The sequence below is a fragment of the Tiliqua scincoides genome, chromosome 1 (genome assembly GCF_035046505.1).
Source record: "Tiliqua scincoides isolate rTilSci1 chromosome 1, rTilSci1.hap2, whole genome shotgun sequence".
Classification (NCBI taxonomy): domain Eukaryota; kingdom Metazoa; phylum Chordata; class Lepidosauria; order Squamata; family Scincidae; genus Tiliqua; species Tiliqua scincoides.
In genome coordinates this window covers 179808828-180097185 of record NC_089821.1, presented here as the reverse complement: position 1 = coordinate 180097185, position 288358 = coordinate 179808828, and the positions used below count along the sequence as shown (strand labels likewise).

The 288358-nt window shown below is 43.8% G+C and overlaps 2 protein-coding genes and 1 pseudogene across 2 annotated transcripts; 2 read left to right on the top strand and 1 right to left on the bottom strand.

Annotated features, from left to right (window-relative positions):
* Positions 1–62995: 62995 nt before the first annotated feature.
* Positions 62996–236398, bottom strand: MEI4 (meiotic double-stranded break formation protein 4). The gene is made up of 5 exons (XM_066622710.1): positions 236191–236398; positions 119911–120156; positions 116343–116899; positions 91395–91526; positions 62996–63253 (listed from the first exon to the last, which is right to left on the bottom strand). Exons 1-5 carry the CDS (start codon positions 236396–236398, stop codon positions 62996–62998), a joined length of 1401 nt encoding a protein of 466 aa, XP_066478807.1.
* Positions 135801–135922, top strand: LOC136637715 (5S ribosomal RNA; annotated as a pseudogene).
* Positions 236399–237130: 732 nt separating the features above from the next.
* HTR1B (5-hydroxytryptamine receptor 1B) lies at positions 237131–238288 on the top strand. The gene has a single exon (XM_066609662.1). It carries the CDS (start codon positions 237131–237133, stop codon positions 238286–238288), a length of 1158 nt encoding a protein of 385 aa, XP_066465759.1.
* The last annotated feature ends 50070 nt before the right edge of the window (positions 238289–288358 follow it).

Below are 288358 nucleotides of genomic sequence, written 5' to 3'. Positions count from 1 at the left end.
ACAATGCTGAGAGCACTCAAACTCCTTAAAGGCATTTACCTGCAAGAGAGAACAACCCTGATGAATAAACCTCCTTTGAAGTTTACTGTGTGAATGAAAGTGCGGAAAAACAAACCCTTCTTGGTCTCTCTCATGCATGCACTTAATGACCGAGAAGCTATTCAGGAAATAAACAGGTATTTACAGGACTACAAAATACACTTGTTTCCCTAGTGAGTGACTAGGGCAACACAATGTGCTCTGGACTGCAAAGACAATCTAGTACAGCTGTAGCTTTTCATCACCACAAGGAGAACTCCCACCTATAAGGGAGGTCTGGGTTTGAGCTGGGACAGAATGGTGGCACTGGTGGTGACAAGGGCTCAGGTTCTACAAAGGAGGAAAGTTATCTCTGGGCTGCTCCTGATGCAGGACTACCGACATCTCTTGGAAGGCATTATGGTGTAGCCTCACTGTGGGGGTGAGGGGGATGAGGGGGGATTTCTGGGGTTGACTGTCAGATTGAGTTGCAATCTTGACTCATCTGAGTGGAGTGTGTGCTCTGTTCACCTGGCACTTGGGTAGAGTCTCTGTTAATATTTTTAGGAATTCCAGTGCATTCATGGATCCTCATGAGGACTATAGAATATGGAAGGCAAGGATGGACACAGGAGGGTGTAACCACATCAAGGTGATAACGGGTAACCAGTAGCAACAAATTAGAAATCATTCACAATGAAAACAGAATCTAGCAAAATAATTCCAAAAATCAATCAAACAGCAACAACAGAAAGCAAAACCGAATCAGACTAAGGAAAACTGAATCAAACAAGAATTTGCTTAATCCAATCTCTCAAATCATAGCAAAAAGTAAATACATTTTTCAGTTTCCTCTGAAAAAGAGACAAGACTATCAGTGCAATCCTATGCAAAGCTACTCAGAAGTAAGCCCCATTGAGTTCATCAGGTCTTGGGCTTGCAGGTAAGTATGTACAGGATTGTAGCATACATCTGCTACATTTTCAAGGGGAGGCTGATCCAAAGATCAGGGCCCACTACGGAAAAATAAATATGGCATTTGTAGGATCTCTAAGCAGAATCTGCTCCTCAGCTACAGAGATGCTACTGTTTCGGGACATAAAGACCATGCTTCATTCAAAATGCTCTGGGGGCAAAAATTGACATCCTACCAGTCCTGCAATGTGGGGAGTGGGAAAATTCAAAGCCATTGGCAAAGGAGCTGCCTCCAAAACACCCAAAATTGGATGTCCACAAAGGCTCCTCAGCATCATCAGGTCTTTTCACAAGGACATGAAGGGCACTGTAGTCTTTGATGGCTCCACATCAGACCCCTTTGACATCTGAAGTGGAGTGAAGCAGGGCTGTGTTCTCACGCCGACCTTGTCTGGAATTTTCTTCGCTGTCCTGCTGAAGCAGGCCTTTGAAACTGCAACAGAAGGCATCTATCTCTGGACCAGATCAAAGCTCTTCAACCTTTCCAGACTGAGAGCAAAGTCCAAAGTTCAGCTGAAATGTCTGTGTGACTTCCTCTTTGCCTAAGATGCAGCTGTCACCGCCCACTCTGCCAAAGATCTTCAGCAGCTCATGGATTGTTTTAGCAAGGCCTGCCAAAACATTGGACTGACAATCAGCCTGAAGAAAACACAGGTCATGGTTCAGGATATGGACTCACCTCCCTACATTACAATCTCTGCGCATGAACTGGAGGTTGTCCATGACCTTGTGTACCTTGGCTCAACAATCTCTGACACTCCTTCTCTCAATACTGAGCTAAACAAACGCATCGGTAAAGCAGCTACCATGTTTTCCAGACTCACAAAGAGAGTCTGGTCCAACAAGAAGCTGACGGAACATACCAAGATCCAGGTCTACAGAGCTTTGTCTTGAGTACACTTGTTGGAAAGATTTTCAGATTCTTTTCGCTGACGCAATGCGAAACAGTCACAGACCTTTTAAAAGGGTTTGGAGGCTTTATTTCTACAACAGTAAGTGAATTACACAAGCCAATTGATTCAGTTTGGATACAAATGTTCACTCTAGTTCCCTATCCTGTTTCTCAAAGAACCACACCTAGAAAATCTCTTTAAATAATGTGGAATAAACAAGTTACCCATGTGACACTGTATGTAACTTCCACCTCCTTATTGGGCCTATTATGACAGGTTTGGTGCATGGTCCCAGCTCTAATTAGGCGGTCATTCTGCCCTGCATTCCAAAATATTCCTGGCCCACAACTTTGGTTATACAAGATTCTGGAATTTCCCTTTGGGAAAGTTATGATCTACATGTTCTGCCAGTCATTATTTCTTTAGGTCCTTATTTCTTTAGGTCTTTAGGTCATTATTTCTTTAGGTCACTTTGGCAGCTGCGATACAAGGACATCTGCAAGAGGGATCTGAAGGCTTTAGGAATGGACCTCAATAGATGGGGTCTTTAGGTCTTTAGGTCATTATTTCTTTAGGTCACTTTGGCAGCTATGATACAAGGACCTCAAGGATACAAGGATAGGAATGGACCTCAACAGATGGGGTCTTTAGGTCTTTAGGTCATTATTTCTTTAGGTCACTTTGGCAGCTGCGATACAAGGACATCTGCAAGAGGGATCTGAAGGCCTTAGGAATGGACCTCAACAGATGGGAAAACTTCGCCTCTGAGCGTCCTTCATGGAGGCAGGCTGTGCAGCATGGCCTCTTCCAGTTTGAAGAGGCACTTGGCCAACAGACTGAGGCAAAGAGGCAAAGAAGGAAGGCCCACAGCCAGGGAGGTACATCAGGGACAGACTACATTTGCTCCCAATGTGGAAGGGATTGTCACTCCCGAATCAGCCTTTTCAGCCACACTAGACGCTGTGCCAGAACCACTTTTCAGAGCGCAATACCAGTCTGCCGAGACTGAAGAATGACAAAGGAGGGCAGTGTCCAACCTGCACCTGCCTTTCGCTGATGATGAAAACTTCCTCAAAGTACTTGGTCTAGATTTCCTCCCAATGGGCCTTGTGTCCCTGCTCCTGCATCTAGTTGCCAAATCCAATCTATGGAGTTACACTCAGGGCACAATCCTAACCAGGTCTACCCAGAAGTAAGTCCTATTTTGTTCAATGGGGCTTACTCTCAGGAAAGTGTGGTTAGGATTGCAGCTTCATATATACCGTAGATACTTAGGTATAGTACCTACCTAAGTGAAATTTAGGTATAGTGAAATTTTTGCCAAATAATCAAGCTCCAATTCTCACTTCACCTGATCTCCAGGTCAATCAGAGGGCAGAGCCTTTCAACTCTGAACAACTCAGCTGAGCCCTTGCTCAGCTCAGGCAGGCACCTCCTCAGTTGCTATAGTTATTTTCCAGGGACATTCCAGCCAAAGTTAACCTTTTAGTCTCCTTCCTTCTGCTGCAGCCTGGTTCTGGTTCTGCTTGGCAAATGCTTGCAAAGCAGGTCTGTTTTTTGAAACACCAGGATGGGACCCTCCTTCCCAGGCTACAACTCAGTGCTCCATGACTTCAGAATAACACCCATGGAAAGCAGTGGGTCCACTTCTGAGTAAAAAGGGCTGCAAATATCTCATCTCTCTGCTGTGAATTGAATTGCACACTCCCAGTTTTGTGTCATGGGTTGTATGTTGTGTGTAGAGCTTCTGGCTTAACACACCAGACACCTTAAAGTTGTCTTTGATTCATGGTTCTCCTCATGTCCACCTTAAAGGTGGATTTGATTCATGGATCTCCTGCAGTGGTTCCCAACCTTTTTCACTTGCATATCCCTTGGCAATAATAAACTGTACCCTTCATATTAGCAAAATGTTTGTAATGATACAAGCCCTCACCTCCTCTCTGTGAAAACCCAGACTTCATGTATTCATCACAGTGTTTTCTCTTTTTATCTGTTTGAAGAACAGAAGACTCTGCCTTTGCACTGTTTTGCAGCAGAAGTGTGCTGAGAAATTCTGGCTGATTGATCACTTTCCATATTATGTTTCAGCTTTTTTACTGTGCTGGTTTTCAATCACTGGTTCATAGATGAATTGATGACCAAAAACTAGCTATTGGTAGGGCTTTCACAGCCAACTAGCTACCTCGCTTCCTTCCTGCCTTGCTGGTCCTTGCAAGGCATTCTGGAGCACAGCCTGCCTTTTTCTGCCATTCTTTTTCAAGTACCCCTAAAGGTCCTGTTGAATGTCCCTGGGAGTACGTGAATACCAGATTGGGAACCACTGTTTTACTGGTATGTAGTTTACAGTGCACTTACTCTGATAGTGTTTACAAAAAGGTGGTGAAAACCAGAATTTTAAAAAGAATAAAAATGTATTTTATGATCTTTTACTATGTTTTTAATAAATTAGTGACTACAGTTCTTAGGTGACAATTAGTGGTAGGTTATTTTTCAGGATCTGGCCTTGGGTAAAATCAGACAAAACTATAGTCAGACACCCCTCTACGTTTAACCCCCGACTTATCTGAGGGTCATAGAAAATTCCATGATAGTTAGCTCAAAACCTGCCCTCGGCTTATCTGTGAGGTCGACTTATAGGCAAGTGTCTGTGGTGGTTTTGGCCTTGTGTTCACAGCAGTACTGTTTGTGATGGCTCAGTTCTTCCCACACAATTCTCTTGCTCTGTGAACAAATGAAACATTAATTGGATGTGGAGCTGAAAACAATGAAGCAGCGTTCTTGTTGAGTAAACAATAACAGCAACAGCTCCACTGGTCCAAGAGACAGAGGTTTGTAGAGTGACAGATTAATACATCCATTCAGGGTCTGAACTTTCACATTTATGGTATCTCCGACTTCTATTCTGAGCACTAGCTACATATCTTGTATACAGTAATCATGGTTTGTATACATCACAGTACTTACTCCATTAAGTATGAAAATGGTAGGCAAAAAGGAGGAATGATGTTACTCAGATTTTTCCCCCAATGGGATTTCATTCCTCACTCTTTAGGATTTTACAGCTTCGCAGAGATAGTAATAAAATATTGCCTTTTGTTATATCTTGCAAAGTGCACTACATCAAAGCAGATGATGTAGCTATTTGGCTTGTTGCCAACAGCAGATCTGAGCCTTATACATGTTCTTTTCCTGACATCTATTTGATAATCCTTTTGGAATGTACCAGTCATTGTCTATTTGGCCAGTCATCTTGCCTAAGCCTCTGAAGTGGTTCTGTGGTCTGATGGGTGGATTCATACACAGAGCAGTGGTGGTCCTGGCCACTGTGCCATCCTGGGGAACCTGGCAGTGTTATCCCGTCACATGACTTATGGAGACCTTCTGAGGGCCATAAGTCACATAAGTCACAAATATCACTTCCGGTTTTGCTCCAAAACCGAATGTGACATTTTAAGACCCTCTTGAGGCCTTAGAAGGCCTTCTGAGAGTTGGGGAGGCCATGCATGGCCTCTCTGGCCCTTAGAAAGCCTTCAGATGGGGACGCAGCAGGCATGGGTGGCACTCAGGGTGACACAGAGGGCAAGAGGCACCCCTCTGTTGGACTGCCTGGAAGCACTTGTACATGCCACCCCCCCAACATATGCCAGTGACAAAAAGTGCTCTGATCGTGTAAATATGATTTTTGAAGATGATAATGAAATGGAAGGGGCCTTTGAAGCCAGTTGGCAAAGTCAGGATGGCTGTAAACAGTGGGTTTAGAAAATGGTGGTAAAACAGGAAGTGACATATGAAGTGATTATAGGAAATGGACACAAAGGAAGCATTCCGGAATAGATTTTCTACAAGAAACTTGTAGGCAGCTTCATGTATTAACAAGAGAGAGTAAAGTGTATGTATATTTAGATGATGAAGGAGAAGGCATTTATGTTGCACCTTCTTGAACTCTTATTTGAGTTCTCTATTGCACAAATGGGTATACAAAGCAACTTAGAAAAGACAGAAACATTTGCCCCTCAATCATCTCCATACTCATGACGATGGGAAGATAGCTGGCGTCTTTCAAGAATTAGCAAGTTAATGAATATGAAATAAAGCAGTATATATATGCTATCAATCATCCATTCATTGATGTTTGTAAATGGGAAATACAGACAATATGTACTCACAAAACATACTCTCAACTGATGAGCCACATTAAAGTTGCACTTAAAGAATATGCTAGCACAATTTTTTGAAAAAAAAGTCAGATGAAGAGGAATAAAGAGATTGCATGTGGCTGGTGGGCAAACCAAGAAATAATTACAAGAAAGGCAACTACATTGGTTGAACAGCTCGGACAACAAATAAGGAAAAAATGCTTTGCTGGAAAATTACTGCAAAAATGAATTCCAAAGCTTAAGTGACAAAAAAGGAAAAGAGTAAAAAAGAAAATGCAAATCTTATTTAATTTCCTAGGACTTAAATCAGGCTATTATTACTCAAAGGACAAGATACTTGGGAAGGAAGAGAAAAATAAATGAGGGAAAGAATTAAGTGCTTAAATAGACATTACAGGGGATGAAAGCTGCCACTGACCCATGTCTCCTCAATGCGTCATCCCAGCATAGCTTAGTAAAAAACCATGTTCAGCATTTCCCTGTCCCAGCAAGCAGGAAACAGTTAGAGAGAAGGCCTTGAATGTGATGAATTCACATCTACTTTTCTTATTCAGAGACTACCAGGAGGTTGTAGCTGTCCTGGCCACTCCATGAGGTGAGCTGATGCAGGTTGCATCAGTGGCAGATTACCAGGGATCCAAGGAGGAAGCGGATTAAGGATATCTTTCATCCCTAGTCTGCCACCAAAATCTTGGCAGGCCTTGCTAAAGCGATCCATGAGCTGCTGGAGATCTTTGGCAGATTTTGGACTGACGATCAGCCTTAAGAAAACACAGGTCATGGTTCAGGATGTGGACTCACCTCCCTGCATTACAATCTCTGCTCATGAACTGGAGGTTGTCCATGACTTTGTGTACCTTGGCTCAACGATCTCCGACACTCTTTCTCTCGATACCGAGCTAAACCAACGCATCGGTAAAGCAGCTACCACGTTTTCCAGACTCACAAAGAGAGTCTGGTCCAACAAGAAGCTGACGGAACATACCAAGATCCAGGTCTACAGAGCTTGCATCCTGAGTACACTTCTGTACTGCAGCGAGTCATGGACTCTTTGCTCACAACAGGAGAGGAAACTGAACGCTTTCCACATGCGCTGCCTCCGACGCATTCTCGGCATCACCTGGCAGGACAAAGTTCCAAACAACGCAGTCCTGGAATGTGATGGAATCCCTAGCATGTATGTACTGCTGAAACAGAGATGCCTGCGTTGGCTCGGCCATGTCGTGAGAATGGATGATGGCCGAAACCCAAAGGATCTTCTCTATGGAGAACTCGTGCAAAGAAAGCGCCCTACAGGTAGACCACAGCTGCGATACAAGGACATCTGCAAGAGGGATCTGAAGGCCTTAGGAGTGGACCTCAACAAGTGGGAAACCCTGGCCTCTGAGCAGCCCGCTTGGAGGCAGGCTGTGCAGCATGACCTTTCCCAGTTTGAAGAGACACTTGGCCAACAGTCTGAGGCTAAGAGGCAAAGAAGGTAGGCCCTTAGCCAAGGAGACAGACCAGGACAGACTGCACTTGCTCCCAGTGTGGAAGGGATTGTCACTCCCGAATTGGCCTTTTCAGCCACACTAGACACTGTGCCAGAACCACCTTTCAGAGCGATACCATAGTCTTTCGAGACTGAAGGTTGCCAACAACAACAGTCTGCCACCACAGCCATTGCTACCTGCTTCCAACCTGATACCAATGCAAGCTCCAACACAAGCCACAATGATCGCTTCCCGCTCACTCGAGTGAGACACAAGTCATTTCTCTCTTTACAATGTACACTGTTGTCTAACCCAGAAGTGCAGGACTTCCAGTTTTATTTACAGGGACAGTCCATGAGGAGCATGGTAAAAGTTTCAGTTTGTTTTGTAGCACAGAGGTGGCAGAGCCGAAATGGCACCAGAGTCATTGGACAATGGCAGCTATTATACCTCCATGGCATCTAGTTATGCAGCTAGTCTTTTGACTGAGGATGTAAGCAAAGATTTTTAAATAATAAGAGAAAGAAAGCATTCTTTGTGCACAGTAAAAATCTCAGATTTTCCCCAATTGTTTTACCTGCTTTTGACTTTCCTGTTCCCTAAATAGGCTCTTGGGTTGTATCAGCATCCTGAAAGGTCTACTGAGTCATTTTGGAGTAGCAGTCATTTTTTTTGTTGCATTTCTGACTTTCCCCTCCCTGTCCAAGTGACCAGCTAGGATCATGCAGCCCCTCAAGCAAGGAAGTCAAGGAACTAAGCAGCAGCGGACCTCCCCAGCCCCATGTCCAGGGCAAAGGTCCGCAATGGCACCCTTCCCTGCAGGCTACCACTGCCCCCCCACGCAGAAATCCATCCCCCCCTCACTTGAGGCTCACGGAGCTTTGCATGACTTCCGCCTGCGTCAGAGAAACCTCTCTGAGGTTCCCCAACACTTTAAACTGTGCTTCTGGAAAAGTTTCCACACAGTTTCTGCCCCCGTTGGAAGCCTAAGAGGCTTACGTGGGGTCCTAGTGCCTCGCGCATGGGGCTTTTGCCCCATCGGACCTTATGGTAGGTCCGCAACTGGAACTAAGGTGATCCTAACTAACTAATCCTACAGGTAAACACTAGGCAGTGTCCAGAGGTTATAAAAAACAGGGCAGTGAAACAGGGTAGTGAAACACCATACAAGTTGATCATTTGAACTTACCCATAATCTATGTACTTTAAAAAGAATCTTAAACATGAATCACAAAGATGATGCGTCATTTCCCCATCACCCAGAAGCAGCCATTCCTCACAATTGGCCTCACAACAATCTGCAAGTAAGTCTCTCTGGAGCTTTTGTGTGGCACTCTTCTATAATCAGGCAGAAATTAAATAGTAATGAATGGCAAGTTATTGTGATCCAATTAATTTTGTGGAGCCAGCTGGGAGACATGGACCAATAAAGCAAGGCAAATGCTACGTGTACACAACGTTCCACAAGATGTCACTTGTATTTAAAGAAGAGTTCTCTACTGACAACTGTGCAGCCCTTTTGCATTTAATTCTGTCCTCATTTAAGTGATGAGGTTTAATTCACATGAATGCTCAAGGACAGCACACTCCCCTGACACACAAATGCTCGCGAAGGATGTGGGCTGGCTGGTGGTCCAAGGGTACAAGGATCCTCAGTCCCCTTAAGAGAGCAGAGACAGAAGCAATTAAGCGAGCCACACAAGAACGCAACTTGGAGTTGTGCCACTGGGACCACACAGTGGAGTTGCTTTGTGAATAAAATGAAGCAGAGTTAGAGTCAAAAGACCGTGCATAGCTGGTACTTAGAATAAAGTACTGCAATCACATCAGGCAATACAAACCTAGCTCCAAAAGGAAACTCTATAAAGATCCAAACAAAAATATGAAAATATAGCTCATTCCGTACATCCAAACGCAATTTTTTTTGCACTTTCTACCTGAAACTGTTGGATATTCCAACAATGACACTCCTGTAACCTTTCTCCACAATCCCACCTACTCCGAACCTAATACAAATGGTATATCGCTTTTCACTGCTACAGTCTCCAGTTCTACCAAAGAGGAAGATGGCATCATCTACCTCTGTGTGACCAAGCACTTTCATGAATACAGGGTTAGGCTTTGTGTTGGAGTTCGTGCAACTCTGCCTGCTGTCCAGAGGGGGCAGGATACTGTCCAGAAGAGGTCAAACTATTGCCCAGTGACCCAGATCTTTCTAACTGTTCTCTCTGTGATCCTTGTGGAGTGCGGCCCTAACCCTTTATCCTTCTCCTCTGCGCACATCCTTTTGTCCTCTGACCACCAGCCTGTTAAGATGTGCATACCAGGGGCTCTGATGCTCAAACCATCTTAAGCACAAGGCCTGCAGGGCGAGGCAGCTCCAGGGCCTTGCCATCTCTGTTAGCTGAACCTCTGATCCTAATCAGATGCTGTAAATATACATTGAATCGAACCATGAGTAAACAACTTCTTTTTACAACTTCAGCAAGCCTCTGCCTCTTTGCCTTTTATTGATAGCAGTCAGACGGGTGAGAGAGGTTCCCTGGGGTGATACCCAAAAGGGGGGTCCGCTGCTTACTCTACTCTTCCTCCTGCTTACTCCCCCCATCACCAAATAGGAAAATATTTCCAAAACATAATTCTTTTATGCTAATGAGGATGCAATCCTAACTTGCGCTGGGACAGGCGGGCCAACTGGCCTGTGCTGAATCCACTGCAAGGCAGATGTGGGCTGGGGTGCAACTTGGAGTAAGGGGATATTATTCCCCTTACCCTGTGTTGCATGCCAGCCCGCTCTATGGGGCTACATGGATCTACGCCCATGATTCTGCAGGCAAATATCCAAGCAGCCCATATAATGCTGCACTGCTGTGAGTGGTCCCACCCACTCCTGGGTCAGATCTGCCTCCCAGTCTGTCCTCTTCCAGACCCAAAATGCCCCTTCCCTGCCTCTGTTACACCCTCCTGCCACCTTATCCCACCCCCTGTGCCAGCCTGCCCAGGCCGGTACAAATTTACCCTTGCTGGATGCAGGTTTGGCACTGCTAGGCAAGCACATGTCCTCGTGCTGGCCTAGCCTGTTCCCAAGTAGGCAGGAACATGCTTCATGGTGCTTTCCCGACACTCGGGAGCCAGCACAAGGGACTCGTGCCAGCTCAGGGGTAAGTCTGGATTGTGCTGCCCGACAACTTTCTTTTCTGCAAACAAGTAAGAGTGAGATTTGAGTTTCTCAACATACTGTTTTTAAATTCATATTTTCAGGTCTGACATGAAGATATTTAAAAAATTCACTGGAGTCTCAGAAAGCTTCAGAAGTATTGGGGGGGGGGGAAAGAGAGTTGCTTTCTTTCTCACCAAGAGTCCCCAGGAGTCAATTAAAATGCAAGGAGAAATGTATTTACAAAGACGTACAGGAGGTGCTTAAAATGTGTGACACAGATAAGCACTACAGCTTGTGAAACCTAAGAAAACAATTATCGGCAAGTGGCTGTCAGGTAGATCTCCTGGCCTTAAGTAAAATTGCTTTCTCATACTCCTCGACTTCAGCTGGCTTGCTTGAGATGCTTTCACAACATCCCCTTTCCAAACAGATTTCACATCCCTCTTTCTCCCTTGCCAAATGGCTCATACCTAGTCCTGCTAATTAGCTTTATGGAAACTTTTGTTGACAATAACAGCCTTGAACATTGTGAATAAGATATTGTTCACGCAGGACTTTTTTTTTTTTTTTTTTTTTGCCCGATGGCAAGAAGCATGCCTTCGCAAAATGTCAGGACATTTGCATACCCTGCAGGGAGGTTGTGTGTTTATACATTCAAATTATTCCTACCCAAACAGAACTCTGGCTTGAAGCAGAATAAATGATGTAGGGAAGAGGCTAGAGGGCAAGAGCCAGTGGGCAGGCTCCCTGGAATATACCTTGCCTGTGGTTAGTTTAGTGCAGGGCATTGTCACAAGGAATAAATTTAAAAAAAAATAAAAACAAAAAATAAAGCTTGCATGTAGGTACTGTGCTTGCTCTGTTTTCCTAGTAGGACTCTTGGGTCACTAGCAGCTGCAGAGCAGGTAGAAGTTTAACAGGTGGATCACTTTCTAGCACAGAGATGCACTGATTGAAAATGTTTAATGTTTTCTACTTCCTGTGTAGATTTTAAAATCTATATATTTACTGTCATTTTATTAATGATAGTACACACTTGTCAACCAAAACATTTAGGTCCCAATCCTAACCCCCCCCATCCAACTGTGGCACTTGAACGCAGGCTGTACAGTATACTACGCAGCAGTGGCGTAGCTAATGATCCTGTAGCCCAGTGCCAAGCTCAAAATGATGCCCTGAAAGTGATACTACCTTGGATCAAAGAAGATTTGTAACCCCCCCAATACAAAATCAAATTTAATTAAGTAAATAAATAAAAAGTGTATGCCTGATTGGTTTGTGATACTGTGCTGGGATGAACAAGGACAGTTATTCTCCCCCTGCTCAAATTAAGAATAGCACCATTTGAAGAATTGCATCTTTACCCTTTAAGTAGGGGTAACTTTATTATGATACATGGAAATGAGAGCTGACACATACTAACATCTTATTGGTTCCATGCTGTATCATAATAACATGTCCTTGGCTCTCAGAACAATCAGTCTCATAGGTCAGTTTTGAGTTAAGAAAATCCACTTTTTGTTTCATAAGGCAGTTGTTTTTTTTCATTTTCTGGTTAATTTACCATTACTTTTGATAGAATACAGATATTTCAATGTGGCTTATTTCATTATATTCTGCATTAAATTACTTTTTCAATGATATATAACATGATGGTATTATTCATACATACCAAGATTTTCACAGTTTTGGTCACTAGTGTCAAGCTCAGCTTGTTGCCCCCCCTAAAGCTTGATGACTGGTGCAATTGCTACCCCCTGCACCCCCTTAGCTATGCCACAGTCCTGCAGAGGGTCAGTTCTAGAGGTCTCCTCTGGGTAAGGGAACATTTGTTCCTTTACTGGAGTTAAGCCTCCAGAACCAGAATGGATCTACTTTGACCTGTACCAGTGATTTTGCTAGTGCAAGAGTGAGTGGACCCTGAATGGTGGGTTGAGGCCTGGAAGGGGGATAGGATATTGGTGGCATTGCTGCTGTTAGCAACACTCCCTTCCAGCTCTCATTCCACCCCTGTTCTGCTCCCTCTTCACCCCATTCCTCTGTTCTTGTCCTGTTCCGTCCACCTCATGCCTCCCTCCCACCCTGGGCTGACTTACCAGCACCGGGGACATGACAGATCCACTGGTGGGTCACTGCTGCCACTTGCAGCTTTCAGTGGTGGCCCACCTGCTCCCAATAGTGGGTTGCATTTGGGATTGCCATAAAGCACCTTATGCCATTTCAAATCCTCAATTTAAATCCCTCCCAATTAAAAACTATGGATTTTTAAGAACAAAATAGATTAAAAATTGGAGATTTTTTTTTAACGCAGCTAACCACTATTCATGCTGCTATACATGCAAACCAAAACTAGTCAAATAAGTAGGATGAGGGGGAAAATGACAAAAAAAAAAAGGAAAAAAGAAGAAGAAAAAGAAGAAGATGATTCTCTATGTGGCCTTATATGTGCACAACATTGTCCCTTGTTTCTTTATGCTTTCATGCTTTGTTTTTCATACACTTCTACCATCCAGGCTGCTAGATCATTTATCCATGGCTCTCTTGTACCAAATCCATTATTTGTGCTACTTCTATAGCCTGTAATAACTGCTTTTTCAGAGCTAGAATTGATGCCATTTCTCATGCTGAGCCCAAACAGTTTTTGCTGCTGTGAGAAGCTCAACTAATAACCATTTGGGTACTCAATAATAATAATAATAATAATAATAATAATAATAATAATAATAATAATAATAATAATAATAATAATAATACCACCAGTGGAAGAAAAGCTGGAAAAAATAACAAAATACAAAGATTTACAAGTAGAAATTGAAAGGCTGTGACAGAAGACTAAAGTGATCCCAGTGGTGATTGGCGCTCTCAGTACTATTCCAAAACACCTTGAAGAGCACCTGAACAGCATTGGGGACACAGAAATTGCCAGCCACCAACTACAAAAAGCAGCTTTACTGGGAACAGCTTACATCTTGCGATGATATTTATAAGAGCAAAATAGGACAAAAACCAGGCTTCCCAGGTCCTTGGGAAGGACTTGATGTCTGGATAAAACACACCAGTCAGTGACATCTACCTGACTGTGCAAAAAAAAATAAAAAAAAAATCTCATAATAATAGGCTGTGATGAAGTAGTATAATACCTGAACATTCTGGGTGTAAATGAAATGGGAACTTTTTTGGTAGCTTTTTCCCATTTTACTAGGGACCTGAAGACATGCAGCTTGGCCTCACTTTGCAGAAAGACATCATACCCCAGCCCACCAAGCAGATTAACCCCTGCTAATTGGGTAAGAGGCACTTTTTCAAGTGGGTGCTCCTCTTTTTAGCAGGGGGAGAGTAACTGGCCCACCTCACCCCAGCACTGTCTGTTCTAGTGGCTGTCTGCTGGTATTCATTTGCATCTTTTTAGATTGTGAGCCCTTTTGGGACAGGGAGCCATTTAGTTATTTGATTTTTCTCTGTAAACCGCTTTGTGAACTTTTAGTTGAAAAGCGGTATATAAATACTGTTGATTGATTGATTGATTAATGGCCCAGTCCTATTCAGCTGGTGCTGACTGCCTCAAAAGCATTGTAAAGCATATTCTCCCCCCCCCCACACACACACAGAATATAACTTTTTCAATCTCTCTAGCTTCTCTTCTACCAATTCTTCAATCTTCCATAGGGAGGAAACATTTGGAAAGTGTCCTAAGTACCCTTATTGCAGTGTATTTTTGAGAAAATGCAAATCTGTCTTCAAGCAAGAAAAATCAGGCATTGTAATGAATGAGAAGGAGCAATGAACTACACAACTGACATTCTCTCTCTCTCTCTCTCTCTCTCTCTCTCTCTCTCTCTACCCAGCAGTCATTGTTAGCACAGCTGGCATGCAAACTGCAGTTGTTGTAACAAGCAGATCAGCCATGTGAAGCTTTTGAAAGCTTTTTAGCCACCCTGGGTCCCTTTGGGGAGAAGGGCGGGGTATAAATAAAGTTGTTTATTTATTATTATTATTATTATTATTATTATTATTATTATTATTATTAAAAATGATCAACATCGCGCATTCTCTCATTTGTACAGTGGTGTCTGTAAATACCCAAATGCAAAAGCTCAACTAATATAGGGCTAATTTGTTCATGAAGAATAATCGTAATTTGAAATGAAGGAGTCTTCTGATTTCACAGCATATAATTAACCCGTAGAACTCACTGCCACAAGGTATGGGGATGGCCACTAGCTTGGATGACTTTAAAAGGAGGTTGGAGGACAGGCCAATGGCAGGCCATGGAGGTTGGAGGACAAGTCATGGAGGACAGGCCAATGGCTATGTGCCATCTCTGGGTTGAGTGACAGTATGCCTCTGAGTATCAGTTGAAGGGCTGTAATGGCGGAAAAGAAGTATGCCTTTCTGTCCTGCTCGTGAGCTTCCCAAAGGCAGCTGGTAGGCCACTATGGGAAACAAGATGCTGGACTGGAAGAGCCTTTGGCATGATCCAGCAGGACTTGTCTTGTGTCAAGTGGAGGAAGAATAAGGAGGATGAGACAGCTGGCTAGAAGCTAAGCTTGAAGGGAGATATACAGGCTGAGACTGGGGGTGGTACAAACATGGGAGAGATGCAAAGGAGGTGTGGGGGGAACGTGTGGATGTTTTGCATGCCTTGGGGGGGTACCATGAGCACTTGATGCTGGGTAGTATTGGGCTTGGGCTAGGTCAGGTTGAAATCTGGCAAAAATGGGGATTGGTCGGTTGTTATTCAGTGAAAAGCCAGCATCCATTTTCTTTGAAGCGAGATACAGGACAACAGTAAGTTTCAGGAAAATGGTCCACAAGAATAGAATAAAAAAGTGCCTTTGATACTGCAAGGGAAAACAACATTGAAAATGGGAGTAAAAATCCTTCTTCACAGTGAAAGTTTCCATTATTTTGTACCACTGAACCAAAGTGAAAACTATTTATCTCAATAAATATGGTTTTGCAGTCTTCTGCTTGCACTGTACCAAAGCAATTGGCCTCAGTTTAGCTAATAAAACCAGTGCACAGCCTTGGCTAGGTTTCATTGTTATATAAATATAGCTGTTCAGGCTCCTCAGAGCAAATGATAGATAATAACACTTTGGTTGTCAAAGTGGGTTGCAGACACTTCTGAGGTGTGTGCCAGTGCATGAACCCATGACACAGTGGCCTCGGCACACAGATGATGGCATGCTATGCCATGCCACCTATTGACAGAAACAGGCACCGAGCAACATTTCTCTGGGCCCAGAACAAATTTGACATGGGCCTCTTCACTCTCAATAGCTTTCTCTGTTTTGAAACATTGGAGGACTGATCAAGTCATTTAGCTACTCTAAGTTGCTTTGTTTAATGGCCCAATGGCCCACTCCCCTTCTGGCATAACTAGCATTGTGCCAGTGGAGGCTGCTTTACTGCTGTCACAAAGCAATCTCCGCTGACAAACACTGTAGGTGCATCAACAACTAGCCTCGAGTAGTTCTGTGTGACCATGTTGGAGGTGGAAACATCAGCAGGAGAGGTCAGCCATATCACTGAGATCCCCGTATAACACCCAACTCCCCACTGAGGCAGATGCCCAAGGGGGGATTGCATGTCACAGGGACATAGTGATGGGATTGTACCATGACAAGCTCCTGCACTTTAAAATGTATCACTATACCACTGTATGCAATCCTCGCCTACTCACCAGCTAAGAATTCACTGCTTTTCCTATTCTAGTTGGTTTATTGCTCCATTTCTTAACACTTGGAAATAAATATTAATTCACTGATTTCTGTTGACCTTACTTGTCAAAGTTTGAGTCTGAGGTAGAGGAATTCTATTTAAGGGCAAAGCTTGCCTATTCCAACACCAACTGAAACTGACAAAATAGTTTCCATTGCCTGAAACTGAATATGGCCATCACTGCTTCTACTGAGCTAGTACTATACACAGATAATTGCAACTGGAATATGAATTTGTATATCCATGTGATGCAGGCAGCAGTTTCTGATGAAGGGTTACAAAGCAGGCTGTGTAAGGTACTGGGTATTGCATACCATGGTTGCTGGTCGGCTAACTGAGCAGCAGTGCCACAACAAATGGGCCTATGGCCAATGACAAGCATTTAATCAATTAGTTTGAACAGAGGAGAGCCTCAGAGCAGAATTGATGGCTGCAGGCCAATAATCCACATGGGATTAGAGATCTAATACTGCAGAGCATTGCAGGAGGAGCCCCTGACACTGGAGGGCTCAGATTTATAAAATAAACATGTTCTGTTCCCTTCAAAAGTGTTGCTACCTAGGAGAATGTGCAGTGGAGGGAATTAAGCTCAAGTTTAAATGGCACATGCTGACTGTTTTGATAACTAGCCTTGTGTTGATGAACAGGTGGAGGGGAATCAGATAAGAAATTGAAAAAAAGTGTTTAATCACTGTTATTTTATCATTCTCACATACCCTCAGGATTTCTAACAGCAAACTGCTATGGTGTAAAATGCAAGCGAGAACCTGGATTAAAGCCTCCAAATAAGATTCTTCATGCCATTGCTGTATTGATTCTTTTGGCTTTTATACAAGTGTGACCCAAACAAACTGTTTGCGGTTTGCATTTGGTTTTTTTTGCACCAGTTACTTTTCTGAATATAAATCAGTGTTTATTAAAGGATATAAATGCTTTCTGGAAACAAAGCCCATGAGTCTTTTCCTTGCACTTTAAAAAGGCGACTGTAGCATACAATGTTGCTTCATCTCTCCAACCGGACACTGTTTTTCAAACTTCAAGGAGCAATTGCCTTTCAAATTCAAAGGGACAATCAGCAACAATGACTGGATACAAGTAAGCCATTGTCTATCCAAAGAACAGGAATCTCTTCTAAAGAAACATTTTATTGGAATGAAGTATTACACAAATTGAACAGGAATTTCAAGTATGCGATTTAAAAATGTGTTTTGTCAGTTAAAAAAAAGTAAAATCTGCAAAATATATCAGAAATTCTGGAACCAGGGATGATTTATCCACTTTGCTACTGGCCTTCCAATTTCAGAGGGCATTTGGATCATGCTGGCTACCTCCAGTGCTGGGCCCACAGTAAGGCAACAGTGCACACTGGGGGTTAGCGGCGCGCATAGCACTGGATCATGCCCCCAGTCTCTAGGCACAGCACAGCACACCCGCTCAGTGACACATGTGGATATTTAAGAACCCGTTATGGCACCTCCTTTCACCCACCAGCTTCCATGTACCTACGCTAGCATACTTGGGCTCCATTTGAGACCAGAAATGTGGGTAGCATCCCCCATCAGTAAGAAAGATCTAGTAGTTCAATGACTCATTTGTCAAGAATTACTTAGAGGTGACAGGAAACTATTGATTGTTCTCAGAAAACGACTTCACCAGTGTAGCTAGCCATTAGAAATCTGCATGTTCACAGTTCTTAAAACACCACTCACAGGATGATGGGTAACAGAAGGGGGCAATTCTTGCCAATTTGTCTCTTCCTCAAGCTAAGAGAAGCACATTATTAACAACTCCATAAAGAGCAGTAGGCTTCTGTTACACGCAGAATAACGATAAGACGTTTTTGAAACAGTCTTTGTTGCTAAGACAAGTGTTTCTTTTCCTTTACATTCTTAAAACACAATGCAACATGCTAATTTGTTATTTTCCTTTAGTGCAGATCAGGAGAATTTAGCACTGATGCATCTAATGGAATAATAAGGATTGCTTCTGAAGGTCTGAGATGAGAGAGTGATGGAGCAGATAATACCATGTGCAGCACAATCCTAACAATGTGTTAGGCTGGCACAAGTCCCTTGTGCCAGCCTAGGAAGGTCACAAACATGCTGTAAAGCATGCTTGTGTGTCTTTGAGAACAAGCTGCACCAGCACACAGAGGTGCACTGGCACACTGAGGCTAACTCCAGCCTCCATGGCAGCTTGCAGGATGAGTTTTGCATTGGTCGAGCTCGGCCGACGCAAGGCTCTGGGGTGGGCGGGAAGGAGGCAGGAGGAAGGCGTTCCAGAGCAGGGGGAAGGTGGGTGGTTAGCGGCCCAGGGATGGGCAGGCAGGGAGTGGGAGGCGGGGCTGGGATCCCGCTGCTATGCTGGATCCCAACCTCCGTTCCCAAGCAGCATGGAGCGGCTTCAAGCCACTCTGCTCCCTTCGGACCTGTGCTGCCTCCTGTGGTGCTGCAATCCTGAGGAGACCCATAGGGGCTGCAGTGGTTTACCCAGCGGTAAGGGGAAGAGTTTTCCCTTACCTTCAGCAGAGCCACTTTGCAGCCCTATCTCGTGCTGGACACAGCGCAAGCCTCCTGGCCTGCCTGTTCCAGTGCAAGATAGGATTGCGCCCTTAGCAACCAAAAGGTAACTGTGTTGGTCCATTAGTAAATCCATACTGGTAGTTAAAATAATACCTTTATTTAGGCAAACCAAGGTTTGTTCATAATATGGCATGTGAGATTTTCAGCCTGATTTCATACATGCTGATTCAGATGTTATTCCATTGCATTCAGTGGAACTTACTACCAAGTAAGTGTACATAGATTTTCAGGCTTCTGAATTACTGACAGCCCAATCCTAACCTGCTCAGGAACAAGCATGCTGACTCACTTCCACTGTATCCAGCACAGCAATTTTCAACCTTTTTCATCTCACAGCCCACTGATAAGGCACTAAAATTGTAAAGGCACACTATCAGGTTTTGGACAATTGACTTCATGCTGCCAGTGGGGGGCTAACATCCCCCATTGTCCCTACTAATATATGACCTTCACCCAAATTCCTGTGGCACACCTGTAGACTTCTCATGGCATGCCAATGTGCATTGGCACAGTGATTGAAAATGTTGGGGTTAGGAAGTGGCTGGAAGGCAATCTGGGGTAAAGGCATATTGTTCTCCTTATCCCAAGTCAAGCCCCAGTCACCCATTTTTGGTTACTCGGATCTGTGCCAGCAAATTCACTGTGTAAGGCTGCTCAGGCCAGGGATGAGGGTTAGGATTTGGCATGGGCTGGTCCCATCCCCTCCCAGACCCAATCTGCCTCCTGGATCTCTCTCCCCTGCCCAAAACTGCCCCCTCCCTACCTCATTTCCTCCCTCCCACTACCCTCTTCCACCCCCTGTGCCAGCCTGCCTGAACTAGTGTGAATATATGCTCTTCAGCTGGCATGAAGGCTGATCTGGCCTTCAGGAACCTACGTGGGACTCTGCATCTGTCTAGCTGGCTCTCGAGTAGCTGTAAATGTGCTATATGGCACTTTCGTGACACTTCTGGGCCGGTACAGGGAGCCTGCACCAGCACAGAGTACCATCAGGACTGCGCTCTCAGAAATAAACATCAGCCACAATATTCCAGGAAGGAAGGACATTTCTGGTTTACAAATGACCTTTGATTTCCAATTAGGTCTTAACACAGATTCGGGGAATTTGTGCTTCCTTGTCCCATCACAGCTGTGTGTAACTTGAGAAATTCTGCACAAAATACAATTCTAGCTTACTTGGTCTGCAAAAAGGCTGTTTTCAGCACCATTATAAGATTGAAATAAACTGCTGACAAGGTTCCCCAAATGACAGCAAGTAAATGTCCAGGGATGGATTTTCACAAAGTCAGTTCCCTTCTGAGGTGAAAGCATTAGAAGTGTATGGCATTTTTGAGGTATCTCTTTGCAATTATAGTGAAGACTAAATGAAAAGGACTAATAGCGGAGAAGGAGTGTATATTAATAACAAAAAGTCAGTTTAATCTGAATGCATTTATGACAATGCACACATGCATAACATATGTATCTAGTTTTTAAAATCCATTATTTCTAAACTCTGTTAAATTGTGGTCCATTAAATCCAGGGTTCATTGTATATACATTACGAGCAGAAAGGAGAAGCCTCCAGCTTGCCATGCCCTGATCTAGAAGTGTCCCAAGGGTAAGACAAGGGCAGTCCACCCTAGGTGTTGAGTACATCCGAGGTGTCAAGCCTGACACTGAGCAGCAAGTAGACTTGACATCCTACAGGAATTTCCAGATGGAGGTCAGGTCTACCCTTTACTCTGAATACCTGTTCAAAGAGTTAGACCTAGTTTCCACCTTGAAATCCCCTGGTGGAGGCCAGGTTTATTGACCACATAAAGCCACAGGTAGACCTGGCTTCTGCCTTGAGATCCCCTGGTGGAGGCCAAGTCTACTGGCCACTTGATGTTACAGGGTCCCCTGGTGGGGTCTAGGTCTACCCATGGCTTCAGATGGCCCACCCCAAGTGTCCAATACCCTAAGTACACCACTGTCCAGATCAATACGTTAACATTCCCCCAGAATCTAATAAATACTGGAAGCCACTCTACATGTCTTTGTGACTCATGGAGTGAGGCAGAGACCCCTTCTGTCTGTGCTTCATTTTTGGGTCTCCAAAGCACTGCATGGAACTCCATTGAACTCCACAACAAAGCAAACTGTGTTCAGGAAGGTAACAATCATTACACTGTAACTCTTCTTTTCTCTTGCAGCTTCCCTTCCCTTCCCTCTGTCAATCCCTTCTCCATAGCCTAGTGAAAGGGACTAAAGAATAGAGCACCTTGAACTGCATACCCAAAAAGAGAAGCTCAAACTCCTGTGTTTATCCAGGAATGGTTTGTGCAATCCCTTTATGCAAAGCCCTGCAATAGCCCCTACTCTAGAAGGCAGAACCTTGTCATCACTCTCCCTAGCGGAGATATCTATGCTGCATTTTTGGAGCTTCTTTCTCTTCTGTTTTGGAGAGTCACCTTTTTGCTCTGTAATTGATCCCCTAAGCAAAGTAATTGAAAGTAAATGTGCCTTCTCCTCTGTTTGCCTATATTCTTTAATAAACTATATCTTCTTTGGAAAAGCTCAGTCTCATGGTGACCTGTAGCCTAAGTCTGAGTTACTCTGGGGTTGTTTTTGCATGGCTCACTCACATCAAAGATCCAAACTGTTAGACATTGCTGGATTTGACCTCTCGCTTTGCTCATTTCCCCAATTTGGTTCAATTTCAGTTATTGCGTGTGTGAGCATGACATGTGTGAGACACACATATACATGTGAATGAGCAGCACTGGCAACAATTCAACACTGTGCAATTAAGTTCTTCTTACTCTCAGATGTGATAGACTATTGAAAACTGACATCTACAAAGGGAGATTATTCTTTGAGTAGTACCAGCAAAGCATTGTTGTCTTTTTGGATGCAAGTGGGAACCAAGGCCTCCCACTGGCTGTCAGTGTGAAAAGAAACAAGATACTGAACTACTGAGCACAAAAATCACAGTTGCAAGCCTTATGCATTAAATATTACAAATTATGCCTGCTTATGGATGTGCGTTTCTTTCCAAAAGATACTTCCATGTGAGACAGAACAGTTAGGAGGTGACAACTCTTTATATCCTGACAAGGGTAGAAAAACAGTTTAGCTTTAAGTGTGACACAGTAAAATACGGAGATTATGACTAGTTTGGAGAGCCAGCCTGACATCTCATGAATAAAATGAATACTTTAGCAGGTGTAGATGAAGCGCCTTCTTCCTTTGATTTATTGCTCTTGAATGCATACATGTCTGTCATCTAATTGGCTAGAATGATGGCATCAATATTACACGAGAAATGAAAAGTTCTAACAGCCAAAAGTTCTGAGCCAAGTGTTCTCCCAATTTGCTTTTTGACTCAAAAGCAATGTATTCCCTGTGGAGTGGAGCCAAAACCCCTTCAAACCTTCTTTTTTCCCCATTGCTGCCTACTAGGGTTCGCTGTCACCCTTTACTGCTGGTGTAGTGGCCATTTTTTCTCCCTGATTCATTAATCCTCGTATAATCTCAGCCAAGTTAAGTCCCTTTGCCCATTTTACTACAGATAGATTACTCCTGATCCAGACATCTGAAATCCAGACTATTCTGATAGCCAATACTTATTTTTTGTCCAAGACTTATTTTTTTGTAATGCAAACACAAGCAGGTCTTGTGCATATGCAATGCAGATACAGGCTGCCAGTTCAACAATGCACAGACTTTGTTGAAAAATGTAAAAGAGACCAGCAGACACCCGTATGGTTAACAGTGAAAAGAGGAAGCATTTCTCATTATATTCATGCAGTTATTCCAAAATCCAGACAACTCCAAAATCCAGACACTGTCCTGTCCCAAGCAGTTCGGATAAGGGATGTTTCTCCCTTAGTTTCTCCCTAAGTTCACTGACCTACCTCTTTGAGAAAACCATGGCAGACTTCCTGTGATGACTGAGCTCCCCTGACTCCCTCACTTCTCCCAATGGGTTTTCTATAAGCAAAGCCCAGGCTAAGGTTCAATAGGAACGAGGTTTCCCTGAGACACTTTGAAATCAGTGCCACTGCAGAAAGACCACACGGCCAGGCAGGCATGTCACTTGGTGTATTTTGTGTCTTGTTTTTCTCTTTTCCCTGAGAACTACAGGTGCTAGTTGAGCCAACATCTGTGATTGACCTGCACCAGTTGATTGGACAGCCAAGCCCACCTGACCAGATCAGAGGGCCAATAGGGATACCAACGCAGTCGTAGGACAGGCAGTTGGACCAGACAGTCCACAATCAAATAATAATCATAACCAGGGTGCTTGTTTGTATTCTGACTTGGCTCTCTCAGAGAAAGCAACCATTTGCTCAGCAACCATTTGGTCAGCTTCTCACTTGCTTCTGTGGGGACCAGAAAGGTGTAAAGGACTCATCAAGCTGATACTGGAGGAAATGCTGTTAGGGAACACAGAGTTTAACATGCATTAGATAATTATTCTGTTTTTCAATTTGACTGTAATCTCCTGCTTGTATTTTTGCCCAAAACTGCACCTAGGCACTGCCAGAGGCAAGCCATTTCCCAAGCCTGCTTGTTTTATTAAAAACATAAGAAAGGCCCTGCTGGATCAAGTCAGAGGTCCATCTAGTCCAGCATCCAGTTTCACAGAGTGGTTCACCAGCTGTCTCTGGGAAGCTCAGGGCAGAAGAGAAAGACTCACTTCTCTCCTGCCATTGCTTCCATACACCTGGCCTTCAGAGGCAAACTGAGGCTGAACTTGGAGCTGGTGCATAGCAACCATGACTGGTAGCCATGCATAGACCTGTCCTCCATGGATGTCTAATCCCCTTCTAAAGACATCCAAGCTAGAGGTCATCATGATATCTTCTTAATTTAGTGGGGTGTGAGTACCTTCTTTTGTCCGTCCTGAGTCACCTGTCAATCAGCTTCATTGGGTGACCCTCAGGTTCTAGTATTGTGTGAGAGGGAGAAAAACACCCCTCGTTCCTCACCATGTATACACACCATGTATCAATCATATCTTTCCCCCCATTGCCTTTTTCCAAGTGCTGTAGCCTTTCCTTGTAAAGAAGATGCTCTAGCTCTCTGATCATCTTGATTACCCTCTTTTGCACTTTTTCCAGCTCTACAATATCCTTTTTGAGAGGAAGCAATGGCCAACATCCAGGATTTCATTTTTTTAAAGATTATGGCCTACTCACAAAACTGTTAGCATTTATAATGTTAAATAAATTGACCAACAGAGGATGGCACATAGTGCACTAATGAATCCTGAGTCCAAAATTTATATTTAGCCCATTGTCATTATCTGCAACAAGTTGAATTTCTAGCCAGGTTCTCCTGCAGGAGGAAAATGCATAGCCTATTTTGAGCTATTGCTCATTTCTCAGACCTGTAAATTTAGAGACTTTGATGCTAAATGCCTAATACAGTAACGGAATATATAAAATACTCATAAAAACAGTGCTGCAAAGCATAAACAGAATATATTTTTCTCATCACTAAGTAGCCACAACTTTGAGAGCAGGTAAAAACATCCAAATCAGGTGGTGTGACTGCCAAGCAGGTTGGGTCAAATGGTACTGTACTAGAGTATCTGTGTCCTGGATGTTTGCGTCCTGGTCTAATGCATTCCTGTCATTGGCATCTCTGAACATTTGTGCCTTTTTTCGGGGGGGGGGGGGAGAAATCGTCTCATGGTGCCCCGATGTTGCCAACAGAATCTATACAAGCAGCCTGATCAACTACCTGCAAATCATAAAACATCAAATTATCCCATCAACATGATTGCAAACCAACCCCAGTGTCTTCAGAGAGAGAGAGAGAGAGAGAGAGAGAGAGAGAGAGAGAGAGAGAGAGAGAGAGAGAGAGAGAGTCATTTGCAACCCACTATATTTGGGCAACAAACAAACTATATTTTATTTATTTATTATTTACGGTATTTATACCCCAACATTCTCCCCAGGGGACTCAACAAACCCCATGTTATATATGCTAAGCTTCTTATCCCAACTCTAACCCTCTTTTTGTGTTTAAAAAATAAAAAAGTATATCTAATATAAATAAATATACATTTTGGAACACAAATATCTGGGATGCAAAAAAATGGATGCAGATGTCCAATATGGGACACAGTTGTCCAGGATGCAATGGTTCTGTCACTGGGCCACATCTGTCCCTCTATCTTTCAGATACTCTGGGAAGAAATTAAGCAACAGCGTGAGCTTTAAGAAAGAGATTCCAAGTAGTATAAGCAGTGAATATGGTTACAAGCATCTGCTGCCTTACTAAAAGCTGATGGTCTCTAACGAAGGTCCTTTTGAGCCTGAATAAAAGAAAACATCCACAAGAGAGCAATACAGATTGACTGGAATATATGTTTTGCTATTGAAGAAGCAGTTCATATGCTAAACCTGCCTTCTTAGCTTTGGCCTCTGGAGCCAGAGATTAATAGAACAACTCATGAACTTTGATCATCTTAAACAGTATGAGCAATTATTTAAGATTTTAATATAATCATTCATAATTATATCATCATCAAAAATTGTCTTGTGTGGGTGCTTTGCCAATAGCCAAGAGCAAAGTGGATAAACTATAAAAATGTTGAATTTACTTGGCAGGCCATGATTGTTAGAAAGGAGCACTCAGACATTAAACCAGAGGGGAAAAGTCAGATGTAGTTCAAATTACATTTTTGATCTGACATTTCTGGGAGGTAATTTGCACTGTAATCTGATTCTTGCATTTAAGTACTGCAGTAGACTCAAGGCCTGCAGCCAATTCCAATTTGCACTCTGCCCAGGAGGGAAAAGGATGAGAAACTGCCACTACCATTTTCCACTTTGTCCAGTCCTCAGCCATTGTGGCTAACTGCAAAGAAGCATGTGCTCCAGCAGTAGCCAACACGACAGCAGCAGCAATAGGTCCCCAAACAAGTGGCAGCCATATGGCACCTTTGTGCACAGTAGAAAAGGGTGTCACTTCCTCCCTATCAGAAGTAATGTTCTGTCAGCATTCCTCCCCCTTCTGATGTGAATGGTACCCCCTGAGATGTGGAGCCCTTGTGCAGTGCACAACCATACGGGGCAGCCCTGGTCCCAACTTCCAACTTGGTGTGTCCTTCCTCAAGGACCCAGTTGGACCACATTCTGGACAACCCTCTGGATCTCTCCTTTCATTCTTGGTTTGGTGACAAAGCATCTGTGGGTACTCAGTTTCCTTAGTTTTGAGGTCCCCAGCTCATTACCAACCTCACAAATCTACTCAGCAGATATAGGACAGGTATTTCTCTCTCTCTCCCATTTCTTATATGCAGTGGAAAAAGCCCTGCTCTACATATGAGCAGTGTCTTCCTCTGTAGTGCCCTCTCCTTGTTTCTTTCCCAACTAATGGCATTATCCTCCTCTTCCACAATCCTCAATTGACACTAACTGCATGGTGATTGATGGCTTTATATTGCTACTTTCCTGTGCCCCTTGACTGTATCTAATTTCCTCAAAAAACTGCTATTTGGGTACATTATGTCTATTTCAATCTCTATATTCCACTCTTCAGTTTGAAGTACCATTAGGAGCACATTGAAGCAGCAGCTATGAGTGGAGTGGCAAATTACCCCCTGTCCTTCACTGCCTTCTGTGGCCTGCCTGTCCCTGTCCCATCTTCTTCTTATTCACTTGAGGGAGAAGGATGGGATGGAAGTAACTAACATCCTTCTGTAACACAGGTGCTGCTTCACTTGTTTTCCTAACTTCCTTCTGTAAAAGAGGTGCTGCCTCACCTGGCCTGTTTTGAAGAAATGCAGAGGGGTGGGACTTCTGCACATGTGCACAAAGTGGAGGGGCACAGAATTTGGCATGCTTCAGGCACCATTCCAGCTCTTGGACATCAGACTGGGTGGTAGGCGCACCACAGTCAACCAGGCTGCATCACTACAGAAGTATAGATAAGAGGTACCTAATGAGAGCACACAAGTACTATTGAAACAGCAAGTGCTAAGCATGACTAGCAGTAATAATCACATTGGCCCCCTAATTTTAAAGCAAGCCTTTTCTGTTAATTGTGAGAATTAGAAAGCTTCCTAAAAACTAAATGGAACATAATTTCCAAGTAAATTATAGCCAAGAGAAAAATTTGAATAGAGCAGCAGCTATTAACTTGAAAGTTTGCAAATATGTTGACGCTTATGTAACCCTAAGGTTATTGTGAGTGTTTAAAATTAATCTCTCTCTCTCTCTCTCATTCCAGCTCTTTTAATTCATTTTGGATTTACCAGCAAGACATATGCCCCCTCAGTGCAATGCAGTCAAGCCAGTATTTTTATAATATGACTAGCTATTGTGCAAAAATTTTTTAAAAAAGAAACCAGATTATGTAAACTGGAGCCCAGCCCCATTTGACGCCTGAAAGCAAACAGCATGTTTCTCTTTTTCTCTGAGAACAGGAGAAACACATTTTGTGATTTCAAAAATACATACCACGTGAAAAATAGTACTTTGTTATCAATAGTCCTCCAACCCTCTCCTTTCAGTTTCCCAGCCCCACCTGCAGATGCATTGCAAGAAATGAAAGACTTACAGTTGGATGGGGGGTATCCATGAATTGAGGTTCAGCAAATCAAAGTACAGTTGGCATTTGGGGGTGAAATATTTTGGATCTGGTCCCCAGGCATCTGCTGGGGGTCAGACTCCCTCCAGCTCTCAGAGCCTATACTGACATAACCCAAGCTGTGTGGGATCCATTTTGTTACGGCTCCTTCCCATGTCACTGACTGTTAGAACTTCTGATTCATATGGATGAAATATCTCCTTCACAATAACATTGCCCCAGTTTCAAGAGAGTAACTTGGGTTTACACCCACACACACACTCCAGAGCACGGTTCTTGCAATGGCTCCCTTGTAACAGAGTCTTGCCCAAAAACTGAGGAAAGGGAAAGCTGTGAACATGCACTCTTTCACACAGTCCCAACTTTATTCCATGCTCTTGTGGTAGTGTTGTTGGTGATGGTGGTGGTGCTGGACTGGTGTAGGTGTAGTGATGGTGGGTCCTGAATTATGATCCTGCTTTTGCTCATGAAGTTGGAGATGGTACTGCAGTGATTATCAGGAGTATCTTTAGTAAGCCATCAGGGACATATCACCTGTTAATTTGCTGCCCAGATTCATTTCTTCCCAGCCCCAGTGTCTAGTGAAATCCCATGGCAAAGTAGGGGTGCATGGAGCCTAGTCTGCAAAGCCACCATAATATATGAAACTGGACAGTTTTTGTAGCCTACATTGCATGAAAATTAATGTGACCACCTTAATTCCGATTTCCCATGCTTTTTGGAGCATGAGGGGAAATGGTAAGCACCTTAACATTTACTGATCTTAAAATGAACAGCTTATGTACATATATTTGATATTTCTTATGAACACTGTGCCCACTCATTCTCATGCCATTTTCCTACTGATGTGATAACACCGCCTATCCATTCTATAGGATATGTTCCTAAGGAGCACTACATACACAGAACTGACAAAGAACATCTTTTCTTGAAATGACCTTAGTCAACAAAAGCAGAAATAGGAATTAGGTCTTCAATCAGTCAATGGGGAGTTTAACAGATGCTAAGAACTCATTTAGACTCATCATTCTGTTTTCATGCTATCTTATGAACTCTACAGTATTCTTGACTGGAACTTGTAATGGACATTGGATACCACTGATAAGGAACTGCCAAGACTTACAACCCAATCCTATTCACACTTTCCTGGGAATAAGCCCCATTGACTCTAATGGGACTTACTTCTGAGTAGACATGCATAGGATTGGGCTGTTAATCATCAACATTGTCTTCTCCAGAGATTTCTAAATGTCTAGTCCCTGCTGTGTTTCATTAATGTGGCAGTCATTATGGTGGTTTTAAGTAAAGCCCGTTACATACTATGATGATGATGATGGTTAACTCTAAAACCCATTCACAGTTTGAACACTTTTTCCATCTCTATGTAGGAAATATTCTGGATATATGAAACTCCTTCTGACCTGCCCCAGGCCTGTGTTTTATAAACCAGCAGACCATAGGCAAGGTGCCTAATGAGGAAGGCTTCTAAAATATTTTATTACAGCACCTTGGCCATAGGATCTAACAAAACTAGATCTAGCTGTGCTGGTGCTTGGAACCAATTCCAGCTCCAGAATAACAAACTATAGTTGGTGGGTATGGTAGACAAGATTGACATGCATGGAGCAAAAGGCTGAGCCTTCCAAACTAAGGCCAGACTCCAAAATATTGTGGGACCAATTTTGTACCCAAGAGCTTTGGACTTTTGCTGCTCCCCAACAGGTAGTCTTGCCCCCACCCAGGTTGAATGGCAAACTGCTTTGAAATGAGGAACATTTGTAAGGTGGAAATGATATCAAATGGAGCTTTGCTGCATACTAGAGAGTGACTAACAGGAAGCAGGACAGTTTCTGCTTCCTGTTAGTCTCTCTGTAGCATGCAGGGTGGTTGCCTGCACATTTGGTTCTTCAGTTAAGCAAGAATGTTAAGAAGCACCTGCACTGCAAGCGCTACTACAGAAAAAAGGTACTTGTAATGCATATGGGGTGTGCATGGAATGGAACACCTGCAGATATGGGGGCCCACCTGTACACTGAAATGATTCTTGCCTTTACCTCCTCCTTCAGACCTAGTCTTGGTCATTTTTCCTCACCTGGAAGGTTCCCTGTTCATCTGCACTGGCAGCAATCGGGGTGTTTTCTCCATGTCACCACAGATATCTCCCCAAAGATATGTGTTGGCATTGATAAAAATTGTGCAGATACTTTCATCAGTGCAGGCATTGATGAAACAGCTTGCCCCATTACTGGGGCTACTATATTGAGCAATTGAAAGCAATATCCTATGCAAAGGCTCTCCAATGTATTTACGATCTTTTATTCTGTTGCAGAATTGCTTTTACAGTTCCGTTGATCACAGAGTATGAAGGCAGGTGACTCATCTTTCAGGAGTGTGTCTATCTCTCCTTATAACTTTAGTCACTGGAAGGAAGGAGGTGGGAGAGCTAAAGGTGATGTTTTCTCATCTCTAATATGGAACTTCACTTTCAGAAGAGGCCAAGTCATTTGTCGAAATATTCCTCACCCAGAGGCAGCTCACGAATAAAAAGCCAAAAGGATGCCTTTGAACTTCACTAGTCACTTTGCTCTTTACCAAGATAGTCAATTGCCACTCATAGTGGGAGACGATATCCTACCATGTCCTTTCGCAGCAAACAGCACAAGGTCAGAACTCTCATGATCCACAGCTCTCTGCCACTGTGAAAATGGTTCCATTCCCTTGCCGTCTCACTTCAGTTGATTGAGTGGTAATTTATTCTAGCATCCTTGCATTCCCCAGTAAATGTCACCGTCTCATTGCAGCCTGACTCCTTTCTTTCTTAGTGTTAGCCTCCCTTTCCTCACGGCTGCCAGTTTGGAATGAAATAAACTATTTGGACAAAGTACGCAGGAACTCACTGTGTTTGTGCCCTTTCTCCATTGTGGCTAAGGATGGTTTTGGGGGGAGGGGAAGGAGGAGAGATCTGCATTGGGGAATCAATGTGGGGTGAAAGTGTTAAAGCACTTGGTCCCAAATTCAAATCAGGGACCTCAGGGCTGCTTTTAGATGAGGAAGGTACATTGAGAAATCCCATCACAGATCTATGCAATACAGTATCAAGTATGGCCCTGACATCAATAATATCCTAGTTTGTAGGTGAAATGTTTGCTGTGGCTTTGGTCTTCCCTACTTAAAAACAAACCAAACACCCTTTCTTCTTTTACAACATCAAATGATTCCGTTTATGGAGACTATGTTTTATCTTCAGTTTTTCTCTCCAGCCTTGGATCTCGTTGGCAGCCAGAAGCTCCAGTTTGATGTATGTCAGGTAGACAGAAGTGAAATGGTTAGACTTGGGAGACGGTGGAAATTTGACAGAGGCTCTGGAACAAGATAGCATTGTGGCAAGGGAACAGGGAAGGAACACCTGCATGTTGTTAGTATTCCGGAAGACAAGTAGCTTGAAGCTGATTTAGGAAGCTAATGAGGGCCAGGCAAGAAATTAAGCTTCTGTGGAAAAACATGGTGTGAAATGCAGCTGCACTGGGAGGTAATTAGGGGTGCCAGATTCAATACACAAACAGGGCCTCTGTACCATTAACAAACCCTAGGTGTAGGAGAGAGAATTTGCAGTGGTGAAAAAACAACTGCACCTGCCCGAATTCTATCCAGCTACTAAAGTGTATCTTGCATGGAGTCTGTCAACTTTGCAAATGAAAGGGTGCGAAGTAACAGCTCAGGACTCAGAAAAGGTGGATGTGAAGAACTGCACTTGAGAAAAAGCAGGTGCTGATGTCAGATATAAAAGTTGATTTACATCTGGAAGCAGGAATACCTCAATGCTACTTTGACTGATATTGAATCTGAAGCACTCTCTGCCAGAGAAATTGAGTGTACTCCAAGGCCCTTGACACAAAATGCCAGAGCCCTCATCCCCCGAGTCTCTGCATCATCTATTTTGATGCAGCAAAAACACATTGTTTTCTGACACCTTAAAGATGAACACATTTACTGGGGCATCATGAGCTCCTGGGCCAGAGCCCACTTTACCAGATGTACATTTATACCATGATAAATGTGTATCATGCCACAAAGCCCTTTTCTTGAAACAAAATGGGGAGTCTGCCTTTGACTCCCATAGGTATGGATTGCAATCATTGACTGAACTCTTTGGCATGGTGGCTAGTGGCCTCAGGTTGGAATCCACACACCTCATCAAACACATCCATCAAAGTCAAATATATGGAACACTGCAATGCATATCCACTGAGTCATGGACTCTTCGCTCACAACAGGAGAGGAAACTGAGCGCTTTCCACATGTGCTGCCTCCGACGCATCTTCGGCATCACCTGGCAGGACAAAGTTCCAAACAACACAGTCCTGGAACGTGATGGAATCCCTAGCATGTATTCACTGCTGAAACAGAGACGCCTGCGTTGGCTCGATCATGTCGTGAGAATGGATGATGGCCGGATCCCAAAGGATCTCCTCTATGGAGAACTTGTGCAAGGAAAGCGCCCTACAGGTAGACCACAGCTGCGATACAAGGACATCTGCAAGAGGGATCTGAAGGCCTTAGGGATGGACCTCAACAAGTGGGAAACCCTGGCCTCTGAGTGGCCTGCTTGGAAGCAGGCTGTGCAGCATGGCCTTTCCCAGTTTGAAGAGACACTTTGCCAACAGTCTGAGGCTAAGAGGCAAAGAAGGAAGGCCCATAGCCAGGGAGACAGACCAGGGACAGACTGCACTTGCTCCCGGTGTGGAAGGGATTGTCACTCCCGGATTGGCCTTTTCAGCCACACTAGACGCTGTGCCAGAACCACCTTTCAGAGCGCGATACCATAGTCTTTCGAGACTGAAGGTTGCCAATACATGCAATGCATATCCCTGTCAGCTGCGAATGCAGATCCTGCTTACTTGCTTGGGACAATGGCACCATCAACTTTCTCACTGAGTTGAGAAAGACATTTGGGTGTCTATTGCATTCCAACATTCTTCAGGCTATTTTTCATTCATTCCAGCTTGGACTTTTTGCAAACAGGTATGTTTCAGTTTATGTCCCAGATTACACACTTTAGCAAAGCTGTTTCATTGTAGCTGAATGACCCTTTTAAAGCAGGAAAAAGTTACATTTGGAGAAAGGCAGTCAAAAAGAGAAGGGAGAAAGGGTAGCTTAATCCTTTGCCTCCCAGTTGTTTTCCTGCTCCAAACCACCCTCTTCTGAATGGGTTCCATTTCAACAACAACATTTATACACCGCTTTTCAACAAGAAGTTCACAAAACGGTTTACAGAGAAAAATCAAATAACTAAGTGGCTCCCTGTCCTGAAAGGGCTCACAATTTTTTAAAAATGCAAAAGAATACCAGCAACAGCCACTAGAAAGAGACACTGTACTGGGGAGAGGAGGGCCAGTTACTCTCTGCCTGCTAAATATGAGGAGCACCACTTGAAAAAGTGCCTTTTTACCCAGTTAGCAGAGGTAACGTCACCTGCATGGAGTGATCTGTGGCATAGATCAGCAATTTTCAAACTTTTTCATCTCACGGCACACTCACAAGGCACCAAAATTGTCAAGGCACACCATGAGGTTTTTGATAATTGCCAAGACACACCATGCTGTCAGGGGGGGGGGTTCACATCCCCATCGGCCCTACTAATAAATGACCTACTCCCCCTATTCCTGTGGCACACCTGAGGACCACCCATGGCACACCACTGTGCCACAGCACAGTGGTTGAAAATGGCTGGCATAGATATTTGCTTCTATCTTTTACTGATTGCATAAGCCCATGAGCACTACATAGAGTTCTCTAGGCATTATAAGAAAGTAAGTAAATGTGATCAAAATAGGTTCAGTCCTTGAGCACATTATATTATATTCACCAAGGTCTGAAGAACGCTACATGGTTTGGACAGTGTACATGGCATTTGTGGCTAGGATTATGCCAAGGATCATTTCAGAGAGTGACCATACATTGATTCACACAACTATCCTGCTCCATTTTGGAAAGCATTCAGATTGATGGTTTAATGATATTTCCAAATCTAGCTGGCTACATCCTCTCCTCCCCCCACCCCAGCCTGACATTCAAAGTGTACCATTTTCTGCACTCCGTTTGGCTTCTTGATAAAGATACGGGACATCAGACCTGATGAACCTTGAAGGATGTGTGTGCTTGTGAATAAAAGCAGGAAAATACTATTTACATTCTCCTAGCAGAGAGAGAAACAAACCTCAGAATATTAAACAGTCTGAGTAGCTTTAGGTTCACAGAGTCTGCACAGTTCACTGCCCCAGAGAGAACTTCAGATGAGTCAACAGAGCACAATGAAAATGCTTTTAGGTGGCAGTCCACAAACCAATTTTGCTCGTTGATTTCAAATAGGATTGGAAAAAAATGCATTAAATGCAAGCACCCTCTGGGTGAGCTCATTTGTGGAGGTGTTAAGGTGCATCATATGGCAACACTACATGTTGGCTTTACAGTGAATGTTACTGATGCACCATGGTCATGTCACCTACTGTGTGCCCCAAGTGAGTTTTGCCTCAGGTTCCCTCCTCCTTGCACATTTGAAAGGAAATGGACACATAGGAAAGGGCCAGGGCTGCGTGGGAATGCCTGTGTTTTACATTCAGAAGGTCCCATGTAGAAGCCTGAGGCTTGTCAGTTAAAAGATTCCTCAGAGCAGTGTTGGGAATGACCTTTGTGCCTCAGTCTCTGGAGAGCAGCTTCCAGGCCAAATAGGCTGCACTAGGCTGGTCTGACTCTAGCTGATCACCAGGTCCTCGAAAGGAGGCCCACAGCTGCAGGAGGCATTTGAGATGTGTCCCAGTACTTACCAAAATGAAGACCACTATCCGATACACAAAGGATATCAATAAGGACATACATTAAGAAGCATAAGAGGTGCCATACTTCTTTCCTCAAATGGAAACATCCTGCAGTGGGTTGGATAGAGCTGGAAGTATAGGCACAAAACCCTACAAAAGGCAGAAGGTGTTTTCCTAACAACAAATGGCATTCTCCTCTTACTCCATGGCCAATGTCTCTTGCAGCCCTGCCACCAGATATGATTTAATTTATGGTGCAAATATTGAACCAGAAAAAAACGAGGCTTCTTAACTTGCTGAGAAGACTATACAAAAATTGCGATGCTTTTAAGGATCCCCAGGGTTCTCTGGAAGACAATTTGAAAAACACTGACTTAGAGCCCATTCCTGAGCTTATCATGTTGGTTATAGGCCACCGCCAGGTGATGCAAATGTGCCAAAAGCACACCTATGCCACTCAGCACTGGGTCAGTGCTGGTGCTGAGCCCAGTGCCAGCCACAAGCTAGCAGCACACCACCTAGAGCAAGGAACAAGCTTGGGGCAGTGGAGAAGTTTGCCGAGACGGAGGGGGGAGAGGCGTTCAGGGTGGGGGAGGGTGGGGAGGAAGGAGGTGGCCCAAGTTTCTCAATGCTGTGCCAGCAAAATAGCTGGTGCAGATTTGAAAAGCCCCATTCCAGGTCTTGGGGCTTTTCCCGGGGGGACTAAAGTTCCCTTCCTCCGAGGAGACCTCCAGCTGCTTCCCAGCACCTGCTGGATGCAGCAGTTGCCAATTTGAGACTCCTGCTGCAGTGGGCACCAGGAAGCTTAGGATTTGGCTGTTCGAGGGCATGGCTGCCAGGTAGTGTTGAACTCCAGTACTTTTCTATGTAGAAGCTAACCTGTTGGCATCCTTCAGTCTCGGAAGACTATGGTGTCAAGCTCTGAATGGTGGTTCTAGAACAGAGTGTCCTCTCCAGTGCGTGAAGCCTGGGTAAAGTAGGTATGGAGGATAGGCTGTTACCCATGCAGCAAATCCCCCCTCTCCACGTCACTGAAATGGTCCAATGGAAAGGCAGAGGCCAATACGGTTGGTTGCAGCGGCATCGCAGGAGTTGCCAGAATTATGCAAACGTGATTGTGTTCAGCCACAAACTGCCTCAGGGACTCCGGCTCCAGATTTTGCCTCGAGGTTGACTCCTGAAGCCTTTTCCATAGCTGGATGTATGGAGAGAAGGAGAAGCTAACCACTGGCAGCTGTAAACCATGCCTCAAAGCCTCAAGTCATGGCACTCCGGTTTGGAACACATGAAGCTCTTTCTGGCAGAGTACTATAACGATCTAATCTTCCAACATCTGCACTAGGTTCAGTGGTGCTTCCTTGGGGCTTGTAGAAGCACAGCTGCTTAGGGGATGAGGTCTTGGATTCTTCTCTGCTGCAGTGACTTACAGGAGAGCACTTATGCATTTCTGCAGTCACAGGAAAACAGGGAGCATGCAATTGGCCTCTATTATGGAGCAGAGAAGGTGGTGTTGCCAACACACCGATGTGAGCAACTTAGCCAGCAAACCAGAATAGCTGCTCCATGAGCAATTAATTAATTACCAAAGAGACCAAATTGCTTCCTTACATCTATTAACACCGCCCTTTACTGCTGGGGAATTTAATCAGCGTGATTTATTTCTTTATTATGCAAAAGTTAAGTAGCAAACAGAGACAATAAATTGGATTTTCAGCAGGCACCGCTGACATGAACCATAGGTGCTTTCAACCTGAAGAAAGATTTGTTTTAAGAGAATGTGGAACAGGAGACCCTCAGTATTCACTTTGATGTCTCAGCAGAGAGTAATTTTCAGCTCCCAAAATTATTCCATAAGGTAAAAATCAGAAAAAAATTGCATGGAAACATGCAAGAAAAATATATTACTCATAGAAAAATGCCCATTTTTTTGGGGGGGGGAGATTTAAAACATCAGGGCAGGGAATTTTAGGGAAGACAAGAAACAGCAGGAGTTGGAGAAAACGATCTCAGCAAATGCTAACAGGATCACTATACAGCCTACAGTACAAATAATAAATACTTCATAATATACAGGCAGCCTGATCTGCGGGTTCCTTGTTGGAGGTATCTTCCTGCCTAAGACACTGGGCTGTGTGGGGGGCTGCAACTGTCTTGTTGCTGTTTAGGGTAGATCGTCACTGGATATTTTTTTCTATGTCGGCGAGAGGAGGAGTTTTGAATGCCACCATAAATAGGGTGATAGGCCACAGAAGGTATGGCAGTGGGGGTTGGACCTGCCATTCCAGAAGAGGACTAGTCACAGAAAGGACTGTTTCTCTTTCTGGTCCTTCCCTCAGCCAAGAGGGTTTTGGTATCCCTCGTGACAGCTGTTGCAGAGGCCCTGAATGCTCTCACTTTCTGGTTGCCAGTGATGGCACAGTTCTTTTCCTGTAATGAGGCTGCATCATTTTGAGGTGGGAACCCGGAAGATAGAAATGGTTGCTGCCAGAGGAGATACATTTCACTCACATCCCTCAAAATTTCCACCTCCTCCCATTCTGCCTCCTGTGAAGAAGGTGGCAAAATGGCGGGGGGGGGGGGGTAGGGATTTTGCTTCATTCCATCTTTCTCCTTGATTTGCTAATTTTCTATTTGCAGGTTGGTTTTAATGAGTGGGAGGTGAAAGTATACAAAATTGGTATCTGCTGACCAAATCTGCAGTAATACATTCTGCCTGCCTTATTTCCTTGCATACGTAGCTGCAATTTAACATTAATTGAATTGAGACAAATGTATTTTAAGGAAGGAACCCTAATTAAAGGAAAGCAAAGGAGAGTGTCTATTAACCATGCAGCTATAATTCAAAGGCTTTAGAATGCATATTAGAATTCACAGCGCTCCAGATTTAAACTCAGAATAGGTCCAAGACAAATCTGCAGGAACATCAGTCTTTCATCTACATCAGGGGTGCTCAAACTTTCAACTTTAGGGATGCTGGACCTTTAACAAGTGTACAGAAGAGAGAATTGCAGCAGGTGCAGCTTGTCATCTGTGGGATGACAAGTTGCACCTGCTGCAATTCTCTCTTCTATACACTTGTTAAAGGTCCAGCATCCCTTAAGTTGAAAGTTTGAGCACCCCTGATCTACATGATTCTCTATGACTCCCTGAGGCCAGAAATGAGGAGAGCACATGGGTGGGTCACTAAAGAACTGGGGCAAGCATTGCAGCAGGCTAAGGGAACAAACTGGAATTGGGATGCAAAAGGTGGTAAGAATGTATAGTTAAGATGAAGAACTCTCAGAAAGTTGTGGAAGTAGCACCACTTGTTGAGGAGAGCAGAATATGGTTGGAAATTCATCAACAACATTCCGATGTTTCCATTCCTCAGCAAAACCACAGATAAGATTAGCAGCCCAATCCTAACTAAATTCCTGTGCGGTGATGCAGTGGAGCTGGTGTGGGCTACAGTGCATCCCGCAGGGGCATTTTGGCTACTGGAGGACTCCTCAGGGTAAGGGGACATTTGTTCCCTTACCCCTGGGTAAGCCCCAGCAGCAGCAATGGGTCAACTTAGACCTTTGTCAGCTATATAACTGATGCAAGTCCACTTTGATCTGCCTGCACCAGGGCTGCTGATCCTGCTCCCCTTCTGGGCCCGATTTGCCCACTCACCCCTGTCACTGCCCCCATCCATTCTAAGGCTTATCCAACTTGGGAAACAATAAAGTCCCTCACATCCCTTTCTCCTTGGGAGGAACACTTGGAAAGCAGCGCTCACAAAGGAACTATATCTTGCATCTGTGGAGGTAAAAACTGGAGTCTATGGCTGTGTCTCATGTTATAATGTGGGCTGTTTTTCTCTAAATCTTTTGTCACCTGGTCTTTTAAAAATACCATAATAAAGCACCGCTGATCCCCTTGCCATTTACTGTATGACTGACATATAAATCACCACATCAAAGGACCAACAGTAGGAATCTAAAGCTGCATGCATTGTCTTTACTCTGTTGCCTGAAGTTACTGAAATGATTTTCTTTATAGCAGAGACCAGGTCAGCACCGCTGAAGATGAAAACTAAAGCTGTGTCCTGAGTTGGGAAGCCACCATTAATTTGCACGTGTGTGCAGAAACAGGGTCCAGCCCATGCAAAAGAGGTGTGGCAGGGGAAAAACATGTGGGAGTGCACAAGGGTTTAAATCAGGGCCAACTGCACATTACAGAAGAGAGACTTGCTGCTGCCAGCCAAAGACAGCATTAACTATAGTCTGGAGTGACGGTTTCAGGGAGGCATCCCATACACCTCCCAAAAGTAATCGGCAGTGTCAAAACAGACTCTGGTGACACAATGGTGTATTGTGCGAGATGTCTTTCAACACAAGAATCTCTGGGTCAGGTACTGCAATTCATTCTTTCAGGACATTCTCTGCAGATTACAAAACTTTTGCAAGAGATGTATAGAGACAGGTGAGTAGGATTAAAGAGAAACAGCAACAGCTTTTGAAAAAAATCTACATGGCTGCTACTGCTAAGATGCTTTGCAGAACTGACACACAGTCTTGGTAATGAATCAACACCCATTTATCTCTCGCCTTTGGCTTCAGCAGATAGCATCTTGCCAGCACATTATTCAATTTAACCTCATTACTTGCTAATCATTATCACCTTTAACAGCTGCCACAATCAGTGCAACAGTTGATATGCTAGTTGTAGCCAAAAAGGAACTTCTAGCCCTGTGAACAGGCATGAAGCCTCTCAAGAGGCCTACAGTTCAGCTCATCCTTAGGCACTCTTCTCTGCATCCTGAAAGCTGTGATGGTGTCTAGGGATGCATTTGGTGTAACATTTGCCCAGACCTAGGTTCTTAATGGACCAGGAAGTCTTGAAGAATATTTATGAAATAGTCATTCATTCATATTTCTAGGTCACCCTATCTCAAAGGTTTGGTTAGGGCAACAATGAATTCAACATATACAATATTCAATTAAAAATCTGATTAGTTCTAAACACTTGCAGTTGGAAGTGAGACTCAGGGCACAATCCTAACCAACATTCCAGAACCGAGGTAAGGGCAATGCAGCTCTGTGGTAAGGGAACAAACATTCCCTTACTTTGAGGAGGCCTCTGTGACTGCCACCCAACTACAGGATACAGCACATGCTCCATTGGCACAGCTATGTCAGTGCTGGGAAATTGATTAGGATTTGGGCCTCATTAACAATTTTTTTTAAAAAAAAATGAGACTTACTTTTAAGTAAGTGCAGGAGTTGTACTGTTCTTTTCCCTCCTAATGCAAATTTAATGTACAGACAAGAATATTCAGGTGGGACTGGAAAGGTATATTGTATTATGACAAAATGGAGAATGAAAAACTGAATGGATGCTGGATTACAGAAGACTAATCTTGAGGAAGACGCATAACAATAACATATCAGTTAGACTGGGTGACAAACAGCCCAATCGTATGTGGGATCTGACCAGCAGAGGAACATAAATTCTGCCATAAACAGACTTTTCTGGTATCGTGTTCAGTAGTGTGCTCCATGGAGGCCAGTGGAAAGGCTGAAGCCTTCCTGCCTGCATTGTTGGAGTTTCAGCTGCTCACAGGAGCAGGTAAACTACCTAGGAGGCAGAAGGCAGTGGGGGAGGAGGGCAGAATGGGGCGGAGAGGTTGTGACATAGATCCAGCAGCAATAGTGCACATTGGATTTTACTCTCTAGTTTCACTGCCTCTTTGCTAGCAAAATCACTAGTGCAGGTCTGAGGAGACCCTTTGTGGGTCGGGAGGCTTATTTGGGGCTAATGGAACTTAAAAACCCCTTTCCCTTCTGAAGCATCCTGATCGGCCTCCCTACCCCATTGGATACAGTGCACTCATTTTTGGCATAGCTACACCGGTGGAGGTGGGGGGGGGGGTAAGAAGGATAGGATTGGGCTCTAAGAGAGACTGCAACTTAGCAATGATTAAGAGTTTGATTGACCATCATTGCTTCCATTTTAATAGCCCTCTAGGATCAACCCCTAGCTCAGTGCTGCTGTTGTGATCAACCTCTCCAAGCACACTTCATCACTTTCTCTCAGTGGTTGTTTTGTATTTCCAGCCTCAGTCTGCAGCTGAGATTAGTCTAGTCAAATTGCCCTCTCCTAATAGCCGCCCTGGGTCCCTTTAGGGAGAAGGGCGGGATATAAATAAAGTTTATTATTTATTATTATTAGACTAAAGTCAGGGCATAATAGCCTGAACTCATGGCTCTACTCCATTGAGTACAAGTGGATGCAATGAACATTTGTCCTTCTAAAGCTATAGAAGAAACATCCCAAGAAACTAGGGTCATGTGTCTAGCTTTAGGGCCCAATCCTATCCAACTTTCCAGCTCCAGTGTAGCCACAATGCAGCCATGTGGTAAGGGAACAAATGTTTCCATACCTTAAGAAGGCCCTGGTGACTGCCCCTCCACCACAGGTTGCAGTGCATACCCCAATAGCACAACTGCACCAGCACTGGAAAATTTAATAGGATTGGGCCCTGTGTCTCCCTTTCTCTAGGTCAGGGATATTAAACGAGTTTCATTCAGAGAGCTGAAGTTAGCATTCATGGTGCCTGCTTGAGGGCCAGAAGTGATATCCTTAAGCAGATGATGGCCAGAAATAAGCACTTGGTTCTCACATAGAAACTCATTAGCTGCATGACAGAAGAGAAAGTGCGCAAATCTTGTATTTTCAAGATATGAGAGAACCCAATTATCAAGCTGGGAAAACCCAAGTATAACAGGGGACAGGTAAACTGCTTCTAGGGGCCACATTCAACCCACAGGCCTTGGGTTTGACACCCTGCTGTAAGCTTGTGCCAGCAGAAACGTGCAGTGTACCTGACCACTCACGTGGCCTAAAATGTGCTTTCAACATTGTACGAATTTGATTAAAATGGATCAAAAGCAAGGCTGAACCTCCATACCGGCAGCCCTAATTTTGAATATAAAGCTAGTCTTGTATGCTCTAAAGATGGCTTCATATACTACATATCTAGGCACCCATGACTCTGCATAAAATTCACTTGATGGTAAAAAACTTGATGGTTGCAAATGTAAATGTCCTCCTAATGTACATAGAAGCACTGTGAACAAGAAAGACTTGTTATTTTCTTTCCTCCAAAGCAGCTACATTTTCCTGGGAGTTTTAGCCTTTCCCCCTTATGTCTACATAGTGGGATTATTTCTCTTCTTTCCAAGACGAGTGATAAACATCAGAGTTGATATAAGGATAAGATCACCGGCACTTATCAAAGATTTAAGGACGTTCTGCATGCATAACAGGCACTCTACCTTTGATGATCCCTTGCCTGGTTCTGGCAGTCTGTCCTGTGAGCCTAAGGCTGACTGCCACATTCAAATTTCATGGACTCCAGGGCTTCCTGTGTGATACAAGCAGTGAGCCATGCATATGGAAAATTGGCAAACGGAACGTAATCGGAGGATAAAAATAAATGGCAGCTCAGTGAACAGAGTAAGTTGAAAATGTATTGTGACGGAAATGAAGAGAGAGCACTTTATAAGGTCTGGAGTGATTCACATGTACCAGTTGGATCACTTCAAACATTACACAAAACCAGGGTTAGTGCTAGCTACAATGAAGAATAATCCACATGGTGGTTTCAATTCCAGACATACAAACAAGTCGGAAGGGAATCGCAGCAGCAGTACCAGGGGGAAGGGGAAAAAGGTGCCATGGCTCTAAAGTACTTCTCCCCACCTACTTAGGAAACGTCAAGTAGCCAGAGACATGCAATTCAGAGGCCTCTCCCCTTGACTCATGAAGAGTGTGGCATGCAGCCTCCCTGCCTCATGCCATTTCTGTTTCTGGGCCCCTACCACTCCTGCTTCCCTTCATTTTTAACAGAAGTACCATGGAGCTTCATAAGGGGAAGGGGGCTCACCACTTACTTGCCTGAGGGACAAATAACACAGGCCAACACACATTTTGCTTCCTTAAACATTACACTGATTCCTGGGTATATTTGGAGTGCTGATTCCAGAAATGGCATCCATTTTGCCCTATCATCACATCTAGTTTTGGAGACACGGCATAGCCTCTTTAGTGAATGGTTCAAGGAAACTTCTCATGAGGAAGCCTACACCATGGCTTCCTCATGAGGAAGCTGCTTGAACCATTCACTAAAGAGGCGATACTATATCTCCAAAACTAGATGTGATAGGGCAAAATGGATGTCATTTCTGGAATCGGCACCCCAAATTCATATCAAACCACCATAAAGTTTGGGAAAAACCTTTCTGACCCTCAATTTTGTAGGCCTGTGTAATCTGAGGGGACAAACAAAAGGCAACTCTGGGTTGCAGCCAGCACAGTACTGGAGTGCAAGAAATATGCCCTGTCTGTGGTCATTCTCACACCCCATTTCACATGCAACTCATCAGCTGTTCAATCACCCGCCCCATAATAGCTAGTATGAAAATTAGCCCTGCGTGGACTGAGCCTAAACTCCCTAACCTTGTACAGAAGCAGGGGCAGCTCAAGGACTGTGCAGCTTGCATTTCTTGGCGAGCTGCAGGGATCAGCAAAAAATCTGGGAGTGTTTTTCACCCAGAGTCTGCTGCCTTCCCTGAAGACTACTAGAGACACAGCCACTCCTATCTGCTTCCCATGCACTAAAAGCGAGTGGGAAGTGAAGTGAAGCAAGTGGGATGCGAATGGGAAGTGAATCAGAAAGCAGCAGGTCTGCCTCCTGTGCTCTCACCTTCCTTCTTCTTTGCAGTACCTTTAATCAAACCAGAAAGTGTGGGACATGCATTCCTAGTGTTTCTGCACTTCCCGCTTTAAATGGACTGTGCAAAGAATGTGAAAAGTAAAGGGGTAGGAGGCAGGCTTGCCTTCCACACACTTCAGTGGTGATGGGGAGCAAATAGCAGAGCTGTATTGGGAGGTAGATTATCTTTGGCTGTGCCTCACAGAAGATCTCATATTTCATGCAGAAGCCCTTGATTCTTGTGCATGTGTAAGAACTCTCCTACACCTTGGCAACATTACTATGGATTGTCTTGAACTGTCATGTTACAAGGAAGAATTTGCAAATGGGAAACAGGAGAGTTATCACAATCTGGGCTGCCTGTCAAGCATCTCCACTTTGACAAGCAGCTCTTCCTCACACCTTGCAGTTAAGTGTAGCTGTCCTTCCTCAGCACAGCCACTAATAGCAGCTTTTGGGTTTAGAAGAGAGAACCTCAGCATTCAGTGGCATCACTAGAGTTTTTGTCACCCGGTGTAGGAGGCCAGCAAATCAACCCCATGATGGACCTCCTCTCGTGCAGTGGGTCTGGCAATGCCCTGGGTGTTTCAGACCTAATTGATAAATTAAAGATCAATAAGTCACCGGGCCCTGATGGCATCCACCCAAGAGTTATTAAGGAATTGAAGAATGGTTGCTGATCTCTTGACTAAAATACGCAACTTATCCCTCAAAACGGCCACGGTGCCAGAGGAGGACAGCAAGTGTCACACTGATTTTTTAAAAAGGAAGGAGGGGGGACCCAGGAAACTATAGGCTAGTTAGCACAACATCCATACTGGGTAAGATGGTGGAATGCCTCATCAAAGATAGAACCTCAAAACACATAGACGAACAGGCCTTGCTGAGGGAGAATCAGCATGGCTTCTGTAAGGGTAAGTCTTGCTTCATGAACCTTTTAGAATTCTTTGAAAAGGTCAACAGGCATGTGGATGCGGGAGAACCTGTGGACATTATATATCTGGACTTTCAGAAGGCGTTCGACACGGTCCCTCACCTAAGGCTACTGAAAAAACTCCACAGTCAAGGAATTAGAGGACAGGTCCTCTCCTGGATTGAGACCTGGTTGAAGACCAGGAACCAGAGAGTGGGTGTCAATGGGCAATTTTCACAATGGAGAGAGGTAGAAAGCGGTGTGCCCCAAGGATCTGTCCTGGGACCGGTGCTCTTCAACCTCTTCATAAATGACCTGGAGACAGGGGTGAGCAGTGAGGGGGCTAAGTTTGCAGACGACACCAATCTTTTCTGAGTGGTGAAGACCAGAAGTGATTGTGAAGAGCTCCAGAAGGATCTCTCCAAACTAGCAGAATGGGCAGCAAATTGGCAGATGCGTTTCAATGGCAGTAAGTTTAAAATCATGCACACTGGGGCAAAAAATCAAAACTTCACATATAGGCTAATGGGTTCGGAGCTCTCTGTGACAGATCAGGAGAGAGATCTTGGGGTGGTGGTGGACAGCTCAATGACCCAGTGTGCAGCGGCAGTGAAGAAGGCCATTTCTATGCTTGGGATCATTAGAAAAGGTATTGAGAACAAAACAGCTAATATTATAATGCCGTTGTACAAATTGATGGTAAGGCCACACCTGGAATACTGCATCCAGTTCTGGTCACCACATCTCAAAAAGGACATAGTGGAAATGGAAAAGGTGCAAAAGAGAGCAACTAAGGCTGCAATCCTAACTACACTTTCCTGAGAGTAAGCCCTACTGAACAAAATAGGATTTACTTCTGAGTAGACCTGGTTAGGATTGTGCCCTAAGATGATTACTAGGCTGGGGTACCTTTCTTATGAGGAAAGGCTACGGCGTTTGGGCCTCTTCAGCCTAGAAAAAAGACACCTGAGGGGGACATGACCGGTTACAAGCCATGATGTGTATGTGCAACCTCCTAATTTTAGAAATGGGCTATGTCAGATGCAAGGGAGGGCACCAGGATGCAGGTCTCTTGTAGTCTGGGGTGCTTCCTGGGGCATTTGGTTGGCCACTGTGAGATACAGGAAGCTGGACTAGATGGGCCTATGGCCTGATCCAGTGGGGCTGTACTTATGTTCTTACTTTCAGGGTGGTGGGTGTGGTGATGCACCATTGTCCCAGCTGCACTGGTTTTTTGGCTATAATTTTTGATAGAATAGAGATATCTCAATGCAGTTTATCTCATTGCATTTTGCATGCAATTATGCATCAAATTAGGCATAACATGATGGTATTACCAAGATTTTAAAATTTTTTGCCAGTAGTGGTGTCATCCCCCCTGTGCATGTCACCTGGTGCGGCCCGCACCCCCTAGCAACACCACTGACAGCATTAACACCTGCATCACCTGTTCCTCAAATCTTGTCAACTGCTGGCTCAGTGCAACAGCTGTTAAGATCAAGTTGAGTGGGTTGGCTCATTAAACTGCTTTATTGCAATTTTAAGTTTAAAAACATTACATCTATCATTGGCTTGTGTAAAAAGCCAGCTGCAGGTCTACCAAAGTAGAGATGGAATCTTCTTATCATACAGATGGAGTCAGTGGCATAGTTAATGGGGTGCAGGGGGTAGCAGTTGCACCGGACAACAAGATTTAGGAGAGCAACAAGTTGAGCTTGACACTAGTGACCATAAGTGTGAAAATCTCGGTATGTATGAATAACAACATCATGTTATATATCAGGGGTGTCCAAAGTTTTTGGCAGGGGCCACATCAGCTCTCTGACACTGTGTCAGGGGCCGGGGGGGGAGAATTAATTTACATTTAAAATTTGAATAAATTTACATAAGTTTACTTTACATTAAAGATGAACTTATAAGAATGATGAAGGTCTTGCAATTGCTCAATGCCTACAAAAGGCCTTGCACAAAGCAAGGCTAGCCTTTCCTTTGCTGCCACTGCTGCATCACAGATGTGAAAGAGCAAGCAGTGGAGGGAGCTCTCATCCCACAGCTCACACGAGAGGTCAAACAGTTGCCCTCATGCTGAGAGAAGTTGCATTGGGCCAGTGTAGGCTTCAACAAATCTCTGGAGGGCCAGAGGCTCATTGGAGACTAGGGGCTCCCTGAGGGCCGCATTGAGAGGCCTCCAGGGCCGCAAGTGGCCTCCGGGCCAGGGTTTGGGCACCCCTGTTATATATCATTGGAAAGATAATTTAATACAGAATACAATGAAATAAATGGCACTGGAATACCTGTATTCTATCAAATGTTATGGCCAATTAACCAGAAAATGAAAACACAACTGCCTTGTGGAAAAAAGCGGATTTTCTTAACTCAAAACTGACCTATGAGACTGATTATTCTGAGAGCCAATTACATGTTATTGTGTTCTTGACATGTTGCAATGACATGTTATAATGATACAACATGAAACCAATAAGGTGTTAATATGAGTTAGCTTTCATTACCATGTATCATAATACAGTTATCCCTGCTAACTGGGTAAAAGAGTTAAGAGTTAGAGCAGCACTGGTGGTATAGTGTTCATATTTCTTTGACTGCAATTCTATGTTTTTTAATAACAAATCCACCGCTTTTTTTGTTACAGTAAAGTGGTGTAATAATCAGAGGATGGCGATTCTAAATCCTCCATGTGTTAATTTCTAATGCAGTGATTTTCAACCTTTTTCATCTCACGGCACACTGACAAGACACTAAAATGGTCAAGGCACACCATCAGTTCTTTGACGACTGACAAGGCACACCACACTGACAGTAGTGGCTCACATCCTCCAGTAGCACTACTCACAAATTATCTTCACCCAAATTCCCACAGCATACCTGCAGACCATCATCTGCAGGCCACCAGGGTGCCACAGCACAGTGGTTGAAAATGGTTGTTCTAATGCTTTAGGAGAGCTGGTTGGGCAGAGACGGAAGGCTTGCCTGAGATGTAGCTCAGCACCCCAGTTAAAGTCTTTGCTTTAATTCCGAATAGCTCAACCCCACCTATGTTTACTCCAAAATAAATTGCATTGAGTTCAGTGTGTACCGGAATGCAGTTGTGCAGCACAAGCCTATGCATGTTTATTTGGCAGTCAAACTTATTGTACTTAATGGGACATATAGGAAAGTGTGCACAAGGTTGTAGAGCAAGAGGCTTGCTGCTTTTTAATCCAGTTGGAGCTTGCTGTTGCTAATTTCTGAGTGCATTTAGCTCCAGTAGACACCCATCTGATGCTAAGTTCAATCCTATCCAATTTTCCAGCAGCTGTAATGCAGCCCCAAGGCAAGACAGCTGTGACAGCTGTGTAGTTTGATATGGATCAGGACCATGCTAGGGGAATTAAGCCTTTATTCCCTCTGCTATGGTCTTGATCCAGATTGGGTAGCCTCCACATGAGCTATTTTATAAAGACACAGCTGCACTGCATGTGCTTAAAGTGCAGTTTGGCTCCAAGTACACCATAAGTAAAAGTGTTATAAGTAGAGGTGTTTAGTTACTGAACACAATGGGATTACTCCTGAGTAAAATAACACAATTTAAAAACATCTCCAGTCAGTGGTGTAGTTAATGATCTTGTAGGCCGGTGCCAAGCTCAAAATGTTGCCCCGGAAGTGATGTCATGAGAGAAGTGATGACATGCCTGGGCTTTTTAAAAAGTGAAAATTGGGAGGAATCCACCTCCTCCCCCCAGCAGCTCACCACCCACTTGCTCTGCTGCCTCTATCTGCTACCTGGGGTCAAAGAAAATTTTGTAGCACCCCCTCCATAACAAAATCAAATTTAATTAATTAGGTAAACATAAAGTTATTGGTTCCATGCTGACATATCATTGGAACTCAGAACAATCAGTCTTCATAGGCCAATTTTGAGTTAAGAAAATCCACTTTTTGTTCCATAAAGGCAGTTGTGTTTTCATTTTCTGGTTAATTGGCCATAACTTTTGATAGAGATATTCTAATGTGGCTTGTTTCACTGCATTTGCATGAAAACACCTTTCCAATGATTTATAACAGGATGGTATTATTCATGCATACCAAGATTTTCACACTTTTGGTCACTAGTGTCAAGCTCAGCTTGTTGCCCCCCTAAAGCTTGATGCCCAGTGCAACTGCTACCCCCTGTATCCCCTTAGCTATGCCACTGCCTCCAGTTATGAGGTGTGGTCTGGATGTTGAGCTGTTGCCTTGCCTGAAAAAGCTAAGCAGGATTGGCTGCTTGGATGGGAGACAGGTTGCTGGCATGACTGTGCATCGGTGTGGAGGAGTGGGAGGGGGGAAACCTGGATAACATCCTTGAGAAGGAGGTCTTAAGCTTGGTTGCAGATGTCTGAGAGAACTTGGCAAGAGCTGGCAGCCAGGATAGCACCTGCACTATGAAGGGGGAAACACCTGGAGAAATGCAGGTTCTATGAGATTGTCTCATTTATTTATTTAGTATTATTTATATACCACCTTTCTCAATAGATTCAAAGTGGTTTATATAGGCAAGCTGAAAATAGATCCCTTTTCCAATGAGATTTTGACAAATGGCTCCATGAGACAATCTCATAGTATCTCCATTTCTCCAGACATTTCCCTTCATAGAGCAGCTCACAGAATAATACTTGTAAAAAAAATCTCATCGAAGAATGGATCCATGTTGCGCCTGCCTATGTAAACTGCCTTTAATCTAATGAGAAAGGTGGTATATAAATATAATAAATATATAAATGTAAGTATGATTGGCTCAGCCATATAAAGGAAGAAACAGTACAAGATGAAAAGTAGATTATGATGGGGTGTGTGGATCAAACAGTCACAAAGAATACCATGGAATACTAACTTTACACTCTGTTCCAAACAAATAATCAAACCAAGGGTAAGAAAAATAATTAATTTTCCAGGATGATGCACTGGCATCTCAGAATATTTGTAGCCTCCTGCAATCTTTTCTGGTTATACTGAAAACTTGTAAGCGAGTAAACAAGAAGTGTCAAAAATACTTACTGTGATGCTCTTGACAGACACATACTTCTTTCCACTGCTTGCTGCAATTATCGCCTTAAGTGACTCTTACTCTGTGGTGAAAATTTGTTTAAGCAGATTTCCCTTCCTATTTTAGGCAAAGAATTAGAAGTGTCAAAACAAAATCCTCAGGATTATACTTGAGTCACTTCACTTCTGGCTATTTAGAAAGTAAATTTGGATGGAATTTTTTGGTTAGGGAAAAATGGAAAGTGGGAAAGTTCTCCTAAGAATATTCATGCGCGTAATGCAAAAAGCGCTTGGCTCCTTTGTGTTGTAATATGCAGAGATTTGGGATAGTGTTCATGAATGCCCAGCTCCTGTCTGCCACTTATATGGTCCTAATTAATTTAGTTGGATTTCATGTATAGGAAAAAAATTTCCTGACAGCCCAATCATATGTTACCCAGGCTGCAATCCTGTACATGCTTTCCTGAGAGTAATCCCCATTGAACATCATGTGACTTTCTTCTGAGTAGACAAGCATAAGATTGCAGTCAGAAGTCCCACTGAACTCATCATGATTTCTCCCAACTAAGTATCTCTAGGATTACATCCATCTAATTCAGTGGTTCTCAAACTCCTTGGGAGAGTTTGAGAGCGACTAACTTCTTGCGTGGGTGGGAGGCAGCAGGGGCGGGAGAAGGCAGCTGTGCGATCCCCAGCATCGCGCCGCTCAGGGGGGCTGCAGGGGCTTGGGTACACGCACCCAAGCTCCTGCAGCCTCCCGGGGGTGCAGGAAGCCCAGCGCGACCTGCAGCAGGGCTCCCCACAGAAGTGAAAGTAGATGCAGAGCGATTGCGCACTGCCTCCGCTAAAGTGGAAGTGGAGCGCGATTGCTCCACAACTACTTTCACTGCTGCGGGGAACCCTGCTGTAGGTCGTGAGCGGCACGATCCCCAGGATCCCCAGGATCGTGCCGCTGCCTCCTCGCTGCCTCCAGGCTGCCACCGCCCCTTAAGGGGGCAGGGGCCAGAGCCTGAAGGCTGGGGCGTTTGAAAAGCAACGCCCCAGTTTGAAAAGCCCTGATTTAATCTGATGGAAATTCAGTTTATTGCATCTGATAAGTCTTACTCCCCAGTAAGTATGCAGTAAATTGTACCCTTTGTACATTGCTATTTAGAAGGGCTCAGGTGCTGCTTGTTTGACGTAACTCCCAGAATTCTTTTCTTTCATTATGGTGATTATATGCGGACTTGTGAAAGACTATCCACATTTTTGCATTGAGCCTACCCCTATCTTTTTACATTATAAGTTACAACCAACAATCTTTAGCGTTTTAAATATTTGCAGGAATGTCCTAGGATCTGTCCTAGGACCAGTGCTTTTCAACCTCTTCATAAATGACCTGGAGACAGGGGTGAGCAGTGAGGTTGCAAAGTTTGCGGACGACACCAAACTTTTCCGAGTGGTGAAGACCAGAAATGATTGTGAGGAGCTCCAGAAGGATCTCTCCAGACTGGCAGAATGGGCAGCAAAATGGCAGATGCGCTTCAGTGTCAGTAAGTGTAAAGTCATGCACATTGGGGCAAAAAATCAAAACTTTACATATAGGCTGATGGGTTCTGAGCTGTCTGTGACAGCTTTTGGGGGCTTTCCTTCTACAGTGCCACCTCTTGTTAGCTCAGTACAGGCACTTGAGTGTGAGAAACAGTCCTTCAACTATCTGGTCCCTCCACTAAAAGAGACCATCATTAGTGGCCACTGCCATCCAGATGATAAAATGGAGGTGATGGAGATGCCCAATACACCCATCCATATTAAACAGCAACCTGCCTCTACTGCTTTGGAGGAAGCCATGGCACAACCATCTCAGCTTTCAACAGCAGATACTCAATCAAGCCAACAATCATTGATTCATCTTGTTTCTGATGGCATTCCAGCCGTAGCAGCAACAGGCAATGCTATAGAAGAGATTAATCCGCTGGACCATTTGGAAACTAAGTTAAGATCGTCGGAGACTATTACGGTCAAGCCTGGGCCACAACCACCTGTCACAAGTATGCAGAGGGGCTCAGAAATTCAATTTCCCTCAACTCCAGCAGACTGACTACTACCATATCGACTTCCTGGAGCCCACCAAGGCCAGTTGAAAATCCTATCCTGGAATATCGCTGGCTGGTCTGCAAAGCCACAGGAGAAAGTGCTAGAGGAAATCTTAAGGGATAGAGATGTTATACTGTTGCAGGAAACATGGGCTACCACACCCATTGAGTTTGAAGGATTCTCCGCAACATCACTCCCAGTACGGAAGAGCGCAGTAAAAGGTTGTCCTGCCGGCGGTCTTGCCATATTAGTGAAACCAGTCTTTAAGCATGCGCTACTGTTTATGGCTGATAGCTATTGTAAAATCCAGGCAATTAAGCTGAGGTTGCCACATCAAAGTTTTATGGTTATAAATGTGTACATGCCACCTGTAAATGATAAAGTGGCAACCGAAAAGCAATGGGCATATTTCAGTGGCATAATTAATGAACTGACTGGTAAATATCCTGCTCTTATACCAATAATCTCTGCAGATTTTAACTCTAGGGTGGGACACAACAATGATATTTTCCATCAACTTTTAGATCTGCCTATTGATATGACCTTACCAGAGTTCTGTCTCTTTGAAAGGCAGTCCAAAGATAGAACAATTAATGCTGACGGGCTTCTACTGGCTAAATTTTATATTATCAATGGCCTTACCTGGCTAAATGGCCTAAATTTATTGGGGGATAAAGGCGAATATACCCATATTTCAACTAGAGGTATGAGCATTATAGATTACATTCTGGTTCCTACTCATTTACTCTCACAGATAGTGAATTTTAGAGTGGGTTACCCACAGTCTAGTGATCACTTACCTTTAATATGTGATGTGGCCTACTCCTCAGATCGCCATCATAATTCCTACACACAGGTGGAAGAAAGCCACCTTGACACAATTAAAAGAATTAAATGGGATGCAGACACTAAAGAGTCCTTTTGCGCTTTGTTACAAACTGAGGACATGATTCAGCTATCCACTCTGAATCCAGACAACCAACTAGGGATTATGACCTTATTCGAGGTTTTAATATCAACTCTCCAGAACAAATTGGGCCGGATACTTCCACTCAAAGAGCAGAGGGCTGGAGAAAGAACATTACTAAGATAGAGCAGACTTGCTTGACACTGAAGATCGCTGTACGCTGTGCATATAACAAATTCTGAGAAACCGATAGCAGAACAAATTTACAACACTATTTTAAGTTGTCTGCCCAACTTAAGGAAGCTATCAAAGCCTCGTTACACCGCAATGCAACAGCGAGATGGTCACTTTTAATCAAATCTGTGAGATCTAAAAATGTCAAGAATTTCTGGCAAATTATATCAGGTTGTTTCTATAAAAACTCAACTGGCTTCACAGCAATCCCTGCCAAAATGTGGGAGGCACATTTCAAATCAATCTTTTTTGATTAATCTAAACCTATCTCCATCATTAACATGCCACTCCCGTCAGATATCCCAGAGTGGCCTGCAGTCTCTGTGGACGAAGTTCTTTTACTCATTAATCAGTTAAAACAGGGCAAAGCAGCGGGACCAGATTCAATTCCCCCAGATATTTATAAAGAAGCACCAGAGTGGTGGGCCCCAATAATTGCAGAACTATTCACTAGAATTGATAAATTTGGGGTACTTCCAGACACCTGGACTAGATCCATCTTGGTTCCCATCTTTAAAAAAGGTGATAAAAAACTCCCCTCCAGTTACAGACCAATCAGCCTTTTAGATCTAGCAGGGAAAATGTATGCCTCCCATCTACTGAAGAAACTCTTGGACTGGATTTCTGATCCTAACATCATAGGCCCAGAGCAAGCAGGCTTTAGGCCAAACAAGTCCACAATTGATCAGTGTGCGGTATTATCCCATCTAATCTCTAAACAAAGGATTCAAAATAAATCCCGACTTTATGTGGCCTTTTTAGATTTGAAGTCGGCCTTTGACTCCATAGATAGAGATAGACTTTGGGATAAACTTGGGAAGATGGGACTGGACAAAAGGCTATTAATATTAATTTGTGCCTTTCACTCAAACACTTCTTGTCAAGTGAAACTATCTCCAAGGGGTGGCCTCTCGGCCCCAATTCCAATCAACAAGGGGGTCAAACAGGGGTGCGTTCTTGCACCCACTTTGTTCAATCTCTTTATCAACGATTTGGCTCCCTTTTTAGCTAACTTCGATACGCATTCTCCCAAATTAGGTTCAGTGGAAAGTCCTTTACTTTTGTACGCGAATGATATGGCCTTGATATCCCGCACTAAAATAGGATTATGGAGACTGGTTAATGCCTGTATAGAATATTTTACCAACAACGCCCTGCTGTTAAACTATGATAAGTCCAAGATTGTGGTGTTTGGGCACTCTTGGAAACCGCAGTCTTGGCTTTTTAGTGGTAAATCAATACAACAAGTCAAGGAATTCCAGTATCTTGGTCTCCGGTTCCACTACCAGCACTCCTGGTCTTCCCATCACCTCACAGTAATTAACTCATCCAAATTAGTTGTCCAGGCTATAACCCGCTTTTTCTTTTCTTGGGGTAACTCATTTGTTCCAGCTGCTCTCCAAGCTTTTAATGCTAAAGTTACACCTCAAATTTTGTATGGCATTCCTATATGGATGCCCGCATTAAATGATTTGATTGAAAAGATCCATTCAAATTTTTTATACAAAATCTTAGGTGTTCCGCATTGCGTTCCCTATGCGGCACTCTGCCTGGAGAAAGGCCAATATAGGCTGGAGTTTCTAGCATGGTCCCATTTCTTAAAATACTGGGCCAAAGTGTGCTTCAGGGCTGATCAAAACCCTTTGTTAAAAGGGATACTGACTGACCCAATGTTATCTCCCTGCTTAGCTCTTTTCTATAAGAAAATCAGACAAATGGGTCTCGAGGCAGATCTACAAGGAGCTGCTACACCTGAGGTTTCTATTAGGCTCCTGATAACAAGATTAACTGATATAGAAAGGCAACAGATTTTGGGTGCAGCACAAAAAAAATGTTCACCCCTGAATTTCCACCTAAGTATAATACATTTGGTCAACAACCAAAGTATCTGACCTTCTTGGAGTGCCCCTTCGCAAGGAGGGCTTTTACATTAGCTCGCTGCAATGTGTTGTCTTCTAAAGACCTACTTGGCAGGTTTAGAAATGCCCCGAAGGAAGAACGAGTTTGTAACTGTGGCCTTAGAGAGGTAGACTCTCTTTTACACATTGTTTTGCACTGTGTTGGCAATCAAGTGCCTAGAGATCAGTACCTTCTCCCATTATTAAGAACTAAAAAAGGTCTTTCTGAGAATGTTTGCCTACAATTTTTGTTGGCGGGAGATTCTAAACTCGTGACCCTTCCAGTTGCGAAATTTTTACACCTGAGTAACTTGAAGAGGGCTAATCTATTGGTCCTAAGCAACCTGGAGTTACGCACAAGTAAATTGTTCTGTTTTAACCTTTATCTTTATTTGCTTTTTTAACATATATTTATATATTGGATTGTTTAGAGATATTATGTGTTAATTTTTATGCCTAATAAAGGTTTGATTGATTGATTGATTGATTGAGAGAGAGAGATCTTGGGGTGGTGGTGGACAGGTCGATGAAAGTGTCGACCCAATGTGCGGCGGCAGTGAAGAAGGCCAATTCTATGCTTGGGATCAGTAGGAAGGGTATTGAGAACAAAACAGCTAATATTATAATGCCGTTGTACAAATCGATGGTAAGGCCACACCTGGAGTATTGTGTCCAGTTCTGGTCACCGCATCTCAAAAAAGACATAGTGGAAATGGAAAAGGTGCAAAAGAGAGCGACTAAGATGATTACGGGACTGGGGCACCTTCCTTATGAGGAAAGGCCACGGCGTTTGGGCCTTTTCAGCCTAGAAAAGAGACACCTGAGGGGGGACATGATTGAGACCTACAAAATTATGCAGGGGATGGACAGAGTGGATAGGGAGATGCTCTTTACACTCTCACATAACACCAGAACCAGGGGGCATCCACTAAAATTGAGTGTTGGGAGAGTTAGAACAGACAAAAGAAAATATTTCTTTACTCAGCGTGTGGTTGGTCTGTGGAATTCCTTGCCACAGGATGTGGTGATGGCGACTGGCCTGGAAGCCTTTAAGAGGGGATTGGACAAGTTTCTGGAGGAAAAATCCATTACGGGGTACAAGCCATGATGTGTATGCGCAACCTCCTGATTTTAGAAATGGGTTATGTCAGAATGCCAGATGCAAGGGAGGGCACCAGGATGAGGTCTCTTGTTATCTGGTGTGCTCCCTGGGGCATTTGGTGGGCCGCTGTGAGATACAGGAAGCTGGACTAGATGGGCCTATGGCCTGAACCAGTGGGGCTGTTCTTATGATCTAATGCCAATTAGACTTCAGCAGTACACATCATTGCTTCTTGCAGCAAGGACTCTCAACTTTGCCTCTCCTTTCTATCATGCATACTGATTGGGGTGAAAGCACCAAACATGGGGATGGGTGGCTTCAGCCTCATGGGTCACACATTGTACAAGTTGCTATAAGAGTCTAGGGCTGCAATCCTAACCACACTTTCCTGAGAGTAAACCCCATTTAACAAAATTGGGCTGAGTAGACCTGGTTAGGATTGTGCTCTAGATCAACTTTGACGCAGTCTGTTTTGCCTCTTTGGAGAGAAAGAGAAAGGACTCTTTCTACCCAAGTTAACCTTATCAGATGTGAGCCTGATTTTCCTCCTTTTACTTAATGCAAGTGAACTTCTTTGATATAATGGGAAGTGCTTTCATGGCTGTGCAAGATGTTTAATTGCAGTCAAAATGTTTAATTTGAACATCTGATCTTGCTTTAAAAGATCAGAAGTAATTTATCCCAGCTCTGTGAAAGTTTTGGTTAATTATTCCCTTTAGCTAAAAATTCTCTAGAGGCTATCGAATAAGTTACCATTTCTGCAGGGTAATTAACCACTCCACCCTTCCTCTTACATTAATTATGATGTCACCAGCTAACCAAGTTTAATGATAAAAATGAATTAATTAACCATAAGCATAAGACTTAGAAGTTAGCAAGCAACTGCGGACTGATGAGGTTCATGGAAATGTGCAACAGTAATATGGGCTAGGCTGGGCTGCCTTCCACAGGAGGAAGAGACTGCAGCAAGCCTGGCCCTGCCTCTCGAAATGGGAGGGGCAACCCACTCAGTAAAGAATACCCTCCTTCCCCTTCCAGAGAAAATATAGAAAAAAAAAACCCCTAAGGAATCTTGGGACACTTTAAGGACTGAAAGGTTTATTTATGGGATAAACTTCTGTGGACTAAAGCTCACTTTGGTGCCACAGGACTGTCATTTGTTGCTGCATCAGACTAACAGCATTCTCTTGGGACACTGTTTACATGGTAAACAATACAGATTCATCTGCGTCTTGTGTCAGACCCTTTTGCAAGGCACAAAAGCACTGTCTTACAAATGATTTAAATGTTTATTCATATAACTTCCAACCTTCCTTTATCTAGACTTGTTTTCCTTTGGGAAGCCTTGAAGAATTACACTTTAAATTCAGACTGTGCTGGTAGGACAGTCTGCAGTGAGCTACAGAAATTAGCTTCTCTATATGACTGAGAATAAATGACAGAGAAATAAAGGTTACTTGCAATGTTAAGAACATATCCTGGTTTAGGAATGTACCTTTAAAAAAAAACACATTAAAGTGGAGCTGTTGCCATGGGTGGATGGGAAAATCTAGAACATCCATACACACTGAGGCATTCGTGACTTTTAATGGAACACATTAGCTCTGTACCAAATACCTAAGCATAAAGGGACACAGCTTGCTTTTTAAAACAAACACTCACATTACTGCTGCTTTGGATGAAGGAAGAGATCACCTTTTATCAAAGCTCCTCTTCAGCTTTGTACTGAAGTTATTCTCTCCCATCATCAAGTTATATGTCTGCCTTACTAACAGTGAAATCCTAGGCAGGTTTACTCAAAAATAAGTTCCACTGTGTTCCATGGGTTTACTCCCAGGATAGTGTGCACAGACTTGCACTATAAATCTATTCCTTTTATTATGGGTAAAACAGTTGACTAAGGCCCAAATCCTAACCAACTTTCCAGCACTGGCATAGTTGTGCCAATGGGATGTGTGCACTCATGGAGGCTTCCTCAAGATAAGGGAATATTTGTTCCCTTACCTAGGAGCTGCACTGCCCTTACGTTGAATCTGGAAAGTGGGTTAGAATTGTGCTCTAAGGCTTCACTCCTAAGAACTTTCCTGAGAGTAAGCCCCAATGAACAAGATGGGCATAGACATGCGTAGGATTGTGCTGTAGGTAAGTTTATATTCTTGTTTGCTTGAATTAGGTTGGCTATATGGTTTTAGGTATTTGCTTCAATGTAAACTGAGAGCAGGGGAATTCAAGTGCGCCTCTTTTGATACAGTAAAAAACAATTAAGACCATAGACCAATGGTTCCCAAACATTTTCAACTGGCAGCTCCCTTGACCTACTGGGCCATTGACTGCGGCTGCCCATTAGGGCTACAATTCTATACATTGTGTAGAGTGGTAGATTTTCTGTGAGGATTCCACAGTTCCCTTGGCCGGTTTCCGTGGCTTCCTGTGAAGCTTTCCTGGCTCACAGTTTGGGAATCACTGCCATAGACATTAAAAATAGAAATACCCAATTGTGGGACTGAATCTGTTTATTTGTTCTGTCCTTGCTGACTAGTATTTAATGTAATCCAAACTGCACCACTCATACGTGCCTTGCAGTAGGAAGTGTGAACCCAGTTTCAAATTCCTGCCCAGACACAAAAGCTTACTGAGTGGCCTTGAGCAAGTCTCTCTCTCTCTCTTTCTCTCTCTCAGTCTAAACTACCTCACAAAGTAGAGTGAGGACAAAAGAAGGGGTCCTTGGACACTACCTTAAGCTACTTGGAAGAAGGGCAGGATTTTAAAAAAAATTAATTCAGAAACTGCAATTAGGAAACAGACTATACCTTAAGTCAGGGCTTTTCAAACTGGGGCGTTGCCCTGGCCTCTGCCCCCTTAAGGGGCAGGGGCAGCCTGGAGGCAGGGAGGAGGATCTTGCAGCTCAGGGGGCTTGGGTGCACTTACCCAAGCCTCCTGCATACTCCCTGGGGTGTGGGGAGCCCGGTGTGAACCTTTGGCAGTGAAAGTGAAAGCGGAGCGACTGCGCTCCAGTTCCGCTTTAGCGGAAGTGGGGTGCGATCGCTCCACTTTTACATTCACTGCTGCGGGGAGCCCTGCCAAACATTCACATTGGGCTCCCTGCACTCTGGGGAGGCTGCAGGAGGCTTGGGTGCACTTATAGCCCCTGCAGCCCCCTGAGCAGCGCGATCCTGGGGATCGTGCTGCTGCCTTCCACTGTCCCTGCTGCCTCTCCCCCGCAAGCACTTACAGTGGCTCAAACTCTCCATGAGAGTTTGAAAACCACTGCCTTAAGCTGTGAAGATAATGAAAAAGGTCCTTCTGATACCTGTATCTCTTGATTTGCCATTGACAACCTTGTTCCCAGTAGCCTGCCTCCACAATCGCCAGTTAGCAACCTGAGTGCTTGCTCACTTGTTCCCTAACCCAGACCCATCACACTTTTTTCTGTGGGAAAGCTGGTTTTCATTTATGCATTTTTGAAATACAGTGATGTCTGCAGATTCTGGACCCGCAGATGAAACCACTGAATATCTCTCAGACTCAATCAGAGCCTTGTTCTGATCATGTCTGGGAGGCTTTCTGAGGCTTGTAGAGGCCATGTGCTACTGTGCATGGCCTCTGCTAGTCCCAGAAAGCCACCTGGAGCAGTTTAAAGGCAAGTTCCAGTTTTTGCCAAAAACCAAAAGTTGCCTTTAAATTCCTTCAGATGGTATTCTAAGGCTTGCAAAAGCCGTGGGCGGCCTCTGCAAGCCTCAGAATGCCTCCAGACGCGACCGGAACAAAGCTCTGGCCACACCTGGTGTCCCTGTGGGTCAGAATGTATGAATTCCATTATCCACAGGTTTCGGTGGTGTCTAGGAACGGATCCAGTAGTAGTTTGGTGTAGTGGTTTGGGAAGTGGACTTAGACCTGGAAGATCCAGTTCAAATCTGATTAAACATGCACAGGATTTGGATGCAATCCTGCAGAGATGCCACTGACATACCACAGTGTGCAGAACTGCATCTGGGGCCATTGCTTGTTTCACTGCTGCAAAGAACTGGTGCTCAGTTCAGCAGATTTCTGAAAGCAGCAAACATTAAAACTGGCATATTTAATAGACCTATTGTAATGCCAACATGGTTTTAATAGTGCTTAAAAAACATCATACCAGGGACTTTACTACATTCTCTACAAACAACATTTTTCTTTTTAAAAACTGCTTAAATAAAGGATTTTAGTGGACAACCAACCATTAGTCTTAATTGGGAGGCTTTTACAAGTCCCTTGAGCTAAAGAATAAGCTTCAGATGAATCTGATATAGCAAACTGTGCCTATAAAATGCTTTTAAACACTGAGTAGTTCTATATAAAAATTTAACTAGTAAGTTTATATACCTAACACACACACACACACACACACACACACACACACACACACACACACACACACACCCCTTACACATTGTCACACATTTGAGCAAAAAGGAGGGCATAGTTAGTCAGATCAGCAGTGTAGTGTTCAGGAAGGCACACCTGTAGAGGCAGGTTTGGTTCATAATTGTGGTAAAACGGGATGCGTCCAGAGAACCCCAGACTGCTTCAACCTGGCACAGCAATGTCAACCTTTTCTCACTAATGCAGATTGATGAAATCACTACAGGTCAGTTACAGTTCTCATGGGGAACTCACCTTCTTATGTTAGCTAACTGGCAAACTATGAGAAATGTGGCATGTAGATTTCTGCTATACCCCTGCCACTGACAGCAACTGGCACTGCAATGGAGATCCGGTGGTGAATCACAGAGTAAGGCATTGTCCTCAGTAGATAAGCTGTATGTCGGAAAGAAAATGGCCGTAACTCACTGGTAGAGCACATTCCTTGCATTCGAAAGTCCCAGGTTCAATCCCCTACAGTTCCACGTAGGAAAGAAAAATTCCTGGCTGAAATCCTGGAAAGCTACTGCCAGTCAGCATTTACGATACAGAGTGAAATGGATCAGCCAGTATAAGGGAGCTTTCTCTTTTCATGCCTGCATTGTTGTAGAAAGTTTCTACTCAATGGCTGTTTTGTAGACTAAATAATAGACACAACGCTGTGGCTGCACCATTTGATTTATTTCCAAGAAGGGGCAAACTCACTCTCGATCCTCAGCTGCAACGTGGTGTAGATCCTTGGAAACTGCGAATATTCTGCAAGTATCCTGTAATTTAATAACTACTGAGAATTAGTCAGAGATGTGGTTTGCATTGAAAGGGGAACCTTTATATGAACAGATTATCTTTATATGGAAAGGGTTGATTATTATCACATAATTCTGAGAAAGAGAGTATCATTTTTTTAAAAATCACTTTGAAATCATCCAGTGCACTTTTTCTTGTGTCCATCAGCTTGACAGATCATGCTTCAAAGAACAATTTTTAAATCTTGTAATTATGTTAGTGGACGAATGGCTCTCTAATTATATTCATTTAGATGGCAATTACTCAGTATTAATTATTTTGGTATTAAGAGCAACTTAAATACATTATTCAATTACCTGTATAAATAATAATAATACAGGTATTTCTATACCGCCTTTCTTGGTTCTCAGAGGTCTGGAGGGCAGGAGGTCTGGTCTAGAGGGTTGAGCCTCCATTTCCCTGAAGATAACATCCAAAGGTCGCCAGTTCAAGGCCACCGGCACCGTGCGACCTTGAAGCAGCTGACAAGCTGAGCCGAGTTATTCCATCTGCTCTGAGCGTCGGAGGATGGAGGCCAGAATGTGAAACCAGATCAGAGTGAAACATCTGGACTGTTGTGGTTCTTGAAAGATAGAACCTTCTTTCAACAGTAAAAATCCCTACGGGGATTTAATCAGCCTGCCTATGTAAACCACCTTGAATAAAGTCTGAGGAGAAATCTGACTTTCCAGCTGTCAGATTTATAGACCGAGAAAGGTGGTATATAAATACCTGTACTACTACTACTATTATTATTATTATTATTATTATTATTAAATGAAAACAACAACTCTTTTTAATGCATAAAAAGTAAATACCTTTAACATTAAGCTATATAATAATAATGAAACAAGTTTTTTCTAATGACTAATGCCCAATTATCCTTCAAAAATAAAAGGATTACCTTTTGCAATACTGACAATTAATTAGGGAATTAATTGAGATCTGACTGGCATGTCCAGTGCTTCCAGATAGTATTTCAGTGCATTAAAGACCAATAAAAAGTTGCCGCTGAAAATCATGAACTGTGTGATATTAAAGAACTATGGAAAGGTTTTATTCCATTTTTACACCTCTAGTAACATAACACATGCTGACATTAATTTTGCACTCCATGTTGAGTTACGTGTGCTTCCTCTATGCATGGAAGAAGCTCCAATTGTACAAGTGGATGGGGCGATTTTCTCTGATCTCCCTTTGCAGTCTCTGAAAATGTATTATTCAGAGTCCATCAGCCCTTGAGAGTATATATTTAGGGGGAGGAGTGTAGGAGACTACAGAAGAGATGGGGAGATAATCACCTCTTCGCCCTCTTGCAGAAATGGATTTCTTCTGACTAGAAGAAGCAACTTAGGATACAATCCTTCATTACAATAGTCTATCACAATTATATACTTGTGTAGGAACAATTATATACTTGTGTAGGAACCTTGTGTAGGAACCTACACATACCTAAGGAAGACAATATAGATAACAAGATATAAATATTTATAGGATCTGGTTCAATTATGCTTATGTCTGTAACAGAAGTGCTACAATTCAGTGGCTCCAACGTATACATAAGAATTTGTCCTTCTACATCAAGGGAAACCAGAATGTATAATCGGAAATCCATGTACACATAGAAAGCATTTTTTAAATAGTAATGAAAACAGCTACATATGCAAAACACTTAAAAACATGTGTGGTATAAATAAAGCATAAAATTAGGCAAAATTGGTATATTTTCAAAATGATATTGCAATTCTTGGCCAACCAGTGGCACCTGACATGGTACACAACACAAACAGTATAAATCAGAATAAAGCAATTTAAAAACCAACAATTGAATATAAAATGCAATTCACAAACAATTTACAAAAAAAGAAGAAAAACAAAATGGGGGGGGGGTACAGAGCAGCCACCACCACCTGCAAGTACGTAGTGAGTGGGGGGAAAACTGGGCAGGGATGGGGAAAGATCAGGGCATGGAGGATCCAGCAGCAACGGTGTACTCTGGATCCTATCCTCTACTTTTCAAGGCTCCCCACCTTCCAAGGCTCCTTGAATTTGTGCTAGCTAATGAGCTGGTGCAGGTACGAGGAGACCCGTTGGTGGATGAGGGGCTTATGGAAGGATAAGGAAAAATTATTACCCTTTCCCATCCAAATCTCCCCAACCCCCCAACCCCCCACTGGATACAGCACATGTGTTTTTGGCATGGCTGCATTAGTGGGGAGGGTAGGAACTGATCTATAAGGTAAATAATGTGGTCCAACTGCCAAATCCTATAATGTTCAGCAGTGACAAAAATGGAGGTTATTTATGAAATTAATGCATAGTACTTTCCAGTACACAATAGTTTGCTACTATTGAGGCCTCTTTCCAGAAAAACTGGGCATTTCACTGAGAGGAAAAAACTACCCCTCTCCAGCCCTGCTCCAAAACGACTCCTCACAGAAATAAAGACATGCTTAAATGGTTTGCTGAGTCAAAATCCTGCTCAAAACCGTTTCACAATTAAACTCTTAAGTTTGTGTCCCACATTGCACTACATTTTAACCAGGCTAACTTTGGTCACTAGTTTGCATCTGTGCTGCATTCAAAAGAGTACCAAGGCGCCACAGATAAATACAGAACAAGGGAAAGTCATTGGAGAGGTGAAAAATAGCCTGATCGAGGTTCTGCAGAAACTTTTTTCTCTCTTCTTCATCACAGCCTGAACTGGCAGCGTTTTCCTGCACTGTCCCTAGATTGAGAAGCTGTTCCAAAACACTGCACAGGAAGAAAATATTTTCATATCGTACAGCATGCGTGGCTTGAACCTAGAAAGGAAAAAAAAAATCGCACACACAGAAAAAGGAGCAACATCAGCATAAAAATACTGTTGCTTTAAGCAGCTCAGAAGACAGTTGGAAAACTAGGGCTGCAATCCTATCCACACTTCCTGGGGAGTGAAGCCCAATGAATGTAATAAGGGTGCCTGGAGTTCATTAGTCTCTCCTAGGAGGTTTCTTTTGCTCCCATCTCTCCCCGTCCCCAGCCCCTGCCACCGCCTGGTCTCTTAGCCTGAGACGGTGGCAGTGGATATAAATTATCAAGGTTTTTTTTTTCTTGTCCAGCTGCTGGCCCAAGTAAAGGGAAAGTGGGGAGCAGGAAGGGCTATGTACTAAGCCCCTTGGTCAGTTGGCCTTCTCCTAGAACTCACTCCCTGTTTCCCTGACTCTCTCTTCTGTAAAAAATGCCTCCAAGTATAAAACTAAAACAGCAGGCAGAAGACTAGGTTAAACATTTCTTCCTGATGTGCTATGTGTCTACTTTGAAAGAAGTTTTTCTTAAGAGCGTTTAAAAATGGTAACTCCCACACACAGTTTAAAATAGAACTGTCTTTAATTATTATTACATTATTAGATTCTAATACACTGAATCACTCCATACTTGGGTTTCCACACTCTTTTATAACTACACACACAATCTGGACAAGCAAAATATCCACCAGAGTAGTTCTTGCTGTTGGCACAGAGGAGTTGAGTACGTAGAAGGCACCGCCGCTCCAGAGACCCAAGGTCAGGCAGATACTCCCAGAAAATAACGAGGCACAGACACAGCAGTGCTCCACCACCAGATGTCCTTTTACTGAAGTTATGTACAGTATGTACAGTGCTGAGGTAGCACAGCAAAGCAAGACAGCAAAGATAGAACTTTCCACAAACTCCAATCACCAACTCCACTGACGCAGCTTCCCGCAGACACTCCACATAAGATCTCCCACACAGCAGCATGTACAGGCTCAAATATATACCGGCACTAGCCAATGGAAGGCGGGTTATGATCTGGTGACAGTATGACACATTGTCTTGTGACTTGGTATTGATGGTATTGCAACATCCCTGCTATGCCCTGTTGCATCAGCCAGTCCCATGATGCAACAGTGCTACACTGCATGTATTCAGGCCAAGACATCAGGGCCTGGCCTTGCCCTATCCAGCCTGCAAATTCACATAGGCCTGAGGCATATATCACAACATGGACACTTGAACACCATGTGATCAGGACTATTACTTTTTTTATCATTCTTAATCTCTTGGTCAAGGGATCAAGGTCAATATCAAGGGAACATATGCAAGTCTTCAAATACATTCACTTCTACTCTAATGGTGCATACAGGATACTTTTCACTCTTCTAATTTCTAGGCACGTATAAGAAACAAGATTACTCTGGCATAATACAATCACCAAATTAAATGTATATCAGAACAGCTTATCATGAGTAAATGTAAAACTATCACTGAAACACCAGAACAAAAAAAAAATTGCCATGAGGTAAATTGGTATCTCAGTGTAACCAGGAAGGTCTGACTTTGTGAAGAAAAAGTTTAATCTTAAACGTGATAAAGTACAAATATCTATCATATTTCAAAGCAAAAGGGGACTTTCAGGCCTGAAGGGAGCTCATTCATTTTAATTTATTTTATTTTTATTTTGTGACATCAATATAAATGCCTTCACTCCAGGGAAATTGCTTTTACTTGGATCTCCCCCCCCCCTTCAAACCACCAAGCAAGAATCTTGCCAAATAAACAGAGTGAGTATTGCTTGTTGTGTTTGCTCATTGATTATGAACACTTCATTTCCACTTTCAGAGCTACTTGATTTGTTATCTCATAAAAGAACAGGTTTAGACCTACTCTCCATAGGATTTAGAGAAAGGATTAAATAAGGAAAAAAATATCTAGTAAATCTCTCACACAGCTTCCCAGTCACACTTCAAACACTGTTTGTCAGAACACAGATTAGAAAATAATATTTGCCGGAGCAGCCCAAACAACTGCAAACAAAAATGGAAGCACAGATTCAAAAGAATGGAGTAACACCACTTAACTTACAGTGGTGACCTTTCAAGGCTTTCCACCTTAAGTGCTGGTGAAAACAATATAGTCATCAGATGGCGACAGCTCCAAATCACCCCATGTAGCAGCAGCCTAATGGCAAGCTCTCCCCATGAAGACTGGGTATTTTAGTTCAAGCCACAATACACCTTCTATAGCCATTTGTGAAGGCAGATAGAAAAGTGTCCTTATGACCTGCTCCACATGAATGGATCACTTCTTGGTGACAGATGCCACAGGTGCAGTTTAAAGCGGCTCACTTTTGGCGGCCATAATATGCGCACCTATCCTGAGGAAGAGCAAAGGCAAAGAAAAGGGCAGAGAGAGAAAACAGATGTTTGCAACTGATGAATCTATGTTGCATCAATCTCATGAAATTGAATTTTGCCAAGTTTCTTCAAGGACCCTGGCATGGCAGTTGAAAAGATGGAATAACTAGTTGAGAACTATGAATGCTTTTTGGATGTTGTGTACAGGTGGGACCTTGGTATCTGTTGGGGTTCTGTTCTGGAACCCCTCCCCCCACAGATACCGAAATCCACAGAAACCAGGGGTTCAAGTGTAAATGCCCCCAAAACAAAAAGGCATGAAAATTGCCAAGGTTTCTACCTCGTCCCTGCCAGACCGTGCTGTTTCCGAGGATAAGGAGCTTTTTTTTTTTAGTGCTGAAAGAGCCACTTGTAGTGCCACTACAGAGTGCATCATGGTCTGTGTATTCAAATACCAGCATATGTCCTTTCTGTTTTTTTTCTCTAGGTGACCTTGGTAGCATGTTTGATATGGCATTGGATGTCGATGGACAAGAAGCACAATCGTGCAAGGAGAGAAAAATAATCATGTCTTGAAAAGTTGTTGTAATGGAAGATCAGAAACTCATCAGGTGGATGATGTGGTGTTGACAGCAATTCCATGTTTTGACAGCTGTTTGACAGCTCTGGGAAGGGCAAGGCTGGCTCCACAGCTGTAATCAATCAAGGCCAAAGACTCTGATGGACACCTGAGCTGCATTTGACCTTGATGGGACTTTGAATGGACATGGACTGAAGAGATGGCTCACCTGAGCCTAATTTGGACTTAATGGGGCATAAAAGGCAGCTTCAGAAGGAGCAAAGCTACCTGACCCAGAGGAAACCTGCCCCCAGACCTACAGGACAGACACACGGGAGTAGGGGACTACCAGGACTCTGCTGGAGGACACAGAAGAGAGGACTGCCAGGACCCTGCTGGAGGAGACACTCTGCTGGAGAGGACTGAACTGGGAAGACTGGACTGTGCTTTGGAGACTGGATTGGAATTGGACTTGGACTGGAGGCTTCAGACCTTTACCCACTGAGTTAAGTGGAGTTTGGGGTTGGGAAACCTCTGGACAATAATAATAATATTAATACAGGTATTTATATACTGCCTTTCTTGGTCATCAGATTTCTCCTCAGACTTTAATTCAAGGTGGTTTACATAGGCAGGCTATACTAAATCCCAATAGGGATTTTTACAATTGAAGAAGCTTCTGTCTTTTAAGAACCACAACATTTCAGATGGATCTTTTATGATCTGGTATCACAGGACAACAGGACTTGCAGGGAGTGTATGTGTTTGTAGCAATAAATTCTTGTTAATTGCTCAACTGATAAGGAGTTCTGTTCATTTCTTTGCACATCACAGCTGTTGTTCTTGGAAAAGGAGGGTGTTAATTAGCCAAAAAGTGGACATTAGAAGGGAGTTGGAATATTTGGACGGGACAGTTGTAAAACACTGAACATTCATTTTATGGTAACAATAGTCTATGATGCTATATTATCTCCTATGTCAGTGGTTCTCAAATATTTTAACACCAGGACCCACTTTTAAAAATGAAACTCTGAGGACTTGCCTTGCTTTATGAGACTTTAAAAAAGTGATCTTAACTTATGAGACATTAAAAAAGTGAAATAACAAAATATTTATTTACTTACAAACAATATTTTATTTCTTTATTTAAAAAAATGTGATCCATTTCTATAAATGAGGCAGCCCAAATGAATAGACTCAAGGTTGGAGAGGCTTAGAGAGCAATCCTGAGTTACACTGGGCCGACTTAAGTCCCTTGCGCCAGCCTAGGAGGGTCACAAACATGCCATAAGGCATGTTTGTGCCTCCTCGTGAGTTAGCGAGGCTGGCACGCGAAGGCGTGCCAGCTTGCAGGGGCTGGAATAAGCCTCTGTGCTGACAAAGGCATTGGCTGAACTTGGCCGATGCAAGACTCTGGGTTGGGCGGGGAGGAGATGGGAGGGAGGCGTTCTGGGGCGGGAGGAGGGTGGGTGGTGGGGAGCCCTGGGACGGGCGGGCAGGGAGTGAGAGGCGGGGCTGGAATCCAGCAGTTATGAAGTGGCATGAGTCCAAGGAGATCCATAGGTGCAAGGGTGGCTTACCTGGAGGTAAGGGGAAAAGTTTCCCCTTACCTCTGGCTGAGCCGCTTTGTGTACCTATCCTGTGCTGGATACAGCGCAAGCCTCTTGGCTTGCCTGTTCCAGCACAGGATAGGATTGCGCTCTTAGTTATGTAACCCAGCCTTCACATGCCCCTACTACCTGTTCTTGACAGACTTAGAAAAAAACACCCCAGAAAAACAATGCTCATTTATCTCACTACATTTACACAAGCTTGCAAATTGCAGGACCTCAGCTATTTGCAGGGCAATTGGTAGCTGAGTTTTGAATAGCCTCAGGGCTTGAGGCAATTAGGGCACAATCCTAACCAGGTCTATTCAGAAGTAAGTCCTATTTTGTTCAGTGGGGCTTATTCTCAGGAAAGTATGGTTAGGATTGCAGCCTTAGGGCACAGTCCTAACCCCTTATGTCAGTGCTGAAAAGCACTGATATAAGGGCAATGCAGCTCCAAGGTAAGGGAACAAACATTCCCTTACTTTGAGGAGGCCTCCATGAGTGACACCCAACTGCAGGATGCAGCACATGTCCCACTGGCACCGCTATGCCAGTGCTGGAAAGCACTGACATAAGGGGTTAGGATTGAGCCATTAGTTATTCAATCTTTCTATCACTTGTGTTTACACTGGAGACTCCGCGGGACCCACAGTATGAGAATGCTGTTCTATGTTATGTAACATATCCTTGGAAAGAAACCCAAATATCATCAACATACTAATAGTAACATTAGTAAAGCAGTGGCTGTAAAACCATTCAAAAGCCATGAAATTTGGGGACAACCCCCTCAACATTTATGGCAAGCTAGTGAAACATATGTGCTTGGGTCTGCATGAGTCTTATCACAGAATTTTTGCAAACTGCAGACAGGGAATTCCTTTCATTTTTTGACTTTGTTTAAAGCACTTTAGGAGCAACTCAAATAGGAAATGGCTGTATTGGGTCCAAAAATTCAAATTTTTCAGATCACTTTTAAAGACAACTAAATCAAAGTTACTGATGGCTCATTTACCAAGGCATAGCTAAGCAGAGCAAGAAATCTAATTTATATTGCTAAGGTCACTGGACTATGAGTTTATGGACCAATTTTTCTGTATTTTATGGCTGTAGATATGTAATCTGTCAGATGTGACAGTTCATTACATTATTTTTAGGGTGCTTTGATATATACATCACAAGCTATATATGGAATACATATTTCATGTCCAAAAGCAACATATAAAACAGTTTGTTCCACAACTTTTCAAGCTGGTTTTTAATATTGTTTTACTGATATATTGCAAGCCACCTTGGTGGATGCTTCAGTGGGACTGAAGGGCCGTTTTAAAGTATTTTAAATAAAATAATAATCCTCTTCTAATTAAATGGAACTAAAGAGGAACAACCTTATTTTTTCAATTGAGTTTGCTTCAAAAGAGTACGTCATTCTAAGCATGGAATAACTGAAGGATGTAACAGGGAATAAAAATAATGATTTGGGGGGATGGAATGAGACTATCACCTTCCGATCATGCCTGGCAAGAGAATATTCTTGCCAGTGAACACCTTGTCTGAAATCAGTTATCCTAGGGCCCAATCCTATCCAATTTTCCAGCACTGATGCAGGCACACCAATGAAGCATGCACTGCATCCTGTGGTGGGAGGCAATCACAGAGGCCTCTTCAAGGTAAGGGAATAAATGTTCCCTTACGTCTGGGCTGCATTCGCACTGGAAAGCTGAATAGGACTGGGCCCATAGTTATGTACTGAAATAAATTACAAGTCCAGGCTATTTATACACAGATTTTTTTATACATGGATTTGACGCAACATGAATGACCCCTGCAAATGAGAAGGAAAGTGCTGATCCCTGGAGTAGGAGAAAATGCAGCCCTTTAAAATCAGTTTTAAAAACTGAACAGTCCTTTAACAATAGCCTCCTTATTGAGAGAGAGAAAGGGCAGCTGGCTGACAATCCATCAGTCCTTCTCTCTCCAGGAGACCCCTCCCTTCCCCCTGAGCAGGTGAAAGAAAGGTGATCCCTTTGCATTGGTGAAGGGAGGGACTGAGTGAAGTGCCCTTGTAAGTGCTTGGAGGAGGACTGATTGATGGATTGTCTTCTTAATGACTCTTATCTTACTTCACAAAGGTCAGCTGTTTTTGAATCACTGGAGCAAAGAAACTTTGTTTTTTAAATTGATTTGCTATAGTTCATTTTTTTGCCATCCATTTGCTATTTGCTTGGAATAATTAGTCTCAACATGTATGTGGGGAAAATTCTATCTCAACACAAAATAAGAAGAAAGCTTGAAGTACTAGTCTTACTGATTCACAATACTTAGACCACAATTCTACACTACTGAGCAAAATTGAATTCCATGAAAATCCACAGGATTTATTTCTAAGTGGATGGATTTAAGATTGGGGGATCAAAGTAACAAATAATGGATGGGGAGACCAGGAGAGTTAGGTGAGTGGATTTTAAACTGTTATGTGAACATATACATCCTGAGCACACACCAGCATATCCATAGAAACTGATGGCTTTTTCAAATGTTACTTCCAACAACATCTTGTTTTTAAATCCTAACAGCCAGAGACCCAAAGGCAAGGTGAAAACATTTAACTCTATGTCAATTAAATCAAGCTATGCTGCTTTCTCATTTAAGTTTATGCAGATATCCGGTAGCAAAGAATTCTCCAGAGAGCAAACTTTGGGAGCACGGAGAATCAAATTCTGCACAGAATATTAAGAATCTAAGTTGAAATGATGGGCAGTCTAAATCTGAGACATGCAGGAAACAAAAAAATGCTCTGTGATTTTCACTTCAAAACAACATTGATGGAAACTCAAATACATTTTCTTAATTGAATTTCAAACCTAGATTGATCTGGTTTGTGATAGGGATATCTGCTGCTTCTCTATTAAGTGTTGTAACTTCCAAAGACAAGTACAGGTTGAGCCTCATTATTCATGTGGGTTCCTTTCCAAGCACTCACATGGATGGCAAAAAAAACACACTATAGAAATCAATTTAAAAAACAAAGTTTCTTTGCTCTGGTGATTTAAAAACAACCTTGCTGACATTTGTGATGTAAGATAAGAGTCATTAAGAAGGCAATCCATCAATCAGTCCTCCACTTCACTCAGTCCCTCCCTTCACCAATGCAAAGTGATCACCTTTCTTTCATGTGGTCAGGGGGAAGGGAGGGGTCTGCTGGAGAGAGAAGGATTGATGGATTGTCAGCCAGCTGCCCCCCCCTCTCTCATTAAGGAGGCTATTGGTAAAGGACTGCTCAGTTTTTTAAACTGATTTTAAAGGGATGCATTTTCCCCCTTCTCCAGGGATCAGCACATTCCTTCTCATTTGCAGTGACCATCCGTGTTGAGTCAAATCTGTGTATAAAAAATCCGTGTATAAATAGGCTGGACCTATAGCTGCAAATTTTTTACTTTTCCTGTTGGACTATCAGAAAACTATCAGTACAGAATGCACCAAGGGTCAGATGCATTAAATCCTTAGAGAGGTGTACTTGGAAAATCCCACTGACCTCCACAGATCCAGTTACAAGATCACTAGTTTGAAGATGAGAGTAAAACTCCCCTTTTCTTTCTTTAAGGATAGATTATTGTTGCTCTTCTTTCCAACTACTTCCATAGAATTACATTCATAACACATATACACAATAAGGCTGTGCGAAAACTGCAGCTCTATAGCAGTGCTACTAGTTGCGAGACCCACAGCTAATTTAATTTTTAATTTAAAAAAAAGTACATTCCAGCATTTGATAATTCACAACAGAAACCTAGACAGAAAAATAGTTTCTCATAGTTCTTCCACACTGATTTCCTTTCAGTGCAAAATACCTCATGGAAAACTCAGAATTCAGTAAACATTTTGCTTGTACAGGTGCAGCCTATTTATCCAAGGATTTTTTATCTGCGGATTTGTCTCAATTGGAATGGGATGGGGGTACTGAAAGTCACACACACCTTTGCCTCCTTTGCCCTGCGCTGGCTGCCCTGGTTTCTAGGCAGCCCAAAACACTGCAAAAAAACTCCGCCTTGACCAGGCAGGGAAATAGCCCTGGAGCCATAGTTTGCAAAGGAACAGTAGCATTCCTGGAGCCCCTGAGCCAGCTGAGGTTGAAGAGGGGAAGGGGGGTCCAGAAACCTCTGTAGCCAGAACACGTACAGCAAGGTGGAGCGCTCTCTCTCTCTCTCACACACACACACACACATAGGCAGATGCAGTAGCAACAGAGGGGATTGCTTTAAAAAACGCCAGAAATGTTTGCCGAGCCTTGGAGAGACAGGTGAGGCTCAGCAGAGAGCCGGACTACAAGTCCCAGAATGCTCTGGGGCAGAGGAGTTTCCATGATGGCTGTGGCCACGGAAGGCTGCAGGAGTGGCAACAGCGAAGAGGAGGACCTGCAGTGCTGTTGGGAGGCTGCCTGGGACACAGAGGACTCCCAAGCAAGCTCAGGATCTCACCTGTGAAAGGGGGGAGGGGAGGGGATTGATAACAGCTGCCTTAGTTTCCTTCCATCCGGAAGTGTCAGGCTGCAGGCTGTATTTGCGTAACTCTATGGGATTTATTTTTTGTTAATCACACTGAGTCATGGAACGGAACTAACGCGGATAAATAGGCTGTAACTGTATTGAGAATATTTAAACAAAGCAACCTGTTGAGGCATTTGTTCTCTCCCTTTGCCTGCAGTTGACTCTGCATGGTACTGGTATACCTTATAACATGTAATGTACACATATACATAGGACTAATGATTTCTTGTCCCCACTTTGTCCGGGGGAAACAATTACACATCCAGCCAAACTCCAAAAGCCCACATGTTAACTCATGTTAACAGTGTAATGAAGTGAGGGATGCACACATGCTCCTCTGCTACACCAAAACAGGCAAATGCCCAACGGCCCAATCCTATTCAGGTATCATGCTGATAGTGCATGGATGCCAATGCAACATCTGTCACATCTGAAGACTGTCCTGGCAATGCTTCACCAAAAGCAAATAAATACCAGCGCAACAAGGGTGAAATGCAAAGCCTGCTCTGGCAAAGCAATGCTGGTACAGACCTTCTCAGTAACACCCAAAGAGAAAATAGAAACACTGACACAGTGTGGCATCCAGACACCAACACATCATTGGTGAAATGTGGGTGCATTATTGGCATGTCAGCACCATGTCATATGTGCATCATCACTATGACACTGGCATGACACTAGCACATCATCCATGTGACATCTGTGTTTTATCAGTGTGAAGCCCCGGGAGCCAATCAGCATCAATGCTGGTGACCAGAGAAGTGCTACCATAGTGAACTGAACAGGGGCAGGGACAGGTGCAGGATCAAATGGGTGGCCAATGGGGCAATGACAACAACCCTCCACCCGCCAGCCACAATGAATGAGCAACACAACAACAACCACTGCTCACAACCATGGGATATGATGCATATTGACTCTTTTTCCCTTCTCCCTCGTACTTCCCTTTCAAGTCATGCCCCAATGTCCCCCTTTTTGTCTTTCCACTGGTGGCGCTGTGCTGCTGTCCCAGTGACATCTAAGCTGCAGTCCATGGCTATCTTCTAGAATAGGGTTTCCCAAACTGTGGGTCATGAATCCACATGCAGTGGGTCACAACCTAGGCCCTCCCACCCACACTTGCTCCGGTTTTGCTCAAAATCAGAGACATTCCGAAAGCCAATTTACTCACCAGGAGGGTGGGGAATAGAGTGGGCTGGCAACCAACTCTTCTGGCCTCTGTGGGCCTCAGAATGGCCAGAAGAAACCTCAGAAAGCGACTTTTGGTTTTTGGAAGGAAACCAGAAGTGGCTTTCGAGGCTTCTGTGGGCCATTCTGAGGCTAGTAGAGTGTGTCACTGGCCTGGTGCGACCCAGAAGAGTCTCCCTGCCCCCCGGTTTGTCTTTCCCACATTGCAATCCACCATGGAGTATGAGGTGGGTTGTGGCACTGAAAAAACTGGGAACAGCAATTCTAGAATATCTAAAGAATGAAAGCATCAGCTAAATTATGGGAATTTACCTCCAAATACAGGTAAACAAAATATATTACAGACCTAAAGGTAAGAAATACCTGCACCTCATTTTTGCTAGCAATAATCTCGTACTTTAAGTAATTCCCCTAATTAACATGGATGTTATGAAGCAAAAATATCTAAATAATGAAATATGTAAATTGTCAGCCTTTCTTTCCTAATTATACCTTGAGATTGCCAGTCACTGATCATTTGTTATAATGTCGTACATTACGTCAAACAGAGCATTTATAGATTGAAACACAGTTCATGTAACATGTTATGATTTTTTCCATTTGCTGAGCACAATTAAAACTTCTTTTGACTCAACAGTTCAAATGATAGAGAACATATAATACAGGAGAAATATATTAGTCCTATTAAAAACAAGTAGGTGAAGAACACCCTCAGTATTTATTACTGAACATTTGAAGCGTAAAACTCTCAAAGAAAGTCACACAGCCTGGTTGTGCTTCTGTACTTGTGGTCCACCACTGCCCGCTGCTGAAAAGCAGCTGTAACGTGCTGGATATCAGTGGAAGCTGCCGACACATCGGCAGGAAGGGAAGGCCATAGCCTTCCTGCATGCACTTGCAGACCTTGGAAGGAACAGGACTGGGGTAATCCTGGCACAGGAGGAGAGTGGAACAAGTAGGATATGGCGTGCGTGGTGGGTGGGTGACTAGGCTTGAGACGGTCTGTTTCAACAGTGGCATCACACACTGAATCCTAACCCTTCCTGGGTTCCCTTCCATGAACTGCCTGCATGGATCAACTTGAACTTGCACCAGCTAAAGAGCTGGCACAGATCCAAGTTGACCCATAGTGGCTCCTGGGGCTTACCCCAGGACAAGGGGACAAATGCCTCCATCCCCTTAACCCAACGAGACCTCCAGAAGCCAAAATTCCCCTCCCCCCTCCCAATACAGCAGGCTGTGTTGTTGCCACATGGAAGTTACTATAGGTAGGACTGGGCCAATTTAACAGCCCACTAAACAGACAGGATGCTATCAAAAGGAAGAAATACCCAATGTAAATGAAAACAAAAGATTCCACATGATTGGAAGAAGGCTAATGTTCTGCTAAGAATAATTTTTGTAAAAAAAAAAAAATTGTGCAAAGAGATACAGGACATTAGCAGCCATACAAGGAACCAGGATCATAAAATCTGTTCTGACATGATAAGCCATTACACAACTGCATCACACACACAAAGGCTAGTCCCAGCTGACTGTGGAGTTGATCAGTTTCTGAATGCCATTCAAACATTTGCTGTCAAAGAATACAGAAGGATACTCTGGGTAATGAGAAAGTTATGGTAGGAAATGGAACAACAGATGCAAGGCATTATCAAATCAGGAAAAAATTAGAACTAATAACCTCTTCAGAATTATGCAGGCAAAGTTTGGCATGAAAATGTGGCTGTAATTACAAAAAGGAAACTGAAAGAACTCTAACCATTTTGTATTCAGTGGTGGTAAGAGATTTCTGGAATTGTATGAGTTGCATATTTATTACTAGAGTGCAATTCATGAAGCAAGGTTATATGAATGCAAATTTATATCAAATTGCACACCCAAAGCAAACTCCATTCATTTTGTAAAAGTTCTATGGATAAGAAAACCATATATGAAAAAGCAGCAAATTAAAACCCTAAAACTATAATCCTATTCTGATTTTGGGATACTATAATCCATTTATTTCAAAGAGCCCATGGACACTCAACACTGCAGTATTATTGGAACTATGCTTGTGTTCCATGGTCTTGTTCATAGTTTGACAGGACCAGTAAATACAGATTTGATTAATGCTATTATTTCTGTATATTGTTAGATATGTATGTTTCCAGTGAGTAAGATAGGATTACTACCTAGGCCAGGGCTTTTCAAACTGGGGTGTCCCAGCCTGTGGACCCTGGCCCCTGCCCCCTTAAGGGGCGGGGGCAGCCTGAATGCAAGGAGGAGGCAGCGGCATGATCCCCAGGATTGCGCCACTCAGGGGGGCTGCAGGGGCTTGGGTGCACTTACCAGGGTGCGGGGAGCCCGGCACTACCTGCAGCAGGGCTTCCCACAGCAGGGAAAGTGCATGCGAAATTGGACTTCTGCTTTAGCGGGGGCAGGGCACGATCGCTCCGCATCCACTTTCCCTGCTGCAGGTCGCGCAGGGTTCCCCGCTCCCCAGGGAGGCTGCAGGAGGCTTGGGTAAGTGCACCCAAGCCCCTGCAACCCCATGAGCGGCACGATCCTGAGGATTGCACCGCTGCCTTCCCCCCACCCCCACAGCCTCCTCCCCCCGCCCCTGCAAGGACTTACTGGCTCTCAAACTCTTCCAGAGAGTTTGAGAACCACTGACCTAGGCCCTAGATCTTACTGAACAAAATGGGTTTACTTCTGAGTAAAATAAATAACCATTTTCAAACACCTCTATCTATTCTACATATTTAGTTACCTGCAGGTATTACAGAATGGAAAGAGGAAGAGCAGAAGACTCCTGTTCTCTGTTGGACTCTCCCCACTGCTTTGCAGAGTCCAGATGCCGCACTGCCAAAACTCAGAATCACATCTTGCCCATGCAATGTTCCCCAATCCACTAGGGACAACTCTTAGCCTCCTGTAAGTCCTCACAAGGACAGGCCACGTCTCAAGGAAGGGGCCATGACACCAGACCATAAGTGGGTTGTGGCAGAGGGAGAGGGAGAAAACCCTGAGTGCATCTTTGACATGTAAGGAGGAGTAGTGGTAGAAACTTCCTCTGTGGTTGCTTGTCACAAGATGAAGTCCCCTCCAATCTGGAGCAGGGCTGCCCCTTTAAACACAGGGCAGGGCCAGATAAAGTAGAGAGTGGGGGTGAGCCCAGGAAAGGGATGGGCCAGAGCTGTTTCTAAAATAAATTGTGGTCTGACTAGCCTTGGCTACCCTCTGAATCTGGGAAAAGCAAAGACTGGGTGGACCAGCATCTGGATTTTAAGGCAGCACCATGTACACATGCAAACAAATGTGCCATTAAAAATATAAATAAAAAGTTTGGCAGGTAATATGAGTGCTTAATATTTCGGTTATTGATTCATTTTATTGCTCTTTTATAGTTCACCATCCTAGTACTTTTCCTATCACATACCCAAGTTGAAATATTGCTAATCTGTCTATTGCTACCCACATTGTTTTAATTACAGATAAATAATTACATATTTAAATAGCAAATTTGAATAAGTTTCTTCAAGTGTTACTAACGGAAATGCAGTAGGAATAATTGTACCCTTGCTGTAAAATATGGAAGTTCTGAAGCAAAGGATTTAAGGATAATTTTTCTAATTTATCACTAAAATGTTATTTTCTGCATCTAAAACAAGCCAATTAGTAGAAAGTGGTAAAATTTAATATTCATGAATGTAGTTGTTAAACATTTTATCATCTTTTGGACTCCATGGGGAAAGGGGCACTAATTGCAACATCAGCAGAACTTTCTCCAGCAAAATTGAAAAGAATATTTTAGGATGATTAATCTATTGCAAAAGTAAATGTCTTCAAAAGGTGATTAATTAAAGAACTAATCTTGCATTTTACAGCTGTACAAATAATTGCCAGGAAATTCAATATTGCAACTCACTGTAGGGAATTTATTTTAAATAACCTCTGAAAAGTATCTGAAAAAGCAATAGTTACTTGCAATTTGTGCAAGTTCAAAAAATGAATTACCTGCATTAGAAACGTAGCCAACAACAGTGTTCATAACAACACTCCTTTAATCCTTTTGTACAGAAGCAGACAGTGGAAATCTTACTTGTCAAACAATATAGTATCTGGGTTGTTCAGAGCCACAGAATACCTAGTCTCTACAAACCATCTAGAACAGTGTTTTCAACCAGTGTGCAGTGGCAGGTCTGCATGTGTGCTGCAGGAGTTTGAGAGAGGGTCATTTATTAATAGGGCAACTGGGGATGCGAGCCCCCCACAAACAGCATGGTGTGCCTTGTCAACTGTCAAAACACTGATGGCGTGTCTTGACAATTTTAGTACCTTGTCAGTGTGCCATGAGATAAAAAAGGCTGAAAAATCGCTGTTTTAGAATTTCAGTTTGTCTTCAGAGTTGATGGACTCTTGGGCTGCATTCCTATACACACTTACCTGACCATACTCAGTCGGGCTACTGTTGAGAAGCCATGGACCACCTCCTTTCATGCATTCTAGATTGCCCTCTTAGGTAATCTGAGGGGGCTCTTGCAGAGCAGCAGGGAGGGCAAGCCTTCTCTGTAGCACTACAACTATGGAATTCCCTTCCAGGGTAATTGAGAACCATTCCCTCTCTCATGGCTTTTCGGTGAGGGCTCAAAACATACCTGTTTTGTCTGGCATTTGGTTGCTGAGTGGAGAGTGGCCCTCTGCGCCTCTGAAATACTGCTGTGACTTGACTGCTTCCCTGGACTAATCTGCTCCCCATTGGATCAACAATATTTGCTTAGGGTTTTGCCCTCTTTTGGTTTATGTTTCGCTATGTAATGTTAAAATTAATGTTTTAATGCTTTGATGTTTTTATTTTTACCTGTTGTGATACTTTGTACTTATCATAAAGCTTTAAAAGCCGCCTTGGGCATTTGCTTTGGCATGGGATATAAATTTCTTTAAAAAATAAATGTACAGGATTGCCATTTGATCATTCCAGGCAGCAAATGTATGGGGCACACATAGCTCAGCATATATTGCAAAGTGAACTACATGTAAATGTACATTTTTTCTAGGGATTGGAATTCAAACAAGACTAAAAACAGCAGACATTTTCCATCATATGAAAGGCAATTAAGGACTTGTTGCAAGCAGCTGGCAATCCATGAGACCTCTCTCTGAGATGTGTATTTTCATTTTTCCATGTTATTGTAGTCTCTGAAATGGTGGAAGTGGCATGTCATGGCACAGAACCCTCTTCCTTCAAGTAGTTTCCTTTGGTCACTCATAATCACACATCCCTCCTAACCTAAAAGGGAGTATGGGAGACTATACAAGAGGGCAACACTCTCATATATTTTATTTAAATATACTCAGTGTTTCTCCTACAGCCATGAAATGTTATTCTTTGCTTGGTCTTATGTATGCTTATAACAGATTTAGAGAACAATCCTGCTGCCTGTAAGGTACATTGTAGTGACCAGAAAAGAAAGGCACCGGTGGGGAGGTCAAAGCCAGTTGGCACTGAGTCCCTACAATGGTTGAAAGGTTTCTGGGATCCAGCAGCAGTAAGTACCTGGGGAGGCATTCCAGGATGTGGGGAGGGTGAAGGGGCAGTAAAGAGGGGGCATTTCTGGGGGGGGGAGGATGGACTGGGGACATCTGGGAGGGGGCTGGGATGTCAGCAGAGTCTGCAGCTGCATTCTATCCCCTTTCCTGGACCTTGGAGCCCTACCCGGGTCTCCTTGGTTCTGCGCCAGATCCAAGTTGATGTGGCCCGAACCAAAGTTCCCTTATCCCGTCAACTGTTTTGAAGATGTTGTACTGTGAGGTGGCAGCCGGGATAGAATTGGGCTGCTTTAACAAAATAAATCCCTCTGTCATTTTAATTTTTTATCTCCCCATCCGAACCTCATAAAATATCTCCCCATCCCACAAAAATGTTGAGCAATTCAAGAAACAGAGCAAAACACTCTGTTTAAAGTCAAACTTTTTTTCCTCCATTTTCCAGGGCTTACTGAAACATTGTCAAAAACTACTCAGAAGTCTTGCTGTCTTTTTAAAATTCAAATATAATAAATGATGGTATATATGATGAGGGAAGCTCTTTGCTCCTTTGTTTTCCAAGTGAGCAAGGTGAACCAGTTGATGGGAGCATTGTTGCCAAATTGAATGCCTATAACCTTGCTTTGTTTTCAACAAATCAGTGCACATCTGTGCTTCCGAATCACAGTCCATTTATTAGAAGCAAAGGAAACATTCTGTTGAGACTTGATATGTGAGTCTGTGTGAAATTAATTTTTACTGCATTTTTGCCAATGGAGAAAAGTACCAATTTTCAACAGCTGACTGATTATATATATATAGTCCTGCTTTGTTATTTCTTTGCCAGTATATATTAGGCGGGTGTTATTGCAAGGGAAACAGTGAATTCTTCTGCATCTCTTATATGAATAATTTCAAGTGTCGCTGTATTTACATGAAACTCTGTATTATAACCATTCTTTGGTTGACTGGCAGAATGAAAATTCCACAAAGAATAAAGGATTACATTCACAAGGGATCTTCCCCATTCCCTCTTTCACACTGCACCGCTGGGTCCTTTCTAAAGTTACTCCTGACTTAAGTTAAGAGACTATTGTGAATGACAAAGGAGATAGTAGTTGGGGCTACTAAAGAGGGGAGAGGGGAATCCCCAGAACTGGAACAGGTAAAGCAGTGATGGAGCTGGACCATTTCAGGCAATAGTTGAGGAATGATCTGAAGGAATGGTCCTCCAAACAAAATCTCTACATGAAAAAAACTAGCAAGTGAAGGAGAATACTACGCTAGAGCACTTTCCCCTGGTGGTACTTGAGGTGGTGTCTGGGAGTACTTGTGGGACCCCCAAACCCTTGCTGCCTGGCAGTTAGACCAGCAATGCAATGTTAGAAGCAGCAACAGGAGGCTCAACTCAGCAGGCAGAGCTCTAGCATGTGCTTTTCATGTGCTCAAAAAAGCAAGGTTCATCTGGCCTCCCAAACCAGAAGCAACTAGTGATGACCATCATCACCAGTTACTTCCAGTGATATTTCCAATACGTAGACCATGTGAAGTGGTACAGCAGGGGACAAACATTGAGAAACACTTTCCTAGATTTTTATTGTTTGTGTGAAGGAATATTCCATGCTGTGAGGCCTTTCCTGTAGTCTTAATGGTCAGATACAGGCTTATCACCTCAGTGCAAATCTGACATTGGCTACTATTTGGTTGAATACAAAATCTACAGAATGGTTTCTAAAGATCATCTCAACACTTATTTTTTCATTTGGGTGTCTAGGTATGTTTCAAAAGGCCATTGCATTTTTGGCAGAGAATGCAAGTTTATATTTGATAGTTAAACTTTTATTGTAATACACACTGCAATTTCTGTTTTTAGCTACATACATGACAATCAGTTCAACATAGCCAAATAAAAGGTTTCACACTCTATTTTTATAAAATACTTCTAGTAGCCTTGAAGTATTCCAGCTAAAAGATGGAAAAATAAAAATTATATAGGAGCTGGAGGCTAAATAAGAATTGGGAAACCTCTCTTCTACTATAACTACACTGAACACCTTCCACTGTCAGCAAATGCATCAATAAAAATTAAAAAATTTTTAAAATAAATTAAAATTAAAATTTAATTTTTTTTAATTAAAAATATTTTGCTCAGAATAAGGAAAACAGTGAAAATGGATACATTGGCCAGTGTTATTCATGTGAAATGATTACATGTTTTTGCTTGGTATAAGCAACAGTCCACAGTTGCCACACATTATAGACAGTGTTCTAACTTGTTTTTTCTGTAACATGGTATTTGCAGCATATCCACATGGAAGGATAGCTCTAAACTAAATGAACATAAAGAAGGTGAACCACATTTCTTTGTTTTTGCAAAGAAGTAGGTATGTGGTATAATTAAGCAGGGATGTCTGCAAACAAGGCAGGGAGATAAACAGGTGCATCTTAATTATCCACAACCAACCAGGATTAAGCAACAAGAAAATGATTTCTGGACTAAAGAATGTACAAAATAGGCTATGCTTATTTACAAGATGCACATCCGCCATTTTCATTCAGCTATCGTACAGGAAACCCTGAACAGTAGCTAGTCATTATAAGGAAAGAAAAAGGAGGACTGGGTATTCAGAGACTGGCATTTCACACAAAAACCTCTTACATTTGGTACTTGGGGCTGGTCTACATTCTATGTTATTTTGGAGTCATGCATAAACTGGCACTAGGGATAGGGTTAGCATGCTGTTGGTGCTCAAAGGGACCTGCAGGTGTTATCCTACAAAAGATGAATACAGATGGGATATGCTTGAATGGAAAGTACAAGAAAACACTCGCATACATGAACTCCAGAATGGAAAGCTACATTCTTCCAGTAGTCTATATTAATAGAGAGATCAATTATCTTCCTGAAATCCATTCCATTACTTCAACTGTTGAGAAAACATCTGAGTCTTTTGATTAAGTGTCATCCTTAATTTTGATACTCAAAGAAAGCAGTGGCAAGTATCCAGTTTTTAGCTACACAGGATGACTTTTAATCCCTTTCTTTGCTAGAGCTCCACAAAGCTATTTCTTCCTACATACAGGAAAGCTGTAACCCATTTATCATTCTCCTATGTGGACTGGTCTGAAACATTATTTGGTATATTTCTTTGCAAACTGTGAAAATTGTATGCAGCCAAACTAGGTTATGGCCAACAAGGTTCATGCTTTACGTGAAAACCAAAACCAAAAGAGGAATTCTGTCTAAAGGAAACAGGCAAGTTTAATTTTGAGACAGACACTAATTCCATGTCATTTATATTTTTCACTAATGACCACTATTTAGCACATGGACAGAAAAAAATTGCTAAGGCACATAATGGGCTAAACAATTAGCTATTAGCAACAGCTGACTTCCATCAGTGGTCTGATACTGACTGAAGAATCTGGGAGGCATATATAGTTACAAGGATTTAGCCACACCAGAAAATAAACCAAGTTAACAAGGTAAAAATAAAAGCAACAGGTTAAAAATATGACACAGTTGGGGGAGCACTAAATACACTGTGAAAACAATACACTGCCGAAAAGGGAGATGGCATCCTTGCACGGTGAGAACCACCTATACTCCATACTTAGGCCTCGATTAAACAATCATAGTTCCTAAATCAAGTTTCCTGAGACAGCAACCCTCAGAATTTGTTCTGTTAAAGGTGTTACACTTTAGTTGCTGGTATGATTTCTGTTTTCATTTTTGCAGCTTTGGTTTATGTTGTGTTCCATTGCGTTTTTATTATAAGTTTTTATACTGCCTTTGTGAACTGCCCTAGGATCACAACTGAAAGCACAGAACACTGAATACTGAACACTGAATAACTATAACCAAATAAAGAGAATAAGGGCTCAATCTTGAGCTGGGTCAGTGCCGGTGCTGACCTCCAGCACTGGTGCTGGGCATCGCAAACAAGCCATAAGTCAAGTCCACAAACCCTGAGCAGAGTCTGTGCAGACACTGGCCGGACACCACTGAGAACTAGGTAAGAGCTCCAAGCAAGAGCTTTGAGGGCAGGGGGAGGCATTCCAGGATGGGGGGGGAAGAACTACGCAGCTGTGCTCTGCTAGATCCTAAACTCCATGTGTGGCCTTCTGATCAGACACAAGGTTTCTCAACTCTGTTCTGGCAAAATAGTCAGCGCAGACTTGAGAAACCCCATTGTGGGGCTTGGGGCTTTCCCCAGGGGAAGGGGACAAAAGTCCCCTTACCTTGAGGAGACCTCCGGCAGCTGCAGCAATGCCGCAAGATGCAGCGGTAGCTGCTTTGGCACCACTGCACCCAGCAGCGGCACACCCTTTAGGATTGGGCTGTAAGTTCACAGACAGCATGCCAAGCCTCCATCAGTACTTTTACACACATAGTACAGTATAGTACAGTACTTTACAAAGCCAAGAGACAGGACGCCATTACATATATATCAAGGTTACATTACAAACTTATCTCGAGAAGTACATCAGAGACTCACTTTTCCACTCATCTCTGCACAAGTCTTTTCCACAGTCTGCACAAGAAGTCATTATCTGGATTACTACAGTGCAACAGCAGCACTTACTTCTTTACCTCTGCCTTGCTGGAGTGGAGTGGTTGGTAAAAAAGGCAGAGAGAGAAGAAAGCTCTTCTTGTAACCAAAATGACTTACTACCACCAGGCTGCTTGCTATTGAGACTAAATGATGCATGTAAGAAATGAAAAATCGAGGCTGAATTAAAAGATCAAACAAATACTTTACTTTCCGTTCTCAGATACTTATTTATATAGCATCTGGTTTAGGACCAGTGCTTCTAACAGCTTTGATCCCATAAACAACCTCGTTTATCTCTCTTGGTTTGAAAGTACCAACTGATGAAAGAAGTTCTCCATCTCTTCAGAAGTTCAGATAAAGACAGTTAAACTGCTGCAGTTGTCACAGATGATTGACAGGTTAACTCATTCTTAGAATACTCCTGCCCATGGAATGTTAAATCACTCTCTTCTGCAGCTCTTGTATTCAACGTTGTCCATATTTCTACACCCCCCCCCCCCGTTTTGCCAGATTCCCTGTCCAAGCTCTGCCTGGAGAATTATGCCCATTTTAGCTAATTAGCTCCCCTTCTTTCCCCAACAATGACCCTGGTTCTGCCCTGCAGTACTGCTGGACCCCGCCACTAGGGTAGCTCACCTGTTCAACCTGCAGAGGTCCTCTCTCCTGCCAGCAGCCTCCCACCACTACAGCAGACCCTGGGTCCTCAGCAAGTCTTGGGCACAGCAGCCACACACCAAACTCCAGTGTCTCCAGCAGTCTATTCCAGCAGTCCATTAGTCAGTCCATTAATCACAAAGTCAGAGTGTCCAAGTCAAAGTCCAAAGTCAATAAGCCAAGTCACAGTCCAAGGTCAGATTCCAAAGTAAGTCAGTCAAATCAGTCAGTCTCCTCTCCTACCTCCAACCTGCACTCCTTCTACAACCCACAAACCCTTCCTGCCTCCAGTGCTCCTTATATCCCTGAGGGCCCTATTGCCTTCAAGTGGCTGCAGCTGTGCAGCACACTCTGCTGGATGCCCAGGCCTTACCCTTAAAGGGGCCACTGCTGACACCACATCTACCTCCTCATCAGATCTTCCGCGATTCCAATACACCCCCTTCTCAACATTGGATGCACAAATCCACTAGAACCACTTTTTCTCACAGGCTCTATTTTCTTTTGTGCTGCATTTTTCCATTTGTTTGCCTCATCTATTTGCATTGTTTGGATTTCTTTCCATGACTGTGGTTAATTTTGCAACAATGTTTTTGCAAGGTAGGATCCCTTTATTTTCTCTGAATGACCAGTGCAACAGCCCAGAAGATATCTAGTTTGTTACTGCAAGGACTTCAGATCCTGCCAATTCAACTTCTCCATCAGTATCCCCTTTTGATTGTATACTGACTTGTGGACCTGGTTCTGAGAGGACAGATAGATTATATGGACGAAAGTGGTCTATCAAATACTCCGATCCCAAGCTGTAAAGGGCTTTAAAAGTCAAAACTAGCACTTTAAATTCAGCCCAGAAATGAACCAGCAGCCAGTGCAGTCACCAAAGCAGCAGTCCAACTGAGTTGAGCCAATGAGTCCAGCAACCACACAAGTGGCTGCATTCTGCACTAGTCGCAGTTTCCAGACCATCTTCAGAGGCAGCCTCATGTAGAACATGTTACAGTAATCTAATCTAGATGTCACTAGGGCACGGGTCACCTTTGCCAGGTCTGAATGACCAGGCATGGTCACAGCTGGTGAATCAGCTGAAGCTGAGTAAAGGCTCCCTAGCCATAGCCACCAACTGAGAATCCAGGAGCAGCTGCAGATCCAAGAGAACCCTAAACTGTGGACCTGCTCCTTCAGAAGGAGTGCAGCCCTGTTCAGAGCAAGATGATTGTCCAGTATTTGAGTCATGGACTTCTGGACCAGGAGAACCTCTGTCTTATCAGGATTTAATTTCAGCTTGTTTGCCCATATCCAGCTCCCAACTGCCTCCACACAATGTTCCTTGACTACTCCCTCGGACTCAGAAGATAAGGAGAGAAAGAACCTGATGACCTCAAACCTCCGGATTACCTCTCCCAGAGGCTTCATGTAGATGTTGAACAGCATGGCAATAAAATGGAACCTTGCGGCACCTAAGAGGCCAGGATGCCGAGCAAGCATCGCCCAGTACCACCTTATGGGATTTGTCAGTCAAGGAGTGGAACCACTGCAAAACAGTGCCTTCAAGGCCCAACTCAGCAAACTGACCCAGGAGGATACTATGGTCAATGGTGTCGAAGGCTATGAAGAGGTCCAGCAGGACTAACAGGGATGCACTCTCCCTGTCCATTTCCTGGTGCAGGTCATCCACCAAGGCGACCAAGGCAGTCTCCATCCCAAACCATGGCCTGAAGCCAGACTGGAATGAATCCATAATCAGCTTCCTGCAGGTCCCTCAGCTGGGATGACACCACCTGCTCAATCACCTTGCTCAAAAACAGAATATTTGAGACTGGCCAAAAATTGTTCAAATTAGTGGAATTCAGGGAGGGTTTCTTCAGAAGGAGGTGAATCACCACCTGCTTCAAGGTCAGTGGCAACACCCCCTCCCTCAGAGATGAATTCACCACCCTTTCCACTCAGTCAGTCATCCCCTGACAGAACTTAATTAGCAATGCTGGACAAGCGGCTGGCCTCTCACTCCATAAATCCTGTCCACCTCAGGTTCTACAAGCTGAAAAGAATTGCAGATGGAAGAATAGACAGGTGCTCTAACATGCGTGTGGCCAGAATCAGTACAAGTCTTTCACCACTGATTCTCTAGACTTCTGCTTCACCACCATCATCTGCAACTCTCCGGAAAACCAAGGAGCTACTCTTACTCTATGGCTGGGCAGAGGACACTCAGGAGCAATCACATCCAGGGCATTAATCATACCCTGGTTGATCTGTGGAATGGGGATGAGTCATTACTTCTGGCAATGGTAAAAATCACCAAGAGCCCTCAAGAGTATATCCAGATCCATCAACCTCCAGGTGCGGACCATACAATGCAGTCCCCCACTGCTGAGGTGGCAAAAGACTGCAATAAGCCTAAATCCCACCAGGAAGTGATCTGTCCATGACCAAGTAGTAATCTTAATCTCCTCCATGTCCACATCACCAGGGTTGGCAACCTTCAGTCTAGAAAGACTATGGTATCACGCTCTGAATGGTGGTTCTGGAACAGCATCTAGTGTGGCTGAAAAGGCCGATGCGGGAGTGACAATCCCTTCCACACCGGGAACAAGTGTAGTCTGTCCCTGGTCTGTCTCCCTGGCTATGGGCCTTCTTTTTTGCCTCTTTGCCTCAGTCTGTTGGCCAAGTTCAAACTGGGAAAGGCCATGCTGCACAGCCTGCCTCTCAGCAGGCCGCTCAGAGGCCAGGGTTTCCCACCTGTTGAGGTCCACTCCTAAGGCCTTCAGATCCCTCTTGCAATGTCCTTGTATCGCAGCTGTGGTCTACCTGTAGGGCACTTTCCTTGCATGAGTTCTCCATAGAGGAGATCCTTTGGGATCCGGCCATCATCCATTCTCACGACATGACCGAGCCAACGCAGGCGTCTCTGTTTCAGCAGTGCATACATGCTAGGGATTCCAGCATGTTCCAGGACTGTGTTGTTAGGAACTTTGTCCTGCCAGGTGATGCCGAGGATGCGTTGGAGGCAGCGCATGTGGAAAGCGTTCAGTTTCCTCTCCTGTTGTGAGCAAAGAGTCCATGACTTGCTGCAGTACAGAAGTGTACTCAGGACGCAAGCTCTGTAGACCTGGATCTTGGTATGTTCCGTCAGCTTCTTGTTGGACCAGACTCTCTTTGTGAGTCCGGAAAACATGGTAGCTGCTTTACCGATGCATTTGTTTAGCTCAGTATCGAGAGAAAGAGTGTCGGAGATGGTTGAGCCAAGGTACACAAAGTCATGGACAACCTCCAGTTCATGCACAGAGATTGTAATGCAGGGAGGTGAGTCCACATCCTGAACCATGACCTGTGTTTTCTTCAGGCTGCTTGTCAGTCCAAAGTCTTGGCAGGCCTTGCTAAAACGATCCATGAGCTGCTGGAGATCTCTGGCAGAGTGGGTAGTGACAGCTGCATCGTCAGCAAAGAGGAAGTCACGCAGACATTTCAGCTGGACTTTGCTCTCAGTCTGGAGAGGTTGAAGAGCTTTCTGTCTGATCTGGTCCGGAGACAGATGCCTTCTGTTGCAGTTCCAAAGGCATGCTTCAGCAGGACAGCTAAGAAAATCCCAAACAAGGTTGGCGCAAGAACACAGCCCTGCTTCATGCCGCTTCAGATGTCAAAGGGGTCTGATGTGGAGCCATCAAAGACAACAGTGCCCTTCATGTGGAAAGATCTGATGATGCTGAAGAGCCTGGGTGGACATCCAATCTTGGGGAGGATCTTGAAGAAGCCGTCTCTGCTGAACAGGTCGAAAGCCTTCGTGAGATCTATGAAGGCTATAAAGAGTAGCTGTTATTGTTCCCTGCATTTCTCTTGCAGTTGTCTAAGGGAGAATACCATATCAGTGGTGGACCTGTTGGCTCGGAATCCGCACTGTGATTCTGGATAGACGCTCTCTGCAAGTACCTGGAGCCTCTTTAGTGCAACTCGGGCAAACAGCTTTCCTACAACGCTAAGGAGAGAGATGCCGCAGTAGTTGTTGCAGTCACCCCTGTCGCCTTTGTTCTTGTACAGCGTGATGATGTTTGCATCCCTCATGTCTTGAGGTACTCCACATTCTCTCCAGCAGAGACAGAGGATTTCATGCAGCTCAGTGACGATCTCTTTGCAGCACTTTAGGACTTCAGCAGGGATGCTGTCTTTTCCAGGTGCCTTGCCAAAGGCAAGGGAGTCCAGGGCCACGTGAAGTTCTTCTAGGGTTGGTTCACTGTCAAGCTCTTCCAGCACAGGCAGGCACTCAATGTTGTTCAGTGCTTCTTTGGTGACTACATTTTCTCTGGAATATAGCTCAGAGTAGTGCTGCACCCAGCGTTCCATCCGCTGCGCCCGATCCTGGATGACCTCGCCTGTGGCAGACTTCAGAGGGGCAATTTTCTTCTGCGTTGGACCTAGGGCCTGCTTGATTCCATCATACATCCCCTTGATGTTGCCCGTGTCAGCTGCTATCTGTATCTGGGAGCAGACCTGGAGCCAGTAGTCATTAGCACATCTCCTGGCAGTCTGTTGGACTTTGCTGCGAGCAGCTCGGAGGACCTGCAGGTTGCGCTCACTGGGACAGGCCTTGTATGCTGCTTGAGCTCTCCTCTTTTCCTCAATGACTGGTGTCAACTCCTCAGAGTGGGCTTCAAACCAGTCTGCCGTCTTGTTGGTCTTCTTGCCAAATATGGACAAGGCATTGTTGTAAACGGCATTCTTGAAATGTTCCCATCTGTTGGATGCGTTTGCATCGGCCGGGCCTGGAAGAGATTCCTCAAGCGCTTGTCAAATTCCTCCACTTTTCTCTGATCCCGGGTCTTGCTGGTATCAATGCGAGGTCTTCCTTTTTCGTGTGGTACAGTCGCTTTGTTTGCAGTTTCACTCTGCTGCACAACAGGGAGTGGTCAGTGTCACAGGCAGCTCCCTGATAGCTGCGTGTGATCTTGATGCTGGGAAGGCTGGAGTGTCTGGTGAGAATCAGGTTGAGCTGGTGCCAGTGCTTTGATCTTGGGTGTCTCCAACAGACTCTATGTTGGGGCTTCGTGTTGAAGAACGTGTTGCTGACACAGAGACTGTGATGACAGCAAAACTCTAGCAGGTGTTGGCCATTTTCGTTCATCTTCCCAGTGCCGAGCAGACCTAAGCAAGTGGGCCACGAACTGTTATCAGCACCAACTCTAGCACTGAAATTGCCGAGGATGAACAATGGCTCTTTTACGGGGATCTTCTTGATAGTGGTGGCCAGGTCATCGTAGACCATCGTAGACATCACCATTATAATTATTATTAACAGTATTTAATCAATCTGCCCAGCAGTAAACACCAAGTCCAGTGTGTGTCCTGCATCATGTGTCAGGGCAAATACTCTGAGACAGACCCATAGTTGCCATGAAGTCCTGAGCTGCAGCTGTCCAGGGGCCTTGGCGAAGACATTTAAGTCCCCCAGCACTAATAGCTGAGAGTACTACAACACCAAGCTTGAGATCAGCCCGGTCAGCTCAGGTAGGAAGACTGTTAGACAGCATGGCAGGCAGTACCACAACAGAATCCCTATCCTGTCTCGCCCCTCCAACATGACACAAAAGCAGTCAAACTCACTGGACTGCTGTAAATGGTACCTGATAAGATGGACAGATCATAGCAAGCCCACCTCCCTGCCCCTGCAGTACTAACTGCTGAAAGAGCTCAACAAAGTATGTCCACCTGTCTAGAAGTTCAGGTAAAGACAGTTAAACTGTCACAGTTAATTGTCAGAGATGACCGACAGGTTATTAACTGCTTCTCAGAACACTCCCACCCATGGAATGTTACATCACTCTCTGCAGCTCCTGTATTCGATGTTGCCCTTATTTCTAACAGGCCTATCATCTAACCAGATCCATTGTTTATTGCTTTATGATAGACAAAGGAAGTTTAAATGAATACTGCTATAAAATTGAAATGGTCACTAGGCTGCTCTAAGCTGATGTTGGAGCAATACAATGAGAGTTGGTGTAGAACAGTGGCCAGGGAAAGACATCGCCTTGTTGCACTATAGACCCCTGCCAAAATTATTGGATGAATATACTGGACTGGACTTTTGAATATATGCAAAAATATCATCTACTTGGGAAATACTGAATGTTATGGTATGGTATGAATGTTAACTGAAAATTGAGTATTAGAACTTAGCAAGCAGATTTAAATTGCTAGAGGCATTCCACATTCTTGCCAAACCTGAGATCATACTGGCAAGGGGACATTTTCATGTCTGGCTATTCTAAAATAAACTCAAATTCAGTTCCTTTTTTTTCTCAACCACAATGCAAATGCTAACTGGGTACCTTTTTAAGTGATAGTCTTCTCATATTTAGCAAGGGGAAAGCAACTGTTTTTTTCACCCCCCAGCATAGCATTTTTTCCAGGGACCATTTGCTGGTGTTTTTCTGTATATTTTGTTAGATTGTGAGCCTTTCTGGGACAAAGAACCATTTATTTATTTTTAGCTACATAGAGCAACTTTTTGTTGAAAAAACCATATGCAATTTATCATCACCATCAATATCAATACTACTACTACTAATAATAATAAATATGTGCAATCCTTATGCCATCACAACTTTTCACATATGGGAGGAGGGTCAAGTTGCAGAATGTGTGTACAGGGGCAGGGAAACAAAGGTCGGGTATTGAAATATCCCCACTGACCGTCTTCTAATACAATGTTTCTCAAAATGTGGGTTGGGATCCACTAGGTGGGTCGTAAGTCAATTTCAGGTGGGTCCCCATTCATATCAATGTTTGCTTTTTAATATATTCGACTTGATGCTACCATGGGAGGGGACTGCATATGGGGAAATATTGCAGATTTGTACTTATAACAGGCTACTGTGTATATGCTTTTAACAATGATAGTAAATGGGACTTGCTTCTGGGTAAGTGTGGGTAGGATTGCAGCCTAAAAATTTTCCTGCTTGAAGATCTCACTTCTGGTCATGACAACACTTCTGGTATGCCCTGACAGATTCTCATTCTAAAAAGTGGATCCTGTTGCTAAAAGTTTGAAACCACTGCTGTTCTAATATAGAGGCAAAATTACAACTGAAAGTCAGCATGTACTGAAGGCTTTTCTGTAACTTTAAACTTCAAGAATGAGAGCTCTCCAATGATAAGGAGAAACCCATCACATTTAAACCTTTATGATTGCATAAAACTTCTAACATCACAGTACCTCATTGGCATGCTGCAAATCATCAGCAAATCGACTGACTTCTTTGAGAAGCAGGGATATTGTGCAGTTCCTTAGAATGTTGCACTGTCCGAGCAAAAGCAGGGCATGGGATACAGAGTCCTGCACCTGAAACTGAGTAACAATATCAGTTAGCTTCACCTCAGTAAGGCTTGAAAAAAAAAATCAAAGCTTTCCATCAGTAACAGTGCACCTGCATACCCGGCAAATTCACATTCAATTCAAGAGAAGGATAAGTATAGTTCAAACAAGTAAGCCCAATATAAAGTCAAGTCTTGAAATTTAATATAGTGCGGTAAGCTGACTATACACTGTACTAACCAGAATGGTTCTCCTTCACACCAGCGCCTTGTTGAATGCGCACAGTAAGACTGAACTAATATCGTTGTCGACAGATACTCTTTCACATTAAATATTTGTGCTGATATGTAATAATAATAATAATAATAATAATAATAATAATAATAATAATAATAATAATAAAAACTTTATTTCTATCTCGCCCTTCTCCCCAAAGGGACCCAGGGCGGCTAACAACATATAAAACAGATTAAAACATAATTTCACAAACAGATAAAAACACATTAAAAACACATTAGCAGAACCCATAAAAACAGTAGTCAGATAAAAGTCAGAATAAAAGAGCATAAAACAGCAGTACTTAGAGGAATCAAGCCTGTAGAAAGCAACTAAAAGATGTATAAAAGATGTTAAAAAGGCCATGAAGTCAGAAGGCTTGATTAAACAACAAGGTCTTCAGGCCTTGCCGAAAAGTCTCAAGAGAGGGAGCCATTCTCAAGTCAAGGGGAAGGGAGTTCCACAACGTTGGTGCCACTACTGAGAAGGCCCTATTTCTTGCAGCCGCCCCACGTACCTCCTTAGGCGGCGGCACTTGTAAAAAGGCCTTCTCTGATGACCTGAGAGGACGAGCCGGATTGTACGGGAGTAGACGATCTCTAAGATAGCCTGGCCCAGAGCAGTGTAGGGCTTTAAAGGTCAAAACCAGCACCTTGAATTGGGCCCGGAAACGAATGGGCAGCCAATGTAGCCCCTGGAGAAGCGGGCTGACAGAGTCAAACCGCCTAGCTCCAGTGACCACACGGGCCGCCGCATTCTGCACTAATTGCAGTTTCCGAACCGTCTTCAGGGGCAGCCCCACATAAAGCGCGTTACAATAATCTAACCTCGATGTCACCGTAGCATGGATCACCGTGGCCAGGTCTGCACGATCCAAGTACAGACGCAGCTGGTGCACCAGCCGAAGCTGAGTGAAGGCCCCCCTAGCCATAGCCGCCACCTGGGAATCCAGGAGCAGCTGCGAGTCCAGGTGGACCCCCAAGCTGCGGACCTGCTCCTTCAGAGGGAGTGCAACCCCATTCAGAGCAAGCCCATAATCCAGCACCTGCATCGAGGATTTCCGAACCAGGAGAGCCTCCGTCTTATCCGGATTTAATTTCAGCTTGTTAGCCCCCATCCAGATCCTCACTGCTTCCAGACAGCGCTCCAGGCCCTCAACCGCCACCCTGGAGTCTGGAGGAAAGGAGAGATAAAGCTGGGTGTCATCAGCGTATTGATGACACCCCACTCCAAACCCCTGGATGACCTCTCCCAGCGGTTTCATGTAGATATTAAATAGCATGGGGGACAGAATTGAACCCTGCGGCACCCCGCACCTCAAAGGCCAGGGTGTCGAACAGGCATCCTCCAGCACCACCATCTGGGACCGACCTTCCAAGTAGGAGTGGAACCACCGCAAAACAGTGCCTCTAACTCCCAGCTCGGCCAGTCGGCCCAGAAGGATACCATGTTCGATGGTATCGAAAGCCGCCGAGAGGTCCAGCAGGACCAACAGGGATGCACTCCCCCTGTCCAGTCCCCGGCGTAGGTCATCCACCAAGGCGATCAGGCAGTTTCTGTCCCAAAGCCCGGCCTGAAACCAGACTGAAAAGGATCCAGATAATCCGCTTCATCCAAGACCCTCTGGAGTTGGGCCGCCACCACCTGCTCAATTACCTTGCCCAGAAACGGGATGTTGGAGACTGGCCGATAGTTGTTCAACACAGTGGAATACAGGGAGGGCTTCTTCAGGAGGGGGCGAACTACTGCCCGCTTCAAAGCAGGTGGCAACGTCCCCTCCCCCAAAGAAGAGTTGACCACCCTCCCCGTCCACTCAGCCAGTCCACCCCAGGGCGCTCTTATCAGCCAAGCTGGGCAAGGGTCAAACAGGCAGGCAGATGGCCTCACACTCCAAAGGAGTCTGTCCACATCCTCAGGCTACACAAGCTGAAAAGAATCCCACAACACTGGACAAGCAGTTGCCAGGGGGACATCATCAGACATTGTCAATGTGGCATCCAAGTCGTAACGAATGCGATCGATTTTATCTGCAAAATGTTGTGCAAACACGTCACAGCGGCTGACCGTGTATTCCTCCTGGTCCACTGGTGGGGCCTGATGGAGGAGGCCCCACACCACACGGAACAGCTCTGCTGGACGGCTATCAGCAGACGCAATGGTAGCAGAGAAGAATGATTTCTTCGCTGCTACCACCGCCACGGAGTAGGCTCTATAATGAGCTCTACTCCGTGTCCGATCGGATTCATCACGAGTTTTCTGCCACCGTCGCTCTAGACGCCTGCCCTGCCGCTTCATCATTCGCAGCTCCTCAGTAAACCAAGGAGCCGCTCCGAGTCTGCGACGTGGCAGAGGTCGCTCCGGAGCAATCTTATCCACTGCCCTGGACATTTCCCTGTTCCAGAGGTCAACCAGGGCCTCAGATGAGGTGCCAGTCTTGGCAGTGGGAAAATCCCCCAGAGCCCTCAGGAAACCTTCAGGATCCATTAGCCTCCAGGGGCGGACCATAGAAAACGGTCCCCCGCCTCTGCGGAGGTAGGAAGTCGCAACCAGCCTAAACCTTACCAGGAAGTGATCTGTCCATGACAACGGAGTGATCTTGATCTCCTCTACATCCAGATCACTGCCCCCGTGCCCAGCTGTAAACACCAGGTCCAACATGTGTCCTGCAGTATGTGTCGGGGCCAAGATCTTCTGGGACAGGCCCATGGTTGTCATGGCAGCCATGAAATCCTGAGCTGCACCTACCGCAGGGGCCTCAGCATGAACATTGAAGTCCCCCAGCACTAACAGGCGGGGGCCTTCAATACCACCCCCGAGATCACCCCAGTCAGCTCAGGCAGGGAGATTGTTGGGCAGCAGGGCGGGCGGTACACCAACAGAATCCCAATCTTGTCTGGTCCTCTCAACACAACATGCAGGCACTCGAACCCAGCAGACTGCTGGAAAGGGCACCTGGTGAGGGAGATGGACTCATGATAGACCATTGCAACTCCCCCTCCCCGTCCCTGCAATCTTGGCTGCTGCAACACCTGGAAGCCTGGTGGACAAAGTTCAGAGAGACTAACGCCTCCCTCCACGTCCAACCAGGTCTTCGTAATGCATACCAGGTCGGCTTTCTCATCCAGAATCAAATCCTGGATGATACAGGTCTTATTATTCACCTACCTGGCATTCAAAAGTAGCAGCTTCAGATCCAGGGACTCACCGCCAAGACCACCAGGCATCTGAGAATTGGGGGAGGGACCAGAAGGGGAGATGATCTGCCTATGATTAACTCTCCTTCTCCTGTAACGGCCTGTCCGACCCCCAACGCCATATCTCTCCTGGTCCGTCACTCTCTTGATAGTGGTAATAAAAATAAGGCCCAAGAATATTTTTTGCTTTTACTTTACTGTAGCCTGATTATGGGTCTTATGGCACAACACTGTAAGGGCAACTTCATTCAATCCTAAAACAGCTCCAGTCTTTCTATATTAGAAGAATGCACATTATTTCCAATAAACCATTTTTCTCACATTTTAGGTTGGAATGTACTCAACAATGTATCTGGACTTTTTCAGTAATACTCATGAGTTAACATGAATATTACTCATGGGATTTTAATGAAGCTTCAGGAGCCTGAAGTCTCTTACATTTAATATATCAGAAACACTTGAAGGAATGTTGATTTTTAACAAAATAAACCTGGTGATGATGATCAACTGGTTATGGAATAATATAGCCCAGTGGTTTTCAAACTGTGGGTTGGGACACACTGGTGGGTTGCGACCTGATATTTGGTGGGACACCAAAGAGTGATGGAAAGATCAGACAACTAGTTACCTCACGGCCTGAGGATATTCAAAAATGAGACACTATAGCTGCCAATTATCCTGCAAAGAGTTCAGCTACTGAAGTTTGCAAGAGAGCTGCTAACTGCCCTACAAGGAGCTGAGCTCCTGCAATTTCCAAACATGTGTAAATATAGGGATATAAATGCCTGACAATCTTCTTTCTGGTTATTATTACAATCAATCAATCAATAAATAAATAAATATTTCTTTCTAGATTCTTTTTTTTAAGTCAGTAAAACTAGGTAGGTCCCAATGAAGTGTTGTTTTAACCCATTTTTGCCTGGCCCACAGGTGCACACATTTGGTCCCTGTTGCAAGGATGGGTAGAAATGGCTTACAAAATGGGTCCTAGTGCTAAAAAGTTTGGGAGCCACTGATATAGACAGTTTCAAATTTTCTGAGTATAAAATTACAGGAGTCAATGGATCAAATGAAAATGCATAATCTGAATGTATAAATAGTTCAGGATACAGCTAAGGAAATTCCCATTACAACACAAGTAGCATCTACATTTCTGTTAAGTGATGGACAGTGTTATAGGAAAAAGTAATCTCTTGGATAAATTTTAGCTGCATGAATCAATCACAATCTGATAACATTAACACTTTCCCATTGTTCTGCCAGATTCCCAATCCAAGCCTCACTTAGGGAACTTATACCCACTCTAAGCTAATTAGCTCCCCTTTCATTCCCCAACAATGGCCCCAGTTCTCTATGCAGTACTGCTAGACTCCACCACCAGGGTAGCTTGCCTGTTTAAACTGCAGGGACCCAGTTCCTAAGGCAGCAGTCCTTCCAGGTATAGCAGTACCTCAGCTGTCCACAGCCTGTTCCAGTAGTCCCGTTAGTCAGTGAGCCAGATAATCAATTAGCCAGAAGGTCAGTCCAGAAGGCAGAGCCTTAAGTCAACAGTCCAGTAGGTCAGATTCCAGGTCAGTCAGTCAAATCAGTCAGAGTATGCAAGCCAAACTCCAAAGTCAATAAGCCAAGTCACAGTCCAAGGTCAGATTCCAGGTAGGTAAGTCAGTCAAATCAGCCAGTTGCCAAGCCAAAGTCCGGCTTCAATAAGCCCAGTCAATCTCCACTCCTACAACCCACAAACCCTTCCTGCCTCAGGTGCTCCTTATATCCTTAGGTACCTCATTGCTTTTAGTGGCTGCAGCTGTGCAGCACACCCTTTGCTGAAAGCCCAGGCCTTAACTCTTAAAAGGGCCACTGCAGACACCACGGTCTACCTCCTCACCAGATCTTCCATGATTCCAATGCACCCATATCTTTCATGGTAACATGATTTATTTTAAGCAAGAGACAGGAATATAATTCTTGGATAATTGTACCATTCGCAATAGATAAAGCAATGGGCGACATCCTCTATCAGAGTTTGGACACAAATGCAAAAGCACTGATTACAGTACTAGATATCTTTCAGAACCTCCTGCTTACAACAGTGAAGGGCATTGTTTGGCAGTGCAACCCCAGAAGAGATTTTTCAAGAGACAAAAAGGTTAGAGCTTTTAAAAAAAACTTGTTTGTAGCTCATTATCAACTGACAGCAGAAACTTTACCGTTCATGACTATAACATATTAAGTTGTAGCTATGGGAAAGACACAGTCTTTGCCACGGACACAATTTGTTAGCTATCTTTTTGCAGAACCTGGATCCATATGCATATCAGGCTAGAGATAGGGGAATTGCATGTTTCTGCCTAACGAGATGAAGATTTGGCAGAAAACAGAACAAATTCATTCTAGTCCACCAGAGTTCCAGAGCAGGAAACAAAATCCACAACTGACTCCACAACCAGCCCTGTGTTTGCATATCAGGTGTTAGGTGCAAAAGGGTTGAGAAGGAGGCTGTGCTAGTCTCCCCTCCTGCATCAGACAGTCTCAGATGCAAGGAAAAGAGTTGATTGCCTCATTGGAGTGCTTCTCTGCAGTCGCTTCAGTTAGATTAATTATTCAATGAACTAATTAGAGAACAGAAATTTTCAACATTAACTCTAAGGAAAGGAATTAAACTGTTCTCTGCTGCTTCCTTCGTGTATCACATAACCTACCTTCACCCAGTATATTACTCCTTCAGGACTTCTGCCTCTAAACTTTTTAAAATTTACAACAAGGTTTACAAAAACAAAGAATACGGTTTAAAAAACCTACATCCATATGAAGACAAACAGAAATATAAAAGAAGGCAAATTTTTTAAAGTATCACAAAAAAAATATTGACCATAAAAGTAATTTGAATTGATGTGTAGTAAAGAGTTGGTACCAAATGAGCATCTCTTTGTTAGAGAGTTCTGTTCATAGGATATTATCAACTAGAAGACCCAGTTCCTGGTCACCACATTACCAAACCTCAGAAGGCAGGCATGCTTGGAACATAGCACATAATCATCCCCCAAAGAGGCAGACTCATATGGGAGCAGATGATCCTTAGATCTGAGGTTCTCAAACTGGGGCATTGTGACAACCCAGTCTGAGAAGCCCTACCTCTGGCCCCTTAAAGGGCTGGGGAGGGGATTTTAAACTCACCAATCACAGCGCCAGCCTCTGGAGGGGTGCAGGGAGCCCCACAGAGCCCTCCACAGGGTTCCCCAACTCTTGGAAAGTGTAAAAATCACAATCACTACCCACTGACGGTTTCACAATCATAAACCAGAAGTGGGTTGCAACAGCTATTTTTAGATATTCTGAGGCTTGGGAAGCCCTATGGAGGGCTCCGCAGGGCTCCCTGCACCCCCTTGAGGCAGGCACAGCAATTGGTAATTTTAAACTCCCCTTCCATCCCCAGCAGTGATGTGATCCTGGGGATTGTGTTGCTGCCTTCCCCTCTCCCCTGCAAAGGTTTGCCCCGGTTCTCAAACTCCTCAGGAATTTGGGAACTGCTGCTTTAAACAGAAGGCATTTGCGAAACCTGAACATTAAAAAGTCTTACAACCCAACCCTAATGTGGTCTGCACCAGCGGAACACACATTCTGACAGTGTGCCTGTTGTAAAATGCTTTGTAATAGTGCAAGGGCCAGGCACACCGGTGGGAAAACCAGAGCCTTTCCACTAACACTGGCAATTGCTGGGAGGCCCGCTGCAGCAGGTAAGTCCAGAGCAGGGGCAGGAGGAGGGCATATAGGGAGTTGAATGGGCCGGGGGTGAACAGATCTGGGCCAGGAAGGGGGTGGGATCAGCAGTGCCAGCACACACTGTATTCAAACCCCCCTCCTCAGCCTGCTACCTACACAGATCAATGCAGTATTGCACTAGTGATATCACTGGCACATGTCCAAGTTGACCCATTGCAGCTGCAGGCTTAACCTGGGGCAAATGTCACTCTGAGGAAACCTCCAGCAGCCAAAATCCCTGGCAGGATGCTGCATAGCCTGCAACATGCCACTGCATGACTGCGGGGATTTATGTTGGGCTGCCTGCTAACTTCAGCATGTAACATGTAGCTTAAGGGGTAACTTCAACAAACTGATGCCTTTAAAAATGATTTTTTGATTTCTGAAAGCACTACTGGGGAGTTCAAAGTGCATAATTCAGAACCATCAGCTAGTTGTGTTTGTGTGTGCTTCCCTAAAAAAGACTTAATTATGGACATAACCAAATTGTCTCATTTGATACCAGCAGAAAAGTGAAAAGAAGTCTTCATCAGAGATAAACCAGATAATCATAATTCAGGAAACTGCCAAATCAACAGCCCTATGGTCCCATTTCTGTTGGGCAGTGCTTATTTCAAGAACGTTGTAGTCCACAGACCAGTATGTCTGGAAGGGCAAGGGTTCAGAGACAGTCAACACCCTGGACACATGCCTAATGACTGTGAGTGTGTCTTCCAAGCTTCCCCAAGACTCTGGGTGTTTCTGTGTTCTGGGTTTGTGAACTGATCTGCAGTACTAGAAATCATAATATTTATCATCATCAGCCAAACTCATCACTGGTGGGTCAGAGAGCAGAGACCAAGCAAACATGATAGAAAATAACATAGAGGTACTATATTCACACAGTGTTCAGCATTCGTATGAGTAGGATGAGCAAATTAAGCCAAAGGACCTTCAAGTTACCGGTGAACACTTATATAGATAGTGAAAAGATCTAATGCTTTAACAACAAAACAGATTATCTGCACAGGTTACAATTTACAAAATTCAAGTGATATTACGCACTTGACTTTATGGATCAGAACTGGTAACCAAGGACAGGCAGTCACCAATTCCAACAGAAGGATCTCAGTGCTTTTACATGTGTCACCTTATCCGTGTCCCAACATGGTCCTTCTACCCATACCTACTAATGCTACTTTCCAGGATAGATGTGCAAGGAGCTTACAACAGGGTGGGAAAGAAACAACAGCTGAATGCAACATTCCGATTACTATAACAGGGATCCATCATCCTGATGCAACTTTTCAACCATTTTAGAGAAGTAACACATATTTTAAGGCTCTCTAGTGCAAAGGAACCCAGCAGCTTTATCTCCCAGACAATCTCCAAAATTTCAAAGCAGTCACCTTGCAATAGTTTACTACATCTTTTTATAGCTGATATATCAAAGTTCTATTACACAAGAAGACACTTGGATGCCATTATTTAAAATAACCATGCTTTATTATCCACTTGTATGCAGATCTGTGCATGACAGTACAACGTACATCTTAAAAGATAATGAGATTTCTATTTTAGATTAGTTTTATATTAATTCTGAAACTTGTCCCCTTGTTTTAGAACATTTCATATTGATAGGCTCGCATTTTATCTGTCCCAGGTCCAATCTACTCATCCAAATGACACAAAAAATAGTGCATTTTACTTTTGCCATTCCTGCTCACAGCTTTCACTTGTCTAGACCCCAAACATTTTCCTCACCCACACCGTGGTTGGCAACCTTCAGTCTCAAAAGACTATGGTATAAGCCTACAGCAACCGGTATTCCCAAGCGGTCTCCCATCCAAGTACTAACCAGACTTGACCCTGCTTAGCTTCTAAGATCAGGCATCTGCAGAGTCACAGTTGTTGCTTAATCAGAGACACCAGCCTCAGTTTAAAAGCAATGATAGACACAGCTACCAAGTACTGTGGCATGTTCCAGATCACAATTTTTTAGCTGATCTCTGAATTAGGCAATTTGTTGTCACCTACTCAATGACATGTATATTGCTGGCTACAATGGGTGGGTCTGCAGCTGAGGGCCAATGCTATTTTCATTTGTCTCTTCGGTTGATTGTCAGAGCAAAGAAAATACAACATGTGGGGAATGAGCACTGGAATAGCTGCTCCTGGACATGTTCTGGTTAGGCAGCTTGAACAGGGAAGAAAAAGAAGTCATAAGAGAAAAATAGATGGTAACAAATTTAAACTGGACTTGCACTTAAGGTTGAGGTTAAAGGAGAGTTTCAGATACAAAACATTGGCAATGACTGTATGACACTATTTTTAGAAAGAATCAGTCCGTAGCAGCAAAAAGACAGAGAGCTGTGCTAGTTTAAAGACTTCTTTAAACTAGGGGCTTATTCAGACATAAAAGCCCTTGGACATTCAACTGAACATCCCATCATGTGTATATGAAAGGAGATTGCCATGTGTGTGACCAATATGCCTGTGTACCTGTGAGATACACAATTTCCTATGTGGAAGAAATATATGTATGCAAAATGGTCCCCATGCAATATGATCCTGAGTTTATAGAAGGAGAATTAAAAATAGAGTGCAGATTTTGATTTTCAGGCCAGTTATTCTGGTAGGTTTTTACTTCACAAATAAGCAAATAAACTAAACTGGTTCTTTTTCTTCACAGAACTTCCAAAATGGAGAACTTCAAAAGTTATTTTCTATGCACCCAAGGAGTTATGGTTCAAAAATAAAAGGTCAAACTGGACATGCACAAAGCCTCAGGAAGGCCTTGTGTGCTTTTCCACTGGGTTTCGGAAAGCTCCCATTGCTACTGCCAAATCTCTTACATTGAAATGGTCTTAAACATGAAGTTGAAGGGGACTGCTTCCATTAGACAGCATGTGATGGTACAGAGAATGTGGGGTGAATGAACCCCTTGACTGTTTGGCTGGCATTCTTAGGTGCAAAGATAGCGCTACCTGGGTAGGAAAAGGACAGAGCTGGCACTGCTGAGAGATCTAGGAACCAGGGATTATTTTAACAGAGAATGTTTATGTCAAAGATACTAACATGGAACATGCTAGTCCACCTACCATCATGTCTGCATACAATGTGATAATCCACAGTGTGTGAAATACTGCTATAGGGCTGTTGCACACCAATCTGTCACATTTTCCTGCTCTGAAATATTATGCTATTATTTATACCGCTTAAAAAGCAAATCTCACTTGAAAGATTAAAAGGGTTTTGTGCTAAATATCTGCTACTCCCTGATGGGATATAAGGATTACTCACATAAAAAAAGCTCCCAGAGAATTATGTAACATCTGTTGAAAATTTGTGAAATAATGCAAGTAAAATAACCAAGAAAATGCTTCACATTTCATATCTTTATAACCCTCCCTTCCCCTCAATCTCAACTGTTTTAATTGCCCTGCTACTTGCTCTTTCAACTGGCCAGCATACGTACTGCCCAGCTTTAGTCCAGGAGCTGAAGTAAGTGGATAAACTCGCTGTGAAAGCTACACAAATGCTTAACCAACCTAACTATGGGCAAATAATTTTCTTTCTAAGATTCATTTCTTCTGTCCTAATCCTAAAACCTGCTTGACTAACAAACACCCATTTCCAGACTGACTATCAGAAGCTGCACTTCACCATCTCAGCCTTTTTTATATAGAACTAAATGAACTGGTTTGCATTCATTCAGTTATCTCGCATACCAAGCAACATGTATGCAAGGCAGTGCCACAAATAAAGAGCAAATTTAATGAAGTCTGAGACTGCTAATCAAACACGACTCTTCATTGTAATACACTATCAAATACGTAGAAGTTCTGAATTCAATAAGGCAATGACTACTATATTCCTTAAATGTTAGGTTACTTTTACTTATGCTCTTACACATTTTTAATTTAGATATCTAGGGTGCAATTTAACTGTATTAAAATCAATGAGAGTTTTGCAAGTAGATTCAGTGGAATATAACTTGTGCCTTCACATTTCAATCCTGAGCACGGTTTACTGATTTCAGTGTAACAACCAACTGAGGCTGTAACTGCACACTCACTAGAGAGCAAATTCATCTGAACCCAGCAGGACTTCCTAAGTCATTTACTCTGAAGTACTGTACTGCATGCATGCTTAAGGATCACTTCCTCATTGATGCACTGGCACAACAAAACAAAACTGTGCACACCAACCACAACCATGTGCCCTTTAATTGTAGAACAGGCAGTTTCACAGGATATTAAGAAAAACAAAACCATGCTCAGTACCTTCTGTATGTATTTGACAAAAGAGATGGACTTGGTACCACTTTAGTTAATATGCAAAGTGTCCCTTCCAGGCAGCCATCATCAGTTACTTCTCAATTCTGACCTTCTGCTGAGAAGCTCAGAGCAGTCTATAAGATCCCTTTCTCATTTTATCCCCACAACAACCCTATGAAGTAGTTTAGGCTGAGAAACAGGGACAGGCCTAAACTAGTCCATTTAGCTTTCAGACTAACTGGGAGTGTGAACCTGGCTCTCCCAGATCCTAATTTAATACTCTTACTGCAACACACAGGCAACTAAGTACATCTGCAAGGAAGTGGTTTCTGTTGAAATTAACAGTCTTAGTTCCAAGTAAACTTGGTTAGGATCAGGTTACTACACTCACAATGACAGTGACAGGACTCTTATCCTAATTATAGTTGTGGGGAAGGGAATTGCAGCGAACTCAGCCCCTGTGGACAGGAGTAGTCTGTAGCACATAGAACTAAAGTACAGGTTGAGCCTACTTATCTGCGGATTTTGGATCCACAGATTTGGCTCAATGGGAGTCCTCCGGAGACCATTCTGAGACCCATAAAGGCTGCACCCAAGGCTCCGGTCGGACCTCAGTGCTGCCCAAAATCACATGATTTGATTTGATTTGGTATCTGCGTGGGGTCCAGGCAACAGAACCATTGCAGATAACACCTGTAGTAGTAAAACAGAAAACTGTGGAACCTCCACAGCTTCCTTTATTCTACAATGAAGTCCTGTGCAGCAGGACTCAGAACCTAAGGCTTCAATCATATACACGCTTCCCTGGGAGTAAGTCCCACTAAATTTCCACAAAGGCAAGTGTCTGATAACATCCCAGGTAGTACAGGTTAAATGCTGTCATGGTAAATTGGATTGTAAGGATTGTAAGTTGGATTGTAAATTGGATTGTAAGGATTTCTACAAGCAAGTTCTCTGAATAGTACTTATAAGGAACAGATGAAAAAGATCACAGGCAGAAGAGTGCAATAAGGGGGGGAGAGGGGAAGAATATCAAAGAAATAGCTAAAGGGTGAAGTGAGGTATGAAGAGTTATGTTAGAGATGGACTAAAAAAATAATAGACTGAGAATAGCCTCCAGTCAATGATTCATCGCCTCTTTTATATCTGTAAGTTATACACCGCTACATACATTTTTCCATGCAGAACAATACTCACTAACTCTGCAAAGCCTATCCAGTCTGATTAGGTTAATAAATTTAAATTCACTCCCTTGAGCACCTTTTTATAATGCTCAGAAGATGACAGGACTTACTGTGCTCAGAACTGATTTGGATCCAATATCAGAGATAACAGAAGCTAAACATTTGAAGTAGATTTTTTTTTGGTACAGTATCCCCAATTTGAATAGACTTTTATGAATAAATGTGGATAAATTTTTGTACAGTAATTTATTCTTACTTTAATTAAGAAAACAAACAAAAAACCCTTGCAGTCTCATCTCATGACAGGCCTTTGTGACTTTCTTATATTTCTTTTTTCAACAAACCTCTGAAGCCAGAAAGTCAATGATAATGACTGCCCCAAAGTCATCTATTGAGCTTCAGGGCTGTCTGGGGATCTGAATCCAAGTTTCTCTCTTCTGAAACTTTTTCCTGCACATCAAACAAACCATCTTCAGAAGTTATCCAATCTACACTGGAAAATGTGTGGCGGGTCTGAGGGATATCACAATGCCCACCAATGTGAGAGGAAGCCTCACCCCCCACCCAACACATACAGCATTGGTCTGTGCTGACATTAGCATCAGGTTGCATATCAGCATGGGAGTGGGGCAATCTCCATATGTTCTCCAACAAAGATTGGAGAATATCTGAAAAGGGGTTATAGTCTCCCACATTACACTGACCCTGAAGTCACAAGGCAGCTGTCGGACTACACTGTCATTTTGTATATGTAAAATGACTAACCAAATTGAGGTCAACAACTTGTAAGAACAACAACAAAAATAAAAATAGAGGCATTTCAAAACCCGTCTATTCCTACTTATAGGTTGAGCTGGAGAATTAGTGACAAGCCCCCCCCCCCCCATTTCTTTTAAAGACATCAAAGCTTGAAAGACAGGCATATCTCCATTCTTCTTATACTTTCCTACAGGGCATATTTGCAACTGAAGGCCTCACTCTACTGAATACATGTTACTTTAGTGTGTGTGTATCTCAGAAATGTAGCTCTTTATGCTATAGGCAGGAGGTCTGGTCTAGAGGGTAGAGCCTCCATTTGCCTGAAGATAACATCCACAAGGTCGCCAGTTCGAGGCCACCAGCACCGTGCGACCTTGAAGCAGCTGACAAGCTGAGCTGAGCTATTTCTATCTGCTCTGAGTGTGGGAGGATGGAGGCCAGATCAGAACGAAACATCTGAATTTGTTGTGGCTCTTGAAAGATAGAGCCTTCTTTCAATTGTAAAAATCCCTCTGGGGATTTAAATTAGCCTGCCTATGTAAACCGCCTTGAATAAAGTCTTGAATAAAGACCAAGAAAGGTGGTATATAAATACCTGTATTATTATTATTATTTATGCTGTCACTCGTCATTATAAGGAACAGTTTCAATAAGACAGATATTAAAGCATAATCTTGTGGAATAAAGTAGGTTATCAGTCAAATGAAATCAGATGGTCAGAGTTTTAGCTCCCTGTCACTTTCACACAGGGAAAAAAATGAATTGCAGCTAAAAACAATGTTTTAATTGTCATGGGCTAGACTGGAGAGCAGAGAATTAACAAGACACAAAAAACAACAGGGTGCAGAAAAAGTCAGATTATAATAGCAGGGTTAACAAAATGGGAAGCAGACACTTCAACGCTGAGTGGGTTGAAGTGGTCCCTAAACCTATGTGCACTAGAATCAGATGAATCATAGCTTACATACATAAAACTTTTATTGGCATAGATAAAGGAAATGCACAAAAACAAACAACCAGAACAAACAGAAAACAATAAAATAAAATCATAGCTTTCATAATACAAAACTGATGACAGTACCTAAAACATTAACTATCAACTCAGGTCTTCACTGTCTCTTTAAGATTAGATACTGAATTCTTAAAATGTTAAAAAATTTTCCTTATGATTGTTGCATCTTTCAACACACAGTATAGCAAAATCAATGGGAGCCATGCATCTGTTGCTAACAGGCTAGGCTCACTGTTTGGTTTCAAGGGACTAAATTGTAATTTTGAGAATTTTAGGGCAATAGATTGCAGAGCAGTAACCCAGGTGTCTGGATGCCTAGAAGAAGCAGCTGTTGGGAGAGATTTGCCCTTCATCAACCACCCACCACCAATGAATTTACGCTCATGAAAATTACAATGAAACTAATTAGAAGATAAAACAGAAGCAGCTATCCACCCCCCATGCATTTAAATGTAAGTTTTATTTTAAGATTGTTGAACAAATTACTTTCTGATCTAACAGCATAAGAAGATGAGATTATTCAGACTTAGAGAAGAATATTATCTAAACATGTGGTGCTACAATTCTTATGGAAGCAGCTAAATGAGGCAAGGGTTCTACTTCCAACTTTCAGACTCTGAGTGAACCCTTGAGAATCTCTACTCTGCTTCTTCTGAACAATCTCAAGAGTAGGAAAACAACAAAACTCCAGAATTAGCAGATCCTTTCAACATACTGTTTGAGAATTCTCTACCAGGGCCACATGCAGAGATATTTGCACAGCTTACAAGTGTTACAGTTAAAAAACTGATAACATTATGTTGCTGAAATTGTACCAGTCCTTTGGCAATGTAAAACCCACCAAAAATTAGCAGTGTGGTTTTTCCTCTCTTTGATAGGATGCAGTAACATTCACAAGCAAATCATTTCTCTTGTGCAAACTGAAACATGTGCAAAATGAAAGCCGCATGCCAAGCTTCATTTTATTCAACCAAGGGATTAATATAAGACAATCTCAGGGAAAAACCAACAATCTGCCTAGAAAAAGCAGCACTGATTACTGTACCCTCCAAGTAACTGTTACTCTGCATGTGCCTGATCTCATCTGATCTCTGAAGCTAAGCAGGGTCAGGCCTAGTTAGTAGTTGGATGGGAGACCACCTGGGAATACTGGCTGCTATAGGCTTATACCATAGTCTTTCGAGACTGAAGGTTGCCAACCAAGGAGCTCAGGACCATGTACATGCACCTTCCCTCATTCTCATTACGGCCCTGTGAGGCAGGCTAGGCAGGGAGAATGTGGCTGGCAATTTGAATCTAGGGGCCCAATCCTATCCAACTTTCCAGCACTCATACAGCCATGGCAATGGGGCATGCGCTGCATCCTGCGGTGGTGGTGGGGGCAGTCATAGATGCCTCCTCAAGGTAAGGGAATGTTTGTTGCAGTTGCTTTGGTGCTGGAAAGTTGGATAGGATTGGGCCCTAAGTGTCCCTGGCCTGTTAGTATACAATCCTAATATAACAATCTGGCTCTCAGCACATTAGTGCTTCAGAGAAAAGAAGGGTAGGCAACCTGGGAGAGACCTTCAGTAACCTCTTTTTCTTATAGTAAAAAACCCATTTAGTACCCTGGATATGATTTTGCAACACTGTTAAAGTCAGGGATTTAAACCCCCCCCCCCCCCTGTAGCTGAGATTGTTACTGTTAACAATTTGAAGATGTACCTTTTCATCACATTATGAAAAGGGCCAGAAGTTTGCATTTTGGGGGGCCTGCCATGGTTATTTGACTCAATCATTAACCCCCCCCCCCAGGTGAAATAAAAGGAGAAACTTTGGCATCTGTTTTCAGGCCATGGGCTACCTTTGTTCAGTAAGTGGATTTGAAATATCACAGTGACAGAAAAATCTCTACTTACCTGTACTGTGATGATCCAAAAAGGCATCAGCAGCCCTCCTAACAGCCAGAATTTGCCTAGTGTTCTCCATGGCAAATAGGAGTTCACAGAATCCTTTGTCATATGGGTAATTCTAATATTTATGGGCACATAGGTGTCAATCGAAAGCCACTGATCTCAATTATTTTACTAAGTATGTTGATAACTATCTATATAGCAGTCACAACTTGCAATGTTATTTCCTTTTGTGTATCTGTTGAAGGGAACTTTGCAGCCTATTCATTTGGGGCAGGTGATCAAGGGTTTGTTCTGGGGAGTTCATCTTCAACTGACTGAGAATTGGCTCATCCTGCCTACATTGCCTGAAGCAGGAAAAAACCCCTATGTCCACACCCCTCCTTCCAGTATCTATAGTTTCTTTCACTTTACTTCAGAAGAGGCTTTAGGGCGGACATCTTTTGGGGCTGAGGCACTATCATTTTCTGCTATTGGACAGTAAATGACCTATTCCCCCCCCCCCACACAGACATTTTATGCAGGGTACTTTAGTGGGTTATTTCCCAGAGTGGCATCCACCCCACCTCCTGCTGCTGCTGCAGGACACACTCACCTTGCTCTCTGCACTGTCTATTTGCCTCTCAATCATCCTCCCCCTTTGATCTACACAAGTCCCCTAATCTTGCCAGTTAGAAAAGTGAATGAAAGAAATACCTTGGAGCTCCAAGTCTCTACATTTCATGCCAGGTGGTGCTGACACTTTAGTGCAGGGGTGCTCAATAGGTGGATCGCGATCTACCGGTAGATCGCGAGGCAAAATGAGTAGATCGCAGAGTGCTGACCCCCCCTTCAGGTGCCTCTGGGAGGAAACGCCGGGAGTAAGGCCCATTGTACTCAATGGGGCTTACTCCCAGGTAAGTGTGGCTAGGATTGCAGCCTCACAGCCTAATCCTAGGCATGTCTACTCAGGAGTAAGTCCTGTTATACTCAGTGGGGCTCAAGGTACACCAACATACATTGTACACATAAATGTTATATGTTATGATGGCGCGAACATTGTAAAAAAAACTCTGGTAGATCTCCGGGCCTTGCTGGGTTTCAAAGTAGCTCTCGAGCCAAAAAAGTGTGAGCACCCCTGCTTTAGTGGGTTGTTTCCCAGAGTGTCCCCCACTGCTGCTGCAGGATACACTCACCACCACACTGGAAAAATCAACTTGCTCTGCGTGCTGTCTATTCACCTCTCATTTTCTCTCCCCTTCCCCCCTGTGATTTACACAAGTCCTCTGATCTACCAGTTAGATTTTCCTGGGAGTAAGCCCTATTGACCAATGGGTAGAGGTGGGAGAAAACAGTTTTATTTTTTCACAGATTTTGGTGTTGTCCAAAGGTAGAAGTGCAGAAAGCAGTGTTACGTGGTTTAATTCAAAATTTTACATTATAATTATAATTGCTTTAAACCATTTCTTCCCAATATTGTATATACACAACAGGGACCAAATGTGAACACCTATGGGCTGGGCAAAAATGGGTTTTAATGAACAAGTTTTCCACACTGCTTATAAAGGAACAAAAGCACAACTTTAGTTAAATACATACATAACAGCTTCAAAAAAACAGTTTAAGTCCAAAAAGAAACAAGAAAACACATTCAAAACTGGGATCGAGTTAAGTGTGCAGAGCTAATTTAATCAACAATACTGGACTATTTTGTTGAAAAAAGAAAACCCGCTATTCTTAGGTCAAATTATTAGGTTTCTGGACATAACTGTCACAGAAGAAGTGTGGTATTGATGAATTATTCAGTTTATAATTAGTTTTCTCTGAATGCATTCAGAGGACAGTCTTGATATGGGTGATCCAAAATTGAAAAATATTCATCAAACAGAAAGCCTTTTGAAGGCGGCAACAGAGTGTCAGACAGGTCTAGAAAATCAAGTGCTCTGTGTTGTTACACAAATTATATTCTTTATTAAAAGGGGGAACCAAAATATTTGGCAGGATAGGAGACCAATTACTATGTATTTTTCTTTGAATCCTCTCCATATAAATCCAATTATATTACTTTTCCAGTATTTTTCTATATCCTGCTCATGTCCTGCTTCACCATCTTTTTGTTTCAGTTCTGCCAATAGTTTATCACCATACATTCGAGGCAATGTTTCTTTTTTTTCTTTTCTCACAGAAAATCTGGCCCCTGGATTCTACAGGTGGCGGTTGCTGTTTTCACTGGGTTTTTTTTTTATTTAATAGGATGATCAATAGTCTGCACCTTGCAACACTGAAGAGATAAAATTAGGTCTAATACACAGGGCAATCATTTAAGCAGTACAGGCTGAGCCTCATTAAGCACTCACATGAAATGCACTATAGCAAATCAATAAAAAAACAAAGTTTCTTTGCTCCAGTGATTCAAAAACAGCCTTGCTGACCTTCGTGATGTAAGATAAGAGTCCTTAAGAAGACAATTCATCAATCAGTCCTCCTCCAAGCGCTTAGAAAGGCACTTCACTCACCCCCTCCCTTCACCAATGCAAAGGGATCACTTTTCTTTCACCTGCTCAGGGGGAAGGGAGGGGTCGCCTAGAGAGAGAAGGATTGATGGATTGTCAGCCAGTTGCCCCCCCCTCTTTCATTAAGAAGGGTATTGTTAAAGGACAATAAAGGACAGTTTTTAAAACTGATTTTAAAGGGGTGCATTTTCCCCCTTCTCCAGGGATCAGCACATTCCTTCTCATTTGCAGGGGCCATTTGCGTTGAGTCAAATCCATGTACGAGTATAAAAAATCCATGTATAAATTGGATGGACCTGTATATTTAATTGCAAAAAATAAACTACGACTAAAAACCAGAAGTGCCATGTGTACAAAATCCTATGCCCACTACCCTCAGCATCATTCGATGATTCCAGTTAAACTGAATGAGTGACAGAAGCACCAAAATAGGGCAAAGACAAGCAAAATAAAGAATTCCAAGACTAGATACCTATGAACATACTGGTATGCTGCTGCTGTCATGTTTGTGTGTCACACTTGCAGGGCCAGTAATGAAGAGGATCAGCAGAGTCCCTGTGTTGACTCATCAGTAACACCTGCACTGGTGCAACATGCACTCAGTTAAAATGCACACAATTAAACTTTGTTGAAGAGGAAACCAAAAACAAAGCATAGACTTTAGAGCAGTGGTTCCCAAACTGTGGGTCAGGACCTACCAGTGGGTCATGAAACTGACAAGCTGATATCTGACAAGGAAAATGTATTGAGAACTATGCAGACCAAAACCAAAAGGAGTGGCATGTGTCTGAGTAGGCAAGCAAGCCTTGGTGCATTTCAAAGGCCTTTGGATGGGTGTGCTAAGTTGCCAGGAACACCTCATCCCCATTGCTTATAGGGACTACCAAAGTTGCTTTTTGCTATTGAAACACTTCTGTCTGACCTATAATAAAGCCTCTAGTGCAATGGCTCCCAAATGTTTTAGCACTGGGACCCATTTTTTTAAAAACACTCTGTTGGGATCCACCTAGCTTCACAAGACTAAAGTGGGATGACCTGAATGCAACAAAATAGGGTTATACAATTCGAATCACTCACAAAGCCCCCATTTCCACCAGTACTGTTAACTCAAGGGTCTGTGCCACTATATTAACAGAAAAGCATTTTGGTCACATTTCAGCCCACTCCATTAACATCCTCTTTATCAGTTATCAACTTTTTTCTGGTTTTTTTTTTTTCATTCTGTGCGCCTTTCCGTACTCCAATCCCTCAGTATCTTATCCTTTTATTTCCCTCCCTCCTTTTGTCCCTAGGAAGAAAAGTTTGCTTCACCAAAGATCTCTGCAGCAGTCTTTATTCCCTCCTTTTTTTCTGATTATGCATGGCACACCCACATCTCCATTAGTCCATCTTCTTTTTTCTGCTCTCACCTCCTTCTGTTCCCTGGTTATTCTCTTTGCACCCCAGTCTGTGTCACTCCTTTTTCTTAAAGGGGAGCTAGTTGATGCACTTGCGCAAAATGGCCCACAGAGAGGGATGTGACAATCAGTCTTTTGAATTCCCCCAGAGGGCCACATGCAGTCAAGGAGGAGAATGTTACCCTACAGGTCTTTTGCTGGGCAGGCTTGCAAGGAAAATAATCCCCATTGTCCAATTGCTGTTCTAACTCAACCAAGAGTAACAACAGTTATCCATCAACAATTTACAAGACAAAAAAAGAAGCAGAGCACTGGAGAGACAAAAAGAGACACAAAAAGGAATTTTTAAATCCCTTCCACTAAAGGTTCACCAGATTCTAACAAGTTTTCAAAAGCTTGATCTAGACCGGCTGTTTGCTGGTTGGGGAGAACTTTCCACACTTTATCCGTTTTGTTAGAGATTTTAAAGAGTAAACCTAACTTCTCTTTAGATGAGGAAAATAACCGAAATTAGAGCCAAAAACAGGACTAGTGTTTCTGTTAAAAACAGGATAGCCACTATATCAAGTAGACCTGCACAAGAGAACATGCACATCATAGTTTTCCCAAAAGGGAAATTCCAGGGTCTTGTGTAACCAGAGTTGTGGGCCGGGAATCTTTGTGATGCAGGGCAAAGTGACTTCCTAATTAGGGCTGGAGCCATGTACCAAACTGTCATGGAATGCCCAATAAGGAGGTGGAAATGACGGCAACTGTTACCCTGCACATGCCTGATCTTGTCTGATCTTGGAAGCTAAGCAGGATTAGGCCTGGTTAGTACCTGGATGGGAGACCGCCTGGGAATACCAGGTGCTGTAGGCTTATACCATAGTCTTTCGAGACTGAAGGTTGCCAACCATCAGTTGTTTGTTACAGAGTATAAGTGAAAAGTTCTGGGTGTGATTCCCCTTGGTGGAAACAAAGGAACCACCAAGGGGTAAACTTCTGTATCCAACCTGAATCTGAATCTGTTCTTGAATCTGTAAATAGCTGTAAATAAAAGCCTCTACACGCTTTAAAATAATTTGTGACTGTTTAGCATTGCGTCAGAAAAAGAATCCTAAAATCTGTCCATCAGTTTTAATCAGATTCTAGAGATATATATTTTTAACTAATTGTTACCTATATCAAGCCTCTGAGACTTAGCCTAAAAGTATTCAAATTCCCCTTTCAAAAAGAACCACCAAAGACCGCAGAAGAGCAAGATCATAAAAAGAGGCTCCCTAATGAGCCTCCTCTTATATATGCGGAAACTCAAGGCTAGAAAGAGCAAGTTAATTCCCATAAACTACATGTTACTGTGTCGCTTAAGTTTCTTGACATGCAAAAGAGTTTGAGCAACTTTGGCCTTGCCATTTCTCATTCCAGTAACCATTAGCTTCTCTAGGACATAAAATCTGTTTCAATAATTGATTAGAAAAGCTCCTCCATTCATGAGCAAGAACTTAGTTAAGGGAAGAAATGGGGAGAATGTTGCAGCCACGCAAGGTGCAGTGTGGTCTTAGTGTGGGTGGGGCTAGAAAGTGGCCCTGCTACCTACCTATTCAGGATAACAATGTGAAATTATCTTGGGGCTTGTGCAGGAATTTTTTTGCCTATCCCAGATTTTTTGATAGGGTGTGGTGCTTTAGTTAGGTCCATTACAAATGGCAGGTATAGTTCAGAATATGGGTAAAGGATAGGGACTGGTGTGTACCCTGAGACAAGTGGATTGGACAAGAGGAACCCAAGACATAACTGATCTGCAGAACTCCTTGCCACAGGATGTGGTGATTGTGCCTGGCCTAGGTGACTTTAAAAGTTAATTGGACAGATTTATGGTGGAAAAGTCCATCAGAGGTTACAAGCCATAATGGGTAAATGCAACCTCCTGGTTTTAGAAGTAAGCTAGCTCTTAATGCCAGGTGCAAGAGATGCACCTGGCAACAGGATGCAGGTATCTTATTGTCTTGTGTGCTTCATGAGACATCTAGTAGGCCACTGTGAGATACCAAAAGCTGAACAATGGGCCTTTGGCAGGCCTTCCAGCAGGGCTCTTCTTATGTAAGACCAGAGGTTGCCTGGCACAGGGATGCTGGCTGAAGTCAGGGAAGAATTGTAAAGCCAACCTCAAAGACTACTTGGTTTGGAGACAGCACTGCAATTCTGAGCTTCTTGACAAAGATAAGCGTAGATTGTCACTGACAATCTACTGCCTCCAGTCAGGGTGAAACATTCAAATGAGGAAATAGGCTGTAGCTGGCTGTTTCCTCCAAGAATGGAGTGCTAAAAGGGAGTGGAATTGAGGAGAGCTAGAGCCTGCTGCAAGTTATCTATTGAAATAAAATGGTGGCCCATTTATAATCCAAACTGATTGACTCATGTTTTATCGTGGGTATGTAGGTAATCGATCCATCACGCAAAAGCATTCTGCATTTGTCTGGACACTTTTCCAGACTGAATTGTTGTTCTGTCACATTATATGATCCTTCTATGGTATTCTTACAGTTGATCAGAATTTGCCTGGATTATTCAGTCATCAGTCCTCATGGGACTCAATTAATTTAAGGCAACAGACACTCAGAAGCTTTAAATATGAAAGGCATCAGAGAGACACATTAATCTATTTTTAAATATTATCTGTCCGTGTGCTGGGAAGCTCTTGCTTCCAAGACTCTTGCAGTCACAGTCAGCTAAACCTAAAGCACCTTATTACACTTTGTTTAGAGCAATTCCACATCTGCACAGCTTCCTTATTACTGGTGATATTCAAACAATCAATTCAAGATGAAAACTCAGACACAGAGTGCACCTCCAGTGCCATCCCCTGTGAAATCAATGGGAGCTGCCCAGTACCTACCACTTTTCAACTAAAAGTTCACAAGGCGGTTTACAGAGAAAATCAAATAACTAAATGGCTAGACACACTGTATGACAGAGCCTTCCACTTCTCTGAGATAAGAGAGCATGGGAGAGAGGTGAAGTCTCCTCTCTACAATGCAGATCAGAGAAGGGAAAAATATTTGTCTTCTTCAAACTGCAATACAGGGTCTGATAAAGGCTTCTGAGAGTCTGCTGTACCAGAGCTCTCAAAGCAATCACTCAGATTACCTGGCAGGTGGAATCATGGAAGCCTGCACCCAAGCCCATGTTCATTGTCAGAAGTTAACACTCATTTTGCACTACAAAAAGTAGCTTTCTAAGTTTTTCAAACACTCTTAGCAACTTCTACTTAATTGGCTTTCCAGAAACACAACTACTATCTCTAAGACATCACTTAAATCTCTTAACTCTTTCTGCCAAGCACAGATGTTCCGAAGAAATGCAAGCAAATTAAAAGCAGTAACAAAACACTTCAGTGAATGAATGCTGTGCAAGAGTCTCTTCTTGGTTGCCACGATGTTCTGCTACAGCTTTTTAAACAGGAAAAGTGCTTTCAATTGCTGGAGTTCCTTGAAGTTCTACACATAAGCAAGAAGCCACATGAAGCCACCTGGGTGCTTGGTACTAACAGTCAACTCCTTGAACTCATCTAGTATGGAACAGCCTGATTCTCCTGTTGTGAAACATGTGAGTGTGGTTGACAAATGCTAATCTTGCAGCTCATTGCGCATTTTTAAGTTTATGCCATAACTCAGGTTAGTTATAAGAATTAGCACGCTGTCACTCAGGTTAAGCATGCCGAGGAGCCAGATGGAGTAGATGCATTGTTGCCTGCAGTTTCCACAAAATAACCACTGAGGAACATGATAGCAACGCATAGAAACTCAAATTGCCCTATGAGGAGGAGCTTTCTTTCTTTCTTTCTTTCTTTCTTTCTTTCTTTCTTTCTTTCTTTCTTTCTTTCTTTCTTTCTTTCTTTCTTTCTTTCTAGAAAGAAAGAAAGAAAGAAAGAAAGAAAGAAAGAAAGAAAGAAAGAAAGAAAGAAAGAAAGAAAGACCAGCAAGGTACACTGCCACCATCTCCACTTGCTGATGCCTCTTTAGGCTTGGATTGTGCCCCTCATATTGGAAGGTGGGAAGGTCAAAAAATCAGTTTGCACAGGATCCAGGAGACTCCTATTCAGTCAACTTACAACTACCCTAGATTCTTTTTAGACCTGAGATGCAGTCTAGCAAAGCAAAGCTCCCCTCCCAGATGTACTTACAACCTGTACCTGACAGCCCTCTGCCCCCACGCACCTCAAACCACAGCCTGGCTCCAGATAGAATCTTTGCACCATCTAAGAAGAAACTAACAGGACACAAGGAACACTTTGGGCTCTGTTGGCACATAGAAATGAGGGAAGTAAAAGCAATGTTGGATCATGGGCTGCTGTACAGGTATACACTTAGCACAGCTACAGTACAGCAAAGTGGAGGGTTCACACATATGAGTGCTGGCAGCACTGTGTACACAACCCATGGAATCCATGTGCATACTCAGTAGCCTGCACATCCTAGTCTTCATTGAGAGAATTACGCCCGTTATTTCCAGAAACATCTGAAATTCAACACCTGCCACTTACAGTCACACTCCACACTAAAATATAACCAGATGAACATAACACTACTTCAGCTTCATGCTGAAATTCTATGAACACGGAATGGGGGCGAATGGGTTTTACTTACTCGGTTAACGTGGCTGCTGTCCAGAACAACTGCAATGAGCTTTTTCAAAGAGTCTTCCAACTTCTTGAAACACTGTCCAAGAATTTGACTAGATAGATTTGTGTCATTTAATAACTTGGTTACGACACAAACTGCCTGAGACAAGACACCTGAAAAAGGGAGTTCAGGGCAGCTGTATGAAACAACCAGGCCATCAAGCAATCGCGAGACAGAATCAGATACGGTGATGCAATCACTTCCAAGTGTTCTCAAGTCTGTTCTCACACTTCTTGCCTCTACCAGACTTCTTAGTTCAAGGAAACGTTCAAGGAATTGCATGTGAGCAACCAAAGACGTTCTTTGGCTGGCACAACAAGCAGTCAATATTGGAAATGCACTCAATGAAGTAACAGGTGCAGAATTGTTAGAACCACGATCACAACAGTTGAATGCAGGCAAAGTTTCTGGTGTGTCAGCTATATAGTCATTTGAGATGTCACATCCAGAATCTTCAAAATTGCCTGAGCACTCTTCTGCATTGGTCAGTAGCCGAGTTTCACCTACGATAGCTGGATTCCCTAAAAAACAAGAACAAAATTAGTGAGCAAGTGTGCTGTGTTGGTTGCACTCATTCATCCTTGTCCCACTGATATCACTAGAACATACCTCCAAAACAAGAATTTTGTCACTGAAGTATGGTATGCACTGGTGACATGTCTATCTAGCCTGGATTTCTGATTAAGGGCCCAATCCTGAACATTGCACGCTGGCTCACCCTAACCCTAATCCTTTACTGAGGGCCCAGCACCAGAGTTAGCCCAGTGTGAGCTTTCACTGGGCCAACTCTGGCGCTGGGCCTGTGTTCTGTCAGCTGGCAGTCACCTGGACCGCCAGGCAGCAGAGAGGTGAGTGGGGATGTGGGGGGAGGCAGATAGGAGTGTTCCAGGATGAGGGGAGGTGGATTGGGCAGGACGGAGGTGTGACGGGGGAGGAAGCTGGGCAGGCAGGACCAATGAAGCTTGACTCCACCGGATTCTGAAACCCATGTTGGGCTGCACAGTCTGACACGGGACTGTCCAATTCTGTCAATTCTGTCCAGTTCAAGAGCTGCCGCAGAATCAAGTAGCCCCATTGTGGAGCTACTTCCCTTACTTGGGGGAAGGGGACAAATGTTCCCTTCTCCAGAGGAGACAGTGGCAGCTCTCCAGGGCATGTTGGATGCTATGGCAGCCATTTTGGTGCCACGGCAGCCCCGTGCTCCAGACAGCTCAGGATTGGCTGCCCGTCTGAATGCATGATAAAAGTCTCCTCACAATGCAGCAGGACATTATAGATGACCAACTTACCACATGGTTACACACACAATGAAATATTTTTCTATTTGGTAAATGAACCCACTACATTAATCCATTGCCTTGGGTTGCCCTGATGAGAAGAGCAGGACAAGGCTAGTGCTCAGTTTCCTAGCAAGGTCAAGAAATACAGGAAGGGTTTAGAGCAGTGTTTCTCAAATTGTGGGTCAGGACCCACTAGGTGGGTCGCAAGCCAATTTCAGGTGGGTCCCCATTCATATCAATGTTTTATTTTTAATATATTAGACTTAATGCTACCATGGTATGTGATTGCATTTGGGGAAATGCTACAGACCTGTACTTTTAACAAGCTACTCTGTATATTCTTTTAAGGATGATAATAAATGTTAAATAAAAATTAAATAAATGTGGATCGCACCGCATCAACTTTCTCTGCTGCGGGGAGCTCTGCCAGAAGTCACGCTGGGCTCCCCACACTCCAGGGAGGCTGCAGGAGGCTTGGGTAAGTGCACCCAAGCCCCTGCCTTCCCCTGCCCCCGCTGCCTCCTCCCCCCGCCCCTGCAAGGACTTACTGGCTCTCAAACTCTCCCAGAGAGTTTGAGAACCACTGGTCTATCTGATAAAGTTTTCCCTCCTCAGGAATGGAATGCGGTTCAAAAAAGACAGCTGAAGAAATCCACAGACAGAAGTCAATATTTTGGAAGCTATTTGTATATTCATGCTGCTCCCAATGCAGAAATAAATAAACATGGTTAGTAGTCTGTGCACTTTTATTTTCAGATATCAGGGTTCCTATTTTTAAAAAAATTATAATAAAATCCAATTAAAAATAGAAGAGTTCTATGCTTGGGTAATTTTGGGGGTTTGCACTAGATTAAAAAAGCTGAAAAAACTCGTCTCAATATTAAATCAGAAACGTGCAAGAAATGAGTCTTGCTACAATTCATAGCACGGGAGGTAATGAAGGCAAATATGTAAGAGATGATCCTTCTCACTTTACTTTGATGTGGTTGAATTAATAAGTCATTCCAAGGTAAAATAAATTCTCAAGAAATACAGTCCAGTGGATGAAAAGAAATGTGGCAGAATGCTTTGAACACCAGATTGTACTTCAAAAGAGAGGTGTACAGTGTACTTTGGTTACTGGTACTTTCAGAAACACTTCACGAAGAGCCCAATCTTATTGCCAGTCAGCAACGACCCTCGTGTCATAAAGCATTTTTGACACTCGGAGAATAAGCAGAGCTGGCAAGAAGGCCTGTGCAGTCCCGTGGACGCCGCATCCTGCCTGATAGCCACCAGGCCATAAGTGTTGCACCAAGTGGCAGGGGAGTAGGGGGAAGGCATTCTGGAAGAAGTGGGGAGGGGGCGGGGACAATGGAGAAGGTCTCTGCTGTATCTTAACCCCCAACCCAGGCCTGAAGCCCTACACGAGACTACTCAGTTCTGCGCTAGCTAAACTGGCACAGATCTGAGTAGCCCCATTGAGAGGGCTGGGGCACTACGCAAGGTACAGAAACAAATGTTCTCTTACCTTGAGGAGACTCCCACCTGCCTCAAATCCAATGCTGGATACAGCAGAGGCCTAGCAGCCCTGATGCACCAGTGTTGGTTAGGACTGGGCTGCAAGTGATGCAACTGCATATAAATAAAGAATCTGTGCTAGATCTTGACCCTCACATATACTTTTTAGTCACTAGGATGCTCTAGAGAAAGTCAAGCGTTTGACACCAGAAGAAGGAAATGTCCACAGTAGCATAACCAAACATGGAATCTGGTACTCTGAGAAGAGAGATGTCTGCCTCCCTTCTGCAAATATACAGTAAAAGCACATTGAGAGCAGGAAGATAGGCTACATTTGTATCCAAAACCATACAGTTTTAGGTGATGGCAAGGGGACTTCAGTGTTCTGTCCCACAACCTCCATCAATATATATACTTAAAAGAAATTATGTATGTATGTGAGTGCACGCACATGTGTGCATTTGTGCGCGCAAGAGAGAGACATCGAATCTAATTTATATCGATTTTGCCAAAACACTACACAATACTGACTCCATTCAATATTTCTTTTGTGAAACAGGAAGCACAGAAAGGAGAAATGCAATGTGAAGTTGTAATGGAATATCACCTGTAACCTGCAATGAAAAACTGGTTGTCTTGGGGAGGGGGGATACACCCAAATCTATCAATAGTAAACAGTATAAGAAACTTTCAACTCAACTAAGTATAACATGGCATGTGGAGTTCATTCAAAATAAACATCATAAACTTACTATTTTCCAAACAGATTCCTGCAGAAATTGTACTCAAAATGAGTTGCTGCCTTAAACGAAGAACTTCAGCTTCTAATATTTCCACTCTTGATGCCCACTTGGCATCCTGTCCAGATACTATTTTGGCCAGATGAAAGGTATATTCTTTGCTGCTTTGATCAGGTGGCTTTGAGCAGATAATAGCTAAAGCCAGGGCCAACTGAGAAGTTTTCATATACCACATCACATCTTCTCTCACTTTTATTTCTGTCGGAATCAAAAGAAAAGCCATATTAAAGTTCTTTTCTGTGTTGTTTGATGCATTTTATTAATTTAAAAAGGAAAATTTCCGGAACAAGATCAGGTCTCCTAGGCCTTCAAGGCCTTAGATCAATCAAAAAATGCAACCTCCCACAGTAAGACAATGAAATATTTACAAGCAGCACCAATACAGCAACAAAAATAAAAAGCTGTCTGACAGCTTGAAAGCAATAGCATGAACTTTCAGAGTCTTTAGCAACATATGGTAGGAATATGGTATAGTTTCAGTGAAATGATGTGTCGATAAGGAAGAATAATTTTTCCCAATAGTAATCTTTCGGGATAATTAACATTTGTTTATTCAGTAAATTGCATCATTTATGGACTCTTGAATGTGCAACAACTCATGCTTTGACTTTGCTGTGACCCTTTTCGAGTTTGGATGGAGAAGTGCCACGGCTTCATGGCAGAGGCCCTGCTTGACATACAGAGGGTCCCAGATTATTCCCTGATATCTCCAAATACAGCAGAGAAAAATTCCTGTGTGAAAACCTGGAATGCCGCTAGTATCTGTGTTGAAAATACAAAACTAGATGGACCAATGTTTCACTGTCATTTTTGCAGGGGTAAGGAGCAAAACCAAACAATGCAGTTCAAGAACGATAACTGGATCAACCATCAGGTCCCAAATAAAAGAAAATTGCCACCAGTCCCCTTTACTAACACATAAAACCCCACATGGCAACTCTGCCACCTTTCCTATGTTCTATAAATCTTCTACTACGCTTTGCCTTCAGTCCCATGAAAATGCCACCACACAGTGGTTGCCCATTGGTAAGCAGTTCACAGCATTTCCTCTGGCATCTCAGAAAAGGAATTTAGAGGACGGGGGAGAGAGTCATTCAATGTTTAGAAGGAAAACGAAAGTGTCAGTTTGTATTTACTGCCATCCTACAATATTCTTCAGGACTGATACACCATCCAAGTGGCTATGGGCTTAATCTTGTGGTGCACTGAGCAATCTGATGCCAATTCAGCCCAGAGACATTGCACTGAAATTCCATGCAATTTTACTTTGCCATTCTCAAGATCAAAGCTCTGGAGGGGGAAGGTTGCAGAATCTTTGCCTACAGCTTCCTCATTGTGCCACAGTGGTTATCCAGAATCTTAGAACATGCATGCCAATGTGCACTTTAGCAACTCTCCACTAAAAGACACAGCATGATCTCTAGTCCATATGTAACTGGGGAGGGCTAGCATAGATAGCTTCATTAGGAAAGAAAACATTCACAGAGATCCCATTCCTGGGGTGAAGAGTAAGAGTGAGAAAACTTTAAGGAGCTCAAGAAAATAAAAGTAAATGCTCACAAAATGGTGGGAAAATGCATAGCCAAAAGTTATAAAATGGATCATTCATTGGAGGTGCATTGCGGGGGCGGGGGGGGGAGATTCAGTGACTCATCAGCATTCAGGTCACACAAAATATCCAGTCAGCGCTTGTGATACTTCTACAACCATGCAATGCACAATAATGGCGATATGGGTGCTGACTGCTGAGAAAACTATCCAGTTACTAGAGAGAAAATATAATATTCACACCCCAGAAATACAAAACTGAGAGAAAATTTACTGCACATTTACTGCACTAAGGGGCGATCATCTGGAAAGTCCCTTAATTTCACACAACCCCATCCATCTCAAACTGCGAGAGGGAAAAAAAGCAGTTTAGATTAGTCTTAGGCGCTGAGGGAGAGACACTGAGGGAGAGAGAAGAAAGAAGGGAATGGAGGCTTCAGAAGTGGGGAGTGCAAATAGAACACATGGCAGCAGGGCGCTAGAAGCTGCAGGGGGGGGGGGAGACCTGCATGCAAAAGTGTGTTGAACAAGCTATTTCTTTGCATTTTAGAACTGCAGCTTCACAGCAACATATCTAATTGTTATGGTGATCTTATTGAAATAGTATCCTATTTTTATCCTATTAAAATTTTCCACCAATAATTTCTTATTCCAAAGAGAAAAACTAACTTTCAGCTCAGTCTTATGAAGGCTACTGCCCCTGAGGTACAGCAGTGCCAGTACCACAGCCACTGTATCCCAGGGGGCTAAGGAAGTAGCTGGAAGTCTCCTCAGGGAGAGAACCTCAGTTCCTTTACCCCGTGTTGGGCCCAGACAGTCTCTATGGGTCTACTTGGATCTGCGCCAGCTAAATAGCTGGTATAGAACCTAGGAGACCCATGTAGGGCTTTGAGGCCCAGAAGGGAGGTGATAGGAACAAGCAGCAGTCTCTGATGTCATCTCTGCTCCAATAGGCCACTCTCCCCCCCCCCCACCCAGTTACACCTCCTCCCTGCCCCATTCTACTCTCCCCTGATCAGCTACACTATTTCAAAACAAAGTGACAGAATAACAATGGAGGAGAAAAAAGTCAGAAGGGGTAGTGGATGGACAAGCTGGGGGACCTGCTAACATGGATTGCGGCAGCGAAGCTGGCCATGGCTGCAATGGGGTTCCTGCCACATCCCACTGCCACAGGTTCCCCCCACCATCCCATTACCATGACCTACTAGCTCTCGCCAGTTGCTCAAAAACTGGCCAGTTCAGAGGAGGAGATGGCAAAGGATGTGCATCAATGCATGTGATACTAAAGAACAATAAAGCAAGGGGGGAGGAATTCATATGGCCTTAGATCAATTTGAGTGAGGCCTGGTTCTACCTTTGTTCTGCAGATTGAGTGTTGGGAGAGGTAGAAAACACAAAAGAAAATATTTCTTTACCCAGCATGTAATTAGTCTGTGGAACTCCTTGCTACAGGATGTGGTGATGGCATCTGGCCTAGATGCCGTTAAAAGGGGATTGGACAAATTTCTGGAGGAAAACTTCATCACAGATTAAAAGCCATGATGGGTATGTGCAACCTCCTGATTTTAGAAGAAAGCTATCTCAGAATGTCAGATACAAAGGAGTGGCGCCAGGATGCAGGTCTCTTGCTGTCTTGTGTGCTCCCTGAGGCATCTGGTGGGCCACTGTGAGATACAGAAAGCTGGACTAGATGGGCCTTTGGCCTGATCCAGCAGGCTCTTCTTATGTACCCTACTTCAGGTAACATTCCCACTAAAGTAAATGGAGAACTTCTTCTTCTTCTTCTTCTTCTTCTTCTTCTTCTTCTTCTTCTTCTTCTTCTTCTTATTATTATTATTATTATTATTATTATTAACAGTATTTATATACCACCTTTCAACTAAAAGTCCACAAAGCGGTTTACAGAGAAAAATCAAATAACTAAATGGCTCCCTGTCCCAAAAGGGCTCACAATCTAAAAAACTTACCTGATGTCCATGAGAATCTTCCTAAAGAATCATCCTGAAAATCCACTGTGGCAGAAACTAGTAGTTCAATTAAATTAAACTGAGAAAGGAAAGGGTTCTTATTCCGATTTTGACATTTAATTTCACTCTAACCTTGGCTTGGCTACTCAGTTCTTCAGGCACACCTTTCTTGATCTACAAACCAGAATTTGTCAGTTGTCAATGTGGTGCATACCCAATGCTCAATCAAACAGAAGTAAAAGTGTGTGCTTTTCACCCACCTGTGAATAAACATTGCAGTAAGCAGTGGAAAGCATCTTATAGCAAGGATTTCAGGGTCTCATTTTGCACCAGTTTGATTTCCTTTTGGAACCCCTGTGCAACAAGCCATTTTGCTCATTCCTATAAAGCAAAAACTGAGCTATTCCATTTTCCCTTCAGCTGGCCACTGAAGAATCAACCTGTTCTTTCTGCTTGACTTGTGACTTCACATCACCTCTTCCAGGTGGGACTTTTTTTTTTTCTAAAAGTTATAAATTTTCTTCTTGCCAGGAGAGAAGACTAACTGTATCAATGTGTTCTTATCAGGAAGTACAATGAATTCAGTAGGATTAAATTCTGACTAAACACGCTTAAGACTGAACAGATGGAGTGCACCACTTGAATATAAATAAGTGTTGGATTTTAAAAAAAATCTATTATTTCTTTACTTCTTTATTTCATTCCAACTTTCTATAAAAAACAGTGCATTCAAATAACTGGCTTTTCTTTTTTGCAGAAAGTTTGAAAAGCATCTTGTGATATGGTATGGGGATCTGTCACTCAAAAGGAAGATGTCAGAGATTCCAAGGGGAGTGCCCAAGCATATCTTTAGACCCAAGTCAGAATCTTTAAATCTTGGCCAAAAGACTGATAGTTTATAAACCAACAAGCAGGATGAGGTGATATCTTGAAGAAAACTTTAACATCTCTTCCCTTTTTTTATAGTAATTAAAGTTGCATTATAAAAACATTATTAACCTACCATAATAATAACATAAGATTAGATAAAGGTTTTCCATTCAATTTGTCATTGTTTTCTTTCAGAGAAAAGCATGAAAGTGCAGCATGAATGATACCATTGTGTTGTGAGTTTTCCCTCTCCAATCCACCACTGGCTGCCATTTGTAAGGGTAGGAAAACTCACAATTTTATGACATCACATCACACGACACACTTTAATGTACTTGCCAAAGCTGAAGGGGGAGAAGAGAGAGGGCTGCTGTTTTCTTACAGCAACCACACTATCTCAACAACAGCTAGTTTCACCCCAATAACGAATTTCTTCTGGAATAATAAGCAACCACCTTCTCTGGTGGATACAAATGAAAACTCAAAGAGCCCCTGAGCTGCAAATAAGGGAAAATCTGACCAATGGTATCCTATCTACTTTCCAGAAGTGATATTTGTCCTAATGGTCCTGTCAATTAACATTGCAGATGAAGATGACAAATTGCCTAAAGCTAGTGCTCTCTTGCTGTCCTGCACAACACCTACCAAGAAATTGACCCATCATTTATAATTAAAGTGGCATGCAGTATACAGCTGTAATAGAGCACATTTTTCAAATGGGGTTGTAGAGCCATGCAGTTATTATAATGCTAAGTAGAATTTTAATAAAATTGGTTTAATTGGTGTACCTAGCACAATGTTATGTGTACATAATAAATGACAGCACCAGTGGGGAAGCTCTGCAATCACCATGGACTAGAGTCTAGCTGGCATCACAAATTAAACAGCTTCTATTGCTGCATCTAAGAACTTAGGAAATTCAAGAACCTCTTTTTCCCCCCGACACACACTCCACAAATGTACATACAATGTACATTCCTGCCAAATCTGTTTTAGCAATTTCTGGCAACCTAGCCAGAAAGCATTTAATTGAGCTACCTTCTTTTATGGAATTACCTTTACATGAAGTTTACAAGCAACAATTATATTACATCCAAATTCACCACTGAACTCATGACAAAATGAGCAACCAAGATATTCTAGTAAGCACTGATGAATCAGAGTTTCGAATGCTTTACAGAAGCAAATATATTTGGGCAATGAAAGCAAATGCTTGGAAAATATTTAAAATTAACAAACTGGCGGACAGTGGAGCTGAATATCCAGTGAGATGACTGGAGTGAATGGCAGTTGCCCCAAGCGCCAAAGTGACTCCACATGTGGTATGCTCTACCTTCTGACTTCAAAAAGCTACTGTTCCTTCAAGGCTACAAGAGGAAATAGTCAAACAGCATACCGACCTAGCTCAGCACTGCCCTGCATTTAATGTGACGGCCACATCACTGCAGAATGTGTACGTGTGCTTCTGTCTAACATGGCAGCTCCACTGCAATCACCACTCTTTTGCAATCAAACTCTTTTGAGTTTCCAGGTCCAGAACAAGTGTTAATAAAAATTCTGTACTTTTATTCTGCTTTGTGTTTCATGAAAAAAAACACAGGAGTCTTCTCACTTCAAGGGAACAGCAACAGTGCCAACATTGGGGGAAGGGGCAGTGAAATGGATAACTAATTATCAAGCTAATATACAACGATAAGATTCAGGACTATGTACTGAAAGGCTGGTGTGTTTTAAAATTCAAACACTAGATACATAAAATACCACCTTGAATCCACCCTCATCTTCCTATTAGAAAGGTCAGTTCCACTTCTAAGAATCCAGAGGCACTAAAAGAATATCACTTTGTTCTACTTCAACAGAAACCAAGACCTTTAAAGTGGTAATAGCAAGAAGAGTATCTATACTATCACAACTTCACAAAGTCAAAAGGATTCCTCCACACACATGACTGGATTCCAATACTGAAATGATAGCAAAGCTTTGGACTTTTAAAATCAGCTTTAAATCATAAATATATATTTTTTCCAACCAATAGCTTTCATTCTAATTCCAATTACAGGTTGTTTATGCACTGTCCCCTTATCAGCTTATTTTGACCTGTAGGTTTTTTTTAAAAAAAGACTACAGATTTTGAAGGCACACCATACATAGTGATAAAACAGAAGCTTTGATGTATGTTCTGCACTAATGTGATGCATCCCACGGTAGGAAACCCTGAACCAGAAACTATACGGGGCAATGAGCCCCACGCTTTCCCTAGAAAGCTGGCAAAGGGACTGATTTTTTCCCATTTGATACACTCTACAGTACCCTGCCTAAATTAATATTTACAGTGTGAACGATGACACATACTGAGATTCAAGCTTCATGTCTAAAAAGATCTATGAATACTATAAACTTTATACAGAGCATAGCAGGGAATAACACTGAGAGACAGTACAATGGAGTGGATACAGTACTGAACTTGTATGAAAGGCTTCGGTTCAAATTACCACATGAAGCTTACTAGATTGCCCTTGGGCCAGTCTCTCAGCCTAACCAACCTCATAGGATTGTCGTGAAGATAAAAGGAGTGGGAGGAGCCATATGCATGTACATATAGATGTACAAATATGAAAATAAGATACATGTTTTATAGTATTCCACGTGCAATAATCTTCTTCAACCATACAACCCACCAAAGTGTATAGTAAGCACAAGTTCTGACTAGCCACACAGGCATAGAGGCATATGGGTAACAAAGTGAGGAGCAGCAAGGTGGGAGAAGAATGGCTGAAGTAGAAGCAAAAGCACCACTGAGGGAAAGTCACACTGGCTTCTTGTCAGGCTCTCAGTGCAAGATCTGGAGTGAGGAACAAGTGCAGCACTCATCGATATGTGCAGACCCTCAAATTTCTCTATATTAAATAAGGGAGAAAGGAAAAGGGATTGAATCTCTAATGAGGGCCTCACCTGCTACTACTGCAGATTTCAGCTTGAAAGCTTGCTCATTATTTTTATTATAGTTTAGTGGTTGATCCTAATAACAGTGTTAGCATCCTTTGACTTTGGGGGCTTGAAACACATTGCCCAGTGAGTTCTCTAATAATCATGAAGGCACACTCTGGCTTTTGTTTTGCTGCAGCATTCCTTAGGGGCAGTGCTGCTTTGTCCTCCCTCTTGAGCTCACCAGGAAACAATTAAAGACCAATTGGAGAACCACTGTGCTAAATGTTTGCTGCTAAGGCCATCATGCGCCTGGCTTTGTGCAACTCAAAAAAAGGGAGGAGCACACACTTCCTTCAGCAAAAACAGCCCAGTTCATTTTAAAAAAATACTGGTTTTTCCCAGTTTAATTACATTCCACCGATCATCAACCATCCATCAGCCAGTCTTTGATGAACACGGTACCAATTTCATCATAGTGCACATCACCAGTTATTGTATACCTCATCTGTACTCAAAACAGCAGCATTTTCTTCCCAACACCTATTTTAACAACTGTTACATTGTCCATCTTCTTACTTAGTGTGTCTTATTTCACAGCATTGCTGCTTTACGGAGCTCTGAAATTCTTAAAAAGCAACTGATGTGTATGGTCCACCAAAGAGAAACAAATATACACAGATTTTCAAAATCTAAATGTAAAAAAATATATATAGCTTGGGAAGTGGATCATTTCTGTGGACTGCCCTTTAATATATGAGAAGCGATTCTCCACACATGTGTGCCTTAGTTCATGTCACACACAGTGAAACGGGCACCAATTCCAAAGAGAATGCCTTGTTAGCCTTTGACAGCAAAACCAAAACAGAGTCCAAGAGCACCTAAAACAGGGATGTCAAACTCGTTTCAAAGAGAGGGCTGAAGTTAGCATTCATGGCACCTGCTGAGGGCAGGAAGTGACTTCATTAAGCAGGAAGTGACATTAAGCAGATGATGGCCAGAAATAAGTACTTTGTTCTCACATAGAAACTCATTTGCTGCAAGTGACAGAAGAGAAAATGTGCAAATCTTGATCGTATTTTCAAAATCTGGGAGAGCCCAAATATAACAGTGATCAGATAAATTGCTTCTGGGGGCCACATTTGGCCTGTGGGCCTTATGCTCGACACCCATGACCTAAAAAGTCTCTCAGCGCAATCTTATTCATGTCTACTCAGAAGTAAGTCCCATTGTGTTCAGTGAGGCTTACTCCCAGGAAAGTTTGGATAGGATTGCAACCTATTCTCTCTGGGAGTAAGCCCATTTGGCTATTATGGGGCTTACTTCTGAGTAGACATGCATAGGATTGGGCACTCAGAGATTTATTATGCCCACAAAAGTTTAAACCACAATCAATCTGCTCATCTTTAAGGTGCCACAGAGATCCTTTTTCAAATGCCACACTTCATATTGAGCTTTCCAAATGTAAAGATATATAAGTCAATAAAAGTCAAAAGTCAATAAAATCACATAATAATATAAGTTCCCTGTTATCAGCAAACTGAGTGGTCTTTGGATGGGTCTGTTTCCACCTAAACATTGTGCAGGAGGGAGGATAAACCACCTGGCAGGGAAAATCAGACCTCACTGAATTAATCCAGTCTTCAGAGCAGAGAGGCCCACCTTAAGAAGCAGGCAGGCCCAAGGATTTACCTGCAGGCCGCCCACACTGGCCGGCCAAGTCATCTGCCCCACCAGCCACACTGCTGTTGCTCAGTCCCGCAGGAGATTCAAGGCCTTCCATTCTCTGGCCTCTGCCCACTGGGGATTACCAGAGGCCTGAACTCTCACCCCCTGCAGGCCACCAGGCAGCAATGCAGCTCTGCCCTCAGCAGCTTGGCGATTCATAAAGCAGCCCTATTGTGACGCAGGTGCTCGTTCTGTCTCTCTGACGCAGAGAAAGGAGAACGCTGGAGGGACTTTCCTGTCACTGAGGCCTGCACGGCAGTCCCGAAGGCGCCCCTTCTTCAGTGTATCAGCAGCCAGCTGTTCTGAATGGCTAAGAGAAATCTTAGTCACAGTTCACAATACTGTTAGCCGCTGACTTGTACTGGGTGAACTTGTCTTCCAAGACTGCATACCCATCTACCTCCTTACAGCTAAAACCACACAGGGTACATAAACCACATGAGGGTACATATATGGGTACAGATGCCACATGAATCTCTGAAGCTAGGTGACTGGAAAATCAAACGCCCCTTGCCCCCCACCCAAGGTAAAAGGCTTTGGGGGCCTACTAATGTACTGAAAAAAAGGCCACAGTCAGAGAAAGCCAGCCAGTGGCAGTTCTGGGCATGTCTGCAGTAAGTCCCACTGAATTCAGTGGGATGTATTCTCAGGTAAGTATGCACAAGACTGCAGCTTTAAATATATTTTTACTACAGGCAAAAGCACCCATATCACACATTTCTGTGGCTTTCACACTCTTTCCCCCTTCCCACCCCATCACTGGTCTCTCTGCCTCCCTGATTCTTCAGTCCCAAATCAAGAAGGATGCTACTCTGACAAGGCCTTTCCATCAACAGGTTCTGGAATTTAGGGCCCAGTTCTATCCAACTTTCCAGTGCTAGTGCAGCTGCAATGCAGCCTTGAGGAAAGGGAACAAATGCTTCCTTACCTGGAGATTTTTTGTATTGGCAACCTTCAGTCTCAAAAGACTATGGAATCGCGCTCTGAAAGGTGGTTCTGGCACAGCATCTAGTGTGGCTGAAAAGGCCAATCCGGGAGTGACACCTGGAGAAGGCCTCTATTATTGCACCCTCACTGCAAGATGCAGCTCATGCCCCATTGACGTGGCTGCACTGGTGCTGGAAAAGTGGATAGGATTTGGCCCTCAGTCTTCAGTTAAAGTACGAGTTTAGCAGCACCTTTTAAGAATACTTTTCTTAACTACCGTATAAGTGTTCTAAGTTATCACTCACATTAAATGGAAAAGCAGAATAGCTGATTCTTCCCAAAAATCCTATTAAACGCAAATAACATGGGCAGCAAAAACAACATGAGTAAGCAAGGAGATGGTGTAGTGATAAATGGTTCACCCTCTGAGACTTTATAAAATGAAAAGAATCTTTAGGACTCCAATCCTACACACATTTACCTGGGAATAAGTCCCTTGAACTTAGTGGGATTCAGAGCCCAATCCTATGGGCTCTGAGCACTGGCACTGATCTCCAGCACTGGCACTGGGTGTTGCAAATGTGTCATAAGGTACACCCATGACACCCAGAGTGTAAGGAGCAGTGCTGCTGGGCACTTGATGGACACTATCCAGAGTACAGATATCAGAAATCTTTATTGGCATCACAGACAAATAAAACGTGCAAACAATAAAAAGCCAATAAAATAACCTAAAAATTTCCCTCACATCTTTTGATTCATACAAGGCTATCCAAAATGCACACAAATCCCCAGAATACAGTTCCTCAACAATCATGGCTTTTATATATTGTAAATATCATGCAGATGTTTGCACCTACTAAAAATTAGACATAGATATTTAGCTGTCTTGCAAATGTGTTCTTGATCTCTTCCTTCTAATAAGGAATGCACTATGTCCTGCCCTTCCCACCCTGATGAGGTAACTATCTGATCTAAATATCAGATCAGCAAGTAAAGCAGCAAAAATCAGCAAAATCATATAAGCAGTAAGTAAATATATGCACAAGAGTCTCACCAGTGTGATTATCACAAGGCCATGATCTTCCACTTATCTCCATCCCCGAAAATCTACCCCATAGGAAATTAGATGGAAAAAATATTAAATCTTAAAATATTATATATATAAATAAATATATAAATATTTATATATTTATTATATATTTATAAGCCATGATGTTCCACTTATCTCCATCCCCGAAAATCTACCCCATAGGAAATTAGATGGAAAAAATATTAAATCTTAAAATATTATATATATACATATATAAATATTTATATATTTATTATATATTTATAATATATAAATATATAATAAATATATATAATGTAATAAATAATATAAATAAATATATAAAAATATTGAAATATTAAATATCCAAAACACAGTAAGAGCTCCACGTGACAGTGAGGGCCTTGGGGACAGAGGGAGGCATTCCAGGGTAGAGGGTGGGTGGGGGAGGGACCGGGCTGGAAGGTGGGGTGGGGTTGGCGAAACCTGCGCTGCTGTATCCTATCCTCCTTGTTGGGCTGCTAAGCCCGACATGGAAGCTCTCAAGTCTGTGCCAGCAAAATAGCAGGCGCAGACTGAGAAGACCTATTGCAGGGTCTGGGGCTTTCCCTGGGGGAAGTGGATGAAAGTTCTCTTCCCCCAGGGAAACTTCTGGAGGCCCCAGCTGTGCTGCTGGATACAGTGGTAGCCATTTTACTCCTGTTATTCCTCTTACTCCTGAGTACACATGAATAGGACTCTGCTGAAAGATCTGGTTTTCACAATGTCCAATAGATTATATCTTTACAGCCATTCTTTATTTCTGCTTATCATCCAAGATCAATCCATTAATAAAAACAAATTATTAATCAATTTGTGCTTTCATTGCTAGTTTCTATCATTTGCAAAAATTACTTGACAACAATTCTCTTACAGAACTGACTGAATACCTTGCTTCAAATTTCACCACTGTTTGACATATCATCATACCCGAGGAGGGCATGATCTAGTGGCATTGAAATTAGTGGCATTTTGACATTAACAAGAGATAATATAGTTAAGTTCATAGAGAAGATTTGCCCTAGAAAACCTACTAGTAAGTGAAATGGTTTGAATGCAATTTCTGTTAGTAATTCACTAGTTGTGGTTCCCAACCTGGTGTACATGTACCCCCAGGGGTACTTGTCAGGATCTTTAGGGGTACTTGAAAAAGAATGGAATAATGGCGGAAAAAGACAGAAAAAGATTAGCCTTTCAGGGCTAATACGAGGAGTACAATTTATGGAAATAGGCTGCCAAGGGGTACACAAGTGAAAAAATGTTGGGAACCACTGCACTTGAGAATAGGGAAAGTGCACTCAACTCAGAGTGTGTTCTTTATAACCACACCTTCCATTTTATTCTTCATATGACAAAGTGAGAAAATGGTCTTTAAAAACCAAAAATAAAATGATAGATGTTTTTGAATTACAGGATTGAAAATTGCATGTCATGCTTTTCATTTCACTCTGGAAGTGGTTGTCTGATGAATAAGAGAGTGGGAAATAGAAGTGAATAACACTGAAAACTCTGGATAAAGAAAACATGATTGGATATGCGCTTACATTTTTCTAATTGTTCCAAAACAGTCCATTCAGGTTTTCAAAGCTGGGTCCTATTTCCTTCAGCTATACAGTTGCATTTGTTACTTATTTTTTATTCAAATGGGTCAAACAATAACCAAAACATTTTAAGAGGCAGAGGGTTGCTTAATCATGTGAGTGTTATTTGAATATAGGTGTCCCTTACAGAACTGACTGGATACCTTGCTTCAGATTTCACCACTGTTTGACATATCATCATGTACCCCTGCCCAGAAGGGCAGAGCCGGTTGGTCCGACAGGGGTGGATTCTGTCCAGTGCCGCTGAGAACGAATAAGCAAGACACTAGAAGGTGGAAGGTTAGGAAGGTGTTTACTGGTTAGCAAGGCATGCCTGGGACACCTAAGAGCTGTCCGCTCAAATTCAGAAGCCCGGGGTCCAGTGGAGTGTGACACCCTTTTATACATTTCAGTTGTCATTCAAAACAAAGTCTCCCAAAAGGGGAAGTTCCCTTTGGTAACTTTCCTAAATGTCCTTCTTCATGCACCCACCCTCTTCACTTTCTTTCTTTTGCACTTGCACTTGCCTTCTCAAAGGGAAGTCTTGTTTTTGACCGTTTTGCGATGCTTGCTGTTCTATTTTCATCTATTTGTGTCTGATGATATGTCTGAGGTTAGTAAGGCACTTTATTAACCTGTCAACAAGAAGGGTCTGTTAGTGATAAGCTTTGGCCAGCTGTAAGTTCTAACTTCCTCTAAATCATGCATTTTCCTGTCTCTGTTAGCTGCTCCCCCTCCCTCTCTGTGTTGCTCTGTATTGATGGCTGCCACAAGTTTTTGCCTTGGAAAGGGGGGGGGGGGTTGAGACTGATTTGCAGGCATCATAGGTATACTAATAGGGTGTATATACTGGGTGTTGTTTTTTTTGTTTTTTTTGATAACCAGGAAAGTCAGTTACTCATATTAAATGAAGTTCTGATGTAATATTTCATTCCCGTACCTGAAGCATTAAAACAATAGCACATGATTTATTATGAATCATGAACTGGCAGTAATGGAGAGTGATCCTGACAAAATCTAAGCCTACAGTAATTCTAAATTGTTTTGTAGAGGTCCAGCAGAGGATATGAAAAATGCACACTGAACTCCCACAACAAACCATGTTTTGTTTTTACACATAAACCTATATCAATGTACAAGCCAGGGTTTCCAAGGGGCAAGCAAATCAGGACTTCAAACCATCATTTGAAGTTGGTTTGCAATTCATAGTTCACACTAGTTGTGGTTTGCTGTGATGTTCACATTCACAGACAAACGCTGTTGCTCAAGAGCCTGCTGCACCATGGAACAAGGGTGTATGTGAGAAGCTAACTGCTGAACAGATCGAAAAGAAAAGCAGACAAGCAGCCTAAGTCACAGTTTACCTGTTGCAAATTTTGGTGTTCACAGCATGCAGTGGGCCAAAACTATGATCAGCATGAACCAAGTAGAAGATTCTTCACAGACCCAGCAAAGTACTCAAAGAAAAAGTATGGTTTTATTCTATAGCAACAAGTCTTTAGAATGAGACCTATCACTATCTCTCATTATACCAGACCACAACTAATTTGTGTGGAGTAAGTTTGTTGGCAACCTTCAGACTCGAAAGACTATGGTATCGCGCTCTGAATGGTGGTTCTGGAACAGCGTCTAGTGTGGCTGAAAAGGCCAATTCGGGAATGACAATCCCACACTGGGAGCAAGTGTAGTGTATCCCTGGTCTTGTCTCCCTGGCTGTGGGCCTTCCTTCTTTGCCTCTTTGCCTCAGACTGTTGGCCAAGTGTCTCTTCAAACTGGGAAAGGCCATGCTGCACAGCCTGCCTCCAAGCAGAACGCTCAGAGGCCAAGATTTCCCGTCTGTTGAGGTTAATTCCTAAGGCTTTCAGATCCCTCTTGCAGATATCCTTGTAGTGCAGCTGTGGTCTACCCGTAGGGTGCTTTCCCTGCACGAGTTCTCCATAGAGGAGATCCTTTGGGATCCAACCATCGCCCATTCTCACGACATGACCAAGCCAACACAGGCATCTCTATTTCAGCAGTGTATATACCCTGGGGATTCCAGCTTGTTCCAGGACTGTGTTGTTTGGAGTAAGTTTGAGTCTTGAATAAAACCTGGGTGGGAATTAATCTAGATTTCTGGCATATTAGACCTTCAGTGAAAACACGGACCACCCACAGGCCACTACGGTTTGGCATGATGTCTAAATTGAGCAACTATTTGTCTGCTGCTGTGCAGGGAGAACGTCTGTGATCTGAGAATCACACAAGTGTCCATTTCTGGGTTGGGAACAGGGAGGTGACAGGACCACTCACAGCCTAGCACTACCAGTGACCTGAAGCAGCTCTGTAACTGACATGGAGCAAAAAGTTGAGAGGAGGGGAAGCAAGCAGGCAGGCAAGAAGGGAAAGTACCAAAGAGGGCTTAGATTTATGCTGTTTGTATTACACATTTAAACCCCTGTTGAGTTATGCTAGAACTGTGCATAATAGACTGTGGAAAACTGCTCATGAGAGAAAATTTGCTGCCATCTCACCCAGTGTATGATTCTACTCATTGAAATTACTGCTGTATTTTAATGAAAGATAAACATTTTGATTAATTGTTCTTCAGTACATACTGGGTAATAGATGATAATAAATTTGTAACTGTTGGTGCCTTATTACGTCGGTAATTATGAAGGCAGAAATACAGTTCAAATACACACAAGCCCCTTTTGATCTTAATTTGCAATTCTAAATGGATGTGTTGATACAGGATGCTCAGGGAATAATGAAATGTTTTCTCCACCAACTTTTCAGACTAGCCAGATAAGGCTACCACTTTGCATTCCGCTGAATTCTGCTTAAAAACAGCTGCTAAGATATGGGACACAGTACTTGGCATGTCTGTTTCATTTCTAATCTAAGAGCAGAGCAATTTGTAGCATCTGTAAAGAAATTTCTTTCTTTCTCTCTCTCTCTCTCTCTCAGATATATATCTGAGAGAGAGAGAGAGAGAGAGAAGATAACTGAATTTTTTTATTTGCTGGTTTGTATCCATACATTGCCTCTCTGTCCAAAGGCACCTGAGGTAACATACAACATTTAAACTGTTTAAAACCAGTAATACAGTTCAATGAAACTAAGTAAAAAATAAATACCTTAATAAAACTGAAAAAGGCTTATTCAAAGATCACTCAATGAACATCCCACTCACACTTTGCTAATGTGCCTTGTTCCTGTCAAGCCTTTATTGCAACTGTTACCCTGCATGTGCCTGATCTCCTCTGATCTCGGAAGCTAAGCAGGGTCAGGCCCAGTTAGTACTTGGATGGGAGACTGCTTGGGAATACTGGGTGCTGTAGGCTTATACCATAGTCTTTCGAGACTGAAGGTTGCCAACCATTTTTATTGCAAGATGTTTATTGCAGCTTCACCAGCACAGGGAAGCTGGTGAAGCTGATGGCAGTGGCTGCCTGGGACAGCAGCTTGAGAGAGGCATCCATCTCCATCCTACTTCTAACCTCCGCTGCTCCTCCTCCTCCTCCCACTCTCTTGAAAAAGAGAGAGAGGGAGCCAAAGAGGAAGTGCAGAGAAGAGCTAAAGTGTCTCCTTTCCTACACACTTCCTCTTCAGTTCCATTTCCCTCTTCCTTTTCCCAAAGCATGGAAGGAGCAGAGGCTGGTACATCATCAGGTAAGGGAGAGGGCAACTTTTGGCAAGCCATCTCAGGCGACAGGAAGTCTTGGGTCAGCCCCACAGGAGAGGAGGCAATGAATAGCTTCTTAGAGTGAGGATAGTCTTGTTGAGAAGATAATAGCTTGAAGGGTTTGCTACTGAAGAGAAGAGAAACAACTGAACTCACAGCACAGACATGGGTGAGGACTGCTGCACTTCAACAGTAAGTGGTCATTCAGCAAAAAAAAAAAAAAAGGATGCTGTCACATGTCATTGCTCACATTACAGGCACTGTTCAACAAGTGACTGTAGCAACAAGAGCACTCTTTGGATCACTTCATTCTAACTTGATTTGGATCATTTCATCCCAACAATGACAAAAGGTACTACTGTTTCAATTACTGGGAAAATGTGATATCCAGGGACATGTGGTGCAGGGGCAGCAGGTGAGGCAGAATCTCCCCACCATTGAAAAGCACCACAGCCTTCCAACCCATTTACACCCAAGGTGGATCTCTGTACACCCGAGAAAACAGATTTAAGGATAGCCTCCTTAGGTGTAAGCAGACGGGGGGGGGGCAGTTCTGCCGCACCTGCAGCCCCTGCATCGCGCGTCCCTGGTGATATCACTATATAAGAAATAGTTCCTGTAGGATCTGCAGGTAGTAGAAACACTACCTGCAAGACCTACACATATCTAGATCCCCCTAACAAAATTCATACTTGTGTATTCATTGTGCAAAGAAATGCTTTTCTGATCACTGCTAAAATATAAAATATTGATATTTTTATAGTCATATTTCTATCCAGATTTCTATAAATCACAACTGAGCAGATTAGGTTTTTTCCTCTGTTACCAAAAAGCATTTTATCCAGGCAGAAGATAAATGTGAAAACCCTCAATGTATGAAGTTATATTTCTGAAAATGCCATACCTGCCATAAAAATAGAATTGCATAAAATGAGCCTTTTCCATCTTAGCTACTGCAAATGACACACTATGAAGTGCAAATATTATTCCCTTATTTCAAGCAATTCCTTTAACCTTTACTACTGAATGCTAAGAGGGATGTTAATGCTATCCTTAGGAACAGCTCCTAGTGGAGGACAAGAGACTGCAATAAAAAAAAACCACAATTTAACAAAAGGAAAAGCTTAAATGAGGCAATGCATTAGCTCAATAGTTTATTGCATGCTTTGGATATGTATATTGTCACTTTCAGTCCCTGAGGTCTTTGATCCAAAGATCACAAAGAGCAATATAAGACCTTGTTTGATCTGAATTTAGGATCTGCTGCCATTCATGACTGTGAAGATAAACCATTGGTTAGTTTTTGTAGGAGGCCTTGGTAGGCACATATGTCTTTATATCTCTAATCAGCAGCTAGTGGCATGGGATAGGCAACTATGAGATGCGCATCTCATAGTTTTGTGAGATGGAAATTTAGCAATGGGGTGGGAATACAGTCAGTCTGCCTGCTCCCCAATGTCTGAAGCAGACTTCCAGCAGCTGCCAGAGCAGATAAGGTAGCAGCGGGGGGGGGGGGGGCAGGAGGGGGCAAAACTGGATGGGGAGGGGAAGGAACAGGGCGGGGAGGCTGCAGAAAGGGTGGATCTGATGGCAATGGCTCACACCACATCCTATTCCCTCAGTCAGCAGCCTTCCCACCCACCTTCTCCAGACCTGCACCAGCTAAAGAGACCCATTGAAGAGTGAGATACTCATGGAGGTGTAAGGAACTTTAAATCTACTTTCCCTTCAGAAGCCTCCCAATCTGCTCCCCCCCCCCCCGCAAGTTCCTTTTTGTTTGGTTACACCAGTAGTGGCCAAAGGATAGGATTGTACTGTTGGCATCCTTCAGTCTTGGAAGACTATGGTAACACGCTCTGAATGGTGGTTCTGGAACAGAGTGTACTTTCCAGTGCGCGAAGCCTGGGTAGAGTAGATATGGAGAATAGACTGTTTCCCATGCAGCAAATCCCCCCTCTCCACATCGCGGAAATGGTCCAATGGAAAGGCAGAAGCCAATACGGTTGGTTCCAGAGGCGTTGCAGGAGTTGCCAGAACGTGACTGTGTTCAGCCATGAACTGCCTCAGGGACTCCGGCTCCGGATTTTGCCTCGAGGTTGACTCCTGAAGCCTTTTCCATAACTGGATGTAGCCACAAGGCAGTGGAGGTTTGGGATCAGAGTTTTCCTTCTCTCAGATGAACTGCCTTCCCAGGCTATTGAGTTCCATCTACCCAGTGGCTGTTTAGTCGCCTCTTATGACAAGTACAGCCAAACTGAGGGCCTGTTCTTATCCCCAGCCCCCAGGGAATAGGATTGAGCATTAAGATAATCGTAGTCACCGTGATTATTTGATCACTGAAGTTTCATTGGAAGCCTGGGGCCATTCAGTCTTTTTCTTTTAAAATGCGGGTCTACTCATATTCTGTCATTCAGTATGAAACATAAAGATGAATTCAAAGAGGCAAATTTTTTTTTTTTTGTACAATGAGTAGTTGAGGAGCTAGAAGCACTAATCTCAATTATTCTTGACAATTAAGTGCCAGTATTTCAGTTAAGCTACGGATAAGCCACCTACACATGCTTCTCAGATCTTGCCAATTTCCTCTTTTAAAAGTTGGGCTTTTCTTGGCTAATTTTTCCATACTGCAAAAAGGTTAGGAACAGCAGCAAATCTGATAATGCAGTGATCTACTAGGTTAGCAAATCTTTTAAAGCTTATCTCTTTCTTTGCCAGTTATAAATTTGATTTTGGTTTTGTTTTACTTTGTGATAAGAGAAAGATGCAAATTCAAGAGATGATTCTGTTTTCTTTAATGGGGAATAAGAAATCCTGTATCGGATCACATCCTTGCATGGAGGATCTATGTGGCTACAGACTATACCTATTGACAGAAAGAGACTTGGGCTCACACAAGGACTCTACCCACTGGCAAAAGTACTCCTTGTATGTGTCCAAGTCTCCTTCCATGAACTCATGAACTGAAGGAGCTTCTGGCCATGAAACACCTCCGAACAACAGATTAGGGCCAACTACACATTAAGAGCCCGATCCAAATGGGCCCGTGGTGGCCCAGCTCTGGCATACAGTGTTGTAAACATGCTATAAGGCATGCCTGTGACAGTCTGCAGTAGTCCAGTGCTGGAGCTGGTTCAGCATGAGCCCATGCTGAGCAAGCATAGGGCAGAGGATGGAGGACCACCACCTGGAGCTCCGGGTGAGCTCTGGGAGGTAAAGTGGTAAGTCGGGGGGGGGGGAGGCATTCTGGGGCAGAGGGAGGATAGGGAGAAGGTGTGGTGGGGGGAGGGAGCAGGGCAGGACCGGAAATGGAGGCAGGGCCTACATATCCTGAATCCCCCTTCCCAGCCCAGGAGACCTGACATAGGACTCTTCGAATCTGCACCCACTCAATAGCAGGCATAGATCAGAGGAGACCCATCAGGGCCGCCTGGCAATTACACAGGGTAAGGAAGTGTAAGCTCCCTTACCCCAAGTAGCCCTGATGCTGCTTCCTAGCCCCATGGGCTGCAGTGGTAGCCATTTCTGCACTGCTGCAGCCCTGAGTACTGGGAAGCATTGGATTGGTCTGTAAGTTTTGACTATGTTTTTCCTGTTATTTTTACTAAATAGTGCAAAAAGAGAGACTAAAGTGTGGCAAAACCATTGGGGAGAGCAAGGGGTTTTTTACTATTTCATGGGTGCTTTAGCGCACAATCCTACCCAGGTCTACTCAGAAGTAAGTCCTATTTTGTTCAATGGGGCTTACTCTCAGGAAAGTGTGGTTAGGAATGCAGCCTTTGCTCTGTTTGGGATTATACCTGTACACCTGTTCATTATCGATAACAGAAAAAAGGTTCAATTTACTTTTCAAAGAAATGCAGGCTGATCTAATGTATTTACTCAGACATAAGTACTATTGATTCCAGCAGTAGTACTTACTTACACCTAAGTAAGGGCCCAATCCAACTTTCTAGCACAGTGCAGCTGCAATGCAGACTCAAGGTAAGGGAACAAATGTTCCTGTATCTTGAGGAGGCCTCTGTGACTACCTCCCCGCCACAGGATGCAGTGCATGCCCCACTTGTAGGGTTGCACCGGCCCTGGAAAATTGGATAGGATTTGGCCCTAAGTATGCATAAGGTGCAAAAACATTGTGAACATGTGCCACCTCAACCTCATTTCAAAAGAAGCAAATGAGTCTACTTTAAAGAGAGGTTGGACAAAGAAAATCTACTAAGCAAAAACCTGCTTTTGAGTTAATTACTTTGTTCGCTGGCCAAAGTGTGGCCGCTCAGTTTAGGTGCATAGCATTCATGCCTTGCTCAATTGTAACTGGCCTAAGCGGCTGTCTAATAACTAAAGTGAACTTTTCACACACAAGCCCAACCTTTTGTTGCTTCTTGATGTCTTGCAAGATATTGATTGGTTCATGTCCCATGGGAAGTGGTAGACACAGTTTGCCTGATCCAAAGAGAGATCGGTTGGAAAAGGAGGCAGATCCTGAAGTTTTCTTCTTCAGTTTTCCTTCTCTTTCCCCTGATTGCTGCTTGATGGTTAGGGTGAAGCTGCTCCAAAGAACACAGACATATGACCAGGCCCATTCTAAAATGGCTTGGAAAAGGACTTTGCTAACCTGAATAACTTTAAGCCCAATCCGATCAACATCCCTCCCTTTCGAGCACCAATGCAATCCCTCCACCAGAGTGCTTGCTGCATTGTTGGGTGTGTGTGTGTGTGGGGGGGGGGGGAGTCATGGCAGTCTCCTCCAGGTAACATTTGTTCCCTTTCCCTGAAATAAGTCTCCACTGCCCCAATGGGTCTACTTGGATATGCACCAGAGATTTTGCTGGCACAAGTTCAGGTGGACCTGGGGAGGTGGATCAAGGTCATGAAAGAGGATGGGGTGTCGGTGGAGCTACTGCCAACAATATCTGCCCTGTTTCAGCCCCTGACGCTCCCATTCCTGCCCTGATTCCTGCCCCATTCTTCCCCCTCCCTGCCCCATGCAACCCATCCCCTGCACAATCTTACTTGCACTGGGGCTCTGGAGTGGCTCTGTTTGCAGCAGTGGCCAGGCTGTATGGTGTGTCACATTTTGCAAAGGCTGTAAAGTGTGCTGCACCACCAGAACATGCATTCCAATGAAACAGCAGCCCAATAGGATTGGGCTATAAAACATGCCTAGCATATTTGAGTAGAAACTCCTTCATTTCTTAACGGACTCAGGGCCCACTCCTATCAAATTTTCCAGTGCCGGTGCAGCCGTGCCCATGAGGTGTCCACTGCATCCTGTGGTGGGGAGGCAGTCATGGAGGCCTCCTCAAGGTAGGGAACATTTATTCCCTTACTTCAAGATTGTATTGCGGCTGCACCAGTGCTGGAAAGTTGGATAGGATTGGGCCCCAACAGTCCAATCTTCTCCACCACCACTCCGCACCAATGCAGCAGGGCCAATGCATGCTGCACTGCATCCTATGGGGTAAGTTGGAAGGCTGGTGGACTCCTTGTGGTAAGAGCCATTTGTCCCCTTGCCCGGGATAACCCCCAACCTGCACAATGAGTCCGCTTGGACCTGTGTGAGTTAAATACCTCTTCCACCTCCTGGTACATATTCTAGTGCTGTTAGTAACATCAAGTTTACAACTTGCAAAGCAGTAAGATTTCTCTTGCTACACTCAGAAGCTTCCTTATCGTTTATGCAATGTTGCAACCAGGGACATCAGCTTTGGCAAAAGTTTTGATTGATATTAAGTCATGTAAACTTTATAGAAAATGTAAACACTGCATATTTTGGGCTGAATGACTTGCAGGCAGATCAATATGCTATGAAGTTAATTAGCTCCTTGTGCAATACAACTTTTTAATATGCTGACTGATTAATATTTAATCTTGCTGGTTTGGGGTTTTCCTTTTACAGGATGCTAACAGCAGCACACTGAAAGATAAGTGCAAAATGTATACCGTATCCCTAATTTCCCTGGACATGACTTTAAACAGTCATCTCATCTGCCTGGGTTCAGGCCACGGAGAGCATTAACTATGTCAGGACTACAGCAAGTGGAATGAGAATTTAACTCTTTCCCTTGTGTCAAGATTAGGCAGTTCAGTCCAATCTAAATTATTTGCTGGTGGAATGCAAGTTACGCTGGTGGAGGCAGCAGAACCCGGGCAGAAGTGCCTGGATTCTGCTGGAAGTTGCGCAACATTGTTGTATGCTCCAGTGCCACTGGCCTGCACAGTGAGGCCACCAGTGCAATTGCTGGTGGCTGGGTGCATGGGCCAGTGATCAGACTGCCATCCCCAGGCATGAGGTAAGTCAGTAGTAGAGGTGGGCAGTGGGAGGAATGGAGCTGGGGAGTTTCAAGGAGGGGGTGGGGAGGGAGGCGCAACAAGGGAGGGAGAGCATGGGTTAGGTAGTATGAACCTACAACCTAATCCTCTCTCTTTCAGCCACCATTACATGCCTTGGTCCTGCGCCATCAAAATAGCTGGTGCAGGACTAAGAAGTCCCCTAGGGATAGTGGAAGCCTTCTCCAGGGTAAGTGAAGAGAAGCTCACACCCTGTGAAGATCTTTCCACTGGCCCCCACCTAAGGATGCAGTGCGGGCCTTCTTGGAGGGGCTGCATTGGTGAGGGGGGATTCAGTTTGGATTGGGCTGCCAGTCTGGACTGGGCTCCTCGCAGCTTCTATTTCAAAAATAACCAAAAGTACAGTGCTGAACTATGTATTTAAGGTCACAGCTGATTTGGTCCCCAAACAAAGCAATGTGTGGAGGGCATGTTTCAGTCAAAATTCAGACAAGCATGCATTTCATCTTCTCGTTAAAAAAATGTTTAATTTGTACCTCAGTTGTGCTCACAATTTGTGTGCCTAATGAGGTGTGGGCTTCAGATCAGCCATGTCAGACACTGGCTAAGGGCCACTGTTCATTAGAACAGACACCTGACCAGCCTGCCCCATAACCTTTTGCCATGGAGGCAGTCATAAGTCCAATGCACCATCAAAGAGCAGGTAGGAGCAGGGCTGGTGCAAGGCTATTTTGCACCCTAGCCAAGGCTAACTTTTTACATGGATAAAAAAAAACAAAACATCTGTATGAAACTACAGGTTGACACTAATTATTCAGGTGGGTTCCAAGCACTCATGTGGATGGCAAAAAACGCACTATAGCAAATCAATTTAAAAAGCAAAGTTTCTTTGCTCCTTGATTGATTTAAAAACAGCCTTGCTGAACTTTGTGATGTAAGAGAAGAGTCATTAAGAAGACAATCCATCAATCAGTCCTCCTCCAAGAGCTTACAAAGAGCTTACACTCAGCCCCTCCCTTCACCAATGCAAAGCGATCACCTTTCTTTCACGTGCTCAGGGGGAAGGGAGGGGTTGCCTGGAGAGAGAGAAGGATTGATGGATTGTCAGCCAGCTGCCCTCCCTCTCTCTCATTAAGGAGGCTATTGCTAAAGGACTGTTCAGTTTTTTAAACTGATATTATAGGGATGCATTTTCCCCCTTCTCCAGGGATCAGCACATTCCTTCTCATTTGCAGGGGCCATTCCTGTTTAGTCAAATTCACGTATAAAAGATCCGTGTATAAATAGGCTGGACCTGTATGTCCCTCAAAGGCAGTACTGTACCCCTGTGAGGTCTGTGCCTGAGGCAGCTGCCTAGTTGGCTTCATAATAGTGTGAAGGGATTGGGCTGCCCCAGCTCCCTTTGCTGCTTGCCCGCGCAAGTCATTGGGTTCTCCTGAGCCATCACATGCCACCTTTGAACACACACACTCACCAGAATCCAAGTAAAAAGTTCTTTATTGTATCTGAGGTTAGTAACTTAAGCAGCTGCCACCCAATACAGTGGGCTCTTCAAGGGCAGCTGAGATGTCAGTACATACATAGCAGGGAAAATAATAAACCTCACTAATTCTACTCTACTACATGCCTATATACACTTACATGATCCTTCCTTCCAGATGTTCAGAGACGCAGAATCTCCCCTTGGCGTTCACCAACCCCAAAGGGGACCAAGAGACAAGGCTTGGCGCAACTTTATCTTTCCACCCGCCAATCAAAATTTTACAATCTTGCTGAGTCATACTCATCCCCCTTATGCTGTTCGACCAATCATACACTCGGGTCCGCTTTCGCCATCAATCCAATCAAAACCCCTGCACTTACTTCTCTTCCCTGGCATGATCTCATCATTTGCACCTGTGTGTTAACTTCATGCCCTGGTGTTATCCTTCCTATTCCTCAAGGCCAACTGGCTTTCTGAATTTCTTTTCCTTTCCACTTCAGAGTTAACTCTTCCTCCCCCTTGCTGCTGCTTCACACTTTTCCCCCCTTACTTTGCCTAATCCTACAGTTCTAACTTTAAAGGTTCTCACTTCCTTTCCCATGCTTTCCCTCTCTGTTTAGTAATTTCCCTCAGCTACTTCATACTAACCTACCCCCTTCTTTGTTTTATGAGTTAAATCATCCCCTATAATTCTTTTAAACCCTAAAACTCCCCACACCTCCTTCACAAAAAGCACCGGTTCTGGGTAGCAACCTCAGTGCAGAGCTTTGGTCCACTTTCCCCAGCAACCAACACTACTCCTAACAGATCCAAATTGTTGAATTAACACATTATTCCCTGTTGATTATATCTTTCCAGATAAAGTTTTCAAAACATTAAAAAATACTTACTTGTTTTAAAAAAACAAAAAAAAACCTTTTGTTATAAATATAATGCTTTGGGTGGCATTCTGAGCCATTTAAAAATAATTATAATAATTTTTTAATCATTTCAGTTGGGTGGCAGGACTACCATGTACTTAGTAATCACAGCTATATTATGCAGGTTCAGCTGCATTACAAAGAAAATGGCTGTATTTCATCTGGGCAGGCAAACACAAAATGAAATGCAAAAACGTATCACAAAGTTTGAACTCAAGCATCTCTATAAGAACCCATCAGTCACAAGATCCTTTTAACATTGGTGCAGAATTCATAGACATGTATTACAAAAGTAGCCAGTTAACTAAGCTGACTCTGATTTTTCAGTGTCCCAACAAATTGTTTGTGCACCACCCCAATGAACGCTCAAGACAACGTAGCTGGAAAAAGGGCCACTTTATTAATAGTTAAAGAAGGAAGAGGACGAGACCTGCAGTTATGTGGCAGCAAAGCACCTGTGGTGCAGAGGTTGGATCATCGGAAGGAACCAGAATTGCATCTGTCCCCTGGGCTGGTCGTGCACCCAACTACAAGCCTGGCCCCTCTCGCAGGCGGCGCAGCTTATCCAGGTCTACCCCGGGGTGAGGCAGCCAGACTGAGGGCAATGCCACCTCGAGCTGCAGAGCCTCTGAGGCGGTCCCGCAGTCCTGGCCAGAGCCTCATCCATGCCCTCATGCCGCTGGCCCCTGAGGACTGAAAGTGGGTTCCACCCTGCCTAAGCTGCCTGAAGGTGCACACCAAAGTTCATCTCACGCCTTCTAACCCGCACCACCTGCCACAAGGAGGGGTCAGCCTAGTGCTTGACTCCCTCACTTCCAAACAGGGGAAGAAGCGCCCAAAGGCCACCCTGCAGGTCTCCAAGAAAGCAGACAGCACCCTCTCAGACAAGTGAACCTTATCCCCCCTGTAGAGGGATGGCAGAAAGAAGACAATAGCAGGATGCAATATAACCCAGCCGCCCGCCTGTGAAGACAAACAGGCCAGTCTCCCTGGTGACCTTCTTCCTGGGGCAGCTGTAGGCCCCGTGCCACACATGACACTGCAGGAAGTCCAACCAGACCAAAGTGGTGTCAAGCAGACACCCTTGAAGAGTGGCAAGTCTTCACACACTTTGAGTCCCAGCGACAGACTGTACCTCCTGCACAGATTGTTTCCATTGATATGGATCATGACTATCGCATGCAGGGGGTGGTCCTTCAGGAACTCTGCCATCGCGGGCAGCAGCTGGCCCCATCGCACACTATGCCTGGTCGACCTGTTACGTGAAAATCCCCTTTTCCCTTCCAAGTTGTGTTTTTATATCTAGTTATGTATTTTGGACTAAAATGCAGGCCTAAAACTTCTCTTACAGGCCACAAAGGGAGTCAAATCATAAGCTCACTCATTTCTCAGGTTGTTGGCCACCTCCAGTCTGAAAGACTCATTTTCTCTAGAGACACTGGAAATGTCTTTTTTTGTTTAAGTCAATCACTGAATATGCAAACACCTTAAAGGAGGAGGACTTTGGCAGCAAAGTCTATCACCTATTGTTAACTAAATCACAGTCATTAAGCTACCTCCAGACTCCAAAATCCAGTAGCAACAGGAAGCAAGCTACTCCCCCCTCCCCCAGAGTCAGGCTTTGCTGATAGCTGGTTTCTGGACCCTTCCACCTTTTCTTTACATACTCCCCCCTCCCCCAGAGTCAGGCTTTGCTGATAGCTGGTTTCTGGACCCTTCCACCTTTTCTTTACATACTCTACGTGTACCATCCTGTGTACTGAGCATGCGCATCTAGACCAGCACTACGACACATCCGGGTCATTCTAGGTCAGACACAACTCCTTAAGAGAAGGCTCCGAGCACATGCTCTCTCTCTGGCTTCCCTCCCACGGGAGTGGTCCTTCCTAGGACTCTTTCCCATCCAACTGCTCCCCGGACAGGTAAATATATCTTGCGTCTAAACTCTCTCCCTTCTTCCCTATCTATTCCTCCCTTCTTCCCCATCTTTAGTTAGCAAACTGGGTTTAGCAGTTTAAGGAACCCCTAAAATACTTCCCTACAACCTATCCGTTTCTGATTCCTTTTCGGATGCACCCAAATACATAGCACATGCAGCCACCATAAGCTAGGTACACTAGACACACGTACTAGAAATCTATACTTATCAATTCTCCATGTGTATTATGTTTACCTTTGTGTGTTTTTGCAATAAAAATATAATCCTTTGATTGAAAGTTACCTTTCTCCCAGTCTCCTCTTTAAGCTAGACAAGGGATCTCTTTGCTTTACGCTGTCTTGTTATCCAGCCTGCGATCCTAAGAGTTTCCAAAAGGCTAATATACTAATTCCCCTAAACAAAACAGCCTTTTTGGTAACAGACCAGCTGACTTGCATGGCAGGGCCAAGCCCTAGCCACATTCCAAACTGCCAGTGACCACCCTCTTGTGGGCCCAAAAGACAATGCAGTGGCTGCAGATCAAAACGCGAACCGGGTTAACACAGCATCCTGCAGAGGATTAAAGAAGAGAAGTTATCCAAAGCAAACCAGGTTAGACTTCATTTGCAGAAGCGAGGGGAGAGAGGTTACAGCAAGTAGAAAGTGAAAGGATGGTCCCCCAGGCCTTGAGAGGACAAAACCCCTCTACCTGCGAATACAACACTTGCATGCTGAAGCGCCAGCGGCCTATCTGCTGCATGCTCTCCTTTGGCATGTTGTATCAGCCAATGAAAGCCTACAGGTGATCGCTAAGGAGAGAACTAGGACCCAATGGGATCCATGTGACATGCTGCAGTTCAATTTTGCATGTGGAGGGCTACAGCACGCTTGAGTGTGTGCAGAGTATGTTTGTGCAGTGTAATGGTTCTTGTAAGGCATTCTCGGTTTCCACCCTCCGGTTTCCATAAGGCAAAAGTATTCCCCACCCCACCGCCACCAAGAAGATATGTTATTATTCTATGTCTGTGATTACATCTAAACAGGGCGGAAACAGGACTGACTTATAAGAAGGTGGCCTTACAAGAAACAGATCTAAACAGGAATGGATTGGAATGGGGAACAAATCTTATGATCAGTATGGTCTTTGAACCACTAGACAAACAATGATAAAATAGGACTCATACAAGAGATCATAATAAAAATGGCCTACACTGCAGACTTGAGAAGATTACTAAGAGAACATGAGTGCAGAGCTTTCAGTAACTTTCAGCCCAATCCTAATTGCACGATATGCTGGCAGATCTTGCAATTCACCATTGCAGCCATTTTCAACCACTGTGCCATGGCACACTGGTGTGCCATGAATGGTCCCCAGGTGTGCCGCGGGAATTTGGGAGAGGGTCATTTATCAATAGGACCATTGGGGGAATGTGAGCCCTCATTGACAGCACAGTGTGCCTTGTCAATTGTCAAAAAGCTGATGGTGTGCCTTGACCATTTTAGTGCCTTGCCAGTGTGCCACGAGATGAAAAAGGTTGAAAATCACCACACCATTGTATTGAGCAGGCCATGGGCCATTCTAATATCCATCAGCCAGGATGGTGTAGTGGTTTGGGAATTGGACTTAGACCTGGAAGATCAGGTTCAAATCCCCCCTCAGCCATGAAGCTTCCTGGGTGACCTTGGGCCAGTCACTTTCTCTTAGCCTCACCTACCTCACAGGGTTGTTGTAAGGACAAGAGGAGGGGAGCAGCTGTGTACACTGCTCTGAGCAATTTTGGAGGAAGGGCGGTATAAAAATGTGAAAAATAAAAAATAGGGTTTTACGGGGGTTGAGGTCTGCACCGAGTGACGTGCACAGAGGAGTGACACCACTACTGGCCAAAATTTTTAAAATCTTGGTTTTTTTCAAATAATGTTATCATGTTATCTATCATTCCATGCGTAATTTCATGCAGAATGCAATGAAACACCACGTTGAAAAATCTCTATTCTATCAAAAGTTACAGCCAAAACACCAGCTGGGGCAGAGTGATAGTACATCGCCACGCCCACCACACGGGGTGTTACCCTGCCCACGGCATGGAAGGAGGTCCATCATAAGGGTGACGTACTGGCCTCCGGCACTGGGTGACGCAAACCCTAGTGATGACCCCATTGTCCATAGAGTGCTGCTGATGGTGTGGCAGTTGCTAAGCCTTCTGCTGCAAGCAGCAAGCCCCCAATCAGCCAGTGAAGGTAGGTTGGTGGAAGAGGGTGGGGATCAGGGCTGAGGCAGGTCTTGACTGTCTGTCTGGCAGGGCACCTGCACCTATCTGTTCACGGAGATCTCACTATATTCCTGACATCTGCAGCTGAATATGGCCTGTTACAATTTTACATGGAGATGTTTGCACACTGGCTCCATTTGTCACAGCAATTATTGGACAGTTAATATGTCTGACAGAGCCAGTCTAAAATAAGCAAGGCTTTGGCTATGAACCAACAGCTCACTGGACCCAGCATATTTATTTGCAATATTCGGGTCCTATTAGAGCATGTGTGATCATGCAAAGATGGGTTGCGCTGAGATCACGACAGTGGCATTCTGCACCAGAGTCTCCTGCTATACTCTTTGGTGCAAATTCCATAACGATTGCTTATACATACATGGGAGAACAAGTTACAGTACTGACAACAGAGAAACAAGCGTAACATTCTTTGATGAGAAGCTGCCACTTCAGCCTTTGTCAGTCACCAGCTAAATAAATTTCAGGTAAGGGCCTGGAAATACAAATATTCTAAAAGACATGAACTAAATACATCACCCAGCTATGGTCAAACATGGATCTAATGCTAAAAAAAAAATAAATCACCAGTGCAGATGAGCTATCTCTTAGTATTCTGAATCAATCCTGGCAGAAAGTCAGTTCATTAAACCCATTTTGGATGATTCTTGAATCATGGAAATTATACCAGCAGGGGAAAAAAGCACATATTTGCTCCATTTAGAAATCAATGGCAGAGTTCCACAGTATCCGAACTTCAGTTGTGTGCAAGGCTGAAGAATTCCGCAGACAGAAAACTTACACAGCAATCGAAGATCACTGAGAGCAACCTATTAAAAATCAATGAGTTGCTTTTCTACCAAGAGAAATGCAGCTTCTCACCATCTAAAACACAGTCAAAAATTTGACTTGGAAAAAAAATCTATAGTTGCAGAATCCACACATGCCTTTCCTTAGCAGAACTATCTTATAATCATGAATGCTGTAACACAACAAGATAGGCCTTTTCCCTCTAGGACAGAGCATGTATGAATTCTGGCAAATAGAAGGTTTTTCCCAGTCAAATTTTGGACAAGGTTTAGATGGTGAGAAGATGTACTTCTCTCAGTAGAATAGCAAGTCATTGAAATTTAATGGGCTGTCCTCAGTGATCTGAGAGAGACTGCACTGCAAGGGTTCTATCTGCAGAATTTTGCAGTTTCACAAACTACTGAAATCCAGTGAATGTGGAGCATTGTCATTGATTTATAAATGGAGCACATGAATGGAGTTTGCTTTGCTTGCTGACATAATTCCCATGAGTCAAGGATCATCCAAAGAGGGTTAACAGATTGGACTTCTTTTGGAAGAATTTTGAATTAAGAAACTCTTCAATAACTTTATAAACAGGATGGACTGAAGATCTTGATGTGCTTACTGGTGCTGCATGCATTTTAGAACATTGTGTTTTCAGTGCTTTCTCTTTTGTATTTATTGCTGTATCATTGTCATTTGTTTCACTAGCAATATTGTGGCCCTACAATATTACTCCACTTCCAATGTCATGACAGTTGTTCATTTGCTAACACATTTTAGAGCGCAATCCTAAGCGCTCTTTGGGCCGGTGCAAGTCCCTTGAGCTGGCCCAAGAGTGTCATAAACTTGCCGTAAAGCATGTTTGCGCCTCCTCTAGAGTCAGCTGGGCCAGTGCAAGGACGTGTGCAGGCCTGCAGAGACTGCATCCAGCCTCTGCTGTGCTGAAATCGGTTAAGTCCATGCCGACCAAGCTTCGCCAGCACAGGGGTCTGGGGGTGTGTGGGGAGGGTGGGGAGGAGGCATTCTGGGGCAGGGGGAGGACAGGCGGCGGGAGAGTGGGAGGTGGTGCCAGGACTTGGCACTTGTGCCGGATCCTGATCCCATTCCCGGCAGCGCAGCACGGCTCCAGGCTACTTGGATCTGCGCCACCTCAAGAGGTGGCGCAGATCCAAGTAGATACATTGGGGCTACAGAAGCTCTCCGTGGGTAAGTGGTAGCGTTTCCCCTTGCCCTGTGCTGAGCTGCTTGCAACCCAAAACTCATGCTGGATATAGGGCAGGCCTGCTGGTCTCCCTGTTCCAGTGCAAGTTGAACAGGCCTTGCTGAGGGAGAGTCAGCATGGCTTCTATAAGGGTAAGTCTTGCCTCACGAACCTTATAGAATTCTTTGAAAAGGTCAACAGGCATGTGGATGTGGGAGAACCCGTGGACATTATATACCCGTGGACTTTCAGAAGGCGTTTGACACGGTCCCTCACCAAAGGCTACTGAAAAAACTCCACAGTCAGGGAATTAGAGGACAGGTCCTCTCATGGATTGAGAACTGGTTGGAGGCCAGGAATCAGAGAGTGGGTGTCAATGGGCAATTTTCACAATGGAGAGAGGTGAAAAGCGGTGTGCCCCAAGGATCTGTCCTGGGACCGATGCTTTTCAACCTCTTCATAAATGACCTGGAGACAGGGTTGAGCAGTGAAGTGGCTAAATTTGCAGACGACACCAAACTTTTCTGAGTGGTGAAGACCAGAAGTGATTGTGAGGAGCTCCAGAAGGATCTCTCCAGACTGGCAGAATGGGCAGCAAAATGGCAGATGCGCTTCAATGTCAGTAAGTGTAAAGTCATGCACTTTGGGGCAAAAAATCAAAACTTCACATATAGGCTGATGGGTTCTGAGCTGTCTGTGACAGATCAGGAGAGAGATCTTGGGGTGGTGGTGGACAGGTCGATGAAAGTGTCGACCCAATGTGCGGCGGCAGTGAAGAAGGCCAATTCTATGCTTGGGATCATTAGGAAGGGTATTGAGAACAAAACGGCTAGTATTACAATGCCGTTGTACAAAGCTATGGTAAGGCCACACCTGGAGTATTGTGTCCAGTTCTGGTCGCCGCATCTCAAAAAAGACATAGTGGAAATGGAAAAGGTGCAAAAGAGAGTGACTAAGCTGATTACGGGGCTGGGGCACCTTCCTTATGAGGAAAGGCTATGGCGTTTGGGCCTCTTCAGCCTAGAAAAGAGACGCTTGAAGGGGGACATGATTGAGACATACAAAATTATGCAGGGAATGGACAGAGTGGATAGGGAGATGCTCTTTACACTCTCACATAATACCAGAACCAGGGGACATCCACTAAAATTGAGTGTTGGGCGGGTTAGGACAGACAAAAGAAAATATTTCTTTACTCAGCGTGTGGTCAGTCTGTGGAACTCCTTGCCACAGGATGTGGTGCTGGCATCTAGCCTAGACGCCTTTAAAAGGGGATTGGACAAGTTTCTGGAGGAAAAATCCATTATAGGTTACAAGCCATGATGTGTATGCGCAACCTCCTGATTTTAGAAATGGGTTATGTCAGAATGCCAAATGCAAGGGAGGGCACCAGAATTAGGTTTTTTGTTATCTGGTGTGCTCCCTGGTGCATTTGGTGGGCCACTGTGAGATACAGGAAGCTGGACTAGATGGGCCTTTGGCCTGATCCAGTGGGGCTGTTCTTATGTTCTTAAGTTAGGATTTAGCTGTTAGAAGGGTACATTTCTTGTACCTCCCAGATTTTCAATGTTGATATTGGCTATTGCCAGGGAAGTACAGTAGCATTGACCCAAGCTGCTATTTTGATGCAATGTTCTGAGCTATTTGAAATATTATTCCTATGATGACAAAAACATGCCCAAGTCGCTGGGGGGGCCTGGGTCAAAGACTTGTTCTGGGGAGGCATCTGCCTCCTGAAGGTGCATGGGATACAACCAGTACTGAGGACTCAGGGCTTCGGGCTGGCTCGGTGAGCCCATGCTGGTGCCTGAACTGGCTGACCCCCTGAATTGCAATCTTTTGTTGCCTGACAAGTCTTTTTATTTCTTTCATTTGATGTATGCAGAGGGACAGTTGTTTGTACATAGGTATGCGGCACTGGGTACCTGCCAAGATCCACAGGCCACGAGGAAGGCCACACTTGTTATTGTCAGACCAATCACACATACCCTACTCTATCAGTGGGGTAGAGTCTTGGCTGCTCTTTGGAACATTTAGGTTCCCACTCCCTGCTCCCACATTATACCTGAGTTTGGGAACAAAAGCCTCCTCCTTGAACTTCCTGACTGGGAGCAAAGAGGTTGTTAGTAAACCAAAAGGATGTCCTTTGGCTGTCCTCCCCAACCCCATGGTCAAATTCAATCAAGGAGCCATGCAAACAAAGCAACTGGCCTCCTAAGCCAGCTACGTATCTGCAGCAAGGTGCAGGAATAATAGAAGGACCCACCGAGGACCAGAGAAAAGCCATCAAGGACCATCAAGCAGCCCAAGTAGTTTCCTTGTAAGCTCAACCCACAAAAGATCTTATAGAGTGGCATGGGAGAAAAACACGAAAAACGGGGTTTCCCAACCCTTGTGCCTTTACCTTTCCTTCCTCCTTTTGCTGCCTTGCTGTTGATTCTGTCATTCACTGACCCACTGGTTATTAGCCACCTCCACTCCAGCTCTTACCATGCCAAGCCAGCACCCAGGATTGGTAACCTCACATTCCTCTCCAAACCTTTTCCCTGCTACTCTCTCCAAATTCAACCAAAGCCGCAGTGCCCAAGCAGGATGCTTTGCAATGTGTCCCTTTCCCCTAAGAAAGCACTCCAACTCTCCTGCCCTGCTTCCTTCCCATGAGCCAACTGAGGCTGCAATCCTAACCACACTTTCCTGAGAGTAAGCCCCACTGAACAAAATAGGACTTACTTCTGAGTAGACCAGGTGAAGATCGTGTTTTGAGGTTCCTGCCTAGCTCCTGGGCTTGCCTTTTTCCGCCCTCTTGTAAATAGGAGAAACACTCAATCTTGGCACTCTTGCTCCATGACTCCCACAACACATTGCACCCCAGATCCAGCAGAAACAGACTGGTAATCTTGGTCCTTGCTGCAGCCTCATCACTGACCCATAAATCCCTCTCTATCTTTCCTTGCTTGTTTCATGTGCAGCCATGATAGTGTTCTACCATTCTCTGTTTGTGTGTGTGTGTGTGTGTGTGTGTGTGAGAGAGAGAGAGAGAGAGAGCGCATGTGCACAATCATTAGGATTCTTCTATTTTGATTTCCCTTCCCACTTTTTGTTAAATTATCCCCACAAGAAGTTTGTTTGCTGCACCTTTCACCATTACCTCCCTCGTCCTTCCCGGCTGTGCCATTAGCAGCTACGCAGGACCCCAGCACACAAGAGAGTGTTTCCTCCTGTGCATAAGTTCACATGTTTGAAAAGCACACCCAGTAACACCTTGCACATGATCCCATGTGCTTATGTGCTGGCACTACAAATGATTAGGTTAGGAGGTTAGATGTCTTGGCATCATAGCCCCATCACTGTGAGGCTTTTTCTTTTTACCTTTTCTGGAAACTAGATGCTATTGCTGTCCTGTGCTGGACTGGTAATTCAGCCAGCATTCAAATAGGCAAAAGTGGCTGTGAAAATGCAGCTAGCTTACCCACCTACCCCATCTCCACTATAGCATAGCTGTTCCTGCCTGATTGTGGAAGGCAGAACTAAAATATATTTGCCATTGAAAGGGGCCTTGTGGGAGACCATCATGGTTTGGTTGTTTGTGCAGAAAGGCCAGAGGGTGAAGCTTATCTTTCCTTCCCCTTAGAAAACCCTGCGGGGAGCTTTGCGAGAGTTGTCATTGCTCCTGTTCCTGTCAGTTTGTTCCCCAAGTGTTGTCCCTGTTAGTTTTGCTAAGCAGTTGCTGATTCAAAATGGAATAAGAACTACAAAACAGGTTCAGATTATCACAGATGTCTTGTTCCTCTCATGTACAATTTGGGAAGAGGAATTGGTGATTTGGCTCCCTGAAATGGAACGCTATCTGTTTCCAAATGCAGTTTCCACACATACCTGAGTATGTGAAAAGTGCAATAACGACGGCTAATTTCCTCAACAGTGGCTCTTAAGTCAAGGAGCTAATTAAAAGTACAGAATTTAAAATACAGGGAGATACAGTTGGAATGCATTAAAGTTTGCTGTGAAATCCCTGGTCTGAGATTCAAGTGAGAGTCCCACAGCCTTTGCATTGATTAGGAAACAGAAGAGGCCTTGCCAACAATTCAATCAATCTCATCTTTAACTTTACAAAATGTCTCTTTCCAGCCTGCCTTCCACTGACTATTTTTTTTTTTTCCAAGCTAGTCAAAAATTTCCTTGCTTTTTTCCCTGAGAAATGCCAGATGCTACATGTATTGCTAGGACATATAACACTTAAAGCTTTATTGAAAACTAATTTGCACACCATTTTATTGTGAAATCTAGCAGGTTATTGGACAAAAATAGCCACTTGGCAAAAAAGCTGCTGTCATCATGCATCAATGCAGACTCAGTTGATGAGTCACCATACTGTCTGAAACCTTCAGTATCATCTCCATGTTCCTTTATTCAGACAGTCTGCTTACCCATTCTGTCCTCTGACCAGGCCCAGGCTCCAGGGGTTGTTGAATATGTACAAAGGAACAGTGTGAAAGCCCTCCTGCATTGCACAGTCAACAGTGCTGGTGCCCAGTTGGGGGCTCTGGAACGAAGTCCTTCATTAGGTCCCCCATGGCAGCAATGTCCTGTCTCCTAACGGTGCACTGTGTGGTCCTGCTGCCACTAGTTCTAATGGCTTAGGGACTGGCCAATAAAGTTTGTTGTATGTGTTTAAGAGAGTGATTTGCTTCTACTGGCTGGTGAGCTTTGGTTAGCTGTGTGATCGTAAACCTGACTTTCAGTGTTAACACTTCAATAGTTGGTTTTATTTCAAGCAGGTCCCATTCTAACCATCTGAATTGGAAGACTTCACTGTATCAAAGTGAAGATAAATCCAGGGAGCAAAAATCTCATTGAGACAGAATTGAATGGAAAGTGGGTTTGAGTGCTATTGACTAAGTGTTACACAATCTGTTTAGAGACTGATCGTGGCCAGAACCTGCTTTTGAAATCTCAGGTGCATTCACAGTGGACTACTATGTCAAACTCCCATTGACCTTTTGTGCTCTTGTTTCTCATTTAGAGGCTATAGCATGTGTTCCTTAGTAGTCTTTTTTCTTGCCATCTCTCCTTCCCCACTGTCACTTTTCATACCTTTTGTAGAATTTAAAATAGCATGCAGGGAAGCCATCAGGAATGGAAGCATAGAAGACACAAAGTCCTGAAGCCCCTAACCAATGTCAAGGTTTTCCAGTCACGGTTTTTACCCCCCCCCCCCCCACAATACATGTTTAGTGTACCATCAACTTTGGCTCTAATACATTTTTAATGTAGTATTTAATCAGCGTTTTTTGGTGACACATGTACACTTGAGTCAGCTGTGCCAATGACTCGGGAATTGACTCGCATCTGAGGCCACTGACTTGGCACTTGGTTCCCACGCATGCAGACTGGAGATTACTTGTGTCTGGGTATGCTTGCTTACTGTTTTTGCAGCGTGAAAGACCTTGTGGGGCCATCAGTCAGACCGGGCAAGCAGCAGGGAAGTTCCAGCCAGGAGGCAGGGGAGGGTTAATGTTTGCTTTTATATTTGAGGGGGGGAGGTAGGAGCGGGTTCTCTTGCCCATCTCTGATAGGAAGGAAATGATATTCATTGGATGATAGGCAGTCTGATTTTTTCCTTTGGATGAGGGAGGGCAGGAGGAGGAGGCCAAGGGGGTTCTTGCCTTAGAATTGGCTGGACAAACCCAGGGAAAAAAGGAGGTGGGGAAGCAGGGTTGGGAGGTTCGTAGCAATCATGCTTTCCAACTGCATGGCTGCTGTGAGATCTGTTGTTACTTGGGGGGAGGAAGCCCCATTGAATGACCAGCTGTAGTAGGACTACTTCTGAGTAGAGCTGCAAAGGATTGGGTCATTCTGATAAGTCTCCCAGCTGCTGACCTTCCTCCCTCTTGTTGCTTCTGTCTCCGCTCTCACACAGTCCCTCCCAACTGTGACTCACACCCCGGCAGCAGCCCCATTTTTTTTTTCTGTGCCTGACACATATATCAAAAAGACTCATGACTCAAGTCTTTTTGAGTCACGAAAATGCTCTGGGCAACTCAGAAAGTGCTCTCAGCTGCTGAGCTGTGCTGACGTGTTCACTGCTGAAAGGGCAGCTTTATGTGCTCTCCCAATCCATCTGTGCTGTAATTGCTTTGTCCCAGTGGGCACCCAGCTGTTATACTTTTGCTCACAGGAAATTCTTTTTAGTTACACTAGCTCCCCAAGCTGCAGGCAGTTGTATTGGTACAGGCACAGCACATCCCTTGATGTTTTGCACAGGTGTGATAGTGAAGGGCCAGCAAGAATGGGATATTTTGACTTAACTACAAATCCTTGGAACCTAATCTGTACTTAGTTAAGGGAATTTATGGCCCAATTCTACTGAGATTGGGCAGGGGTCTTGTGATAAGAACATAAGAACAGCCCCACTGGATAGGCTTATCTAGTCCAGCTTCCTGTATCTCACAGCAGCCCACTAAATGCCCCAGGGAGCACACCAGATAACAAGAGACCTGCATCCTGGTGCCCTCCCTTGCACTGGCATTCTGAGATAGTCAATTTCTAAAATCAGGAGGTTGCACATACACATCATGGCTTGTAACCCATAATGGATTTTTCCTCCAGAAACTTGTTCAATCCACTTTTAAAGGCATCCAGGCCAGATGCCGTCACCACATCCTGTGGCAAGGAGTTCCACAGACCGACCACACGCTGAGTAAAGAATTTTTTTTTCCTCTGTCCTAACCCTCCCAACACTCAATTTTAGTGGATGTTCCCTGGTTCTGGTGTTATGTGATCTGTTGCCATAAGTCCTGGGCGGGCATCATAAAAGCCACACCGACGTCATGCACTGTGGGATTGCTAGTGCATAGCTGGAGGTCCTGTGCACGTGTGCCAGTGGCTCACCCAGCCCACACCAGTTTGGCTACAATAGCAGTGGGGTGGTTTGGTGGAGGTTGAGGAAAGGGGCAGTTTGCAGTGGATCTCAGTGGCAGTGGTGCACGCCAAGATCCTATCCCCTTTTTCCCCGTCTGACATGCCCCTTGAGGCTCCTCAGAGTTACACCAGTTGAACAGCAGAATTGAGGAGAACCACTGGCAGCCAGGTGGCTTATGGGGAGGTAAGTAAATATTTTTACTTGCCTCTCTCAGGCCATTTCATCACACACGCGCCCAATGTGCATTACGTGCTCTATTGGTGCCCTGCATGCTATGGGCTGGTGGAGGGATAAGATTGGACAGTGACTATATCAGCCCAACCAAAGGACATTACATATGCTCAGCTCACATATTTCAATGACAGTCACACCATTTGTGGTGACCACAGACAGCAAACAATCCCAAATCTTAAGGTAGAGCCAGTGTCATCACTAGGATTTGCGTCACCCGGTGCAGGAGGCCTGTGCGTCACACCATGTAGTGGGCAGGGCAACGCCCCAGGTGGGCGTGGTGATGTGTCATTGCCCTGCCCCCACTGGTTTTTTGGCTGTACCTTTTGTTATAACACAGATATTTCAATGTGGTTTGTTTCATTGCATTCTACATGAAATTATGCATTGATTGATATATAACATGATGGGATTATTCATCCAAATTCTGATTTTAGTGATTTTGAAAACTTGTAGAGTCTCTCTCTCTCTCTCTCTCTCTCTCTCACACACACACACACACACACACACACACACCAACTTACTAACACCTTATTGCAGCAGTTCTCAAACTTTTAGCACCGAGACCCACTTTTTAGAATGACAATCTGTCCACGACCCATTGGAAGTGATGTCATGGCCAGAAGTGACATCATCAAGCAAATTAAAATAAATAATTATAAATAATTAAATTAAAATAAAAGAAATAAATAAGGGGGAGCCAGTCCTGTTTGACCAAGTGAATCTACTCTGAAGTAAGTCCTATTGTGGTCAATGGGGCTTACTCTGAGGAAAATGTGGGTAGGATTTCAGCCTGTGAGCCCAATCCTATGCATGTCTACTCTGGAGTAAGTCCCATAGTGGTCAATGGGGCTTACTCTGTAGTCTGCCTGCAATAACAATCCCCCCAAAGAATCAGTGAGATTTCCAGCCCTCCCAGTGCCCAGTTTAAAGTTCTTCTATTTCAAGCACTTGAATATAAAGACTCACCTGGCTTTGCAAGTGCAAAATAGAAAACTTCCCCCTACCAGTTTTGTCCTTTTTAGTGGGGGGGGGGGGGCTGCCTTCTGGAGCATTTGTTGCATTCCAGCTCCATCAAATCGAGACCATTCTGGTGTCCTCACATTCCCCTTTGCCTGGCCTGACCACCAGCCAAGGCACATCTGCCTACGCACGAGTAAACACCGACATGAGGCGGCTTCTCTTTCCGTAGGGCTCCATAGACTCGCAGCTGGGAGGGGGGACCTCCTTCTCTGTGTTTTTGTGGGCTGCATTCATTGGATCAGGACCATTTTGATGGCCTTGGAGCCTCTCAGCCTGCCTCAACTAAGACAAGTTTGCCTACTCACAAGTAAATGCAGCCACGTGGCTTCATTTCGGGCTCAGACTTGCAGCTGGGGGGAGCTTCTTGGGTGTATTTGGGGGGCTGTATTCACTGGATCAGGACCATTCTGGTGTTGTTGGATTCCTTGCAGCCTGCCCTTTCCAACGGACTATGGCAAGTACACCTACTCACGAGTAAACGCGTGATATGGCTCACTTTCACTTTCTATAGGGCTCCATGCATTTTTTTCCTTCCAGTTTTTTGTCCATAACTTTTGAACGAAAGGAGCTATTTCAATTCTGTTTTTTGCATTGCACTCCACTGGCCATTCCGCATCCAACGGTTTATGGCATGACAGGGTAGCCCCTAATACCACAATGTTAGCAGTCCTCCTCCAGGGCATGTCACCCCTCTGGCGCATCACCAGGTGTGGCCCGCACCCCCCCCACACCCTCCTAGCAATACCAGTAGGTAGAGCAATAGATGAGTTTCTGTGCAGAAGTTTAAGAACAGTGTTTCTGTGCAGGCACAGTATATGCCAGAGCCAGGCCTTGCATATGTTTTCATCTGAGGGAACATGTTTTCCCTGTACAACAATGCCAGCAGCCAATATTCAGTAGAAAATCCATTAGCCAAGCCTCAGGTTATTTGTTGCTTGTGAATCCACTGTGTCCTTGTTCTCAGAATCCCATGTGAATATAACCCTGAACCAACTGGTGTGCATGAATATCTGAACTAGAATATATCTTCCTTCCTTCTTGCCCCCAAGGCTATCCTCAAAGACTGGCATGAATGCCAAGGGTTTCAAATGCTTAAAATGAGGTGTGTGTGTTTAAGAGGGGTTGTTTCTCAAGTGCAGAAACTTACTTTGCCCATGAATGTAAAACTACAGTTGAAAATTGGGATTTGGGACTTATACTTTTGAAAGGTGCTGCCATTTTACTAGCCCTTATAGAAAAGTTTCAAGTCAGGTAGAAACTGCTTTAAAGAGGCAAGTTTATCTCCGTAGTTCAGATGACTCATACAGAATTTTCTGATTCTTATTTTTTCTCTGATATAAAAGGCCATTTGTAACATAGTGTTGTTAATAATAATTAGTGTGTACTGTAAATAGTAAGCCTTTTAATGCAGGTATATCATGGACCTTTTAAACAAATTGCCTAATAAGCCACTCACAACACTGCTCTAATGCACCTTTCTAAAGATATGGAGTCACATGAAAGGTCAAATAATGTTGCCAGAGCATTACAACCTTGCCCTGTATCACATGAAAGCAACTGCAATAGCACAGAGGGATGTGTCATTTGGTGCAATCCTACCCTGTACTGGAACAGGCAAGCCAAGAGGCTTGTACTGTACCCAGCGCAGGATAGGGGCCAAAAGCAGATCATCCAGAGGCAAGGGGAAACTTTTCCCCTTACCCCTGGGAAAGGCACCCTTTCCTCAATGGGTCTCCTCAAACTTGCACACTCCTCTTGAGGTGGCGCAAGTCAGAGGAGAGCAGAGCTGCTTGAACCTGCTCCATTCTCTCCAGGAACAGGGGGTGAAGTCCAGCATAAGTGCTGGATCCCAGCCCCGCATCCCCCTCCCTGCCTGCATGCCCCCAGGGCTGTCTATCACCTGCCCTTCCCCCACCCAGAAATGCCTCCCTCCTGCCACCTCCCCGCCCACCCCAGAGACTTGCATTGGCCCAGCTGAACCGATGCAAGTCTCAGCGAGGAAGCTAGAGCAGAGGCTTATGTCAGCCTCCACAGGCCGGCACTCCTCTGAGTGCCAGTTCGGCTTCATCCCAAGGAGATGCTACCAAAGGACTTGCGCCAGCCCATGGGTGCCTCTGGATTGTACCCATTCTTAGATATATCAGAAAATCTTGTGAATCTCTACTCCGGGTTTCGTTGGACTAGGTAACATGCATGTAGATCACTTAATTTCTCCACACTTTATCATGAGTCTATCAATAGTTTTTTGTTATGGGGGTTAAATAGAACCTCCAGATAAAGAGACAGATTTGCTGGGAAGAAACAGCACTAGAGGGGCTGTTGCCTTTATGCCCAGGTTGTAAGCTTCCCAGAAGCTCTGATTGGCCACTGCTGGGCAGAGGGTGCTTGACTAAATGGACCTTTAGGGCACAATCCTACCCTGTGCTGCAACAGGCAAGCCAAGAGGCATGCGCTTTATCCAGGGCAGGTTTATGGCCATAAGCAGCTCAGCCAGAGGCAAGGGGAAAACATTTCCCCTTACCTCTGGGTCAAAGAGCCATTTGGACCCATTTTCCAGAGAAAAAAAACCTCAGGAGCCACAAAACCCTTTTAACATCTAAAATGAATACTGCATATATAGTTTTTTTTCTCCAACTTTATGCTCTTATAGGTCCCATTTTAATAATGTAGCTCCCTCTTGTAGCTTTTAGTTAGTTTTGTCATACATTCTTGTCCTGTGTTTTCAGACACCTGGTCCTCTATGGTGTTTTGCCTGATTCTAAGGCCATTCTCTGCCTGGAGAATTAGGCCCACTTTAAGCAAATTAGCTCCCCTTCTTTCCCCCAACAAATGACCCTGGTTCTGCCCTGCAGTCCTGCTGGACCCCACCTCCAGGGTAGCTCGCCTGTTCAACCTGCAGAGGTCCAGTCTCCTGCCAACAACCTCCCACCACTACAGCAGACCCTTGGTCCTCAGCAGGTCTTGGGCACAGCAGCAACACACCAAACTCCAGTGTCTCCAGCAGTCCATAAGTCACAAAGTCAGTCAGAGCATCCAGGGCAGAGTCCAAAGTCAATAAGCCAAGTCACAGTCCAAGATCAGATTCCAGTCAGACAAATCAGTCAGAGTATCCAAGTCAAAGTCAATAAACCAAGCCCAGCCAGTCTCCTCTCCTCTCTACCTCCAACCTGCACTCCTTCTACAACCCACACCCCCTTCCTCAGGTGCTCCTTATATCCCTGAGGGCCCTATTGCCTTCAAGTGGCTGCAGCTGTGCAGCACACTCTGCTGGATGCCCAGGCCTTACCCTTAAAGGGGCCACTGCTGACACCACATCTACCTCCTCACCAGATCTTCCAGGATTCCAATACATATGGTGGTTATGACATCTGCTTATCTTACATGGATACTAAAGAACTCCCCCCACTTTCCAGAGGCACCTTGCTGGAAGGAAAAAAGGACACAGACTCCAGAGAAGAAGCCAGAGCTGGTGAGGGAAGGTGGGGGGCAACCACAGGCCAGCTTCTGCCCTCCCTCCCTCACTCAGGCTGCAACCCTCTCCGCACTATCCTGGGAGTAAGCCCCATTGGCTACAATGGGACTTCTGAGCAGACAAATTGGTTGGAGCTCTCAGGCTGCAGTCCTCTCCACACTTTCCTGGGAGGAAGCCTCACTGACTACTTGTGAGTAGACCTGCATAGGAGGGGGCTTAGGCTGCAGCCCTCCACACCTTCCTGGGAGGAAGCCCCACTGACTACAGTGGGGCTTACTTGTGAGTAGACCTGCACAGGAGGAGGCTGAGGATACAGCCCTCCACACCTTCCTGGGAGTAGCCCAGGGACTACATCGGGGCTTACTCTTGAACAGACCTGCGCGGGCTCCCACTCATCCGTCCTTGCACTTGGCCTTGGGCAGGCTTCAAGGCAGCCATCCCAGGCACCCTTTCCTGGGAGTAAGCTTCATCCTCTGTAATGGGGCTTACAACTGAGTAGATACATGTAGGAGCAGGTGCAAAGGCTGCCATCATAGCCACGCTTTCCTGGGAGCAAGCTTCATCCACTGTAATGGGGCTTACTACTGAGTAGACACACAGGATGTCTCCTCTGCTATGGAGGAAAAGCGTCTCCTTGCACTGAGTGGGGACCTGCTCAGGGAAAGGCGGGCTGCAAGGGCTCTCAATGGCTGAGGAGGAGGGCGGCTCAGGATTGGCTGGTGGTCAGCCAGTGAAGGGCCCTGAGCCATTCCAACAGAAAAAGCCAGGAGCTTGCTGGATGCTGATTGGCTGAGCCTGCTGGAGAGTTGGGGAAGGGAAAAACAGGGACCTTAAGCCTGCAGAGTGGGCAAAATTGAAAAGGGAAACCAATGCGGGGGCAGGTGGGGGTGAAGGGAGAGGTGGACAGTGAGCTCAGGGGGCAGAGGGAAGCAGCCTGCCCTCCCAACACAGGTGCCTCCTGTCACACTCTTTGCCACTTTCACCTGGAGGAGCTGCAGCAGACAGCTGAAAGAGCCACATGCGGCTCTAGAGCCGCAGGTTGCCGACCCCTGCTCTGGGTAAAGACTGCTGGCCCCTATGGGTCTCTTGATATGGCACAAGTCTGAGGAGAGCAGAGCTGCTTATAGCTGCTCTATTCTCCCTGGGAATGGGGGTTGGGATCCAGCATAACTGCCGGATCCCAGCCCGCCACCCGCTACCCACCCACCCTCAGGGCCGCCTACTGCCTGCCCTCCCCCCCACCCAGGAACACCTCCCTCCCACCTCCTCCCTGCCTACCTTTCTTTGTTGCATCTGCCCAGCCAGGACGACACAACTCGCGAGGAGGAAGCTGGTGCAGAGGCTTGTGTCAGCCTCCACAGGCCGGCACTTCTTTGAGCGCTGGCCTGGCTTCCTCCTGAGGAGGCACAAACGTGCCTTATGGCACGTTTGTAACCCTCCTGGGCCAGCACAAGGGACTTGCATTGGACCAAGGGCACCTCTGAATTGTGTCCGTAGTCTGATCCAAAATGAGCCCTTCTGATAACTTCCCTCTGAATGTATGAACTGACACTATCAGAGAGCAGTGTGTTGGAAATGAAGTTGAAAATTATGTCTGTAGCATTATATGAAATAGACCTATGAATCCATACAAATCTCCACTTGGTGTATCATTCACTTAGGGCTGGCCCATCCATGAGGCCAACTGAGGCAATTGCCTCAGGCAGCAGAATGGTGAGCAGTCCACCCAGCTTTTGTCAGAGAAAAGGAAAGCCATGACAATGGCTGCCTCCCCTTTCTTTTACTGCGCACAAACAATATTCAGAAATTGTAGGTGGGTTGCATCAGGAAACATTCTCTTGTGCCATTTTCTGAACTGTAGAGACTCCTCTGGGGCTCAAGACCGATCAAGAAATAGAAGTTATATGCAATCTTTCCTTGGGTATGTGGTTCTTAATATCTTAATATAGTTTACTGCACATTTGTTTGGGGTTTTCTCAATTTGTATAGCACATGCTAAGCTTTGTTCTACCAGAACAAAGGAGCGGCTATATAAAAATAAACTGGGCATATGCTGTGCTGACCATGTTCCAGAAGGAAGGATTTTATACATTTTCCACAAACTTAGCATTTTTGGCTGCTAGTGTAATGGAAGATGTTAAGGGATTAAACTGTAGGTTTTATTCCTTATTCAGGCCAATGAAAAATGATCTTCCCTAAATCCACTCCTTGTTCTCACTAGCTATTTTATCAGCTATATTGGAAGAAACCCATTTCTTAGTGGACGGTGGACGGCTTTAAAAAAAAATTGAGCTATCAAATACATTTCTCCTTCAAGCCAGACTCTCAAAACTCACTTGTTCAAAATCAGCTGGAATTTTTTTTTCATTTTATTATTTCAGTTTGTCACTTGCTGTTCATATACTTTTCATTCTGGCCACTGCTTTCCCCTCTTTATACAAGAAAGATTATGTAGAGAAACCACACTGGCATGTTGAAAGTTAAAGTGCATATAAAGGATGTGGCATTATCTTACTTAGGTACATGATGCTGATTCCACAGACAAAAAGACCACCCTCCCCAAGCATATTAAAGGGATTCCCCCTCCCTCCCCCTCCCAGCATATTAAAGGGATTCAGTGCACTTGAAGTAAACGAGAAAGCAGAGAAACAAATGTGCATTTGTGTAGGGGCACCATCTCATCTAGAACACCGATTTCCCCCACATAACAGCCCAATCCTACCTATCTCCCTGTGTCGTAATGTATCCACAGCAGCAGGGCTAGCTCTGAACCCCACCGCAGAGTTTCAAGCCAAAAAGGCCTTCTTAGGGCAAGCAATTTTGCTCCCTTGTCCTGGGGTAAGCCTCACTGCCTTGCTCAGTTTACTCAGACTTGCCCCAGGTATATAGCTGGAGCAAATTCATTTGAACCTGGGAAGGCAGATCAAGGCTGGAAAGGGGAATAGGCTATTGGAGGCACAGCTGCTGTCAATACCACACCCTCCTGACCTTGACCTGCCCTCCTCACATTACCTCCCTGACCCATTCCACCTACCCCACCTCCCTCTCACTCCCCATACTGACTTAGCAGCTCCAAGCCACTTTATCTGCTGGCACATGGACCTGGCCTTCATCACCGCTTGTGGAGGTGGCCAGGCCACACTGTGACATGCTTTGCAACAGCTGTAAGGACAGCTTAACTCTCGCTCCAGTAGCATAAGGTCCTGTAAGGTTTGGGCCATAAATTTTTTAAAAATGAAGAATTTTAATGTGTGACATTAGCTTCTGCCAATTTTTAAAAAAATTAAATCATTTATTTCCAGAAAAATGCTATCTATATCAACCATACAAATATAAATCCTCAGTACATTTTGGGGGTCTAGAGAGTATAAAGCAAGAAATACAAATATTAAAGGCAAAGGTGAGGGGGAAATCAGGGGAGTCCCATATCAGATAAGGAAATCCAAGCAAAGGAAACAAGATTCAGGTAAGTTGGCACAGATAAATCAGTGCAAACAGAATAAGGACCCAGTCCTATCCATCTTTCCAGCATGGATTCAGCCGCAACGCAGCCCCAAGGAGGAGGCCTTCATGGTTTCCCCTTCACCACACAATGCAGCTTACACCCCGTTGGCATAGCTGCATCAGCACTGGAAAGTTGGATAGGATATGGCTAAGTCCCACCTTCTTTTATTTCATTGCCTAGAAAAATATTAAGTTGTCACATTTTACTATTGAGAAGAAAAATTACGGCTACAGTCCTAAACACAGTTACCAGGGAATAACCCAGCTGAATGAAATGAAACTTACTTCTGAGTAAATGTGTATAAGATTGTGCTGTAAAAATGGTAAATTTGTCTTTCATTTACAAGTTTTAAGAGTTCAGAAGAAAGTAAATCTGTCTTTCACTGAGGGAACTATGAAGGAACTATGAAGGAATCTGGTTTGATTACACATCTATAATGTTGAATTGTCATGACATCAAGTCAGAAAGCAATCCATTATTGTTTGGAAGCAAAACTCTGAGATGTGCTTGGAGCAAAATTGATCTATTTTTACATTTTACTTGCCATTTGGACATAATGGTTCCGGGATCCAATGAGCAATATGAGCTTCAACTGTGTGTTTGCATGTATTCAAGGACTCGCAACAGCAATCCATCAAGTTGCATTGGTTGCTGCTTGAGAAAGTTACCTGATCAGGGTCACCCTACCCACTAGGTTGACATAGGGCCCAAACCTATCCAACTTTCCAGTACCGATGCATCTGCAAAGCGGATTCAAGGTCAGACAGCAAATGTTCCCTTACCATGCCTCCATGACGGCCTCTCCCCACAGTAGGATGCATGGTATGCCCCATTGGCATGGCTGCGACAGTGCTACAAAGTTGAATAGGATTGGGGAATATTGAGAGAGGAGGTGTCCACCACCTGCCTCCATCATGCCTCCTCCCACTTCCTGATTTGAAAAGAGGGAACTGACGCTCTAGACCTCACTTCCCTCTTCAGCTTCATTCATCTCTTCCTTTTCCAATTCAGGGAGCTAGAGACAGAAGCTGATGCCCCATCATGCATGGAGGAGGGGATTTGGAATAGCAGCACACTGCATCAGTGTGGCAACATTTGGCACATTGTCTTAGGCACTAGGAGGCCATAGCTCTTGAAGATTAGAAGAGACTTAGGGCCCAATCCTATCCAACTTTCCAGCGCCAGTGCAACTGCAATGCAGTCCCGAGGTAAGGGTACAAGTGTTCCCATATCTTGAGGAGGCCTCTGTGACTACCCCACCACAACAGGATGCAGTGCATGCCCCACTGGCACGGCTGCACCAGACTGGAAAACTGGATAGGATTGGGCCCTCTATTAGGAAAAGGGTAGGGAGAGCGGGAATGCCTTGATCTGCAAGCAGAAATCCAGCTGCAAAAAGCAGCATTACTGGGCACATCTTACATTTTGCGATGGTATTTATAGGATAAAAACCAGACATCCCAGGTCCTTGGGAAGGACTCGATGTCTGGATAAAACAAATCAGTCAATAACACCTACCTCACTGTGTAAAAATATAATAATAATAATAATAATAATAATAATAATAATAATAATAATAATAATAATAATAATGCAGAATGAGCCTCAATCTCTGCAACCAAGTAATTGTGTAACCAGAAATCAATTGTTTGCATGACCAAAAAAAGACCTGAAGAGATAAAAATGAGAGTAGGCATCCCAGCACGTGTCAACTGTCAGCAAATCCTCCACTTCCAGGACAGGGGGAGAATGATTGCCTGGACTCTTCTCATGCCTGGAAGAGATGTTCTATGATCTGTGAAGAAAGGGATCACTCTAGTTGTTTCAAAGAGTAAATGTTGAAATGATCATTTATGAAGAATATATTTAACAAGCATAATAACTTGCTGGGCTATTGTTAATACAGACTTTGACATTTACCCTCGATATCAAAGAAACATTTCAACCTTCAGCTTCCCATTCAGGTCAACGAATGCCATGCTGTTCAAATACACTCGGTTCAATGGAAGTGTACCAGTCACCATGCTGGTACTTGGCAGTCACGGAAATGTTGCAAAGGGGCAAAAATAAGCTTGAAAAAATATAATTAAAATCACAGTCTATAAAAGTCCCTAGAATGGTGCTATTGCTAGTCACTATAGCAACCAACACAACACAAAAAGAAAAGCGAATGAGCCCTATACATTCGGATGAAAAAGGGCATTTAATATGAATGTCGAAGGACTGTGCCATGCTATGAACTGAATCAATCTCTGTTATTAATTTATATAACAATTTTAACTTGCAGTGCAATTTATTTTGTTTAGCACCAGAAAACCTGGTGAGATTAGTGGATATTTTTCCTAATGTGAGAACTCAATGCTAAGAAATAGTAGCCCAATCTAGTCATGACCTGAGATTAATCCTGCGCACACTTAACTGGGGGTATGCCTAGTGGATCTTACTTTCAAGCAAACATGAATGGGTTTGTGCTATAAATCTCATTTAAACCCATGGAACAAATTTAAGTCAAGTACCACTGCTTTCAGTAGGCTTGACAGTTCAAATCTAGGCAAAAGTGAAGTCCAATTTTGTTCAGTAGGGCTTACTCCCAGGCAATTGTTCATTGAAATGCAGGCTTTGTGAAGTCGAATGTTAACAGGATTGGGGCTCATGGCTTACCTATAGCTTCACAGAAGGTTCACAGGCAAGTTGACATTTGAACCTCAACTTCCTATATCTGTCCCAATATTCTCTCCATAAGACCATGCAGGCAAAATACCTTGTCTGTGTATTTAATTTAATTAATGATCAATGATACAGACCACATCATTTTTATCTATTCAGAAAGCCTCATAAATCCAAATTATATTAAAGTCCTCTTTACGACTAAAGATACCACACTAAGGGCGCAATCCTATCCTGCGCTGAAACAGGCAACCTCTTGACGTGGCACAAGTCCGAGCAGAGAGAAGCAGCTTGAAGCCGCTCCATTCTCCCCGAGAACGGGGTTGGGATCAGGCATAACTGCCGTATCCCAGCCCCATCTCCTGCTTCCCACCTGCCCGCCCCCGGGGCCGCACGCCCACCCTCCCCCTGCTCAGGAACGCCTCCTCCCCACCTACCTGTGCTACTTGCATCGTCCCAGCCATGCCAACAAGGCACTTGGAGGAAGCCAGCATGGAGGCCTTCTGTTGCCTGAGTCTTGAAAGCCCAGCTGTCATGCTTTCCTAAGGAAGGGGCATCACATGAAATCCAAGGCGACATATGACTTGTGGAGAGGCTTTGAGTTTGGTTTATTGGCTTTCCCTGTCACAGGCCTGATAGATATGGATGCACTTCTATACGTATTATGGATTTCGTAAAGACAGGTCAGAACAGGAACAAGTCAATGAAAAATGACATCCATAATACATTAGTGACATTTATTTATATTCACAGTTTAATGAATATAAAAGTTAAGAGACAAGTTCAGATAATACATCAGCCTTCCTGCATGACTCATTTCTGTTTTAAAATAAAGCACATAGCTCCTCAGTTTGAGAGGGGCTGCATATGGGAAGATTGGAATAGGTATGGCTGCTCTTGGAGCAGATGATGATGCTGGGTCTGGGAGACTAATGCAGAATAAACAATTTACCACTTGCCACATGAATGATGGAAGTTAAGAGTAATGGTTGCTTAGAATTGATTTTCCTGCTCCCGCTTCCTGCTTTTGCAGTCTGCCTTTTCTCTTAGCAGTCTGACACTAAATCTTTAGCCGCAGATGTACACCTGTAAAAAAAATAAATGTAGAATCCAAATTTGGCAGGGTAACCTGTTCATACAAACTCCGCATGTTCATACAAATTCTAAATGTTAAATTTGGCAAAATTGAAAAGGATACATGTCATAGACTTGAGTCTCACTCCTAGGGTTTTGGGGTGCTCAGAGTTGTTGGTTCTGAACCCTAGAGCCCTCAAAGATCCCTGTTCGGTAGTACTTCCACCACCCTGTAAGAGCCAGTGCCTCAGTCCAGGGAAACCGAGACCCTCTAGGCTTAACTATATCCCTTGTAGGCACTGAGCACTTTCTTTACTTAAAGTCTCAGTCCTCAAGTTTCTAGTCCACAATGAGGATTTTTGGTAGCTTGCTGAACGGCTAGGCAGGATTCTGAACCTTTGTCCCCAGCAGACAATGAACCAACATGGTAAAAAGATTTTCTACTTTATTAAATACATAGGGTTACAAAAAGTTACAAAAGGCAGCAAACGCTAGAGGCATAAAACTTCTAGGAAACATATCAGCATAAAACAACAAAGCTAACTGGCTAACTCTATTAATCTCTGACTTTCACCTAGGTCAGCTTCTTTTGTAGATCCTTAGCTACCTAAGAGGCCACATGGTCCTGGTGGGGCAGGATGTGCACCCACCACCTCTCTCACTAAGAGACAAGGAACAAAAACCCTGTCCTCTGGAAGTGGGGCTGGAAGCTCGCCCTCTCAGCTCTTCCCTCCCCCCTGGAGATCTGCAGCTGCATTCCATTCTTGATGGGTGTCTTTCTGGCTGCCTAGGTGCTACATAATCACCTTCCATTGAATTGTAAATTCTTAGCAGCTAGGACCGAAAGCCCCTTGCAAGCCCCTTCTGTGTTACTGGGTTACTGTGGTTCAGGCTTGCAATGCTACTAGGCCTAAACTGTACATATTCATGACAATACACAATGCTGATTATTTTTTACAGCATATATGTTGCTGGGGCAGTACACATGCTAGGTGTCCTGGAAATGTTCCTGAAAAATGTTTTGCTTCTAACGTATCATTTGAATTTTACAGCTCTTCACAGTTGGGTCCAGGTTACCCAAGGGAATGCCTTCTCCCAAATACTGCAGCCCACTCTCTTTGATCTTCTGAGGGGATTCTCCTTCAAGTGCTGCCTTTATCCCCAGTTAGAGGGATGGCCACACGGGGCGAGCCTTCTCCGTAGTAGCACCACAATTATGAAATTCTCTACCGGGAGGGACGGACTAAAAACTACCCTCCTCCCTTACGGTCTTTTGGCAAAGGCTCAAAACATTTTTGTTCCATCTTGTGTTTGGGTGAGGTGTTGTTTGTCTGCCCTCTGTTGCAGTACTTTGGTTATAAATAGTTGCCCTCCTCCAATTGGTTATATTCTCTTATTATGACTTTATTTATTGTTTTAAACATTGTATATTTTAATTTGGTATTGTAAGCTGCCTTGGGCATTTGCTCCAACATAGGAAAGGTAGTATAAAAATATTTTAAAACAATAAATTTTGAAAGAAGAAGAAAGTTCAGTCTGCAAAGCAGATTTAGGGCGCAATCCTAACCAACTTTCCAGTACTGGCATGGCTGTGCCAATGGGGCATGTGCTGCATTCTGCAGTTGAGGGGCAGTAAAGGAGGTCTCCTGAAGGTAAGGCAATGTTTATTCCCTTACCTTGGAGTTGCATTGCTCTTAGGTTAGTGCTGGAAAGTTGGTTAGGATTGTGCCCTTAATGTACTTTAAATCATGATATTCAAAGTAAAAAGAAAATGGATCAATCCAGGATCTGAATTAGTGGCAAAAATGCAAATAGTGTCTGTACTACTTCATCAACAATTTGGCATCTTACATTGTGCAGTGATTTACATAAGATTAGGCTGCCTATGCCTGACCCAGCTTTAATTGAAACAGTTGAACCTGAATGAGGCAAATTGATATAAATCCAAATATTTTAAGGGGTCAGACTGAGTGCTACACCAACAAAAGTGTTGATTAATGAAATCGTTTGTCTAAGCAAATAAACATATGAAAGCCATTTAATTGTAGTGTAGCACTGAATGAAATGATTTACAATTTTCATGCCTCCTTATGGAGGAAATAAAGTAGCTGCACAGCCCTACAATTTTTTTTAAATATCATTTTAATGGGTGCAATAGTTTGGTATTACATTCTGGAAAAAATGCCACCCCCCCCCCCACAAATACTCTATCTTGTGTTTAAAATGCCCCTGTTTATGACCTGTATTGGTTGGCAAGATTGATGTTGTTCCACATTCATGACACCAGACAAGGTAAAAAAAGTTCATAAAATCAGTGTAGCTGGTTTTGCACTGAAGCCGAGCCATTAGCTACAACATATGCATCACTGATATATCAGTATGGTACTTGGCTACCAATATGGTACTGATATATCAGTATGGTACTTGGCTACCAGTATGGTACTTGTACCAGTATGGTACAGTATGAATCTCAGGGCATTCTACATCATACTACATTCACTTGTAATGCAAGCAACGTCCCTGAGGGGAGACATGATTGACAACCCAATCCTGAGACAGAAAATGGCTGCCACCGCATCCTACACACCTCAGGCTACCTCAGGCAGCACCTCAGGAGAAGGAGAGTTTCGTCCCCTTCTCCCGGGAAAGGGAAGCAGCCCCGCAATGGGGCTACTCAGTTCAGATAAAAGCATTCATGTAGGGTGCTGAGCCCCGCATGAACACTCTGGATCCAGTGGAACGGAGCCTCTATCTGAATGCCAGATGAAAGGAGTGACCAGGGCCCAGGAGAGGGGGGAAAAGGGGGTAATTTGTACCTGGACAGAATTTGTATAGAAGCAAGTTCTGGTACACACAGGACACTTTCCATTCTAGTGTGAGTCTAAATATGTTGATGCTAATTTTCTGCATGATTTTCTATATTTAAATTTTTTTAGAGAGGAGTGTTTAGTTTTCCACATTACTGCATCTAGCTGCCAATGCTATATAGACCTGGGTAGACCTGGGCTCCAAAGACTTTTCCAGCTGTCTCCACCCTGCTCTCCACCCCCTCCTCTACACTGTTCTGTAGAGCTATCAGTGCTCTGCATAGCCCAAATAGGAGGAAAGAGCCTCTACTGAGTTCAAGGCTTATGCATATGACCAAACTGAGGCGGCTTCCGTTTCACCACAGGCTCACTGCTCAAATTCTTCATGTCTGAATACTCCCTTATTATAGCAATCGTATTAATTTACGTATGGAAATGGTGCAAACTATGTAAGTGGCTTTCATACAACTAGGGGTCTGTGAAAATGATAGCCTTTGAAAGAAGTTACAATGAAGATCCGTCACCACGGTATCTGCTCATCCTACCAGTCTCTTCTATTCATCACAACTGTCAGATTGATTGCAAAGTAGAAGGCTGTTATAAGCTCAGCAGCAGGTGAGAGAGGGATTCTCTTCTTAGCTTAATACATCTCCATTACATGCTTCCGTGGTTTTCTACACATGAGTAAGCACAAATGCCAATGCCAACACATTGGCAATTTATTTGCAGATAACTCAGCTCTAGAGAAAGAACCCTTTCTGTCCAACTCTCGGTGCTTATTTTAGCTCCCCTAATTTTGACTATTCAAAATTTACCCTCTCCCTTAAATAGCTGTACATGCTTAACACACAAACACACACAGAGCTGCATTCCTAAGTGTTGCTCATATCAGATGCTACTTCCCAAAGAACAAAAATTAATCTGAGCATATAAGATTTTGATCAAATTAAGAGACGTTAATTAAGAGAGTCAGATACTCAAGGGGAGTATTTTCTTTCAGCAGCTAGGAGGGAAAGGCAGAATCATCTTCTCTATTTTAATTAAAAAGGAAAATTAAAAATATTTTTCCACACTAAACAATGCTGAGAAGGGCAAAGATGACAAAAAAAACAACCAAAACAGATGGAACCTGTTAAGTTAAAGCTTGAGCTACAAACCGTGAAAAGTCTAGTAAATTGAAATCAGTAGATTATGATTGGCCTGAACCTCATTTTGTAAAGCCTTTAATTCAATAGTGCTTGACTGTGCATAATAATACACATATATGTGTATCAAAATATCATATATGAATAAGAAACAAGAAAAGACTCTTCATTTAAAGTGGCAATATATGTAAATGTTGCTTGCTATACTTTCTGTTTTTTTTAAAGGTTATCTTGGATGTGCAAATGCATTAATTATCTTACAACCCAATCCTAACTAAGCTCCCCTGTGCTGATGCAGTGGTGCTGGCATGCAGTATGCTGTATCCCACAGGGGAATTTTGACTGCAGGAGATCTCCTCAAGGTAAGGGGGGGGGGGAAGAGAATGGTTTCTTCCAAGTCATATACTACAAACATATTCAAGGTTTCTGACAATTTAGGCCCGATTCATATGTGCTTTTATGGCACGACCTCACTGTTGTGTATAAGAACAGCATCCACTGGACATTACAGTATGTGAGAGGTGATAATATGGCTATAGCATATGGCGAAGGAGAAGTCAGGCCATGTGGCTTACAGAAACTCTCTGGAGGGAGTGGTAGGGCAAGAAATCTCTGCTCCCCAATGAGGAGTTTGCATGTATTCATGTGGCCTTGACTCATGTGCCACTTGGGGAAAAGAAGCTCTTGCTCCTGCTGTCAGATTACCCCATGCTGCAATTAGTCAAAGGGAGACGTCACTTACACAAGGGAGTGTGTCTTAATGGAATATTCTAATAGTAACAGGCAGTCAACCAACATCCCAAGCTTATATGAAAGCTCTGCAACTTTGCTGGTGTACATGCACAAGGCATCACTTGATGGGATAATTAGACAGACACATTGTGCTTGGTTGCATTGTTTAAAAATTTTATACACTAAGGTTGAATGAGTCAACTTGGTTAACTTTGTCAATGATATAGTTGGCACAAGTCTGCATTGTTTTGTGTCAGCAGATCAGAAGGGGGATAGAATATGGCACGAGCCAGCGCCACCTATCTCGCCCCATCTCAGGCCTGATCTATGCACCAACATCAAGGCTCTGGCCTTCCCTCTGGCCCTCCTAGAAATTTTGCTGTTGCAAAGTGCTTACAACAGCATGTGGTAGTGGAGAGCATACTTTGCTGGTGCAAGGTATGGATAGGATTTAGGCCATTATTTTCATTGATCACAACGTTCTTTGAGCAATGAGATCCATGGAACTTTTTGAAACAACCTTTTGTTACACCAGAAGTCTCATGTAACTTATCCAAGACTGGATGAATCTTAATATGTCATTTAGGCCACTTAGGGTGCAATCCTAACCAACTTTCCAGCACTGGCATAGCTGCGCCAGTGGGGTATGTGCTGCATCCTGCAGTTGGGGGGCAGTGACGGAGGCCTCCTCAAGGTAGTGAAATATTTGTTCCCTTATCTCGGAGTTGCATTGTCCTTATGGTTAGGACCGCGGCCTTATTTAGCTGTAAATTTAAGACTTGATTGTGCCATTTTCAAGTCAGTTGTGTTGTGTGGTGGATCCTGTTTCATCACCTTTGATGGCCAGTATGTACGCTAATGTGCTGGAATTTGTGTCACATATAACCTGCTTGACTGTAGACTAAAAACTGGTGGACTGAAACTGGTTTTGTAGTTTGAATGTGAGTAGAGAGGGAAAATCTGTCTGACACTTCCTGAAAAAACTAGCTGACACATTTCTGGCAAGCAGTAACAGCCCCTGATTCACAAAGGTTCTTAAGACATACAAAAACACCTTGTTTTTCCTCCTGGTTCCAGGAGGCTTGGGGCTTCCAGGGCAACTGCAGTGGGAAAAACACCAATGGCACTATCATACCACTTCTGCCAATACCCTAATAAGAGTAGAGGAAGATTGGTATGAATCTTCCAGATTGCCCCGTTCTTTTGAGTTTAGTAATGCACCCAAAATTTGCAATAATGGAGTTCGGAGTATGAAATCCCCCAATTTGATATTTCTAGGATAATTAAGAGATTAGCACAAACCATTTCAAAGTTCAGACTTTGTAATGAGATCACTCCTGGTCCTAGGCTTCCTCATTGCCATGACCACCTGTCCCATTCCATCGTAGGTTACAGGCCATGATGGGTATGTGCAACCTCCTAGTTTTAGAAACAGACTACTTCAGAATGCCAGGTGCAAGGGAGTAGCAACAGGATGCAGGTATCTTGTGTGCTCCGGAGGCATTGGGTGGGCTACTGTGAGATACAGGAAGCTGGACTGGATGGGCCTTTGGCCTGATTCAGCAGGGCTCCTATGTTCTTAAATGGACTGCATTTTCTTGACCTTAGTTTTCCCAAAAATGTATAAACAAACTCCATCACAGAACTAATTTATCATCTGATTACCTACCTTCTCTGACCCTGATCAAAGTGGTTAATGTTACAAGTGAAGTTACATCTTATAACTCATGTAGCCACTCTGTAAATTGAAGGAGAGATCAGTCTTTTTCTAGCAACTGCTAATTATCAGCCATGAAGTCATTAACAGTTTAACTAAAAGGTCATAATCATCCAGCGTCACTAGAGTTTTTATCGTCTCGAAAAGCATTCTTGGGTTGTGGCAATGCATATTTTATTTCTTTAATATTCTGAAATAACTGCATCAAAAAAGTGGTGAGCAAAAAATGTCCCCAAAAAATGTGTAAAAGGTTTACTCCAAGATTATCATGGATATAGGTTACAATTGGTGTAGAGAGTGTTGTTCATGCATTTTAATATCAGGAGGAGACTACTAATGGTGAAGAATAGTGGGTGCCATACCCCGGCTCACAGGCTGGATCTGGCGCCCGAAGAATGTCTTTGTGGTGTGGTGCTTACCTTTCCAAGCTGCTTAGCTTTCCAGTTGATTGCCCCCAAAACTCATGCCAGCCACTGCCCTTTGTGCTTCCACTGCAGGCTATGTGCCCAGATTTCCAGGCAGAAGTGGCTGCCTAGAGTGTTTCTGGGGCAATCAGCAGATTGGAAATTTTTTGCTGGCATCAGTAAAGTAAAAGCCACTGATGCCATAATTCAGATCCATTCTGTTTCTTAAGCAGAGTCAGTGGTGATGTGTACTGGACCTAAAAATGCCATTTGGTGGTTGACCTAAAAATGCCATTTGGTGGTTGATAGGGTGCAGTGCAACCCTATCTTGTGCTGGAACAGGCAGGCCAGGAGGCCTGTGCTGTATCCAGCACAAGATTGGGGCCTGAAGTGGCTCAGCCAGAGGCAAGGGGAAACTCTTCCCCATAACCCTGGGTAAGACATCACAGCCCCAATGGGTCTCCTCAGACTTGTGCCACCTCCACCACAGCTGAAAAGAAAGTGGCTGCGGTGTGGAACAGTAAGCCCTGCATGGGGAAGGCATTTTTTTTGACTCTGTGGTCCCATGGTGTGGAGGCAGTTAGTGAAGATTACTTCTACTAACGGTGAAGACCACTGGCCATCTCAGCCAGAAAGCAGTGAAATAATGGCCCACTGTACCAGTGTAGTGCCTATGAGCTCATAGAGTAATGGGGGGGGGGTGGTATGGGCAGACAAGCAGTGGAAAGATCTACTTTATAAATACTAAGAAGTTTGGAAATGAAGCACAGTCTAGGAACCAAAATGCTGAATCAAGAAATGAGCACATCAGCCACCTAAAAATAAAACAAAAATGAACTCGTTGTTATGCTGAAACCATGACTGATAGGTTTCTCTACAGTCAAGAGAATGAGAAAATAGGCACAGAAATTCCTGTGAAACGTTCTCAGATGCTTAGTCTAATAAAAATGTGTCAATCTGAAACTAAGCCACAGAGTAAAGCACAAAGCACACAGAACCAGAACCTAACACACATAGGCCTTTTAGGATGGCCAAGGGTCAAATGGCAATCCAGGGCGATGAACACACTTATTTCTTTACTTATTTCTAAAGAAAATATTTCTTTACTCAGCTTGTGGTTGGTCTGTGGAACTCCTTGCCACAGGATGTGGTGATGGCGACTGGCCTGGACGCCTTTAAAAGGGGATTGAACAAATTTCTGGAGGAAAAATCCATTACGGGGTACAAGCCATGATGTGCAAGCGCAACCTCCTGATTTTTGAAATGGGTTATGTCAGAATGCCAGATGCAAGGGAGGGCACCAGGATGAGGTCTCTTGTTATCTGGTGTGCTCCCTGGGGCATTTGGTGGGCCGCTGTGAGATACAGGAAGCTGGACTAGATGGGCCTATGGCCTGATCCAGTGGGCTGTTCTTATGTTCTTATTTATATCTTCCATGTCTTTCAAAAGATAGCAAGGTAAATTTTGCTGGTACTCGATTGCTTGCTATGGCTCAAAATCTGAACCTTCATATCTTAAATGGAGCCATGATAGGAGACTATCCCGGGGAATTTACTTTTTATGGCAGGAGCAAGGTGCTGTACCATTGATCACTTTTTGGTCTGCAACAGTTTACTTCCCTGGGTTGAAAGTTTGCAGATTCTTCCTGATCTTTATAGGGATCATTTCCCTCTTCTCCTGCGAGTGGCCCTACCATCTCAGACAGAACACCTTAAAGGGCAGTATAGAGCAGCCATTAAGACACCGAGACTGTCGCGTTAAATGGTCTACCCGACTGGAACATAAGGCAACTGCCTTTTTGGCTGACAAGAGTATAACATGTTGGAGTTCTGTTATGAATAGCTTTGAGGGAATTTCCTCTTCCCTTATGAACAAATCATACAGGGATGGAATTCTATAACTGTGCCAGTGATTGGTTCACAGGTTTACCAGTCATGTAGGCGGTCTAAAAGATGGTTTGATGAAGAATGTATTCAAGCTAAGCAGGCATTTACTTCTGCCTACCAGACTTCTCGCACTGTCTTTGGTTTTGATACTCCTTCTTTTCACCAACCTATTTTGACCCTTAAGAAATCCTATAAGAATATAGTGACCAAGAAGAGGAAAGCAGATGTTCAGGCATCATGGGAGCAGCTCATTCATGCAGCTAAGGAGAAAAATCAAGCCCATTTCTGGAATTTGATTTCTGATTTTTCCTTCAAAGAATTCTCTCTTTTAGATTCCCTTATTCCAGCTAGTACTTGGCGCATTATTTTTATGAGCTGTATGCTGATACTTAGGGTAAAGCCACTTTGTATGAGTTTATTGACATGCCCTAATGGCTTCCAGTTTCCGTAGATGAAATTATTTCATTAATCAATCAACTCAAAAGAGGCAAAGCCCCTGGCATTGATAACATCCCTCCTGAATTGATTAAAAACTATGTGGATTGGTGGGCTCCATTTTTAGCCTCTTTATTTACCATAATTGACTCCACAGGATGCATTCCTGATGGCTGGAGGCAGGCTGTCATAGTCCCGATTTTCAAGAAGGGTAAGAGGGAGGACCCTGCCAACTACCGCCCGATAAGCTGGCTGAGTATTATCAGCAAGCTTTATGCTGGCCATCTTCTAGAGAAGCTTAGATGTTGGGAAAACCTAATTGCAGAGGAGAAGGCTGGTTTCAGGGAGGGCAGGGCCACAAATGGACACGCTATAATCATGCAGCATCTGATGGAGAAATACTCTGGTTCCCTCTACGCAGCATTCATTGATTTAAAATCTGCTTTTGACTCTATTTCTAGAGTCAAACTATGGGAGAAGCTGGAGGGTTTGGCCACTGATCGCAGATTATTATTTCTAATCCATGCTTTATATTCCAACACATCACTTAAGGTAAGATGTTCCAGGTATGGACATCTCTCAAATGTTATTCCAACTTATAAGGGTGTAAAGCAGGGTTGTGTTCTTGCCCCCCCCTTTTATTTAACATCTATATAAATGGCTTTGTGGATCACCTGAGCTCTCCCGACTTCCATCCTCCAGCTATAGCTAACCGTAAGATATCCGTCCTACTGTACGTCCCGACTTCCATCCTCCAGCTATAGCTAACCGTAAGATATCCGTCCTAACTGATACAGTTATCCTTTCAAGGATCACAGTGGGGCTTAGAAGGGCCCTTAATAGTTTTAGTCTTTTCTGTGAAGAAAACCAGCTGGTCATTAATTACCAGAAAACCAAGATTATATCCTTTGGCAAAAGACCTAAGTGCAGGCCCTGGAGTATTAATGGCCATAAGATAGAGCAGGTGAGTTCCTATAAATATCTGGGTATAATGCTGCACTCCACTGGAACTAGAACTGCCCATCACGAATCTGTGGCTGCAGCTGGCCAGAAGTCTGCAAGTGCAATAACCAAGTTCTTTCGTGTTAAAGGTGGCCATTATATTCTGGCAGCAATTAGATTATATCTTGCAAAGGTCTTGCGCCAACTTTTGTATAGAACAATTTTTGGTCCCTCCTCTTCTTCCTTTGTCTCACTTGAACGTGTCCAATCCAAATTTTTAAGATCTATATTTCAAGCGTCCAGCTATGTGTCTAATGCAAGCTTACGTCTTGATTCCGGCCTGTTAAAGGTCGAGGCCAGGATTGCCTTAGCATCCATTTATTTATGGCTCAATCTAAATTTTAACACCCAAGGCCTAACATCTTTGGTTTTAATTGATAATTTCCAGTCTACCTGGCCCAAGGCAGTACACACAAAGCTGAGACATTTGGGATTTTTACCAGAGATTGTTCTGGCAATGGATCTGGTTCAGGAGAGCACTTCCTTCAGCATTTGTCGAGGGCTGTTTCAGAAAGATCCCCATCTCTGTGTCCCTGTGGTTCAGGGGAGGTTGAGACTCTTGCACACATCATGTTCTGTTGCCCATTTTATCAGGGGATGCAAGATAAGTTTATTATTCCCCTGAGCAGAAAATTCTTGGGCTTGTCACAAACAGAAATGGCCAAGAAACTTCTTTCAGGTGCTCATTCTCAGCTTTTAAGACCAACTGCAAGTTTTTTGGCTGCTGCTTACAAAACCCCGATGGGCATTATTAATAATGAGAGGAAATTTTAATCGCTACCCCCCCATTTTATTGTATTTTAATGTTCCATTTTAATGTTGAATGCATTTTAATGTTGAAATCTTAAATTTTGCCTGTTATAGGGCAGTATTGTGTGTTTGCTTTTGCTGGTCTTTGACCATAACAATAAATACCTACCTACCACATAGGCCTTTGTGAATAAAAAATAGACTTGGGCATCTAAGTTGTCATCTGTGTGCAGAAATTGTGGAAAGAAATATCAGGTGGAGGTAGTAAATCACGGGACATTGTTACATACTTGGAAGCTGCAAAACTGTTTTATGAGAAACAGAAACGTTTACTTCATTTAGTCTATCAGGTGTAACAGACTGATTAAAACACAGATGAGGAAATAAAAAGAAAATGTGGTATACTCCATCCATCATGTTGACAAGGTTGACAACCCCCCAACTGTTATGCAATTAAACACATAAAAGCATAGAGACAATTCTAACCAATTGAGGTTTATAATACATCTAGGCCTATTTGTTACAGGGTAGGATTTCTAGGGTTGCTTGGACAGAATAAAAATAGGATGTTTTATCCTTTGTTATGGATGAATAACACTGATGGATGAATAACACTGATGGGCTGACTATGATGTCATCTGGAGGCTTTGTACAAGGGGAGGGAACACAGGATAGCAATTCCATAGAAAAGGACTAATGTGAAAGCAACCTTATAGCTGCATAAATATTCTGTGGCACTCCTATGGTCCTACAGACTCAGAACATCCCTCTGAGTTCCAAGAAACTTGATCAATGTGTTTAGAACTGCAACCTGAATCATTTCTTTAAAATGTTTATAAATTTATGGACACAATCCTAACCAGGTCTACTCAGAAGTAAGTTCTATTTTGTTCAATGGGGCTTACTCTCAGGAAAGTGTGGTTAGGATTGCAGCCTAAGTGGTGCAACCTCCTAGTCATTCCCACACATACATATTTGGCTATAAAAATTGACAGTAAGGGACTTTGCAAACTTAGAATAGATGGTATGGCACAAGGTGGTTATTGAATTATATGAATGTTGATAACACAGGAATACCTTATATTCATTGACTAGTGTAAAAATAATGAACATCTCCTGATTATGGTTGCATGTTGGTCATCTCTCAGAAAACACGGCCATGTTCAGTATGGTCACAGTTTTCAACCTAGGATTTTGATATACAGGAACTGCAACAGTCAATCTGGATTCCACTTTTTTCCTAACTGCAACAGCAAATCTAATCAAGCACATTCAAATGAATGGGTTTTGAGCTTTCAGTTCCCTCATTTCATACATTTCCAAATACGTTTGGTGAAGAGCAGCCTCATTCCAAACCAATTAGGAAGTGAGGGCTTCTTCTTCAACTTTTAAATCACATACAACACTGAAGAATCAAGTTCAAACAGGCATGATATCCCCAGAATGAATTCACTTGTACAGTGCCTATTCCTTATCTAGACATGTTAAATGCACTGCAGTTGAGAAACTGCTATGTTCTAATTGGGTGACAGGAAGAAACTGCCAAGGTCTAATTGGGGAGAGGAGATAACTGTCAGTAATGACATTTCTGGGTGATTACAAAGCTCAGGGACTTAATCCGAGGTGTAGCTGTGACAGAGCGTGAGTCATGTAATCATATTAACCAGTCAAGAGTCTCCCTCTCTCTTATTATTTAATTTTCCAGTCAAACTCTCCATGGTAATAAATTCCAAGAACAGTGTCAATACGGTATAAATGATATAAGGCCATGTCAATAAATAGCTGACTACCTAATAGAGCTGTCAGTTACAAAGTCAAGAATAGACTCTGCCTTCATTGTTCAAAATAGAATTGCACTTTCATTATTTCATGGTTTCAGTTCCTTTCATTCTGCTTTCTCTGCAAATGCAACCAAAGTGGCATGCAGACATCACAACAATCATGCTAATATATTAAAATGTTTATTTAAAATATTCATATCTTTCCTTCCCTCTCTGGGGTGGTTTCAAGTGTTTCTGCACAGAGACCCCATGGTCAACGCACCTGGTTGCTTCTCCGCTGCCACCAGTCTCCAGCTTGCCAAAGATCCTGCCTTTTGCAGAGCTTTGAGGGATTAGGGATGCTTCCCTTTCTGTTAATGAATTCAGTGCTTGGTTGGCATTTCAGTGCTCAAGTCAGAATGAAGGGTGGTAGGTTGAGATAACGTAGCTTTTCCAACAGAATGAGGTTTAGTTGCAAGTGATATTCATACATTCAGCCTTCATCTTATGTAGGTTTAGCTTAGCAGCTAATAGCCCAATCCTATCCTCCACTATATTCCACCATGCAGCCAGGCAGATGGAGCATACACTGAATGCTGCAGTGGGAAGGGGGGCGATGAGATAGCCAGCAAGAGGTCAGTAAAAAATTGACCATTTAATTTAACTCTCAGTAAGCTGCCTAATTGCCTGCAGGTCTCCCTGGACACATGCCATCTATTTTGCTGGCATACATCCAAGGAGAGGAAGGGGACAGGGCAGGCTGGAAATCCAGGGAAAGGATCTGGTGTGCTTCTTTGCTGTCAAGATCCACCCCTTCCAGCCCACTCCCTGCCCTTCCCTGTACCAAACCACCCACTAATCACCCCCTCTGCCACTATCTGAGCTGGCAGAGCATCTGGGCAGTTCTGGCATGCATGCAGAGCCTCTGGCCATTTCGGCCAGTGGCTCTGTTGTGCACAAAGGTATGTGACATTGCTCTGCCGCAGAGCCATTTACTACAGGCTAAATTCTATTCTCAATTATGCGTGTGCAATCCTTTTCTTCCTTCCTTGGTGTCATCTGTATGATTCCATTATATCAATGAGCTGTAAAAAAACAAAACACTACAGCCTATGTTCATGAGAGGTGGGTAATTCTAATTCCACTGTCATATTTCAGAGCAAAAATACAATTTCTCATCTCCTTCAACTTCTAATTTCAATTCATTACATGATTATATTACAATTTCCTACATTACTATTATTCCCTAAGAAGATAAATCATCTTCCTGTTTCTGTACTGTACTGTACTTATCCATTTTCCCACCTAGTGTTTGCGTAATCACATGACACATGATTGTTGTAGTAATAACAACAACAACAACAACAAAGAAAGGCACAACAGAGTTGCAATTCACCGGAACAAGTGTAAAAAGTATTGTTGTGTTGGCAACCTTCAATCTCGAAAGACTATGGTATCGTGCTCTGAAAGGTGGTTCTGGAACAGCGTCTAGTGTGGCTGAAAAGGCCAATTCGGGAGTGACAATCCCTTCCACACTGGGAGCAAGTGCAGTCAGTCCCTGGTCTGTCTCCCTGGCTATGGGCCTTCCTTCTTTGCCTCTTAGCCTCAGACTGTTGGCCAAGTGTCTCTTCAAACTGGGAATGGCCATGCTGCACAGCCTGCCTCCAAGCGGGCTGCTCAGAGGCCAGGGTTTCCCACTTGTTGAGGTCCACTCCTAAGGCCTTCAGATCCCTCTTGCAGATGTCCTTGTATCGCAGCTGCAGTCTACCTGTAGGGCGCTTTCCCTGCACGAGTTCTCCATAGAGGAGATCCTTTGGAATCCGGCCATCATCCATTCTCACATCATGACCGAGCCAATGCAGGCGTCTCTGTTTCAGCAGTGCATACATGCTAGGGATACCAGCACGTTCCAGGACTGTGTTGTTTGGAACTTCAAGTAACAACTGGTGGGGCCACAAAATTGAAATAGAGAACGAAGAAGTCAAGGTGCTCTGGGATTTTAGAATACAAACTGACAAACATCTGCCACACAACACACCAGACATAGCCATCATTGATAAGAAAGTCTAGATAGTAGACATTGCAGTATCCGGTGACAGCAGAGTAGAAAATAAAGAACTGGAGAAAATCACCAAGACCTAAAACTAGAAATTGCACGACTGTGGAACAAGAAAGCAAGACTAATCCCAATAGTCATTGGGGTCTTGGGTGCTATCCCAAAACAGCTAGAAAAGCACTTGAACACTATCGGGATCAGCTCAAGTACCAACAGCCAATTACAAAAGGCCTCCTTACTAGGAACAGCACATATACTCTGGCAATATTTGTAACGCAACATCATGAAGACAAAAAATAGCTACCTATCCTAGGTCCTTGGGAAGGACTAGATAGGTGGATACAAACAAAATCCAGTCAAAAATTAACATGACTGTACATAATAATAATAATAATAATAATAATAATAATAATAATAATAATAATAATAATAATAATTTAGCTTCTGTATCCTGAAACCCATAGTAACAGCTAGTTTCTGCCCAACAGAAGGGAAGATGTGCAGAGAAGTGCATGTTATGTTCTACATTGTTAGAACACAGTCTGGTACAATGCTGGCTTGCAGGCCACTAGTGGACAATGTACATGCCTTGTTTCCACAGGGGTTCCGTTCTGGAACCACCCACAGTTAAGTGAAACTGCAGATATGGGCAAATGCCTATGGAGGGATTCTCTGAGCCCAGCAGAGGCAGCGGATGTCCATCTCTAGCCTCTGCTGGGCTCAGAATGAGCCCTATAAGTAAAAAAAGTCACTTTGTGGTTTCTCTGTGAAACCAAAAGTGACTTTTTAATGCCTTAGAAGGCATTGGGAGGTCTGGAGAAGCCCAGAGGGGCTTCATTATTTCACTGCTTTCTGGGTGAGATACCAGTAGGGTCCCATACATTATTTCCAGTGCCTTCAGCAGTTGTGCAACAGGTAAACATTCTGTTGATAGTGATATCACTCTGTTGAATTTCTACCTGCCATATGGCTGTTTCATGGGAACCCTCGCAGATAAACATGACAATCCTAACAAGGTTAGCATGGGCTCTGTAGGGGGAAGCCTAGCTCCAGAAATATGACATAGCGGAGTATTACAGTTTGCTAATCTTGATACTACTATTATGCCACAGCTGTGATATTTTGTGCACTTCTGACTGCATCAACCAACACCTGCTTGATTGGGAAGTATATTGTGCATCGTTAAGTCACTCTCAACAAAAGAATAGATGGGGTTGCACCAACGTAAGAAAGCCATATTCTGTGTATGATGGCTGGAAAACAAAAGCCATGCCAGGCAGCAGATAGGTCTGAGCAGCCTAGACCCACTGTTTGACTAATGATGACAGAGCAGACAAGAAATGTGCTGCCCTGGAGTTTGCTGAGCACTGCATTCCATCTCTTGGCTGCCATCAGTATCATGTTCCACTCTGCTGCTTCTCTCCTTTACTGCAGAGGGAAGATTAGGTAGAAGATTCGATAAAAATAGTTGGTCCGCAGCACAATTTAAATTGCGCCATATTCTCTGGTGCTTGAAACCAATAGCCCAAGCCTTTAGTTTATTCTCATGTTCCTTCTGCCACCCAGAAGTATCATTTTTCTTCACACTGTCATATAGAAGAAGACCTTGTCTGCAGATCTCTGGGTCAAAGGCTATGTTGGGTACAACACCCCCACCTGCAGAGCTGATCAGCTCAAAGGGTGAGCTGAGCTTCTCAGGGGCTGTAGGGACTGAAGCTCAGAAAATGATGAGCCCCCTGAGCTGTGCTCTATCTCTGTCAAGTTTTCTGTGAGAGTCTGTACTTGATCCACTATTTCAGTGGTACTCAAACTTTTCCGGCCCGTGGCTCCCTTGACCCCCATGGCTGTTGGCCATGACTCCCCATCGTGTTCCTGAGGGCTGGAAGTGACATCATTAAACAGGAAGTGGCCAGAAATATTAACTATATAAAATATATTAAATATAATATTAAATATTAAATATATATTAACTATATTAATATTAATTATATTTATCATATCATTAATTAAATGCAGATCTTAAAATATATTATTAATACACAGCAATATACATGCTATATAAATGATCAGCTGTTGATTACCGTTGGAGACAGGATGGTGGAGTAGGTAGATTTTGTCTGGTCCAGGACGACTCATTTTTTAAAACTTTGTAAGCATACCAATAGAATTGTTTTATCAAATGAACTTTGTGAACAACCTGTCTCACCAACATTACACACACACACACACACACACACACACACACACACACACACACACACCCCTGTGGACCCCAATCCAGCTAGTCATTTCTCCCATTTTCCTTGGATAGGATTGAACCCTTTTATTAATTTAATGAAATTAAATTTTTCCAGCAGCTGGTGGGGAAAACAAAAATAGACCATGAAAATAGTTCAGAGCTGATAAGGGTTTGGTTAGGAAGCTGATTTGTCTCCTATACAAGGAGATGCACAGCTCAAGTCTATGCATGTCTACTCAGAAGTAAGTCCCAGTAGAGTTAATGGGCTTACTCCCAGGAAAGTGTGGATAGGATTGGGCTGGCAATCACTTCATGGCTGATAAGTATTCCCTTCAAATAGCAAGATTCATCACTTTAAAAATACAGCCTCTCCTCTTCAGTCAAACAACAAGATTAATAAATCACTTTAAAAACAGTACCCTTTTTCTACTCCTGGCCAAGTAAAGTGTGTGCGTCTTTCTCTCTCCCTCCCCCCCCTTTGCCAACTGCATGGAAACAACTTTTAAGGGGAGAGGGAAGAAAGCGGGAAGGTTTGGAGATCAAAAGGGGGGAGTGGAAGAGGGAGGGAGTTGAAAAGAGAGATTTCACTCTGATGAGAAGCGATCCCAGGCTGGGAACTAGGAACCAACCAGACAAGGATCAGCGAGGGGTAAAGACTGCAAGCTGAGCATGCTTGGAAGAGGGCGGGGCGGCAGCAGCCACTCTCGCAGCTGAGCAACTCCTGTTTCTTCTGCTTTAAAAAAAAGCAAAGACGATGGGCAGAAGAACCCTTGTATTCTGCCCAGGGGTGTGACTGTATTGCTGCGAGAGGACATCCCGCGCCTTCCCTTTGAGTTCCTGGTACCGCCCTAAAGAGCCGTGCCTCACAGTTTGGATAACACTACACTATTTGCTTGGATTGATAGTTCTGTGGAACAGCATTATTTTTGTAACCTTGTGCCTATCTTACCATCCTCTCATGTGGTCCTGTTTCCTCCCTTTTCATTTCCTAGGACCTTCCCTTACCCACCCATTTGTTGTGTGTATACTGTTTTTAATTTGTGATCCTTGGAGAGAGGCTTTAGCATTTTTTTTCTTGACGCAGGGAGGCTGTAAAGTACAACATTTGGGATTTATTGCTCCCAAGAGGCAACTGTATTATTTATTGACATACTCCCGACTGAGTGACTTGGGAGGGGGGGGAACAAACCAGAATATCAAGTTCAACTGCAAAAGAAAATCAATTAAATGAAATGACTTTATACTAGGAAAGAAATGCAACAAAATGGAACAAAGAAATAAATATGAAGAACTGCCAGAGCCAAGTACTTATAAACAGGGTCAATTTGTACGCAAGGGAAGAAAAACTTCAATTAGTTAATCAAATTATATTCCATCTAGGAACAAATTAACTGAATGACATGGAAGGGGGAGGGAAGAAAGAGTGATGTTAATCATTTGGACTTATGGGAACAAATGTGAAACTGATTAGAGCACAGCCAGTGGATAGAATTAGAGAAATGTTGGAAAATTTGTCATCTTCTTGCAATATCCTAGAGCAGGGGTCTCCAAACCCCGGCCCGGGGGCCAGATGCGGCCCACAGCCAACCTCTTGTCCCCTGAAAGTCTTTGTTCCACTCAACTGAACATGACCAGAACTGTGCTCCGATAGTGTCTGGAGGGTGTTCTAAGGGCCAGAGAGGTTGAATGAATGAGTCCATTCATTCATTTATTCACTCACCTAAGTTCAATTTCTAATTTATTTATTTAAATTTTATATTTAATTTTTTTTTTCCTTCCACACCACACCAGATATTTGATGTGGCCCTCTGGCCAAAAAGTTTAGAGACCCCTGTTCTAGAGGGAGGCCCCCCCATCTCTGCGGATCCCATATCTGCAGTTATCCATGGATCGAGTCCGGTTCCCTTGCATGCACACCCCCATACATACCCCTCCGGATTCCCCCTCCTTTAATGCTTTAGGCATTAAAAATGTCACTTCCGGTTTCTCCTTTTTTTGAGCTATACAGCTCAGTCTGAGCCTGGCCAAGGCTGCGGATGGACATCCTTGGCCTCTGCTGAACTCAGACTCCCTTCTGGAGCTGAGGGCAGCTTCCCTTGCCTCTAGGGAGGGCAGCCCCCAAACTGCAGTGGCAGGCTTTCACCTGTACCCGCTGTTTCAAGTATTTGTGGGGGGGTTCCAGAATGGAACCCCTGTGGATAAGGGGGCATGCCTGTATTTTTGCAGTGTTTTAATATGCATGTGCATCATGCATAATGATTCTGTGATCGCACGTCATCATCAAAGCTCCTGATCCCATGCTGAAATGCAGCCTTTATACACAAGCAGAAAAGATCCAATATTTCTACCTTCTTCAATGCAATGGATTTTTTTGGTGGAGTGTGGCCCTGATATGTAGAATGTACAAATGTGCAGTCATTCATCCAATTAATTTCATGTGGGACCTGAACATTCTGGTGAAAAATTCTATTTGCTGGTTCTGAATGTGTGCTTCTTGGGGGGGGGGGGGGGAGCAGATTTGAAGCAGCATTACAGATCATTGTGTGCTGCTCAGTCTCTAGGCTGGCCCCTGCAGTTCCCCTCCTGTGTCACAGTTCTTTTAACATCTTTGTTTCCGAGTCTTCTATCTATGAGAATACATGGCAGGAGCTGCATTCCTAAAACGTAGCAAGTCAAACTGGATATAATGATCTGGGCTGAATACAGTTGTGATATTATTGCCTCCTGTGTTCTGCATAGAAAGCTTTTCATAATGTAGGTTCAATTGGCATATTAGCTGCTGCTTCCAGTACTTTTTAATGGAATATACATGAATCTGAAATGTCCGGGCCTTAAGGCAGTATCTTCCACCTTATAAAATATTGCTGGATGAATTGATGGTGATTCAGAGCATTGTATTCAATTAGTAAGAAGAACAGATCCTTGTGCCACTACCTTATTAGCAGTATATCTGCTCAGTGCTATATACTAGAAAGGAATATATGAAGCGCAACTGCCAGTCATGGAGTACCTTAGCCAAAGTTATCTTTTCCTTTCACAGCTTGTTTCAACTTCTGGGTGCTTCCTCATGTTATTTTGCTGAGCAAATATATCCATCACTAAATTTTAATCTGTCATTCATAGAGAGACTTAATTTATGAATCCATTATAAGTGCCTTGGACTTGTGAGAAAAATGTCACATTGGCATAATATATAAAACTCAGAAAGTTGCGCATGAAAGTAGCGCAAGATGCAAACTGTTTTTCTTTTGCCTCTATTTACATATTTTCCAAGCTAAATAGCTCCAAATGTTATAGCCTTTCTTTGTTAGGAAGGTGCTACAGCCCTGTGTTCAATTTTGTTGCTCCCTCCTTTTTTTGGCAACTTTTCCAGTTCTACAATATCTATCTTGAAATTTGGCAATCAAAATTGAACACAGTATTGCAAAAAGGTGACCACATCACAGATTTTTTTTGTTATTATACTAGCAACCTTATTCTTGATAGCTTTCCTAATGACTCCTACCATGGAATTTGCCTTCTTCACTGCTGCCACATACAGCATCAGTGATTTCATGTACCACAACTCCAATATCTCTTCCCTGGTTTGCAGGGGACAGGCAAACCCACAGCAAATTGTTTTGTTGTGGGAAACCTCTACCCATATAGTGTACAGGTGATGTACACTTAATCCCCTCCCTGAATGGAGGAAAACAGAGAAAATCTTATCATCTAATTCTTATGATTAGTGTGCCCTGTTTTTAAAGAGAGTGGGATTAAAGCAGTAGGGGGTCTTGACCAACCTCAGCTTTAACCCTCTCCTTCCTCCTTTTCCTACTTGTTAGCACTAAAAGGTGGCTACATTTGGTTATTCTGTTCTGAGAGTTCCTCCATTCAGGGCCCACTTCTTCTCAAATAGTATTAATGCCTCCCTGCGCCTCACAACATCAAAACCCTCCCTGTGCCAAGTCGGCCTTGGCCATACTGACTGCTTCCTCTATCTTCTCTCTCCCTTCTGCCCTCAGGAACCCCCAATTTTCAGTGTTACCTGATGTTAAATGAGCTGCTGTTTTTCCCCATTGCCAGAGCAAGCAGTCACTATTTTCAGAGTTATTGAGCTGATCTGGTTGTCTCCAAGCAGCTTCCATTGTTTGTTTTGCTGATATCTTCACAGCCCTACTTGCTCCAAAGTTCCAACCAAGTTTGTCCATAAGTTGGATGTTGGGCAGCTCAATCCTAACCATTGTGGTGCTGCTGGGTCCTGGATCCAGCAGCCCCACAGAGGCCACTGGAGGTCTCCTCTGGCGAAAAGAACATTTGTTCCCTTCCCCTGAGTAAGGGTGCAGGCCCCGCAATGGGGCTACTCAGTCTGTGCTGGCTATTTTGCCAGCACAGACTGGAGAAGCTCTGTGTTAGGCTTTTCAGAAGGATAGGATCTGGCAGAGGAGGCCTATAATATATGTACGACATATATAAGTGAATAAATGACTCTTTAGAATTTTTTTTTTTAAATTTTAAAGAATGACATTTCAAAGAATGACAGCTATATTTGTCATGTATATGCAGATTAAAATATGGCTCTCTAGTTTTAATATTTACATATTTAAATTTTTAATATATGGTAGTTCTACATTATTAAATAGCTGACTTTCTGAATGCTAAGAGGTTACTGAGAAGGTTTCTCAAGTGCCAATTTTATTTTTGTTGCACTGGTTTCAAGCAATATGTGAACTTACAATGTCATTCCCAAGTTCTGTTCTCCTGTTTTTGAATTCTTCAGCTAAAGGAAGCAATGGACTACCTTTGGGAAGCAGTGAAAGACGCTTTTATCTGTAATAGCATTTAGTGGCTAAGAATGAACAGGAGTTAATGTCTTTTATAGCACTAACTGTGCTTAACTGCTTCTAGAAAGAAAATGTGTTAGGAAGAAATAGAAGGTACTCAGTGTTTTAAAAGTTATCAAACTTAGGGCGCAATCCTAATCAACTTTCCAGTACTGAGATAAGGGCAATGCAGCTCTGGGGTAAGGGAACAAACATTGCCTTACCTTAAGGAGGCCTCCAGGATTCACATCACCCAGTGCAGGAGGCCTGCACGTCACCCCATGCAGTGGGTAGGGCAACGCCGCAGATGGTGGGCGTGGTGATGTACCATCACCGCAGGTTGGTTGTGCCTTTTGTTAGAACACAGATATTTCAATGTGGTTTGTTTCATTGCATTCTGCATGAAATTACGCATTGATTGATATATAACATGATGGGATTATTCCTCCAAATTCTGATTTTAGTGATTTTGAAAACTTGTGGAGTCGCACCCCCCCCCCTGTGTCAACTTACTAACACCTTATTGCAGCAGTTCTCAAACGTTTAGCACCAGGACCCACTTTTTAGAGTGACAATTTGTCCAGGACCTATTGGAAGTGATGCCATGGCCAGAAGTGACATCATCAAACAAATTAAAATACATAATTATAAATAATTAAATTAAAATAAAAGAAATAATTAAATAAGGGAGAGCCAGTCCTGCTCCACCAAGTGAATCTATTCTGAAGTAAGTCTTACTGTGGTCTTACCACAGTTCTCCTTATCAGCTGAAGCCTCTTTTTTGTCCTTTTCGGGGGGGGGGGGGAGGCTGCCTTCTGGAGCATTTGTTGTGCTCCAGTTCCATCGGATCAGGACCATTCTGGTGTCCTCACATTCCCCTTTGCCTGGCCTGACCACCAGCCAAGGCACGTCTGCCTACTCATGAGTAAATGCAAGCATGAGGCTGCTTGCTTTCCATAGGGCTCAATGGACTGCAGCTGGGAGGAAGGGAGGGACCTCCTTCTCCCTTTTGTGTTTTTGGGGACTGCATTCATTGGATCAGGACCATTCTGAAGTCCTTGGAGTCCTGTCAGCCTGCCCTTTCCGTTGGACTAAGGCAAGTTTGCCTACTCGCGAATAAACATGGCCACCTGGCTTCCTTTTGGGCTCAATAGACTTGCAGTTGGGTGGGTGGGAGGGAGGGAGGCAGGGACCTACTTCTCGGGTGTTTTGGGGGGCTGCATTCATTGGATCAGGACCATTCTGATGTTGTTGGATTCCTCTCAGCCTGCCCTTTCCAACAGACTATGGCAAGTATGCCTATTCACGAGTAAACTCACTATACGGCTCACTTTCACTTTCCCTAGGGATCCATAAATTTTTTCTTTTCGGTTTTTTGGCCATAACTTTTGAAGGAAAGGAGCGATTTCAATTCTGTTTTTTGCATTGCATGCCACTGGACATTCCACATCCAACAGTGTATGGAATGATGCAGTAGCTCCTAAAGCCGCAAAGTTAGCGCATCATCCCCCAGGGTGCGTCACCCCCCCCCGTGCATCACCCAGTGCAGCCCACAGCTCCCACATCCCCATAGCGAAGCCACTGTCCATGGCTCACCCCCAACTGCAGGATGCAGCACACACCCCTCTGACGCAACTGTGCCAGTGCTGGAAAGTTGGTTAGAATTGCTTCCTTAAGGGTCACAAATGTGCTGTAAAGCACATTTGCAAGGGTCTGGTGAGAGTGGAGAGGAAGTGGGAAGGAGGCGTTCCAGGGCAGGGGAGGGCGGTCCCGGGGGCAGGTGGAGAGCGGAAGGTGGAGCTGGGACCCAGCGGTTATGCTGGATCCCACCCGTTCCCTGAGCAGTGCAGAGTGGCTGCAAGCCGCTCTGCTTTCTTCAGAGTAATGCCACCTCCTGAGGTGGCACAAGTCCAAGGAGATCCATTGGGGCTGTGGTGGTTTACCTGGTGGTAGAGTTTCCCCTTGCTTCCGGCTGAGCTACTTCAGGCCCCTATCTTGTGCTGGATACAGCGCAGCCTCCTGGCCTGCCTGTTCCAGTGCAAGATAGGAATGCAATGCACGAGTCATTACTCTTCCTGAGATTTCAAAGATAGATTAAAAATGTGGCAAAAGAAAGTAAATGTAGGCCAACTGGGGTATGCAGTTAGTCTCCCAGACATCTTAATATTCCCAGTAATTGCAGGGTATCTCAAGAAAATGTGTACACACTTCATGGCAGAGGTTGGGAACCTACAGCCTGCAGTCTGGATCTGCCTCACCAGCAAAAGTTATCTGGTTCTTGCGGAGCTCAGCTTGGAAGGTGAAACTTCCCACCCAGTTTGCTGCATGCTGGATGGGGAATGGTGGACTACTCTTTTGATCTGAAGGAATTTCATCCTTCAGATTCTGAGGTTTTAAAAATGTGATTCATATGTGTTCCTGGCTTTTTGTATTTTGGCCTTTTGCATTTTGAAAGCATTTGTTATTAGAGCTGAGAAAACAACATTCTCCTCTGAATGAAAGTTTATCCATTTTCCAGTTAAAGGATTCTCTGTGATTTAATGTTTCCAGTCCATCCAATATTGTGAGAACCAGGTGCTAGTTCAGGCTTGCAAAACAAATCAACAGCCAGAATAGACAGTTCTCTCAGCTGAAACTAAGGATGGATAAGATTCTCTAACATTTTTGTTATTTTATGTCTGCAAAACCAGCAGTAAAAGATTTCAGCTTTGACTGGATACTCTGCAGACAGTGCAATGTAAGTAAATATAATGTCTGCTTGCAAATTAGCCTGAAACATGCCATGAATGAAAAACAGCCCTTTTAGACTTTTGGAGAAGCTTTTGATCAATGAAATTGATTCTGTTTTTGACTGATTGTCCCACCCAGGGAGATACTTTGAATAAAACTGATGCAAGAAGTTCCAGTGAAAATCCAGCATATTCCTAGACACTTAAACTTTGCATCTTATACTTTGTGCAGTGCAGATGAATTAGCTCCTGGGACAGTCCAAGAGGATCTGCTACCCCAAATAGGGTAAATCTGACTCTTGTGCCAGTGAGCACCCCCCCTCCATTTTGGCTACTTCCTAATTTCTGTTGTTCCACCCGTTTGTCTTTCTTGTGTTGAAACACAGACTAGGCAGAGCATTCTGGGAGTGGAGTCCTGTGTGTTTGAAGCCAGGACAAGCAGGAGGGGGCATAGTTAAGGGAAGGGCATAGTAAAGGTAATGGGAGGGTGAGTAGGACATTCCAACTGTGCCTTCTTCTTGTCCTCCAGGCTGCAGCTGGACAGGGAAGAAGGGGACAGAGTGAGGTGGAATGATTTCTGGTTTGATCACTCGTAGAAGGGGAGCAATCAGGATTGCTGTGGCGTCCTGTTTTTTTCTCTAGCAACTGTGATCGCTTGCAGCCGTGGTGCTATAGGAAGAGGCAGTTTGCTGCTGACCCAATTTGAGCAAGAAGAGGATCAAACCATGGGGTGAGGTGGTTGGATGGGGAGCAGGTTGGAAAGGGTAAGAGGCAGACACAGGGTCTGGGGCACCCCTTGTCAGTTTGCCACCTCTTCCTGCCCACCACTTGAAGCAGATACTTCAATCTGCTTCATAGTTGGGCCAGCCCTGATTTGGTCTCACTTGAGAGGGCACCAGTTCACATGTAACAAAGGCGAATTTTTAATTTAATTTAAACCCTTCCATCCTTTCAACTATTTCAGTGAATAACTAATAGTGTTTTGTGAACAAGCACTGCCATTCCTTCCACAAAAGACCGTCCTAGTTCTCAAAAACATTTCTTAGCACATTATATCATTATTTGATTTTTCAGTTATCTGTGCTATATTGAGCCATGCTTCTTTCTTCAAAATGGAAGCTTCTTGGTGTGTCATCCCCCAACCCCCACCGCATCCTTTATGCGAGCTATATTGCTTGGAAACAGTGCTGGTAGGAAGAATACTTTTTTCACAGATTACTCCTTTAAATTAGATTTACACATATTGGGTGTTTATACCTAGCCTAAGTGAGCAAGATCAGCAACTTTAGTAGCAGAATATCCAATCTAGCCTCACCTTTGTGAGATACCCATTGCCTCCAGTTATGGTGACCACTTCAATTCTTATTTACAGCAACAGCCTGAGTGCAGTCTAGATACCAGAAGGGCAAAGAGCCAGTGTGGAAGTGAATTCAGCAATTACCCTACAACTCAAATTACAAGCACCTTATCATGATGGAACGACAGTACACGGCTGCATCATTCTTCCCAGCTCCTGGTCCCCTAAAAGAACATAGAATGCCAATTGACAAGTAGATGTTGCTAGATTCGCCTTCATGAATACCAGGCCGGAACCATACTAGTAAATTTGGCTACATCTGTTTACTGTTTAACAGCATCTGTTTACTGTTCTAGCAGCAACAACCATACTCCCTGCAGGTCCCAATATAGATCTTGGGTGGATCTCATTCCTTTCATTTGTTTATTGTAAAAAACATTCATTTATTTCAAACATCTGCTTCTATTCTTTAAGAAATTATCACTAGCCATAATAGGATTCAGCTCCTTATCCCAAGTTCATTCAGGAAACGAGATATATGGCCCAATCCTGTTCAGCTGTACCGCCATCAGAACTAGCATGCCAGAGGCAGTATGCGCTTTAAGGCATTGTAAGTCTGGAACTGGAAGTTTGGGCAACCACACACTTCTGGGCTGCCACCACAGATAACAAGGAGGACTCAACACACAGTGAAAGCAAAGAGGAGCCCCACCAATGGGGGTGGGTGGGAAGATTGGGGCAGATCAGAGGAGGACCGGGCGTGTGTCAGAGGCAGGAAGCGATGGCACCTGGTGTGACTTGCACTGAATGATGTCCCCTCCAGAGCCAGCTGAAACATTCCCTTTGATTCCTTGGACTTGTGCCAACTAACCAACTGATACAGGTTCAAGGAGACCCATTTGTGGTTGAGGGGCTTATGGAGAGGTAAGGGAAAAATATTTTCCCTTACCTCTCCCAAGACTCCTGATCAGCACCCCCCCCCCCCACGCTATAGCATGCAGTGCAGCCCGTTTTGGCATTCCTGCATGATATGGTAGGGAAAACGGTAGGACTAGGCTGTCAGAGAGTGAATTTTGTCAAGATCTTTGTGAGAGTCCAAATATATCACAACTCTCAAATTAAATCTACTTACATATTTCTTGATGACCTCAAAGAAGATCATGGGGAGGCAGAGCTTTGGATTGCAGCCATGCTGATTATTCTTCAGTAAGGGTTTATTCATTTTAAGAACTCTAGGTTTAATCATGCTTTCTGCCAGTTTGTCCAAGATGGATGATAACTAATGGGCCTGTAATTTCCTAGATCTTGCTAGTCTCATCTTCACTATTTTCCAGTTCTCCGAAGGCTAGTTTTAATGACATTATTTAGTTTTGTTAGATAATGTACAATTTCTCATCTGAGGGTCCAGTCCTATCCAACTTTTCAGCACTGGTGCAACCCCAATGCAGCCTCGAGGTAAGGGAACAAATGTTCTTGTATCTTGAGGAGGCCTCTGTGACTGACTCCCCACCACAGGATGCAGTGCATGCTCCATTGGCATGACTGCACCAGCACTGGAAAAGTGAATAGGATTGGGCCCTGAGTTATTTAAAAATTCAAGGATATGTACCATCGAAACCCACTGGATTGTTAATTCTGAATTTGTCAGCCCTAGTTCATCATCACTAGCCGCACATATCTAGTCACATACTACATATTTTATTTGACTCTTCAGTTTTGTTTTGGAAGAAAGCAAGTCAGAAACCTGTCCAATAACTTTCACAGTGAAGACAAATGCAAAGTATTTGTCCAGCTTCTTACCAGTCCTTCTATTCCTCCTTTTACAATTTTGTCATCTATTTGTTACCTGCTTCAGATGTATTGAATTTTTTTTTATTGCTGGTTTTAATTTTTGAGCAATATTACTTACACAGAAGTAATCCCTTTACCCCCAGACCTAGACTGCAATTCTATACATACTTACCAGGGAATAAGCTCCACTGAATTCAGGGGGACTTACTTCTGAGTAGACATGTATAGGATTGCACTGTTAGTCAACGTGACAGTAGTTACTGATTTTTACTTGTTCTCCATTGACTGACTCTCTAATTTCATTCAACCATCTCAAGATCATGTGCATGAAGTGCTGTGTGAAGGGAGGAAATTGTGGATTCAGTGGATTCAAATGGATTAGCTGTGGTATGGCAGGTAAAGAAGTTGGAAAGATCTAGGTGAGAGTTAGGAACAAGTAAGCTTGGGAGCTTAGGTTTATTGTTTTACAATTGTATTTATTCTCTGAAAAATCTAAATGCCTTTCAGAGTAACATGTAACTTTAATTCTATTTTTTTTTGAATAAACCATTATATCATAACAAGCTTGTGCCTGTGTTACTATTATTACAAAGAAACTGGGATTCATTGAAGTCTGACCTAGTCTGACCAAGTCAGGGCCCAATCCTAAGCTTCACGTCCCAGCTTACTGCCAGCACGCACTGTGGAGCCAGTGCTCTGCTGGTGCTAACTCCTTCCAGTCTTTCTGAAGGCCAGCAAATAAGCAGTGATGTTAGGCAGTCTGGCTTTTACTAATAGCCCCCATCACTGACTGCAGGGTCCAAGCCAGACAAGCTGTGACTTGGAGCCATCATATCAGCCAACATTGTTACTACTTGTTTGATCACTGCTGCGATGAACCAACCACAGCCACCTCACAGCCCCATGGACATCAGCCTTGCTGAGAACACAGCAACAGTCACCTTTAGCTGCTTCCACCAAATAAGCAGTGCCCCAATTGGTTAGCTGCTAGCTTAAGGAGAAACTTCAGTGTTGGATTGTAATGAACAAGGGTGGCTAAAATGAAATTGCCAGAGGGAGTCCAATTACCAAGCTTGAAATATATCATGCTTCCTGACAAGCTAAGCAGTTGATCACTGTATCCTTGTGGTATAAGTGAGCAGTGCTAATTTCAGGGTATTGTAGTCAAACGGAAAAGAAATCTTGGTTGACAGTCTGTATCTTTATTGATGCTATTGGACTATTTATCATTTTATTTTATGGAGAGCATATAAAATGCAGTAGAAAACAATAAGAAAAAGTAGGTGATGGTGATGAGTGATGGTACAGTAAATACTTTAGAATAAAAGACTTAACAGCACAGGCCTATGCATGTCTACTCAGAAGTAAGTCCCATTATATTCAATGGGGCTTACTCTCAGGAAAGTGTATATTGGATTGCAGCACAAGGAATTTGCTAAACTGCATTGCTGAGTAAGATCTTATTTCCTAACTCCCAAACAAATTTGTACTGACACTCAAGACCATATATTTTAAATAATTAAAACAATTCCACTGTTATGTTAAAAAAAATGTACTTCCTAATCTTGTGTACAAAGGCCTTTCTAAGCAGTATGAGAAACTCTTGCTTTTCTGCTTGTGCTAACATGCACCTGACACCAACAGTGCAATATAGAGTAGCATTTTCGGTACACTTCGTCTTTCTTGGAGGGTGGGTGACAAGAGGTGATCTCAATACCCATATTCTTGTTTATCATGTTTTTTAAACAGGAGATATGTGAGCTTCAGCACTGAAGAAAAGGCACTAAAAGAACAGACTACAAAGAACTAAATAAAGTGAATCAGTAGTGGGTTGGAACTGGGCTGGGGGGAGACTGGAACATGGGAAGCGTGGTAGACATGTCGGAGGTGGGAGGAAGTGGCAACCAGCATGGATGTCTTGCACCAGATGCTGTTCCCTCTGGGAGCAGCTGATACACTTCTTTGTCTCCTTGGACGTGTGCCAGCTAAAGAGCTGGCACAGGTCTGAGGAGCCCCATTGGCAATTAGAAGACTCAGAAACAAGTAAAGGAAAATATTTTCCATTTCCCCTCCTAAGCCTCATGATCTCCCCCCACCCCTGAGCATACAGTGCAGAACATTTTGGCATGGCTACATGCTATGAGGGGGGGGGGGGGAGATAGGATTGGACTTATAGTCTTGATGGCATTTGTCACATAGTTCTTGTTGAATGGCTAGAATCCACAGACTCTGAATCTGCAAGACTCTGAGAAGTGGTCCATGAGGTCTCAGGAAAACGAAATCACCTTTCCTTGCACAGCGAGGCACTGGAATTGATCAATCTCCCATGGACCACCAAAGAGGGCAGAGAATGGACTGTCCACAGCCACAACCATTGAAGAGTCAGCTGTGGCTGTGGGCAGGCCATTCTCCATCCTCTCTGATAGCCTATGGGGAAGAGCTTAGGAGACAGACCACCAGAGAGGGTGGAGACCAGACTTTCCACAGCCACAAGTGGTCCATGACAATTCCAATTTTTGCCTCAGTGGTGCAAGGGCTTCTAAAGGTTGGGAACCACTGGGCTAGATGAAAGCTCTTATGTTGGAGTACTATTGAAGGGTGACAGATCAGCCTCTATTAAAAAAAAATTATAATTTTCAAGCTTTCCTATAAATCAATGAATACAATTTGTTTGGAGGCATAAACAACAAAACTTGATGCATGTATACAAAACATATTTAAAAAAACTTGAAGTGCTGCCAAAAACTAGAAGGGGAAAATTCATTTACTGGCTATAACTCTCCAATAGAGTTTTATCTCCACACCCACAGAGTGCTGAGGCATAAGGTGAGGGTGATTCCGGCAATTGCCTTTCTCAATACAGTCGACTGCATGACTTTGAGCACACAGGAATAATTATGGGGCTACTGCTGATTTCTGAGCCTGGATGACTTCCACCTGAGGGGGGTGGAAAGTTTGCACACCCTAGGTTATACTTGCATTATATTTTTATAGTATATTATTATGCTGCAGATCTGATTAATACAGCAGCGGCCTGAGTTTGCTGGGATACAATTATTTCATCTCTTATATCTGGCATCTGGCCTAAAAGGAAACAAAATTTACAAACTGTTCATTAGCCCTTTCTGCATAGGCCTCAAATCTGGCGAAACTTTGAAAAAAAAAATCGATAGCTTGTCAGTATTCTGCAATTCTTCTCAGAACCTGCTGTGAATGTAGATGACCAAAGATAGGCCTGCTGTCATTATCTGATAATGTCAAAGCCATGAAAACTTTAGAGTAGTTCATGCCAGATAAATTATCCATGTTACTAAATTGGCCTGCTCTTTTAAGTCCTGCAAAAGATAAACATAGAGCTGTCCGTCGCACTGGTTGCACTCAGCAAGAAAAGTTCATGTGACAGGAATATATGTGAAAGGATTTCTCCCCTACCTTTTATTTACTCCCAATCTCAGATTCTAACAAAGCAAGATAAATTTGGCAACCTTGATTCTACCTTGGTATCTCCAAGGTAGGGCAGAGGATAATTCTGCCTGGAACCCTGGAGAGCCACTGTCAGTCAGGATCACTGAGCTAGATGGACCAGTGGTCTTCCTGTGTTGCAGCTACTTCCCATGCCAGCGTCCCCCCCCCCCACTCTGCTAGCCATTTTATAAAAAGCAGAGAGGGAGGAGGAGGAGGAAAGATATCCCCATTATCTTCTTGATCACTCAGAGAGTGCAGGGCCGGCAAGAAGCAAACCAGGGGAGACAGCAGGCAGACATAGATGTTTGAGGGACCTTCCCATCTTGCCACCTGTCCAGCCATGAGGCAAAGAGTTCAACAGGCCTCATGGCTGGGCCAGCCCTGACTATAGGTATGGTTTATTATGCTATCAAGTGTCCTTGCAACAAAATATGCATAGGTGAGATTGTCAGGACTTAAAAGGAATACAGTAAGCATAGTACTCATTTTGATGTACTGATGGAAGTAATATAATTATAGGCCCTCTTAATATTGACTTGGTAATTTTTATTGTGTTCTTTGGTTCCCAACACAGCTTGCAAAATCATCATTTAATTCAATATGAACTATATACTGGGTTGTATCCAAAGTAGCATGGACACAATGGGCTTTGCGCTACTTATCCTACTGACCTTCTCCTTCTTAGGGAAGCTCCCCAAGTCTGAAAAGCTGCTCTTGAGGGTTGGGCGACCCTTAATATGTTATTTGGTCATGTATAGAGATGATCAATGGTTTCTAAACAACCCCTTACTATATTGGAGAAACACTATACTGCTGGAGAAACCAGGGCAATAGGAGCAATGGGAGGAGCAGGCCCACAATCTGGGGGGGGGGGAGCCACACACCAGGCCTGGGGAGGGGATTTAAAACCCCACCTGTTGCCAGTGATGAGACAGAAAGAGCAGAATGTAAAGCTGAACCCTCTGGCTAGGTTGGGAGAAGCCTGAGGCTCAAGGAGGTTGTCCTGAGGAGGCAGTGGCAGCACTACCCCCACGCCTTACCCATCTGGACCCAGGGGAAGGTGCTTGTCAAGCAGGAAATCTCTCAGTGGGCCAGGAGCCAGTTTCCTCAGAAATCAGGGTGGTGTGAGTAAAGAAACCACCCACCTGGGCATTAAGGAACAGGGCAAGCTAGAGGTGGTGGTGGTGGTTAAATTTAACATACTTAAAGAAATATTCTCAAAGTGGATTTTTAAACATTCCCCTGAACAAGGGTTGTATAACCTGATATGCACTGGGATTGAAGGTGTTTTAATTAAGTAAATCTCCTGTGCATTTCTAATAGCATGCTTCTCTTTGTATGGAAAGTGCCGGGTCATCATCAACTTATCCCATCTGGCCTTGGATGCCTACTGGGGCAATCCTAACCAACTTTCCAGCACAAGCATAGCTGTGCCAATGGGGCATATGCTGCATCCTGCAGTTGGGGAACAGTAATGGAGGCCTCCTCAAGATAAGGCAATGTTTGTTCCCTTACCTCGGAGTTGCATTGCCCTTATGTCAGTGCTGGAAAGTTTGTTAGGATTGTGGCCTAAATTACTGAAGTGTGTAGGATACAGCTATCTGCAGGGACTATATGATCAGGCTCCCTTGGTATGTTCAATGCCCTGAGATGACCAACTTTGCTCAAACATTCCAATGTTAAATTACTAGAGAAACTGAATTAGGACATGGGGTACAGCTACCAGGAAAAGCATAGTGGTTTTCTAACAAGAATACTTTATTACATGAGCTTCAATATTAAAATCTTGTGACGGATATATTGCCTACAGTTTCACTGTCATTCATCCCCACTTAATTCTGTGCTGCAAAGGACACATTCATGAACTAAGTGATAGTAGAGCTGATTCACAAAAAAATCACTGTTGAAAGTGCTCCTTTGACTTGTGCTTAAAGTGGTCAAGCCTGATGGACATCAAAAATTTTTACACTGCTTTTACCCAGTTGTTACTGTTACAATCATCGTCTTTTGATCATTTATATTTAACATTAGCTCTTCATTTCTGCTCAGAAACAGCCTCTGACACTTTGGTAAATGTGAATAACAGAATTCTAGTTAGCAGGACTGTCTGTGAAGAGTACCCAAGAAAATGGATAGTGTTTGTTTCATTACATTCATTTAAATCATCGTAAGAAGAATGATTCTGCAGTTCTTTGTGGATTTACAGGCAGCAACAATACTCGGAGAGGCAGAAATTGCTTCAAAGCTGCCACCAGCTGTTTACTCTTGCAAACTGCAATCCAAGGAACTAGTTCTGCACTGAAATCCATATTGTCACTCACCTTAACACAGTGTACTACTGCTATCTCTAATTCATGTCGCATCTCTCTTTCTTAGTAAGTTATACAGAGAAGCAAGAAGAATGCCCCGCTCTCTGACAACGAGACTGCAAGTGACTTGAAGTAATGACTCCCTTAAATCTGACTGTTATATGTTTTCATTGAAAAGTTCAGGCTGTATTCCATTTGTAAGGAGCTGTTTCAGAGCTGAACGGATGATCTAACAGGTGTCTCTTCTGCTTTCTCTAGGTATAAATTCCTGTGTTTCAAACTATTATATACAGCAGTGCCATAGCTTAGCACTGTTTGATGGGCTGTTGGTCTAGTCAGCCAAACCAAACTACAGTAACTCCTTCATTCCATCAAGCTAAATGGAATTCAGTTGCAACTAACAGACAACACAAATAGCATATGACGTGATAACTGTTCCTGGGTTTCACCTCTTCAGAGTGGAAGGTGGAGCCACTTGGTTGAATGCTTCCCTATTATGGAGGAGCACTTAACCACTGAGTCCGCCACCTGCAGTCTGCAATAGTACACAGCGAGAACAGTTACCATGTTATATTATTAGGATTAATTCAACTGTACTCCAAGTCCAGTATCTAATATTATTAGGTAGTATTTGCCAAACTTTTTTTCCCTTTCATGACCCAAAGATTCTACTTTGTTCTTGCCAGAAAGGAATTGAAGCTATCTCATGGCACCTGCCTCTATATTTTAGACCTTGGTATGCTTGTTTTGTGCTACTAACCTCAATGCAGCTGCCAGCCAAATATATCAATCTACCAAGTCCTCTCCATCCTTACTATTTCTTTTGCTTTCCAGGCCTGAAAAACTGGGTTGCTGAATCCCTAAGAGGTCACAATATATAGCCGAAAGGCTACAATTAGGTTGGCAGGTCATCAAAGGTACAGTATTTCTTTTGCTGTGTAAACTGTTCTGTGCTCCTTTCTGTTGAAAAGTAGTATGTACATATTCTTGTTCATAACAGCAACTTGTGCGGACCTGCGTCCTTCTACTCCATAATTCACAACTATTAGTACTTGTAGCCAGAAAGAGAATGGTGGCAGCACTAGTTGCCAAATAGCTGCTGAGGTTGTACAGTCACATTTTATAAGTGGTAGTTCAGCATGAGCAAATCTGAAGTCAGGTTAGATAACCATAAAATGATTTCTCATTGACTGGCCATATTGGAGAATGAGCTCATTCTGTTTACCAACAAAAGGAAAATTCTTCATTTTTGCCATTTAGGTCTGAGGATTCTGGCTTTTGCCTGGAAAAAGTAGAATGATCATGCAAGACAAAAGATGGTACCTCAGTTAAATTCACTACAAAATATTTATTGCTTTAGCTGAGTGATCTACCCAAGTCTCTTTGCTTGCAGTCTGATCTACAAGACAACAGAACTGAAATATCTGAATTTAAGTGGATGGTTAGCCAGACACTGGGTACCTGAAATGAAGAGTAAACCTCTCTACTATGCAGATAGAACAGGCCTTCTAGTATTACACTGATATAATGGCTAAGCACTTATGAAGAGCAAACTATTAGTCTCAATTTGAGGTTGCAATCTTAAACACACACAGTAGATATTAAAAGTTCAATTGAACTCAGTAGAACATATTTCCCAGTAAACATGTTTCAGATTGTGCTATACAGGTATGTTAAAGTATGTTTTCTCAGCAGGTTTATTCAGAAGTACAGGCATGCCCCCTTGCCTGCGGGGGATAGGTTCCAGTTGCCACTGCGGATACCAAAACCTGCAGATAGCAGCTAACCATACAAAAAACGGTTCAGTAATCCTTCCCCAACATGCAAATGACTGATCTGCCTGTAATTGTAGCCTTCCTGTTGCTGTCTTCTGTCTCATTGGTTCCTTGCTAACTGCAAATGCTAACAGGAAGCACTCACAGGAAGTGAACTGAGGGGCTGAAAATAACACAATTAATATCATAGAGTTTAGCACGTTCTTTTCAGCCCCTTAGTGCGCTTCCTGTGAGTGCTTCTTGTTAGCATTTGCAGACAGCAAAGAGCGAAAGAGACACAAGAGATGGCAACAGGAGGGCTGTAGTCATGGGCAGCTTGATCCAGCACATCTTTTTGTGTAAAATGCTTCCACGATCAGCCACCTTTAATAGAAGCAAGCAAAGTAGGTGGGCCATTTTCAGCGATTTACTTGCAGATAGCGCGTGTGCCAATATATTCTCCTGAGTTCAGCAGATTTCCATCACTACATCAATATCTTTCTCTGCTCATTTTTCTCTCTCTGAACTAGAGTGGTGTTCTCACTGTCTACAAAATACTGTTCTACACCTATTGACACTGAGCAAGAGAAGGACAGGATTTTTATCGACAGCAGCAAAAAAAGAATTGGGATATTTTACTGCCATCATAAATAGGGAAAGTGATCATAACTCAAAGGTTGTTATCCTGCCACGTTTCTATATCCGTTGTAAGGAGCTCTAGGGGACTGCAGTTATTTACAGCTACTTGTAATTTATACTGTGAAAATAATATAGCTAAATCAATTAATGTTTCCCAGCTTCAACAAAATAAAGCATAAATGCTTTGGCAAGAAAGTGGGAGCTCAGTGTTTCCATGCGTCTAATAGTTCATTACCTTGTATTTTGTAGACCAATTAAATTAGGACCAACAATTGGAAGCTTCAGGGCCAAATCTGAGCCTCTGAGAAATACTAACCTCTTCAACAATTCCAAACCCTGAAACAAGTGAGGTGTGAAGAGAGTGGTAGTTATGAAACCAGTCTTGTTAGCATTCCACCATGGATCTGTGTGTGTGAAGAACTCTCAATCCTTTGCACAAAGTAGTTGTTAAAACTAATTGATGACCAAGAGGTAAGACATTTAAAGAAGAGCTTTGGGAGAGTGTGTAGTACAGAGGCTAAGGGCTCAATCTACCCAATCCTATTCAACTTTCCAGCACCATTGCAGCTTCAAGGTAAAGAAGCAAAGGTTCCCTTACTTTGAGCCCTCTGTGACTGCCCTTCACCACCTCACCACAATGTAGTGTAAGCTCTGTGGCCACACCTGTATCAGCGCTGGAAAGTTGGATAGGATTGGACCCAATGAATGTGGGATATAAGCTAGGAAAACCTGCACTTCAATGGCACCTTAGGCTTGCTAGGCAAAGTATGATCTCTTAGGGCGCAATCCTATGTTGTGCTAGAACAGGCAAACCCAGAGGCTTGCATTGTATCCAGCGTAGGATAGGTGCCCAAAGTGGCTCAGCCAGAAGTAAGGGGAAACTTTTCCCCTGAGGAAGCCACCCTGGCCCCAATGTGTCTCCTCAGACTTGCACCACCTCAGGTGGTGCAAGTCCGAGGAGAGCAGAGCAGTTTGAAGCAGATTTGCACTCCTCGGGAACGGGGGTTGGGATCTGGCATAACTGCCAGGTTCCAGACCTGCCTCTCACTCCCCACCCCTAGGGCTGCCCACCCTCCCCCTTCCCAGAAGACCTTTCTCCTGACTCCTCCCCTTCTCCTTCCTGCCCACCCCAGAGCCTTGCATCAGCCCAGCTCGGCCAATGCAAGGCTCGGTGCCTCCATTGGTATGGAGGCTTATGTCAGCCTCTGCAGACCAGCGCGCCTCCTTGTGCAAGTCTAGCCAACTCACGAGGACACACTCCTTGTGGTGGACACGCACAAGGACACGCAAAAGACGTGCACCGGCCCAAGGGGCAGTTCGGATCGCGCTGTTAGTCTCTACCCCAAAGCTATAACACAGTAATCTATCTATGTATCCCTGAAGTCCCGACTCTTCTGCCTGTAGGAATGTAGCAAAACAGCAGTGGCGGATTTCCCATTATGTCCTATGGGGAAAATGCTCCAAGCGCGAGCCTCTTGGACCCCACGGAAGCCTCTCTGAGGCTTCTGACAGGGTTGGAAACTGTGCTTCCGGAAAAGCTGTAGCACAGTTTAAAGCCTCGGAGAAGCCTCAGGAAGTTTCCCCGAGGTAGCCTGCAGTCACACAAGACTCCATGAGCTTCTGGTGAGGGGGGAGCGAATTTCCACGTGGGGCGGTGACAGCCCACGGAGGGACACCATCACAGACCTTTGCCCTGTGGTGTGGGGCTGGGGAGGTCCACCACTGCAAAACAGGACCATACATGAAGAATATGATGGTTTCTGAATACTCACTACACTCTAGAGCAGGGCTTTCCAAATCCCAGTCCACAGGTCAGAACCAGGGTTTAGGAAAAGCCCTCCCCCCATGAGCAGCACTTACCATTCTGCATCCCTGTGCCCAGATCAGCTTGAAAAAAATGCAGCCCCACAACAGAACAGTAAGCGTCACTTGCGACAGGGAGGGCTTTTTCGGGACACAGTGTTTTTCAGTCTGGAGATTGCTGCTCTAGAGGTTTGAAACTTAACAAGAGGTAGCCAAAGGATGCAAAAGAGAACACCCCCCCCCCCCAAAAAAAAAAAACCCCAACAACTTTGCTCTGGGTATTCTAAAGATTAAAGAGAGTGTGGATTCCTAGAGAGGTATCACCTCCTGTCAGATGCAGATAAATATTGTCAGTTTCACTCCCGCTAGATCTACCTGATTGGCCTGCAGTCTCAGTGGATGAAGCTCTTTCACTCATTAATCAGTTAAAGCTGGGTAAAGCAGCAGGACCAGACTCAATTCCTCCTGATATTTATAAAGAAGCACCAGAGTGGTGGGCCCCAATAATTGCAGAACTTTTCACTAGAATTGATAAATTTGGGGTACTTCCGGACACTTGGACTAGATCTATCTTGGTTCCCATCTTCAAAAAAGGGGATAAAAAACTTCCCCCCAGCTACAGGCCAATCAGCCTTTTAGACCTGGCAGGGAAAATGTATGCCTCCCATATACTTAAGAAACTTTCTGTCTGGATTTTGGACCATAACATCATAGGCCCAGAGCAAGCGGGTTTTAGGCCAAATAAGTCTGCAATTGATCAGTGTGTGGTACTATCCCACCTAATCTCCAAACAAAGGACCCAAAATAAATCCCGACTATATGTGGCTTTTTTAGATTTAAAGTCGGCCTTTGATTCCATAGATAGAGATAGACTCTGGGATAAACTTGAGAAGATAGGAGTGGACAAAAGGCTATTAATATTAATTCGTGCCCTTCATTTAAACACCTCATGCCAAGTGAAATTATCTCCGAGGGGCGGCCTCTTGGCCCCAATTCCAATCAACAAGGGGGTCAGGCAGGGGTGCGTTCTTGCTCCCACCCTGTTCAATCTCTTCATTAATGATCTGGCTCCCTATCTAGCAAACTTCGACACGCATTCCCCCAAATTAGGTTCAGTGGATATCCCTCTTCTTTTGTATGCTGATGACATGGCCCTGATATCCCGAACTAAAATAGGATTAAGGAGACTGGTTAACGCCTGCATAGAATATTTTACCAACAACGCCCTCCAGCTAAACTATGAAAAGTCCAAGATTGTGGTGTTTGGGCACTCTTGGAAACCACAGTCCTGGCTTTTCAATGGTAAATCAATACAACAAGTCAAGGAATTTCAGTATCTTGGTCTCCGGTTTCACTACCGGCTTTTCTGGTCTTCCCATCGTCTTACAGTAATCAACTCATCCAAACTAGCTGTTCAGGCTATTACTCGTTTTTTTCTTCTCTTGGGGTAACTCATTCATTCCAGCTGCTCTCCAGGCTTTTAATGCCAAAGTTACACCTCAAATTTTGTATGGCATTCCTGTTTGGATGCCAGCATTAAATGACTCGATTGAAAAGATCCATTCTAATTTTCTATACAAGATCTTAGGTGTACCGCATTGCGTTCCCTTTGCGGCACTTTGCCTGGAGACAGGCCAATATAGGCTGGAGTTTCTAGCTTGATCCAGTTTCTTAAAATACTGGGCCAAAGTGTGCTTCAGGGCTGACCAAAACCCATTGTTAAAGGGGTTATTGACTGACTTGCTGTTGTCTCCTTGCTTAGCTCTATTCAATAAGAAAATTAGACAAATGGGTCTCCAGGAAGATCTACAAGGAGCTGCTACACTTGACGTTTCTATCAGGCTCTTGACAACAAGACTAACTGACATAGAAAGGCAAGAGATTTTGGCTGCAGCACAAAAAAAATGTTCGCCCCTAAATTTCCATCTTAACAATACTTTTGGTAAACAACCAAAGTACCTGACCTTCTTAGAGTGCCCCTTTGCAAGGAGGGCTTTTACATTAGCCCGATGCAACGTGTTGCCTTCTAATGACCTACTTGGTAGATTTAGAAATGCCCCGAAAGAAGAACGATTTTGCAATTGTGCCTCAGAGAGGTAGACTCTCTTCCACACATTGTTCTGCGTTGTGCTTTTAATCAAGTGCTCAGAGACCAGCATCTCCCCTTGTTGTCAGGAAACAAAAAAGGTCTCTCTGAGATCACCTCTTTACAACTTTTGCTGGCGGGTGAATCCGAATTCGTGACCCTTCAAGTTGCTAAATTTTTACATTTGAGCAACATGAAACGGGCTAAGCTGCTGGTTCTAAGCAACTTGGAGTAACTGTGTAAGCAAATTGTTGTGTTTTAATCCTTATTTCTTATCTCTCTTTTAACATATACCTTCATACATGACTGTTTGGAGATATTAGTTGTAAAACTATATGCCTAATAAAGGTTTGTTGTATGTTGTTGTATGTTGTTGTTATTGTCAGTTTCACTTTTAATGTTTTTTACCTCAAGATTTTGAACTGCAGTTTATTGCTGACTTTGTGAAAGGTGGTGTATGGATTGGAGATGGAGGAATGAAAAAGGTTTTGAAACTGAAGAGGCGAAGTTACTTTTTCAGTCCTTGCAACCTAATGGTGTGATCCAGAATACATTTAGGGCCCGATCCTGTTCAGTGCACACCAGCTTACTGCTGGCATGCACTGTGGCAAACATGCCGTAAAGCACGTTTGAGAGCCCTTACTATGGGCTTGGTGCTGGAGCTAGCCCAGCACAAGTCCGTGCTGGGCCAGCTGTGGCACTGGGCCTGTGTTCCACCGCCCAGCAGTTGCTCAAACTGCCAGGAGGTGGAAAAGTGAGTGGTGGTGTGGGGGAAGTGGGGAGGAGTTCTTTGAAAAGGTCAACAGGCATGTGGATGCGGGAGAACCCGTGGACATTATATATCTGGACTTTCGGAAGGCGTTCGACATGGTCCCTCACCAAAGGCTGCTGAAAAAACTCCATGATCAGGGAATTAGAGGACAGGTCCTCTCATGGATTGAGAACTCGTTGAAGACCAGGAAACAGAGAGTGGGTGTCAATGGGCAATTTTCACAATGGAGAGAGGTGAAAAGTGGTGTTCCCCAAGGATCTGTCCTGGGATGGGTGCTTTTCAACCTCTTCATAAATGACCTGGAGACAGGGTTGAACAATCAATCAATCAACAGTATTTATATACCGCTTTTCAACTAAAAGTTCACAAAGCGGTTTACAGAGAAAAATCAAATAACGTAAATGGCTCCCTGTCCCTGTTGAACAGTGAGGTGGCAAAGTTTGCAGACGACACCAAACTTTTCCGAGCGGTGAAGACCAGAAGTGATTGTGAGGAGCTCCAGAAGGATCTCTCCCGACTGGCAGAATGGGCAGCAAAATGGCAGATGCGCTTCAATGTCAGTAAGTGTAAAGTCATGCACATTGGGGCAAAAAAATCAAAACTTTAGATATAGGCTGATGGGTTCTGAGCTGTCTGTGACAGATCAGGAGAGAGATCTTGGGGTGGTGGTGGACAGGTTGATGAAAGTGTCGACCCAGTGTGCGGCAGCAGTAAAGAAGGCCAATTCTATGCTTGGGATCATTAGAAAAGGTATTGAGAACAAAACGGCTAATGTTATAATGCCGTTGTACAAATCGATGGTAAGGCCACACCTAGAGTATTGTGTCCAGTTCTGGTTGCCACATCTCAAAAAGGACATAGTGGAAATGGAAAAGGTGCAAAAGAGAATGACTAAGATGATTACTGGGCTGGGGCACCTTCCTTATGAGGAAAGGCTACGGTGTTTGGGCCTCTTCAGCCTAGAAAAGAGACACTTGAGGGGGGACATGTTTGAGACATACAAAATTATGCATGGGAAGGATCAAGTGGATAGAGAGATGCTCTTTACACTCTCACATAACACCATAACCAGGGGACATCCACTAAAATTGAGTGTTGGGAGAGTTAGGACAGACAAAAGAAAATACTTCTTTACTCAGCGTGTGATTGGTCTTTGGAACTCCTTGCCACAGGATGTGGTGATGGCATCTGGTCTGGATGTTTTCAAAATGGGATTGGACAAGTTTCTGGAGGAAAAGTCCATTACGGGTTACAAGCCATGATGTGTATGTGCAACCTCCTGATTTTAGAAATGGGCTATGTCAGAATGCCAGATGCAAGGGAGGGCTCCAGGATGAGGTCTCTTGTTATCTGGTGTGCTCCCTGGGGCATGTGGTGGGCTGCTGTGAGATACAGGAAGCTGGACTAGATGGTCCTATGGCCTGATCCAGTGGGGCTGTTCTTATGTTCATATGGGATTAGGGGAGGCAAGGAGAGGGCAGGAGGGAGGTGTGATAGGAGGAGGGAGTGGTGCGGGAGGAGGGCAGGACCAATGGTGCTCAGCTCCTCCAGATCCTGAGCTCCATGTTGGGCTGCATGGTCCAACATGGGACTCTCTGATTCTGTGCTGGCTCCAGAGCCACCGCAGAATCAAGTAGCCCCATTGCTGGGCTACTTCCCTTACTCAGGGGAAGGGGACAAAAGTTCCCGTTTCCCAAGGAGGCAGTGGTGGCTGTCCGGGGCTTATTGGACACAATGGCAGCCATTTTGGTGCTGCAGCAGCCCTGCACTCCAGGCAGCTCAGGATTGGGCTGCTACTCTGTAGTAAACCCCACTGAGTCAAGTGGGATTTACAGGAAGATGTGCATACTGTGACATTTTGTCACAAGCCCCTTCATGTAGAATTACCGCAATGGCCAACTTTATAGAATTGTTGCGAGGATTACTGACATAGTGTTTACGATGTAGTCTGAAGAACATTTTAAATGTCCTATATAAATGCTAAATATTATTTATATTAACTTATCAGCACAAGTGTTGCTTAGACATTTCAAGTTCTTGTTGTCTTCTAATAGTAATGTGTCTTCTTTTAGTGCTACTTATTTTCTCAGACACAATATGGCATCTAATTCACTTTAAAAGCAAGTTATGTTGTACAAATTCTTTTAACGATGGCTGTAGAAGTTAACTTTTGAGATTATCATTGGTCTCTAGTTGATCACATTTAATGAGCCCCACTTATGGCCTGAATTTCACAATTGCTTTTCTCTTTAGGTACCTGAAAATGTGTTGGATAACCTTAGCCAGTGCTGCTGAAAGATTGATTTCTGAGGGGCACAAGAGATAAGGCAGTAATACCAGTCCTCCAGTAGCGGCACAGGTCAAGAACAGTGTGGTCTGTAATAAAAGGGAGGCTCTCAGGGACTTGCATTAAAGCAAACTGAAAGAGGAGCAGCAGATACTGCAAAGAAGAAATTGAGGAGGGAAGGCAACACTCCAGTTGCAAGAACTTTCAGTTGAAAAGCATCTGAAAAAAGTTTTTTTTTTAAAGTGTAGGTGATAATATAAGCAGTGGTACTTGGCCTGAGGAAAGCAGACTGCTTAGTAGTAAAATAAAATTCAGTAGAAACCCAAAAGGAATACCAAGGACATCTGCATGAGCAAGAAGATGTAAGAAGATGTCTGGGTTTGTGTACCATGCACCACCTGGTTGGTGGCACTAGCAGTTATGCACTATTTATTTATAATCTGCTTTTTCAGACAGCGTACAAAGCTACATACAAATAGGGCTGCTTCTGAAACAAGCCAAATTTTAAAAAACCCAAAAACATTCAACTGCAGATATTAAAACAGCAACAGGACTAGTAACACTAAGTACAATTTAAACAAACTTGGATAACAAACTACCGCAGATACTCGCCTATAAGTCAACCCCACAGGCAAGTCGAGGGCAGGTTTTGAGCCAGCAATCATGGAATTTTCTATGACCCTTGGATAAGTCGGAGGTTAAACTTAGGGGAGTGTCTGACTATAGTTTTGTCTGATTTTACCCAAGGCCAGATCCTGAAAAATAACCTACCACTAATTGTTTCCTAAGAACTGTCGTCTCTAATTTATTAAAACATCGTAAAAGATCATAAGATACCTTTTAATTCTTTTTTAAATTCTGGTCTTCACCACCTTTTTGTAAACACTATCAGAGTAAGTGCACTGTAAACAACATGCCAGTAAAACAGTGGTTCCCAACCTGGTATTCACGTACTCCCAGGGACACTCAACAGGACCTTTAGGGGTACTTGAAAAAGAATGGAATAATGGCAGAAAAAGGCAGGTCATGCTCCAGAATGCTTTGCAGGGCCAGCAAGGCAGGAAGGAAGGCAGCTAGTTGGCTGTGAAAGCCCCACCAAAAGCTAGTTTTTGGTCATCAGTTCATGTATGCACCAGTGATTGAAAACCAGCACAGTAAAAAAACTGAAACATAATATGGAAAGTGATCAATCAGTCAGAATTTCTCAGCACACTTCTGGTGCAAAACAGTGCAAAGGCAGAGTCTTCTGTTCTTCAAACAGATGAAAAAAGAAAACACTGTAATAAATACATGAAGTCTGGGTTTTCATATGGGGGAGATGAGGGCTTGTATTATTAATTACAAACATTTTGCTAATAGGAAAGGTAAGGTTACAACGGCTCATCCTCTTAGGTCATCAGAGAAGGCCTTTTTACAAGTGCCGCCACCTAGGGAGGTACGTGGGGTGGCGGCAAGAAATAGGGCCTTCTCAGTAGTGGCACCAACGCTATGGAATTCCCTTCCCCTTGACTTGAGAATGGCTCCCTCTCTTGAGACTTTTCTGTGAGGCCTGAAGACCCTTCTGTTTAGACAGGCCTTCTGAGTTCTCGGCCTTTTTTAACATCTTTTCAAAATCTTTTAATATCTTTTTAAATACCTGGTTACAGGCCTGATTCTGTTATGATTTGCTGCTCTATGCTCTTTTTACCTGACTACTTTTATCTGACTACTTTTTTTATGATATGTTGTTAACATGCTTTTATCTGTTTTTAAATTATGTTTTTATTTGTTTTAACCTTGTTGTAAGCCACCTTGAGTCCCTCTGGGGAGAAAGCCAGGGTAGAAATAAAGTTAATAATAATAATAATAATAACAACAAGTTATTGAAATGGGCTGCCAAGGAATATGCCAGTGAAAAAGGTTGAACTATGTATCAAATCCACATTTAAGGTGTCTGGTGTGTTAAGCCAGAAGCTCTACATACAACATACAACCCATAACACAAAACTGGGAGTGTGCAATTCAATTCACAGCAGAGAGATGAGATATTTGCAGCCCTTTTTACTCAGAAGTGGGCCCACTGCTTTCCATGGGTGTTATTCTGAAGTCATGGTGCACTGAATTGTAGCCTGGGAAGGAGGGTCCAATCCTGGTGTTTCAAAAAACAGACCTGCTTTGCAAGCATTTGCCAAGCAGAGCCAGGCTGCAGCAGAAGGAAGGAGATTAAAAAGGTTAACTTTGGCTGGAATGTCCCAGTTGCGGAAGAAACGATCTCTGCCCTGCCTGCCTGCTGCTTGAGAATCTTGGCGCCTACCTGCCCCCTTGAGAAACGAAACTGTTCAGAGTTGAAAGGCTCTGCCCTCTGATTGACCCGGAGATCAGGCAAAGTAAGCATTGGAGCTTGATTACTTGGTAGAAATTTCATATACTATATGTGAGTATCTATGGTATTCTTTATTTTGGAAACTGAGTAACAATGAGAGATGCATGAGTATCACAATGGCCAGCCCACTGAGCTTTTTCACCAAGTAAAGCTGTCTACTCACAAAGAGCACCTGCTTCTCCTGCACCAAAGCAAGTACTTAGATTTGGGGCTGAAGAAAGAGGAGACTGTGGAGGTGAGTGCTCCCGGGGCTCCCTCCCCACCGGAAATGTGATGAATAGTATATCACAGTGGTTCTCAAGTGTTTAGCGTCGGGACCCATTTTTCAGAATGAGAATCTTCCAGGACCCACCAGAAGTGATGTCATGACCAGAAGTGACATTATTAAGCAGGAAAATTTTAACAATCCTAGGCAGGAATTCTACATTCACACTTACCCATGAGTTCCAAAGGTATGCCACCATACAAAGTTGCTATGAGCATAAGGCATTCCAAAGGCATGCCACCCCACCAGTTGCCACCAGCCTAATAATTTCTGAAGCTTGGGGCACCCAGAGTAGGGACTCCAATGATGATCAGAATGAACAGTCAGGATTGCATGGATAAAGTTTTTTGTTGTTCTTTCTGTGAACCACCAGAAGTTTCAGGCTGTAGTACTTGAAGGATCTAAGGTTTTTTTGTGGTTAGTTGTTGGAGTGTATTTTTTTTGGAGCAGAGCTCACTGGAGGCCTTATACATTTAATTGGGCTAGTGACCAGAACAGAATGAAGAGCACCTTCTTAATGAAAATGGCTACTGAAACATCTTGCACCAGTCTTGATAACTAGCAAGTCCTCCATAACGAAACACTAAGAAAAAGATGGCACTCCAATGTTTTTGCCTGGCAATTACAGCATTATTCAAAACTGTGGTAGTGATGGGATTTATATAAAGCTTTTATCTTTACCATCTGTACCAAGTGAATGGGATGAGAATTCAGTGCTATCTATTGTTAACTGAACAACTTTCTAGAAAACAAGCAGGAGACAACCAGTTTACATTGGCAGAAGTTTTAACAATCACCATTTTAATGAGAACGATTTTACCCAGCAAAGCCTGGACTTCACTGAATGACTCATTACACTTAAGAGAAACTATGCTTTAAAGAAATCCAGCTTCTAACAGTATCCTATATCAGGGGTGTCCAAAGTTTTTGGCAGGAGGGCCACATCATCTCTATGACACTGTGTCAGGGGGTGGGGTGGGGAAAAATAATTAATTTACATTTAAAGTGTGAATAAATTTACATAAGTTTACATAAATGAATATATTAAAGATGAACTCATATGAATGAAGTTCTTGCAATAGCTCAAGACCTATAAAAGGCCTTGCACAAAGGCCTTTCCTTTGCTGCTGCTACTGCATCACAGATGTGAAACAGCAAGCAGTGGAGGAAGCTCTCAATCCCACAGCTCACACGAGAGGTCAGTCACCCTCACGCTGAGAGCAGTTGCAGGCTCCAACAGTGCGGGCTCCAACAAATGTCCGGAGGGCCAGAAGTTCATTGGAGACTGGGGGCTCCCTGAGGCCGCATTGAGAGGCCTTGAGGGCTGTAAGTGGCCCCGGGGCCAGGGTTTGGGCACCCCTGTCCTATATAAACACATACTGAATTTTCAGAACCAGTGTCAGTTTTTTAAATAAATAAAAAAAATGATGATGAGCCAAACTTGAAACATTCTTGCTTCCTTATCTCAATATGAAATCCAGTAGAACAAACTCAAAAGGTCACTAAATTTGTAGTACATTTGCAGGTTAAAAATTTTTTTAAAAAACAAATCAGGTTTACCAAATCCTAAGGAAAATCTACTGTGGTATCTGCATTATCTGCATGTGCAATTCTCCTTTCCAACTGGGAAAGTGGGGCATTTAACATGGAAATCATGCATACGGAGCAGCAGCCACTGGGCCAGGAGGAAAAGGCGAGTTAGGGGTATGGATTGACCCTGAAATGTATCTTTCTCCATGAAGCGTGGTGCAGCTAGATAAGGACAACTATATTTATTTATGCCTGGGTAATATTTGCATCCAGCTGTTCAGAGACACAAACTACATTTCCTATGAAAACAAAATAATTTTTAAGGAGGCTTTACAGCTTTTCTACACAAATGTAAAACAAAGCTCAGCTGTGCGCTGAAGGTCATTCCTTTATTGATTAGAAGGTTTTGTCGAGTTCTCCAGAACTGCACCAATATATTACGATTCATACACACACAGTGTACCAAGCATAGTGCTACAGATGCCTTCTCTGGAACAACTTTTCAATGTTCTACTCATTACACAGAATATAGGTAATTTTGGATGCTCCCCTCATAAAAGTTTGCATGTAATAAACTAACACATTAGAGAGAGGACTCTGTGAAAGTTTTCTCCCTTACATGCCAGTTTACTATATGTGAATGTGAGTACTAGAAACTGAGAGGGTTTCTTTAATTACAAGGTACAACATCAAATATTACCTCACACCGATAGCCCTTTAAAAACATTGCCATCTTCCATGTCTTGAAGGGTATGGTGCTTTGTAGGGTCCGGGATTCTGGAAAGACCTGCAGAATCTAATCTAGGCATTATGCTGATCATTGACATATAATAGAAGATCAGTACTGAAAGACAAACCATGTTGCGATGGCAGACCTTGCAGTACGCTGGCAAAGCTCAAGGTATACCAAAATACTGCAAGGATAGGCAGGGGCCATAAGTGGAGAAGAACTAACCATCACCTATCAGGAAATTGAACACTCACATAGGAAGAGACAGAATATACCAGCTGAAAGAAACTAAAGTATTTCAGACTTGAATTTTTATACCAATTAATTCATTTTCTTTATTTACGGTATATAGACCATCAAGAAAATGTTCACAAGTCAGTCTGGGGGGAAAAAATACAAGCATAAATACTTCAACAGTATACAACAAATTTTAATTTAAAGTTTGATAAACAAAAACCACAAAAATCTCTAATCTTCCTAATACCTAACAGAACAAACCTAGCTAAAAAGTCTTCCTAATACCTAACAGAACAAAAAGTATTCACCAGCCTCTGAAAAAGAGACCAGGGAAGAGTAAAGTAAGCTCTCTCATATGACAGGAACACACATGCTATAAATCTTTAAATGTCATTTATACCTAACACAGTGGAATAATGGACTGTGTTGTATGCTGCATGGAAGCTAATAGATTAAAATGAAATCCTCCGTTTCCTTTGGTCTGCCTTCCTCAGCAAAAACCTTAAGCTGAAAATCTAAAATCTAAAATCATTTATGTCTTAACTGCAGTGAAGATCTAGAGTTTGGTGGAAGAACAGAGAGCAAGTAAAATAATTCTACTGTTGCTGTCATTTTTAAATAACAACCTTAATCCTGTCCCTTTGAGGAAATGATCTCTTAATCCTGAACTAAGAATTGTACTCTTTTTACAGTTGGGCTTCTCCTTTGTAAATATGTATCTAGCTTGAGTAAACAGTAATTATAAACAATGAGGGAAGGATGAAGATGGTGAGTGATAATGTTTTGCGAACATGCTGAAAATCTTGCAAAATATTCTTGTTCAATAGTATAATTGAGGCTGCAATGCTATGTCCACTTACCTGGGAGTAAGCCCAATTAGCTATAATGGGATTACTTCTGAGTAGACATGAAAGTCAGTGAAGCTGATCTATTTTTCTACTTTGTGCAGTATCCTGATGAATGTCCATTGTTAGGACAACTACTTTCCCACATCTGATAGGTTCAATCATGTTTATGAAGTTCTCTTTCCCTCTCTAGCTAATTGTCTACAAAGGTAACTGTGGCTATGTCACATCTGCTGCTACTTATGTTAACTGTATACATGGAATAAAAGTGTTCACCTATGGAGCTGTTGGCCGCTATTGATCTCTCCCAGTCTGTTTCTGGGACTTATAACCAGTTTATTGTGTAACTGGAGCCTTTGGGCGCAATCCTAACCCCTTATGTCAGTGCTCTCCAGCACTGCCATCAGGGCAATGCAGCTCTGAGGTAAGGGAACAAACATTCCCTTACTTTGAGGAGACCTCTGTGAGTGACACCCAACTGCAGGATGCAGCACATGTCCCATTGGCATGGCTATGTCAGTGCTGGAAAGGGGTTAGGATTGCACTCTCAGTGTTTCTTTTAATGTAAATACCATTTACACGGCGAAGACAGGGGACATGGGGGGGGAAGTGGCAGTGATTGGACTGGGGTGGGCGGGGGAGCAAAAGCCCCAGGTGCCACACCCATGGGCCTTGTGAGGGCAGCACCACTGCACCTGCCACACTTTGCCACTTCTGCTCTTTGTGCCACCTCTGCCTGTCTTTGGGAGCTGTTCCGGGGGCAGGAGAAGCCCTGGACTGTGTTCAGGACTGATCTGAAAGCCTTCTGAGGCTTCCGACGTGGTTTCCCAGAAGCACTGCTTAAGACAATGTTGGAAGCCTCAGAAGGCTTTCAGAGAGTTCCTGAATGCCACAAAAGGCTCTGTGTGGCTAAGTAAGTATCCTGGGGGAGGAGGCGACATGATGCAGGGAGGCAGCATTGTGGACCTGCACTCTGGTGTGCCACAGGGGCCAGGTCCATACCGGGGAAGGAGGCTTTGATTCTTTGCTCCCACAATGTTTCTGATCCAGTTGAACCCTTAGCTGCTGCGATGTGCCTTAGGGCCCAATCCTATCCAACTTTCCAGCCCTGATGCAGCTGCAGTACAACCCCAAGGTAAGGGAATAAATCTTCCCTTACCTTGACGAAGTCTTCATGATTGCCTCTCCGCTACAGGATTCAGTGCATGCCCCTCTGGCATGGCTACAACAGCACAGGAAAGTTGGATAGGATTGGGCCCTTAGGAAAAAAGCTCTCTCATAAACCAAGGGAGTCGATCCAGATTCAGACCATGATGAGGTTAACAGGTTAAAGCTCCTTTTCCTAACTGTAGTTCAGCCCCCTCCCCCAAGCATGCTATTTACATTTTTAAAAACATGCAGGCCCAATCATTCGAAGGCATGCTATTTGGTTTGGCTGTTACCACACCATCACATGAGTGCTTAGGAAAAGGTGACCCAACAGACACATTTGCACAGCACAAAACTCAGCATTTTGCAAGTATTGTAAAGGTACCAGTGCTGCAGGCAGACAAACCACTGTAAATATTTGGGAATTAGGAAGCTAGTGACATTCATCACAATCCAGCAAGAGAGATTCCCAGATGTCAGCAAATGTCTGCGCACATGGTGGATGCAGATGTACATCCCCATTTCATCATGATGCTTATCCAAGCCCTGTTGGTCTGGCTGGGTGCATATGTTGATGTGAATGGGGGACGTACATCCACATCTATGGTCACCATTTATGTGTGACTCCTTACCCCATACTAGTACTGAGTCAGGATCATTAACATTGATGTTGACCTCTAGCTCTTCATGAAACCTTCACACACGTACACACTGCTCCCTTCCCCCACTCTTGTAAAGATTTCCCATTGCTTGATTTTATGTAAGCTGCTCTGGGAGTCTTGTTGGCTGAAGGGCAGGACACAAATGTTTTAATTAATTAAATAAGCATCCATCGGCAGCAGTAGCATCAACTGCAGAGTTTCAGTATGTTTGTGGGAGTTGAAGCGATAAAAAGTAGATGTAGAATCTTTTCTTTACCCAGTACTTAACTGCCTGAAAGAGACGCCATTTCTAGAAGGGATTTAAATACCTGCTTTTAGTGCCTGTGCATACCTAGATTTCATGGATTTGACAAATGTGAAAGATAAATGATAAGCCAAATATGTCTATCTCTCTGAATAAAAAGTCTGATGGTGTCTGCTAGCATATGTGCGTGAGTGACAGAGGAGAGCAAATTTCTCTTTATGGATCTTCAGCATCAAAATCAAAACCCCAGCTGTCCCTAATAATTAAATTCTAGTAACAGAGTGAGTGTTTTTATGTTGACTGGTGACTTAAAATGCTGACATTTAAACAGCTTTAGTTTCATTTCAAAGTGATCGCTGGGGAACTTCACAAATTCACTGGAGTTTTTCTACTGGCAAACCCAACAACATACATTGAAGTAGCAATTTACATACTGAAGGTTATCTATGAAGACTAGGAATTTTGTTATTGAAAATGTAAGTGTAAAAGTCAACCCAATGCAAAATTGAATATAAGCATTAAAACCTACATCCCAATCCTATCCAACAATGGGGCTGCTGGGCCCAAGCTGTATCCCGAGTTAGATTTCAATAGGCAGGGGATCTCCTTGGTGTAAGGAAACATTTGCTCCATTACCCATGTAGCACTCCGGCCTGCTTAATGGGGCTAATCAGCTCCTTGCCAGCTATATAATTGGTAGAGAACCAAGTAGCCCAGTGGTTCTCAAACTCTCTGGGAGAGTTTGAGAGCCACTAAGTTCTTGCCTGGATGGGAGGGGAGAGGCAGCAGGTGCGGGGGAAGGCAGTGGCGTGATCCCCAGGATTGCGCCGCTCAGGGGGACAGCAGGGGCTTGGGTACATGTACCCAAGCCCCTGCAGCCTCCCAGGGGTGCGGGGAGCCTGGCATGACCTGCAGTAGGGCTCCCCGCAGCAGTGAAAGTAGATGCAGAGCAATTGAGCCCTGCCTCCGCTAAAGCGGAAGTGGAAGCACAGTTTCCGTCCCCATCGGGAGCCTCAGAGAGGCTTCCGCAGGGTCCTAGTGGCTGACTCCTGAGGCTTTGCCTCATCTATGGGAGGTCCACTGCTGTTGTAGGAAAGTAGTTATTATTCATGTCCCACTTTTCCTCCAAGGAGCTCAGGTGTCATGCATGGTTCCACAGCATTTTATCCTCGTATCCATCCCATAAGGAAGATTCAATTGAAAGATAGTGGCTGTTATGCATGAGCTTCATGGCTGAACTGGAATGAACTTCAGTTTCCATAGTTCAGTTCCAATCCATGGCACCAGATTAGCACTTACACACCATGGTGGTGCCAGAAATTTAACTGCAGATTTTATTCATTCACGGACAGAAGTGCATACCATAGAAATTCCTGAGCATTTTTCACTGCTCTCCTTCACAGAACCTACAAGTCATGAACTGAGTGAATGCTAGTTCTGAAACTTCTTGGTGTAGTTAGAAAGTTGTGCTTTATATCAAAGGGAACTATATTTCTAGTCTGGCAGTCTTCTCAATTAGTGCTTGAGGGAATATGTACTAAGGCCCAAATAAATTCATCATGTTATCCTACTGGAGTCAGTGAAGATGCATCAGACATACCAGCCCATCATTTACCCTCCTGACTGCTAGATTCTGTATTTTATAATATAACAAGAAAATAGGAAAGGGAAAAAAAGTATTCTCTAAAGGGCTAAAACTGAAGACAAGTGAAGGATGATTATTGATGGACAAGCCCAATAATTTCAGAGAATAAAAGTTACTTCAAGAAAAAAAGAACTTTGGGGATAAGATTGCAGTGGCAAATTTTCTTTGCAAAAGAATTTCACTCTGGAGAAATTGCTGTGGCTGCATTATGTTACTTGGTACCTGGTCCCATTACAACAAGATGGACACAGTGTTAAAAAACCAACCCTATTATATTTCACAAAAGTATTTTCAGACAACATAGTAGAACACTGGTTTAAATGACTCATCATATTTGTGTTCCAGAGTTCTTCCAACGAGCTCAAGTCAGTTTGCATGGGATTATCCCTTTTTATCCTCACAACAATTCTGTGAGAGATGATGTCTGACCCAAAGTCTTCCACTGACATTTGACTACCATTCTCTACCTCCCCAGTCACAGCACAGCATTCTAACAGCTCTACCATGCTGACTGCAGTTCACTTAGGGCGCAACCCTAACCAGCTTTCCAGTGCTGACCTAAACGCAATGCAGCCCTAAGTAAGTAACGAAGGTAACAAACATGCCCTTACCTTAAGGAGGCCACCTTGACTACCTCCCCACTGCAGGATGCAGTGCACACCACATTGGCACAGCTATGTCAGTGCTGGAAAGTTGGTTAGGATTGCACCCTTAATCCAATATCCTGTCTTCACACAGTGAAATGGATGGAGGAAACAAGTGTGACTGAAAGGGTGATAGCCATGGGGTGGTAGCGGAATAGCCTACTGTTCATTCTTTTTTTTCTTTTTTTTTTAATTAAGTACAGGAAGATATGCACTGCAGTTCTGAAGGGAAATGCACAGGATTCAAAGAACTAAATTTTCAATGCAAGATGGGGAGAAGGAAGATCAATTTCAGGAATAGGGAGGCATTTCTGCAGGGGAGGGAAAGAACAGCCTTGCAAATGTTTGCCACCTTGATTTAATGTTTTAAAAGGAAGCAGATGAGCACTCCTGCACTGAAATGACTGCTTAGTCTCTACAGAATTAAAGCGTGTACTGGTTGCAGCCTTGGTGATGAGTAACTGTCTCCCACACTTGAACCATTTCCAAAAAATGGCACCAGCATTACGGTGGGGGGGGGGATTTGCTCATCACCATTGATGCTATGGGAACCTAAGAAAAGCCTTGCTGGATCAGGCCAGAGGTCCATCATTCCAGCATCTTGTTTCCCACAGTAGCCCACCAGCTGCCTCTGAGAAGCCCACAGGTAGGAGAGAAAGGCATACTTCTCTCCTGCTATTGCTCTCCTGCAACTAGTATTCAGAGGCAAACTGCAGCACAACCCAGGGGTAGTATATAGCCATCCTGACTAGTAGCCATGGATAAACTGTCCTCTCCAAGCTAGTGACCAATACCACCTCCTGCAGCATGAATTCCACAGACTTGTGCTCTGTGTGAAGAAGTTCCTCCCTTAGCCCATCCTAAATCTCCTGCCAATCATTTTCACTTAATGGCCCCTGGTTCTAGTAAGATGCAAAAGAGAGAAAAGCTTCTCTCTAGCCACTTTTTCCTCACCACATAATTGTATACATTTCAGTCATGATGCCCTTGATCACCACTTTCTGAGTGAAAAGTCCCAAACACTGCAGTCCTACCTCATAAGGAAGGTATGTCATCAGTACTACCTGGTATCTCCAACTATGGGTACAATCCTATGTATGTTTACTCAGAAGTAAGTGCTCTTGTGTTCAGTGAGGCTTACTCCCAGGAAAATGGGGATAGGATTGCAGCCTATATCTCCAACTGTATTGTGGTGCTTGACAAAGGTCTCTGATCAGGTGTCAATGCTAGAAAAGTGTGTAGCCTGAACAAAACTTATGTGCCTTTTGACTGCTGCCAATGCTAGAAACAGAGTAGGTCCAAACCAAATTACAAAGGATTTTTTTTTCCTGTCCCTTGCTTCCGTCCTCCATGCTGTGTGGAAATGTCCTAGAGAAAAGACACTTCCTTGATAGATTGTCAAGATATGCCAGGCATGGCAAAAACATAGTCATGAGAAAAATGAGACCATTTAGATTAGCAAAAGGAAAATGAGCGCAAACCTTTCATCAAACCTTGCACTACAGGTTGGCCCCTCGAATCCACAGGTGGGGCCACCAGAGAACCTCTGGAAAGTGCCTTCCAGTCATGCCCAGAGGTGTTCTGAAGTGCGCAGAGGTCACAAACAGCCTCCTCAGAAAGCCTCCAACAGGCTTTTGAGAGTCACTTCAGGTTTGATGAAAAATGGGAAGTGCTTTTCAGAAACCTCTGGAAGGTCTTCTGAGGCATTTGGAGGCCACATGTGACCTCTCCACACCTTACAACACCTCCCAGGCATGACCAGAAGGCACTTCTGGTCGCATCTGGAAGGTTTGGTGAGGCCCTCCAGATGAGAGTCAGGACCCAGGATAAGTCAAGCCAGCAGGTCCCAAATCTGTGGATAAGGAGGGCTTACCAGCAATGCCATTTCCTTGCTAATTTCAATAATGAAAAGTGTACAGCAATCAAGTTCTTTTTGAGACGTTTAGGACCTCTACCCTCTCTTCAGCACCTAATTTAGTTATCTTGTTCTGGTTCAAAATAGGTCATGACCCAATTGTATACATATGGTATGCTCAGGGATCCTGATGTCCATGAGCATACTGTGCAGTCCACCATTGCAGCAGCCTCTCCAACAGTTTGCAAAACAATACCACTGGTCCAAAGACTAGATGGCCATGTGCTGGTACCAGCACCACACAGACCAGCTGTCAGAGTGGTGTTGCTGGCGGTGGGGACAGATCGGGGCAGGGATTGGGCTGGGAGGGGGTGGTGTGAATTGGATCTCGGTGACAGTGACATTCACCAGATGTGGAAACCTCACCCCAGGCCTGACATGCCTCCTGCTTAACCATCTGAGTAATAATATCTTTCACTAATGCCCATCTCCTCCTGGGGTGGGTGGGTGCCTGAGCTTACAAAGCAAACATTCTTTCTTTTGTATGCATGGTTTGGCACTCACATAAGTGTCTCTGAACAAGTATGGTAACAAGCCACTAGCCAGTAGTTTAAGCAATGCTCATGCAACCACATTCCCCATGCTGCACTCATTGCTGCAACTGATACACTGACTGAGAAAGGAAATAGCATTTCTCCAGTGACAGCATATGGATTTTTGCATGCCTAGAAAATGCAATTTTTCCTCCACAATAGATATGCTAGCTAAGGGAAAGACTTTCAGTTTCCCTCAAACAGCTGAGTTGTAACTATATGTTTATTGTACAATCAAATAATCCCTTAGAAAGGCCCCACAAAAAGTAGGCAAAGGGACATAAAGGACAAGGATTATTCTGAGCATAAAACTCTCCTATTACAAACAGCACAATCCTATGCATGGAAGTAATTCCCACTGTGTTCTTGCCCAATTAGCATACCAGACTGAGGGCCCAATCCTATCCAATTTTCCAGTGCTGGTGCAGCTATGCCGATTGGGCATGCACTGCATCTTTTGGTGGGGAAACAGTCACAGAGACATCCTCAAGATCAGAGAATTTTGGTTCTCTTACCTCTGGGCTGCATTGCAGCTGCACCAGTGATGGAAAGTTGGATACTATAGCAGGCAGCTAAAAGCTTTATGCCAATAAAGGTTAAACAAAATGAAATGCCTAAAAGGTGAGCGCTGCATGCTATGGTAGGGAGAAGCAACCTGAAGACAAACAGGTTGGACTGGCTGACAGACTGCAGGATCTGCTGACTGATCAATGGACTGACTGACTGGTTGACAGATGGCTGGGTGAACAGAATACTAAGGATTGCTGGAATGGGGACTGCTGAAACAGAGACTGCTGGAGACTGGTGTGTGGCTGCCATGCCCAAGATCTGCTGAAAACCAAGGTGTTGCTGTGGTGGCTGGAGAAGCTACTGGTGGGAGAGTGGAGGAAGCAGGAACTCTGCAGGTTGAACAGGCAAGCTATCCTAGTGGTGGGATCCAACAGTGCTTTCTGTAGGATTAGGGCTATTTTGAGTGAAGAGGGGAACTAATTAGCTGAAAGTGGGCATAAGTTCTCTAGACCAAGTTTGGAAAAGGAATTAAATATTTTCATTTATCTCTCCCAGGCTATCTGGTCAGATATCCCCATACCATAGGATGCATTGTGTGTTTTGTTGGGGCCTCCGCATTGCAAAAATTAGGATTGGGGCTTGAGCCTCTTCAGATAATTATTCTGGCTGCTCTCTTATATACTCAATTCCACATACACTGAATAATTTTGTCAAAAAATTTGAAAGGGCTCCACTTGAAATTTGTGAGTTTGTAGTCCTCTTCGGATCTGTCCAACCTTACAGAACACATGTGAATGTACTAATAAGTTTTATCACCACTGGGCCTTGTTTCTGCCACCGTGCTCTGTAGTTCTACCACCATGCTTCCATGAAGAGCATTTTTTTTCTGCAACAACAAATGCTCTCCATGGGGAGAATTCTTTCCCATGATTAGGGATGCTGGGCATCTGGCATCTCTAATCATGGGAGGATCTCTCCCCATGTACAGTGTTCTTTGCTTCAGATAAATATTTAATTCATTGGGACGGGGCTTCCAAAGCATAAGGAAGGAAGTGTGTTAGCGCAAGACTGAGACTTGTCTGTGAAACATGCAGAGTGCAATCCTGAACCACCCTTGGACCAGCACAGTCTCTTGCTCTGCCCTGGAGGTGTTGGGAGGGCAAACTTCAGGAGTTGGAAGGGGCAAATATGGCACTGTTGTGCCATGAGAGCAGTGAGTTCGCACCAGCTGGCGCAGGAGTCTGGGGAGTAAGCAAAAAGGGTGGAATGGGGCCCTCCCAGGGAGGGCAGGCAGGGCCCATGGGCAGCCCGAGGCTGGGCAGGGGGTGGGGTGAAGCTCCAGCACTTAGGCTGGATTCTAACCCCACTCCTAGGTGACCCGGCACAACCTTGGGCTGCTCGGATCTGTGCTGCTGATTTGGGCGGTGCAGATTCAAGTAGCCCCATTGGGGCTGCTGTCATGTTACCCAGGGTAAGGGGAATTAATTCCCCTTGCCCCTGCCAACCACAGTAAGCTCCAACCTTGTGCTCAATATTGCAAAGACCAGCCAGCCAGGTTCCAGAGCAGACTAGGATTGGGCTGCCCGTATTCTACGTGTGACTGTAATGTATGTGCAGGGCTGCTAATAGTACAGTCATCAGGTTGCTGGCAGTCCTGCTCCCCATGGTGTCCCCACTGTCCCCTGATGGTGTATGTTGCACTGCCACCTGCACTGAAAATTCAGGGATTAGCCCAGCTGGGTGGGCATGGGTCCTTGGCCAGCACCCTACCTGACTGACCCTTGACTATATCCGATTGCTAATGCATGGCCACAGAGTGACATGAAGATTAGGCACTTTTCATGACGATTATTCTAGATAGCCTCTTAAAGTGGGACCAAAATTATTTAATGTTGAGCTGAAATTGAGCATATTTGGAAGCATGTCTGTTTAGGGTGAACCTTAAGTCATTAAGTGCCTGGAAGCATACACATAATAGCAGCTTTTCTGTAATGCAGGGGATTCTTTCATTCACAGTTAATATTGATCAGCTCTCCAGGTTCATGAATGTGCAAGTCTGTCCTGTTGTACTTGATTTTTTTGCTATGCAAACAGCAGCTGACAGCTGCAATATCTAGTCAAATAAACAATTGCTCCTGTAATTGAAGAAAAACACCAGAATTTATTTGTTCCGCATGAGATACCAATATTTTTCCTGTTACTTTGATCTTGTTTTAACAATTCTGAGATATTTATTATAGATTACTAAATTTCCACTTCTGAAATCTTCCTTGCTGTGAAAGATTCAGGGACAAATTAACCCTCTGCCAGAACTTCCTACTACTAAGGTAAAATATGGCCTGAAGCAGTAACAGATGACATTTCTCAAATGTGTATTGATGGAGGCTGCATATTTTAAAGTATTTGGAGATTCAGATGTAATTTGAGTTTTAGAAAAAAGTTTTTATTTTATTAAAATATTATTGGGTCCATGAGTAAAATATGTTTTAAAATACCATTTTGAAATTATTTTTGAAAATGTATCTCTTCTGTTGAACTAGGGCACAGAGATTTTTTGTTTTGAGTCTTATTTAATATTTATACTGTAGTCACATCAAAAGGATCAAGTGTGAACTGAAGATTGTCCGGGGTAGTCTACAAACCCTTATTATTTCTCAGTAAAGGCTGTCACATTTTGGCTGCAATACTATCCACACTTACCTGGGAGTAAGCTCAATTGAATACAATGGAACTTATGTCTGAGTAGGCATGCATAGGATTGGGCTCTTTGGTAAAGTTCAGTTTTCAGAATTTAAACTAGGGCTCAGTCCTGAAATCGGCTTTAAAGTTTAGACTTGGTGATTGCCCCAAGTAACAGCAATCCTAACATCCTGGTCAGCTGGTGTAGTGGTCTTTGCACTGGCCTAGAGTGTCAGAAACATGCTGTAAAGCACTATAGAATAAGCCATGCTGGCAGAAAGTCCTGCACCATTCCAATGATGATGCATTCCCAGCCTTTGATGGAGATAAGGAAAATGTCGAGTGCCACAGGGGCTGGGAGGGTATGGTGGGAGAGGCTAGGAAAGAAGGCAAGGAAGGGTAAAATGGGGAAAGGTGGAACAGAGGGTGGGATAGGCCCAGGAGGGGCCGGATCAGTGGAGGAGACCTTCGCCATATCCTAACCCCCATCCTGGGCCTGGCAGCCTTACATGGGACTGCCCGGATTTGCATCAGTGAATTAGCTGGTGCAGATTCATGTAGCCCCATTGGGCATTACTTGGGGTAAGGGAAAAAATATCCCCTTACCACAGAGAGACCTCCAGCCTGCTCCTAATGAAAACTGAGATACAGCAGAGGCCATGTGGCCCCACTGCACCAGTGCTAGTTAGGATTGGGCTGCCTGTTTAATAGGTGAATGGGTGTAATCCAGCACAGGCAGGTCCAATTCCAACATGTGATCCACTGCACAACACAAGCTCTCAGTTAGTTTTACAGTAGTTCACATTCACTGAGTTACTGAAGCAAGAAAAATTTAGACATACGCATTTTGTTCAAATTTTAATCCAGGAGTTTTCTTCACAAATAGCCTTTGAGATTATTTCCTTTTTTCTTTTTCGTCAAGTTGTGTACTTTAGTATATGTTCATAGAGGGAATTCAGTAATGCATAGCACATCTTTCTAGCTCACCATTGTTATTCTGCTATGGGTTAATTGTTGACAACAATTTTAAAATGCAATATGGTATTATGGACTTTCACATTCACCTTTAAAATATGTTCTCTATAGTCATTTCAGCTGTCACATTTTGTAAAGCAGACAGTGATAGTGGCATGTTACATGTGAGAAGAACAAGGCTAGGGCTGCACAGCATTAGCCAGGATGGGAAGTTGAAAGTGCTATGAGATGAATTTAATAGAAACAACTCCATTACACCGGTTCCATTTAAAAATCACAGTTCTCATGTAATGCCGGTACTGAAAAGAGACACCTAATAGTTCAAATTTGCGAGGACACTAAGCAACCTTGCATAACCTCAGATGTGTTTATTATACTAGGAAAGTGTGGCATGTTTTATAGGGGAAGAGAGAGAAGATGTTTGCTACTCTCAAGCATATCCCCATTAAACTGAAAACTCTTTGGGGCCCTAGAAAGCTGGAATCCCATAGCCTTCCTAACTCCATGACAATTGGATTGGCCCTTTTGAAAGCAGAGCTTTGCAGCTTCAGTTAGAATGTTCAGGTCGTATTGAAAGGCAGATGGAATCTAGAAGATTAATGATTCAGTAGCAGACAAAAAAGCTTGGGCTCACTTTTCAGGATGTCTGTTTGCTGGACAGTTCCCCATGAACTGCTTTAAACCTCAGAGAACTTGGTTAAGCCTTTCCTCCAGATCCAGAGCAGACTCCTTGCCCCCACCATGCACCCACTGTTTTGCTGAAGGCATCAGCCTTAATTTAAGCTGCCTTAGCTTAGCTTAGCTTGCCTTAGTTTGCTAATTTAAGCTGCTTTAGCTTGCCTTAGCTTGCCCCCCACCTTACAGCAAGGTGATCGGGGTTTGTTTAGCCTGGCCTGGAATACAAGAGTCTCCTCCCCCCGTGAGGGGATTGGAGGAGGACTGGAGCTGGGCGGATGCAGAGGCGTTTTAAGGGCACAGCACCCAGCCCTCTTCCTCCTTCACATGTGGGGGCTGTGTGGACACCCACCTGCCCGCCCTTCTGGCAGTCTGAGTTTTACTGGCTGCCGTTTGGGTCCGGGTAGGAATTTTTTGCTGCCCGCCAGAATTGGCTGATGGCAGGTAGTTTTTTTGCCTACCCCAGACTGTCAGGGGCAAGGGGTTTTCTCCCCTTCCAACTATCATCGGTCACTTTAAGAGGGCAGGTGGTGCAGGTTAGGAGGTGTGAAATGGACTTTAGCATGCACCTTCAGGCGCCATAGGCAGGGCAGAACCCAACTGCAGTCCTCAGGGGCTCAGTGGCGTGAGGACATAGAAGGGGCCCTGGCCGGGACCACGGGGTCCGCCTCAGAGGCTCAGCAGCTCGAGGCGGCACAGCCCATGGTCCGGCTGCCTTCCCCTTAAGGGACAGACCTGGATGAGCTGCGCCGCCTAGGAATGGGGCGTGGCTTGGAGTCGGGTGCATGGTAGCCTGGGTGCAGATGTGTTTCTGGTACCGCCCAGTGGTCCTGCCTCTGCACCACAGGGGGCTTCGCTGCCTCTGCAACTGCAGGTCTCAGCCTCCCCTTCAGTTGTAACTGCTAATAAAGTGGCCCTTTCTCTCATATCTGTTGTCTCGAGTGTTCATTGGACGGTGTGCAAACAAACTTCCAGATAACATCCACCCTAGAAAAACAGAGCAGTGGGAGTGGACATCAGCTGCAAGCTTCAGATTACTATATGTAGGTGGGGATTTTAAGTACACTGATTGTCCTTACATAGAAGTGAGTTTCACTTCTCAATGAGACTAGCTTCTTATGCTTTGGGCTGAAAGGTCAGCTCTCATTTGGGACTATTGCTGCAGCTCCAAACATGCCTGCTGCTGGTTCTGCTGGAACCAACAGGGTACCCAGCAACATGGGAGGACTCAATCCTCAAATCACTTGGTTTGGAGCAATGCCAGTGGCTTAAAATGAAACTGTGTAGGCAACTTCGGGATTTCAACTCACACCCATTCAAGAGCATATGTGCTGATTTAAGTGGTTCATGGATGTTCATTCAGAATGAACGGGTGAAGTCAGAGTGACTGAGCTGGTGGATATTTAGTGCTGATGAAATCAACCAGTCTAAACTGGTTCAAGCGCATTTGGTGTGCATTCCAAAAGGAACTGAATTTTAGAAGAGATGAAATGGTGGCCCCAGGCCTTTTGGGCAAAACCAGCAACCCACTAAAGGACAGAATGGAGAGTCAGGGACAAGCCCAATAGGCAGGGCCCAGAAGTGTTTCCTGCCACCCTGACAGAGACTTCCGTGAGTGTGGTTGGTTCTCTGACATGATCTAAGGAACTTCAAGGGCACATCTGACGGAAGTCTTACACTGATGCTGGTAGATCTCCTCAAACCTAAGGGCACTGCTGTGTCCCACTCATTTGAAGATGGTGAAAATCACACACGTATCACAGTGGAGCAAAGTCCAAAGTCCAGCTGAAATGTCTGCGTGACTTCCTCTTTGCCGACGATTCAGCTGTCACTACCCACTCTGCCAAAGATCTCCAGCAGCTCATGGATTGTTTTAGCAAGGCCTGCCAAGATTTTGGACTGACAATCAGCCTGAAGAAAACACAGGTCATGGTTCAGGATGTGGACTCACCTCCCTGCATTACAATCTCTGCGCATGAACTGGAGGTTGTCCATGACTTTGTGTACCTTGGCTCAACGATCTCCGACACTCTTTCTCTCGATACCGAGCTAAACAAACGCATCGGTAAAGCAGCTACCACGTTTTCCAGACTCACAAAGAGTGTCTGGTCCAACAAGAAGCTGACAGAACATACCAAGATCCAGGTCTACAGAGCTTGCATCCTGAGTACACTTCTATACTGCAGCGAGTCATGGACTCCTGGAACGTGCTGGAATCCCTAGCATGTATGCACTGCTGAAACAGAGACGCCTGCGTTGGCTCGGTCATGTCATGAGAATGGATGATGGCCGGATCCCAAAAGATCTCCTCTATGGAGAACTCGTGCAAGGAAAGTGCCCTACAGGTAGACCACATCTGTGATACAAGGACATCCTCAAGAGGGATCTGAAGGCCTTAGGCGTGGACCTCAACAGGTGGGAAACCCTGGCCTCTGAGCGGCCCACTCGGAGGCAGGCTGTGCAGCATGGCCTTTCCCAGTTTGAAGAGACACTTGGCCAACAGTCTGAGGCAAAGAGGCAAAGAAGGAAGGCCCATAGCCAGGGAGACAGACCAGGGACAGACCACATTTGCTCCCAGTGTGGAAGGGATTGTCACTCTCGAATTGGCCTTTTCAGCCACACTAGACGCTGTTCCAGAACCACCATTCAGAGCGCGATACCATAGTCTTTCAAGACTGAAGGTTGCCAGCAACATCCCAGTGGCAGGAAGGACCCGTTCTTCATAAGAATCTTTGTAGGCGAAGTTTTAAGAAGTTGTGTAAGTGTGCCTCTGAACATGTGATGTGTGAATGCATCAAACCCAGTGTATGATGCCTGACTGGCAGTAGCAGCTCCCTGCTGGGTGTACACTTTGTGGCAACAATCTTAGGGGCAAGAGTTTGATTTGGGTCAGGATCAATCCTTTGCCAATGCAGCACAATGGATCACTTGCTCCCATGGAAGCGTTGCAATTGGGGGGGGGGAAGAAGGGGGGAACCTTTTGCTTATTCCTTCTTCAAAGACTAGCCAAGGAGCAATTAAAGGTGACTTACAGGGACCTTGCTAAAAATGAGCAACCCTCCCCACCCAAGGGGTGAGAGGGGAAAAGAAGGCACAGGAGTCAAGCCCCAGGCCCATAGTCAGGATTTTAGACGTGGGTGGGTGATTATTTTTTCAGGGTAGGCAATTATGGGTATATATACTGGTGTGTAAAATTAAAGGATGAGTATAGAGCAGCATCACAGACCCATAAATGTGAGGGTGGGCAAACTGGCTCCCCTCTATCTGCAGCCCTGAGTCAGCCCCTCTGTAGGTAGCCTAGTAAGCACCCACTGGGTGCCACCCTGCAAAGACAGTGAGAAGGAGCTTGCATATACCGCATATACACCCAGCCCAGGAAGGGGGGCTCACCACCCTAGGATCTCCACTTCCCCCAGAGTGAGAAGAGAATGGAGGCAACAGTCCCGTGCTGAGAGTCAATCCCCTTCCACTCAGTGGATGTTACCTCCGAGGAAACCAGCGACAAGTGGGGCGGTACCAAAGCACACAGGAGCCGCCGCGGTTACAAACGACAGGATAGTAACGCTTTGACGATCGCGCTGAAGACTTTAAGCTCCCATAATCAACGGGTCAAAGCACAGCTTGGGTTCTTCAAGGCTGCCCAGCTCCAAGCAGGAGGTTTTCCTGCCCTGCCCTGCCCTGCCCTGCCCAGCTGGTTCCCTGCCGGCCAGGGGGATTCCGGCAGGCGAAGTGCTAAAGGCAGGCTGGGGATTCTTTTCGCCCAGGCGTTCACTGCCTGGATCGCATCGGATCGGATGCCCAGTTCAATAAAAGCCCAGCCAAATGCTGCAGGCGAGCAGTCCTCTCTCTGCTTCTGCCGCGCGCACCGTAGTTGAGGTGATCCCCCAAGTCACCCCCCCACTGTTTTGTTCCCTTTCCTCGCAGTGACTTCCCGTCCCTCCCCAAGAGACCCCCCTGCTTTTACCTGTCTGTAGATCTTCCAGAGGACGTGTAATATGGATGCGCCCAGATAAAGGCTTAAGCGAGGAGAGAACGCTACGGGGTCCAGTGTGACCCTTTGGAGAGACGCCTGGCAGGAACCCACACTGCGATCCGGGGCGCGCTTGTCTGGAAGTAAGCCTCGCTGGACGCTGAGGGACTTAGGCTGCAATCCTAGCCACACTTATTTGGAAGTAGGTCTCACTGACTATAATAATCAGAACTGAGTAGTCATGCCTAGGATTGGGCTCCTAGACTACAATCCCATCCACATTTACTTGGAAGTAAGCCCCATAGATTATAATGGAACTTCTGAGTACACATGCCTAGGACTGGGCTCTTACTTACAAGTACACCAGAGTGGAATCGGTCTGCAGGTTACGGTGCAGATTGTTTAAACTGTGAATTGTTTTTACGTCCATTGTAAACCACCTTTAGATGATGATGATGATGAGAGAAATATGAGAGAAAACTATTACCGTTCAGCAACGGCAGTGCCACTCGTCTCTGAGGCTGCAATCCTATCCACACTTACCTGGAAGTGGACACAATGCGACTTACTTCTAAGTAGACATGCCTAGGATTGGGCTGTGAGTCAGGTTGAGATCCTAAATGCAACCCGATCCTAAACATTCTTTTTATTCAGAAGTTCCCCTAAGTTCAATGGGACTGCCTGCCTTGTAAGCGTGCTTGTTATTGATGTCCATTAATAGGGCTCAGCTGAGCTGTCAGACTAATGAGGATTTGCAAGGAGGCATTGGGGGCTTGGCTGAGAAAGCCCTGCATTATTGATCCCCTTTTCTGAGACAAATGCCAATCAGCCACACTGACCCGTACAAGGAGAGATGCCTGCACACTCGCAGGAGGCTTGAGTTCAAACCTTCCAGGAGGTGATGAGGCAGCTTCAGCTCAGTTAAGCAGATGACACCAACTAGGGGGGAGAACTGCGTTTCTCAGAACTCTCATTCAGAAATGCCAAGCAAAGAAGCCAGCGGAAGCAGCGCTGTGATGACTGCAACGCAACCCCGTTAAAAGCAGGTGTACTTGGATATGAAGCGCTTTAGGGTGCAATCCTAACCTAAGCATGTCTACTATCCTACCCTGAGCATGTCTACTCAGAAATAAGACCCGTTGGCTCAATGGGGCTTACTCCAGGAAAGTGCGCATAGGATTGCAGTCAATAGGGCAAAGTTGGCTTGGAAATCAAAGCACAAAACTAACTTAACTGGACTGCAGATCGGCAGGAAAAATGAGCAATCCTACTTGGTCTGCGCCTTTGCATAAGATCGCAAGAGCAGCCCGACTAGAAGCGACTGATCTAGGGCACAATCCTATGCATGTCTACTCAGAAGTAAGTCTCATTCTCTTCAATGGGACTTACTCCCAGGAAAGGGTGTAGAGGCTTGCAGCCCTAATCCGGCAGCCTGATCTCATTCCAGCAATGCCGGAGCAGATGTTTCCGGAAAGCCCACAAGCTTTCAGGGCTTGCAGACCAAAGTCTTCCCCAGGTGTTTGCCCTCCTCCCCCAAACTCCTGCTATTAAAAATGACATGAGGTCTGAGAACACGGAGGCTCTGCCCCGCATTGATAGCTATTAGATGTTATCATCATCAGACCCGCAGTCCTTCAATGCGCCCCAGCCCTTTTTCCAGCCTCCCAAGCGAACTCAGAGCCCAAGCCTACTGCATGTCTACTCAGAAGTAAGTTCCATTATAGTCAATAGGGCTTACTCCTAGGTAAGTGTGGCTAGGATGGCAGCCTCAGAGGCCAATCCTATGCATGTACACTCAGAAGTAAGTACCATTATGTTCAGTGGGGCTTACTCCCAGGAAAGTGTGTTTAGGATTGCAGCCTTAGACTACAATCCCATCCCCACTTTCCTGGGAGTAAGCCCCACTGACTCTAATGGGACTTACCTCTGAGTAGACATGCATAGGACCGGGCTCTCAGGCTGCCGGCGCTGTTGGCTTGCCATACCTGCTCCTCCTCCATCATCTCGCTGTTTGCCAGGCTGTGCCACTCCCGCTTCTCTACAGAGCGAGGAGAGGAGAAAAGCGCAGCCGGCGCCAGCCCAAGAAGCGAACTCGGGGAACTCCGTGGGCGGAGAGCGATTCGTTCATTCATTCATTCATTCCGGGTGGGACGTCCAGGGTGGCCGGCCGCCGGCTGATGCGCGGGCGTTAGGACCCGGCGGGATCCTGTGGGGCAGGCGGGGGCGGGGCGGCGGTGGCCGGGAGCCGGCGCTGAGTTCGTGCAGCCACGAGTTGCCTCGGCGGGCTGGCGCCGAGAGGAGGGAAAGTGGCGGGCGCAGCCTATATAGAGCAGAAGCTGCAGGAGGCGCGCGCCTTTTGCTCTGGCGTCGGCTGCGAGACGGTGCCCGGGGCTGCTTGAGCCCCTGCACGAGGGGACCTTGCCTACCTCCGTACATGCGCGCAGCCCGCCCGCTGTAAAAGTTCTCAGCCCGGCGGCGGCAGCAGCAGCAGCAGCAGCTCCGCCTCGCGCTCGGCAGCCCAGGGACCGGGCGCGCCCTCGAGCCTGCTCAGAAGACCCCCGCGTGTCCCTCCTCCTGGGGGGAAATGCGTCCCCGGCTGCACCTGGGCGCGGACCGCGGTGGCTGGCTGGGAAGCCTGCCTGGCTTGGAAGTCGGCACGTGCTGAGAGGAAGGTGGGTGGCGCGGCGCGAGCCATGGGCTGCCCGGGCGCGGGAGGCGTCCCCATTGGGTGAGCCCCGGGCGGCGCGCGCACCTGCTCCCCCCGCCTGCCCCTCTCTCTCCCTCCTGCGCTTCTCCGGAGATGTGGCGCGCCACCCCAAGGGCGCTGCTGGCCTGGGCTCGCTGAGCCGGGCAGCTGGAGAGGGATGGAGCAGCCCAGACCCTGCCAGGACGCCCTGGACAGCCTGAGTGTCTTGCACACCAATGACTCTCTGCACGCCCGGAACTGCAGTGTCCAAGAAAGTGCTGCCTATCAGGATGCCACCCCACTCTCCTGGAAGATCGTCCTCACCGTCCTCTTGGCCCTCATCACCTTGGCCACCATGCTGTCCAACGCCTTTGTCATTGCCACCGTCTACCAGACCCGGAAGCTCCACACCCCGGCCAACTATCTCATTGCCTCCTTGGCGGTCACCGACCTGCTGGTGTCCATCCTCGTCATGCCCATCAGCACCATGTACACTGTGACAGGGAAGTGGACCCTGGGCCAAATTGTCTGCGACTTCTGGCTCTCTTCGGATATCACTTGTTGCACTGCTTCCATTCTCCACCTGTGTGTGATCGCCCTGGACAGGTATTGGGCCATCACAGATGCTGTCGAGTACGCCATCAAAAGGACTCCCAAGAGGGCAGCCGGCATGATCGCCTTGGTGTGGGTCTTCTCTATCTCCATCTCGATGCCTCCCTTGTTCTGGCGCCAGTCAAAAGCCGAAGAGGTGGCTGACTGCGTGGTGAACTCCGATCACATTCTGTACACCATCTATTCCACGGTGGGGGCCTTCTACTTCCCCACCTTGCTGTTGATTATCCTTTATGGAAGGATCTATGTGGAAGCTCGATCTCGAATTTTGAAACAGACGCCAAAGAACACAGGCAAAAGGTTAACCAGAGCTCACTTGATAACGGATTCCCCAGGGTCAACATCATCTGTCACCTCCATAAACTGTAAGGCCTCGGAGGCGTCCAGCGAAACCGGATCTCCTGTGTATATGAACCAGGTCAAAGTGAAGGTGTCGGATGCCTTACTGGAAAAAAAGAAGCTGACGGCTGCCAGAGAGCGCAAAGCTACCAAGACTTTAGGGATTATTCTAGGAGCCTTCATTGTGTGTTGGCTGCCCTTCTTCATCATCACGTTGGTGTTGCCTATTTGTAAAGATGCTTGCTGGTTCCACATGGCCATCTTTGACTTCTTCAATTGGTTGGGATATCTTAACTCTTTGATTAACCCCATCATCTACACCATGTCCAATGAAGACTTCAAACAGGCTTTTCATAAATTGGTACGGTTTCGATGCACAAGCTGAATTTTGAATGTGGTTAAGTGTAATTCCCCAGGGCGGGAGGCTTGAGTGCATTTTTTGTGTCTGGTTCTGCAGGTAGGTGGATCGTTCTTACCATGTTACAGTCTCTCTGGAAAGCAAAACTTGAATGTTAAAAGTGGCATTTGGTGCAGATGAGAACCACACAAATAACAGTGTAGCTTCTCTTTCAGGATGGAAGTGGCTATAAAATAGCCTCCCTTTGAGCCTTGGTTTAAAATGCTGCTGCATCTTATTGCACTCCCACTAACGTTGCTAAAGGAAGTAGTTTTGGCCTTAAACCGATTGCATCGCCTGGATATGCCTTGTAGAGCCACTGTGGTAAGAATTGGAGAGCTTTTGGACACCTTTGGAGAAAGAAGTCTGTTCGGCGTGACTGCACTTGAACCGAAAGTCTGTCATCCCATCTCTTCTGCTAGGAGCTCATTGCCTCTCAGCCATCTGTGTTTGAAAGCTCTTGGCTAATGTTTCACTCCTTTTTCCCTGCTAGCTTCTTATTTTAAAAGACTATGCAGAAGTGGACTATAAACAAATTGTGCATGCTGTTCAACACCTTAGTAGTCATACAGAGCAGGAGCCTGGAGAATTGGCATTGATAGTCCGATTGTGGCTTTCGCTGATTTGCTGATAGTAAGTGGGCTTGAGGGGCATTGGGGAAAAGAGATCAAATATGGGGGAGGGGTTAAATAAGAAATCACAGTGAGCAAAGCAACTCATTCCTGTTTGGGGTTTTTGTGCTGATGTGTTACCATTCTTGTTTCCCAACTTGTCAAATTGCAACCAACAAATCAAAGAGTGTGTGTGCGTGTGTGTGTGTGCGCGCGTGTGCACATGTGCCTGCCTGCTTGTCTGTATACTTGGTACTGAGCTTACAAGCTGCTTTTTTTTAGTCCTACATGTTCCTGACATTTTGCATATTTAAATTAGTGACTCACACACTAATCTGCTGTTACTTCACATATTGATACATATAGACCAGTTAGTGTTAAACAAATCTTTTTTTTCCTCCTTCCTTTCCTAATGCTGTTTTTGCTCACTAGCCCAAGTCTGACTGGGAAAGCAAAACTGATGTTTTATTCCTTTGATTGATGCTGATCAAACTGCAGCTATCAGACTAAAATGGCACTTAGTATTTCTTTTGAGGACAGAATTTTTTCCTCCACATGCAAAGTAATTTCCCTTGCACTGATTTCGCAAGCAGATTCTTTCCACTTCAAATACCCTTGTCATATTAGGAACCTTAAGGGACATGCTCCCCTTTCCAGAAATACTTGCAACACTGTAGTAAAAACCTTTATGGGCAGTTTTAATTTTCTTCATCATTACCCTCCATTTCCTTGCCCTCTTTCTTTCTCCAACGTTTGATAAACTGGTAGGAATATCTACACAGCTTATTTACATTAACACAAGTGGGCAATAAGACAGGCTAGCCCCAGCTTCAATACTTGGAAAACTGTAAAGATTTCCCCTCCCATATGCAAATACTACACTACCATTAACACCACCTCAAATAGCTGGATGCAAAAGGTAGGCTTTTATAACAGTATTCACTGCTTAGAATAAACACTGAATTTAGAAAATCCTTTTACATCCTGTATTATGTAATACTTGCTAGGAAGCTTTCTGATTTCATACATCCACACTTTTCAAGGCAGTGAAGTTCTTTTTAAAATACGTTTGACCATTCAAGAGGATCCAGATCCCCATGAAATGGCCCTTTTCCTTCATTTCCTGCCATAAGCTTTGATAAGGAACTCAAGTTCAGAATGACCATAGGCACTTTTTCATGCTGTTGAACATAAGGCACGTGCTTGTGCATCCTAAATATTCATTCTTAGGACCATCAAAATGGTAAACTGGTTGTCAGTTGCTTTAGACAGGGAAAAACAAGAAAAAATAGGGAAAACTGGTTGTCAGTTGCTTTAGACAGGGAAAAACAAGAAAAAATAAAGATGTTAAGTAGCCCAAAGGAGACATATACCAGAAAATCTGTACCAGCATGTGCATTTTAATGCATACAGATACAAAGCATACAGATCATTATTGCATTTGTTAGTACCCTTTCCTGCAAATTACTAACAGACTTCAAGCTAGCCACTATGTGGGGTGTTGCAAACTTTGTGTTTTGACAGTTATTTAATTGTTTTTTCAGGTTTTATAGCTTCTGCCAGTGTTAACCCCCCTTCCCCCAAACCCCACATTCCACTTGACACAAGAGAAATGATTTTTGGGAAGTAGGCAGAAACAGTGCCTGAGGCAAAAAAAAAAAATCCAAATAGGAACCCCCATGGTGGTAAGATATAGCCATGAACTAATACCTGACAATGGGTAACTTTTCATGGTACACCAACATTTGCCACCTGAATAATAGGCCTAACCCTGGACATGCAATTAGATCTGGAGAAAGACCTGTTTACTCTGCTCACAAGCCCTATAGAGCAGGAAAAAAACTGCACCAGAAAGCAGGGATCCCAGTCACCCAGCATGTCTGTTTTCTTGTCCCACCTAGTGTCAATCAGTGAGCAAAGGATTAACAGGTACAGGAAATCTACCTGTTCCTGTGCTCTTCTGTTCCAACCCTACCTTCCCACAGAACTTCATGGAAGCAGAATTTAAACAAAACAAAGTTATTAGAACATTATTGTAGTTTACATGGCACCATCATTGCACATGGTGATTTCTGGAGCATTGTATATATGCATCCCTTCCCCAAACAAATAGATCCCTGCCTTATTTAGGTTACAGTCTGCCATTTGGTATCAAGGAAGTAGACAGAGGCAGCAGTACTACCCAGAGAGGAAGCGTGCAAGAGAAGCAAGGAATAACATGAACAAGTGTGGCAATATGAACTTACATTTTGTTTTGGCTGACCTGAAATGCAATTGAAACTGGGTTGCATTTTAATGTATGTTTTATGGCATTCCTATTTATATCTAGGTCTTAAAAAAAATTCTTCACCTGTGTTGAAAAAAATCCAGAAATTGAGAACAAATATTTTATTGATTTGGTAAATGTCACTCACTATGTTTTGCATTTCTCTCCTGAATTGTGTGGGTGTACACAAATGTTTATTTCTGTGTATTCTCATGTTTGGAGTTAATTTTTCCCCTTTGACTTGAAAGAGTTGCTAATCTCACTCTGGTGAGCCAGAAACATAAAATGATGCACTGAAAATAACCATACAAATGGTGTGACTTTTCCAAGTTGGCTAAAAAGCAGAGGAGCGTTCAAGAGATATATATTTTTTATTTGAAAACAGCAAATGCAGATACTGTAGCAATGAGATCCAGAATTTAGCCCACTACACAATACATATATGGCTGAGTGTGTAGCAGGGTATGCAATGTACTGTTTAGTTCTCAATAATTGGCATTGCTTGCACTACAGTTTCCTTCATAAGCAAAGCACCATGCGCTCCTGCTTTGGGAACATAAGAAGAAAAACCATGAAAGTCCTATTTTCTTTCTCCCTTCACCCACCCAACTGGGAACAAAAAAATAAGCCATTTGATGTTGTGACTATATAGCTTTTTCATATCTGTGTCAGCTGCACACTGTTACCTCCTCAGACACTGAAGAATCTAGAACCATCTGAAATGCCTGACCTGTTTGGTGTTCTGATCCAGTAGGACACTGAAGGAAGGCTTTTCCTACTACGTCATCTTGCAAAATAAGCGCTTAACACTAAGTCTGGAGAAACTGATGTTACTGAAGTGCAAAGCCTACTTCATTATATATTTTTACTCATTATTTTTCTAAGATTAGATAAGTAATCTCTACATAAGCCCAGCAGTCAAAATTAAAATTCAGAATATGTTCCATCTGCTTTGATAGGATTGCATTTGAGTGTTCATTCTAAGTGTAACTGAAAAATCAAACAATAAAAGAGCTTTGCTGAGTTCTCCAGAGTATTTGATAGAAATTGTGTTACTAATGACCAGGATATTTATTCATTCACTTGACTGCACCTTATTGCCTTTTTTTATAGGTGAGGCTTACTTGATGAGTCACTAGAAATAAGTGATTGATCATGACTAAAATTGCCAACTGCAATTTCAGGAACCAAGGGTCTTTGAAAAGTTGAAATCTGAGCCATCTCGTGTTGAAGACATAATGTTGATATTTGTTTTCTGTTCAATTTGAGATACAGTTAGATAACTTCAAGGAGAGGCTATTTTATTAAAAGTATAAAAGGGCCTACTTAATAATTAGATAAGTAGATAATTACTTAATAAGTACCTACTTAATAAGTACAAGTAGATTGACAATTCACACTGCTTGAATTAAAATACCTTCTTGTTTTCAGAGCTGTTGACAACTATGAAAATACTTTTCTTTGAATTCTATACAGTTCTGAGGTTTTGCTCAGAGGTGAGAATCATTTACATAATATTGACTTATTTACTGCACTGGTCAGCCAAGTGAGGAATTCAGCCTCATGCACTTCAAGATTCCCATTAGTGGCTGTTGGAGCTGTATATTTTTGCAAGTACAAAGATTGGAAAGTCTCCTGATATGGTGAATGTAGCCAGCTGGCAATATATTTGGAAGTATGAGTAATGAACATTCTAGTTATCTAAAGATAAATTTCCACTTTACCACCCCATCCTAGAGAAAGTTAGACTTCTGTTGAAATGAATGGGTATAAGTTACCCAGTCCTGTCTGGGCCTTGTGCTGCTAGAACATGCATCCTGGCAGTGCAAGGCCCTTTGTGGCAGCAGTGAAACTTGCTATTTGCTGCTTCAAATGGTTAGAGGTGCGGCCTGTGCAGCAGAGTCTCTGCCACTGTTGGTAAAATGGTGGCAGGGGTAGAAAGGGGGAGGATCAGGGGAGTTTGGGGCAGGGAGGACAGGGGCATGTAGGAAGGGAAGGGGTAGATCCCAGCAGCACCAATCTGAACCAGGTTCCTAGCCCCTCTTTTCAAATCCATCCCTCCACCTTTTCACTCCTTGTACATACGCCAACTATATGGCTGGTGTAGGTCCAAGGAGACCCATAGGTCATCAGGAGACTCACGGAGAGGTAAGGGGAAAATATTTTTCCTTAACTCACCCAGACTTTCTGACACCTCCCTCCCCCACCATTGGATACCTGCCCTGTTGGCTCAGCTGTATTGTTGCCTATGATGGGTGATAGGATTGGGCTGTTAACTGAAACTAAATTGGTCCAGATGTCTATGGAATGTAAGCATGTCTAAACCCCTCTTTTGCCCATTTCAAATCCAGGCGTCTTCAGTGTTATCAGGGCAGAATGGGGTCCTATCTGCTGTACCTACCCTACAACAGCCACATATGAATGTTCCTTTTTGAATAGAGCCTACATGTGTACACCTTATATGTGCATAGACAAGATGCAGGGTGTTCTAGCCATGTGAAGAGATTCTACGTGTATACAGGCTGTATGTTCTCTTTTCACGAACGGCAAACATGAGGAGGAAAAAAAGTGAGTGTGATCTTGCTTCTCCTTCATGCCTTTATTACCCATGAATTTCAACCACGTGAAATGTTTTTTAGCTTTCTCTGGATTGTAGTCTATACCTATTAAGTTACAGGAAGGCTCCCCCTACTAGAGTCTGGACACCACATATGCCTAGTTGTGAGAATAATGACAAGGATCCAGGAATAGCCAAAGCACACTTGTGTCCTGATTGGAGACATGAGTAAATAGAAAATTTTCTGTCTTAAGGTGCAGCAATGGCTTTCAAATAAATTCTATGAATTTATTTTATATTGGACTGTGCAAACCTGTCAGATACATTTCCTGCTTGACCAGATAGCTGAATGTTCACCTTACAGATACTGCCCAAACTTGTGCATAAGGGAGACTGCACACACATGTTTACAATCAATGAATGTTTCCTCAAAGCTAAATAGTTATTTCAAACAACAGTTAATAAAGAATGTGTCTTCAAAAGCTTTTTTTATCTGAGTCATGCAGACCTGTGTTAATTTTTGAATACTTCTGAAATATTGGCTTTCCTAACATGTATGTACCCTTATATTGTTTTTCTAAGAAATTCTCCTTAAGGTACAAAAGGTCTTCAGCAGATTAGTTGAAATGAAATGTGTTATATTTCCTTTTCAAACTTAAGTCAGTGTGGGACCAAGTTGTGTGTGAGTTGCAAAGTCAAGCAATGTCACCATTTAAGTTGGTGTCTCTTGTTCACAGTCCAGCTCCTTTCTATTTCTAGAAGGAATATAAATGATGAAGGTGGGAATGTTAATTACAATTGCTTTACAGTGCAAATGTGTTTGTAATTTCTTAAGGAAAGCTGTGGGATTTGTGACTTGTCTAGGTATCTGCAGTACTCTTTTCTTCTTGCTCTCCTGTTGTCTGTACCTGAGTTCTAGTTCTGAGGCTCATCACGAGCAAAGCAGGTAGACATGCTGATGCCATCTTGTAGTCTTAGGAATGTTTGCAGTAGCATTTTTTAATCCTCATAAAAAATAACTGTTCCTTAGCAAAAGGAGTAAGTTTGCCAATTCGTTGTGGGTATTGGCTAGTACAAAACTTGTCCTTGAGGCTTAGCGGTCTGCCACATATGAGTCTGCCGAAATAATTCTGTTGCACTTACGACTAGTATAATCTTCCCTGTCATCATTAGGAAGGTCAGTGCTTTGGTGTAATAGCCTACAGTTAAATACAAGTGACTTATCACCATAGTATGTGACCATCCTGGCCAGTTTTTCAACATGACTTGCATGCACAATGAGATATCCAGATGCAACAGACTACAGCTGTACAAAAGAGGAAAATGGGACAGGTGCATCTTTTCTCAACCCTGTGCACCACAACATGGCAAGCAATATCTGCCAATATGCCCAGTTCTGCACATGTTAAAAGGGTGGGACCATCAGGATGGCCAACCTATGGTACACAATGGGTATTAGGAAATGGATTTTAAATATGGATGAACCTCTGTAGTTAAGAGTATAGTCTGCTAGATCGAATGGAATTGTTTCTGGGGAGATGGCTGGAAGTTGCTGCTGGGTATTTTAGAACTGTTTCAACATAATGATAAATTGTTTTATTGTTTTAAACCTAATCATAATATATTGCATATCTTTGTATATCTATATATATGCTTATATATTTTGACATTTTATATGTGGCTGGTCTTATGACCGTAATAAAGATTTACTACCTATGGTACACATGCCACTAGTGGCACATGGACACTTTAAGTGGCACATGTAAAGTCGTCATATATCTTTGAAAAACATTTAAATAATAATGATTGCACATTATTGGAACAAGTCCTGCTGGGCCAGACTAAAGGACTATGCAGGCAACCTTTCTGGCTTCATCAGCAATCAGCCAGGTGTCTTTGGAAAGTCCCAAATAGGCAACAGCACTCCCATGATTCTTGCTGTGCACCTTATGGCACTTGGAAATATACTGCCTTTGAACTTGGAGGCTCTGCTTACTATGGTAATCACTAAAAGCAAAATTAAGGTGGAGTGGCACATTCAAGATTCTCTACATAAAAAGCGGCACATAGCATGCTGCAGGTTGGCCGCTCCTGATCTATAGAAATAGTGCTACATTTTTAAAAAATACTGCATATGTACTATACTTTTGGAGCTAATAGTAGTAGAGAATCCTGTAGAATGCAGTATCCCAGAGTCCCATAATGGTGCTAGTACTATGGTTCAATACCTGGATTTTCAGCCTTGTGTCTGTTGCTTTCCTAATTACTTGAATTAGAGCATGCTTTTGGTAAGCATTTTTTAAAATTTATTATCCAAAATAAGTAGCAAATAAATCTGTAACAGCTTTTGGCATGGGAAGGGAAATAAGGATATTCATGATATGAGTTAGTGAAATTTACATCATTAGCTACAGAGAGAGATAATCTGGTTTCTGGTTTCTCTCCCTCTGGTTTCTGAGGCAGATGTTTGGACAGTTCTTGATTGCAGTAAGCATATTGTAATTTTTTTTTACTGCAATCACTTCTTGAATAGTAGGGGACAATTCAGTTGGGTGTGCTACTTTTTGCATGGAAATGGGGAAAGTCACTTCTTTCTTTCCTACATATGTACGTTGCATGTGAAGTAGACAAGATTTGCAAGTGTATTTGCTGAAACAGGGGAAGTAAGAATTCTAAGTGGTTTGTGCTTCTCCTTTCTCCTCCTCCTTTGTAACATTGGAAGTAGATCACAGTTTAACCAGCCTCATAGAAGAGCAGGATCTTTGTAACCAGAATAAATCGATAAAAAGACTGCAGTCCAATCACACTTTCTCTGGAGTAAGTCCCACTGAACTCAGTAAACTTAATTCTGACTACACATCCACAGGATTGCCCTCTAAAGTCCTTTTCTGTGCTGAAAAGTCCTATAAAAACTGAAGTATAAACATTGCTGCTGCCAAGCTTCTGTTCTTTTCCGTGGGATTAGCTCACCTGTGAGCCCATAAAAATGAATATAGGCTACAAAATAGCGATGCTTGGTACTCATGGCTCATTCAGAGCGCGATACCATAGTCTTTCGAGACTGAAGGTTGCCAACAGTAGGTACTCATGGCTATATATGCAACTTCATTTCATATTACTTTTCTAATTGACTAAAGTAAGTATACATTTGTTATAGTAACTGCAAACCATAGAGTCAGCTTCTTTCTCTTGCGAATGCATGCGCGCGCACACACACACACACAGAGAGAGACTCTTGCAAAGCTAAATTTTATGTTAGGTAAGAAGAGAAAGAGGTATTAACAAAGTACATATTCTTGAAACTCCTAGACTAGTATTCTATTAGAAATATATGAAGCAGTGTACAAATAAAACAACACAGAAAAATACCCACATACTTGGTGTGACTAACTATATAAATCTATATAATTATGTGAAATATCAAGCCTCAACCAGAATGAAAAAGCCCAAACAGTTCTCCCAGACCAGGGGTCGGCAACCTGCGGCTCTAGAGCCGCATGCGGCTCTTTCAGCTGTCTGCTGCGGCTCCTCCTGGTGAAAGTGGCAAAGGGGTTAACAGGTGGCACCTGTGTTGGGAGGGCAGGCTGCTTCCTTCCACCCCTGAGCTCACTGCCCTCCTCTCCCTTCACCCCCACCTGCCCCCGCATTGGTTTCCCTTTTCAATTTTGCCCACTCTGCAGGCTTAAGCTCCCTGTTTTTCCCTTCCCCAACTCTCCAGCAGGCTCAGCCAATCAGCATCCAGCAGGCTCCTGGCTTTTTCTGTTGGAATGGCTCAGGGCCCTTCACTGGCTGACCACCAGCCAATCCTGAGCTGCCCTCCTCCTCAGCCATTGCAAGCCCTTGCAGCCTGCCTTTCCTTGAGCAGGTCCCCACTCAGTGCAAGGAGAGGCTTTTCCTCCACAGCTGAGGAGACATCCTGTGTGTCTACTCAGTAGTAAGCCCCATTACAGTGGATGAAGCTTACTCCCAGGAAAGGGTGCCTGGGATGGCAGCCTTAGAGCCTGCTCAAGGCCAAGCGCAAGGACGGGTGAGTGGGAGCCCACGCAGGTCTGTTCAAGAGTAAGCCCCCATGTAGTCTCCGGGCTACTCCCAGGAAGGTGTGGAGGGCTGTAGCCTCAGCCTCCTCCTGTGCAGGTCTACTCACAAGTAAGCCCCACTGTAGTCAGTGAGGCTTCCTCCCAGGAAGGTGTGGAGGGCTGCAGCCTCAGCCCCCTCCTATGCAGGTCTACTCACAAGTAGTCAGTGAGGCTTCCTCCCAGGAAAGTGTGGAGAGGACTGCAGCCTGAGAGCTCCAACCAACTTGTCTGCTCAGAAGTCCCATTGTAGCCAATGGGGCTTACTCCCAGGATAGTGTGGAGAGGGTTGCAACCTGAGTGAGGGAGGGCAGGCAAGCAGGGCAGAAGCTGGCCTGTGGCTGCCCTGCTCTGGCTTCTTCTCTCCCCCACCTCTGGAGTCTGTGTCCTTTTTTCCTTCCAGCAGGGTGCCTCTGGAAGGTGGGGGGAGTTCTTTAGTATCCATGTAAGATAAGCAGATGTCATAACCTCCATATGTATTGGAATCCTGGAAGATCTGGTGAGGAGGTAGATGTGGTGTCAGCAGTGGCCCCTTTAAGGGTAAGGCCTGGGCATCCAGCAGAGTGTGCTGCACAGCTGCAGCCACTAGAAGGCAATAGGGCCCTCAGGGATATAATGGGCACCTGAGGAAGGGGTGGGTGGGTTGTAGAAGGAGTGCAGGTTGGAGAGGAGACTAACTAGGCTTATTGACTTTGACTTGGATACTCTGACTGGTTTGACTGACTGGAATCTGATCTTGGACTGTGACTTGGCTTATTGACTTTGGACTCTGCCCTGGATGCTCTGTCCGACTTTGTGACTAATGGACTGCTGTAGTCACTGGAGTTTGGTGTGTGGCTGCTGTGCCCAAGACCTGCTGAGGACCAAGGGGCTGCTGTAGTGGTGGGAGGCTGCTGGCAGGAGAGAGGACCTCTGCAGGTTGAACAGGCGAGCTACCCTGGAGGTGGGGTCCAGCAGGACTGCAGGGCAGAACCAGGGTCATTTGTTGGGGGAAAGAAGGGGAGCTAATTTGCTTAAAGTGGGCATAATTCTCCAGACAGAGAATGGTCTTGGAATCAGGCAAAACGCCATAGAGGACCAGGTGTCTGAAAACACAGGACAAGAATGTATGACAAAACTAACTAAAAGCTACAAGAGGGGGCTACGTTATAAAAATGGGACCTATAAGAGCATAAAGGTAAAAAAAAAACTATACATGCAGTATTATCTTCATTTTAGATGTCAAAAGGGTTTTGTGGCTCCTGAGGTTTTTTTTCTTCCGGAAAACAGATCCAAATGGCTCTTTGAGTGTTTAAGGTTGCCGACCCCTGTCCCAGACAAATCGGTTGAGCAATATTCTGTAAAGAAAACCAGCCACCAGCTCTAGTTCAGTGGCCAATGCATTAGGATGAGCTCCTTCCCATACCCAGAAGTGATAGTCACTGTGTCTCCTCCAGTGTATTAGGGCACAATCCTAATCAGGTCTACTCAGAAGTAAGTCCTATTTTGTTCAATGGGGCTTACTCTCAGGAAAGTGTGGTTAGGATTGCAGCCTTACAGCCCAACCCTGAGCTCCTGTGGTATGCAGCTTCGGTGGCACCGAAAACCGCCGCCGCCGGATTGTGCAAACCACAGGCTACTGCTGGCAGCACCTCAGGAGAAGTAGATTTTTGTCCCCTTCTTCCAGGTAAGGGAAGTAGCCCCACCAAGCCTCACACGAACGCTCTGGATCCGGTCGAGCAGAGCTCCACCGGACCCACCTCCCTCCCTCTCTGCTCCCTCCCCCTGGTACACCTTCCACCCACCCTCTTCCCGCCTCCCCATCAAGCCTCCTCCCTGCCCTCTCTCCACCCGCCACCTGCCTCCCCCCTCCCCAGAAAGCCACCTGTTCCCCATCTCCGCTTACCGTTCCACGGCTCGGCAGTCTGTGTGACCGCCAAGCAGCAGAGGCCGGGTGCCCTTCTGGTGCCAGCCCAGCACCAGCCAGCATTGGACTAACACGGGCACTTGTCCTACGGTAAGGCTTGCAAATGCATCTTACGGCACATTTGCAACAGTTTGGCGGTAAGCTGGTGCACAGTGTTCAGGAGTAGGCTCTTAGCTGTAAATCTTAGCCTGTAAATCTACGTCATTCACCATTTTGTAGTTCTGGCAGTATTAAAGAAAGGGGAAAGGGGATCCCTATAATTTCAGCTGTGTAGCAGGAACACTTTCTGTGTATTACTGTGGAAGCACGAGAATAAAAACTTAGACACCTTGTCTAATTTTTTTTATTAAAATGAGTAAAGGTAAAGCAATTCTGAGACAATTCCATAATTCTACACCAGTAATGATAATTGGCAAACAACATCTTTTGATTTGCAGCCTAACAAGACTAATGGTTATCTTAAGCTGCAATCCTATACACACTCTCCTGGCAATAAAGCCTCAATGAATACAATGGGACTTATTTCTGAGTAGGCATGGTTAGGATTGCACAGCTAGGCTGCGGTCCTAAACTCATTTACTAGAGGGCAAATCCTATTGATTTAATTACTTAATTCAGACTTCAGAGTAAACCTACTTATGCTTGCACTGTTATAATGGCTCTTGTATGCATAACTTTCTATAAATTTCAGTACCACATTCTCGGAGCTATTTGTACAGTGCTATCATTTTAATACCTGGGCTTCTAAAATACTGTATTTTATACATTACCCCCATCAACAAAATCATTCTACTTTGTCTAACTCCCTGTATTGGCATGTATTTTCAGAACATGGACATGGTCCAGTTGTAGTGCTTCAGCAAGAACAACCTTATCATGTGAACTCAGATATGTAACCCATTTACAATTATTCATTTACTATCCTTGGAAATATATTAAGATGACACTATTATTCTATCCACTTCTAAAACTCAATAGATTTAATAGAACATGTCAACATGCCAGACCAAATGAATTACAATAACCATTGGTTTTCTTATTGGAGCAGATATGGTACTGGGCAGCTAAGACATTTTGCAAGATAAAATAATAAAATAAAAAGTTTCATTCAGTGTGATATGAAAGATTTGAAATTTGTTGTATGAATACTTAGAGCCTTTTTAGAGTGTTTTCCAGATAAAGTTCTACAGAAATGAGATTTTATTTCCAAGTGGATTAGAATCAAGTTGCCAGGCATGATTTTACAAGCCACTTGTTTCAGAGTAATCCATAGATCCTTCACAGTTAAGCACTCTGGAGTTCCACTGATTTCAATGAGAGAGTTAAGCACGTGCTTAAATCTCTTCTGTCGAAATCAATAGAACTTAGACATACTTCAGTTTGCCTAGAGATCATGAATCTATATCTGCATCAGGAAGATTATGGCTTTTTCTTAATACAGTATTCATTTTAAAAGAGTTTCTTTTAGGCTCTTAAAAGAGTTTCTTTTATCGTAGTTGATAAACACCATCAGAAGATTTCTTTCTGAAAAAGGGGCTCTTCAGAAATAGCGAGGTGTATTGCTTGTTTGTAATTTCTTTGCAGTGTTCTAGGAAACTGTCAGCTGAGCAAAGGAGATTGAAGACACAGTACATGCCCTCTATACATCAGTAATTTACTTAAAGCAACTATTCTTGCTAACAGCATAGGTTACATCGGTGGTTCTCAAACTCTCTGGGAGAGTTTGAGAGCCACTAAGTTCTTGCGTGGGTGGGAGGGGGGAAGCAGCAGGGGTGGGGGGAGGCAGCAGTGTGATCCCCAGGATTGTGCCACTCAGGGAGGTTGCAGGGCTTGGGTACACGTAATCAAGCCCCTGTAGCCTCCTGGGGGGTGCGGTGAGTCCGGTGCGACCTGCAGCAGGGCTCCCCGCAGCGGTGAAAGTAGGAGGATCCTAGGGATTGCGCTGCTGACTCCTCCCTGCTTCCAGGCTGCCCCCGCCCCTTAAGGGGGCAGGGGCCAGGGCCTGCAGGCTGGGGCGTTGCGACACCCCAGCTTGAAAAGCCCTGGGCTACATGACAAAATACTCTAGTTAACAATCCAAAGTGTGTTTAGAACAACAAAACACCAGCTTAATAGCTGAATCCTATGAATATTTACTTCAGAGTAAACCCCAATGGGTTCAAGAAAAGAAATCCCTCTCTGTTCCAAAATCTCTAGCACCATGCCTTAAAGCTCTGCAGACACAACTGTAGGTGTGTCCTATCATTTTAAAGCAGAATGATCTGTAAGCAGAATGATTGAGTGAGCTTCTGAGCTGTAAATCCTGTCCAGGTTTATTCCAGATGCAGGGGCTCACAAATAAAAGAAAGTCCTGTCAAGCAATGTTTGGGGCTGTAGGAGGAGGGAGCAGATACGGAGTCATCAAGGGTTGCTTCAAAAAGAGTGTCTTACATAGTGTTTTCCAAACTTCTTAGTGCCATGACCCACCTTGTCCTCCATGGTGGGTTGCGATACAGTGCTCCCTGTAGTGTTGCAATGCCTTATTGGGAGCTCTACTACTGGCTTGCGCCAGACCCATGACCCACTCCATTGGCCTTTGTGGGCTCCAGAATGCCCCACAGAAGCATCTGGAAGCAATTTCCAGTCTGCAGAAGTAAACCAGAAGTTAAGTTCACAAACTGGAAGTCGCTTCATTGGGGCCCTGCGGCTTCAGGGAGCATTGCACCGTGGCCTAGCGCACATGGGGTGGTGACCTCCCAGTGGGCATGGCCCACAGTTTGGGAAATGCAATCTTACGTCTTACATCTTTTTATGTAGGCAAAACATTTCTTTGTCATGAGTTGAGTGAGCCCTGAAAAGAAATATAGGAGTCCTCTTGAAGTCTATGCCTCCTCCCACACCAATGTTCTACCCAGCCCACTTTTTGCCCCTTAACTGGCATTGTTCCATCATCGGAAGTGTGTCACTTTGCTGATGTTAATTTTTTTTCTGTCAAGGTGCTTTGCTATGCTATGCCAGTGCAGGTAGACTTGAGAGCAATCCTATCTCACCCACTGGACAAACCTTTAAAATTAAATCACTGTGAGTACCTTTAAGTGATTGGTGCTAATGCCTTAAGGATATAATTTAGCTTCTTGCCTATGTTTTGAATTAAATATCACAAAATTAGAAGCAAAAACCAAAAATTATGTCATGCTTTTTCTGCTGCTCTCAGTAGCTTCAGGTAGTCTCAGTATCCTAACACTGTTATTTGGAAATGATTTTTGAAACTACTAATCTTCCTGGTTTAAAACAAAATCTATTTTACTAATAATACCAATAAGTTATTTTGTAATAAATTTTGTTTCGTGTTAATTGAATCTTTCCTGTGCATCTTTGAAGTAAAAATATAATTTATTAGGCTGTACTTCCTACCTGCTATGAAAAAGTGAGCCTAATATATAACAAAACACTTTCTGCCTCAGATCCCTGAATTGCAAAAGACACGTGGTTCCTAATGAAATCATGCAAATTTGCTTAGATAAGTAGATTTCAAAGAACTGGAGCAAAACAAGTGGGCAGAAGACCCATTCTTCACAGTGGCCCTTTGACAGGAAAGAAGATGCTTTGCTCCAAGCTAAGAGAAAATTTTGCAACTGCAGAGAAAGATGACAGAAGGCTGATCTACTAGGAAACAGTGGTGCATCTTCCAGTGCCAAAGAGGCAAATAATTAAATCTAGACAGGGGAGCTGCCAAAAAACTTATTTGCAGCCTTGCAAGATCATATTAAGAGGCATCTCAATATGTGGCCACTAAAATATCATGACTACCTCAGGATATTTTTCTTTTGAAAGAATGGAATGATGATACAAATAAATAAAATGGTAGTGGGGGAGGAAAGTCCTTCAGAGGACAGAGCACAGAAGGAGGGAAGCGAGTAGAAAACTATACTGAAATGATGGGAGAAGACTCCTTCAAAATGCTGCAGGGCCTTGATGGTAATATTCTGGAATGAGCTGGAAAAATGAGGAACTGGGCGTAACAACATAAATAAAGAGCATGTGAAGAAGGAGATGGGCAAAGCACAGTGAATGTAGGTATAATATTTATTCTAGTTATACCTTTAAATCAGGGGTGCTCACACTTTTTTGGCTTGAGAGCTACTTTGAAATCCAGCAAGGCCCGGAGATCTACCAGAGTTTTTTTACAATGTTCACGCCATCATAACATATAACATTTATGTGTACAGTGTATGTTGGTGTACCTTGAGCCCCACTGAGTATAACAGGACTTACTCCTGGGTAGACATGCCTAGGATTAGGCTGTGAGGCTGCAATCCTAGCCACACTTACCTGGGAGTAAGCCCCATTGAGTATAGTGGGCCTTACTCCCGGCATTTCCTCCCAGAGGCACCTGAAGGGGGGGGGGTCGGCACTCCGTTATCTACTCATTTTGCCTCGCGATCTACCGGTAGATCGCGATCCACCTATTGAGCACCCCTGCTTTAAATGGTAACTCCAGAGCACTGATTCCCAACCTGTGGTCTGGGAATCACAGGTAGTCCGTGAGACCCTGAGAAGTGGTCCACGAAGTCTCAAGAAATAAGATTGCCTTTGATCACTTCCAGAATGCTCCCCCATGGATGACCAGAGAGGGTGGACAATTAATTGCCTGCAGCCAGCCACAAAAGCAACAACCCACAAATCTTCACTATAAATAATACATCTAAAAAATCTCTAATTATTACAAATTTAATTGTATTTTTGTGCAAAGGATGGGGCTTGCATGCAGGGCCCATGACAGAGGGTACAGGGGGTAATTTGTATCTGGACCCAGGGTCAAAAAGGGGGCCCAGTTGCCAAAGGAGGACTTGCTGCCAGCCTGGGATGCTGGGTGCACAGTGGCTGTGGCTGCTGCAAGCCATATATGCTGGGCCAAGGAATGCATACATGACACTCCTGCACCCTGTCAAATCTGGGAGGAAACTGGCCTGCTACAGTAGTTCTGTGGCTTGTGGATCTGCTTACCATGAAGGAGTGTATCAAGGACACAGCTGTGAAACTACAGCTGGTGCGGAATTACATTTTGGTACACACAGGACACTAGTGTGAGCCTAAATATGATGATCTAATTTTCTGCAATAATTTTCTATATTTAAATTTTTTTTAGAGACATAGGAGTGTTCTTCACGTCCATATTACTGTATCAAACTGCTGACACTGTGTGGGCAAGTAGACCTGGGCTCCGCATTGGGATGCATAGTAGACCTGGGTTCCAAAGACTCTTCCTGCTGTTGCAACCCCTTCCCTGCCCTGCCCTGTCCCCTCCTCACCCCTGTTCTGTCCACCCCTGTCTCCACTCTCCCTGACTCTGTTTCACTCCCTCCCTTCCCCCTTTGGGAAGGAGCCCAAAAGAAACATTGTACTCCCTGATAAAATTCCACTTGGAGGCCCTGATGGCATGTGGTCCATGCCAATTCCAGCATTTGTCTCAGTGGTCCAAAGGCTCCTAAAGGTTGGAAACCACTGCTCCAGAGCTTTGGGAGCTGCAGGTCTAGAATTCATATGCAAACATAATGCATTTTATTGGTGAAAATGGCCGGGGGGGGGGGACCACCTCCGGATCCTATTCTCTGTGTCAGGCTGCAAAGCCCAACACGGGGGTTCTCTCATCTGCGCCAGCAAAATAGCTGGCGCAGATTTGAGAAGCCCCATTGCTGGGCCTGGGGCTTTCCTCAGGGGAGGAGACTGGCTGCTTCCCCAGCACATGTGGGATACAGAGGTTGCCATTTTGGTGCCACTGTTCCTCCAGGTACCTGGGACCATAGGATTGGGCTGCCCATGTACAGAGAGACCTAAGGGTGAGAAACAAGAACGAGAAGTGAGAAATTAAGTTGTGGATAGATCTCTAGTGGGGAAATTGAGAAAAAAGCGGTAACAGAAATGGGATTGCAGTACAGAAGAAAGAACACTTTATGGGGTACAGAGGAGGAACACAAAGTAGACTGTGATCACTAAAAGAAAATAGGACTTAGCAGAGAATATATTTAAAAGAAAGAGTTGAATTAAAATTGTAACATATTTTCAGTAGCTAAAGTAGTGGTGCTACTGACTTCCTCCCTTCCAAGTGAAAGAGTGTGATCCACCCCCCCCCCCTTCTAGTTGTGTTGTGAGCTCCACTGGTTCAGGCTTGGCCTGAGACAGCCACAGGGACTTGGTATCTAAGGTAAGTTAATAAAAACCCTCTTCTGTCCTGGCAGTGGCACAAACCTGGGGGTCGCGTCACTGCCTTTCCCCCTCCTGCCCCTTGTGGGGGCATTGGCCAGTGTTTCCGAGGCTGGTGGGTCGTGACCCACCAGTTTGGGAACCATTGATTTAAAGCCATTGAAAGTCATCTTCATTGTCATCTTCAGTAAAGTCTCTATTCTTCCTCCTCCTCCAATTAAACATACTTCCTATACATGTTTAATGCACGTTTAATGCACTTGTTTAATGCATCAGTATTCAAAGTAAATTAAAAGCTTAAATCTTATTTTACAGCACAATCCTTTGCATGTCTACTCAGAAGCAAGTCCCATTGTGTTCATTGAGGCTTACCCTTGGGAAAGTATGTATAGGATTGCAGCCTAAATGTTATTTTTGTCCCATTTTGTTTAATTGCTAGTATTTCAATGGCATTGTTTTCTGCTATATTCCATTGCAAATGAATAATATCACAGCTACATCATGAGTTTACTGGACTTGTGTGGGATAGCCTGGGCACCGAGCAACATTTATAACTTTGAAGCTGTAATCCTATCCACACTAACCAGGGAGTAAGCCCCATTGACTGTAATGGAACTTACTTCTGAGTAGACATGCTTAGGATTGGGCTGTGAAAATGTGTTCCAAGTTTGAAAGAACCAACTTACAAATCACCTTGTGGGACACAGCCCATTTGTAGGCTGGAGACATCCTGTATTCAAGTTGGAGCCCCACAGAAGTCTCTGTGCTACATAAGTTAGCTATCCACAATGTTGACTGCATGCCTCAATCAATGTTGATTGCCCTCACCGGGAGAAAGGTGGAATATAAACAAACAAGTGCCTCCACCAATATACTGTGATTTGGAAGGTGCTGGACAATCCCTTGCTTTGCTATGTGAGGTGGGTAACAAAGCTAGGAGGGTTATTATATCAAGTGTGAAAGTGGCGGCATTTGGCTTGGTGATTTTCATGGTATTCACTTCTGACTAAGGGCCCAAACCTATGGAGCCCTAGCACAGGTGCTGAGCTCCAGTGCTGGGTATCATAAATGTGCCGTAAAGCACATTTATAGCACTCTCTGAGTAGGGAGTGCTGATGCTGAACCAGTGCCACTTGATTCTGGCCCAGTGCCAGAAAGAGGACAACAAGCCACAGGTGGGGATAAGTTACATTGCCAGGCAGTGTGCATTCTGGGGCTGTTGGGAGGACATGGGGAGGGCAGGGGGAAGGTGTAGGAGGGCAGAACTGGACTGGGGAGGGAAGGATCAGACCCAGGAGGGGGGCAGAGATGGCAGCAGTCTCTGCCGCAGTATCCTGTGCACCCTCCTGGCCTAGGCAGCCCGAAACGGGCCTCCTCAGATCTGTGCCCACTGAGCAGGTGCAGATCTGAGGAGACCATTTGCTATGGCTACATTACCGATCTTGCATTGCTGCGAGACTCCTGGTACTAGCCCGGCACCCATAGGATCCAACGGGTAGCCATTTCTGTGCTAATGAAGCCCTGGGTGCAGCTAGGTTTAGGACTGGGCTGTAACATTTTTATTTTGTATAGTATCAAAGTGCTACAATACAAGATTCTTATGGCATCCAGTTCAGGATCAGAAGGAACCAGAGCTTTTGAGAGATCTCTTAGGAGAGGTACATGATGCAGAAATTATTCATCACATGCATAAAATAGTTGTGCATAAATCAGCAAGAGAATGACATATTTTTGAGTCACCTCTGCTAAGCTTAGGAGTCACAAACGGATTCAAGTTGAGGAGATAGGAAGACAGATATGAGATTGTTAATTTGTTCTGAAGTGATGCGATGACTAATATGAACAACATCCATATCAACTGATTCAAATTATCCTACAAGGAGAGAATATAGTGTATTTGTAATATACTAAAGCAGTGGTTCTCAAACTTTTAGCATTGAGACCCACTTTTTATAATGCAAATGTGTCAGGACCCATCGGAAGTGATGCCATGACCGGAAGTTACATCATCAAGCAGGGAAATTTTTAACAATCCTAGGCTGCAAACCTACCCACACTTACCCAGGAGTAAGCCGCATTGACTCTCATTGTTAAAAGCATACACATTGAAGCCTGTTCAAAGTACAGGTTTGTAACATTCCCCCGAATGCACTCACACTCCATGGTGGCATTAAGGCTAATATATTAAAACTAAAATATTGAAATGAAGAAGACCCACCTGAAATTTGCTCACGACCCACCTACTGGGTCCCGACCCACAATTTGGGAAACATTGTACTAAAGGATTACGGTGGAACAGCTAGCTAGGATGTTGATAATATATTTCCTTATTTGGGACACATTATTTATTATTTATTTATTATTATTAAATATTAAATATGGTAAATATTTATTTATTTACTATAAAAGTAATGAAGAATTAATTCTAGACAACATGATTTCCTGGAGGTGGCATCTCATGACATATACTTGCTGTCAGATTGTTTGGAAAAAGCCAGCTGTATTGAAATAGAACCCTGGTTTTCCCAAACTCATTTCATCAAGAACTGCATGACGTGTCTTTGAAACAAATGTAATTTTGCATCAATAAGATTGTTGTCACAAGCGCTGGAAATTGCATAGCTGACTATTTAGAGACAATAACAGTGTTTGTTCCTCACTCCTGTATCCCACAGGCTCTCTCATTGATCTATCATTATGCGCCATATTATTAGTAGGGAGATTGTTGCTGATGATCATATAACAAGGATAATATAAGATATATGCTGACAAAAAGTAGACACAAAGCTTGTGGGCAAATAAACAATCAATAGGACAGAATGCTCATGCCAAGGGAATTTGATTGCTTGATCAAGTGCACATGATCAAACAGCCCACTCCTCACTAACTTCCCATGCAGTGGTGCCAGCAAGGACTACGCTGCATCTTTTTGGGGAATTTGGGCTGTTGGAGGTCTCCTTGGGGTTCAGGAACATTTGTCCCCTTACCCCAAGGAAAGCCCCAGCTGCTGCAATGGGCCAACTCAGACCTGCGCTAGTGATATCCCTGGCAAAAGTCTGAATTGATCTTGATCTGAACTGAGGACTGAATTGATCTGAATTGAGGGTGGAGATCTGTGCAGGCAGATCAAGACTGGAAAGGGGGATAAGATATGGCATGTGCCAGCATTGCTAATCCCCCCTCTCCTGGACCTAATCAGCCCAAGGGACTTACTCTAGGCAAGCACCCAATTAGGATTGTGCTCTCATAGAACTGGGATATATGGGTATATGTGTTTCCCCACGCATACAAATCTTCTATGAATATGAGGTGTAGAAAGTTAGGAAAGGCACTGTTGGAAGAGAAGCTTAAGAAGTCATTTGAACACTGCGAATATTTTGACATGGAATGAACATTTCAAAAAAAGTAGTGAAGGGTCTAATAGGGAAACAAAATGTGTATCAAGGCTGCAATCCTATACACGTGGGAGAAAGTCCCATTCAACTCAACGGGGCCTATTTCTAAGTTCACAGCTATGGGACTGTGCTGTAAATTACATAGAAAACTGTCTTATATTGATTCAGGGTCATTGGTTCATTTAACTCACTGGTTCCCAGCCTGTGGTGAACAAGACCCTGAGAAGTGGTCCGTAAAGGTCGTAGGAATAAAATCACCTTTGATCACTTCCAGCATCTTGCCAAGCAAGCACTCATTCACGGACCACCAGAGAAGACAAAGAATGGACTGTCTACAACCAGTACTGGTGCCAGTTTCAGGTGGTTCATTCTTGGCCCTTTCTCGTAGTCCATGGGGGAGTGCTCACTTGAGAGATGCTTCCCCATGGACCACCAGAGAGGGTGGAGAACAGACAATCCACAGCTGGCATTGCATGTGGTCCATGACAATTCCAATTTTTGCTTCAGGGCTCCTAAAGGTTGAGAACCACTGATCTAGCTCAACATCGTTAGCACTGGCTGGTAGGAGCCATCCAAGTTTCAGAGAGGATTTTTTTCCCCATCTGGAGAGTCAGGGATTGAAGCTGGAACTTTCTGCATCCATAGCATGTATACTACTACTGGTTTACAGTCCCACCATAATTGTTGTTTATCATGGAAATTGTAGGATACCTATTGTTGGAATTGGTGCAACTCTGTCTGCTGTCCAGAGGCGGCAGGATGCTTGTCCAGAAGGGGTCAAGCTATGGCCCAGTGACTCTGACCTTACTACCTGTTCCCTCTGTGATCCTTGTGGGGTGCGGCCCTAACCCTTTATCCTTTCCTTCTCCTCTGAGCACTTTCTCTTGTCCTCTGACCACCGACCTGTTAAGATGGTGCACACCAGAGGTCTGATGCCCAGGACATCTTGAGCACAAGGCTCGCAGAGCGAGGCAGCTCTAGGGCCTTGCTATCTCTAAGTGTTCACTGAACCTCTGGTCCTAATCAGATGCTGTAAATATACACTCAATGGAACTGTAAGTACATAATTTTTTTTTTGCAACTTTAACAAGCCATTGCCTCTTTGTCTTTTTTCATTGATTAGCAGTCAGCCGGGTGAGGGAGGTTCCCTGGGGGTGATACCCAAAGGGGGGGTCTGCTACTTAAGCTACTCTGCTTCCCCCCAAAGAGGAAACTATTTTTAATTTCCTCCAACACCTATTTGGAAGACAATTTATTGTGGCCAGATTATGGATCTTCAACAAGATGAATGAAACATCAAGCTGGAACATTTAACTCAATGGATACAATATCTGCACTGAAAAAAATCCAAGTTGTAAAGTATTCATATTGTGAAAGGACAAAGGATTCAATTCAAGAAAGCAGCAAAGCAGGATTCTTGTCTCAAAGGTTCTGTACAATAAAGATAACGGTGTCAGTAATAGGCTGCTGGGGACCTTGGGTCCAGTATTTGCACTGGACCTCCCCCACAACACTTTCCTACCTGCCCTGATGATGTACTGCAATGTAGTGAAGGTTTAGGGGTTAACCAGGCTTTGCAGACCTTATAAAGGGTATGGATCCTAGCTCAGCCTGCCTGGTGCCTCCTCAAAGATGCCTGAAGATGGATTATAAAGCACAGAGCACCTAGCATAGTCCTGAAAGTGTTTTGCACATGACAATGATAATCAGTGACTTAGCATATTCTTATTCTGTTTAAGATTATATTTCAGCTTTGCCTTGATCCCATTTTAATCACTACTGACAGTTTCATTATCTTTTTCAATATGAAATATTAGCTCTCTAATAGTATTTGCCTTTGAGAAAGAGTTCTGATTTATTAGTATTATCGTGTCTTTGTCCACCTCCTTTATGTTTTGTCCTAATTTATCCCTTGCTTTTCAGTTGTGTTAAAATAATCACCCCACAGGTTTTAATTATTTACAATTGTTTTTCATTTTCCTCTGATTTTTTTTGTAACAAGTCCCAGAGCACCCTCCATTTACCAGCAGAAGTATAATCAAAGAGCCGAAGAAAGGAGAAGAGCTTAAAGAGCCACTTTTCCTCAATTCAGGTCCATCCCCCCACAAGGAATACCTGGTCCTAGAGGTCATGTCTGGTTGGATGGGGTAGTTCCCTAGTCCAGACACATGATGGGCCTTCAGCCCTCCCCCTGTATGTGTTGTATCGGAGTCATACTGGAGCCCTCCTACAGGTGCCATCATTAAGTGAAGCTAGGCTGGCATCCAGAAGGGGGAGGTATGTGATGGTACCTCCATTATGGAACTCCCTCCTATTTGGGCTAAGAACAATCCCCTCCTGGTTGACCTGGTGGAAGGGGCCGAAAACCTTTTTATTTGTTTTGGCCTTTTCTCTTTAAAGGTAAGAGGAAAGACGGGATCTAAATATTTTTTTAAACAGGTAAATACCCTTCCCCATTTATCCTCCTTCCTTCTCTCTTCCCTGTTATCTCCCTGTATATTTTTTAGATTACAAACCCATCTGGGACACATAACCATCCTACTGCCTTTAAGAACCCTTTGTTCAAAAGTAAGAACATAAGAACAGCCCCACTGGATCAGGCCATAGGCCCATCTAGTCCAGCTTCCTGTATCTCACAGCGGCCCACCAAATGCCCCAGGGAACACACCAGATAACAAGAGACCTCATCCTGGTGCCCTCCCTTGCATCTGGCATTCTGACATAGCCCATTTCTAAAATCAGGAGGTTGCACATACACATTATGTAACCCATAATGGATTTTTCCTCCAGAAACTTGTCCAATCCCCTTTTAAAGGCATCCAGGCCAGATGCCGTCACCACATCCTGTGGCAAGGAGTTCCACTGAGCAACCACACGCTGAGTAAAGAAATGTTTTCTTTTGTCTGTCTTAACCCTCCCAACATTCAATTTTAGTGGAACCAGTCCCCTGGTTCTGGTGTTATGTGTAAAGAGCATCTCTCTATCCACTTTATCTTTCCCGTGCATAATTTTGTATGCATTTAAATAAGTAGTATTTAAGTAAATAAATATTAAAGTATTTAAATAAGTAGTATTTAAATAAGTAAACCTGGACAATTTGTTTTTATTTTTTTAAAAACCACACACACACTTCTCTCAATATGAGAGTGAGCTCGGTCTGAACAGTGCCAAGACACCAACAGCTCAATCCCATAGGATTGGACTGTCACGCAAAGGGGTTTACAACAGCAGAAGTCACTTCTGCAAGAGATGGCAGTGCCACAACTCCACCAATGGACCTCGCCATCCCCATTGAACTAGGTAAGGTAGTGGTGGGGACAAGGGGAGGATGGAGCAGGATTGGGGAGAGGTCATAATATGGGAAGGCGGAATGGGGGAGGGGGAGGGGCGTGATGGAGGCACGAGGAAGGGTGTACTGGCTCACACAACTTGTGCCAGTATTCCATACCCCTCATCACCTCCTGACATACCCACTTTCTCTTCTCAGACTTGTGTCAACTCAAGAGCTGTTGCAGGTCCAAAGGAACCCATTGGTGAGCAGGAGGCTTGCTCAGAGTTAAGGAGAATATTTTTTCTTAAACCTCCTGGCCAGCCCTCCCCCCCCCCCCCCCGAATATAGAACACACTTTTTTGGTGGCTGCATTGGCAGGGAGTGGGAAAGGATTTGACTGGAGATTGAGAAAGGAAAGTTTGTGTATGAAGGCATTTATTCTCAGAGGAGTTTTTGTATGGCCAACTGTGCATTTTCACTGAACAATTTATAGTCTTCTCAGAGCTCTGATTTGTTAACATGTTGATGTTCATGTGCTGCCCATCTTGGAGTGTTGGCACCAAGCTACTGCAGATCCTAGGATTAAGCTCCCCTCTCTGTGGCACCCCACCTGTCCTCTAGTGGTGCATAGGCTGCAGCTGCCACCACCTGTACTGAGGGTTCACAGGTTGGCCTTGATCCTTTGATGGGCATGGGAACTTGGCCAGTGCATGAACCAGGCAACCCCTGACATCAACCCTGCATCTTGTGACCCACCAAATTGCGTGCAGTCCACCAACTATGTATGACAATCTCTCGTGGTCTAGTCAACTACTTGATTTTACTGTCTTTCTAGAATGCAGAAACAGGACTGGGGGGGAGGCTGTTATCAAGCACATGGTTAGGTCTTTATCCCACTATCCATGGCTAGGATGCATTTGGCATAGTGTGTCGCAAGATGTTCAGTCCTGATTTAGAGTCTGCCTTTCTGCAGTGAATATGAGAGCTGCCTTTTTAACATTACTGGCTTAATTTCTATACAGCAAAGGGTACATTCTGGAGAAAATACAGCTTAAAACTAATTCACTGCAATCAGTAGCAATTTAACAACTTATTTGTTCCAAATGGTCAAGATAATTGAAAGTATAAAGGCAACTATTTTTCTGCAAAATCCCTGTTCATAAACTGTTTAGCTTCTTCATTCTCTTTAACCATTAGGAAATGTACTGATCCAGTGAACTTATCAATTGAACTGCTTCACTGAGAAGCTTTTCACTACTTTTCTCCATTTTGGAACGCTTGACTCAGGTGGATTTTGTTACAGATCTTATTCTGCAATCCACCTTCTTAAAGAGAAGTCAAAGAAGTGACATATATTTGCACATATATGCAAGAATGCATCTGGCTACACCGTTTAGATCAGGGGTGCCCAAACTCTGGCCCGGGGGGCCATTTGCAGCCCAGAGGGAGCCTCCAGTCTCCAATGAATCTCTGGCCCTTTGAAGACCTGTTGGAGCCCGCACTGGCCCAATGCAACTACTCTCAGCACAATGCCAACTCTTTGACCTCTTATGTGGGCTGAAGGCCAAGGGCTCCCTCCGCTGTTTGCTGTTTCATGTCTGTGAAGCAGCAGAGGCAGCAAAGGAAAGGCCGGCCTTGCTTTGCTCAAGATCTTTTATAGGCCTTGAGCTACCGTGAGACTGTCATTCATTTATATAAGTTCCATCTCTAATATATTCATTTATGTAAATTTATTCAAATTTTAAATGTAAATTAATTCTTTTTTCCCAGCCCCCAACACTATCAGGGAGATGATGTGGCCCTTCTGCCAAAAAGTTTGGACACTCCTGATTTGGATGAACATTGAGTGTAGAACGGTGTTATAACATTTGCAAGCCACTGAGGCTGTGACCACACATGCTTTACAACCTCTTCTTGCAGGTTTCAAATGAGCCACGTCCTTCAGTCCTAGAATGGCCTACTGAGTGCCAACCACAACATAGCTGAGAGGCGATATGTCAAACTGATGGTCATGCACAAGGGCAGTGGTATTCAGACTGGGGCGTCCTGATGCCCCAGCCTGAGCATCCTAGCCTCTGCCCCCTTAAGGGGCAGGGGGAAGGCAGTGACACGATCCCCAGGATTGTGTTGCTCAGGGGGGCTGCAGGGACTGGGATGTATTCATCGGTCAATGCAGCTGCACCTGGGGGTGTGGGGAGCCCTGCACGAGCGCCTGCAGCGCTTTCCAGCTTGCTAGAAGTGAAAGTGGAGCAATTGCGCTCCACTTCTGGTTTTGAGGAAGTGGAACGCGATCGCTCCACTTCCACTTTCTGCAGGCTGGGGAGTCCTGTAGATGCTCGCACAGGGCTCCCCGCACCCCCAGGATGCTGCTGCAGGGACTGGTGAGTACATCCCAGTCCCTGCAGCCCCCCTGAGTGACCCCCTGAGCTCCCCTGCCTCCCTCCCCTCCCCTTCAAGCACTTCAAGCACTTACTGCGGCTTTCAAACTCCCAGAGTTTGACAACTGCAGCACTAGAGAACAGAAGAGTTTACGCTTCTGAACCTTGAAAGCCACTTGTCTGCTAATCGAGCCTGCTGATTTCTAAGGGAATCAGAGGCAATGGAAATCATGGGGGTGCTATAATAAACAACTGCTTCATGTTGTCTTTCCTTGTGCCACAGACACTGGAAATATGTTGCAAGGTGTCATCATATTGGGCATTTCTCTGCCCTCCCATCATTGGTTGCTGCTGCATGGCGTTATTAAGCCGATGATGACCAGAAATAAGCATTTTGTTCTCATGTAGACACTCATGTCTACACCTTTCGGCCATGTTGCTTCCACTGAGGCATTGTTTCACAGCTCAGGAGCTGAGAAGTGTGCTGCAAAGTGAGCCCTCAGCAGAAGCGGTGCTGCTGAAAGGGTGACCCACATGGTATCAGGACTCTCCCAATGCCTCAGCAGCCTCCCATCCCTCTTGGTCTGACCCGTCCTTGTATCATTCATTGTCTTCTGAGGCCTCCTTCCATCCCAGAGCCTCAACAGAATTGGCACTGCTGAAAGGGCAGCACTGGGAGGGCTCAATTACCACATGGCTCAGATAAGGGGCTCCCACAGGCTGTATCCATCCCACAGGTCTTATGTTTGACACCCTGGGCTAGACCTTAAAATACTTCACCCACCCTGTCAGCGAGATCAATGACCAATAAAATAAGATAAGAAAAGCGTAGTGGATTTTCCCCACTATTTCTGTGCCTGTTGAAGGACAGAGAGATTATTCTCACTTTCATTAGTGATCATGGGTATTGAACCTGTGGGTGGTAGATCAAGTTTAATTAATCTACCTCAAAAGGTTTGGCTTCTGTCTTTATAAGATTTTAAAGGGCAAAAAAAAAAAAATAATAATAATACTGACTTATTCCATTTGCTTTGCTACTAAGCAAACAGCAGGGGGGGGAAGCCCATTTGATATTAATCAGCATATTATCATTGATTTCATTATATATGGAAAAAAAGAGGGAACATTTACAATCAGAGAAGGCCTTAAATATTGAACATCTAAGTAGAGGTATCTACCTTGTTTTACAGAAATTCTTATTTTGTTAAAGAAAAGCCAGTTTTAATTTTTACATCATTTTGTAGTTTTTGCAAATGAAACCACCGTAGATATTCCTGAAAGAAAAGCTTGAAAATGATGCATGGTGATTGAGAATTTAGTCCTGTTTCACACCAGTGAATCCTTCATTGCAATATGAGTTGCAAAGGAAAACATTCCTTATCTCATTGTCTTTTACCCCTTCCTGATGAAGCCCTCGTTCTGAAGGCTTCCTAATAATAAAGACACATCTTCCAACAAGTGATTTTCTCACAAGTTACTGTGTTTTTCAACCAATATAATTTCAATCGCATGTTTTCCTCTGGTTAATAGAATGCCACCTGTTTCTGCTTTGTCTCTTTGTTTCCTTTGCAAAGAGAACACAGATGGGAAAATGTATTTATTCTTATGGGTGATGACTTTGGGTCCAAAGACTTTTCTTGTTTCAATAACAAGCTTTAAAAACCAAGTTGTGAAGTTATCAGGTAGGCTATACTACATCAAATATACCCAAAAGATGAAACTGTCCCTTTACTGCAGTGATTTTCAACTTTTGTCATCTCATGGCACATTGATGAGGCACTAAATTGTCAAGGCACACCATCATTATGTTTTGTTTTTGACAATTGACAAGACACACCACACTGCCAGTGGGGGCTCACATCTCCCAATGGCCCTGCTAATAAATGACCCCCAAATTCCCACAGCACACCTGTGGACTGTTCGCAGCTCATCAATGAGCCGCGGCACAGTGGCTGAGAATAGCTGCTCTATTGGCTTGGACCTTATTCAAAAGTAACTGATGTGCAATTTTGATGTTCTCCTAGCCATGACACAGTCACCTATCTGTGACCACTTTCTGCACAGATGGTGACCACCTTCTGGTAGATCTTTTAAGGCTGCAATCCTGTATATTCTTATTCTTTCCTGGGATTAAGTCCCATTTAATTCAATGAGATTTACTTACAGTAGACATGCATAGGATTGTGCTGTAAATGTCTCAACTACATGAAGGCCAATCACATGGATCTTTCTTAGGCAGTTGCATGCCCTACGTCACCATTCAGGTTCAATTGCATGGGAAAGACCTGTGTGATCAGCTAACATTTTGATATGTTTGACTGCTCACTGTTAAGTGGTTCCCACACTGCAGGGATAATGTTTCAGCTGAATTGCCAGACATTCATGGACATATATTTGAATGCGGTAATCTGTCTTCAGACCATTTGACAATTTCTTTGCTTTTCTCTCTGCCCCCAAACTTCACTGAATAATAACAACAGAATATGAAGAGATTAACACTCACATGTTTTTGCAAGCAAGCCACCACATTATGTAACACCTCTGCATCTCAGACGGTGATGCAAAAGGACTGCATGTTTTCCCTGTGCTCTAAGCTGAGAGATGTTTCGCTACAGCTCTACAGCATTTTGCCCATACTCTGTTCCTGTCTATTTTCACTTCTGTCATTTGCTTCTGAAGAAATTCATAAAAAATACATCAGAAATATACTTGTGTGTGTACTAATTGTACTCAATTAGTTTCAAGTTAATTCAGTTCTAATGTGATTGGGAGATGCGGCTGTGTGAGAAAAGAAATCCATCTTTTTTACATTTATTCTTACTATTGAAAGTTCAATGTGTTTACTTATTCATTTGCTACAATTCCATGGGACTTGTTACTGATTCAAAGGGAGTTCATTAATTTTTCTAACAGCCGAATCCTATGTCACACCACCAGCGTGGATGTGGCTGTGCCAAAAAGGCATGTGCTGCATTTTAAGGGGGTGGGTGCAGCAGAACAGGACCCAAAGGCAAATAGGAGGTAAGTAAAAATAATTTTTCCTCACCTCCATGTAGCCTATGGGATTCCTTGAACATTCACCATCTATTTTGGTGGGGTTTGCCATAAAAGGGTCAGGGAGGTTTCCAAAGACAAGATCTGGCATGCGCCATTGCCCCTGGATCTAGCCCTCCTGCCTGCCTGCAATGCTACAAGCTTCACCCCAGCAAATACAGATAGATAGCCTATTGGCCCACAACCTCCTCCCCCATTTTCTATGTCTTCTATGCCATCAAACGACTTGATTAGTGGTTCTGTCCCTTTCTACTTTGTTATGAGCGTTTTGAGTAGGTTGAAGTCTAGAGCCCCAATTCAATCCTCAAGATATGGTATTTCCACATACATCAGAACAGCAGCAGCGTGGCCAGTGTAGAAGCTCTGCCAGGGAGCATACAGATCAGATCAGATCATCAGACATGTGGCTTGGGGCTACATTTTTTGGATCAATGGCTGACGAACAAGGGGAATTTTGGCGATGTGGAGAAAGGGCACTTGGTGCACAAAGGGAGTGCTTTTCACAAAAACTCTTGTCCTTCACAATATGTATGGCAAGATGTTACGTTAAACACTTATCCTCTCAGAATTCTTATTGCAGGTATTCTGCCCCAAGAGGACTCCATATTCAGTTCTAGTACAGGCCACAGAGAACAAAGACTCGGCCAAGGTCTCACACTATGGCTGGAATCTTGGTGCTTCCCTGCCTCTTTTATCACCCAGCTTCCTTCTTCTCCCACTCCTCCCACATTACAGCATAACCCATGTCTCGAGCCCCTGTCACCCAGGTTAGCTTACCCACTCAGGAACTGCTGTGCACTTTCACGTGACATCACTTTCCATGGCAGCAGCCATCTGGGTATGCTCTTTTAATGAGGACAATTGTGCAGAATACACTCTAATCAAAGTAACCTTTTAGTTCCATTTCATGAGGTCATTTATGGCGATTGCTTGCCTGTGCTGTAGACGTATTATTCTAAAAGCAAGTCGAAAGATTTCTACCAAAAGGACTGCAAAGTTTTTACAAACCTACTCACCATCTGCAATTCGCAAAACTCATTGACATGAGTCTGTGTTGCTTAGCAATAAATATTTGCGCGGTGGCTTTAGAGTCACAAAGAACCTTCATTACTTTGTCATTCAGCCATTTTGTACACCCTTGAGGGGCGAAGAAGCCCTTTATTCATTCAGGCCTGGAAAAATAAAGCATAGAAGAATGAGCAGGAGGCTCTGGAAGATGTACGGCAGCAGGAAAAAGCCATGCAAGGAATGAAGACATAAAAGCAAATGAACGCTAGATTGAACTTGTCCATCAGCCAAAATGTTATTAGAGTACAGAGTTTACGTAAATAGTTAAAAATGCACTACATAGTCAAATCCTAGGGATTGCATGCAAGTAGTGCTCATAATGGAGCATAGTGGCGGCTACATTGGCACAGCGGTGTTCATTGTGGCATTTGACCACTATCTGATCCAAGATGTATCACCAGCACCAAAGAACAGGCCAAGGATGCCTGCCTGCTAACCCTGATTACAATCTGAGATTTATTTATTGTGCAAAGTATAGAGTCAGTCTGCTATGCAGGAACAGCCATCATCCTATACACCACAGATGTCTGTATATATATTGTATACATGCAATACAGTCAGTGTCTATATGACACTGTGCAGACCGAGGCACTAGAGAAAAGAATGCTGGACTCAGGATGTCATGGAACAAATGAGTAATGATGTTGCATTATGCAGTAAATCGGTTCAATGGAAAGGTCCTTCTTTGCTTACTGAAGCCATTTTGATTTACAAGGATGACTTGAAGCATCCAAGGACAAGTGCCCCAGAACTGACCTTCTGCTATGGTTCATATTTTACAGTGAGCCATTGGAATCAGGTGAAGAATAGAATATCTGCATGCTAACATAAATTGAACTAGGAGTTCATCTTTGGGAGATTTGAAGCGGCTACCATAAGGAGATTGAGATAGTCTCTCTGGCTTCAAACCTATCTCCTACCACAAAAGCCGATGCCGCCACTCATTCTCATACCTTGAGGAGGTCTTCATGACTGCCCCCACCACCACTGGATGCAATGCATGCCCTGTTCTTCATTTAAAAGTAATGAAGAATTAATTCTAGACAACATGATTTCATGGAGGTGGCATCTCATGACATATATTTGCTGTCAGAATTGTTTGGAAAAAGCCAGCTGTATTGAGATAGAATCCTGGTTTTCCCAAACTCATTTCATCAAGAACTGCATGACATGTCTTTGAAACAAATGTAATTTTGCATCAATAAGATTGTTGTCACAGGCGCTAGATTGGGACCTTAGTCAAACATACAAATATAAACTAACATGTAGTCAGAAGAAAATGGGATTGCAAAGAAAGATTAAATATACTTTCCCTTTTCTGCTTAGCAAAAAGATCATTGAGTACAAATTACATTGCCCAAATCTGCCAAAGTTTCTTCAAACCAAAATACCAAAATATAATGAGAGATCAACAGATGGAGAGAATGATATACTTGTAACAACTTTCTTAGGCTTCATTACAAGCTTTGTACATTTGCTAATGTTAATGTACAAAGATAGGGGGTCAAACTTAGATGAGTTGTTAAATGCATCATTGATTAGTTTTAGGTGTGCTTTAAAGTACACATAGCAGCTGCATGGAGCCTCAATTTGGATCAGAACTGCAGGATCTAGGTAGAAGATGTTTAGCTCTTTACCTTCACTGTCCCACCAAAAATATCCCCACAGCTGCTATGAGCCTCTGAAGGTGTCTCCATGCTAATGGGATAAAGACATACCTTTTTAGAAGTGGTTCTCTATAAGCTTAGCAGTAGAAGAACAATTGCCTCCGTAATGTTCCTCCTAGTGGTTGTTCACTGGTGGCTGTGAATGTTTTCTCATTGTGTTTCAATTGTGAGCCCTTTAGTTCTCATGAATGTTTTCAGTCGTGAGCCCTTTAGTTCAGGAAACCATTTTTAAAAATTTCCTTTGCTATGTGAAGCACTTTGTGACCTTTTCTGTTGAAAAGTGTTTTGTAGCAGTAGTAGTAGTAGTAATTTGTTGAGGGAACTTGGGGCAGAAAGAAGCAAGGAGTTCAAGCACCTCCATCCCTGGGCTCCAATCGTGGTCGCTCTGCAGCTGCTATTCTTACTTCAAAGTAAACCCCAAACTTGGCATTGAAACATCATTAGGCATCACGTCTAGTTTGGTCCAGAAACTGGGCACCCTCTGTTTGGCCCTTTCCTACAATTCTGATAGTGAACTACACTTTGACCACCTATTGTACCAGAATGTCAGTGGGGGAAAAACTTAACATTTCTGACCTTGATTCTGTTACCTTCAAAGAGATTCACAGACAATAAGTAACATCTACTGGATTTAGTTTGACTAACAACAGCACAAGGCCCACACAGTCAGAAGACCTGATCGAGCAGGAGAGTTTGAGTATGTAGCTGATATTCATCTCTTCAACATCAAAGGTAATGGATGCATTGGATAGGAATGTTCATTCCACATGGATTACACTCAACAAAGCATGTCTGCACTGCATGGAGACCACAGTGTTCTTCAGTGGTGATGAAGAGCCTGGGTGGTATTTTGATCACACATGGCACACAGTGGGCTCTCCTTATCCATGGGCTCGGCGCCCACAGATTTGAATATCTGGCACTGTGCCCCCTCCCCTCCCCAAGGATTCAATTATCACAGAATTCGGAACTGATCCCCCCCAGATACCGAGAGCCACTGTACTGGCAATAGATATGAAGGAAAAGCCAGTTTGTTTTAATTTACCAAACACTGTTTTCTGTGCAACTTCGATTTGAATACATGGGGATTTCAAAAGAGCAGCGTCTGGAGAATTCTGTCCTTTATCATGAACATTATAAAGAAATAATGAACATTTACGATAAAGACTGAGAATGCTAAAAAAACAGATGTGAATCTCCCAGAGGCTGCAGTTTTAGTTTGAAATGCTGAATTAGTTACTTGACCTCTTGCACCTTACTGAATGTAGTTGGAGGAAAAAAACATTAGATAAAAGTTCAACGTTACAGAACGGTACAGAGTAAATCACCAACAGCATAATTTAACCAGACATAGGCTTTTTTTAAATAAAAAAAAGGCTGAAGTTGCTGAAAGCTGTGTTTGCCTGTTTCCTCCCATCCCCTTAGTCATCAGTCCTTGACCCATGAATACGATTATTGTCAATGTTACTGATGGAAAAACACTCAGAAATAGTCATCTAGTAATTATGGTTTTAAGGAACTGAATGCTGAATGTGTCAAATTCAAACTCAATAAAGCAGTACTAATAAACACAGCAGCTGTTGAAAACCAGATCTGTAGAAAGAAACGAAAGGGTAGAACTAAGCAGGGTAGAACTAAGCAGATCCTGAATTGAAAACAGGACTCCAGTACTTGACGCTGAGGGGGACTTAATGCGGAGAGCAATGTCGAAAGAGGATTCATATCCGAGGAAAGACTGTGACAAATTACAAAAGAGCAAATGACACACTGAAGGGAAGAACAGAAGCTCAAATGGACAGACTGGTTAAAACAGATTTGTCAGATCGGAGGGGGAAAAAAACAACACCACTTGCCAGCAGCATCACGAGAATCATTTGATTAACATGCAGGAGCTTCTACAGTGCCATTTCTGTTTGAATGAGCCATATGGCTGTTGGGGGTATCTTTCCTAGAAGAACATGCTGTGGGTATCAATGTTGACAAGTCATCATGGAAATATTTTCCTAATGGAAATATTTTCATCTTCACGCGTGATTTACAAAGTCACTACAGAAAGATTTCAGGTTAGAGTTTATGGGAGTAAAACTAGATAAAGATCTGAAGTGATCCTTAGATAATGATAGGTGATCCTTCAGATCCAAGATTCTATTATGCTATCCATCTCTCAGACACCAGTAACAGAGAGAGAGTTTTGATTACTCTCCATGGTACCCTCTTTTCACCTTTGAACTATCTGACCACCACGTCAGCTATGCACCCTTCTCTTTGTTTAATTTGCGGTGTTTCCTGTGTCAAGCAGTTATGTTTGCTTTGCTTTGGAATGGGGTTTTCAAATGCTGTGACATTCTCATTTCCTGAAATAACAAAACCAAAAAGAGGCTGCTGTAGCATATTTACTGAGATTGTTATCTGTGAATTAATAGTTTTGACCATTTCCCTACTCCTGTAGCTGCTGCTAGAATTTTGAGTTCAGAAGCCACATCTCTGATTAGTGTATTTATTTAAGCATGTTTTAATGTTGTTGTTTTTTTAAATTATTATATTGTGAACCATCTTGGGATGACTGAGTGAAAGGTAGGATAAAAATGAATGAAGTCTGGAAGACAATAGTTGTAATGACCTACTATTTTATTTTAAAATATTTATATTCTGCCTTTCAGGATGAAAACTTGGCAAAGTGGCTATTTAGCCACTTCCAGGTATTTAAAAATGTAAGATCAAATGGTGTGGGGTCGGTTTTAATAACCAGCACCTGTCAACTGAGCCATTTCAAATTCAATGCCCTTGCAATTTCAAGCATATTTCTGTAAACATGAAAACTAGAACCAAAAGAAATCAGGATTTTGCCAGACAACTGTGGACTGCACAAATGCATCTCAGGGCCAAAATGTTGCACATGGAAGGCTGTGGCTCAGTGGTATATGTTTTGCATTCAGAAAGGCCAGGTTCAATCCCTGGCATCTCTAGATAAGGCTTGGAAATACTTTTGTCTGAGAACTGTAACCAATCAGTATAGATAAATGGACCAGTAATTGGGCTCCACAGAAGCCAGCTTCCAACATCCACAAATGGACGCAGGCATTGGGCACAATCTAGCCAAAGTCATTTTGAGTCTTTGTGATTTCAGGAAACTGCCAACCTTTTTAGAAATGGGAATCATTGTCTTCTGGAGGAGAAGACAACTCCCCTCAAACACAAAAGTGATTGTTCTTTTTTCTAGTGATGAGAGGATACATATCAGCAGAACAAGATGCAGTGACCATCTGGTTAATGAGGTGACAGATGGAAGGCAGGAAGGCAAGACTCCTGTATTGTACATTAAGCTTAGCACTACCTTGGACAAATGTCAAATCCAGAAGTTGAATTGCTGAAACTGAAAGGTTGTACGGAACAACACTGCAGCTACTTCTGTGGGCTGGGAGGGGATCCAATTAAATTAGCAACTCTGTTCATGATAGTTTTCAATTTGGAAGTTTGCCTGAATTTGGAAGAATGTCTGAATGAGTCTTCTACCTCAAACCCTCCACATCCCACATATACACACACCCACTTTTAACATTATTCAGGATTGCACCTTACCTATGTACTAGAGGCCTCTGCTACTGTGGAGGTCTTCTGATGCAAAAGAGAAGATTACTAGTTTAGCAGCAAAAATCAGCTTTCTACTGATGTAACCATTCACATTTGCTTCTGGGTAAGGTAAACATTCAAGTTAGGCTCATTAGATGCTGTTTGATGTTTTTGTATCAACTGCATTCCTTTTCTATGCGAATACATGCCTTCATCATTACTGTCTCTGTTAGATATGTCACAGTTCTCTTCATAGCACCACTGTGGCAAAGCAAACATTTCTTTTCCTTGAGTGCTAAAGCAGTGCAGTCACTCGTAGAAGGCATTTGTGCTACAAAATAGTCTGTGAAAATAATTGACTCCATGAATAATGGATGGAATTTACTGAAAATACTGACCTAAATTTATGTTTCCATATTAAGAACATGGGGTGCATATAATAATATGCGGCTTTAAACAGTCTGTCAAGTTAGGTTAGGGAAAGATTGTCTTGCAATGATTAATTTAAAAAGATGTTATGCAAGAAAGCCTGCTTGTCGTTAAATGGCTTGTGCTGTGCTGGCATTGTTTGTCACACACAAAAAGCACTTTGTTATGCTCCAAAGGGTGGGTCTTCTCTGTTGGATTTTGGAAAAAGAAGTGCTCCTCAAATGAAGCAGCTGTAGAAATCAGTGGTGTTATCATGGCAGAAGGGATATGCAACCCTTGCAACCCTTCCAAAATCAGAGAAGAGAAAAGAGGCAAGTGAACTATGAGGTCCAGTCCCCAACCTACCAAAAATTCAAATGCAATTTGAAGCTAGAGTATCTTGGAGTGAATAGACATGCCTTGAAAAGTTCCTGTCTCCTGATCCCTGTCCTTGAAATATAACCTCAGGAATGGAAATATAATTTAAAAACAAAGAAAATGCTAAGTTATTGGCCACAACCCTTGCAGAGAATGAACTCAGAACCAGGGATGTGCCAGAGGCACAATACCAAGACTCAAGTTGAGTCCCAAGACTCCACCCTCCTTGACTTACTTACCCACAAGTAATAATGGTGTCCGTCATGACTTGTCCAGAGTTTTTTCAAGTCATTTTGACTCAAGTCCAAGATCCAGATTACATGGATTGGTTGGGAGCAGCCGTTTAGTAGTTGGTACTGACTTTGACCAAGGGGTTGGTCCAGACAGTCCTTTGTACTCTATGATTCTTCTGTTGCATAATCCAGTACCCATCAACATTGACTGGAGAACTTCGAATTAATTTCACTAGACCCAGGCTCGGTGTTTGTGTTATCTCTCAGTTACGCACTCCTTGATTGTCATAAATTTTCATTTATGACATAAATGAAATTCTGTCATAAATTTTCTGTTCTGTCATAAATTTTCATATCATCATCAGTATTTATATACCACTTTTCAACAAAGAGTTCACAAAGCGGTTTACAGACAATGTCATATGAAGAAGTGTGATTTCTTCTTTGACTAAATGCATGCATTTGCCACCTGTAGCCGTAATAATTTTGTTTTCAGGTTCACATTTCTGTTGTCTAACTCAAGGGAGAGGTAACGTGAGATAATTTTTTTGTAGAATTCTGCCAACGTACTAACTACCAACATTACGCTTTCTCAAAGGGGAATAGCAGAATGTCATCCGGAAATGAAAAAGTTATTGAACCATTCCAAATAATTCCATGGTATAAGATGTGAACACTGATTTGATATGCAGGCAACAGGAGACTTTTGACACCATTTGATTTTGAAGTTCTCCCTCACCTGCAGGCTGAGTAAAGAAATGAGAAAAGGGACAAAACTCCAGCTGTCTATAGCAGTGGTTCCCAAACTTTTTAGTACCAGGAGTCACTTTTATAAACAACACTGGATCAGGACCCACTAAGGGTTACCAGACTTTAAAAAAAAAGAGAGAGAGAGGGATAGAAAGAAATTTTATTGGTTTTTTCTAAGTAATAATAACAAGAAAAGAGTTTATCAAATATCTCCCTATATTTACACATGCTTGCAAACTTCAGGAGCTCAGCTCCTTGCAGGACAATTAGCAGCTACAGTATCTGATTTTTTCAAAAGACTCAAGGCTTGAGGCAATTCATTATCTGATCTTTCCACAACCCTTTGGCAACCCACCAAAAATCAAGTCGCAACCCACCAATGGGTCCCAACCCACAGTTTGGAAACTACTGGCCTAGATCATCATGGGAAGTAAATTTTAAAAGATACAGCACAAGCATTCTTCATGTCAGGGGATATTCTTTGCCAGATGCAAGCCATGGCTGCATAAACTAAGGGCTCATTAGGTTTCAAAGGGGAGACTGAGTACCAACAACCAATATTTTGACTGTTTGTCAAAAATCTGAATTGGGACCAGTTTGTGTTGGCTCAGTGGGTTAAACCACTGAGTCGACAAGCCTGTTGACCGCAAGGTTGGCAGTTTGAAACGACACGGTGGGGTGAGCTCCTATTGCTTGTCCCTGCTCCTGCCACCCTAGCAGTTTGAAAGCGTGTAAAAATGCAAGTAGATAAACAGGTACCACCTTGGTGGGAAGGCAACGGCATTCCGTGTGCTTAGGCATTTAGTCATGCCAGCCACATGACCACAGAAACTGTCTAAGGACAACACCGGCTCTTCGGCTTAGAAACGGAAATGAGCAATGCCCCTATAGTCGGAAATGACTAGGTTTAATGCCAGGGGAAACTTTACCTTTTCTCTCTTTCTCTCACACACACAGATCAGCTCAACCTAACTTGTGACCATGTAATGGATCATCAGTTGTTCCAGTTACTAAATCTTGTGTCTTTACTACAGCAGTGCTATGAGAATTGCCTACCAGAGGTCTGAACCTCTCAGTCTTCATAATGTCATGATGCTTCTCTCACCCACTCCTGGCTTCAAACCCGTGATCTCTCAGAAAACCAAGACCACTGATCCTGCAAATGCTCCACATCGCTCACTGCCCACCCCCTTAGACTAAGAGTGTATATGCAGCTCTCTTCATGTAAACTTTCACAAGAGCTGACTTGAGGCAAGCTACAGCTTTCTGCAGAAGTACAGTGTGTACAGCAGCTCTGATCTAGCATTCTGTTGCTTTTTCTTTGTGTATCCTTTCTGTGTATCCACCTCTGTGAAAACTCCACAGAGTTGTAACTTTTTCCCAAAAAAGATTGCTAGATCCATGTTTGCATAAAAATGTGATTGAAATCATGCAGAGAGAGGGATGCCACACCCCCAGAATCCATGTGGAAGGAAGTAGCAAGCTGGGGACATTTTCAATGGACAAGGAGTGGGCTGGGAAGGTTTAAGCATCTTCTCTGCTTTTCTACTTCAAACTGCATCCTCTCACAACTGTTTTTCCCCCACAAGCAGTGGAACTTGAAGATGTGTTTAAAGCTGTCACTGAATTAATGAAACCTTTGTCAATCATATTAATTTTAGTCACTTGATCTGTTTATTACATTTGCATATGAATAAAAGCAATAGTTCTGAAGCCTGACACTTGCTTCCTTTGGTTTTAGACCATGTACCCTTGTGTCACAATGGGCATTATGTTAAAAGAGGCATTTCCCCCTATGACAGAGACAAAATGAATGCCTTTTCAAAAACAGTTCTTAGAAAGGCTTGATTTTCCTATTTTAAAAATATGCTGCCCAATTGATCAGGGACGTCTTTTCACTTAAGAGTTTTTAATTGATTAAGGGCCGAATCCTATCCAACTTTCTAGCATTGATGTAACTGTATCAAAGGGGCATGAGATGCATCCTGCTATGGGGCGGTCACGGAGACCTCACCAATGTAAGGGAATGTTTGTTTCCTTACCGTGGGGTTGCAATGCCCAGAAATGGGTCTCCCTACAGAGTCGCAGTGATCGTGGCACCATAGGCACCCAGGTGCATTTAAACATAACTGGGGGGGACGGACTTTGCAGCCTCCAGGAGTGTCCTGGAGGTTTGCAGCCCCATCCATGAGCCTGCCCTCTGCTGCAGTGGGCTCTTATCTGTGTCCAAACCCACTTCCAGTTAGCGGTCGGCGTTCTGGAGCGTGGAGTTTCCAAAACTTGAAGTGGGCTCCGACTGCATATCGGAGCCCAGTGGAGGGGAGGGGGCTGTGAGCCTCCAGGATGCTGCACAGTCCCCCCAGGTATGTTTAAATGTGCCTGGGTGCCCACAGTGCTGCAATCGCTGCAACACCATCGGGACATCCACCCCATCCCATTTCCCGCCACTACAAGCGCTTATCCCTGGTTCTCAGAGTCCTGGAGAGTGTGAGAACCACTGGTTTACACTGAACTTTACTTTCTCCCCTACTAGAACGTTTACTACAAGAGTAGCAACCTACATAAACTTCTAGAGCACAAAGTCTGAGACATGAACTTTTTATCTGTGTTCTTTCTTTTCCAACAGTCATTTTATAAGCACAGTAGCACACTCAGAGGTGCATTTATAAATCAATATATGCGCCCAGTTTTCAATGTTGAAATGTGTGGTTTGGCAAACACCAGCTTTACGTGTATTGATGAGTGATATTTCCATGCCTGTTTACTGTTGTCTCCACCACTGCACAACAGTTTGGATGCAGCAGGGATACCTTGAGACTGTCCTCCTGATGAACCCTCTGAGAGCCATGTACACAACAGAGTGTGGGTCTGCTAGATAAAGAGGAGCCTTTGCTGCAGTCAGGTTCCTTCATGTCATTTCTCAGCCCTTGTAAACTGCAGGGTCTGTGACTGAACCAACTTCATCCAAGCCTTTCTGCAAAAGAATTCAAGTGTGATTTGCATCCTTTTAAAAAAAAAAAAAATTGCTGGTGTTTAAAGGCAATGGTGTGACTCTATAAAAGCATTAGAACATTAGGCACATGCTGATTTCAACACTCACACCACTTACCAGCATTGCTGATAAACAGCATGATTCCTTACTAAGAACTGCAACTATTGTGGATGTTTTCCATGGGTGTGGTCCTTGTTCCAGCATCGCTGGTACTTGTACTTGAACTGGAGTAGCACAGAGACTATTAAGTGTGAGCCATGAGCTGGAAATCTTCCAGTTCAAACTTTGCCTCCTTAGAAAAGTGATGTTCTCTCAGCCTTCAGAATACATCAATACATTAGGCCAGGGGTTTTCAATGCCTTAGGGCACTGAAGTGTGTTCGCAGGGGTGCCACAGATGTCCCCGTTGGCCCGTCCTCCCAAGCACCACCACTTGTATCTTGCAAAATCTCACAGGATTTGGATGCCACCAAATTGGACCTCACAGGATCTTGTGAGATCCAAGATGGCAGTGTCTGGTTGAGTCAGGAAGAAGAGGGTTCAAGGGCACAATGACCCGGGTAAGCTTGGGAAACACTGCATTAGGCCAAAGATACTGACCTACCTTAGGGGTGACCAAGATAATGTATATGAAGTGTGCTGAATAAAGTAAAGCCTTCTTAGATATAATTTCCCTATAGAAATTGGAATTGTGCACTATTCATCTTTCTTTGCCTATTTTTTATCAACTGGGAGCAGGTCACACCCACTCTGAAGGATGTTGAAACACTTCTAACTGGTTCTTGTTTGCACTTGTGCCTCACATAGTCATAAGGTTCATCTGCCTCTTGCTTTACTAGGTCTTCCGGCCTCATTGTGTAATCGCATCCCCCTCACACCACCTGCTCTGTGTGGCGTGACACCAAATGTGTGTATTTCTCTATCTCTGTCAACTGTAACACTTGATGCATCTGACAAAATGAGATTTAGTCCGCAAAAACGTATGGCACAGTACATGTGATGGCGTACAAGCGTAAGAGGACTGTTGTTTTTGCCTAGAAATAGTTTGACTGTGTAGGATCTTTCTCTACCTTCAAGGAATGTTTCGTGCCTGCCTCCTGGTAATCAGGAATCAGGAGATGTGCTGTACTTGCCAGTTGCTGTGGAACTGTGTTTCACAGTTGATGGTTGAATAGACTACTATGAGTTGGTGGCCTTCAGGAGAACAACCATTACAAGTGTGATGGGAGGCATATTTCACCACACTGTGTCCTGAGGCAACATGGGCATTCGAGATGGCACTTGAATTTGAGATACACAGTAGTAGTACATTGTAGCTCCAGCAGCAAAAACAAAAAAAAGCAAGCACCTGAAAAAGAACATAAGGAAAGCCCTGCAGGATCTAAAGGCTCATCTAAAGCATCAAGACTAAGCACATTTACCCGGGAGTACGTCCTATTGAAATCAATGGATTTCTGAGTAGCATGCATAGGCTTGGGCTACTACTTCAGCAACCTGTTCCCCATGAAGACCCACCACATGCCTCAGGGAAGCACACAAGCTAGAGAGGAAGGCGAACCTCTCTCCCACCATTACTTCTCTGCAACTGGTATTCAAAGGCGCACAGGCATTCCGACTGGTTTTGAAACAAATAAGACTCTTTGAATGGATTCCAAAATGAATGGCATTCATTTTGAATCTACTCTGAATTGAGCAGGAAAAAATGCAAGAAATGAAAATACATGGGGTGGTGAAACAACTATTTTTTTACTTGCATGCATTTAATCCCCAATTTCGATTAGAGATGAGCAAATGGGATCATTTTATTATTCATGGTGACCTTGTAAAGGGGCACCAAAGTCCTGGATAGGAATTAAGAATAGAATATTTGAAATTGCAGGATATAAAGTTGCATTAATACCTGGATTATTTTTACTCCCTTATAATAATGATGTGAAAAAGGACATCAGGGAAATTGAGTCATAAATGACCACTGCAGCAAGGCTATTTGAAGACAGAGTATTGGAAGAAAACTCTATCAATAGACTATATCAGTGGTTCCCAAACTTTTTAGATGCCCCACAGGCTGCTGCCTAATATATAAATGTCAAGGTTGTGGCTATAATGGTGATTGGACAGCAGTGCTTCGCCCCCCCTCCCAAGTAGTAGGTTGTTCAACCCTTGATTTAAATAACCTAAACTTGCTTGTCAGTTTCGTGAACCACCAATAACTGGATCATGACCCACTGGTGGGTCCCAGACCCACAGTTTGAGGACCGCTGGACTATATGGTATAATTATTATACACAGTTATAATAAAATTAAAGCCCAATCCTGTTTGCTGCCAGTCAATAGCATGTAATGCCACCAACAGAGCATGTGCTGTATGTTATGGTGGGGTGACCAGATAACCTAGGAGAGATAAGTAAAAATATTTTATAATCTCTCCACAGACTGCCTAGCGATCAGTGTGTTTCTTCAGGCCCACACAAGCTCTTTTGCTGATGTAAGTCCAAGGAAAGGCAGGGGGTTGTCTTGCCAATTTCCTGCTATAAACTTGGCCGAGAGAACCTATGACCACTTTACGGCTAGTTAGTTCCCCCAGCTTAACCACAGCCAGCTCTAGCAAACACTACCACTGTACCCCAGCACCAGTGAAAAGGGTAGCTTGCCTGTGGGCCTGCAGGGTCTCTCCTCCCAAGTGCAGTAGCGCTCCCTCAGCAATTCCCCACCTAGCAATCTCAGTCCAGGCAATCAATTCATTAATCAGTTGGGTAGTCTGTTAGTTAATCCACAAGTCAGTCCAGCAGTGTGCTATATGTCCACCAGTCCATTGGTCAGGTTGCCAGCTAAACAAACCAAAAGTCTAGTAAATCATTATCTGGTCCATTAGCAGAGCCATGGGTCAGTCCATGAATTAACAGCTAGTAAGTCAGTCCAATAAACAGAGCCGTGAGTCAGTCCTTGAGTTAACAGGCCAGTTAGCCAAAAAGTCAATTTAGCCAGCAAGACTCCTCTCTCTCCAGCTACAACTCACAAACTCTCCCTGCTCCAGGTGCTCCTGATATCCTGTAATAGCCTGACTGCCTCTAGTGGCTGCAGCTGTGCCGCACACCCTCTGCTGAAAGCCCGGGCATTAACCCCATGTTTCCCAGATTCATCAGAGCAAAGGGCTACTGCTGACACCACATCCTATCTTCTTGCCATCTCTTCCAATGCAGGGGCAGGTCCAGGCTGGGAAAGGGGGATAGGATCCGGCACATGCTGCTGCCTTAGAGATCTACCCTCTCCCAGCCCTGAACCACCCCCAGTTTCATCCCTGAACTGCCCACAACCAACCCCTACTGCCACCTCACCTGCTTCAGGGCAGCCTGGGTGGCCCTTTATCAAGCACAGAGCCAGTGGTAGACGAAGCAGTTGGGAGGTTTGGCCTTGGACCACAGGGGGGTGTCTAATGGGGCAGGGGTGCACAGGGGTTGGCTGGGAAGATGTGCCCCCTTCCATGGCACTCTAGGTGTTTCCTGGGCTCTCTGGGGGATCGCACAGCCCTTATCACTGATAGCTGTGAGCGCCACAAAGTTGTGCTCCCTTCTTGCTTGCCCTCGCCTCCATTTGGCTCAGAAATGGAGCAATTCCTGAAGCAGGACAGGCATAGGGGTGTCATGATGCAGGGGAGCAATGTTTTCATATCACCATGTCACTTGGCTTCAGGTGCCAGGAGGCTCCAGGACACTGCTGCACAAAGCTTCCAGCCAGCAGCTCCAGACTACCTGACAGCAGTGTGCCTTTTGCAGCATCAAAACTGGACTTGCAGCAGCTTATCTCAACAGCTGATCTGCTGCCCTAGGCCCAGGATAGGTTTGGGCTGTAAATTATATTCCTGCCAGACAGGGGAAGCAAGATCAGTGTTCCTCTCTATAATTCCTCTATAGCAAGAATTAAATTCCAGCTAGAGAGGGGAAGCTTTTTTTTTTAAGTGGCAAGACTGGCAGCAATAAGGATTTGGGGATGGCCTAGTCAGTGAGGTTGTCTTTCTGGGACACTCCTCTGGCAACCAGTTCCTGAGTTGAGGGGACCTTGGCAAGTGAGTTCACCTCAAGATGGAGGGAGGGTGAGGAAGGGCACTCCCATTTCCATTTACTGGTGGCAGCAACTACCTTTTTGTTCAAGCGGATCCTAGCCACCCAGGAAGTACTGAAGATGCATAGGAAGGTGAAGCGCTTGGACTGCAGGCCTTGCTTCTTCCACCTCATCAGTGTGAGCAAAGTGCAAGCAGAGCAGACTTCACTGGATGGACACAGGGGTACTTAAAAAATGAACCCTATATCTACTACTACTACTACTACTATTGCTAATAATAATAATAATAATGGGTGAAGAGACCCTCTGACACTTGTGTAGCCATGCCAGAACCACAGATGCTCTGCCGTATGCCTCTGGTCACTTTTTCAGTTAGCGAAGTGAGAAATTGTCCAGGATTCATGTGTTCTGTCGGTGAAATATATGCCGAGCTATCAATTTGTCCAGCCAAGCGGAATGGAACGAGTTCAGATACAACTGCAGTTCCACCCTTTTCATACATTTGATAACATTTATTCCCCTGTGCACAAAGAACAAAGGGTGGGGTATGTGTACTGTCACTTATTGCCGATGTAGGTGGGTGTTGCTATTTGAGTTTCACGGAATGAATGGCATGGAGACAATACAATCTTTTCTTGCTTTTTCTTCTGGCTTTGTCACACTATTTACCCAACATGCTCCTATTGTCACGGCTTTTGTAGCAGATAAAGTCCTCGCTTTTTGCTGATAAAGCAGGAGATTTTCTTTTCATATAGGAGAAATGGTGGGCTGCTTCTATCCAGTGATTACAGCTCTCAGCAAATGCACTGAAAATGTATTTGGGGACTCTGAGCACACTATTAAAATGTAGTTAGCAACACAAGATATCGCTGATCTGTCCAAAGGACAGGACCGGTTATTACAATTGGCAGCTCCGATTGCAAGAACACCTATTAAGGGATGAAACGTCTGTTGACACATAAGGCTTGTTCCTGACCAGTTTCCCATTGAGTTAGAAATGAAATTTGAATCAGAAGAGGGAAAAAATGACATCCACAACTGTGAACCTTTTGCTCAGTTCCTCGGAGGAAAAGCTCATGCATTTTAATGCCAGGAGGCACGATTACTCTCGCCCATTTTGCCCTTTTGCAGATCCTGAGCCATAGATTCTTACTCAGCAATTCCTGCATCCGTTCAGAGCTGAACAGAAGCCATTCAAAAGACAACCAGCTGTAGTTCAAAGACTCCAGGCAGTGGAAAAATCCATTGTCTCCACTCCATACAACCTGCTCTGCATTGTTCCCCACAGTTAATTACCCTCAGAATTTTAAATGTAATATGTCTGGGGTGACTGTTCCCCTTCCACTTTAAGCTAAATCATTCACTCTTTTGCTTCCCATGCCAAATTTTGACAGCCTCAAGGTACTGTACACTCCAATGTCTACCTCAATCTCTGGTAAAGTCATTTAAACTATCTTGTTAATGAATCTCAGCTGCAAGTTTCCATAGAGAATATAACACATTGGATTTGCTTCATGCTTAAAATGAAGACTTTTTTTACTCCTTAAAAATAAGTCTAACTTTCTGCATCTCAGTTTTTCTCTCATAAAGGCCCAGCACTTATTTAATAATAATAATATGAATTAATAATTGCATTATTTATTTGTTTACTAATTATTGTTTTTCTACTGCAGCTGTTAGCCGAGATTGGTTCCCTAAGGATGCAATCCTAACCCACTTTCCAGCACCGACATAAGGTCAATGCAGCTTTGAGGTAAGGGAACAAACATTCCCTTACTTTGAGGAGGCCTCCGTGAGCGACACCCAACTGCAGGATGCAGCACACGTCCCATTGGCACACCGATGCCAGTGCTGGAAAGTTGGTTAGGATTTGGGCCAAAGTTACATCAACTTACAATCCAAAAGAACATATGGTATATTAGAGCCCAATCCTGTGGTCCACGGCATGGCTCCGTGCTGCGGACCACAGTTGCAGATGTGCCGTAAGGCATGTTTGCGGGGCTCACCACTGGGCTCCTGCCCATGCTAGCCCAGCACCAATGCTAGCGCTGGGCGGTGGTCCAGGTTCTGCGGCTCTGTGGTCTCCCGGTCCACCAGGCTGCGGAACAGGAGGCAGGGGCATGGGGGCGTGGGGAGGTGTTCCGGGGAGGGGGGAGGCTGGCGGGGGCAGGCGGGATGCGTGCCAGGGGGCAGGTGGGAGGCGGATCCATGGAGCTGTGCTTCGCAGGATTCAGGATGTTCGTGCAGGGCTGCGCCCCCTACACAAGTGCCTTTACTTTAGCGCCCTGGATTGCCCCCCCACGCCCTCCCTCCACTCTCCCCAAACCTCTATGCCGCTCGACACTTACCTCCTCACCACCAGCAGCCAGGACTCCTGAAGCGCAAGCTTTCCCACCAATGCTACTTACATGTTGTGTGGTGCAAACATGCTGGCCGTAAAGCTGCACAGGACCAGTCTGCCCATGTTACTAATGCCCATCCAACTTTCCTGCGCTGATGCAGCTGTGCCAACAGGGAGTGCATTGCATCCCGCAGCTGGGGGCAGTCATGGAGGTCTCCTCAAGGTAAGGGAAGGTTTGGGACTGCATTGCATCTGCATTGGCACTGGAAATGTGGATAGGATTGGGGCCTTAATAACACATCATGTTAAGCAGAACAATTGCAGAATGAAATCTCAAGGTCACCAAAGGAAAGTATCAACTCTTGAGCAGTAATTCAGCTTCACTTATGTTTAACCTTCAGTTTGGTTGTTTTTCTGCAGTGTTTGGTTTTTTTCTGCGGCTAGATGCAAAATTAGATTATTGGATGCTGAACTACCTGTCCTATAAGGCCCTGGGAGAAGGACATTGCTCTGTCAGTGGACTAATGTCGTCTAGCAAATCACCTATGTGACAACCATTTTAAAAATGTTTTTGGAAAAATATTTATCTTTGATTTACATTAGTGCAACCAGAGTCTGCTTTGACTCTATATTACTAACTGCAATCCTACCCATGTCAACGCTGAAGTAAGTCCCACTGAATTCAATAGGTCTTACTCTCAGGTAAATGTGCATAGGATTGTGGTCTGAGAATCTCTGCACCATCCTAATTTGCCTGCTTTCTTCTTCAGATTTTTTTAAATCAGGGATTGGGGAAGGCATGTAGAAGAGGTTTCTATAATGACACAGTACCCGTTTAAACACATCTGATGTTTATGCTGTGTGAGCTATTTTTTAATTCTTGCAATTGCAATACAATTGTAGTCAATGTATACTGCAAAGCTCTTGGCTCTTCTGTGCGTGAAGTATTTTGAAACACATTACTATTGGAAACGGAGTGTTAGCAAAGAACGAGATGTTTCCACATGGGTCTGGCTTGGAGACAGAGCACTGGGGCCTCATGCTGGCTGATTACTCAATGCTCATGTTCCCAGTGGTGCTCTTTGCTCCCAGGAACATTCATGCTGCCAAGATGAGTGGCTGTTCAGCCAGTGCCCCTTGGTGGGCTCTCTAGATTTGCTTGCAAAACCACCGGAGTACCATGTGCTCCTTTTCCACCGCCAAACGGCAGCATCATCCTTCATCACTCTGTGAACTGAAAGGAGAGTAGATTCAGATCTAAACCCACACAGTATCCCTTCAAGCTATCCATAGCAGTTCAGACATAATCATGGCTTTCTTTTTTGTTTCAGGAAAAAAAAAAAAAAAACCCTCATCTGTCGAATACAGGCAAAAGCTACATGATCCCTCTTAGTTGGAAAGACTTGGAGCTTGATCTTCATCTAATCCACATCTGTGTTGCCTATAAAAGCCACACCAGGGTAATCTTGCTGTCAAAGACTAACAGCAGGACCCTATGCATATTTACTCAGATGTAAGTTCTATTGTTGTCAATGAAGCTTAGGGTGCAATCCTATCCTGTGCTGGAAGAGGCAAGCCAAGAGTCTTGCACTGTATCCAGCGCAGGATAGGGGCCATAAGCGGCTCAGCCAGAGGTAAGGGGAAACATTTCCCCTTGCCGCCGGGTAAGGACTGCTGGCCCCCATGGGTCTCCTCTGACTTGCACCACCTCTTGAGGAGAGCGGAGTGGCTTGCAGCTGCTCCATTCTCCCAGGGAACGGGGGTTGGGATATGGCATGACTGCCGGATCCCAGCTCCACCTCCCACTCTCCGCTTGCCCGCCTACCCACCCAGGAATGCCTCCCTCCCGCCTCCTCCCCACCCCCTCCACCTCAGAGGCTTGCGGAGGAAGCCAGCGTGGAGGCCCCCCAGCCTGGCTTCCTCCCAAGGAAAGGAATTTGTGCCAGCCCAAGTCAAGGGCTGGATTGTGCCCTTACTCTCAGATAAATGTGTATAGGATTGCCACCTGATTCACACTTTATTTTTTAAATGGAGGAATGCGAATGATTATTCATGCCCTCTTTGAATTCAGTTGGCTTTACTCACTCATCCTGCCCCCATCCCGACCTGTATAGACTCTAAAGGCAGGAGATCTCCTCCCACTTGACCATGTGCTCAGTGAGCCTCAGGAGTAGCACCTAGTGAAACATTGTACTATACTTCACTGCAACCACTCTGTTCCGTGTTAACTGGGGCTGACTGCTCTTCCCTGACGCTGTCAGGCACAGTGGGGAAAAATGCCCATTTGTCAATTTAGGAAAGAGTAGTCATCAGTAGAGAGATAGAAGCAGAGTTGATGTGGTAAACTACTATCAGGAGTATGGAGAAAGGAAAGAGGGGATAGTGCCTAGTCATCACCGCACAGGTGACACAGGTGTCAAATCCTGGTGTAAATGAAGTACATATAGAAAAAGTTAAGGCCTTTGAATCCTATTAATTACAATGGGACAGCAAGTGCATGTCAACTTTTTTTTCATTGAAATAGGACTTACAGGGCAAACGACTGCATGTCTACTCAGAAAGAAAACCCAATGAATTCAATAGGACTTACTCCTATTGTCAGTGTGTATCGGACTGCAGCTTTAGAAGTGCTTTAATTTTGGATGGATTATGGTTTATGCAGTTAGATTTACCCCATGTAATCTGAGGCAACCATGAGGCTAATGAATCTGTGTAATGAAAAATTGTTGGCTGTTTTATGTCCCAAGCAGAATTTCTCATGTCTAATTTATATTTCATGTGACAAAAGTTTTTTCCATCTTGCTTTGTATATAAACCAAAAGAAGATGAGAAACCAACAGGTCAGTCTGCAGTCCTGTTAAACTAAACTAAAGTAAATCTTGTATATGAGGATTTAAGA

Excerpts from the sequence above, each read along its gene's own strand:
- MEI4 (XM_066622710.1), bottom strand. The coding sequence starts at position 236,398 with ATGAATGAACGAATCGCTCTCCGCCCACGGAGTTCCCCGAGTTCGCTT. Across the intron at positions 116,900-119,910 it reads AGGAATCTGTTTGGAAAATA|GGAATCCAGCTATCGTAGGT; the intron begins GTAAGTTTATGA and ends CTTGTTTTTTAG. Across the intron at positions 91,527-116,342 it reads ACAGCAGCCACGTTAACCGA|TTTCAGGTGCAGGACTCTGT; the intron begins GTAAGTAAAACC and ends ATTGTTACTCAG.
- HTR1B (XM_066609662.1), top strand. The coding sequence starts at position 237,131 with ATGGAGCAGCCCAGACCCTGCCAGGACGCCCTGGACAGCCTGAGTGTC.